The sequence below is a fragment of the Leguminivora glycinivorella genome, chromosome 9 (genome assembly GCF_023078275.1).
Source record: "Leguminivora glycinivorella isolate SPB_JAAS2020 chromosome 9, LegGlyc_1.1, whole genome shotgun sequence".
Classification (NCBI taxonomy): Eukaryota; Metazoa; Arthropoda; class Insecta; order Lepidoptera; family Tortricidae; genus Leguminivora; species Leguminivora glycinivorella.
Window position 1 is genome coordinate 10,330,845 of NC_062979.1, and position 287,549 is coordinate 10,618,393.

General features: G+C 36.5%; 3 protein-coding genes across 3 annotated transcripts; 1 reads left to right on the plus strand and 2 right to left on the minus strand.

Annotated features, from left to right (window-relative positions):
- The first annotated feature begins 4,159 nt into the window (after positions 1–4,159).
- LOC125229777 (delta(14)-sterol reductase TM7SF2) lies at positions 4,160–8,013 on the plus strand. Its single transcript, XM_048134716.1, has 3 exons — positions 4,160–5,644; positions 5,823–6,249; positions 6,745–8,013. The coding sequence occupies exons 1-3, from the start codon at positions 4,388–4,390 to the stop codon at positions 7,029–7,031; spliced, it is 1,971 nt and encodes a 656-aa protein (XP_047990673.1). The 5' UTR covers positions 4,160–4,387; the 3' UTR covers positions 7,032–8,013.
- A 6,676-nt stretch (positions 8,014–14,689) lies between these two features.
- Positions 14,690–225,560, minus strand: LOC125229837 (Kv channel-interacting protein 4-like). Its single transcript, XM_048134779.1, has 7 exons — positions 225,544–225,560; positions 225,300–225,475; positions 170,628–170,648; positions 42,054–42,248; positions 16,150–16,223; positions 15,295–15,504; positions 14,690–14,958 (listed from the first exon to the last, which is right to left on the minus strand). The coding sequence occupies exons 1-7, from the start codon at positions 225,558–225,560 to the stop codon at positions 14,848–14,850; spliced, it is 804 nt and encodes a 267-aa protein (XP_047990736.1). The 3' UTR covers positions 14,690–14,847.
- On the minus strand, positions 19,560–21,723 carry LOC125229752 (small ubiquitin-related modifier 3). Its single transcript, XM_048134685.1, has 3 exons — positions 21,563–21,723; positions 21,285–21,401; positions 19,560–20,081 (listed from the first exon to the last, which is right to left on the minus strand). Exons 1-3 carry the CDS (start codon positions 21,578–21,580, stop codon positions 19,944–19,946), a joined length of 273 nt encoding a protein of 90 aa, XP_047990642.1. The 5' UTR covers positions 21,581–21,723; the 3' UTR covers positions 19,560–19,943.
- Positions 225,561–287,549: the final 61,989 nt, after the last annotated feature.

Below are 287,549 nucleotides of genomic sequence, written 5' to 3' on the forward strand. Positions count from 1 at the left end.
GTCCGCGTAGATTCCGTGCAAACTATCAGTCCGCGTGTCGTTCGGACACACTATCTGGTGTTAAGCTAGGAACATACTACGCGGACGTCCGTCGTAGATCGACCGCGGACGGGAATCTGGACAATGGAAATACACTTAAGCTAGGAACATACTACGCGGACGTCCGTCGTTAATCGACCGCGACCGCGACCGATCAGTGTGCACGGAACAAAACATCCAGCGAGCCAGATTTCGATCGGACGTCCATGCGCTCAAGGCCACGTCCACGTCCGTCGACCGATAGTTTGCACGGTTATAAGATCTTTAAGTTTTTACCGTCGCCTTCAAATTCAAATTAGCACAGAATGTTTAATTGTACATGTATTATTAGTAAGATGCGAAATCGGCGTTCAAGTTAGGTAGGTAATCAGATTGGTTGGATTTCTTGCAACAATTTATTGTACTTTGTACCTTAGAATCAGTCACACATCGATTCCAAAGTACAATGTACGTACTGCAGTACGTGATTAGGATTAGATAACGTAGCTTAGAATTTATCCAAAATAAAATAACGTTGTTGTTCGCGTGGTGACAGGTTAAGTGTACCTAATATTGGGCGTGCATGTCAAACTATTGAAGCTCATAAAAGTATCCTGAGTCAAGCTGGATACTGCAGTCTCTGCATAGGGTGGACGCACGCTCGCCCGCCCCGTCGAACGCTCCGCTCTCAGCGTCCACTCAGACCACACTAAGAATATCACCAGTTTCACCACCCATATTGCTCCCGTGAGTGTCGTAGACGTCGATTGTGGGATAGGTACAGGTTCAAGTGTATTGGGGCCATTGCAACCTGTCACTGCAATATCATGATTGCATTTTCTTTCAACTCCTTAATAATTAAGAGTGGCACTGAAAACAGCAGTTTCATGTGCTCTGCCTACCTACCATTTTGGGAATATAGGCATGAGTTTATGTATTTAAATGTGTGAAAAAGCGCACGGTTTATTTATTTTATAGGTCATAATTTCATAGAAACACGCTTCAAATATTAACATTCGTACGGTCTATAATATATGATGGTGTTTTTTATACGCACTAGTGCGAGAAGTGGTTCATTATGTCAGGTCAAAACTTCGGAGGCTCATCTGTACTGAAAAACGTCGTACAATACAATACACGTGCGAAAAGGAAATTCGGAACTCGTGTCGATTTAAAACACTCCCTTCGGTCGTGTTTTAATCTATCGCCACTCGTTTCGAACTTCCTTTTTTACGCACTTGTATCGTAAATATCGTAATGTACTATTACTGTTCTACGATGTCCTGGAAATTTCGTTGACAATCGTTAAAAGTTTGTGTAGATGGCGCCAGCTTGACATTTCATAATTAACTAAAACTAAAATCCATAATCCTACGGACCAAATTGACAAGTAAGTGTGAACGAATGTTGCCACAATTTGGCCAGTGTCGTTCTTATCGATATTAAAATTATTATTATATCGTAGATTTAAGGTGCACCCAGACGGTACAATGAAATTTGCAATTTGATCGGCTAAACAATATACCAACTTTTTCTGTGATTTCGACAGATCAAAAGGTCTGTAGACCGCTAATTAGAGATATTTTTTTTTATTTCGAAGCAGCAATAATATTATTCGAAAATTATATAGATATCTATGATATACTTGCCATAGCGTGACAGATAATTTATTAGGGATTAAAACAAAAACATCCACTACCTCGAAGATACATAGAACGAACCAAAATGTGTACCTCTTATTTGAAACTCATATACAATACTTATTCTTGATTTTACTGACAGTAGTCTGCTACAAGACTAAAGGTCTATTCTTTCATTTAAACACTTTATTCTTTATTTAAACTTGTCTGTTGTTTGTACTTTACAACTTGTCGATATATTGTTATCGACATATACCCTTCCCTATTTTATTTTTCTGTTCCTGGTATCATTTTACCTGTCAGTCATTTGTCAATTTAGTCCGTAGGATTATGAATTTTACTTTTAGAGTATGGGCAATTTCAAAAACAATGTTGGTAATTTAACCATATTAAAATATCAGTTATGCCTGAACCTGAACACGCCTCTATTCTCAAAGTGTTCAGATATTTTTGAACACCACGCTCCGACATATTGATGGTGTCGGTAAGAGGAGTAGGTAGAGCTGAAACTGCGCCTGATGTGATATCAGTCGTTACAATAGTTACGTAGTACAAGGTACATTGTAACAATGGCTAATTGCAATACAATGATTCATTGCTATGCGTTTTCTCGTAAAATTAAACAAGACAAGAAAGTTTAACATTAGATACCTACCTAATGATGATTTCCAAATACCTATGAAATAGATAAAGTACCTAAGTGCGTTTTCACATTATCCGATCCGATATCGGATGTCGGGCCGATATCCCATACATTACAGGCGCCATCTTGGATTTTTTCTATTGAAATCCTTCCGACATCCGATATCGGATCGGATAATGTGAAAACGGTCTAAGTGTGTTCTATTTGTATATGTACGTACGTACATATCTTATACTTTTAAACGAGCAATTCTTGTATATTTATTTATTTATTTATTTATTTATTTATTTATTTATTTATATCTTATACTATTAAACGAGCAATTCTTGTATATTTATTTATTTATTTATATATACCGACGATCTCGGAAACCGCTCTAACGATTTCGCTGAAATTTGTTATGTGGGGGTTTTCGGGGGTGAAAAATCGATCTAGCGTAGCCTTAGATCCCGGAAAACGCGAATTTTCGAGTTTTCATGAGTTTTTCTTTCGCGTTAGTAAACGTAAAAATATGGTCGATAATTTCGCCGCGCGCGCATCGATTCCGCTTAGCTCAGTCGTACGAGGTCGGTCTAATGTAGGCAGATAGATCGTAGGTGTCAGGGTTTCGAATCCCGTCCAGAAATTAAGTTTTTGTTTTTTGTCTTTTTTTTTGTTTTTGTATTTATAAGTTTTTTTTTATCTAAAGACGTGATATATTAAAATAGAGCCGAGCGAAGCTCGAGATATTATATATTTATTTACACTGACGATCTCGGAAACCGCTCTAACGATTTCGCAGAAATTTGTTATGTGGGGGTTTTTGGGGGTGAAAAATCGGTCTAACTTATCCTTAGGTCCCGGAAAACGCGAATTTTCGAGTTTTCATGCGTTTTTCTTCGCGCGCCATCTCGTGTACAGTAGTTATACTGTTAAGACAGAATTCTTTCGGTCGATAATGTAAGTACTATTTATTGCAAACACTAGATGGCGACACAGGTCAAGGCTAAAACGAATAGAAAAATACACTATTTGAGTTTTTGTGGCGAAATGCGCGCCATCTCGTGTGGAGTAGTTGTGTTGTTAAGGCTGAGAATTCTTTCGCTCGATGTAGGTACTATTCATTTTTGAACTAGATGGTGACACATGTCAAGGATACGAAACAGAACCGAGCGAAGCTCGGTTGCCCAGATATTAATATATTATTACTACTGCCTTGCGTGACAGTTCTAGGCTCACGGGAATCAAGGTAGGCAAGGTACACTACTTTGTCTATTAAACTCTTGGGTCATATATTAATGACTTAGATTGTTATCAATAGTAATTTAATTACATTCATATAAATTATAAGTATTATAACATGAAACTCACTTAGATCTAAGCGGTTTTATATTGAAAAAAAAAAAAAAAACAAGTAGGTACTTAGGTACAGTCAGGTATAAAAAATATGGTCAAACAAGTTTGTTACAAAAACGACCGGTCTGTCCTAGTCGGTAATGTTTGAATGATCAATTCAGTAGGGGGCCATAGAAAATTATATTGAAACGATAAACATTCGCACTTATGCACTTGTATATTCTAAATTTATCTCTTTAATCCAGTGACGAAAACGGCTTGACATAGTATACTATAATTGTATATTTTCGAATGCTGTCAGTCTAAAAAAATAATTTAAAGACTTTTGTTATGGTAATATCCCGTTTGCGCGTTGTGTTGGTATTAGATGTCAGTTATATTTTTTCTCTTTCGTTCTGTGTGGACAGACAGAGATAGATTATTACAATTTCCGGTTTATAGCGGCGGCAACTATTTTTAGCCAATCACAGACCGCATTTTGAATTCATTCTAGCGTCGTTGACGTTGACGTTGAATGTGTGGCGTGTGTCGTGAAAAGTAGAAGCGTGTGCGTGAATGAAAATTGTTGTGTTGTGACTTTGTTGTGCGTTGACCTGCAAAAATTTTTTTGAAAACTGCCTAATTGCATAAAATTCGATGACTTTAAGTGTACGTAAGCGCTAATGGCATCGTGTGTGGTGACAGTGCCAGGATAATTTTAGATGCAACAAGAAGAAAACACCTTTGTGTAAGATTTTAGTTGAATGCTGCTATGATGTCTACGAGAAGCGGCCGAGTTAGGCCGTCTATGGTGGATTCTAGTCCACCACGAGGTAGGAAAGGAGTTTCGCCACCTCGATCGCCTGCAAGAGGACGTAAAAGCTCGCCTCCTGCTAGGTCGCCCTCCCGCAAATCCCCCGCGCGCAAATCTCCGAGTCGTAAACCAGCGCCAAAGTTTCCCGCGCGAAAATCCCCATCGAGGTCAACAAAAGATGCGCCCGAAACTGCTCCTAAATCACCAGTGAAGCGACCTACCATACCAGACGTGGAAATAAAACTTCAAGATATTACTGGAACCAAAGAGACCTATCGTAGCGTCCGTACGCGGCGCTCGGAATATTCCATCAAAGATTATACTCCGGCGTTTACTGTTGACTTAACATTGAACGGGTTGGAAAGTGAGCTGTCGAAAGATGTTTACGGTCTTAGAAATCGGAAACCGGTTGAGGAAGTCGCGCCGCGTAGATCTAGTAGGCTACGGGAATCCAGTATCAATGGAGCAGACATCAGACGTAGCCAATCAACCAGTAAATCACTCAGTAAGTCGGTCAGCCAGTCGATTGATACATTTTCTGAAGGTGAAAATTCAGAAGAAGATTACAAGAGAGGGAAATCCAAGTCGGTGACTAGGAGATTAGCTACTCCTTTGAGAGACAGTGTTAGCAGACTTGTGCAAGGAAGTAAGTGGGAGTTTGGAGGAAGAATTGGATCGTCTATACTCATCCTACTGTTACCATTGACTGTGTTGTCAATTCTGATATCTTGCACAAAAGTATGCACAATCCAGCCCCTGAAGAATTGGCCTGCATTGAAGAATATCTCACTATGGTTCAGTTTAAAATCAACTCTTATCTACCTAGATCAGGTAGTTATACAGGCACTGTTGGCGCTGCTGCCAATATTAGGACCAAAAGCTGACAGAATGGATGATTCCAATAACACCTATTGTTTCAATGCCTTCTTTTCGAGCATAATAACCATCATAACACTTTTCTCCTTTGATTTCTTTCAAATTATAGACAGTGACACAATTTTGAATGATTACTTAAAACTGGCTGTTATTGCATACATATTTGCCTTGATTCTGTCTGTTGCACTGTTCTTGAAAAGCCGTAAAAGTGAGAACTTAAACCCGTACGGAAACACAGGATATGTTCTTTATGACTTTTGGATGGGAAGAGAAATACATCCATTCATTAAGAAGCTTGATGTCAAGATTTGGATTTCCAGGATCTCCAATATAACTGCAGTAAGTATTAATGGAGTGATTGTGTTCTTATACAGTGAATAAATTATGGAGCATTTATATGCAGGAATGTAGCTCTAATGTTTATATGCATTAACTTAGAGCCTATTAGATAGGCTTGTTATAACTTTGTATCTGTTAGTGCATTACATCTTATATTTTTTTCTTTTTTCACTTTCAGCTCATTCTTTCAGTCCTGATATTCAAGCAAGGCTTTAATCTACAGACAAAAGAAAACGAAGAATTAATTTTAACTCCTCAAAATTACAATGAAATTTGGAAAAAGTTGCAATTTCAACCGACCATCATTCTGTACTCAATGATGCAGATCAACTACTTGTTGAACTTTATAATGAGAGAATATAGAGTGACTACAACTTTCTTCTGGCAGTCTGAAGGCTTGGGATACTACCAAATAGTTTCCAGTGCTCTCTATCCATTCTACTTCACAACCATCTCTAAATTTGTGGCCGATGCAAACATAACTTTGTCAAACAACATCCTAATCATGGCTGCAGTCATCTACATAACTGGTTTTCTTTTGATGATGATAAGCAACAACATAAAGCATGAATTCAGGAAAAACCCTCTGCAACCAAGTGTGATACGTAAGTTTATTAATTTTGTAGCATAAAAACATGTGAATGTGTTTAGTAAAATATCCCAGTTTGTCGGTTACCATTAAGGCGAGATTTACTTATCTTTATATGAATAAACGGCTTGTGTGGTGACGGGTTACTTGTATCTTTATATGAATAAACTGACAAATGCGTTTCGTTTTCTTTAAAGCAATCAACAAAGTGGGCCTATGTTTTACCGTGATTGTATGTATGTATGTATGTAAAATAATCAACAAAGTGGGATGTTTTCCCGTGCACACTCAAAAAGTTAGACCATTGGTAATTTGGAAGTATTGAACTAAATTCTGAAAAGGGATATAACTTTACAAAACATTTCAAATTACCCCAATTATTTCAGTGATTTAGGCCACATTTTTCTTATTTCCGGATTAAATTAAAGCTCTGAGTAAGCAGTGTGGGAAGTTGACAGCTATTTATAAAACCTTATACAAAACAGTTTATTATATTTATTTTTAATTTCAGATCTGGACTCCATGCCTACTTTCCATGGGAAGAAGCTACTGATCTCCAGTACATGGGGCCTCCTCCGTCATCCCAACTACTTAGGTGACATCCTTATCCACATAGCGCTCGCAATCCCTGGTATAGTGTCTCAGCATTATGTGGCTGCTGCACCGGCTCTTCTGACAATAGTAGTTTTACTGCACAGAGCTTGGAGAGACCACAGCAGGTGCCAAAGGCGCTACGGCACCGCCTGGCAGAGATATTGCAAAAAAGTACCCTCTGTAATTTTGCCCAAGATTCTATAATTCATAAAAGTACACTAGTTACCAATAAGCTTTTTTATTTAAACATCGGGATAACCTTTTACTTGTTGTAAAAAGGTATCTTATTAGATTATTTTTTACTTTTATTTTAGTATGAATTTGACATAATTAATGAAATTAAATCAATTTTGGTATATCCATCACAAACAATTGATTATTATGTATTTTAGTTTTATATTTTATAGTTTTAGTCTATTTATAAGATGGGTTAGGAGTAATGAAATAAGTTAAATTTAAATATACTTGAATGCATTATACTTGAAAACAAATTTTTGCCATTTTAGACCACCGTTTTCTCAAATGTGACTTTTAGCTCTCTTAAAAATGTATTTAACTTTATTTTTAATTGTCAATCTCATTTTCAGTATTTAATAATATTTCTGTCATATACTTTTGAATAGATTTAATTAGTATTAATATAGTATAGTATACCCAAAGCAATAAGATCAAATTTATTGATGCTCTTTTTTTAATAATTGTATTTAAGGTTTTTGTAATCATGTTAATGCCTTCACTAATATAATTTTAATATTGGTAGAGGGATTACATCTCATCTTTATGAATCTTATGTTTACTATAAATTGCTTGATGTATATATTAGTGTTATTTACAATTACTTTCTTGGACCTTAACCCTTTGATCGCCACAGATGTCATGTGGTGCATCGACGTAGACATTATTATGTCCTTGGCGGTCAAAGGGTTAAACACCTCTATACTCTAACAACTGTCTTCCTTTATATCATTTCACAACAGTGGTAGTTGACTGCCTACCAATGATCAAAATATCAGTATCTGTATTAAAATCTTAACCTACTGCATTTATTAATAATTTTCTGTACTATCATTCATTAAAACGCATTTTTTTTTCAGTGATCTTGTTATCTGAACAATTCCCGTTAAATTTGTACATTTGGATCATGTCTCCGATTTTGATAAAAATGATGCTGAGCAAGATCCACTAGGTTTCCCAGAATATCCTAGTAAAGTTTCATACAATCAACCTAGGACATTTGGGAAACCTAGTGGATCTTGCTCAGCATCATGGACTCTATCAGCCTACCAATTTTATCCAAATCGGAGACGTGATCCAAGTGTACAAACTTAACGGGAATTGCTCATCTATGTTTACAAACTAACGTAGTTTTGGTAGTTGCATTAGGTATAAGTATTATTGTGTTGATATTGTATAAATACGATACCAGCCACCGTGCCTCGATAATGCTTCAAAAGCAAATCTTTAATCATAATTGGAATGATAATATATGTATCTACAATGGCTATAATAATGCATTGTTGAAGGACTATACTTTAAAGACAAAAATTAAGCATTTTGGTTGGTATTCTCACATTAGCATACCTATTCTGTAAATTATTTTAAGAGTGAAGACATTTAGAAATACTTTGATGCTCAAAATTTAATTTGTAAAGTAACTGTTCCGCCTTGAACACCCACGGATCAAATTATACTTAATTGTGTATACATTTTTACTAAGAAAGTAATTTAGTTCATAACACTGTTAGGTTGTTATTTTTTAGGACTAGTATGATTTCTGTAATCATAACCATATATTACTATTGTGAATACAGTTATCATACATAGTGGCTCACTTGGTTCGCATGAAATGTTTTAATTTAAGGTCACTCAAGATGCTATATGCCTTAAATTTCGATTTGCGTTCAAAGAGACCCATTAATAATAATTACGTACAGTACATATCAATTCTTTCTTTACCGTACAAGAAATAAATGCATTATAGAGACACATTGTTTATACAAGTGTTAGAACATACCAATAGCTTCATTTTACCTAAGATACTTGATATATGAACTGAAAATATGAATACCTTATTTAAAATCGCCCAATATAGTACAAGATACAAGTGCGGAAAAGAGGAAGTTCGGATTGTTCGGAACGGGAGGTGATAAATTAAAACGCGACCGAAGGGAGTGTTTTAAATCGACACGAGTTACGTATTTCCTCTTCGCACGTGTGTCGTACATTTTTCAGTACATATCCTTTTCGCGCTTGTATCGTAATGTACTATTTTTATCTTGTTGGTATGTATTGGAATTCAATTAGAATAAACATGCAGATCATCTATTACATACACATCTATTTCTCTAGAACCTCTATAGGTTACTTTTATATTTACCTACCATGCAGTGTGAACTATTTCTATGTTAATAATTTTAATAAACGATTGTACAAAGTAATAAGGTTTTTTTTTACGGGCTAGGATATTGAAAAAACGATTACTTCACATTCATTTATTTTTCTATAAAATACACATAAAATTTGTAAATAAACAATTCAATATTCAAATATCTAACATTACAGATTTCATTTCTAAAATGTATCTCACACTGCCTTACTTATACGAATTAATTCAATGGTTCAGTGATGCTGAGAAAATGCAATATAATAGGATAGGCTAGAACAATATTAAAACCATACATAGATGATAAATTAACAAAGATGGTAATTATAATCTCTGTCCAACATAGACTTATGTAAGGACTAACATGTTATTGATATGTAATATTTTTCGGCACTTCTGTAAAAAAAAAAACTAAATATGACCACAAAATGTATAACAAATCTCCCATTGTAAGAGCAAGTTCTACATGTAGAGACAAATATACAAGTAACGGGTCTGATACTGTAGAACAAAATCATTTAGAACATTCCGTGACATTCAGATATGACTGCATACAAGTGTCCTATGTATAGGACGATAGCAATTACTACGCTAAAATAACTAACACCAATCACTGGATCTAGATTGTGGGATAAAAACTAAGGCAAACCTGTTATACACATATTTTTCTTAGTAGGCCTGTTCTGATAATTTGTGTTTTTTTTTCTGGATAGACACATTTTCTCACAGTAACAAAAGTTAGCGTATTCCCAGTCGCCCCCGCCGGGAACAGATGGGATTAGGCGCTGTAAGGTGCAGTGGGGTAATTTCGAATCACAGAAATGCCCCGAGCATGCCCCATAATTTCGGGGAAATCTTAATATGATGGAAATATGGTGATTTATGTAACTTTCGAAACTACCTCAATGCACCTTATACGTAAGTTGATGGTAACGATTTATTTAGCAACTAAATTTAAAGTATGCTACCTTTAACAGACTCATTATCATTAAACATAAACATCGTAACATTATTTCTTGGCTTTGGCACTTCAATTCTGAAGGGATCAGTGATAACAATAGTAACAATACATATATATATTATTTTATACTTATAAAAAATATAAATAGGGACCTACTAAAAGAATCGAATAACAATTGGCAAAGGTAGGTATGCAAACTTACACAAGGATGCAAACTTTACTAGGAAAGTTAAATAAACCAATATTGGACTTATTCGTTATTGCGTTCGTGTCTTTAGACAGTGTTGAATGTAGAAGTACCAACCAACTCTTAATTGTTAAGGTTTTGGGTAAAATTTTAGGTAGTATTAAAATTTTAAAAAGTGTGAAAATCTCGAAAACCAGGCGACTTTTACTAAACCTTAAAGTCGATTTTCTGGACCAGTATAAGGTGCCCTCTTGGTGGTTAAAAGGTTGTCCATTGATTACCGGGCAGGCACCCTGTATATACAAGCCTAGCAAAAAGAGTAGAAAATAATACAGTCTGGCGCAGTCGGTAGTGACCCTGCCTGCTGCGCCGCGGTCCCGGGTTCGAATCCCGGTCCCGGTAAGGGCATTTATTTGTGTGATGAGCACAAATATTTGTTCCTGAGTCATGGATGTTTCCTATGTATATAAGTATGTATATATTATATATATCGTTGTCTGAGTACCCACAACACAAGCCTTCTTGAGCTTACCGTGGGCCTCAGTCAATCTGTGTAAGAATGTCCTATAATATTTATTTATTTATTTATTTATAATAGGGGCGCCACTGTCTATGTAAACCGTTTTGCATGTGGCAATTATTTAGTCACTTTTGTATGAGTAAAGTAAGTGATTGTTGCTATGCCAAGCTGTACCTAGGTATGGACCATAAAGAAACCAGTAAAGTTTCTTACAACTTGCACACAACTTCTTTTCAACCATATGACTAAAATAAACAGCAAACATGCGCATTGTACGCGCATTTAATGAAGGCAAAGCCTGACTAGATGAATATGTCAAGTCAAGAGGGGCGCTGTTAATCTCATGTACATATGTGGTGGCAGATTAATATACTCGTAGTTACCATGAAAAAAAAAACGTTATTTTTAAATTCCGCAATATGATGACGCGTAGTCATATACATATTTCTGGTAAGGCAGGTACTTCTACTAATAATATCTGGACTTAATACAGAGATAATTTTTATTTTACACATAGAAAATAAAAAATAACTGTCCTGTCAGTATTTTGATGATTATACAGTAGAATGAAAGCGTTACACAATTGTTTAATAAGTACATGGAATAATTAGGTAAACTCTATCTAATAAATACCTATAAATTTAAATATCATAAGACTTTATTTGAATTCTTATCTATTATTTCTGGTTTTAAACTAAAGTTAAAATTCATGACGGCTCGTGTATTTCAAATGATAAAGAAAATAAAAATTACATATAAAGCCCTTTACACACAACATAATTATTATCAGTTTGCCTACCGTCAATGTCGCCGAGTGCTAATATTGGAGAGTCTAAATTGGAGACAACACCAACTTTGCCTATTGGCCACCTTTGGGCCATATCATTTTAATATTGCATAAAATATTCCCTAACAGAATGTGGCTGTGCACAATACATGATAAACAAGCTCAAAAATTTGGAAAAAAGTTTGAAATGATTGAACTCGAACTTGTACCAGTCAATAATATTGCCCTGCCCTGTTTTGGAAACATAACATAGTTGTTATTTTAATAAGGAAGACGTACATAAACCACTTATCTATGTAAGCTCGACCAACGTTTTACTTTTTTATGTTTGAAAATATACACCGTGTTTAATACAGATCTATTTTAAAATGACGGCCATTCTGTTATATCTCTCACATTAAATCAAAATACAATATTTTTACAGTTCTTTTTCATCACTTGTTAATCACATTATATCGTAATTTTTTTTACAATACGTAATTTAATTGCATAACATGCACACTCAGTTATTCTGATACAAGTTTTTAAATATGCATTCTAGTTATTGGTTCCATTTAACATTCACTATGAAAATATACACATTACTTCTATACAATAATTTATATACATTAATATTTACATATTTGATAATTTCATAGAAAATATTTTCCTTTAAGTACTTTTAAACAGGTGATTGTTCTGAAAATACTTATTGCCCTTTGTAGGTAACTGACATTAAAATACGTTAGCTTTGGATTAAGATTATGTCACCAAAATAATTATAATCAAAGCATTTCAAATTATTGTCGCCACAAGAAAAGTTAATTTATTAAGTATCACTGTATGTTTTTCTATTTAATTTTATTGTATGGCAGTGTTTGGGACCTGTTTTATAGACTGAAATGTAATTAATTTTCATATTTAATTTCGTCATACAGCGATAATATACTTTTTCCCCTCACTAGCTCAGAAACACGTGTTTTGTACTTTAATACCAGCGGGTAAAAACGCATTTTATTCACTAGTGGGTAAAGTAATTTCACCTTGAATAAAGTCAAATTAACTGCTTTAAAATTGATAAAAGTAGGTGAATCTAGTAATGAAGATGATTTACCTCCTGTGGAACTACTGGAAGCAGTGATAAACGCATTTTTGCGTTGTAGTTTCCTCGCTATAGTGAGGGGAAAAGTTTTGTGTTACACTCGGGTGCAAATGTATTTTACTTCTCGTGTGTTAAAAAACTCGCAAGTTCAGGATTCTATTCTAGAACCACTCGCTTCGCTCGTGGTTCAACTATAGAACCCTTACACTTGCTCGTTTTTCAATTCCACACTCGGCGTTAAAATACAACTTTGCCCCCTTGTATAACAAATAACTATTAGGCCATCTAGTGAGTTATTAGGGTCAACAAATATTTGATGAATTACAAACAACACGAGACAAACATAATTAAGGATTGAAACATTTGTTTCACCCCCTGTAGAAGTGATAAAAAAATAAATGATTAGGTTACAGGTGGTGATGACTATATGAAACATCTTAAACAGGTATTTAACGCTAAACACTATTAAAAATGGCCGGAACAATTTAAATAAGAGGGGAAGAAACGAGTTTTTTTTAGATATGATAGACGCGAGAGCCAACTGTAGACAAAATGTGGCACTTACAATACATATAACCTAATGAAATATTGTACAATAGTTAAAGAGAATTTTAGAAAAGAATTGAGATTGAGAGTTGAATTAAGCGTGAACTTGTAGTCATGAAACTCACGAAATTTGTAAGTCCTCTTATGGAGAAAAATCTCAAACAGTTTGTGATCAGATCACTTACACGAGGACTTTATAGGCAATCTACATTTGAATACAGAAGCTTTTAAAGTATGTAGTTAATGTATATAACCAGAGATTTACAGGGTGCCACTATTCAAGCGCATCTTATAATTTTCCCGTAATATAACATAGTTCTTTAATTTCAGAGGAATTAAATCGACACCTAAAAATAATAAGGTTCTACATATCTGAATTTACAGCCTAGATTAATAGCTTCATTTTTATTTGTCTAAATGGTGGCACGCTGTAAGTTCCATGAAGGACTTTACTTAATTTAAGTTGGTCAACATTTTTACCGAGGGGCTCTATATCTAAAGTGTGCCCAACATTAAAACTTTAGGTATTGACAGACTAGGTTATTATTGAAGTCTACATTATAAGATAAGCTTCGAATCTGGAAGCATGGTTTACCTAAATTGCAAATCTTGTGGATAGGTATATATTTCAATATCATTCATTATTAATATGTACTTATATTGTCATATTGACCATATGATATACATATTAATAGCAAGCGCGGATCCAGCTTCGTGCCCATAGGGGGGGTCACGTGGTAAAGGCCCGGGGCCCCAGGGGGAGTCACGTGGTCTATTTATATGGCCAACTTAGGCTCCAGGGGGGGTCATGACCCCCATGACCCCCCCCCCTGGATCCGCGCAGGATTAATAGTGTGTTAAGATATTGACCATTTCATATAAAAACACATGCTTTGTAAATGGCAACCAGACCCATCAGACCATTGTAATTTTGTAAGGGACTTTGATTTTGCCAGTTCTGCAAAAAGACGGCAAGGATGAAAGCCAAGTTGCTAAAGATTCGTTAAATAGCTCGTAATAATAGATTTCTACAGAAGAACATGTTAGTAGTAAGAATTAGTAATCTTATATCTGTACCATGCAAGAAAAACAATGGCCAGCTTTCTAAGGCAATTCACAAGTGGCATCAATCACTGGTCCTTCAATTTCACGATGGTTAGTTTCAAGTTTCAACATTGAAAATAAAACCATCGTGAAATTCAAGCACTAGCCTCAATTCTTAAACATCACATATAGATCTAACTAGGTACTTAATTAAAACATTTAGGGACAAGGTTTATTGAGGCTTTCCGCACGCCGTAATACACATATTAAATGACTGAATACTTCAGATCACAGTCAGAACACTAATTTAGACAATAAGCGGATCAAAGTTACAGCAACGCATCAGGGTTAAGCTTCAGTAATCCTTAAAAGTTGCGTCGCCCGTAGTGATCGAAGGATTATATTCAAAGAAGCCCTAAGCCCCGAGTAGAAATGGGGCACTCAAAGGCCTTTGTCACGGGGCGGCGCGGCGGCGCGTGGCGTTGGAGGCGCCCGCGCCGTCAGCAGGATGTCAGAAGGTGCTGTCGAACACGCCCATGGAGCGAGAGATGTCCTCGTCTCGCACGCAGCAGTCCAGGAATTCGTCCAATGTCACAACGCCGTCACGGTTTAGATCCATTTTCTGAAAATGTTTACGATGTGGTTAAAGATCCTTTACTAGAAAATGGGCTGGGCTGGGTAGCCGGAGAAGAAACTGACCTTATTTATTTTGCTAATTATGAGTAGTTAGGCCACCATGGGTTTACCTGATCACTGTTTTAACTTTATGATATTGAAGGCGGCAATCCTACAAGCTTACTTTACTAAGTATATGGCTTTCCATCAACTCATCAAAGAAAAGGGGGTTTCATCTTTTTACCAAAATTGAGCTTGATCCATTGACCCCTTTTGTAATGGAAAGCCACTAATGGTAAAGGCATTGATGTTTGACGGCATACTACTTATAGTTAAAACGTACCTGAAACAGTCTCTCCACCTTCTGCTGTACCACGTCATCGTCGACCGATGGTTCCACTCGACCCATCAGGTCATAAATGGCTGTTACTATATCAGTCATCTCCTCTTTTGTGATGCAGCCGTCACCGTTAATGTCGTATAGGGAGAACGTCCAACGTAACTTCTCTTCTAAACTACCTCTCGACAGCACCGAGAGGCCCGTAACGAACTCCTGTAATTCAGAAAAACATAAATAAGACATTTACAGTCAGGAAAAAACTATAGTCGGCAGACAAAGGTGCCAGAATTTTTACAAAAGCGCGTCTCATTGCGAAACTACTACTCATAGTAATATGTTTCATATGTTTGAAATACCTACACAGGTTTTATCGGATAAGAAGTATTTAAGAATACGATGTTTATAAAAATAAAATATTAATTTTAATTCGGTTATGTTATCTTCAAAATAACGGATTAAAAAAAAACACGATGTATAGATTTATGCACAGCGACTGGCATCTTGCCTCAATAAACTTTGAGTATGACGTGCATTGAATATGAGGAAACATAATAAAAATTACCTACTATACCTACATGTTTAGTTCAAGTATGTACAGTCGACTATAAAAAGATGTATCCATTTTATCACTTTATTACAATGCAATAAGGTGAAAAGTGGATACATCTCTTTGTAGTCGACTGTGCCAACTAAAATAATAACTACTTATATTTATTTACCTAAATCTAAACTAGGTTAAGTGGGCAAATATGGAACTATCGTCAATTCATAGTAAAGTGATATTCTTTCCATAGATAGTGGCGCCAATATAACCGCATTAGCTAAGTTTGCAGAACTATGTTTTTTGAACGAACTTACCTCAAAACTTAACAAGCCACTTCTGTCTTGGTCCAACGTGTTGAAAACGTAGTGAGCGTACTGTGCAGTGTTCGCTGAAAATAAGCGAAAAAATACTATAAATCTATAGAATTAACAATAAAATAATAATAAAATGGGCTTATAATTGTTTGGTGATTTTAACTCATATTAGACCACTCGGGTCAGTTGGCCGTTCATTTCACAATCGACTACTGAGAGATGTTTATCTGTCTGTCAGTGTGCTTGGTAGTTGGTACCTACAGTTGGCTCTATATTTCTGTCAAACCCAATTGGCAATTACCTACACCTATCTATTTGTTAAGTAGGTATATACTTATTTAGCAGCTACCTGCCCAAGTAGGTAGGTACCTACTGTAGATGTAGTCCATACTAATTATTATATTATATTAATATTATAAATGGGAAAGTGTGTGTGTCTGTTTGTTTGTGCGTCTTTCACGGCAAAATGGAGCGACGAATTGACGTGATATTTTAAGTGGAGATAGTTGAAAGGATGGAGAGTGACATAGGTTACTTTTTGTCTCTTTCTAACTAACCTCACACTTCCCCGAAATGGGGGGGTGGATTTTTGTATGGAGCATACCACAATTTTCGAATTTAACGCGAGCGTAGCCGCGGGCAAAAGCTAGTAGTTTATAAAATATAGGTTTCCAGCATAATGGAGCCAATAAAAAAATACTACTTACTTCTGAACTGAGCATGATACACCTAAGTACATTTTCTTTAGACTGCAGCGCTTGTAACAATGGAGGTTCCATTAGGCATTAGAAAATTAAGGGGACCACCGGGACCACTTCTTGATTTAAAAATAATTGCCTGTTTACCTGGGTCACGGGCCCCTAGCTGGAAATCCTTGAAGCTGTGTTGGTATAATTTATAGTCTGTCAAGCTGTTCGTCACGAGATTTTTTAGCGCTATTTTCGAAAAATGTAGTCGAGATGAGTTATGGTACCATGCGACCACGGGCAACTTGTCGACGTGTGCGCACTGCTGCGCACTTTTACTAGCCACTAGACAGGTGGGAGCGACAAAGTTGCCCGTGGGCGCATACCCTTTAGTGCGTTTTCACATTATCCGATCCGATATCGGATGTAATAGGAAGGATTTCAAAAGCAGAAATCAAAGATGACGGCTTAAATGTATGGAATATCGGTCCTACATCCGATCGGATAATGTGAAAACGCACTTAGCGTCCCATACATAATTTGAATTTCGCGCCTTTTTCAAGTGTCAAACATGATTTGTATGTTTTAAGCTAGGAACATACTACGCGGACGTCCGTCGTAAATCGACCGCGGACGGGAATCTGGACAATGAAATTACACATAACCGTGCAAACTATCGGTCGACGGACGTGGACGTGGCCTTGAGCGCATGGACGTCCGATCGAAATCTGGCTCGCTGGATGTTTTGTTCCGTGCACACTGATCGGTCGCGGTCGCGGTCGATTTACGACGGACGTCCGCGTAGTATGTTCCTAGCTTTATGATTATGACGCACTAGATGAATCATCATAACAAGTACCAACTTGCGCCATAAAGGCGTGTGTTTTTGAAAGCAATGAATTGCATCATCATCATACACTAGATCTACTAAGCTGTTTTGTATTCCTTTTAGTCGTAAAAGATATGTTCAAAATAAATTCCGAATAAGAGCGTGCAATATTTATAACAATAAATATTCAATCTGTGGTTAAAGAATTTTATTAATCTCAAAAGAAATTTACATTTCACTTAATGAGATACATGCATGTCAAATTAATATATTTATAAATTGCTAGTTTGCACCCGTGAGCGACAATTCTATTTACAAATTTACATTAATATTGTATGTTAATAAACTTAGTATATATTCCTAAGTATAACGATAGAGCAAAATTGTATGTACTAACTTTCAGTTGTATCAATTGCAAAATAATAAAATAAATCACATAGTAGGTAGAAATAAGTTAACATAAAATACGCGGACGTCCGTCGTCGATCGACCGCGGACGGGGATCTGGACAATGTCAGCAGCAAAATAGTAGGGGAGCCCAAGAGGGGTTTTTTTGCAGTTACTCGAGCGCGTCAGATTAAGATATGAGGTTGAGGGGTACCTTGCAATGCACACTGTAGATGTACCTTCACTACATGTGAGCCTTAGTGCGTTTTCACATTATCCGATCCGATATCGGATGTAAGACCGATTTTAGCCGCAATCTTTGATTTTTGCCTTTGAAATCCTTCCTACATCCGATATCGGATCGGATAATGTGAAAACACACTTCCGTGTACCATTTTTATCTGTCCAGTGGTCCACTATTTATATCTTTAACCCCCAAGCCGCCTTCCGCACCAGTGAAACGGAAAATAAAACATTTCTATGGTTTTACACCGTCCCTGGTGTGAAGTCATATTTGTTTACAAACGGGTACAATTCTTATCCCCTTACCCTTTACTGCATCCGAAGCCATTTATGGCCGATATGATATTGAACTCTATTGAGAACTATTAAAGTTTAACAAATATTTTTTTCAGTACAGATGGTGTTTTTTTACGCACAGTGCGAGAAGTGGTTCATTATATGCCAGGTCGAAACTTCGGAGGCTCATCTGTACTGAAAACCGTCGTACGATACAAGTGCGAAAAGGAAATTCGTAACTCGTGTCGATTTAAAACACTCCCTTCGATCATGTTTTAATTTATCGCCACTCGTTTCGAACTTCCTTTTTTACGCATTTGTACCGTAATGTACTACGTTCACGTTGTGTATTACACGATGATCGTGTAACACAAAACGGTCTAAAAACAAATAGGTACTTTTTGAGTCTCCCCCTCTCCTGAATGTTTGACCCAATAAAAAATATTGGATGGTGGAGACAACATACTGGGTGGCAGTATGTCGAATCCCACACTGGCGGTGACAATCATACCTAGATATTTTTCTGGCACGAACTCACACTAGTAGTAGTGACTTCCTTCCGACATTTAATTCATCGATAACTTACATTATAATATGTCATTAATGCCGTGGCACTGAATCTTGTAGATTCATGTGATCTACCTACCCCGTTTAGGGAAAATATATAGGCTTGAATTCATGTGTATATATCGTTTTATACAAATTTCACATGTTTGAAAATGAATGGACAATAATAATAAAACGAACCATGTTTTCAGTTTACATAATTTCTTACATGATTATTCATGATTTCAGAGATTATTATTAGGGGTAATTAATAACCATATGTAAGACTTATGTATTTATCATAAAAGGATTGTCAATGTTTTTATTTTGTCAAGCACTAACTTGACGTTCCTGTCAGAAAAATATCTAGGTATAGTGACAATATAGACAGCATTTTATGTCATTGGTTAATGCTACTGTTGGTACTGAATAAAACACTAGAACAAATCTTACATTTACTTTATTTCAAATAGGTTATAGACCTGATACTTGTTACGGACACTAATCCAATAAATTACACATTCAGAACTTCTTGACGTTTTAGTGCCTTGCAATCAAAAAAATATTGACCTATTATGTAGAAAACTAAAACTTATCACATGGAATATTGAAGTTATCTACCATTGGTTTACCTTATCCATCTTAATTAAAGCGATAACTTCGCAGACAATCCCGCACATAAAGTTCAGTAAAAGAATTGTGTAATACGAAACTTTCGTCATACAGATACAAATGATGTTATTTAAAAATTAACTTAATGTTAGGTTTGAGAAGGTTACACCGTGGCCGTTCTTCCTTACAGAGATGGAAAGTCCTTATGAAGCTAATTACACTAGGCTCCCGCCAGTCTGCTGCTGATAAACCTCTATTGTGTCACCCTCTTCCATCTCCAGTGACGTTGGTGTGTCATTCTCGTTGATTGGCTGCCCGTCAAATCTGAACCGCACCACTTGCATTGATAATCCCTGGAAAAGACGAAAATTACTGTTTTAGATATTCATATTACATAGGGTGATGCAGATGCCGAGCCAGAATAAGCGGCAATTCTACTGCGTAATTCATATAATCTAATGGAAAGTAAAGGTTTTCATGTGTCAAATCACTCAAAACGTATTTGCCGCTTCAGGGTTAATCATTGAGCCCAGCTTGAGAATGTTAACCTTTCGTATGCGTCTGTCAAAAAATTGTCATTAATATATTAGTCATAATAACTACATGTTAAAGTTGAAACAATATGGAGCAGATCTGCTCCTAAGCATACGAGAGGTTAAGAGACTGAATATTATTTTAATGTTGGAGTTTCTCAGGGAAAAGGTCGAAAAAGAATCCACAAATTCAATTAACTGCAAACTCTTGTAGTAGTCATTTACATTAAAAATGGCACAAAGTTTAATTGCAACAACCAGATCTTTATTGCGGGAGTCTACTACAGTCACCGGAAATAACATTGTACAGAACGAAGGCTGCATAAATACTCTCATGGCTCTAAGATTGTCAGATATTTTTGCAGCATTCTTTGTGTGATGTTACTGACAGTGACTGTACACATTTACAGTTTTATGCAAGTATTGCATAAAAAATCTAATCATACATGATCAATGAAATTTTAAACTCATGCAGAGAACAGAACTATTTTAATTTGTTTGAAAATTAACAAAACAAAGCGGACCTTGAGCCTTTGGCGGTTAAGAAAAACAAGACCATAATTTTTCAACTGAAAAATACCTACATAAATTAGATATGAAATGTGTCATAGAAAGAGTTCATTTCAAATAGAATCTTAAGATTTGTAAGTCACAACCATGTCTCGCATAAGCACAGCACATTGTTTACTACAGCTTCGCCACAGTTATTGTTATAATTAAATGGAAGTTAGATATTCTTTCAAACCAAGAATGAGGTGCAGGTCTAAATACTTTTTGTTGATTACAACATATCATAATGAATATGCGGATTATAATATGAAACTACTTGAGTCAAGTTTAATATTGAAAACAAAGAATATTATCCTGATTTCTTAAGGTAAAAGTAAGGTTAAAGTTCACTGTAAGCTGGTCGGACCCTAAACTTTCTTTCTAGGAATCATGACATTATTGTGTTGTGTGGATGTATTTTTAACTTTGACGCACGATATGAGTTTTATAAATTATACTAATTATTGTACTTACTGCTCTATCACAGTAGGCATTCATCAACTTCCTCAGGGGAGTGTGTTTTTTGATTTTGAACTGGACAATTGCATTATCCTGACCTAGCACTTTCAAGTTGATGTGTTCGCTTTCTCCCTGAAATTGATAAAACGAGATACATTAAATGGTTGAAATAGTTTCTCTAGAAAACAAGTCATGGGAAATTTTGAGATAACCACATTTTACAAAGAACGCCATGTCGGTGAAATTAAGTTATAGCAAATGAATAATATCTGATAATACATCTGGTTGCTTACCTTTTTTTCATCAGCCATTTTAAGATCAAAGTATTTTTCAAAACTATTAACACTAAACTGAAGAATGCAAAGCAACTTCAAAGATTTTAGCCCAATAGACGCACTACTGACAGATTTTCCGATCCGGTGGCGTGGTGGCAATGGCGGCGGAGTGGCTTGGAAAGGACACAGTGCTGCCAACACATGCGCAGTAATAACGGCGCAAATGGCGGGCTGAATAGTCGCGCCCCGGCCCAGCGTAAAAAATGTTGAATGCCGATTTTGCGTTTCATTTATTTAAATTATATCTTTTATTTAAAATGTTGTTTAAACATTATCAGATGCAATATATTTATAAAGCGATAAAATCAAACTGTGAATGAAGTTTTTCAAAATTCTATGTTACATATAATTATTTTTTTAAATTATAGGTACTTACAATTTAAAATTTGCTGCAAATAATTGCAAGTACTGAATATTCGTATTGTAGGCATATTGTAGGTATTATTTAAAATATTTTCAAGAGAATACGAAATAAAAGCAAATCTTTATCTTTGCAAAAAATTGATTAATACAAAAATCCCGAAATATTTTAGAAAATAATCAATAATTCTATAAATAGACATGATTTCATCACTTCCTTTTTTTAGAGCATAGCCAACTTTAAACGAAAAATCGATATCCGCGTCTGTTTAGTGATGTACTTCATCGATACACACCTAGGCCGGAAGTTGAAAGGGATGTGAAAAGTCGATACTTTTGTTGCGTTCCGTTTCACACATGTTGCGGTTATACCAAATAAAAATTAATTATAATGGAATAAAGTGTCAAATTACAGGCTACAGAGACAGAGTAGGTGTGCCAGAGTTTAAGTACGAGATGGGTTATGAATATGAAATTAGCATTATTTTACCATTGTAGCGTAAAAATTACGTATCTACTCTGGCGCCTAGAGCATAATTTGGATTAATAAGCAGGTAACCAAGCAAAGCAAGACCGCACCACCGCGGCCATAGATTTTTTCATGTAAGTGAGAGCGAGAAAGAGATATTTTTTCTCGCTCTCACTTACGTGAAAAACTCCAAGGTCGCAGTGGAGTGCGGCCGTTTATTAAGATTTTATTTTATAGCCGTCAGAGAACGACATGGATCCCCATTTTCACAAAGCGTGAGGCGTGAAAAGTGGTCAAGCAAATCTTGTCACTAAAAAAGGCGGCAAATTTGAAAGGCTAGTTTCCTATTAGTCAAATCAGCTTCTTTTTATAAACTGTCAAAACGATTTGCTAATATGAAATTACTATGAAATACTGAGGAGTGACGTCACGGTCAATTCATTTCCTTTATATCTTTCTCTTTGACTTATTAAATAGAAATTATGTCTAAAAATAACTACTGTCCATATATTTCTTCTAATTATGTGGTGCTTTATTTCGTGCACTGCATAACATATTTTATTTTAAGTATAGGAAACTAGCCTATTGTCTTCATGTATGTCTTCCTAAACCATGACGTTGGCGGAGTCATTGATTATACTCAATACTTGAATAGTAACTTTTTATTTTCAATATTATGTGTTGTATTCTTTTCTTGTACAATAAAGTATTTACTTAATTACTAAATATATTGAAAATGTAGGGACGAAGGTTTATCGTCCCATAGAAATTTGATTTTCGCGCCGTTTTATAGTGACAAGATTTGCTTGACAGTCTATAGAAACACGGATGTAACACACGTACTTACATGGGGCTCATGGGGGTTAATGACCGAACGGGATACGGAATAAGGTGCTACAGGGCGCGAGATTCTAATTATAATTTTCTATTCTATGGGACGACAAACATTTTTGAATTGGCGTTATTTGCGACATCTTTTCTAGTGACAAAAAGGAAAACTGCTTCAGACTTCTGTTTTTTTACGTGCCTACTTACTAAACATAGTTAGATAACTTTTTGTGCTTTTGCGTACTAAATTAACCATTTTGAATCATGTAGGTAGAGCTACCTAGAGCTTGTGGCAACGAAAAGTTGGTAAATTATTGTTATAATGAGATAAGCTTAATTAAGCTAGGAAATTAAGCAAGTCGTATCCGCGACCGCGGACGGGAATCTGGACTTAACCGTGCAAACTATCGGTCGAGGCCTTGAGCGCACGGACGTCCGATCCGCTCTCTGCAACATAGACGACGGACGTCATAAAAGCAAGTCATAATCTGAAAAAATCTGAAAAAAAAAGAGTTGTATGCAATCTGTTTAGATCAATCTGAAAATTCATAATCTTAAAAAATAAGGTTTCCCACAGACAGTCTTAAAAATTCATAATCTTAAAAAAAAATTGTATGCAATTTGACAGTTCAAACTGACACTGACAAGACACTGACAGATCTGTCAGTGTCAATTTGCATACAATTTTTTTTAAGATTATGAATTTTTAAGACTGTCTGTGGGAAGCCTAAGAGTGTGTGTAGACAGTTGCGAAATTGTATGCAAATCCGTGAACTCGATCTGATTTTTAACCCCCGACGCAAAAACGACAGGGTGTTATAAGTTTGACGTGTCTGTCTGTCTGTTTGTCTGTCTGTGTGTGTGTGTGTGTGTGTGTCTGTCTGTGGCATCGTAGCTCTCGAACGGATGAACCGATTTAGATTTAGTTTTTTTGTCTAAAAGCTGAATTAGTCGGGAGTGTTCTTAGCCATGTTTCATGAAAATCGGGATACTATGTCGCGGACGGGGGTTTTTTCAAAATTTTAATTTTGTGGTTAGGTCTTTAAAAGATTACCATGATGTTTCAGATTATGAATTTTTAGACTGTCTGTTGCCGGCCTTATTAATGTTCTTGTAAAAAAAAAACTACCTGTAGGAGGCTGTAGGTAATGAAATACATCGGTTACTCGATAATCTATTTTCGAAAAACGAAATACCTACGTAAAACCTGACTCACAAAGTCGTAAATTAAAATTTTCGCGCGCATGGAGTTAACGACTTTTGTTCCGGATTTGCGCGGCCGTTGATTCCATTATGGTTAGTGTTGCACAAATCCGGGATTTGTGACCAGTGTGCACCGCGCTGATAAAGTTCGGCCGATCAGCGTTGTAGATAAATTCGGGTAGGCGATAGCTTTTTGTTTACGGGTGTAGTATCATTTATGTTAAAATATTGTTGTCCCTACCCACAGAGATAATATTAAACACTACTTTGCGGCTTGTTGTGCGTAATGAGGGAAATGGAAAGAGGTTGTTAAGAGAGGTGCAAACATAGCTAGTTACTAGATTTTTTCCTCTACTCTCAATAATCTTTTGTTTTTTTAGCCATATTGGTTGGTAAATGGTTGGTAAGGATGAAAACTCCAATTTGACACGCGGATTTTGATTGCTAATTTAATGGTTACCGACAAAATTAATAATATAACTTCAAAATTGCCGATTTGATTGTTAATTCGATCTTCTCATCTAATGTAAGTATTTATAAGTGTACCGCGGTAGAAGCTAAAATGAATAACGTTAATATTAAGGAGTCTTATTAGCGAAATAGAATTATTCTTTATATGAATAGGTACCACTTTTCCAACTTATAAGATACCGAAGTTACATACATAACACATTGAACAGTAACAGAAATAAATAGGTACTTAACATACTTACGTATACAAATATTTGAATAGCTTAAGCTAATTAAACGTGAAGAGTTCTAGTTCTAATTCTAGAAGTTGGAACGTTTCCTTTAATTTAGTCGCAAATTGTTGACTTCCGCGCCAATTATTCCGCTAGCTTAACTCTGGCCGTCCCTTTGCTGTGTGGTTGCTCAGACTAGTCGCGCCTGCCAATTTTCCAGAGCAACAAGTGATCATTTAGAGCAAAGTCTCGTTTTAGTACATAATTATTGCTCTTGGCGCTAGATGCATTAATTGTTGTAATGTCAATTCTCCATACAAAAGCTCTCTACTATTTCCTCCCTAGTTTTTGTAGATAGAGCAATGATTTACTAACTATAGCGACTATACTGACTATAGCGTAAGCTAGACTACCTAAATAAACCTATGGTTCTCTGATTTAATATTGTAATATGATATTATATTACAGATTTAAATTACAAAAAATGACATACAAGTACTTAACTATTTAATACATAGTTTATAAATATACCTATGTACATATAGGTACATAAGGTTTTAGGTTCTAGGTTTTTTTAATGTATAGGTATATGATATTATTAAAAAATATGTATATTGAGTTTGAGATAATACAGTAAAAGTTGCGTTTCTTTTGAAACTTTTACAATTTGCAACTTGATTCCAATTCAAAGTTCGAAGTTTTAAATAGGTAGGTTGAGCGACTTTGTGTTGGTAAGTACTAATCGTGTAGGATAAAGAAGAGGCTCAAGGTGAGTAAGCGCCACCGTATATCCATACTAATATTATAAATGGGAAAGTGTGTGTGTCTGTTTGTTTGTCCGTCTTTCACGGCATAACGGAGCGACGAATTGACGTGATTTTTTAAGTGGAGATAGTTGAAGGGATGGAGAGTGACATAGGCTACCTTTTGTCTCTTTCTAACGCGAGCGAAGCCGCGGGCAAAAGCTAGTAAATTATAAATTGAAATAGATACCACACACGAAAGAAAAAACGACAATGCCCACTGGTGACCGAGCCGGGAACCGGGGTCTTTAGCTTACGCGAAGCAAATAAAAAACAAATCAAAAAATATTCAATAAAATAATTTGATTTTCCCCTCACTGGTTCGGAAAAACGTGTTTTGTCATTTAATACCAGCGGGTAAAAACGCATTTTATCCACTAGTGGGTAAAGTAATTTGACCTTGAAAAAAGTCAAATTAACTGATTTAAATTTGATAAAAGTAGGTCAATCTAGTAATAAAGATGATTTACCACCTGTGGAACTACTGGAAGCAGTGATAAACGCATTTTTTGCGTTGTAGTTTCCTCGCTATAGTGAGGGGAAAAGTTTTGTGTTACACTCGGGTGCAAATGTATTTTTATTTCTCGTGTGTTAAAAAACTCGCAAGTTCAGGATTCTATTCTCGAACCACTCGCTTCGCTCGTGGTTCAACTATAGAATCCTTTCACTTGCTCGTTTTTCAATTCCGCACTCGGCGATAAAATACAACTTTGCCCCCTTGTATAACAAATAACTATTGTTCCCTAGTTAGTTGTAAGCGCCACAGTGTTTATAAGTCTCGAGTTTTGTACGGTCAGGACAGGACAGGGTATTTAATAATTATTTGTTATACAAGGGGGCAAAGTTGTATTTTAACGCCGAGTGTGGAATTGAAAAACGAGCAAGTGAAAGGATTCTATAGTTGAATATAATCCTGAACTTGCGATTTTTTTAACACACGAGAAGTAAAATACATTACAAATACTTATAATATAACATACAAATACTGAGTACCCACAACACAAGCATTCTTGAGCTTACCGTGGGCCTCAGTCAATCTGTGTAAAAATGTCCTATAATATTTATTTATTTATTTATATTCATAGAAAACATCCATGACTCAGGAACACATATGTGTGCTCATCACACAAATTAACGCCCTTACCGGGATTCGAACCCTGGACTGCGGCGTAGCAGGCAGGGTCACTATTGCTAATGGCAGTCATATGGTGGCCATAAATAGTAGACAAATACACACCTATGCGAGAAATATGTACGACAAGCGATCTCAAAATAACTTGTCTTAGTTTAGTAATCATAAGACTATCATAATCGTTTTTAATATTAATATTTGATAGATCTATCATGCAATCAAATGCGTATTAATCACAGTTAGAAATAATAATATTAAAATTAATATTTCTTATCAAAATGAATTTAAGTAATAGTATATTTTAGTCTTAACTCTCTTAGTAAGTAGAAAACACATTAAACGGAGTATTTTCTTAAGTAATGGGAAATATCTTCTATTTAGTAACAAAAATTATCTTATTATTATATAAGGTCATATTTTGTGTCCATGAGATCTGCAAACTAGTATGAATATTACCAAAAAAATAAGCATGGACAAAGTCACGGCAAAAAACTAGCTATTCTCAATGTGCACGCAACTTTACCGTGTCAGTTTGGTTACATTTGACTGTCCGGCAATATGTTACGTTGCAAATTGTTTCCAAACGGACGTAACGATTTGTCTAGACCAGAATTAAATCGATTGAAAATAATACAAAACTAACAGCAATATTTAACTTATTTACTTGATAAATAACTGTATGAGGCATTGATTCATTTAACATCAACAGTTCTTTACTTACCTAACAGTTTAGTTACGTAAAAATTAGAACAAAACGGACCAAACATAGTGGTAAACTTACCTGTCACATGCCAGCACTCCTTGTCGGTCGCGGTTTGGCTGTTTTATTAACCAAAGTGAAGTTAGACAAGGTTTGTCTATGGTCACAGGTTTGCCAGGATTAAAATAAACCTTAAATGTTGGTAAAAAATATTTTGCTACTTAGTTAAAACTGCGTAACCAAACGGACGATCTCGAAACTGGACATTTCGAGGGGACAACGTTTTTATCGACATTATACCCTGTTACTGTTGATTTTAAAGTTCTTTTTCGTCAAAAATACGTTTTCTACTACTTAAACTATGGTAGAAATGCATTACTTAATGTTACTATCATAGAAAAAAATTGTGTAAAAGTCCAACAAAACTTCGAATCGTGGAAGGGGACAGTACTACAGCCACATTTTACCATATTTTAAAACCTAATTGTAAGTATAAAAAATTGATTTATTATGCATTTTACTTGATAAATGATGCGTCTACTTAATATATTTCAATAAAAACCAACATTTAGCCAGTTAAAACTTCAATCTTAAGAGTAAATCGCAAAAAATGTAAGGGGACATGCGAAAACTCGGGGGTACAACTTTAAATAGAAATGCCCAGATGTGTAATGGGTTGAACAAGGTAAGTACCTAACTTACTCAAGCTAAACTAGCGTTTGTAAGCGGCCTTACGTAAGTAGTTTTAAAACGGGAACGGGATGGATGTCTTTGGAAATACTTGGGAGTACTTAGTGATATTTTTTCAGTTTGAGCGTTTTCTACTTAAACGTGACATTTTTACTTATCAATGGATCGATTTAATCTGCAGTAACATGTATTCTTTGAATATTGTGAGCGTTTTCTACTTAAACGTGACATTACTACAATGGATGGATTGGTTTAATCTGCAATAACATGTAAGTACCTATTCTTTGAATATTATTTTTCAGTACCGTTCTTATTGCTTATCTTTTTGCCCAAGATACAGGATTATTTACCTATAATAGTTCGGGCGCACGTAACACTGCACCTAATATACCTAAGTAAACGCATAAAATATAACTGTAGCAATAAGGTTTTTCCAATAAATTATTCTTATTCTATTCTTATTATACTATTCGTAGTTTCAGAATATGACCCCGGATTCCGCTAAAGTTCTCGAGGGATGCATCTTATTATGACGTCACTAGCGGTTGGCAGCGCTGCAGAGAAAGGAATTGTCTTGCGAACTCTCGTGAGGCAGAAAGTGAGGTGATAATAATGCGGTAATACCGAAGTCGAGCTTCAGTGTACAGGAAAATATGAGGTAATTTATGGTATACTTAGCTGCTAGAATACATGGAAACATTTGGTGCCCGAGATCAGTTTGCTTGCCGCCGAAAATAATCTGCTTTGCCGCCCAAATAAGCTTGCCGCCCGGGGCTATAGCCCGGTTAGCCTTATGGCCCCTGTACACACATGGCCAACGGTTCCACCAGCCCTTTGTGAAACCCCTTGGCCAAGATAAGAGCCGCTGTTTACACATTGGCGAACCAATCACTTGGCATTGGCTCTTCATGAAAGATGGACGTGTAATGAAAAAATCTAGGAAATTCTTGGTCATAGACGTTGTCAGAAAAAAAATATTAAAAAATAATAACCCCGTAGTAAAATTAAATTATTTGCAATATTAACAATTTTTTGAATATTCTGATAAGAAACATTTATCTTTTTTAGGAAATACATTAAACATTTGCAAGGTTATTTTATTTCCTAAAATCTACACTATTATTGGCATAGATAAACTTATTATTTTCGTAAATATATCACTACTGTCCTCTCTGACGGCTGACGACCAACTGAATGAAGCGCCAACGTGTAAACGCAGTTGGCCATTGGCGCCAAGATCCTTTGATGTGTGGACAAAAAACCGACACGAATCGGTTGGCCGGCAAGCGCAAGCGCCAACTGCCAACTTACGGCCAAGTAGCCCTCTACACACATGGCCAAGGGGGTTGGTGGAACTGTTGGCCATGTGTGTACAGCGGCCATTAGGATAGACGCCCCTGGTTGTTTCAAATGTTTCAATAAACAAACGACCGTCGCCCGAACTATCAACGGGCGGAAATTAGGAGACTTGAGCAATATCTCAAACTGATGATATCATATAGATCTACTCGATTCTTGAAATTGGCTTAGATAGTTTATTGGGTAGGTAACTCATCGTACCTATATTGTAGAATAGATGATGAATGGCGTCGAAAGAAATAATACATAAGGTGCAACTGATCCATTTTTGCCATGTTTTACAATGATGGCAATATTAAACAGAGTGTCCACCGACCGGCGGTTATATATGGCACGCGTGTTCAGTGGATACATGTGGAACTCAACTGAATAGTGTAATAATGGAAAAAAACCTAACCTTATGAGATGGCAACCCGTATTCCACATACGTGAATACGTGCTTTACTAAGTAGTTATAAGTAGGTGATTAAAATTGCCATCGGTTAAAAGTAATAAATTTAAAATGGCTAGCCGAAAAAAAAGGGCGGCAATAAAAGTAGAAAGCAGGCTGTTTCCCATTCTCGGATTGCTCAATATTTTAGTTAAAAGATATTCTATAGAAATTTAAAAACAAAACCAATTATAAGATTTATTTATGAGTTTACTGGAACAACAGAAAAACCGCTATCGCACAATGCACACCGTACGCCAAACCTATAACGTAATCATACTCTAATATGGTATATTATTCCATACAAAGTCTACTCTCCTTGGTAAACTGTTTCCAGGACATCTGGAGCCCATGTGTCAAGGCATTTGACCATGACCGTACCGTTCGTTGCAAAAGGGACAGCGGGGGGTCCTCTGATGCCCTGACCACGCCGAGAGAGACAAAGTGCACCGCTGCAGTAAGAGAGAGCGAGACAGCGCACCAACCAGAGCCTTGGAAGGGATAAGGTCCCATCCCATAGAAGAAGCGTTTGCGCAATCCTTATATTATTGTTAATAAAGTTGATATTATCGTAACTATAAGTAAGTTGGTTTAGTAGGGATTTCAGTCAACACGAGGGATGAGAGTAGCAGGACGCAGGACACTCTGATTTTAGACTCGAAGGGAGACCCAAGTCTTTCCAGCTTTGTTAAAATTTGTTCCCTGATCGTATATAATTGTATTAATTGAGTAGTAATAGTAGAGAATAAAGCCAGTGGTTCCGGATTCGGCGATAAATGAGCTAAGTACCTCTTTTATCAAAACAGCGTCTCAAGTTGTATTTTAAGTAACACAACATATTTTAATTATCTTTGTTCAAGTGCAAGGCAAGTTCAATTCTTGCGTTATAATCTGGATTTATTGTTGGGACAAATTCTATAACCTCGTAATGGTTAATTAGTATTTTAAAGTAACTGTATAATGTTTCTTCAGTTTCTTTCAGCTTTGTGTTACATATCTTGTATGACATTTTATTGATGAATATTAGTGCGAGTTCGAGCCTCGCCACTATGTTAAATATATTCCATATATATTTGTTGAAACCAGGATTCGAGTTCCTGAGATATCTAATGTACCTAAATACATTTCGTAAAGGATTGAAACGAGACGACCGATATTATATTGTTATATCCTACAGATTAAACAACATGTGCATTTATTATAACTCAAACTGTGTTTAGAGTAAACTGTCTTGGAAATTCTGTTATTACAATTCCTAATGAATTATTGTATTGTTGTATTAACTAGAACATATAGATGTTATGTAGACGTTACATCAATAAGGCGAAGTAAGGGTTTTAGCAATAGATTGTCCCCGCAAAGGTATGGGCTATAGGTTGACTTGTATTGTATACACTTTTGTCTAATAATTTATATAAATATTTCAAGTGATAAAGGCCTAAATTGTTTTTCCTCACGTACGTATTTCTGTAGTGTATTCAAGTTTGCATTCATAAATGTTTGATTCAATTTTATATAACGAATGCCTTATAGATTTCTTTGATAGGAACGCCCCATACCTTAGTAAATTTGCGATAATATATTTCAATTTTATAAATCGCCATGTGCCTTTCCTTACAACTACCCCATATAGTAGCTCAGACTCCTTAGATTCATCTACACCTTAATCAATCTAATTTATTTAATTTTCTAAAGCCTTCAGCATGGTATTTTAGGTCCCCCAATACCATTACACTTAGTAAAAAATAATACTTAAATGTCTACTTTTTCTTTCTAAAAATTTGCACTAATTTCTGCATTCCAGCCCGATACATAAGTATCTGTTCTTGACGGATTTAAATCGGAACAAAAGCCCTAAACGAGAGCAGCCGACAATCGCAGAAACTGGATAATCGAATTAAACAATCCCTTCTAACGATTCAATCTAATATTTTAGTTGGACGGGCTGTCCTTAAATTGGACACTGGATTAATTGAGCACGGTATCTGGGTGCGTATAATTGTATTATCGTATCCAATTAACGGTAACTGGACTAAGAAAATACAGTAATGTCTTGAAAATACATTGGAATTTACATAACTGAAAAGTAATTTTTGAAAAAAAAACGTAAATGGAATTTTCACAAACCGCCATCGCGGTTCGCCGCGATTAAGATTATTAACAATATTTTCACTACACCAACACGAAGAAAAACTAACTGCAAAATGTCAAACGAAATTAAATCCAACTTGAAATTGATTTATTTCATAAAACGTTCAACAATATGGTAAATCCAAAATTGTATCTCAAATCATCCATCAAAAGTCAGTTAAAAACGCTCTTATAATTATACAACCCATTGTAAAAAATCCAATATTGGTATTTATTATAATGCTAATGGCGCAGACTCCATTATACTGCTTCGAATTCATCCCGGCGGTACTTGTCATTTGGCTTATTCATCGGAAAATGTAAATTCAAATATTTTTCTGAGATCCGGAAAACTCTCAAAGCATTAAATTGGCATGAATACGAAAACATGTAAATTAGGTGTTACAAAAGTAATATAATGAGGGTAGATCACATATGTGACAGTTGAGGGTACATCAAAAAAATCAGTTGGCTTCTTGATTGAACTCGAGCTAGCGGGAAGTTTTGCGTGCGGTGATAAAATTATAAATATAAGTGATCAGAGGCTGATGTTCAAGGTAAGTGCAATATAAAAGATTGTACTTCATTCGCGTAACCACATTTTATTAAATTTTCGTTATTATGTTATTATTATGATGGCTTAAAAAACATCGTCTATAAAACACCGAGCTGGGAAAGAGAAACTAGTAACACCGGGAAAGTGAATCATATGTCCCTCTTTCCCGGTGTCAGGAGTTACAAACATTTACATTCTCATTAGGATTTAAGAAGTTGAAGAAAATATTTGACGCTTTTGTTTTATACACCGTGGACCTGAATAACCCGAAAGATTTTAACTACGCGTTTTTGATGTAAAAACGAGCAAAAAATATTACCGATATGACTTATGTAATTTTTTGAGATTTTTTTTTGTATTTTATTTTTAGATTTTTGATTAATTTTAGGTACATAGTATTTAATAAGTCATAACCAGAATAATAAAGCTTTGAAGTTTTTTTTTAATTTTTTTCAATACGTGGTTTTGCAATTTTTAACCTTCGCCCGAATCTCAAGGAAGGTGGTTCTCAATTCGTCTGTATGTTTTTTTTTAATGTTTGTTACACAATATATCCGTCATTACGGAAATTTTTTTTTGCATGTATATACATACAGGTTGGTCCCATTTTTATCAGAACCCAGTTCTGATGATGGGGTCCTGTAGAAATCGAGGGGACTCCTCAAGTGATTTTAGTGCTTTTATAAGAACAGCATGCACTTGCGTCCACAACAATCCAATGTAGATGACATATCCGAAGTTCGCCGAACGGAAGATATCATAATTAAGTTGCCGAATCCAGTTATCGGTCGCCGGGGTCATATTATTTTTAAATTATCATTTAATAAATATAATATACAATGAAATACCGTTATTCAACATATTTTTTCTTCAGCAGTAACATTTTCTTCACATTATAATATAAGTACCTATCACTATAGAGGTATTTTGTGATGAAAAATGTTGTTAAAGAAAATAAAACTTTTGTTATTATAATAATTGTACCAATTATTTATTCGCCACTCTTTTCGTACATTCTCTTTTCCGCACTTGTACCGCAATGTACTATTATTGTATGAAATATAATTTTAAACCAACTGTTGTACACGTCTGGCTGCATGCGATATGTTTCTCTTGCCCCGTTTTCAGTAATGTCACGCTAGTTCCAAAACTAAACCCTACTCCAATATGTTAAATATTACTTTGGATTAACGTTACTGCGCTTAAAATAATTAGTCTGGAGATACTTCGTAGACGTTCAACTAGCTCGTAAAATAAAAACAGTTTCACTTACCCCAAAAACCGGGAAAGAGAAACTGTTCTGCGCAGTGCTACTTAGTTAATGATTTGAGCCATATGCAGTGCATGCCGTTTATTAAAAAAAATGTACAGATAAGCTGAGTATTACAGCAATATTATCCAATTATCATCAAAATGAACGAACGTCTTAGAAGCGAATTAAATAATTTTATATTTTATTTTAAATAAAGTATGTTTCTCTTACCCCAACTGACCTTAGACAAGTTAATGATAAAATAACTTGGATCCAATCTTTACAAAACTCGCAAATAAACGTGGAAAAAGTAGGCACCTACTTAAATTGTATTGCATGAAAGCAAATAGTGATATTTTAATTGACACAAGTTAACACTACTAGGTATATACATAAATTAAAACCGAAATAAATCCAGCCTCAGACACGAGGCCTTGGTCACTTTTTCTTTCATAATATGTATAATTTATTTCGGTTTCAATAAAATAGCGATATTTCATGGTAAAAGTCAGTCAAGCAAAATGATTTTGAAACTTCAGTAAACTTGCTTATGTCCAGATTTTTTTCTCTACTTACAGAGATTTAAACTCTACTTATACTCCTTAGATTTTCTGGGTAATTTTTCTATACTAATTACTAGGGTGTCCCTTATTTTAATCATTCGAAAAATTAACAACGCATACCCTCTTAATATGATCATATTACCCCAAAATACCATGATAAAAAATTTCAGTTCATTCCTGTAAGAGGAACCCGTGCCGACTTGCACCTGAAGTTCCCATACAAATTACTATGGAGAAATTTGCTTAAGACACTATATTTTTATTTATTTCGTTGATATTTTTATTTATTTCGCATTGTTTTTGTCAAAAAAAATATGAAAATTAAAAATTAATTTTTTGTTTTCATACAATGTATGGGAAATTGCATCGACGGGTTCCATTATAGGGATGAGCTGAAATTTATTTTGAGAAATAATTTCTGTTTAAAATAAGGGACACCCTACTAATTACACAGTTTTTTTTATGCGAAGTTTGCTAGTACTAATCGCTATTAATAATTTGATATTATTTTGATAAAAGCGATTGCACAAATATAACTATAGAAATACCTATTTAAATAAGAAATGTCTCGCGTATTTCTCCATATCGATAAAGTTTTATGTTATGATCGTTCCGCGGCACTTCGGAATCGCTGCGCCATTATTTAAACTACTTCCACTGCATACAGCCCATTTATTTCAGTGGACTGTGTTCTGTGTTATGTTAGGTTTACTGAGAATCCCATGACGCGGCTCATGGCGCTAATATCAGTCACCATGCTTGGTAAAACTCCGATAAAACTGGTAGAAATTAAATATATATAAGTACAAGACGAAATATAATATTAAATAGAGTTTTAACGTCTTAATAATATCAAAATGTTTTTTTCTCTCTAAAATGCTAGTTTAGGTAGAAACATAAATTTTATGCTCTGAGGGTAGAAAGCCAATTTTCCATATGGCGTGTGGGGCTCGAAGTACAAGACAACAGCTAACCCCAATTTTTTAGTCATAAATGTTTTCAGCTCCTTTTTAGGGGCATGTTTGTTTTTAAATCAAAGTTCACTACAGAAATAGTTGACATTCTGCAAATCAAAACGAAGCTTTCATAAACGATTGGAATTATTTGCACTAAAATGCAAGTGCTTAAAATAACTTCTGTGAAGTATCAATAGTGATATTGATCTCAGTGCTTTTAGCTTCAACCGTATACGCCATTACCTCAGTTTGAAGTGCTGCGATCCAGAAAATAGGAACCGAATGTACGTAGAAGAGCTAAAATAATCTCGACTTTATAATGCTTCGCGTTTCACACTTTAATACGTATGTACCCTTCGTACCAACCACTTGCTTGCTTTATGTAAATAATAATAAAAACCGGCCAAGAGCATGTCGGGCCACGCTCAGTGTAGGTTTCCGTAGTTTTCTCAAAAACTACTGAACCCATCAAGTTCAAAACAATTTTCCTAGAAAGTCTTTATAAAGTTCTACTTGGAATGAAAAAAAAAACAGTCCACACTTTACATGTAGGGTAAGGTGGGCCCGGTCCGCGTTGAAATTGCACGTGTAGTGAAGTATTTTGTGATTTTGGACAAGAAAACAGAAAAAAATTAAGTATTTAGTTTTTTTATTTTCTCAGAATGTAGTTATGTTTGATTTATCTAATTAATCAGTTGTGCGGAGTGACTATTTCTCTATCTTTTTGGCATTCACTGATGCGGCTTTCTTGTGCCGTTTATTTTTTACCGAATTTAAAAAGTGAAAATGTATATCTAGCACACATTGAACCACAAGGCTAGAGTACTCAATGAACCAGGAGGTTCTCTAGGTAATTCTCTAGTTAGCCTTTTGAAGGTCTATTTTGTACAACTTTTGCCATGTTTAAGAGTTAATATAAATATATCTAATATAACGTTACTATATAGTACAAAAATATATGATAATACATATATTATTTAAGTTTTTTGAAGTGCAAGACTTTATTTTTCATATAACGAAGAATATTGTGACGATCACATTAGTAAACTACTCTTAGTTTAAATAAATAAGCATTTTTGACATTGTAAATGTTGTATTTATTAAATTGCCCCATATTTACCTAAATCAGTTTGTATATTTTGCAATTATTTATCAAAAACTATGCAATTATATAATGGTAGGTTCATTGTGTACTAGGCCGGTTCATTGAATACATAGTACCGGTTCAGTCTGTACCAGAGATTGTACACAATGAGCCATTGTTCATCTTTTAAAAAAACTAAAATATCTCGACTTCTATTCAGTTTTATTAAAAAATAATGATGAAAATTTAGAGCTAGATAAATAACAAATGCACTGAATAAAAAAATTGAATTTGGACCTATTATGACTGACTTATTAAGATTTAAATTTTTGGTGGCTCATTGTTGGCAACCTCACCCTACCCTAACAAAACATTTTTTTCCACTTTTTATTTTACCACTTTGTCGGCGTGATTGATATACATATTGGTACCAAATTTCAGCTTTCTAGTGCTAACGGTTACTGAGATTATACGCGGACGGACGGACAGACAGACCTGGCGAAACCCTAAAAATGGGTTCTAGTTGACTACGGAACCCTAAAAATGACTGACTCTTTAAGAGTACTTGTGGCAATAATAATTTGAAACTAAATCTAGTTAGTTTCCAAGCAAGAGGTTGGCAACTGCACTACGTTCTTCCAAGTGCACCAATCTTTGTAGGCTGTAAATAAACAATAGGTACCTAACCTACTTTCAATTAATCTCAATGTAAATAATTACCTATGCTATTTTTTTAATGTGTTTTGTACAATAAAGAGTTACTACTACTAATTAAATAATTTAATTTCGTTTTCTGAGTTATTAGATAATGTGGCACTTTAAATCTAAAACCATGGCTTTACGCACTTTTTCTCGAAATTATGATTGTTTATTACTAGTAATTACAATACTAAGGACCAGTTGCATCAACCACATTTTACAGACACATCATCGTCACGCAGCAGAGGTCTATGGAACTTCCCATACAATAAAGTTTAACGAACGCTTTAACGGTGACAGACGGTTTGGTGCAACCGGCCCTTATTCTATTTATTGGGTTGGTAAGAAAGTAATGAGCGATCGATTGAATTCCACATAAAATTTTTATCAGACTACAACTGCCTGCCTGCTTTACAAATAATAATAATAATAAATTTTTGAGAGAGTTCTAGAATCTTCTATGGTCGAAAGTATATAAAGGGCGAGTCGCACAGTTTCTCGTCAGTCATTCACTAGCTGTCGCCGAGCTAATATAAGGAAGAAAATGGACGAATTAAAAGTGCATGTAAGGCATTGCTTACTATATGAATTTCAGTCTGGCCATTCAGCCGCCGAAGCAGTGCGTAATATATGTCAGCGTATTGCTCCTGAAGTTGTGTCTGAGGCCACGGCGAAACGATGGTTCCAGCGGTTTCGTAGTGGCGACTTTTCATTATCAGATCAACCTAAGTCTGGTCGACCGGTGAAGATTGATGAAGCCAAATTAAAAACCTTAATTGAAGGAGATCCGAGGCTAACGAGTCGTACTCTTGCTACCGAGTTAGGCTGCTCTCATGTCACCATAGAAACACATTTACACGAGTTGGGAAAAAACTACAAATACAGTGTTTGGATACCGCACGAACTTGATAGAGATCAACTAAACCGCCGTGCCGATATCTGCATACAACTCCTGTCTTTTTCGCCGCACATTCAACTGGTTGGACCATCTTATCACTGGAGATGAAAAATGGGTCTTATATATAAATCACACACGCAAACGTCAGTGGCTAGCTTCAAACGAAAAAGGAATAGAGGCACTAAAAACAGAGCCTCACCCGAAAAAAGTTATGCTGTCCGTTTGGTGGGATATTCATGGTATTATTCACTGGGAACTCCTACCGTGTGGAATGACTGTTACCGCATCAGTATACTGTAATCAGCTTGAAAATTTAAACCAAAAAATCTGTCAGAATCGTCCACAGCATGCTAAAGTTTTTCCTTACACGACAATGCTCGCCCACACATTGCAAAAGTGACTCGGCTAAAGCTATTGGAGCTAGGTTGGAAAGTGATACCTCATCCACCGTACTCTCCAGACTTGGCACCTACGGATTACGCATTGTTCAGATCGCTAAGCAATGCGTTGAATGAAAAAAAGTTCGATGATCAAGCCCATCTACGACAGTACATAGCTGAGTTTTTTTAATCTAAACTTAAGAACTTCTTCGCCGATGCTATTCATTCTTTACCAGAACGATGGAGACAAGTAGTAGATAACGAAGGCCGTTATATTTTTGATAAATGATTAAAATAATAAATTAAATAAAAATTACAATATTGGTTATGATTCGCTCATTACTTTCTTACCAACCCAATATTTCAGTGCTTGGGGTTTTAGAACCAATTAATTCATAGCTACTTTAAATATTTCTGTATTCACAACTCAAAACCACAGTGGTCTGTAGTACACTCAAGAGCTAGGTAACATATGTAGTACATATTATGTACTGTAACGTCTGTAACACATGAAGCAACAATATTCTACGAACACTTAAGTAAATGTACCCAAACGGTTACCTAGCCATAACCCGCGCTACCCGCAGAATGTAAAGCAGTACGCACACGGGATCTCCACTTGATGGGATTATACGATTATGAGATGCTTTTTTCATGTTCCCATTCTATTCTTTTTAGTACGGTCCGTGTCTTTTATTAAACATTTTTCGTGTTGATCCATCCCGAATAATAAAATGTATGTAGGTTTTTCTTGTAGTCTTTTGTTTTAGAACGCTGTAAAAACAAGCCATAAGTGCGGTTTTATTAGTGGTTTACACAAAAACGTCGCTAACATTGTGTGCGAGTAAGTAAGTAAAGTTTCCTAAGTAAAGTTTTTTGAAGATTTAAAATCGTTCTAAAAACGTATCACATTCACCTACTTAAGAGCTTCCAAATTCCTAGCTATCAAATTACGCTTTTCCGGCCTTAGCAAATTGCAAACATCGCTTGACCTTTGGAACGAATTCCCTCTTCGGATTATTATCTACCTTATTTTCTTTATCTCCGTAGCTTTGGGCGACTTTTGTAAAAAAGCAACCCAAGTTAAAAAATATCGTGGGAAGCATCGCAATAAACGGGCCAAATTAGAGTAACACCTACCTTTGATATTGTCTTGTCTTCATCCAAAGTTGATTGATCTTCTGCATTATTCATGGGTGAATTTTTTGGAATGGCCATTTCAATTCAATTCAATTCAAATTATTTTATTGCATTAATCACATTACATAATTAGGTGGTACAATAGATAGTGCGGTATACATGTGACACCCTGCAAGGGCACAGCAATATACTTAAAACTAACATGCACATACATTATTTTTAATGTAAGGGAGAGAGCCATCAACATTTTCACTCCTCGTTTGTGTCTTCAAAATACTCGTTTAAATTATAGTAACATTTTTGAATTAAATATACTTTTAAGCGTTTTTTAAAGAGTGGCAGTTTTTCTATACTTCTGATCGAATTTGGTAGGTGATTGTAAATTTTTATAACCATATACGGGGGGCTTGACGTAACTATTTTTAATGTTGAGAGGGGCAATTTCAGTTTGTTTAAGTCGCGATTATTTCTTTTCATTTTTGATGTGGTCGGAGTAAATAAATTCATTTGATTTCTTACAAATTTACATGATTCCAAAATATACATGGAAGTGAGGGTCAACGTTTGAAGTTCCCAGAAGTGGTGCCTGCATGACTCCATCTGAGCTATGTTTGAGAGTATTCGGATACACCTCTTTTGGAGAATGAAAATTTTTTCTGTCTCGCAGCTATTTCCCCACAGTACGATACCGTATGACATTCTAGAGTAGGCATAAGCATAGTAGAAAGAGCTGTTTGGAAGTCGGTCGTTCGTTTGAGGTGTTCTAGGGCAAATTTAAAGGAGGAAAGCTTTTTTGCTAATCTCTCAATGTGAGGTTTCCAGTTCATGCTAGTGTCGAGGTCGATGCCCAATACTGTAGCTGTGTTTACTGATTCTAAAGTTTTATCATTATAATTAAACGTAATGGATAGTGGTTGTTTTTGATAGGGCTTAAATTGAATTATTTTAGTTTTTTCTAAATTTAGTTGAAGATTATGAAGGTCTAGCCATTTCTCGATATTTTTCATTGATGATTTTAACTTATTTTCAGCTTCTAGTTCATTAGAACATGAAAAAAGCACCGAAACGTCATCTGCAAAAAGAGCGCTATGATGTTCTATTGCGTTTGGTAGGTCATTGATATAGATTAAAAATAAAAGAAAACATTTTGGTTGGGGATCGTGAAAGGTGAGAAAAAATACACGGTCGAAGCCTTTATTTTAAAGCGGTGTAAATAAGTCAATCGATTGACGTGTTAAATTCTGACGATATGTTTACAAGAGTGTTCACAGTCAATTTTGCGGCGTTTATTCTTGTCTTATTACCTTTGCAGTAGGTACCTACCTAGAGACAGTGTGTTGGAGGGCGATAACTTTTCAATAGCCCTTGCTACGAATATAACTTGCTTCAGAGCGATTTTATAGCAGAATACCTTAGATGCTTACCATATTGCGGAAAGAATTGTGAATAGATCATCTTGAAGGTGCGCTCCTTGACCACACCCGTAAGACATTCGGCCTTGAAGCCGCAGTATAGTCTCTTCAGCTCCGGCTCCATAAGGCACCTACGATCGTCTTTATTTCGGTACTTTAAAGCAGAATATCTTAGTTATTTACCTCCTTGCGGGAAGATCAGCTTAAAGATGTCCTCTTTGTCGGGCACTCGGGCTTGAACCCTCGATACAGATGCTTTAGCTCGGCCTCTAAAATGTACTGTCTTTAAATTTATTTGTAGATTTACCTCCTTGTGGGAAGAACTGTGAATAGATCAGCTTGAAGGTGTCCTCGTTCACCACGCCCGTCGGACACTCGCTTGAGCTCGGACTCCGTGAACCGCGTGACGCGCCACAGGGCCGCTATGGAGCCGGTCGGTACTGTCGGTAGCGCGGACCTGCTCACCCAACTCCTCGAAACACCCATGCAAAGCACCCAGGTCGTCTTTACAACTTCTCTTGAGCAAAATGTCTTAGTAAATTACCTCCTTGCGGCAAGAACTGTGAGTAGAGCAGCTTGAACATGTCCTCCTTGACTACGCCCGTCGGACACTCGGCCTTGAAGCCCCGGTACAGCCGCTTCAGCTCGGGCTCCAGAAAGCACCTATAAGTTCGTCATTATGACTGGTACCGACTTTCGAGCAGAATGGCCTAGTTGTTTACCTCCTTGCGGGAAGAACTGTGAATAAATCAGCTTGAAAGTGTCCTCCTTCACCACGCCCGTCGGACACTCGGCCTTGAAGCCCCGGTACAGGCGCTTGAGCTCGGGCTCCGTGAACCTCGTGACGCGCCGCAGGGCAGCTATGGAGTCCGGTCGGTAGCGCGGGAGCTGCTCACCCAACTCCTCGAGCTCGGAGTCTGGAAAGAGAGAAAATTATATTTCTTAGAGTACTTATACTTCTTTATTTTTCTTAGAGTAGGTACCTTTATTTTGATTTATAGTACTTATGGCGGATAATAATGGTAAGGTCAGAAGACAATATGGTTGCCAGTTTGTTGCACTTTTAGCAAAAATGATGTTAAGTTACATTGTACTTAAGCGTTATATTTTTTGAACGAAATTTACGAAATCTAATAGTCGACATTCAAAATCGGCCCCCTGTTCCGATCCAAATAGACGACAAAAAATGTTCCAAAGTTTTAATAAAATTTTCTGTCTTTAATGCAAGTGTAGGTGTAGTGTACAACTTTAGATGAAATGACCCAAGTAAGACATACTTGAACTACGAGAAATTCCCAAAGTTGCTAAACTTGAATTTCAAGTTCTCTGTAACGTGTGGAATTCATTCATTAAAAGAAAGTTCGCAAAGTTCTCATTTCAAGTTTTCAGTCTGAGACTTGCATCGAGTATATTATACTTAAGAAATGTTTTTGCCAAGAGTCTAATGCACTTAGCAATTACACATATTTCTTACTTATCTTAGATCAAATATATGCAAGAATCGCGATAGAGTGCCTAAAATAGAACCATAAAAAGCTATTGTTGCGAGTAACTTACGTCAACGCTTTCAAAACTTGTAAGGCCCATATCGTATGTAACCCAGTGCCAGATGATGTCCCATTAGAAAGGTTGAAGGGCGGTGAATACACTACAGGCCTTATCCTTTTACATACAATGGATGTCCGAGCAGCGAGCTCTCACGGAAATGAGAGGATTCTACGTTATTATTAACAAAGAAATGTGTTAAAATGGACAGCCGGACAAACGTCTGTAGTTACAAAATAGTACATTACGATTTACGATACAAGTGCGTAAAAAAGGAAGTTCGAAACGAGTGGCAATACATTAAAACACGACCGAAGGGAGTGTTTTAAATCGACACGAGTTGCGAATTTCCTTTTCGCACGTGTATCGTACGACGTTTTTCAGTACAGATGGCCTTCCGAAGTTTCGACCTGGCATATAATGAACCACTTCTCGCACTAGTGTACTGAAAATCCTATTTTTAGTGATGAGACAGAAGGGCCCACGCTGATACATGTTCTCAGTAGGTACCTAGTCACTTCTGGCCCCTGTCGCTGTCGCAACTCAATAGCCAAGAATCTTGGACTGCGGACTTGGAATTGTGATAATATGCCTGATACATTTTCATTAAGTATATCAAACGATGTAAATAAAATAATTTATTTACTTGAACAAATTTACATATAAGTACCTACGACGACGTGAAATCAAATTGGTAATACAAAATAATATTTCCTGTATCTATTCATGATTGCGATCAATTTTTACAATGGGACTTATATCAAATTCAGCAAAAAAATGTGGAAATTCTGGTATTGAGCTCATTATTACTATGTATCCAAATTTGCAAGGGATCAGTATGGAGACATGGATACATATTAATGAATCATGGCAAAAGTTGGTTTCAAAATTTGTATGGAGATGTAGATTTTGAAGTGATGTTTTCGAAGATGGTCCCATAGTAAAAGTTGGCTGTAGTTATGAGTAGATCCAGAAAATAATATTTTGTATTACCAATTTGATTTCACCTTAGTAGAAACTAAGATAAATCATAAAACTTAATGGCTAAGCTTATACCTATCTAAAATAAACCCTTGAAGCATTGTACCAAGGATGCTGGCGACGCTACAAACGATTAGATCTATCAAATCAAAAATATAAACTCCTCTTCCACCATTCTGGAAAGAGTTTCGAGACCTGTCAGCGGTTTAGTATTCTAAGAAAATAAATCCAGCATATTGCAGAATATAAATATGTGTTACATTTTGCGGATACTGCAAGATTTATAGCAAATGTTTCCTAGTAGAGGTTTAAATTCAGTTTATGTACGTGAGAGAAATCCCGGATTTCACGGCTAAACGCAAAGATGCTTTTATTTTGTCAAAGTGGATTTAAAAACGACGTCCCGGTTTACAAGTGCTATCCTTCAAACGTCTAATAAAATTTAGATTGCACAAGTGACTGACATCACGATTTCGACAAAAAGACATTCTGGCTCCTGGCTGTTTATTTTGAATATTAAATTCTTTTTTAACCCCTGACGCAAAACCGACGGGGTGTTATAAGTTTGACGTGTCTGTCTGTTTGTCTGTCTGTGTGTGTGTGTCTGTCTGTCACATCGTAGCTCCCGAATGGATACACCGATTTAGACCTAGTTTTTTTTTGTCTGAAAGCTGAGTTAGTCAGGAGTGTTCTTAGCCATGATTCATGGAAATCGGTCTACTATGTCGCGGGGTTTTTTCAAAATTTCTACTTTGTGGTTAGGTTATTTATTTTCGAGGTTGCTTTCGTAGTGAAAAGCGTTGGATGGGGTTGTCACACTTTTATTACAATTATGGTCTAAGATACGATATAAGTAATTTCTAATAGTCAGTATAATAAAATTTTTGTACAATATAACACTATGATAGGTTCTGAAACTAGCTTCTGAGACGCCCGAAAACACCGAAAACGCAAGCAGCATTTCCTAACTGGATTCTGAAATAGTAGGCTAATACAATGTTATGAGCGAGGAAGTTGCCAGTACTATATTTTAGATAACTATAATTATTTTCACCGTAGTTAAATTTTCCTATTAGGTACGCTGAAAGTTTCAGACTCATTTGCATATCTTGTCAATGCAAGTCATTCAAAGAAATTCAGGAATAGAGGTAGGTAAGTCAGTCGGGGAATACCAGCTGCGAACAAGGGAGTTTATTGTTTATTTAATGGATGCAGCTTCAGTCAAACTTCCAGATTCATCCCAACTCGGAGATACTAGGGTTGCCAGTTCGGAGAAATTTGCCAATCGGACCAGTACTAGGAAATTCCTGCAGCAGGGATTTAGTCCTTGTAAATGCCATACCCTTTCATCACGGCTTGCATTCGGCTTCGCATTAGCTTCTGGCTTATTGAAGTTGCATAGAATGCTTGAAGAAGGTATCTGATACCCCAGATGTTTAGCTAACATACACATGTATAATTGTATATGTTAGGTATATATTGTTGCCAAAATGTTTCGATTGCTAATTAAATTTCTTTGCTAAATATTATGTCACCTATCCCATACACTTAAGCCGCCATCTTTGATTTTTGCCTTTGAAATTCCTCCTACATCCGATATCGGATCGGATAATGTGAAAATGCACTTATTCGTGATTTGTTAGCAGCTAAAACTTGGTACAAAAAGAGAAAATTATTCATATTCCTTCTCAAATGGCGTTTTAGTTAATCAAAAACTTTTCCTTGCGAGATGATGCATGGAAGTAGTTATCATAAACAACAAGTTTATTTATAAATAGTTAATTCGTGTTGACAACCCTACGTGCCATCCGTTTACAGTAGTTTCTGTAAAGAAATAAGTTTGCTTGAAATTAACCTAAAGCGGCTAAGATTAAAGTCGAATTGGAATTAAGTTAATTCAGTTTTGTAGTGTGTTTCTCAAAACACTTAATTCAATGTTGGTTCATTTGTTATTTGGTTTGTAAATAGTTCAGAATATTGTAATGAATCCGACAACAAAAGCGACTGTTTAAATACCAAATGGGATTTGATACTCTAGAATTCTAGATCTATCATGTCTTCGTCAAATAAATATTGGCGCAAAATTTACTTCAGTCCTTTTGAATTAGATACTTGAAGTCTTGTGGATCGTTATTTGAGGTCAAAGAGCCTCGTCCACATTTATTTTGCCACTGTGGCCTAACCGTTGATTGGGTCAGCGATTGGAAAACCGCTCCTGCACTGCACGAGCTCATCGCAGAAGCTAAGGTAAAGCTTGTGCAATAATGAAATGTATTCAATTTCACGTATCACTGATGCATTTCTAATTCGAGGTTTTGTCATAATTCTGCAACTAAGTACCTACCTATATTTCCAAATAAATTTATAATGATGCAATAAGGGTAATATGATCTTTATATCTGCACTCGTTTTGAACTTTCCCTTTCGCTTCATGTTAGATATCTGTTTCCATTTGAAGATATGAAATATTAACTTCCTTCGTCCTTCATAATATATCTTTCACAACATTAACTTCTTTACTCAAGCAATTTGCAAGGGTTTTTATAAATGTTCTAGGCATCTATCTCTATCGCGCCAATAGTGTAAAAGAACAGATGAAAAGGACAAAATATAAGACTCGAATACAGTAACGACTACGATTTTTCATGGACGCAGCGTGTTGCCGACATGAAATAATAAGCATTGGAAGTTTCTTTCAGACAGTACTAATTAGCTTTCTTTTAAAACGGATCTGTGAGGAACTTTTAATTAACGTATTAAGTGGGTTTCTTGGTAGAATAATATGAATGAAGTTATTACAAAGGTATGTTGCGGTGGCTTATTCTTTATACGAAAACGTATTAAAGTACGTAGGTTAGGTACCTATGGAATAACGTTGGTATTATTATATTCCTAGTGAAAGTTATAAATATGAATTTATATTAATGAGTAAGATGGAATAGAATTTTGACAGGATCCTTTAATTAGCCATTTAATTATGGCAAACTCATTTGCCGTAAATTGTTGCATTGGGCATAGGGGAGATCCGCCATGAAACGGACATTTAACTTGGAAGCAAGATTACATACTGTAGTTAAAAATTTAGGAACTTGTTAACTTATCCTTTTACATTTCGGATATACTATAGTATGTCTTTCCCATCACGGAACAATGGTGTTCCGGACCTTTGGGAGGCGTGCGCGGGGCCGAAGCCAACGCGTAGAGGCCCTTTTGACACTTTAATGAAATGTAAGGGGTACACCGAGCGGATGCTGCCCTTGCCCGTATCATGGGACACACGCAGAGGCAGCACCCGCCAGGGTGTAAGGACTATTTGAGAGTTAATGGAATCTAAAATGAACTGGGCTATTTTGATGAAAGTGATGGACTAAATACTGGGCTATGGATAAAAAACCGGACGCCTGCCTAATAAAATGGTATCCAATTTTATTTCCGGCAGACGGTGACTCGTCCCCACAAGATATAGTATAATTATTAATATGTAGTATAATTATTAATATATAGTATAATTATTAATACAGAAAGAAATATCTATATTTGATGATCATTTATGTCCGTTTCATAACGCATGTAGCATTGAATCGGACAGTGGGTGTCTTGAAACGGACAAGGAACCAATGACTGACTTTGATGCACATAAATATGTTTCACAAAGTTACTGCTTTTACATAATGATAATTATTTTAATATAAGGCAATTACTTTCGTAGAACCCAAACTGAGGTTATATAATTAACAACTACAAAAACTCCTCAGCAGACTCTACTGCAGCTTTTTCTGGACGAATCCTCTTCTTTGGCGGCATCTGATAGTGATGAAAATAAATAAAACCATTAAAAAAAAACCTACAGTGACTATGATGCAAGAATAATGAATCGGACATTGACTAGTACATTATTTTACGTCTGTTTCAATGCGACGGTACCTGTCCGATTCATTGCGCATCTAACCTATAAACATTTTACCCAAATTCCAAATAATTAAGCATTGATAAGATTATGTCTCACCATGCCGTATTTTCTTGAGAATATGTCGCAACTAGTACAACCATTACAATTGCAGTTTATGATTTTATGGAATTTGAAATCAGTTTGCAAATATACGACATTTTTTTACTAAACTCGCGCGGTTCTACAATGTGCAAAATAGAGAACTAAGTAATGTCCGCTGGGATCTGTCATTATTATAGGCTTACCTATGGTCATCAGCGTTCTCTTCGATTTTTTAAAGATATCGATAGTGTCCGTTTCATAACCCGTCCGTTTCATAGCGGATTCCCCCTACGTTATAGGATTTTATGCAGCCGTTGTATAAGTGCAGTAAAAAATGCGGGTGGTGTGGGTAAAAATGTAAGGTAAACTAGTAGAATTTTTGGACTCAATATTTGACGTGTTTATAGTTCGAATCGAGCCACATCCCTTCGACATAGTGTATCCGTTCTCGTTCAGTGTTTATGTCCCCAATAAATTCCTATCTATTTATATAGTCAAGCATTTCAAGGTACAAATCGTCGGCAATCGTCGTGTCTTGCGACTAATTGGCGCTTGCCGAATTCATCAGAATTCCCGTTCCATTTCCCGCGCAATTAGGGCTGATAAGGAGTAATTTATTGCGGTCCCGAAGCTATGGTACAGAAGGTACAGTTGGCAAGGAAGACTGGGGTTAAATGGGTCCTAAAAACGTTACCAGTACAATTGTGTGAGTGGAGTGTAGACTGTTTGCAAGCTTCGAGCTGGGAGCCTAGCGCTTGACGAATTCATCGGAATTTCTATTAAGGCTGATAAGGGATAGGTACCTAATATTTATTGTGGTCAATAAGCTACGGTCACAGACCAACCCCTATAGACATCTATTACAAGACGACTCGCGGTAGCCAGCCTTCCTAGTATTTGCACTGATATAAGCGCGGGCGCTCGCCGTGCCCGATCAGTATCGACCAAGTAACAGACCCGAAAGCAGCGCGTGTTTTTCGCACAAAAAAATTGGAAAAGGGTATTTTGATGCCTTAAAGATGTCCACCTGTAGTGTGAAATGGTGTGGAAAGGTAACAAGAAGCTCAAATTTAAAAACAGACGGCATTACATTCCACAAATAAGTCATATTTATAATTTATTCAGAGCCGGCATAGGTCAACTTACATTGGCCACTTACGCGTCAGTAGAGGGACAGTCATACTTCTGTCCCTTTTCATCTGGCGCGACTGCCCGCCGTCCTTGAAACGGCCAATCACAGCGCGCTTAACACATTCCCCGCCCGCTCCTCGCACCCCAAACACTGGTGACTCGTATCGCGAACCAAATATACAAGACTGCCACTCTATAGGAGGTTCTCTGTGGCTACGGTACAGTTGGCAAGGAAGTCTCGTGTGGTGTCCCAAAAAATAGTGATAAGTGTGTGAGTAGATCTGAGTTTCAACTATTAGCTAGCAGCCTCGCCAGTGCAGATGTTATTTTAAACGTCAAAATTTGATGAAATTATGACCTTTACATAACCCTTGCAGAGGCGGGGCTATTAATATCTTTGCAGACTTATCTTGGTCGGACTCTAATATAATCTGCCAGAACAATATATCAACAAAAGGTTTTGTTAGAATTTGTAAATAAAAATCTAGGCCCGAAGGTTCAACCTTCCCTAGACACTTTTGCGCCTATTTCTACTGTAATTAATGTAAACAACTTCAAACACAGTTGTTTTTGTTGCTGTCGTTGCCGAGTAGAGCACAGTACCTAAACATTTGTGGTTTTCCATAACATAAGGATCCTTTTGCTTCAACTACAATAAAGACGTTTGCATCTAAACTGCAACCAGAAATTCGTCCTTATCATAGATTAAGGATAAGGACCCTTAAAACATAGAACGCCACACATGATGTTTATGCCTAATGATCCAGCATAGACGCCGCAACGCTGGCTTCCATTATAAAAATATTAACACGGGCGCTAATTACCCTCCACAGTGTGGAGCCTGATTCCGTAACAGAGCTAGGTTTATGTACGAACTATGCTGTGATATATGTTAAGTCGTAGCTTTTAGTGAAATATTTTATTGTAATAGCACAAACGAGACAGTTTACATACCTAAGGTTTCTCATATTTTACGAGTACTAAGAGATGAACACTGCAATCGAAAATAAAAATACTTTTTCATAGAGACATCGATCGAATAGTCAAGCCAAAATGTTTGAAACCATGTTTTAGTTTTATACCTATTTGTTTCAGGGTAGGTTTTGTTCACGTCTTAAAATATTGGAAGTCAGAACTCTGTACCTAAAACGAAGGCAGGATCAAATTTTACTAAGTATCACGCAAAAAAAAAACAAACAAAAATAGGAAGGCACCAAATAAGCAGAAATAAAAACGACATCAATTCCAATTGTGCCTCGCACCAACAGAAAGTTGAAACAAGGTTAATATTGGAGGGACTGTACCGAGTACAAATTTATCTTTGGTCATATCCTCAGGGAATAAACGGTTTCACTTGCTCACGCGTAAGGGTTGCCACCTGTTTGAGGATCCTGTCGCTAAAGGACAAAACTACGTTGTATGTAGTTGTATGTATACTTAATTAGGATTAGGACCCCCCTTTATAAGTCTGAATTGTTGGTACCCACACAGTATAAACGTTGACATAATAGGAGTTTATGTTTTATGTAACGAGGTGAAGTTTTGTAAATGACAGACATTTTTCCGAGCCTTGATACCTTGTTCTGAATTGGCAATTTGCGAATGCAGTCTAGCTTTACTAGTTTACAAATTCCGCTTTATTTAAATATTCAAATTGGATTTAACATCGCAGGATGGCAACCCTTCCCATATCTAAGTGTTAAAAACGCAAACGCAATTGGGACCACGTAACGAACCGCAAAGAAATATGAGCGGTTTGTCGAATTCCCTTACAGTTTACAAGAGAAAATACGACTTGAAAAATAAACTCTTATTTTGTAATATGATACCAGTGTCCTTTGGCAAGAACAAACAATATTTGGAGAATTGGACTTGAGTCGGGATAATTTATTGAAGTAAGTACAGTCAAGTGTAAACATATCGCTGTACAAAACTTGTTCAAAACTTTTTTTTTTCTGGAGGGGAAAAATGCATTACGCATACCACTCGGGTACGGGGATGCACCCGAGTGGTTATGTGGGTCTCCTTGAAACCCAAGTGTACCCACTAAATGTCCTCCAAAACACATGGGAAATATAGGTGTACAGCCCCCCCATGCCCCCCAGCAAACGGCTATTAAGCTCCTTCAAACAAATCAACCGCCAGTAAAGGGGCATCCAAGTATGCCTCTCACCATGAGGAAACTAACTTAACCTAACTTGACTACACCTAAATATTACCTACTGCATGTCTCTACTTATACAAAGTTTATAATACAGGTGAAAAAAATAATGTACCTAATGTAAATAACTCCTACGTCGTAGACCTTAATTAGGTACATTATTTTTTAAGCGTAGTTTTGATGTGGTAAAGGCTGAGGGGCGGCGTTAAAATTGTGGAATTGTTTATGACGCCTAATAGTACATATAGAATCTTGTGACTATTTTCAGTTTCACTCGCAAGAATAAGCGAGATCCATGATTTAATATTATAGATAAGTACCGCTCTTGGACACCTGTTGTTACACACAGTCGTATTTTTATTTGGCAGGAAATAAAAAAAAACATACCTATTTGCAGCGGTTTGCAGTATATTTCATCAACATAAAGAGAATACTTTTTTTTTGCGTTACGCATTCATTTTATGTCGTTTTGGCGATAAAAATATAACGACAAAACGACTCATCAAAAGACGTACAAGGTAAACAACAAACAGGGAAAGTAGGTGGTGACGGTGTTTAACGACCGAACTTCTGCTTACTATTCGCTACCGATCTAATAGTTTGTTGTCTGTGGGTCTTATTTGTAAATAACTTGATAAAATTACGATATTTCATAAACTTTAATAATTAATTCACCAAAACTAGTAAAACATTATAATTTATCGTGTCAAAACTGCCTGAAAAATAAGAATAGCTTGCCAGTGTAAAAATTGCCCCAATATTTTTGGCTAAACCATTAGCAGAGATCTCGTTTTCTGATAATGCATAATCCCCAATCTTCATTATTCCCTGCAATGTCTCCGGGTTCACACGTTTTGTTTTATTTTATAGTGATAACGGAGCCATAAATCCTAATCTGATTTCACTTTATGAGCGCTGAGATGGCAACCCGTATTCCACATACGTGAATACGTGCTTTACTAAGTAGTTATAAATAGGTGATTAAAATTGCCATCGGTTAAAAGTAATAAATTTAAAATGGCTAGCCGAAAAAAAAGGGCGGCAATAAAAATAGAAAGCAGGCTGTTTCCCATTCTCGGATTGCTCAATATTTTAGTTAAAAGATATTCTATAGAAGTTTAAAACAAAACCCATTATAAGATTTATTTATGAGTTTACTGGAACAACAGAAAAACCGCTATCGCACAATGCACAGTACGCCAAACCTATAACGTAATCATACTCTAATATGGTATATTATTCCATACAAAGTCTATTCTCCTTGGTAAACTGTTTCCAGGACATCTGGAGCCCATGTGTCGAGGCATTTGACCATGACCGTATCATTCGTTGCAAAAGTGACAGCGGGGGTCCCTCAAGCCCCTGACCACGCCAAACGAGACAACGTGCACCGCTGCAGTAAGAGAGAGCGAGACAGCGCACCAATCAGAGCCTTGGAAGGGACAAGATCCCATTGAAGAAACGTGTACGCAATCGGATAATTGTAGCGACGAAAACCTTATATTATTGTTAATAAGGTTGACATTATCGTAACTAGAAGTAAGTTGGTTTAGTAGGGATTTCAGTCAACACGAGGGATGAGAGTAGCAGGACACTCTGATTTTAGACTCGAAGGGAGACCCAAGTCTTTCCAGCTTTGTTAAAATTTGTTCCCTGATCATATATAATTGTATTAATTGAGTAGTAATAGTAGAGAATAAAGCCAGTGGTTCCGGCACAACTAGAAAAGACACAACAAGAAAAAGAACTTCTAACTTTTAAAAATTAAACACAACGTAGGAAACCTTAAATTTTATAAACTTAATATGACGATCACTTCGATTACCTATGAAGAGTCAGAGAGGGGTGTTAGGTTGCTGTATAAAGTGCTATAATGATTTACAGTTTTAACAATATTTGTGTATGCAGTTTGCTGTAATATTTTAACTATTATCAGAAATTCCAAGACAGTGTACCTACTTTTATTCTATTGAATTTTATTGCGTGTGTTTTGTGTGCAATGGCGTGTTTTGTGCTGATATTTAAATAGCAATAGTCAGTTGTAACATAAACGTATTGTTCCCGCGATTTATGTAACTTAAAATCAGTGTTGTAGTATCAGTTTTAGAACCATGTTGTATAAAATATAAATGATGGTCAATAATCGGAATAGAGTGTGATCTGAGCAATTCGAGATTAAATAGCAGCTTACCGTAGAACAAAGCGTTTTGCTGTAGAAATATTGACCACATGACAGAATACAATAATATTATCGTATTTTTGACTATACTGGCGTGGTATATTATTTTCACTCTTGGTAATACGGATTACGATTTAATATTGGCGATTAATATTAAAATAAAAAATAGCTTGCAGTTAGTTCAATCGAATAAACTACATAAGCAGATAGATGCATTAGAGATTAACAGATAAACGTATCTACTCGTAGTTCAGTTAAAGGAAATTTTGATGATATTGTGAAGGCTTGCGGTAAAGAGAATGTCAAATGATGATGATTATGATAATATATAGACGTCATAGTAACGTTCAAATGTTGTTGCTTTTATTAAAGTTCGGAGAAACTAAGAGATGATGACCAATACTATACAATGGCAGTACTACATAAAATATATTCGTTTACGAATCTAGGTTTGATGATTTATAATTTCAGTTGCAGTCTATAAATTACTAGGTTTTGCCCGCGGCTTCGCTCGCGTTAAAAAGAGACAAAAAGTAGCCTATATCATTTTCCATTCCTTCAACTATCTCCACTTAAAAAAAATACGACAATTCGTCACTCCGTTTTGCTGTGAAGGACGGACAAACAAACAGACACACTTTCCCATTTATAATATTAGTATGGATTCCAGCGATGTAAAAAAGTAGTAGGTATGAATGTATTTCGCATGGATATATAAATATGAATTTATTTCAGACATAAAGGATGTAGTATGTATGTATGTCTAAATATTTTGTGAGTCGAATACACGTTATTAATCTGCTTAAATCACCAGTCACTGATATAAGTTGTCGATACTAGTTAACGTTGAAATGAGGCATCTTTAGAAGCAGGTAGAAAATAAATTATATTGTGATGCGCTGTTTATCACAATAGATAAAACAAGAATGGAAATAAATGTGTCTGAATTCCATATTACTTACCTTAGTTTGAAAGTTAAAGTTACTACTCGATTTTCGATTATTAATGTTATCATAAAGGAACTTACGTTACCGATCTAATAATTAAAGCCTTAAACTTTATATTTCTCTATTAAATATCCTAGTATTTTGTAATGTTATGTTGTTATTATAATACATTTACTATCATTAGCCTTAAACTATTGGTGTTATTATACATAAATAACTAAAACTTATTTAGAATAATAAAGATTACGTTTCAGTGAATTACCTATACTTAAAGTCATACATATAAACCCAGTTTAACGGTTTATTACACAGCTCAAGTAACGAAAGTATAAATTAAATTTGCGATTAATACATACATGGATAAGCGGTTGAAGTAGAAGACTAAAACGTTATTACACAATAGGTAATTTGTGTCAAGTTTTGTTGTATTTCTGGCCGAATGCGTTTTGATAATAAGGAGGACAATTCCTATAACTACCTACATGATTATGTCTATTTTAATAAATCAATGTGTGTTTAATAACAACACTAATAATATTAATGTTTTGCATCTTAGACTCCTAAATATTAATTGCCTTATTGACATGATGAAAAGCAAGCAGTATACCTAAATTGGACAGACAACAGGGTATTTAATTAAAAGTTAATACCTGGCATACCCTACGTACCTGGCTTTAATAGGCGACTAGAGCTGATGCCAAGGCACCAAAGCTTCGATGTGTATTGGCAGTTTTGACGCGAACTTGTAAGGGATCCACCTGACTGGGGTGAACTTGTAAGTACGCTATCACTGGGTTGTTCATAGCGATATGCTTAGAACAGGAACGCCATTATCAATTATAAATAACTGTAATTAGATTACCTTTGGGTTAACGACGTTCATTCGTCAAACGGGCATAGGGAATCGATTAATTGCCAAAACACATCGAGGTTATACGGCTTGCGTGGAATAACCTGACTTCACTTGAACTGAGGCGCCGGGGTTAGCCGCAGTGATCACTCACAAATAGTGTCAAAGGTATACCGTTTAACATCTGACACCAAATCATTACAAAATGAATGTCCTACCATGCGCTTGCGCATTCGCTAACCCCACCTACGATACTTTGATACGTAGCCTCACGTTTCGAGTACTTCAGTCCTCGTAAGTATTACAGACGGGGTCAGTTTTAGAAGCTTTGGCACCCAGGGCTGCCCTGAGTAGTACATCTCACTTACGCTTAGGAAGGACTGTTTCTACGCCTCCGCTCACGCTGGACGCAGTGTGACCCGAGAATTAATTCTCTCGTCTCAGACGAACGCGTTTTATAGTAGATCAGGCCCTGTCCGTGAGGAAGTGACTCTGAGGTGTGTGGCTGAGGTATTTGTCTGTCCAAACTTTACTAAATAGGGCCATAATACCATTACACGACGTATGGTCAGGCCATTGTCTGTTCAAATCATTATTTCATAACAAAAGTTCAATTGCATCACTTATTAACAAAAGTTAAAGTGAATTTTCATTTAGCTGGCATCACTATCATAATACTATCTAAATACCCTAAAGAACAGAGATGACAAAGGGTTTTATTTTATGACAGCTATAGTCAACAAATTTAATGATGTAAATAAATGTCCCTAAATAGAAAATAGACATTTATTATGCCACAATATAAATTATATGACACAAAATTATTTTGATCAGTGTAATTTGAGATGCGAGATCTCTTGACGACAACATAGGTGTTATTTACATATGTAATAATCTACTACAAGCTATCAAGTATTATTGAAAGTTGATTGTAAATTGTAATCAATAAACTAGAGGTCTTATGTGTGAACTTTGTGTGGAAAATCCCTGGCCAGGGTAATGCGTGGTTGTGAAAGGAGATGTGTGATTGTAACATATTAATATCCTGGGAAGGTGACGATGTGTGAATTTCGAAGATAGTATGGTGATGTATGAGTCAAGAGATCTTGTTAACACAAACTGTAGTGTACTTGGTTAACGTGAACTATAGATAATTATATGAAAACGCATAAAGCTTGAAATACAAGAAACAAAATTAATTAAATTTCATTAGCACTACCAAATAACGCTCTAAGATAGGCTGTCGTTTGTGCAAAGAGACATATGGTTAATCCGTTAGAGGCAGTAATTGTAACGGTCTAAGTGCAAACAATAAGATACAATAAAAAAAAATTATACTTTAAAATCTTTATAATCTTAAATTTATTATTATTTTATTATCCGTGCCCAAACGTCAGGTAGTTCCTTCAGAGGTATAGGCGCCGGCGCTAACATGTTATTGTTATTGGTTTATTGCCCATTACAAGGTTCATAGTGTGGTTTTGTTAGAAAAGAAAGAAGCATAATTAACTTGTTTAAAGCTACCTTCCGTTTTGTAACCATTGGGACAAAGACATGAGTAGCAGGATAGCATTGATTGACAAGCGCGCTACCTTTTCGCGGATTAATAAAGTAGTTTTCTAGATTTGAGCATCGTGGACGTGCACAAAGTAACGCCAGATTCCATCGATAATTATTAAGATATAAATAAAAGGTGTTTACATTTTTTCCAAGTTCTCGTATTCATGTTATATAGGTTACGTGGAAGACGGGGTAATTTTGTTCGACTAACCAGAGAGGGGCGTGAGATGGCAACCCGTATTCCACATACGTGAATACGTGCTTTACTAAGTAGTTATAAATAGGTGATTAAAATTGCCATCGGTTAAAAGTAATAAATTTAAAATGGCTAGCCGAAAAAAAAGGGCGGCAATAAAAATAGAAAGCAGGTTGTTTCCCATTCTCGGATTGCTCAATATTTTAGTTAAAAGATATTCTATAGAAGTTTAAAACAAAACCCATTATAAGATTTATTTATGAGTTTACTGGAACAACAGAAAAACCGCTATCGCACAATGCACAGTACGCCAAACCTATAACGTAATCATACTCTAATATGGTATATTATTCCATACAAAGTCTATTCTCCTTGGTAAACTGTTTCCAGGACATCTGGAGCCCATGTGTCGAGGCATTTGACCATGACCGTATCATTCGTTGCAAAAGTGACAGCGGGGGTCCCTCAAGCCCCTGACCACGCCAAACGAGACAACGTGCACCGCTGCAGTAAGAGAGAGCGAGACAGCGCACCAATCAGAGCCTTGGAAGGGACAAGATCCCATTGAAGAAACGTGTACGCAATCGGATAATTGTAGCGACGAAAACCTTATATTATTGTTAATAAGGTTGACATTATCGTAACTAGAAGTAAGTTGGTTTAGTAGGGATTTCAGTCAACACGAGGGATGAGAGTAGCAGGACACTCTGATTTTAGACTCGAAGGAGACCCAAGTCTTTCCAGCTTTGTTAAAATTTGTTCCCTGATCATATATAATTGTATTAATTGAGTAGTAATAGTAGAGAATAAAGCCAGTGGTTCCGGATTCGGCGATAAATGAGCTAAGTACCTCTTTTATCAAAACAGCGTCTCAAGTTGTATTTTAAGTAACACAACATATTTTAATTATCTTTGTTCAAGTGCAAGGCAAGTTCAATTCTTGCGTTATAATCTGGATTTATTGTTGGGACAAATTCTGTAACCTCGTAATGGTTAATTAGTATTTTAAAGTAACTGTATAATGTTTCTTCAGTTTCTTTCAGCTTTGTGTTACATATCTTGTATGACATTTTATTGATGAATATTAGTGCGAGTTCGAGCCTCGCCACTATGTTAAATATATTCCATATATATTTGTTGAAACCAGGATTCGAGTTCCTGAGATATCTAATGTACCTAAATACATTTCGTAAAGGATTGAAACGAGACGACCGATATTATATTGTTATATCCTACAGATTAAACAACATGTGCATTTATTATAACTCAAACTGTGTTTAGAGTAAACTGTCTTGGAAATTCTGTTATTACAATTCCTAGTGAATTATTGTATTGTTGTATTAACTAGAACATATAGATGTTATGTAGACATTGTATGTAGACGTTACATTAATAAGGCGAAGTAAGGGTTTTAGCGGGTTTTCCCTTACTTCATGAGCCATTGATTTAATATATTATATTGTCCCCGCAAAGGTATGGGCTATAGGTAGACTTGTATTGTATAAACTTTTGTGTTATAATTTATATAAATATTTCAAGCGATAAAGGCATAAATTGTTCTCCTCAAGTACGTATTTCTGTAGTGTATTCAAGTTTGCATTCATAGATGTTTGATTCAATTTTATATAACGACTGCCTTATAGATTTATTTGATAGGAACGCCCTATACCTTCATAAATTGGCGATAATATATTTCAATTTTATAAATCGCCATGTGCCTTTCCTTACAACTACCCCATATAGTAGCTCAGACTCCTTAGATTCATCTACATCCTAATAAAATTTACTTTATTTAATTCTCTAAAGCATTCAGCATGGTATTTTAGGTCCCCCAATACCATTACAGCGCCCTTTAGGTGCCATTATAAAGTCACTGGTGAAATGATAAGGTAAAAGTACCAGTGCCCGAAGTTGTACCAGTAGATGTCTCTTTCAATATATTTTTTTTATTTCATGTAAATAAATGTGACAGAAAGAAGGGTGTCATTTAGTAGTAGCAGTAAACACTTTATTGTACAGAACAAATTACATGTACAGAGAATAATTATAATGGTTATGTACAAAGGCGAGCTTATCCCTTTAAGGGATCTCTTCCAGCTAACCTTAGAATAACTGAGAGAGGAAAATAGATTAATTTTAGTGTATGGTGGTCGACACGCTAATACTTAATAATATACTCGTATAGATTGTAGGAGTTACGACGAATGAATGGATGTATGAGTATATTATTAAGTATTAGCGTGTCGAGCTCTGGTACCTACCATAAAAGTGTAGCAAAGAAGCGCTACGTATTTGTGTTCTCATCTGGAATTTTCGCGAATAGGAGAAGCGAAATTAAACGACCTTGGACTTCAGAGTCACAATAGAAGCCATAGTCCTGCAAGGGAGTAAAACATAACGACTGTTCTTGTTCCTAGGTGCTTTCAGCATAGCATAGATTTGTCAATATCTTTCTCTGGATGTAGCCGTACATAATGGCGCATAGTTTGAATTTGTATATTTTTGTTAATTTGAAAGTCAACTAAGTTCGGTTATCATTGTAAGTGTTTTGCGTTATTTTAAGGCCCACTTGCACCAACCACTTAACTCTGGGTTAGTGGGCTGTCATCTGTCAAATTCCATATAAAATGGTGGGTTAACCCTCGGGTTAACCCTCCATTTTCGTTGGTGCAAGTGGCCCTAAGTGGTTTAATTTTTGTATTTTCATACAGGATTATCGAGGCATAAATTGATGTTCAACCTATTAACAATTTATTGTACAATTTGTACATATATAACCCTTTTACTCTTTGCAATTAAATTAATTCTACTTCCGAAATTATAACCCAACATCGGAAGTAAAGCGTTAACAGGTTAATGCGATGCATAATCCCGAGGATTTTATTAATTTCCGCGGTAAGGATGACTGGGCAGTTAATTTAAGCGATTGCAGGATCCCCTGTAATCCACTTGGTATTTTTAATGACTTCAAGGGTATTTAATGCAAAAATTTACGTAGGCGTGAAACGGACTGGCGGCACCTGGAGCCATGTTTTAGCGTTTTATTTTTTGTGAGTTGTAGGTCATTTTGTTAAGAGCGCTTTCAAAAAATCTGCTTGCTCGCATTTCGACGCCGGCGGCGCTGGCGTGCGCCTGTGTGCAGACGCACACTATAACCAGAAGCATAACGATTGTAGCCTGCGGTACAGACATAGCGTGCGATCCTCTTCGAACCAACCTTACGTGCGGCTAGAGCGAAAGGGATAGCATTCATGGTCGGTACCGCCACGCCGTCAGTGGCGTTGCGGACTAACCATTATTGATACTTGCGTAAAAACACCACCATATATATTACATATTTGCATACATGATTTCGTGCATAAATACTTGACCTTTTAGTTTAATTATTAAACTTATCACAGTTTTTATTAAAACGTGTGTAGCCTTGGAAGAAATAAATTAAAAAACTTTTATAATATAATAAATTGTGTATATAATATTGTCTTCTGTCACCGCGATAGTTACTCATGAAATAAATTTATGGAATCAGATTATATCGCGTATAATGAATATAATCCGTTTTCTTAGTTTTATTTTATTTTGTATATGATATGTTTTCTAGGTTCTTTTCGGTGAAGGAAAACATCGTGAGGAAACCGGACTTATTCCAATAAGGTCTAGTTTACCCTTTGGGTTGAAAGGTCAGATGGCAGTCGCTTTCGTAAAAACTAGTGCCTACGCCAAATCTTGGGATTAGTTGTCAAAGTGGACCGCAGGCTCCCATGAACCGTGGCAAATGCCGGGATAACGCAAGGAAGATGATGATGTTTTCTAGGTACATATACAGAGTGGGGCCTGTAACAAAGGCGAAGAATTGAACTCTAGGCTATTCTCCTTAAGCCGTTTTCACACTATCCGATCCGATATCGGATGTCGGAAGCATTTCAATAGAAAAAATCCAAGATGGCGCCTGTAATGTATGGGATATCGGTCCGACATCCGATATCGGATCGGATAATGTGAAAACGCACTTATACTGATCAACATTTGTTCGGCGACTTTTAAAAATAACTTGTATTTTGATTTTTATCACCCTTGAAAGTTTTTTCTAAGAGGTAATGTATTGCGAATTCTGTTAAGTCTAAAGCAGTGTTTTTCAAAGTGTGGGTCGCGACCCCCAGGGGGGTCGCGGCATTTATCCAGGGGGGCCGCGAAGTTCAGCTTTTAGATAAACTTATGACAGGCTGGTTAATTTTTTTTTTAACTTTAAAAAGTCAAATTCGTGAAAATTAAAAGGTTAACCTTAAAACAACTCATTTTATGATAAATAAATAAATTGTGTTTATTTGTTGAAAACGTCATCGTCAGCTCGCATAAATATGAAGTAGCAAATGGGATCAAACTTTAAGGGCTTCTTTTACTAAATGTAGATATTCAGCCATTATTTTAACCCAGAATGCATCAATTGAAATGGTGCTTCTTTCACCGAGGCGTTGAGATCGGCCAGCTCAACGGACTTAATATTAAAAAAAATATTCAAAATCCAACTTTCCATCACCAATCAATGTTTCAGTTGAGAAATAACTTAGGAGTTGGATTTTTTAAACTTTGCAAGCGCTCCACCATATCTGATGATATTTCTTGAATGATTTTAGCCATGCAAGGAAATAATCAAACTGCATACGCATACGCAAACTGCATGCTGTGTAAAAATGTAGTCCACAAGTCAATTTTTGCTAGAAATCCGTTAACTTTATCTTTTTCCGTAATTATGTTTTCGTTTTTTTCTCAGATTTGCGATCATAGCATTCAAGTGGTCAAAGATACCGGCAAGATATGCTACTTTCAATATCGTAACATAATCAGGAACAATATTGTAAAAACATTAATAATTCTGATTTAAGCTTCATAAAGCGTGTCAAAACCCTTCCTCTCGAAAGCCAGCTCACCATTCTCACCTCTGAGTGATGTGATAAAGTACACCCATATCTACGCATACTATTCGCAACAGACGAGTTTGCAAATCTTTACCTTTGATCGAATTTACAGCTTTATTCATTTTAATTCTTAGGCTAGGTTTTATAATATGATTATAAAAGTAAAATACAAAACCACATACAAAACAATACAAAATATATAAAAACATTATTAAAAACCTAACCTAGGGTGCCGCCAGCAGCAGGGCAGGGCCCAAGCTGCCGGTGGTTAGGGCCGCAGAGAGAGGAACCGTCGGACTATCCGCGCCGTGTCCAAGATCACCGCCTTCTGCAGCGGACCCTTGATCCAACCACCAAGCGAGAGTCTCTCGAGATGTTGGTCGAGACTCTTCGCTATGAGACCGTTCGCTGAAACGACTATCGGGACAATGATCGTCGAATCAACATCCCACATGGCGGTTATCTCGTGAGCCAAGTCTAGGTACTTACTGGACTTGTCCTTCTCGGCTTTCACGAGATTCTCATCATGGGGGATGGTGATTACAACTTTATTATTATTACATCTTTCAGCACTCAGTTATAGGTAATATTAGGATCGAGGTATGGGTATGGGTATGGGGGTCGCGAAAAAATTTGAGAGGTCATAATGGGCCGTGGCACCATAAAGTTTGAAAAACGCTGGTCTAAAGTGTGACAGACAACGTCAATGACAACAATAATGGCGTACATTGAAGCTAATATTTATTTTGTATGAAAAATTAAAAATTTAAAGACTTCATAATTTTTAAAAGTCACTGAATAAATGTTGATCAGTATAAGGAGAATAGCCTACAGTTCAATTCTTCGCCTTTGTTACAGGCCCCACTCTGTATATAATGGAACTAAGATCGGTTTTCTTTAATTTTAAGTAGTTTTTTTTTATATTTAAAATGTAAGAGTTTTGAATGATTCACGGTTATTTTCATTAGACTTATATTCACGGTCTATATCCCGGTCAATATAAGTTTAATATTTAAAATGTGTTTTTAGGGTTTCGTAGTCAACTAGGAACCCTTATAGTTTCGCCATGTCTGTCTGTCTGTCCCTCCGTCCGTCCGTCCGTCCGCGGATAATCTCAGTGACCGTTAGAACTAGAGAGCTGAAATTTGGTACCAATATGTATATCAGTCACGCCGACAAAGTGCAAAAATAAAAAGCGGAAAAAATGTTTTATTAGGGTACCCCCTACACGTAAAGTAGGGACTGATTTTTTTTTCATTTCAACCCTAACGTATGATTTATTGTTGGATAGGTATTTAAAAATGAATTACTGAAATCGTTTTTTGATAATATTAATATTTTCGCGAATAATCGCTCCTAAAGAAAAAAAGTGTCCCCCCCCCTCTAACTTTTTAACCATATATTAAAAAAATATTTAAAAATCACAAAAGTAGAACTTTATAAACTTTCTAGGAAAACTGTTTTGAACTTGATAGGTTCTATAGTTTTTGAAAAATATGGAAAACTACGGAAGAGCCGAGCGGCTATTTACCAACGCGGCTTTAGAAACCGGCCGAGAGCGTGTCGGGCCACGCTCAGTGTAGGCACTGAGCGTGACCCGACACGCTCTCGGCCGGTTTTTAAATATTATGTAGTTTTAATTGCATGGAGCACAGGAAGGTCCACATCTATGTATTGGTTTTTTGTAAGGAAATACAACTCTACGCTACGCCTACCTGCTTTAGTTGACTGTTGACACACTGAGACAGTGGATGCGCCAGAGTATAAAAGAGTGATTACCATCTCTTGTCAAAGATCTTGTTGAGACGAATCAAACGAACCCAAACACGAAGTGGTTTCAAGACCTGGTCGTGGAATACTCTTGACTACCTTCCAGCTTCATCATCAGATCCTGGGTACCATCTCTTGTCAAAGATCTTGTTGAGACGAATCAAACGAGCCCAAACACAGAAGAGTTTCAAGACCTGGTTGTTGAATACTCTTGACTACCTTCCGGCTTCACCATCAGATCCTGGGTACCATCTCTTGTCAAAGATCTTGTTGAGACGAACCAAACGAGCCCAAACACGGAGTGGTTTCAAGACCTGGTTGATGAATTCTCTTGACTACCTTCCAGCTTCATCATCAGATCCTGGGTACCATCTCTTATCAAAGATCTTGTTGAGACGAACCAAACGAGTCCAAACACGAAATGGTTTCAAGACCTGGTTGATGAGAACTCATGACTACCTTCCGGCTTCATCATCAGATCCTGGGTACCATTACCTCTTGTCAAAGATCTTGTTGAGGCAAATTAAACGAGCCCAAACACGAAATGGTTTCAAGACCTGGTTGATGAGAACTCATGACTACCTTCCGGCTTCATCATCAGATCCTGGGTACCATCACCTCTTGTCAAAGATCTTGTTGAGGCGAATCAAACGAGCCCAAACACGAAATGGTTTCAAGACCTGGTTGATGAGAACTCATGACTACCATCTGACTTCATCATCAGATCCTGAGTAGGTACCATCTATTGTCAAAGATTTTGTTGAGACGAGTCAGTAACCTCAAATGATATTAAATTATAAATAATACTTACTAAAAATATTAGTCAAGTTAATTAGTTAGTTACCAAAGTCGTCAACCCAAGGATCAAAGTTTTCGGTCGCAGTATACATGCAACAGTACAGCCAAACACGCACACAAGTGCGGTTTTGGACACGGCGGGTGCCGCACACAATGACAAAATAACTTCGCGATCGTCGAGCCGCGTGCGGAGCGGACTAACATACGTCCTGCCTCTACAAGCTCTGCCGCGGTACTGACATCGCAAGCGCGCGTAACCGGTAATAAGGAGGCATTTTTAAAAAATCGTCAAAAATATTAAATTGCAATTAATAGAAAACTTTTGCATAAAATCTGTTTGAGTAAGCGTTGCAGATTATTTTTACATTAAAACTACTTCAAAAACACGTAAGTTTTCGAAGAAATTGACACTTATTCTGAGGTGATTTCTGAAACAAATTGGATTCATCATATCCTCATTTACTCTATTCTAAAGCCTTATAACAAAGAAGTAGTCTCAGATGATTGTAGTACAGGATATACATAATACAAATTTACCACTTGAAGCATTCAAAACTATCCAAATTTTACAAATTAGACGGACTAAGTCAGCACTTTTCGCGGGTTTTCCTAAACATGCACCAGAAAAAAAATCATAATTTATTAAGTGAGTTAGTTTTTAAAAATCCAGTCTCACAACATGTAAGTTAAGAAGATGTCCTAATCGATTCCTGAACTTAATAAGTCTTTTAGATGACGGAAAGTGTAGCATTTTGCCGACTAAAACTATCAATTTTACATTATTACGACGTTTTCGTTGAATGCCCTCTTAATTTATGTCCTAAAACTTTACTTTAATTCGAGTACGGTAGAAACATATTTCAAGCACAAAAAGGTCGGTAACGTTTGTGCCTGAAATATTGTATCGTTATATTACCGTATAGGTATTTTATTTTAGCAGCCATAAATGTTATGTAGTAGTGATACATTTTTGGTAAATCTCATACTATATCGAGTCACATGAGCCCTATGTTCATTCATGTACCTACATAGGACCTATAATGAAATAAATACACTCACTGACGTAGGTACCGTTTATGAGCGCTTTACACTTTCTCCATACAATTTTCTATGATGTTTATTCAATGGAGTAACGTATTCTAAAACGTAAATCTCAGCTCAGATACGAGCTGGCGCCAGATGTTAAAAAGTGAAGCTTTTCAGCAATGGAATAAAATCAGCGTTTCGAGCCAAATACAGAACTGTATTGTTTCGGCCCGTATTTCAAAAGGAAAAATAACGGCAGCTTTTACAGCGGCTTTGTTTAGACTCTTTTGACCCAGCGCCGCCGCCGGCCGAGTCACACTAGAAATTATTCTCTTTATGGTTAAATACGTATAAAATCAATACTTGTGAATTTATTTAACAGGTAAAAGAATAAGTCGTTAATTTATTCAGAAGACAAATACTTGAAATAACAATTAAGTGCTTTAGGTTTATACCTGTTAAAAGTATTATAATTTATAAAGCTTTAAATTCTACTGTTTTTGTACCAAAATATTTACCCGGAAGCGACTAATTTAACTTTTACATACTTACATTTAACATTTTTATTCCTTGTCGATCGCAAAAGCAGTTTCACTTGTTGTTTTTCCAGATTTTTTCGGAAGTTGGAAAGACATAAAAAAAAATCTGGAGAATCCCGCCATATCCCGTCCAGCTGCCAACCCTGTTCTTAGGCAAATTTATTATAATACGCTAAGTATAACAATTTCAAAAGAACACCCATGAGCATGACCTATTTAAAAACTCGAAAATTACTTAAGTATATTAAGGTCCCATTCCACTGGTCCCATTCCATAATATTTAAAACAACCGCTGGAGTTTTAAAAGAAAACGGAAACTTTCACATTACTGTTCGCGAGTTTCCTGTTCCCATGCGGTCCCCGATTGAGCCCTGAAGTCATTTAAAGGAATATGTAATGGGTCACGTAAGAAAACGAGTTTAACTGTTTTGACGTATTTGCAGAATAATAGAATCTCCTTGTGTTTTCCCATGCCTTATAATTTGTCCAAAACAGCAGAATATAAGGTACATACCTAAAACAAACTTCAATATACAAAATAGGTATTCCTAAGGGATAAAGCTAGTAACAAAATATATACGGTGAGATTCTAAGGCCAAAAGAGCGTAAAAACATTTTTTTTACTATTTTTGGATGCATTTTCATATAAAAAGTAAATCTTATTCATAAAACTGGCATTTAAAATGAGTTTTAAAGTTTTTTTTTCTAAAAACCTCATTTTTGAAAGGTTTTACTTTTCACTTTTTGACATCTATCAATGAGAATAGTGAGACTATTCTCCATAATGGCATCAGCGCCGTTACAAGAGGATTTTGTACTGAGTAACAATAAGAACATTTTTTTCCAATTGGTAATATGTACCTAACTCTGAAACTATGCGAAATCCAGTAAAGTATACATGACATGTTAGTCTTAAAATGGGGATACCCCCATTTGCCAGAATTTCATTTGCCATAATTTTATTTGCCATCCTATTCAACAATCATAATATTGTTTCTCATAACATCTTATGCCATAATCATTGTTTACTATATTAATCTAGTGCCAGAAACTTTGTTTCCCATAAAGTCAGTTTCCATAATGTCATTTGTCAGAATCATCGAAATCCGTAATTACCACATTCCATACCATCATTTGTCATACAAATTAGCGTCCAGAAAAGTCAATTTCCATAATGTGCTTTGGCAGAATCGAAAACTACTATAATAGGTACTAGAAGGACTAGAGAATGAAACTGCTATCAGAAAGTAGGTTAGGTTAGGTTAGAACTGTGACCCCCTGGAAAATGAAACTGCTATCAGAAAGTAGGTTAGGTTAGGTTAGAACTGTGAACCTCTGGAAAAGGAAACTGCTTGAAAAGTAGGTTAGGTTAGAACTGTGACCCCCCGGAAAATGAAAATACTATCAGACAGTAGGTTAGGTTAGGTTAGAACTGCGACCCCTGGAAAATGAAACTGCTATCAGAAAGTAGGTTAGGTTAGGTTAGAACCCCCTGGAGAATGAAACTGCTGGAAAAGTAGGTTAGGTTAGGTTAGAACTGTGACCCCTGGAAAATGAAACTGCTATCAGAAAGTAGGTTAGGTTAGGTAATAATACGGGCAACAATTAATATGGCAATAACTTAAAATGGTATCAGGAATATGCTGTTAAAATCTCTAGAAATGCTCACGAGCACCGTGTATTTCTAAAGATCAGAAAGATTTCGGCACGTCTGCCGCATTGCGTCTCATTACCGATAACTCGATTTGAATAGAAAAGAACAGTTTTGGGCCACGATTTAGACGCCAGGTGTGCGATACGGCCGTTTCAATATAATTCACAAAAGCTTACGGCCATCTTCACGGTCGAACCAGTACAACAGTTAGTAACGGACCCAATCATGGACAGTTTAAGATAAAATTTTGCCTATTTTTGATATTTCACTGATACGTGTAAAAATTCTTCCGCTAAGCATGTTAAAACTTGAATGTCTTATCCTTCTTTTACATTTCAAGCGTATTGCAGAATAGATACTCCTATTGGTTTCTTCATAGTTAACAAATTAAAACTAAGTAGTAGTGTTTTTTCTCCAATCATGGACGGCAGTTCTCCAGTAATGGATCCCCCATTATGGACAGTGAAATAAGTTTAAAATTTTATTTTTAAAGCCAACTGATACTCAATGAGTCAATTTTATATACCCCAAATAAAATTAGTTTGGGTTATTTTAACATAGGATTGTTTCTTGTAAATTTTGGTTTCGTAAATTGTTCCTTGTCCATCATAGGAGGTACGCAGTTTTCTGGTTCCATTAATGGACACTCGCAAAATAACACTATTTCTTTATATCTTTGGAGCAACAAACTAGTATGTTTTATACCTTTTCTCATGGTTAATGCAGTAAGTAAAACTCATTCAAATTTACACGGAGTATTTTTTTTTTAATTATTTTATACATGAACTCAACTCTCTTAGCAACATTACTAAGAATTCGTCTTGATATTTTTTTCAGTAAACTGATGACTTTTATCTTGCCGCCTCCTTCAGAAATAACCGAATTAAATGAAACTTCAAAATTAAACAGCTCTATGACTCTAGTTTATGTTACATTGCTCTCAGTTTTTAGAAACTAATTTAAGATACTTACTTTTAAGGATTTGTGTTAGGGATGTACCGACTAGTCGCCGACTAGTCACGTTTGTAGTAGACTATCCGGCCACATTTGTAGTCGGCGATTAGTCGGCGACTAGTCGGCAAAAAGGGCCGATTAGTCGGCACTTCATTAGTGATAGAAAAACAGTACAAAATTAAATTATCAGCTGAAAATTATGGTTGTATTATGTAGCTATTAGTAATTCCTTTTTTTCTCAAAACAACAAATATCTTTTATCACCACAGAAATAAATTTCCTACCTAGGATTATCGACTTCATAGGTAGGATCACTACCCACTAAGCCAAGCCGGTTGTTAAAAATGGAAAATGTATATAAATATTGTCATGAACCTTTGCACATCTGTAAAAAAATCATGAAAAGCGCGAACGAAGGACCCAAAATTATCGAAAATTATGTTCTGGCCGACTAGCCGACTAGTCGGCCGACTAATCGGCCACCCAAGCGCCGACTAGTCGGTAGTCGGCCTAGTCGGCCAAATCAATAGTCGGTACATCCCTAATTTGTGTTTTTTTGTCCATAATGGCATCACTGTCCATTATAGGGTATTTTACATTCAGTCAAGTATATGTATATTATGTTTTAACATCTGGAGATCAGGTTATAATTGAGATACCCAGAATAAACATCGAGTCTTAGTAAATAAACCGAGGTGCCATACCAGTGGCTGGCAGCCAACAGCCCAGAATAGTCAAAGTTCTGAGGTTATTTTCTAGATGGGTTTTGTGGGGTGAAAAGTTTGCTAACATTTTAGAGACGAATAAAATTTGGAAAGTTGTGACACTTTATCGGTAGTCAAATGGAGAGTTTATAATACTTACATACATATAATACATATTCTTACTAAAACATGTGTATACTCGTACGATGACGAATGTATATAATATAAGAAAATATAATAATTATGCAATTAAATAAATGAATATGTTATAAGTTTAAGACGTGGTTGGCACTTCGGAAACCTAGTCAAGGTTGGATTTCCTTCGTTTTTTCAAATGCTTCATCAAAATGTTACTAATACATCATCAGCTACCTAAGCGTTTAATAATAAATGATGTCTACAAGAAACTATAGGGTAGCAAGAAGCACTTGAAACTTCATGTTTATAATTAAGCAACCTAACTCAAACAATCTCAATATTGAAATTTAAACCTTTTGTATTATAAATTGATTGTATTGTTATTAGCAGACTAGTCTTGAATACAATGACGAGGGCATTACAGGCAAAAACATTCTATTATGGCGTAAATTATTGGAATATTCGATCAAAAGCCCAGCCCAATTGTCTGCGGTGGGCGAAATATAAGCCCTGCAATTAGGTCGATAAGTCGCCGGCATCTTTGTCGGGCAGGTCGATTTAATAAATAATAGCTTCCGAGGTTTGCTACTGAGGACAAGGAAACAACGCTTCAGTTATTATCATTCAGCTAGACCTTATATACAGCGCGTAAACCTAATAGGGGCGATAAATGAAACCAGGCATATAATTCAATATTGTTATCATTAATTAAGAGGTGTTTTTGAGTTACTTTTAATTTTCACCCCATAAAGAATTTTTGAAAATTTTCCCAGCAGCAATGTACTGTAAACGTGGTTGCGATGACAATCAATGACAACTGTCAACGAGCGGTTAACGCGAGTGTGTTTGCATTACGTTGCGGGCCGAATTATTTTGTATGGATAAAAAAATATTTCAATTTTAAGTAAAAGTTATCTAATTCCATTTTTTATGTCCTATACTCACCACCGTTAAGAGGTTCGCCCGTATTAGGTTTACACCCTGTATATTAATCATGTTCCGTATTTAAAAGAATGTGTTAAAATAAAAAATGTCCGCTTTCCTTATTTAAGTCTCGACTCCTGAAAATAATGCACTTTATCCTGCAGGTTGCAGCACTAACAATATCGTCAACAGGGTAGGGGACGTAGGAGGTTATACTAAAATCTTAGATAACACTTCTATTGTAGTCACACGCTTCCACTCAGTTGCTTAAGAGCAGGGCATATCTTGAGTGAACCCATTGTGCACCATACAATCTAGCTAGATCTAATAGGGGCTAGCTATCGGATGTTACGGCTAGACACCTGATTACTGTTATAATGGACAAACGATCCTTTAGTGCCTATAATATGTTGTAGATATGTAATAGCAAAGTAGGTGAATTCATACATGAAGTGAGTCCTTAGACAACTGGATGTCGATGATTGATTTTTATATTACTTCGGTGGTCGCCTGATGCCTAAACTTCAGAGGCGGTAAGTTGGCGACCCTAAGAGTCCGCATTCTCGTTGAGCTCAGGCATACTTATTCGCCGGCAGAAACACAATGTTGGAGTAAAGTCACTTTTTATTAAACCTATAGAAAAGTTTTAGATTGTCCAATGGTTTGGTCTAATACCTTTAACATTTCGGTACACGAGACTGTAGCCACTTGTCTAAAACTGAGTTGCTCGTCACGTGGCCTGTCAACCAATGACAAACAGAATTCCAACTTGGATACGAACTTGAAGCTTTACGCCTGAAGAGGTAGTGCGTCACGCCTTGTCTGGTGTTATACAATCTGAAACGTGGGTCTGTCATTCGCAGAACCGATTCAAATCGATTCAAATTATAAGTTATAATTATAAGGAGTTATTGTTATAGTTTCTTAATACACAACTACCTATTAACCTATCAAATGTGATGCAACAGAATGTCACGACGTATAATATAATACATTTATTGGCCATTAGCATTAAATAGTTTACAACCAACTATCAGCAAGGCAGACTTCGTCAAGAGGTATAACCATAAATCATCAACAGGCGTCGTCCGTCGTATAATTACATTTTACAACTAACCTTTCGCTTCCTAAATGACAATAAGTTTAGATCACTGTCTTTACATTTCTTTCCGAATCCTTTCCAACATTGCCATTTATCTTCAAGATATAGGTGAATTTAAGCAAATTCTACTAAAAGTCCTTCAGGTTAGGTAATAAATGTGACAGGGTTACTAACGTGAGTTATGACCGGCTAGGGAGTCGATCCTGCACTTGCAGCGTGCAGACCTGTCGAGATCTGACGCGGGTCTCGATTCCATTCCACGAGATTTATGGAAGGTTAGCGAGATTTATCCCAAATCAGAATTGGAACTAAAATGAAAATCCCGGGTTTCATGATCCATTGATTATTCCCACAATACGATACAGGCTATCGCGGTTTCAGTGGGTAAATATGGACGTATGGCATTGAATTTGTAACCTCGTAACTGGAGCCGTGCGTCGAACTCGAATATCAAGTAGAATATTGGACGCCAATCATACAGCGTGTGTATTCCATACGGGCGAATATCTTAATAAAGACTTTCGGGCGTCAATTTCTAGTTACTAGGTATTATCAGCAGCAAAAGTGCATGGGGAAATTATGAATGAACTAGCTTTTGCCCGCGGCTTCGGTCGCGTTAGAAAGAGACAAAAAGTAGCCTATGTCACTCTCCATCCCTTCAACTATCTCTAAGGAGCCTAACTACATGGTTTATTTTTTGAATAGATGAGATATATTTTTTCATACATTCAGCACGTAATGTAATTTGTCCACATCAATTAGTACCTGTACCTACCTAAACGTCATTACGACATGATGTTTATGTCATGTCTAATTAAGTTGGATAGCCTACATTGCTGCTTGGCCAGATTTAAAAAATTAATAACACTTTTTAACAAAATGATTATCCTTCCAGCTTCGTGTGTGCAAAGCACCTTACCCTAAGGTATCAAACCGCATTTACGTTTATTTGGATTTAATTTTTTTTTCAAAAAATACAGTTTGACCGAATCAAAATTAACAACATTAAAATAAAGAAAAGGTAATCTTAGACAAAGAAGTTTAGTAAGAAAAACCTTAGGTAGGCAATATTGAATTCTTACGTTGAAGTTTCACGGCGCGGCAGGATTATTTCGGACGATAGTGGATTGACTAGTTGGATTAGCAAGTAAATTATTCTGTTACTGACGCATGTTGTCAATGCGGATTTCAATTAAATTGGGTTCCATTACCCAATAATACCTACTGATAATTACATTGCATTTGGTCCAAATTGATGTCCAATATCTCAATAAATCGGTCCATTCGTGCGATAAGACCGCCATTTTATCATAAATTCTATCCGAATGGCTAGTCACTGCAATGGCCGCGCTAAATGTTGCGAGCCGTTGCTGGCCGTTCATTAACCGATGTAGGTATAAAGCTAGTTTTGCTTTTTGGGAACATGAAACTAAGTATTTCAAGTTAGAGTACGTTTTTTTGATATAAGTAGGTTTTACATACTCGTAAGTGCTTTAACAAAATACATAACTTGATTGCTTTTTAATTTCTTTATGTTCGTTCGTTCAATTTCACACAACGATTCGGAATTCGTGATTTCAAGAATCGTACTTGTTAATTTCGGACTTCTTTTAGTCGGAATTATGTGGTTCTGTATTTAAAAAAATCGCATTTCTCATATCTGGAAATATTAAACTTTCGTGATTGACATCATTCGTAATTACGATACTTATTCGGAATTTTGATAGATCGAGTATTTAATAGAGTAGGTATTTAAAAATCGGTGTGTACAACGTACAATAACATTTGACACTAAAATTTGGAGTAAAATATTTTGCAATTGTGTAGGTAATGTACCCAAATTCAAGTGATGAAGCGAAGTTTAGAGCAAATAGCTAAAGGCTTCCGTGAATGTGCGAAATATTGACAAACGTAGGCGAGAGTCGGCAGCCGAGATTGCATTCACGGCGACACGTCCACACCACACAGAATATGGAGAAGGGCCATTTTTTTCAAAGTTGTTCACCCTACTTTTTTGTAACATGGGTATTTTTTACTCAGAAGCGCGAGGTCTTTCGATCCTGATAGGAGAAAAAAAATGTCCGAAGATTTCCATACATTTTTCAAACCTTCCATTCCGTTACCGCCATACAAAATGTATGAAAAGATGGTAACGGTATGGGAAAAAACCTTGGGACATTTTTTTTCTCCTATAAGGATTGAAAGAGCTCGCGATTCTGAGTGGAAACCACATAATATTTCCAAATCAAAAAAATAGTGGGGTAGACAACTTTGAAAAAATGGCCCAGAAATGCCACGAGCATTGATATATTTGATGTAGACATACTTAATATAGTAAGTAAAGAAATATTAGAGCGTGGATCGTGTTGATCGTAGACTAAGGAATGGACGTATTAGACGTGGTGTGGTACTAATAATAAAATGTAAACCACAATTATTTACTTAATTTTAAGGTTTAGCTCACGTGGTTTGGTTATTCACGTTTGTTTCAGAGAGCCTGGGTCTCTATTTTCAAGCACTAAGTTCACGAGTGAATTGCGATGGCGGGAGCCCATGCACTGAAATCGCCTGAAACTTGAGACTTAGGTAGTGTGTCAGAAATATGTCTGGCGAGACACTAAAACACTTGGGTTAAACAGTAAAATTAGTAAGTTACACTACGTTAGTATATGTATTTCAAGACGGCACTTTGTTCTTTTTTCATGGGGCCTTGTCTCGTGTATTGCCAGGAATTCTGTAAAAATATTACCTAAGTAGCTACATAAGTCATTTTTTGACATACCTAGTTGAAACTCAGTACAAAGACACAACAAATTACATACATACAACATACATACAATCACGCCTGTTTCCCATAAAGGGGTAGGCAGAGCACATGAAACTGCTAAAGTTACAGTGCCACTCTTGGCAAACAAATTAAATTTAAAAATAGTACATTTTTAAATAGTTTTAGGTGCGCAGGTCAATATAATCTGTGTGCTGCTCCTGAGCCGATTATCCGATATGAGATTTGGAGGGAATTGAATTTGGGCACAGTCTTTTGCGATCAATTCGTCGGGCTAACTGCCCGATGTGCTCTATTTTATCGACGTACATGTCTAGATTGTCTAGGTTTCATTTCCAGTTAGAGTTGTATGAATTTATTTGAGTTGTATGAATTTAGTTGTACAGAATCCGAAATGAGGAGATTCGCCAACGCACGAAAGTTACCGACATCGCGAAGAGGATTGCGCAACTAAAGTGGGAATGGGCCGGTCATATTTGTCGAAGAGTTGACGACCGATGGGGCCGGATGGTATTGCTGTGGAGACCTAGACTGGGAAGCCGAGGTGAAGGGAAACCACGAGCCAGATGGTCGGACGACATCAGAAAGACGGCAGGGCCGACCTGGCACAGAACCGCCGCTTATAGAACAGAATGGAAATCCATGAAAGAGGCATATGTTCAGCAGTGGACGCAAATATGCTGAGAAGAAGAAGAAGAAAGAAGAATTTATTTGTGTTCAGTGCATAAATGACTTCATGATTCAATAAAGGTATTCATTAATCCTATAGCATGTAGGTATAGTTACTTCGCAACTTGTTTATAGCGTTTACAATAAATCTTTCGTATCCATAGCTTTTGATAACCTCTGGTTTCAATACCGAATGCCGTTGGTTTCACCTCAGGTAGGCATCATTGTACAATAGTCTAAATTAAAATGAATCGGGTCTTCGTCATTTGATTTTGCAAGTATCAAAACACTGTAAATATCATACTTTACGGAATAAGGTAAGAATTGTTTCAGATTATTATGTAATTGGCACGCGAGGCGAAGCAGAGCCTTTTTTATGTTTTGGTCGAGGTGTAAATAGTTTTTTTTTTGTTTGAAAGATATATCCTAGGAATCTATTGCGCTGAAAAACAAGTAACATCGTTTGGCGCTGCGGGTCGAAAATATACGTCCTCTGGAAAAGCAGATAAGCATTTTATAGTTTACAATAAAATCATATATTACTATGCCCCAGTCTCAGTAATCTTAGTATTATCCAACAGCACTAATCTTGCATGGGAATGCCTTATTAATTTGTTCGCAGGTATATTCCAGGCGCAATCAGAGTTCACCGCGGGAATAATTTCCGCTGCACAGAGATGCACAATGCATACGGGATTGCGGAAGCGGCTTCGAAAATTAAATCGTTTTACGTTTCGAGATACATTTTAAAGTAAGCAACCAACTGCGAACAATATTGCATAAAAGTAATTATTTAGTTAGTAAAAATGTAGAAGGTAAATAATATTAACCTTCGTCAAAGTGACGAATGAAATATTTTAAAATGAAAAACTAGTAAGTAGGTATTTGACCACGCAACCCCTGAGTACAAAGGTGGATCTCACTTAGTGTGGTTGCGCACAGAAAAGCGGCTAGCTTTCCAGATCTAAAGCAGATAGGGAAGGACGAATACCTCCACCTTATAGCCACGCACTGCAGCACAAAACACTATGTTACACTCTACGGGTGTGCTGTGTTTCTTATATTAGTGAGTAAGGTTTCCAGTGAGTTCAATGAGGGTGCGTTGTGTAGTATGTGATCCTATAGGGGTTACGTTTTTTTTTGCATTTGAGGTACGGAACCCTAAAAAGGTATATGTCAAAACTACTACGTTGTACATATCCACATTACACAGTCTGATTACACACTCGATCAACACAGCCGACTGTCCTAACTTAGGGAAACAAACCAACATCCATCCTACCTTTTCCACCTACAAAGTGAATTTCCAATTCAGTCCGCAGGTTACAAAGGATTATTTCGTAGACGTGACCGGTAGGTAGATAAACGCGCGAACGTTTGACGGCCTTTGGTCACTGTTCTGCGAACATTAGCATTTTATGAATGTTTGAAATGGATACCTCACTCGGGTACGGATAACTGCACGGGAAGCATGGTCGCGCGATAGACGATAAAATATCAGGCCGTCCCTATCGCACTTACAAATAGTGCGATAGGGACGGCCTGCAATTTTATCGTCTATCGCGCGATCATGCTTCCCGTGCAGGAAATCTTTTTTTATAGAAGCTCGCGATACGCGTGGTTTTGACGGCAGATGACAACGTTTCACTGCCATCCGGTGTGCGACATTTAGAAAAAGAGGAATAAGCAATAAAAGTGGCCCTTTCACATGAGATAATAATAATTAGTGTTGCTTATTCAATGTAACTTACGTTTAAACAAAAAGCGCATACATACTACTAAAATTCTTAAAAGACTGGTCAATTAGTATTTTAGTTATAGTTAGCTTAACTACTCTTGAGAAAGGATTCGCTACTTGTATCCATAACTTATTTCTTAATAACTTCAGAGTAGTATAAAACCGACCAGTGCACACAAAGTGAATAATGGTAGCGCTGTACCGTGAATTTCTAACACTTTCTTTCATAAACTTCATATCACAATTATTTGGGAAATGGACTCTATCATGTATGTACGAATTTTTTTTCCAATCTCGATGTTAAATAAGATACGATTTTGGGTAAGTCGTTGATTTATCCCGTATTAGGGGAGGAAAATAAAGACAAAACGTTGTTTTTGTTCAATTAGGACTCATGAATGGCGTCGAGTTTGGGCCGTCGTCGTCACGTTTGAAATCGTGATTGGGGATCACGTCTAAAATAGCAGGTGTATGTAATTAGAATTGCTGTTGGTTCTACTTAGTAAAGTGTTCTACTGTTGAATTTGAATAAGCCTTACCCGATGTTGTCGTAATAACAACTGGAACACCAAATTTTTGACACCTTAACAAAATAATCAATAAGTCCTCAAATTAGTCTATAGGCTTTACACGTTCAGAATTAACAAAAAAATAGGATCATTGCAATTGTAATGTGATCCTCAAAGAGTTGCACTAGTTCACAAAGTATGCAAATTCTCTTTTTTTATTTATTTTTTTAAAACAGATACAGGCCAAGTTTTAAGGACAGGATTGTGATCGGAACTAATATTTGAGTGACTTTTTAATAAATTTTGTTATTTGAATGATTTAATTAATTCCAGAAACTGAAGATTTTATTGTGATACCTACATAAAGTATGGTAATGAATATAATAAGCGCCTGGCATCCGTTGGCTCGTTGGGTGGACGACATCCGAAAAACTGCGGGACACTTCTGGATGAGATTAGCCCAGGACCGGGATAAGTGGCGTACACGAAGGGAGGCCTATGCTCAGCAGTGGGCGATTAATGGCTGAAATGATGATGATGATGAATGAATGTAGAGTATACCATACCAAGTCTTAATTCGAGAAATAGATTTGACTTTTGCCCGTCGGTTTTACTTCAAAACACCTTTCGTGAAAATGTCATTCGAGACCGTTGACTCGCAAGATTTCATTAACTCTTTTTTATTTCTACAAACAGAAAATACGGACTAAATAAATTCTAGTAAAATCCTGAACTATACGAGTATTGCTCGGCAAGAAGTTAAGAATTTTCATTTACCGCACGACATGCCACATGCTGGTATAATAAATGCTGAAAGTAGCTGTAAGTACCTATTTGTTTTCTTATAGCTGTTAAATTAAAGCGTGTGTAACAATATTAATTATAATAAAACATGTTTTTAAAGTTTTGTGGTTTGCATTGCAAGCCCATTGGCATTGGTCGTATTATTAGAGGGTTTTCACATTATCCAATCCGATATCGTATATCAGATGTAAGAATTAAGGACATCAAAGGCAAAAATCAAAGATGGCGTCCTTAATACATAGGATAGGTTAGGTTCTACAATTTCTACATCCGATACCGGATGGGCAATTCCACGTAACTGTAATGTAAGTGACCACTTCATTGCATGTTTTTTTATTTATGATGCAAATTGAAGTCTTAATTTATCTCTAGATAAGCCTACTTTTAATCCTTAGATATATTGATATTTAAATTAGCACCATGAATAAAAAAACATGCAATTGGTCACTTACATTACTCTGTTACATGGAATTACCCGGATCAGATAATGTGAAAAGTGAAAACCCACATAATTATTCGTATTCAGTAGCAATAGTATTATGTTTTTTCATCACACAACTAAATATCTCACGTTAATTTTCGGTAAAATAGCATGAACAAACAAACGTCAGGTACCTACTTAATAAAAGTTATGAAATTACATATGGCTACATTATTTTGATTCTTCACTTCTCAAGTATTAGAATGCATACTATTTATAATCATGGTTGACTGGAAAAGATTTATAGAGCTATTATACTGTATTTATTCTCTTTTGTAGTATATGTGTATGTACAGATACGGCCTAAAGACGATGGTCAACTCAGCGAAAAAGTCGCTTGCAGCGAAGTTGAGCACCATCTATGCGTTCTTTGTATAATTATGCTATTATTCCTATACACGAACCTTACTGGTATATTTAGCTGTCACTAGATGGCGTTGGCGTCATTGAATACAGAAAAATACATTTTTGTGTTGATTGCAATCTTTCATTTGCTAATTTCGCTTCCATCCTAATTATTTCAAAGACACTTTAACCGGTTTTTGAAGTATTGAGTTTTTTTCTTAGCCACATTTTTCTTTTCATTTCTATCAGGATCAGTCTGAGAATAAGTTCAAATTGGTGTCACGGAGTGCCATTTCAAGCCAAGACGCTAAAAAACACAAAATCACGTCATTGTCATGGCTGGGATTTGAACCCGGGACTTAGGAGCGCCCGACTCGTTTGCGCCTTGCAGTCTCGCCACTGGGCCATGGCATCATTAACGAAGCCGGCGAAATTTACTACCACTTAAAGATCATTCGATAAACATGCCAATGGAATAAGAACCTTATCCGAATGCAACAACCCCCAAATTGACGCATGCCTCATTACTGTAAATTGGCAATACGTTTAATTTTACCAGTATTCCGTTTAGTATTAAAACGGTAAGAGGGTAGATTTAAATTTTATTCACACCATACAAAATTATTTTTCTATCAGACTTTTTCGTTGTTCGTCCTTCGTTGCCGCTTACGTCCGAATTAATTGCGTTTTGAGTTATATTAGGTTTACTCATATTATAATAACGATGAGTTCTCATTCCAACATCGACATGATAATGAGATCGCAAATAATTGCCTTGCACAAAGAAGGATTTAATAAATCAGAGATAGCAAGAGAAATGGGTGTAAACGTAAGTAACTTTTTTAATTTTCACTTTTCCTTACAATACATGAGTTATATGGCATTTCTTTGTTTTATACTTTTCTTATTTTTATTATGAAACAGGAAACCTTTTACCTACTTAACATTTTGTGAAATAATAACATATTTCTTTTTATTTTAGACCATTTCCTTTAATTAATGTATAAATGCAAAATTAGTATTCGCCATTTTATATTGTTGTTTTGCTAAAACATTTGAGTTTAGTAAAATCAACTCGAGCTAGACATTATTATGTGATGATAATAAGTATAAATATTGTTACATTGTTTCAGCGTAAAACTGTTAGCCTGTGGGTTGACAGGTATCAAGGGGAAGGATCTCTGTTGCATCGGCCTAAATCAGGTAGACCATGCCTAATAAACACTGAGCAACGTCAGCTAATGGTGCAGGAGTATGAGCAAGATGGCTTCAGGCCCACAAGGCATTACGCAGGATTGTTTGGCACGAGTGCGCGCACTGTTCGGCGTGCGCTTCATAAAGAGGGTCTCCATCATCGCAGACATGCCGTCAAACCTTTGTTGACTGCTGCACATAAAACTGCTAGGTTACAGTTTGCTCGAAAACATCTAGACGACGACTGGACTAACGTTATTTTTACAGGTTAATAATTTACCTACTATTTAGTGTTTTTTATTACGTCTGTGTTTGTTTATTTCTCCATTTTATGGTAAAATCAAATTAAACTGGTAAAGGCTCTTTTAATTCTTCTAATACAGATAGGTAGCAAAATTTCATTTTATCCACAAGAGTGTAAAGTAATTTCATATAATTTTTAACTTGATATCCTAAACTGGCTGGTAGAATTTTACTACCTATGATATTGAATCACAAATATTGAATACTGAAATAAATTTATTTCATTTTGTTTCATGTTTTACAGTTAGGATTTTGTTTGGGTTGGTAAAAATTTGTGTGTGTCTTTTGGTTGAAAAGTTTGTTTAACCTTCGTGCGTTGAAACCCTCGCAACGCTCAAGATCCCACTTTTGAACCACACGCTACGCTCGTGGTTCGCGGTTGGAATCTGTCGCTTGTTCGGGTATCAATATTGGCACGTGCGGTTAAACAACAACTTTGCCCCTTGTAAATCAAATGACTGTTTTACAGATGAGAAGACATTTAAATCGAGCCAACACGGACGGTTGAATTTGTGGCGTCGAAACAATACGCGGTATGATAATGAGCATGTCGTGCCCAATATGGAGTCAGGTCGCATCACCGTGAACATGTGGGGTTGGATGACTGCAGCCGGTCCGGGAGAACTAGTCAGGATACCTAGCCGCGCAAATAGTGACAATTACGTGGACGTGTTGGAAAATACGATGTTACCTACAGTTCGAAACGTGTATCCTGAGACTGAATTGCCGGTATTGTCGTTTGTGCAAGATAATTGCCCGATACATTGTTCGCGTACTGTAAAGGAGTGGTTTGGTCAACACAAAAATGACATCAAGGACATTCCCTGGCCTGCAAGGTCACCCGATTTAAACCCAATAGAAAATTTATGGGGTGTCATTGTCCAACGATGGGACAATCAAAACGAAAGAACACCGGCAGCATTGGAAGCACATTGTTTAAAAATTTGGGACAATATTCGCGGTACCGATTTGTGTCAAAACCTAGTTACGTCAATGAGATCCCGTTTACAGGCAGTTATTAATAACGGTTACACAAAGTATTAGTGTATCATCTTATAAGTAGTGTTTAGTGAATTCCGTGTTAAGTGATCAATAACAATAAAAAAAAAATTGTGGATAATAATGTAATTAAAGTGTCATTTTATCAAAATCTTAACTAAGTAAGTATGTCACGAGTCACGACAGTAGAATTCAAATTTATACAGTGTGGAAAAACTACCCAGTTTTGTTCGTTTTCTAAAATAAAATAATATTTTTATTAGGTAAACTGAGTTTATCTACTTATATGAGCGCATTCCATCCAAGGCCACTCTGTATAAATTGTTATCTACGCTACAGCATAGTTTTTTTTTATTTCTCTATTTAACCTGCAGTGAAGTTATGTCGTTATGATATAGATAAGCAAATACTTTACTTAATCAGGTCAGTAATATAACACTTTCGAGGTTTCAGCTGGCAAATACGTAAGATATATAGAAGATCGGATTCTCGATTTATCATATAATTATAACTTGTTTTAATTTCAAAGCATTTTTTTGTATTTTTCAATAATACAAATAATCTTTTTTTTACATCACCATCAACTCTGTTTGTTCCCTGCTATAAGGGAGAAAGTCACAATTTTCTAATGTGGCTTTCTATAGAGAAGGGTCCATATTATGCTTCATGTGCAGTAAGGTCTGAATTTCTGTTAAAATTTTAGATGAAAAGGACCTTATTACATTTACATCACCAAGTCTATTTAGGCGCGGAATTCCATTTTTTCCTTGTGTAAGTGTTTTTCTAAGTTTAAAAATAATTTTGATACACAATAATTTGTTTAGTTCTGTTGACGTCAACAGTGCACATGGTAGTAAATATATTTTCACCTTGGGCTTTTGAATCTTTCACTACGCTCAGGCAAATACCTTCGTAGTAAATATTTAAAATTGCTTCTTTTATTAATCAATATTCTGTTATAATACTTTGTTACATAGCAGTCCGATCTTCTATTTTAATACCTATTATTTTTATTGTGGTGAAGCTTCAATCCTTTTCCGTTTTGCGGAAATGCTACTTAAGCTTTAATCTCAATAAAATGTTAGGTGCTTGCCATTTTGAAGAACTAAATAACAGCCCTATTATAGATAGTTGATGGCATAATTTTGCTAATCAAATAAACTGATTTCTTCAATTGATTATCAGCATGTGTAATACACAGAGACTAGCAAGGTAAACATACTATATTGTTAAGTTAGATTCCTTCTGTCGGTTTAAAAATATTCAACTAGTAAAATATTTATAGATGTAATGTAATAATATAAATAATTATGCCATTAGGTATAATTAAAATGACTTCTAAATAAAGGATTAATAATAATAAGATTAATAAGTGGTTTAATGTTTATGAATTCCTAAGGAGAATCCAAAATACGAGTACACCCAATAAGTAAGTATTTAATAACCGTGAAAGTGATTTTATTTACCTAATTCTTGGTTATTTTTATCACTAGTATCGTATAATGAATTAATGATAAACAGTGTTGACATGGCTAATAATCGAAACACGATTACGACAAAAATTTAACTATTATTTATAAATGTAAAAGCAAAATACCTATTTGATATAATAGGTAATAGTAAGAACGGTAATAGTCACATTTCGGCGCATTTAATGGTCTAATGCTAAAACTCGAAGTATTTAAGAAACCCATTGTGCCCGTTATCGGCTATTGATAAGGCACTTTTCTAACTTAATAATACGATACTACTCTCCTGGCCGATTTCGACCACGGCGACTGTTTCAATCACCACCACCTCAACCATCCATCCGACCATCTATTTCGTTGGTGCGAACCCACAAATACCCGTGCACATGACGGGCAGCAAATAATATGTATTGTATAACTTAGTAAATTATCATTGTTTCCAACCGGCACAACGAACTTTGCTTGACCAGTTTTACCGCTGCAATTATCAATATTATCATGCATTTTTTACTAAAGGTTAGGTTAGGTAATTGTGAAGAATATTTTTATCAGTGTGATGTTTGTTTCGAGAATTTAGTGATGCCGATAATTGGTATAAATGGCTTAAGTCTCAATGAGTCAATGGCACTTAAGACTATTATAAGTGAGCAAGTGGTCACATACCCACTAAGTCATAAAAGTTGCTACACTGGTTGATAAGTACTACGTAAGACCACAGATTATAACAGCTCTTGCTATAAGATATTACAGATGACTTCTAATGTTATATAACTATTATTATTTGGGTAAATAATATTACGTTATATGTACTCCATTTATATTATTATTCAGAAACGAAAATTTGATTTTTAATTCGTTAAATAAGTCCGTTTGGCCAGCAACGCCATCTAGGTAAATATTTGAACACCTTATTCAATCCGACCGCAGGCACGTGCATGCGATAATCGACCTAGTGGTTTCCATGCTGCTATGGTCGCGAGTGTACATAGGATGCAGAGCCGAATAAATAAAACACGGAGAAAATTCTTAGTTCTCTGTACCTGAAGAGCTTAAGCACAATAAGGTTTTACTATAGTTTTATGTTGATTAGATTTTCCTTTAACTGCTCTTGCGCGGTAACATAAAAGTTTACTTCTTAGGATCACGTTGCCATAATGTTTATACCAATCGGATTACGTGAACATGAGTTTGAAGGATTCCCAAGATGAGATTTAAAAAATTTATTTCGTTTCACTAAAATTGAGAAAAGTAATATTTATTTGATTAACTTGTAGTAGTAATATTTGTCTGTATGTTTGTCTGTCTGTCTGTCTGTGTGTGTATGTCGGTCTGTGGCATCATAGCTCCCGAACGGATGAACCGATTTAGATTTAGTTTTTTTTTGTTTGAAAGCTGAGTTAGTCGGGAGTGTTCTTAGCCATGTTTTATGAAAATCGGTCCACTATTGTCGGGGTTTTTTTCAAAATTTTAATTTTGTGGTTAGGTTAGGTTATTAACGAAACTGGTTATATAAACAGCTAAATATCCTCAGACTTAGAAAAGCTTGGCTACTATGGGATCGGCTTCCTTTGTGTGTAGACAAAAACTTACTAACTAGTATTTATTTACTATGTATACATATTACCATACCAAGTTAAAAAATGTTAAATATTTTTATGCGACGGCCAGCGATATTTAAATTATCTGATTAGTCAAACGTGGTTGGAGCAACCCGCTTTTAGCCCATCCATTTTGGTGAAATTAGGTCATAGTTCATTGGTTTAAATTAGGTGACGGTTCTAAAATACTTATTTTTAAATCTAGAATCTGATGATAATGAGATTAGGTTAGGTATAAACTGAAATACCATACACTAAAGAAAAAGTGGCTATGTTTACCGGCGGCCGAGCCGAGAATCAAATCTTCGTCTTCATTATACGCGGCTAACGCCTTTACCACTGATCCACCCGGCGAATCAAAGGCTCTAATCGACCCACTCTAATTTTAGGTATTCTAGATTATTATCTAATTAGGAACGCGAGCACCAATTATGCACTAATATGATATCTATTGATTCTCGAGCTCACTCGACTGCGATATTATAATTGACGTGGACTAATATACACTAGAGGCTAATATATGTTATATTTATAAGTTTAGTGCTCTTGCGGTGAAGCTAGATTACCAGATAACTAGTTGATTCTACATACTATCCTAGTTACTTATTAGGTATTGTTTTAAGTTTATATAAAATTTGTTAGGTTATTTAGTAGCGGTAGTTTAATTATTATGTATAGTCTTAGTTTCTACATATACTCAATATCTATGTGTGTATGCAATCTAGCATAGATACAGTTGATATTACTAATGACTTGTTGCACAATAAAGATAGATGCGATCATTACTTAGCAGTTAACTGTGTAGTTCGTTCAGAAGAAATTTATCCATACTAATCCATACTAATATTATAAATGCGAAAGTAACTCTGTCTGTCTGTCTGTTACGCTTTCCCGCTTAAACCACGCAACCGATTTTGATGAAATTTGGAACAGACAATCTTTAGACCCTGAGACAGAACATAGGCTACTTTTTATTTCGAAAAAACGGGATGAAGGGGTTGAAAAAGAGGTTGAAAGTTTGTATGGGATTTTTTAATTTTAAAAGATAAAACCATGAAACTTTATATTTTAGCACTTGATAAGAAATCATTAAACATCTTGATAAGGTCGAACGCGATTAAATAACATTATTTTTACCTTTTTTCTTTTTTTTTGTGTGTCGTGCGGTGGGAAATAAACATTAACTAAAAGCGGGTAGATTATATTTATTTGTCTACCCCGAACATTTATATAAATTAATATCGGGTAGTTTTGTGTTGTTTACATCTCCGGTGACATTTTGCTGGGACGTCAGTCTTCCGCGACTAGGGCCAGTGCAACCTGGCCGAAACGTTGGGAAAAAAAGGTAAAAGTAATGTTAATTAATCGCGTTCGACCTGTATGTGACTTTAAATATGTGTACAAAGCGCGAGAACTTAAAGTGTTATCTTGATAAGGGATAGGGATAGGGATAGCGATAGGGATAGCGATAGGGAAAGCGATAGGGATAGCGATAGGGATAGCGATAGCGATAGGGACAGCGATAGGGCTAGCGATAGCGATAGAGATATCGTTAGCGATAGCGTTAGCGATAGCGTTAGCGATAGCGTTAGCGATAGCGTTAGCGATAGAGATAGCGATAGGGATACGGATACGGATACGGATACGGATGCGGATACGGATACGGATAATATGGGTATCGTTAGAGGGATACGGATAATCGGTCGGCGGTCTCTTACAATCAATGTGCTCTAAGACGATCGTTGTTTGCTTGCTTGAAGATTACGTTTGCGATAAGTATAAGCAAAATGTAAAAAATTGTAAGGGATAATAGAAAAAAGTACTTTTTACCCACCGATCATAGTGTCGAAATACGGGCTATGTGGTATGTTTATAAAGGTTTCCCCAGCGTATATAGAATTACCTACGCTGTGGTTGATGTGTAATATTTCTACAATCATTGCAAGCAAAAGTACTATGTGCAATCGAAATAATCGCAGATAAATATACCTACAGAGAAACCTACGGATCCAAATGAAAATCTTAATGAATACTTTTATTACGCGGGCGAAGCCGCGGGTAAAAGCTAGTATATTATATTACATAGATTTACTTATTGAAACTTTTAAGTTTTCAAAAAATAAGTTGAATGAAGTTATCACACTTATAGTCTGTGTCAAATGCAATAAGTAGGGATATGTATAACGCATATGTTTGTACAAGTTTCCCGTACATGTATATTTTTATGAATCTTGTTTAATTCTTATGCTCTGATACTCTCACATCTCAGAAGATATATTCCGTGGGAGCAAATACATATATCATCGGAATAAAGATAAAGGTTAGACGTAATGTGCACAATTGTGAGCCCCGGACATGCAGGGAATAGGAAACGTACGAATACACATTTTTAAAAGGAAAGAAAATGTTTTATTATTCTTCTTTGAGGAGATAAAGAATAGATTTTCATTTCGCTGAGAATATATTACGACTGACGTTTTTTTAAGAATTATAAGTACCTATGTATAGCACTTCAGGTAGGAATAACATTTATCATGTGGCTATGCATAATGTATTGTTGCTTCAAAGACCCAGTTACACATCATATATTTTTACGAACATGATATATCTGTTCGTGAGAGACAAGGATGACAACAGATGCGAAAGGGGCGGAAATAACCATATGAATGGTGAGCGATCGAACGTCGAAGACAAACAAAATTCTGTATGATTAGTTTTAATAATTAGTAGAAATAAAACAAATTCCATTTTCTACATTATTTTTGTAATAATTCGGAAAATCGTGCCCCACGTTGGGCGCCACGTACAACCATGGATAGACAAAGGGTCCTACGGTTTACACAAAATAACTTACGAATAAAATATGATACTCAAAGGCAACTGAAATCAGACAATCTAATATAACGCACGGTGATTGAGTGAATGTGATGAATGGCGAATGAATTAAGGCTAAGGAGTTTACAAATGTATGTATGAAGATATGTCTATCACCGCTATGTAGGAAATAAGGACTGTAGGTACTACAAAACACGTCAAGTTCTCTTCCAACCTAATAGTTACACGAAAACTTCTACAGAACAATGATCCACAAAGACGAAAGTTCTCCTTTAATCATATTTCTCTATTGTCCCAAAGGACGCCATGTGACTATTAAATAGGCCAAAGTCATAACAACAGTTAGGTAATTGGATAAAGTACCCCATTTGGGTATAGTAACACATTTATATATCTCACCCCAGGCCCAAATTATAATAAAACAAAAGGCGAATAAGCTGTCGCGTTATTCCATCGTGTTTCCAAGATTCAACCCTCGTTGGCTATAAACATATGTCACAGTTTGAGAAGTGGAGTAGGCAATAGATTATATACGTATCAATACATATTATGAAAATCTTCATAATATCATCATCTAAATTAACTTGGTTTTCCTACAACTTATATTTCTATGTACGGTAGGTATATAAGAACTTTGACAGATTTAAAAACTAAACTTAAAGCTTTTTACACTACTTTACTAGGGACACTTTTTTACTTGATGACTACGCGGTTAGCTCTGACCTATTTATAAGTAATCCATACTAATAATATTATAAATGGGAAAGTGTGTGTGTCTGTTTGTTTGTGCGTTTTCACGGCAAAACGGAGCGACGAATTGACGTGATTTTTTAAGTGGAGATAGTTGAAGGGATGGAGAGTGACATAGGCTACTTTTTGTTTCTTTCTAACGCGAGCGAAGCCGCGGGAAAAAGCTAGTATATAATAAAGCAGCGTATGAGCGGGAGGTAAGTATGTATAATTAAAGCATAGAATGTTATAAGACATTCACATAATAGGATGTTTAAAGCTGTTTAAAGTTGCGATGATATGTATAGCGTTATCCCAAAATTTGCATTTGAATATAAAATTCAAATTACTTTAGTTGAAGTAAATTATGTATTCAGAAAAGAAGAAAATAAAATGTAAATTTTAGAGTGACATTATTCAAGTACACAGACATGCAAACGAAAAGAGAATGCTAAACGGTAGCATTCTAGGTAACACCTTTGCAGCATAGTAAAACTGCAGAAAGATTAGCCAGCATTTTATTTTCAAATGTAGTATATTATTACTAAGGTAAACCTCACACTACCCGGCTACTCCCGCTAGATATGATGTTTTACCGACGTTCTGTTTTACACATATCTATACATATAAATATATAGGTAGGTGTAAACCTAAAAAGAGTGGATTTCTGATAGGAGTTATTCCATATAGTGTTCCGATTTTTAAAAAAAGAAGAAATTTAATTTGATGCAATTTTTTCTACGGGGGAGTTTTGATTCGCCAATGCAAACCCTTCATACAAAGGGCAAAAGTAACAAGATACCTAATACCACATTTCCCATACTATTTTGTTAGGTCCTATACGTGTACCTAGCATACCAAGACACTTTGATTTCAATTTAGAAATGCTAGTAGCATGCAAAATTTTGCTTACTGCTCACTTTCTTGAAAGGTTGCCAACGGTTGGAGTTAGCTTAGCACCTCGCTGTTATCTTTCTATTACCGAGGAGATAAGCACTCGGGAATGTCAGCTTTTACGATAAGATAAATTGTGTCCTTAGACAAAGGTACAGTGGGTGAAAGTAAGTATACTCGTTTGTATATGTTTATATGAATTCAGCGGGGGCCACTTTTTTGAGCGAGTTTCTTGTAGCATCACCAATTGTCAGTCTGCCCCATTTTACTCATTAGGTACCTACTTCAATGATCGATAAGTAAAAGAGAAAAATATTTTTAGTTTCCGTTTCCAACAAATATAGGTAATTTGATCGATACTAATACCTACTCTTGGGTAATAATAGAATTTAGTACTTACATGATAAAACTATTTATAGACATAACATTTTAAAAGGATTGAGATGCGACACATGTTTTCCTAGTTTTATGTTTATCCTAATACTGAAACTTCTTAGGTAGTTGGCTTCTCGCAGGTCACTGTGGATACTAGTAATATTAGCTTAGTCAAACTTAAAAAGATTTCGTTTTGTGATATTTATTTCCAATAAATTTAATAGTTTTAAAAATCTTTTTTTTTTCATCTTTCTTTTCCAGGGGCGGCTCAATCCGCGATTCTTTCGCCGAGCTACAAGTACATGCTTTCGCTGCCCATTCAATGGTGACGACCTTCGCGCGGCGCATTAGAATTCAATGTCGGCTTGATTAATTTGAGATTTGAGCTGAGATATCGTGGAACAACATAAAAAAATAAATAAAAATAAAACATACAGACGAATTGAGAACGACCTTCCTTGAGATTTGGGCGGCGATTAAAAAGCGTACCCCTGAAATGTATGGGCCTTTTAGGCTTAAAACTAGATGGCGCTGTTCGCAGCCTGGAATTGGCCATAATCGTATTTTCCCCAAATATTTTTGCGTGTTTTTATTTTTTATAACAATAAATGACATATTTCTTTATTTTAAAATCATGATATCACGTCAATACACATTTTGTAAAATATAAATTTGTAGTCTATCCGTCTAGTTATGATAGTATTTAATAGATGGTGCTAAAAATGGAGGTACGATTCATAGTATGAATATTGTAAATTCTATAAGGTACAGCGGGGCAACTCTCGACTGGGGGGTAATTGTAACTGATCCATTTTTTCCATTATTACACTATGATGTTGAGTTTTACATGTCTCCACTGAACAAGCCTACCATATATAACCGGTGGGCACTCTATTTAATAATGCAAACATTGTAAAACATGGAAAAAATGGACCAGTTATATTTGACCCCCAGTCAAAATTTGCCCCGCTGTACCTTATAAATAATCTTTGATTTGTAATATGGATTAGGTACGTGGGTGTACCTGTTTCTTCATGATTTCCTTTCTTAATCAAAAAGGAAATTGTTTGATATCAAAAAATAAACAGTTGCTTTTAAAAATAGCTTCAAAGCCAAACATGCAAAAGGTGCAATAAAAATCTTGCGCCAAGGCAGCATTTACATATAATGCATTTTATGAAGCAAGGAAAATAACTTTTGCTACAGCAACAGCAAAGACGTGGAATGAATTCGTTCGCCGTTGCTGAGAAGTAAATTCAGAGTAAAACCAAATTTCTTTGCATGTAAATGTAATCTACTGAGAATATGCATAAAGTAACCTATCTATTTAAAAATGCTAAAGCAGCGTAGCCTCTAAATAGTAATTTAGGAATAGCAAAGAACCCGGTAGACGTGTGTGGATGCGAAATTTAGACAAGAAAAGGTATAATTTTGATTTTCTAATAATTACGTTAAATACACGTAATTATAATAAAATAAATGAACCTGTTACAAACATTAAATAAATGTCATATTATACAAAGAAAAAGTGACCAAGGCCTCCAAGCCGAGCCGAGCCGAGGCCGAGTGGTTCAGGCATTCGTCCGGTAAACGGAGCTGGTTCGATTCCAGCACGGAACACTTGTAGGCCTTGATCACTTTTTCTTTGTATATGACATTTATTTAATGTTTATAACATAATAGTAGTGTGACTACTTAAAAAAATACAAGTTAAAATATTTTCTATGAAAATAATTTAATTTGTTCTTAGAGAACCTGTTACAAGTCGTGTCATGTGATATTGTACATATGTAAATATCCGTAAGGATCTCTTGTCCATTGTTAGTCCGACACAGACACGGACGTTTCATTCGCAACACTCCTTATCGCTCTTCTATACTGGCGCAACAGATCCAGGGTGGCTAGCCGAATGGCACAATCGCTCACGAAACGCTCACGAAACGAAGCGCTAGTAGATATCTATCTCTATCGCGCTTGCGTATTGGCGCGACAGAGCCAGCGGCGTATCGCTTTCGTTTGGCGTCGGAGAAATGCCATTCGGCTACGGGGCCAGGTGCCGTAGCCGAATGGCATTTCTGCGACGCGAGACGAAAACGAAAGTCTGGCTCTGTCGCGCCAATACGAAAGAGCGTTAGAGATAGATATCTACGAGCGTTTAGTTTCTTGAGCGTTTGGCCATTCGGCTACGTACCCAGACTGCGTTTGGTCGCCACGCCACGTAGCATCATCGATAATCACTTTTGCTAGGTAGGCTGGCAAGTCGGCTGAGCACTCTCAATCGATTTTGGTTTACTCGTACTTAGGACTAAATGGTATTCTCCATAAAAAACTTACGTATCATGTGTCTAGTGAACTTTACACAAAAAAATTTGCGGCGACCTTGAGCGAAGTCACTAAACACGTTATCATAGATATCGCTACCCATGACACGTGACAACATGAAGACAGTTTTGAACGTTTTGGTGTCGCATCACCACACCTGACCCTGTATTGTAATCTTTCACCAAGTGCAACCAGTGTAAGTGTGCATCCAATTTTAAACAGAACAGTAGCGACGAACAGGTCACAATTACTTTGGTGAGACAGAATGTATCTGTCCACGGTTTAAAATCTGGTCACGCGATCGCGTGGGTCCTTGACTATGAAATAAAATCACGGTAATATGTGTACACTTCTTTATATATCAACGAAAGACGGTCTATTTATACTGTAGTGCAAGACTTAAGCGCATTTTCTTCATTTTTCTATTTTTGTGTTTATGAGGGAGGGAAATTGAAAATTTATTGTATTTCGTTACAATTTGAATTGAATATACAATGTCGATTGAATTTTCCAGATTGTTTTTAATTATCATATCATTCATGCCTTCTAAATTAATATATCTATTGAATATTAATTTAGAAGGCATGAATCAGTCAATTGGTTGATAGGTTGCAAAGTACATGAATCGTACCTGCTGGAAAAAAGATAATCTACTTTTTGCCACACCGTTAAAAATCTGGGGAAAAACCGGGAAAGTCTATTTTGATACGCTAAACCCTCGCGGGCATAAAGACTCGAGCTATTGACATCATCTCTCATGAAGCAAAGCTTCGAGTGTCATAAAATGTTGCCGGGGAGTGTCAGAAGTGTCGCTGGAGTGAAAGGGTGCAGACATTTATTGCATAGTTTAGGCGCAATATGAGGCTCCGTTGTATGGGTAAAGTTTGCTCGCTTGAAATGAAACTCTCTTTAATACTAACTTTTTGAAAGGGCATATGTTTCGTCTCCTAGTTTTAATTTTACGGCTTTGTGGCTTTGAGCAGGAAAATACGGGCAGATTAACTTAGTTAGGCTGGAAATATTTCGGTCTCGTCGCTGTTATTTATTTGTTGTCACGGCCGCTGACACTCTTTGGCATTTGTTCCGTTTTTTGAGTGGTGTTGAACACTGTTTTCAGCGCAATCGTAATTAAACTTTATTTCCTGCGCAAAATAAAAATGAATACGCTTTGTCTGTGAGTCAATGTCTCTTAATTAGTGATCAAGCTTGGAATATCACAACATTCCACTAGGTAAAATAATAAATTGATGTAGTCACTTATGATCATTTGTCATCTAAACTCCTTAAGGTGATTTATTTTATCGAAGAGCTCTGGAAAAAATTAAGTAGTATTTCTGATATAAGTTCAATGAAATATATTATTATAGCAGTATGAGTATTTATATTTAACCGAATGAGTTCCGGTTTAAAAATCGTGCACACCTCATTACTCCGCTACTGGATCCCATGTCATATTTACGAGGCTGTCAAGGCGCCATCGAGAACACATCCGATAATCGGATAATGTCGCTTAAAAGGGACGATGGTGAACTGGTGAACTTCGGTATTCTTATATTGATTATCCGAGAGTATTAACGCTTCGAGATGACTACTAAGTCTTCTGTTCTTCACATGTCTACTTGGAGTCGTGAATTTCGTTGAAGCATATTTGTCAGGGTATCCCCTCCAAATGACTACCCTTTGTGCATTTTTAATAGTAAATGTATAGCAGGGGCCCATTTCTCGAAGCTACAAGTTACAATTTACAAGTGGTTGACAATGTCTATGACAAGTTGGAAAGAGACTTCTGCTTGTAACTTGTAACTTTCCGTTTCGAGAAATGGGCCCCAGGCGTGTAAAATAGTACAAAATCTACAAATAAAGTGAAAGAGCTACGCCGTGACGTCATAACAGTTTTGAAGGCCTACTAAAGAGAAGACACCGTGATTGGTATCGGGTTTATAGTGGCATCGCGTCTAAAGCGGCGATCTGCGGCTCGTAACAACCGGATTTACGAGAGTCCGGAGTTCCGGACGGTCGTGGTCCGGTCGATGAGCTTGTTATTGGAAACGAAATAAATAAATTAAAACTTTCGTAACTGATTCAGGATTATTTATACCGGATTCAGGATTCTATAACGTTGGGTTTTTTAAGGAAAACATTATGTTTACGAACTTGTTTAATTATATCTTGTTCCGTTTATATGTTCCGTTTATATGTAAAAGAAGATTAGTTCTGTTAGTTTTTTCATACACCACACTGAATGTCTCTTCGCGAAAGAGAATGTTACCATGGAAGACCAGTGTCAAAGTATGAAAAAACTCTTTCATTTTAATAAAGGAAGACAAAAAATACCTATATTTCTTGTAAAATTTATATTTTTTTATTTCTCAACAATATTTTAAACTGAGACTCTTTTAGACGTGACGATATTTATTTACCTTATTACTTTTGAATAAATTTTATTTTTCCAATTATATTCTAGGTTAGATCACAGCTAATATTATATTCTACGCATAACAGTTTGCGTGTTTTGAGGGCCATAATTTATTGACAAAATTCAATGGAAAAATATCGTAATAATGTATAAAGATTATGTGTTTTGAAATCGGTTTTCTATGAGCGACAAATACTTGCCTACATCATTAGATCATTTTTGATAAGGTGGTAAAATAACTTGTAAGTTGAACGTTTACTGAAAAGGTATCTCTCGGTATATTTGAATATCTCTCAAATTTTCGTAGCACTAAATCGTCCATGTCCATATTTAAATGCGTACCCAAGACCTATTCATAATGCACATCTCTTAGTGTCTCTGAATTAGAAATACAAGTCAACTCTATAAACACTTTGCGGTTAATATGTGAGAGACGTAGATTACAGTTGACATTAAATAGTAGGAATGAAACTACGTCATTTATTTAGATGTCAGGTGCAAAATAAACTTATTGAACTTTGTGACCTAGGTACTTAATAATGAAACTAAATTTTATATTATTGATACTATTTGGTAATAACATCTTTAAAAATGCATTTAGCAATGAAAGTGCGTTATTTCATCGTTGTGTAGTAATAAATAATATTTTGCCAACTTATTTACACTAATATAATTTTGTGAAACTTCTTCGCGATGTCTCGAACCCCTTACTTGCGTCGCATGACCAATTCCGACGTTACCTCTTCAGCCGCTATCCGACGATAAACAAGCAAAGTATTTGCTTACCGGTTCGATACTGTCTTGTTGTAATATACTGTCTCCTTCAGTACAATAAACACATTTTGAATTAAATTTAACTCAAATGTTTATAATTTTCACTATCACAGTTGAGTAACGCGACGTCGCGTGCCCCCTACGTGCGTCGCATCCAATCCCGACGTTTATTCAGCCACTTGAGCCACTATACGACAATAAACGAACTATTTAATTTGCTTACCGACGCGATACTAATATTTCCTGTTATACTGTTTCCTTCAGTAGAAAAACACATTTTGAATTAAATTTAACTCAAATGTTTATAATATTGACTATCATAGTAGAGTAACGCGACGTCGCGTGTCCCCTACGTGCGTCGCATCCAATCCCGACGTTTATTCAGCCACTTGAGCCACTATACGACAATAAACGAACTATTTAATTTGCTTACCGACGCGATACTAATATTTCCTGTTATACTGTTTCCTTCAGTACAAAAACACATTTTGAATTAAATTTAACTCAAATGCTTATAATATTGACTATCATAGTTGAGTAACGCGACGTCGCGTGTCCCCTACGTGCGTCGCATCCAATCCTGACGTTTATTCAGCCACTTGAGCCACTATACGACAATAAACGAACTATTTAATTTTCTTACCGACGCGACACTAAAATGTCCAGGGTGGCTAGCCGAATGGCACAATCGCTCACGAAACGCTCACGAAACGAAGCGCTAGTAGATATCTATCTCTATCGCGCTTGCGTATTGGCGCGACAGAGCCAGCGGCGTATCGCTTTCGTTTGGCGTCGGAGAAATGCCATTCGGCTACGGGGCCTGTTATACTGTTTCCTTCAGTACAAAAACACATTTTGAATTAAATTTAACTCAAATGTTTATAATTTTCACTATCATAGTTGAGTAACGCGACGCCGCGTGCCCCCTACGTGCGTCGCATCCAATCCTGACGTTTATTCAGCCGCTATCCGACGATAAACAAGCTACTTGCTCACCGACGCCAGATGAAGCAGGCACGTGCCGCGGGTACAAAACTAACTCGCTACAAGTATTCCCTACTAGTTTCACGGTTGTTGCTTTTAACTATTTTGCTTACGTGCCGGTGGATTTCAAAATGTCGCGGGCGACATAGAAAAATAGTTGCGTTTACTTTTATTTGATTTATACAGTTTCTATACAGATTTCTAAAGGGTCGGCAACGCGCAAGTAAGACAACTGGCATAGGCGACAATGACCGCTTACCATGTTGATGACGACGTTGGAGACACCTTCTAAGTAAGACAACTGGAGTTATTATATGCTGTGCCCTTGCATAGGAGACTACAATGACCGCTTACCATCAGGCAGAAGATCAGTATCACCGGATGCTTGTTTGCCACTATGTAGTATTAAAATGAAGCTGTACTTTTCTGTTCAAAGAAGAAGTAGGTACTTTACTCTCTGCTTTCCATCATATCTGTATTTTATTTGCTTCGATGCATTTATTTGTATATTGTATATAACTAAATTATCACGGTACACTGCTTCCTTCCGTACAGGTACCTACATTTTTAATGAAGTCGGAACTAAAATGTTTACATTTTCATGCACCGTTTCAGTTCGCTGCACGTAATGTATTTAGCACTTTGAGTGCTACCGACTCCCCTGGTGAGTCCGATGTCTGAATATTAGATCTATATACGATATCGGTTCACTGACAAATCGGCATCTTCGCGCATCTTAAACACATTGTTTGAATACGTTAGTAGTAGGAACACATAGTTTCGACAGGAAGCGAATAAAAAGATCAAAATGTTATTTGTTAGTTATTTTTCGAGATCAAAAAGATTATTCTAAGACCAAATCACCAACTAAAGATAACCTAACCACAAAATTAAAATTTTGAAAAAACCCCCGACCGCGACCTAGTGGACCGATTTTCATGAAACATGGCTAAGAACACTCCCGACTAACTCAGATTTCAGACAAAAAAACTAAATCAAAATCGGTTCATCCGTTCTATTAGATTTAGGGCAATTAATTAAAAGACACATGGCGATTTATAAGAGTTGAAATATATTATCGCAATATAGTAAGGCAAGGTGTGCTCCTATTAATAGCTACCAAGGGACTAAAGTACAAACGAAGTCCTTAAGATTAGGAACTATGGGCTGTTGTTTTTTATTCAATAGTTTACATTTATGAAAGAGAAAGTATAACAATATACTTGTTAGAGTAAGATAGATTTAGTTTTGTTAATTCCAACACGCCCCCTCAAAAATAAATCTATGATTAAAATCATTATACAAAACAATAACAGCATCACCCACCTTTTTCTGGGAAACATTATGGCCAACATTTGTTCAAAGGTAAGGGAAACCCAGTAAAACCTTACCAGCCATGTCATCAACTTATTTCTAAAATACAATCCAACTTGTTTGACATTTCCTACCTATATGGTACCATATCTAAGAACATAGAACACATATGCATATGTAGTTTAACACACCAGAATCGATTGATCAGATCGATTCAAGTTAATTATAACATAGTCGTAGAAATACAAAACATTTATAACCACATAAAACCACACATAAATATAAATTACACAGACACTTATAACGTTTAAGTCTTAATATTAACGCTGACATTTTATGCGATTACATTTATGTCAACAGGTATATGACATGTATTCATATTGTAATGTTTCATAAGTATATAACATTCATACAAACTGTACATCATGAACAAATTGAAAATACATAGTTGTTCTAAGGTTAGTTGGACGAGATCCCTTAAAGGGAATATTGTACATAACCGTTAAAATTATTTACTGTACTTCACATAAGGCCGACCGTGTACATGTTTGGCACCGACGTGGTAAAAAAAAATTGTTCTGTGCAATAGTGTTTAGGTACTACTACTACTACTTCTACATTGCCACAGTCTTATAACTATACCTAATGAAACATATTACTTTCACAATAAATCAATCATACATAAATCATAACATAATGCTTATTAGTTTAATATGTATCAATTATAATACGTAGTTTCAGCTTACACTATTTTCAATTAATTATAGGTATATAAACCACAAGCTGTATATTATTTTCATAATCATTCCGTAAGATTGTACTGGAATACATAAGGTTCACATTTCTATACATTTCTCATGTACCATTTTCAGTTCATAGATATATTTTAGAACTAACCTGTCTGTGCTTGTACATGCACATTGTATTAATGACCACCAATTATATAATAGAATTAGAAACAATCTATTTGATCCTTTATCAATGAACTTAAAAGTTCAGCTTTATCAATGCCACTTTGCTGTTTGACAATTACCGAAAACCACTTCATAGAAGTTTGTCACCCCTATAGAGTGTCCACTGTTCGGCTCACTTATGATTTCCTTATCCGTGAGAATCAACTTGACACTCTTTAGCATAACGAAACGTATCGCCTTGTTTACGTTAGCTCAAGTTGGCTAAGAACACCACTTCATTTTTACAAAGTCCTTTGTTCTTCAATTGGAACTCTTTGCATTATTTTACTTCACATTCCAAATGCAAAGATTTGTTTAGCTAAGTATAGTTATTTAAAATGCTACAATAATACGAGTATTGCTTTATTTTACTTATTATTGTGTGTTGCTATATTTTAAATACAATTCTTTTAATTTGACTCTTTATTTATGATTAATAGTTCTTAATGTATGTAAATCATTTAAAATGAAATTTATTTAATATTATCACTGTCTGTACCTACTAGATAATGGTTAAAATAGAATTAGGTTTTTATATTTATTTATAACCAAGTATTAGGTATTAGTTTTGCTGTGTTCTGAGAGGAGGTCATATTTAGCTAACCAAATAAAATATAATTGAAAGACTTATATTAAGACTCTTTCACTTGCAATTTTCGAGTATAAAATTTGTAGGTAAGTATCTAATGATTATAATATGGAACCCATTTTTTTTTAATGAGTATTAGACACAGTTGTAAATTTTAAAGATAAATAATATTATGCATTGTTGCATTTCTAGTTGGTCTAATAAAAAATAAGAGAGACGGCTACAAGAATTATATACCTACGTCTATGATGCAACATCGTGCTATTATTTTCTTACTATCTTTGTGTGAATGACTAGATATTAAAAGAAAAGTAGAGTTATGATTTTTATCAACAATGGTACCTATTTATGCAATTTAGGAAGGTATCTACTTATATTATGTGTTCTGAAAATCTTTTTGCTTTGAAAAAAAAAAAAACTTTATATACCTAGTAGTGTAACTGCACATGTATTTTACAAAGAAGTTATATTTAACTACAAGTGCAACGAAAAATGGACTTATATGTTTAGACTAATTTATATATTATTTTTGATCTAAACTATTTAGTTTTTATTTGTTTAGTTTTTGTTTTAACTGTTGAGTTTCGATTGATCTATCTACTCTCAACCATCTAAAATTATAATTATACATATTTAAATTTAAAATTTGTGCTTGGATATTTTATCTCAAAACTTGTATAAAAGCTGTCGGTAAAACAAACCATCCCGCGTCGTTTCCGACGCGACGAAAAGATACCCATCACACATTGGCCGCGTTTCCACGCTGAACCACGATGAACCATCACACAGTGGCCGCGTTTCCACGCTGAACCACGATGGATATGTCAATTATACAAACACACACAATAGTTTTAATCATAACACAAAAAAACTGAAGACATTTTTCGAATTTCCATTTCCCTCAAACTCATGTGGCCCAAAAACAGACTTTTCGGAAAACCCCGAATGTCTAACGAAATTCCATTTCCCTCAAACTCATGTGGCCCAAAAACAGACTTTTCGGAAAACCCCGAATGTCTAACGAAATTCCATTTCCCTCAAACTCATGTGGCCCAAAAACAGACTTTTCGGAAAACTCCCGAATGTCTAACGAATTTCCATTTCCCTCAAGACCAGATGGCCGATAGTCAGACTTTTCAGAAAAACTGAATGTCCATATGGAATTCATACAGACTCACATGGTCGATACACAGACTTTTCAGAAACACTCTGAATGTCCAAATGGAATTCATACAGACTCACATGGTTGATAATCAGACTTTTACATGGTCGATAAACAGACTTTTCAGAAACACTCTGAATGTCATTATGGAATTCATACAGACTCACATGGTTGATAATCAGACTTTTCAGAAAAACTCTGAACGTCTCTATGGAATTCTATCAATGACATACTGCGCTATCATTTTTATTTTTACACCTTTTTCATATGGCTCAAGACATAACTAAATTATGTTTACAAACACAGAACCATATACCTCGAGGATTTTATATGACCACAAAGATGTATTACAATTATTATACCAGTGCTAATTTAATTCAAAAGAACGAGTTTTCAGTCATGAAGTAACACAACAATAAAATGTTATTTCGTTCTTACATCATTAATATCATAAAGGTACTTATATTTAAGCATAATGCCATTTAAGACAACATAAATATGCATACATACTTACATACAGTCACGCCCGTATCCCATAAAGGGGTAGGCAGAGCACATGAAACTGTAAATGTATTAATATGTGCCACTTTAAATACGTATCTCATCATTCTCAAATACTTTCTTTAGACAATCTGACAAATATAAAAAACTGAGCTCCTTTAATAATAAAACAAAAAAATACTAATTTATGAGATTTCAAGTATCCATCGAGCGCACCAGCGGGCCAATTCAACAAAACATGTGTTTTGCCCTTACAAGTCAAATGAAGCGTCACTATTCACAACGTGCGTATTTTAACTCCACTGTTGTACTTAATGCTTGTGTATTTAAATTTTATAGCATTAGATGTTTCGTATTTGTGTAGTGACCCAAAAATAAAGTACAAATACTAATTAATACGTACTTCCTGTTCAAAAGTCACAATTCTATAATATTAATTGTATTGTTAATTAAGTGACGACAAGTATTCCAAAACATGACTCAGGGAATGTAAAAGAATAATAAATATAATTATACCATACGTACCACACCTTACACTTACTGGTGTGTAAGTCAATACCATGATTCCATCATTGGATATACGCTGACAAGTATGTCAGCATAGGAAGGTGCTGTAAATTCAGGTTTGCTGATTACTTTGACTGTCAGGAAACATATGGTAGACGTAGCCCACGTAGCACTCACGTCGATCAATTATATTACAGTTGTCTCTCGTCATTACCATTAGCGCATTAACGTTGAGCGCTGCGTTGCATAGTTAACTCTCTTTCTTGGTCACAAACATATTCCTTACTCCTTCTCAGATAATGGAACAACTTTCATGTCGTTGTAGTTACTGTATCCAATTGCTATTTTAACTCGTACTCTGATAATATGCCCCTTTTTATGGGATAAGAGGCAAACTAGCGGACGGATCAGTAAGCAGTTACTAATGTTAAGTAATTATTGTCACAGACAGATATATCTGTAATATCACAAATGTTGTAAGTGCGTTGCTGGCAGCGAAAAGAGAAATACGCTGTTATTATTGAAGGTTCGAAGCTTTGGTCCTTAAACACGGCAAACGTCAGTTGAGTCAGCATGTATTTTGTTTTAATTTAACAATAGGTATAATATTGCATCCGTTTTTATCAGTTCGCACACGTTCGTTGAAAACTTGATGATGTACTGTTATTTCTCTTCAGATTTTAAACTCGCGGCAATATAATTTTCTTCTCCTAAGTCGGTATATGTTTTCAAATAGTACATCAAATACTGAACAATGGCTGCCTCAGTTTTATTGCTTTTCAAATCCACCATTATTTTAGGTTTACGACTCCTTTTCCATCAAACACCATTAAAAAACGTAGATAGTTTATTAACTATTGAACTTGTAAGTTCCGCATACTTTTCTTATCACCAATTCACCACTGAAGGGTTAATGTTCCATTTAATATTTACACAAAATTGTCCACAAATGAATCTCACAACACTATTTACAAAAATCTAATTAAATGTGTCTGGGCCCATAACCTATTAGATTTAGGGCAATTAATTAAAAGACACATGGCGATTTATAAGAGTTGAAATATATTATCGCAATATAGTAAGGCAAGGTGTGCTCCTATGAATAGCTACCAAGGGACTAAAGTACAAACGAAGTCCTTAAGATTAGGAACTATGGGCTGTTGTTTTTTTATTCAATAGTTTACATTTATGAAAGAGAAAGTATAACAATATACTTGTTAGAGTAAGATAGATTTAGTTTTGTTAATTCCAACAATAGGTAGGTATTCTTAACGTTGCAACCGCTAGTTCCACTATGATAGTAAATATAATCTGTCAGAATTAAAATGTTGAAATTTGTACTTTGTAACACTGCATTCCGAAAGAGTTTCACCTGTCGCTATTGAGTACGTAATTTGGCAACTGCCTCTATTACTCGAATATACAACAAGCGCGGATCCAGCTTTGTGCCCAGGGGGGGGTCACGTGGTAAAGGCCGTGGTCTATTTGTATGGCCAACTTAGGCTCCAGGGGGGGGTCATGACCCCCATGACCCCCCCCTGGATCCGCGCATGATATACAATGGTAAGTACCTAATTATAACGTAGAAACAAAATTTATATTTTTTAAATTCCCAGTAAATCCTCAAGCTTTTAAATTTGATAGAAATGGAATGGTTCCAATAAATATAAATTAGTACGAGACAGTCATAATCATATTTAATTTAAATAAACCTGCAATACTGGCGAAATTTGCCGTCTTTTTTGAATTCTTCAAAATGAGAGTGACGATCTGACGATTTTTCTTTAGCAAATGAACGGTAACTGTGTAAGTGTACAATACGACGACCGGTCTGGCGCAGTCGGTAGTGACCCTGCCTGCTACGCCACGGTCCCGGGTTCGAATCCCGGTAAGGGCATTTGTTTGTGTGATGAGCACAGATATTTGTTCCTGAGTCATGGATGTTTTCTATGTATATAAGTATTTATCCATACTAATATTATAAATGGGAAAGTGTGTGTGTCTGTTTGTCTGTCCATCTTTCACGGAAAAACGAAGCGACCAATTGACGTGATTTTTTAAGTGGAGATAGTTGAAGGGATGGAGAGTGACATAGGCTACTTTTTGTCTCTTTCTAACCCCCCTCTTCCCTTAAATGGAGGGGGTGGGAGTTTGTATGGAGCATTCAAGCGGCAAAAGCTAGTATATTATACCGGGTGGGGCCCGTAACAAAAGCAAAAAATTAAACTGTAGGCTGTACTCCTTACGCTGACCAACATTTCTTCAGCGACTTTTAAAAATAACTTGTATTTTGTTATTTATCACCTTTGAAAGCTTTTCCTAAGAGGCAATGTACTGCGAATTCTGTTAAGTCTAATGTGTGACTGACAACGTCAATGACAACAATAATGGCGTCCATTGAAGCTAATATTTATTTTGTATGAAAAATTAGAAAATTAAAGACTTCATAATTTTTAAAAGTCGCTAAACAAATGTTGGTCAGTTTAAGGAGTATAGCCTACAGTTTAATTTTTTGCTTTTGTTACAGGCCCCACCCTGTATATATCGCCGTCTGAGACCCACAACACAAGCCTTCTTCAGCTTACCGTGGGCCTCAGTCAATCTGTGTAAGAATGTCCTATTTATTAATATACTTATATATGAACTTATATTCATTTAATAAAATACGACTTTAACACAATAACTGGGTGATACTCTGAATCTAGTACGGTCGTAAATAAAGGGTTTTATGTCTCGCCAACACGGCACAATCGCCATTTCGAATTTACACATTTCAATATTGCTGATACATACAAGAACGTTATTTACACCTGTACGGGAAGCATGGTCGCGCGATAGACGATAAAATAGCAGGCCGTCCCTATCGCACTATTTGTACGTGCGAAAGGGATGGCCTGATATTTTATCGTCTATCGCGTGACCATGCTTCCCGTGCTGGTGGATAAAGTGGTCATAAACTAATATATGTTTTCAACGGGATGTACAGTATTGTACAGTCAGCTACAAAAGTGCATGGCGAATTTATCAATGAATTCATTCATAATTTCTCCATGCAATTTTGCAGGCCACTGTACAGTATCTATGTTTTAGATCCTGGCCATGCTGATATTGATCAAACTTGGCGGTAAGCAGCATTGTAGTGAATATTATTGTGAACACGTAGTATAAAACTGTGAAATTTATAATGGACGATGTGACTTCTCAAGTTCTCACACACAGATGTATTTGTATAAATGAGGAGTGTCTTTTCAAAAGGGCTTATTTCCTTTTTTTCTTTTTTTAAACTATGAATGCAGTTTTTCTTAGTATAGAAAATTATGCGTTGTTTTGAGATAAAAGTTCAAAAAGTCTCGCCTTGATCTTTAAAAAAAAGATTAACATCAAAGTTTAGAACACATTTTGAAAAATGTGTAATGATTATTTATGTGGATAAACCAATGTATGTATTACAACAACATTCATATCAACTGACGTTAATACAAAATCCAAAAATAAAATAAAACTATTTTAAAATAATAGCATTTACGCTACAAGGCCACAACAAAAGGGCTTAATTCCCAAAAGTTCGCATCAAAAGTGCTTAATTCTCAAAAACATATGGTAATCAAATATTTATTTAGGTACACATGTTACGTTTGATGTAATCATAGCATTAACGTCAACTTACAATATTACAATTTTGCAAATTAAATATTAATTTTAAAATCAATACCGTGGAATTATGTTTTTCTCGATTTCCCAAAAAAAGTTCAAAGTGGAAATAAGCCCTTTTGAAAAGACACTTGTCAAATCCATATCTAACCCACTTGGCATCAAAACTGTTTTGCAATGACGGGAAAAAAAGCAATAGTTTGTTGCATGTACATAAGTGAAATATTTTAAAGATTATTTACTGGCATTGTGTACAAATTAACGTAAATAATGTAAGTACCTACCTATCCTAGTAAGTTGCCAAAGTGTGCAAAAAACCAGCACTATTAAATGCGAAGAAATAAACCGAAACATATTGCACGGAAATTAAATACGGCACACGACTTCACAAAATAAACTTATTTAACGTAACCGAGCCGTGAATAGCACTTCTTTTTTTAAAACTTCTTTTCATTCTCGCATTACAAGGAACTCGTGGAGCCGCCACTTGACCGCAAAGTTGCAAGCTCAGAATCATTCGTTGAGCGCCATTCATTCACTGAATGAGTGAACGAATGTAGATCGGTTATTAGTTAGAGCCGCGAATACGGTTGATTAATAATATTATAAGGCAGTAATTTGTACAAAAATAATTGATTTTAGCTAACAAGATTTTTACTTATAATTTAGTTCCATTTCATGAACGGAATACAATTAACATTGAAAACTGTCTTTGAATTTTAAGGACCTATGAACGTTAATTTATTGGTACAAAAAACTAATGCTAAAACTTGTATCAGAATCTAATTAAGGTCTGTGTCATGTAATCATACCATAATAATTCATTGAAATTTGAAATATTTGAAACATCATCCCCCACATTTGTAATACTTCTCGTATTTTATGAACCAAAGGAACCATTCTTCTTCTTTTCTGATTCCTCATTGATTCTGAAATTTCCAAATAGTCCCACAAACCCCAAATAGCCCACCTTACCTTATTATTATACCTTCACACCCTTGTAAATCTGAATGCAAACACGATAATTTACGCGAACGCGAGCGGATTTTGCGCGAATGTAAATTCACGGCGCGTGGCCATGAATATTTTCGTCATTTTGTCAAACTCGACGAGATACGGAGTTTTTTTATTTTTTTAGGCCGATACCGACCGCGTTTGTAAACAGCCAGTGATAAATGCGACTCGTGTGTGTTAATAAAATATTTTGGTTAATAGAAACATGATAACATGTAGGTACTGTAGGTACCTACATACATAATAGCATATACAGACTACATGAGATAAACAGCCTATCTAAAATATAAATTTATATTCAAATGTAATTTGTTTCTATTTTGTCGAGTGGATATGAATAATTCTAATGTGACATACATATAAAAACAAATTCAGAGTGTTTTGATAACTTTATTTCTTTCTCATCACGGAACAATGGTGTTCCGGATCTTAGGGAGGCGTGCGCGGGGCCGAAGCCAACGCGTAGAGGAGGCCCTTTTACACTTTAATAAAATGTAAGTGGTACACCGAGCAGATTTTGTCCTTGCCCGTATCATGGGGGACACGCAGAGGCAGCATGCGCCAGGGTGTAAGGACTATATTTTGACAGTTAATGGAATCTAATAATTTGAAAAAGTTTCGAAATTTGAAAAAAGTGTGCTTGGTACGAAGTTGCGTGATAGGATATAGGATACCTGTGCTTAATTATGCAAGTGTGCTTAACTATCGTAATATGAAATATTCAATAAAGATACTTATAACTCAGTCGTAATATCCATAGGTTAATTTTCCATTATTAGCTAGGCTTGCTCCGAGCGTTATTAACAACATTAATTCCCGTGCGGGTGTCGGCGACCGTTGCCACAGACTGTAGAAACAAATTGTCGACAGAATGAGCAAATTGCGTAGAAAATTGTTCTTGGGTAAAAACAAAACGGCTGCCACTTGACCTTGTATGGACACGTGTAATCCAACTAATATTGTTTAGCCACAAAAGGTAATTAATCTAAAGCGTTTCTTTTTTAATTTCAAAAGCAGGGAAAACTTTATAAATATGGACTTTGGTACGGTTTTACCAGTGGTTTTAATGGTGGATAAAAAGCTACGTCACGCGCCGTAGCGCTGACAGGGGTCTTCACGAATCGAGAGCGTTTGATCAAGTGTACTGCTGTCATAAATAAAATAAAAAATCTTTATAAGGCTTGTCATACGCTGGTGACATCTAGCATTTCAAATAGGGAATATTTCGGCAATCCTGCCGCCAAGAGTGCAGCACTTACACAATTTTCACATACAGGAAAACATAAAAAAATCATATGCGTACAGTCACCGGCATAAAGAAGTGATGATTTCTGTACCTTGTCGCTTTTAACCGTTTGACAATTTCGTATGACATTTCAAACAAGACGTTAATGTGACAAGGTTAAAAGGTTGCTCAAATGTTAACTGGAAGAGATCCCTTAAAGGGATAAGTTCGCCTTGACTGTGACTCACTGAAGGAACGCTTTAAGGAGATAGACATCCTTACAGTAGCTTCACAATACATACTAGATGTGATAATGTATACTCATAAGAATATAGAGTCCTTTAAGAAACTGTCAGATATTCATAGTTATAATACACGGAACAAACATAAGCTAGCGGTTTCCAAGTTTCGTCTACAGAAAGTGAAGAAATCGTTCCTGGGAAACTGTGTAACATTTTATAATAAGGTACCCTTAGAGGCATGGGATCTGCCCTTTACTTCATTCAAGAAGTACATAAAAAGTGCACTTCTCAAAAAGGGGTACTACAAAATTGATGATTACCTGGGAGATACTGCCATGGCCGACTATCCAGGCTCAAAATCTGTCATAGTTTTGCTAGCAGTGTCCCGGGGAGACATTGTGTCATGCTTAAGGCGCTGTTGCTACTGGCTGTTTAAATTATTGATCCTTATTATTGTATAATTATAATTTGGTATATATATATATATTGACTTGTTGAGTACATACTAGTTATGTATTCTGTAGAATTAGTTGGAGATTGCTAGCTTAACAGTCTCTTGACGTGAAATTTGTATTTCATACGCATTTTTTTTTCTATTTCTAGTTCTTTTGACACTTGGAGAACCTTTACACCTCCAAATTTTTATTTTTTATTATATCCCATTAATTATAATTGACTGTGGGGACCTTTTACATCTCCCAAGATCTTGTTTTCAATTAAGTCAATTTAAACTATGTAACATACAAGCACGGAATGTTGTGTCTTACATCTAGGTATTCACTTATTATTGGAATATTTAATACAGCCCGGACAGCTTGAACATGTCATGCTCGCTAAAAAGTCTTTGCTTACGGTGACGTCGTTGATCGGGTCGCCACCTTCCCGAATGAAGGTTGAGGGAGGCGATGGCTGAGATGCGCGCCATATTCGTGAACGGGTGCTGTTTGTGAAGACCGGTCTGTTTCAGCTAATAGGGGCTATGCTATTCTATGTAACATTAATTTTGAATGAGATTACGTTGAGGCACTCTGTTCGGTCCTTGTTTGTTTATTTTTCTTTCTGACTCTTGGAGACCATATACATCTCCAAGGAAAAAAGTAGATTAAGTATACATATATATTTTTTTCCCTTTGCTTAAGACAACAAGAGTCTTTTACAACTCTAAAGTTATTTTAGTTATTCGGTTTTTTTTCTTCATGTATAATTTTTTTAGATGTACTTTGACACTTAGAGACTCTATACATCTCTAACATCTCTTATTAATTTTTATGAATACTTTTGCTTATTAAATTGTATCTTGTTTTTTTTAATGCATGTTAAATATAAGATGTAATGTTTTGAAAAGAAGTGGCCCGCCGAGTTTCTTGCCGGTCCCATAGTGGATACCCTCCTCCAACTGAGGGGGGACTGAAATCTTCTCGAGGCTGAGGCGTAGGGTTAGAGCCGGCGTAGTTTTATTTGACGTTCATAAGCGCATTGTAATATGCCTACTTGGAAAATAAATATTTCATTTCATTTCATTTCATTTGTACTAGTGATAAGCTCTTTTTCTTGTGTGTTGTATTATTTCCTGGTACAATAAAGTGTTTTACTACTACTACTACTACTACAAGGTATAGAAATCATCGCAAACAGATTTTTGAAGTTTTCTCTATGACATTCATTCATCAAGGCTATCTTGCAATGTGGGTAATGTTACGCGATTAAGTCCCGTGTTAGTCCATACCTAATGCCACATAGTCAATATAAGAAACAAAAGGAAATATGTGTTAAAAGGTATAATTTACGAAGTAAACGGTGTATTATAAGCTACGCCACACGGCGGTGACATATGACATCGAGTCGAGAGCGTGCGATCAAGTGGAACATGTCACAGTAAATCAGAAAACAGAAGGAAATGTCCCTTAAAAAATATGTCGTAGAATTATTTTATAATAAGAAATAAAAAAATCAAAAGGAAGCGTGTGACGTCTCAATATCGAGAATTTTAATTGTATTTCCTTTTGAAATGAAGAATTTGATGCGTACTAAGATAATTGAAGTGTACATTGTGGCAAAACATTTTGCCGGCTTTTTTATTTATTTTATTTATTTCAGAATCAACAGAAGTAAATTTTAAGATGCACAATTAGGTACTTTTTTAAACATTAGTAGCAAGTTAGCTTGTTAGCACACTTGTTGTTTCAGGCAGATATCAGACGAGTTTTCAAATGCCCGGACCTGCGACAAATTTTAGGATTGGCTTGCTAGTTCTAGGAGTAGTTAGGTATTTTGTATCGAGTGGTGCCTAATATAGGCCGGATAATCAAAGTTATAATTATTTCAAAATAATATTTACAGATATACATAAACTTAGTTTTAATTATGTTTACACATAATTAAAACTAAGTATTGTACGTAGGAATCCCTCTGACTCTAAAGCCCCTGTGCCTGAATGTGGCACATGTCTACTCTATGCGGTTATTGTGTTACCGCGACGCGCCACTGACGGTTTTATCCGTCCAATGGTTTATTACGTTGAAATACGGTTTTCGCCACTTGCATATCATGTGTGGGTGTGTGGATATAAATGACAAGGTTTAACTAATTAGGCTCCCCACAGACAGTCTTAAAAATTCATAATCTTAAAAAAAACTTGTATGCAATCTGACAGTTCAAACTGACACTGACAAGACACTGACAGATCTGAACTGTCAGATTGCATACAAGTTTTTTTTAAGATTATGAATTTTTAAGACTGTCTGTGGGGAGCCTTACCTCTGTTAAAAACTCAGAGGAAAAAATTCTATAGAGAGGACAAGCCGCGCGCGGCCTGGTCGCAGATGTAGGCCCATTGGGCCTACACCGCCGCCAGTTCGCCGTCCGCTGTCATCGAGTGTACACGCGCGCTGTTCACCGACGAAAAACGAGTTTTATCAAAAATGCCGAAGTGTGCAATAATAACTTGCAAACATCGCAGTGACCTGAATAATTTCCAAGCCGATAGGATAACATTTCATAGGTAAATACTATTTATTTCCTTTTATTTCACATAAAACACGAATTCAACGTAATACTCCGAGTTGTACCATGTAACCTTACGTTTGCTTGTGCTTTAAAATAGGTGTGTGCGTGCATTATCTTTACAATTACTGGTGCTTTGTGTGGGTTGCGCAGACCTTGCGACAGGCGTATTCTATACAAATCGCCCGGCATGACCTATCTCCCGAAATCTGTGGTTAAAAAAAAACCTCTCTAGCAAGGCGATATAATCTTATATGATAAATATAATTCAAACTGAACAAGACAGAATGGATTTACCAACAGGGTTACTACCAATACGTAAAGTAGATACATGCGATCGGGCAGTAATATCTCTATCTAAATAATATAACTGCATCATACTTTTTTTAATGGCGAAAATTTTTGATTTGAATAACATTTGCAGCTTTAGCACTTTATAAACAGCCCTAAAATTCAAGTAACAGATTGGATAAACTTCAACCAGATAACGTTTACCGCATTCTGTCGCGGAGTTCACATCCCGAAGCGTTTGCAAACGCGATTCAAATGTTAGTTCGGTTGCCTCGAGTTACGAGTACTTGGTGTGTTTAGCTAACGTGCTTAGTGCAAGTTCCCGTCTGTTATTTGTCTGTTTTGTGCTATAATTTATACGTAATAACGTCATTCAAATTGTCTGTGCAAGTATGCACTTTGAATATCTTCCAGATTTTGTTAGTTTGGCAATTACATTATTTGATGATAGGGTTTTAAACAAGTATATCTATACTTTAAAGTTACCGTATGCATGGTATCCGTGAAAGATGTGTAGGAAATAACGAAAACGTATTATTTACAACATCTAAAATATGCCCCGTTTGGTGACGGGTTAAGAATCTCACCACTCTCTTTCTCCCGTGGGTATCGTAGAAGTCGACTGTGGGAAATGGGTTAAAATGTGTGCGTAAGCGAGAGGCTGGCAACCTGTGACTGCAATGTCACAATTTGGATTTCTTTTTACCCCTTTTTGCCAAGAGTGACACTGAAACTTAGTAGTTCATGTGCTCTGCCTACCCCTTTATGAGATATAAGCGTGATTATATGTCTGTATGTATCTAAAATATCTCGAAAAAAAAAAATCGCAACCAGATATTTTTTTTTCAAATTGTCTATGAAGCTTCACACGTTATCGAGGCAAAACCTTTCCCGCTGAAATGGTAGGAAATGTAAGGAATAAAAATGTATTCTGTGTTATGGAACGAGATGACAATTGTGACAATGTTCTCATTTGCACTAGTTCATAGAGAACAACCGTGATATAACAATATTCCGCAATCCCGCAAAATGTGTGCCATTATGCAGATCGACCAATGTCCCGACGAGTGAAATGCAAATCGGCTCGTCCGGGCACGAAACTTATTGATTATCCAATGACTGGCTCTGAGGATCAGGGTTGTCATTGGCATCCATTACTGAGTTAAGGCGACTCAAAGGTTTGAGACAAGATGTGCTGTCCGAATGCGAACAGTTACGTTCAATTGTTTAGAAACAATCGTAGAACTACGATAACTCAATTCACCAGCGTTTAAAGGGGTCTTATATATTCTAAGTTCACCGAACGATATCGGACTTCAGTTATTCTATTCAGCAATGTCACCATTTGCAAACTGATAATCTACGGGCATGTAAAAAAGTAAAGTACATTTTACGAGGATGTACGCGCTTTGTCGTTTTGTGAAATCCTGAAAACGATGGTATGCCTAATTCTGATCAAAGAGCCTCTCAATGCTGAAAATTATACCAGGCCCCGTAGCCGAATGACATTTCTGTAACGCGAAACGGAACTGAAACGCCGCAGAAATGTAGTCTGGCTCTGTCGCGCCAATGCGCAAGAGCGATAGAGATAGATAGCTACGAAAGAGATATTATCGTGAGCGTTTCGTGAGCGTTTGTGCATTCGGCTGCGCACACAGGTCTGCTAGGATCTACTTCCTAATTCATAAAACCCAACACTTAGGGAAATGTGCTTATAAGCTTTTACAGAAAATGTAAAACTGTTGCAGGAAGGTGCAAACCTACCAAAGAAGTCACAACAATATTTGGCCCATATGGCCGATTCAAGCTTTATTATATTACGCAGCCTACTCGTATCAGCTATGTAAACGCGGCATATTACTGCACGCTCAACAAGTGAATTGCGGGTGAATTCAACTCGTTACCAATTTTACCGCCATTGAAGTGCGGCCGGTAATAATAATGACGATTTCAATAGATTTACGAAGGTTTAGCTTTTCAATAGTATTATCTGAATTTTATTTTTCATTTTTTACCTTACTAAAATAAGTGACAAATATTTACGTAAAAGAGTATCATTATGTTAATTTGAAAACTTTGTATGTACAATATAACCTGGGTGCGCCAAAGTTCATATAAAATTGTTATATAGATTATTGGTAGTCCGAAAATGTTTCTCATACAATTTTACATTATAACGATCATTATTTATAACAACTAGTAAACTATGAGCTATCAGCTATAAAAACGAACAAAAATATCGCCGTGTCTCTTTTATTTGCACGGGAGTGCTTACTCCCGTGCAAATAAAAGAGACACGGCGATGTTTCTAGTTACTCGCCCAGCGGTGAGCTATCAAAATCGCCGTGTCTCTTAGCTTACTAGCTCGCGGTGGGATCAGTGCCATATACTACATTTTGACTGTCAGTTCACTATTTATGGTCTGAAGATTTCCTACAGACTAGCTTATGTCTGTAGAAAATCTCCAGACCCTGTATATAAAAAGTACTTACGATTTAAAAATATCTGTAACGAAATAAACTTCAAAAGTTTCGTTTTAATGGCTATAAATATGTACAGTTATGTACTAAACATTCTCCAAACTTTACATACCTAATTAACTCCTAAAAATGCGAACCGAAAAGTATCTTCATTAAAAATACTTTCGCTTATACCTACAGAGTCTGTTTGACCTCGGGACTAGAATTAGAATCGACCTAACTCCTCTTCATTATTATTAATTAAAATATATGCGTAATATTATATGATCGTAACGTATGTATGTATGTACTTTATTAAATAAGACTAGAAAAACATGAAACACGCAGTAACAAAGTTACTTAATTGAATACAACACAGATTCAACACTTCTGTATGAAATACTTGAAAATCATAAAATTCTTGAACATTATAGATAAAATATTTAATTTTAGACGTAGTTTGATTTTAAGGTTGCTCGTTTACACAAGAAGTAAGTTATTTAGTAAATATCATGTTATAGTTAAATGATTTTATGTGTATCTACCACGTACTTCTCTAGTTTTACGTAGACCCTGCGCTGGTGAATCCTTTGGGCTATTGTCGAGCGAGCATTGTCTTGCGTAGAAAGAGCTCGAATATAAAATGCAAATGAATATTGAAACGAAGACTTTGCGAGCTGAACCTACCAGGCATTCTCGATGCGATTCAGGGATATTTTAATGGCAAGTTATCTCTGAAGTAATAGACAAAGCTAGCAGACGTTTATTTAAAAAATATATTGCAAAATTTGATGTTTATAAGGTACAGCGGGGCAAATCTCGACTGGAGGGCTAATATAACTGGTCGATTTTTTTCCATGTTCCACCGGTTTAAATGGTAGGTGTGGATACGTGTAGAACTCAACATCATAGTGTAATAATGGATAAAATGGATTAGTTACAATTGCCGCCAAGTCGAGATTTGCCCCGCTGTACCTTATTTGACATTTGGGTATGTTGGAGAACTGCTACTGGATTCAATCTACACCGTGTCCAATAAGTCCGAATACTCACATTTTACCTCAGTTCTAAAGATATAGGGATCACAGGCCATCAAATTCTTATTTAAACTAAAGTGTATATTCCTCTTAATAAAATACAAGCACAAAGTACATGAAATTTCCGAAGTGTCTAAGAAAAACAAAGAGGTAAAGTGCCAACAAAATACTTGCTCGGCACGCAGGTGACGAGTTATTTTTTATAAGGAGAATCTGTATGTGATAAAACAGACGCCACGTGTCCAAAATAAACTATTATGGGTACCGAGGATAGATAACGTTCCGGGCAACTAGAAAAATGTGCCTAGGTTCCAGAGCTCACCATCGGCCCAGGTGTGGGATGCAGTATGTAAGCGAGGTAAACTACCTTCAGTACTTACAGATAAAAGCGTTAAAATCAACGTTTTTTTCTTTAAAACCAAGGTTTTGGAGAAAAAAATGCCTTAAAGTTAAAAAGGATGCTTGGGAATGAGTATCATGTGTCCCAACAAGACGCACCTCCAGCACATTCGGCAAATGGTATTCTAGCGTAGTTTCAGACTAATTTGGCAGTTTTTTATCCGAAACATGAGTGGCCACCCAGGCGTTTAGGCGTATTAGACTATTTTGTATGGTCATACATGCTTTGAAGACTAAATTTTTATAAAATCATAAACCTAGATCATTTCAAAAAGGTTATCGAGAGTATTTGGGATGAAATGTGAAGAAAACGGTGCGTGCCGCGTGTGATCCGTTTGAGAAGCGTTTGAGGCTGGTAAACAAGTTAATGCTGGAGTTATTCCAAAACATTTGTTGTGAATGTAGTAAATAAGAGTGCCATTCATAAAATATAATAATAATGTAGTAACTATTTGTTCATTTTGTTTTATTGGCTATTTGTGCTGTATTCAAACTTATTGGACACGGTGTATATACATATATGTCGCAGAGAAATGGCTAAAACAGTGATTTGAACAAATCTGTAAGGGATATGATCAAATCACGCAGGATGTCAAAATGGCGAATCCATTTCATCATGTCTCGAGAAAATTTCAGTCGTTTGACCTAAAACAGTTTAGTGAAATCACAAAATCAGCCAATAGACACGCCACGCCACTCTGTGGTTTTATACCTTAGAGATTTTTCAAATCTTTGCTTTGGCCATTTCCATGCAAGCTGCCTATCGATACTATTTGATATAATTCCGCAGCGACTGTGAACTACGAGAAACTAGAACCAAGCCACGATAGTTTATGAAGTTCTGAACTTGCAAATTACCGACCCTGCGCACTTTCCGCCACTTCAGTGCCAAACAAACCGCACCACACACGACCCCATATCCAAGTTTCAATTGCTTGCAGACAGGAAATTTATTGAATACAATGTCTCCAAAACTTATATGTGCTTTAAATCTTTCAAAGTTAGAAAATTTTAATACACACACAATGAGGTCATGATGAGGTCCCCGCAGCAAAAGCATGTGTGGTCAATCACAAATTGTATGTGTACCACAATAATGTATGTGATTTGACAGTGATTGTATTATTACTAGGTTTGATAAAATGTAAGATTTCTTCTTCATGTAACATATAATTACGAAATTTTTGAAAACACCTAATTTTCAGGAAGATATGTTATGCTAAAGAAAAATGTGATAAATCTGTAGTGGCAATAAAGTGTCTGCGTTTACGCAGGCTTTTAAAAAATATATATTCTGCAACTTGGAAAAAAAAACTTAAACTTTTGAATCCAGCTTCGAATCAGTAAGCGTATTACCAGTGAGATATTCTAGTACCAGGGACTGCAACAGAATGACGAAAGCAGTTTCGCGTCGATCGTGCAAATAGGCAAAAAGGAATTCGGCTTTATTTATAGGCAAAGCTTTACTCGTTTTCTATGAATATTCATTCTACGAGTGACAAATTGTGAGGACATTTTTTGCATGAAAAACATTCTCGTTATGGAGTTGTATCGTTGAAAATAAACAAGCGAATAAAATGTTTTAGATGTGGTAATGAAATATTAGTACCGCTAAAACAAATGGGAGTCAACTGAGGTTGGAATTTTTTATGATGTATTGAAAATCGTAAAACTCTAGTTAGCAATTTTTTTTTAAATATGCACATCTTGAGATTGATTCTGGTAAACGAAATCTTTGACTAAAAAGTCTTATGGCTATTTCAAAAGTTTTGATTTATACAACTTATCAATAATAATAATGAAATGGAGCAAAATCAAGAAGCTTACGAACTTCTTTCGATCGAAAGAACGAATGAATGAACACTGAAACACGAGCGACTGAACGGACCGGAATAAAGGATTATTGGAGTGAAATTTGCAATATCTGAATTTTTGTACACTGTTGTAAAGATGAAGTGAACTTGCTGAATATTGTAACGGTGGTCACTTTGAACACCTACTATGATAAATTAAAGTATGTGAAAAAAATGCATTTTATTCATTTTAGACATTATGTTTCTTAGAGATATTTACTGCTTAAGACCTACACAAACGATATCTGAATAGAAATAGTGTAAGTTTATTTTTTCAAAACAACCGGGTTCGATTTCCCAGCTGGGTACACTTTTTTTTTAATTGTATGAATGCAGTTTTTCTTTTTATCAAAATCGGTGACATGGTTCCTAAGAACAAATCTTCGTATGTCTTATAGTTTCAGACTTTCCCATACTGACCGATTTGAATGGGCCACCCTGTATATATAGGTTATACGAATGATACGAATGCAACCACAGTAAAATTGTTACAGCTACCTGTAATAGTGCTTGATTAAAATCTACAACTATTTTTATATAGATGTAGGGAACAAATCAAATTATTTTATTAAATATTTTTTGATTTGTTTTTTTAAGTAGTAACACTACTATATATAAATTATAAACTGAAATAGATACCTTACACTAAAGAAAAAGCGATCAAGCCCACTGGTGGCGAAGCCGGGAATCGAATCGAACACGTCAGCCGCGATAGCTGGAGACCCGGGTTCGATTCCTGGCTTCGCCACCAGTGGGCTTGATCGCTTTTTCTTTAGTGTATGGTATCTATTTTAGTTTATATTTTTACATAGTTTCAAAGGCCGAAACAAATTGAATACTCGTATTTTGGGACTTACAAATAAATAGAGTTTTATTTGAATTGATGCTTTAGTATAGGAATTTAGAACATAGAATTTATAAAAAAATGTTGGTAACCTACAATTGGAAATGCCTGTCAAATGGTCACCTTTTAGCTGTATTTATGTCAGATGTGAACACTTTTCATCATATTTACGCAAATTTCTGATGTTGATTGTGTTTAATTATCATGTAACTAGTGTTAAATTTGCTGTCAAAAGAAAATGGCGGCTCAATGTTGTATACGTCCAAGTAGGCCACACTGAATTTATCTACTTACATTTGTGCCTATAGTTAAATGGTTATCAGCTTACGGGTGTAGGTGTACTTACCTGAAACAGAAAAAAACACATGATATTATTATACTTCTAAATAGATATTGATTTTAAACTTCGAACAGTTTTGAAGAAAAACCTCAAGCGGCACTAGTTGCAGAAGCACCGAAGTAAATATAAAGTTCAAACCAACAAATTGTAAGTGAACCGCAAAGACTGAGAAATCGCCCGGCTTTGTTACGCTTTGAACCGGGTATTTGGGAGCAAAGTGCATGGATGGAGATACTTTCAAATTAGTTGAGCTCGGACTGAGTAAAGGCTTCAAAGTAGTGTTACAAAGTCTAGATTTATTTAAGGTAAGTACGTTTAACTTTGGCTCTTGTTAGGTTGCTTTCGTCAGTAGTATTCCCCGACAATAAGTTAGCAATGTTGAGTATTTCTAGTGGTTTCCATTTTATCGGTAGGGATATTCCTTGACAAGAGACTGAAGAGACGTTGAATTTTCTAGAAGGTCATCCAAAAGTCGACGAAAAAACGATTTTGACGTTGATCGTACTTAGTTACAGATAAGGACCTTTCATCAAACTAGTGCCCCGATTGTCTTATTCACGATGGAACTTTAGAAAAATGGCATTATTGTGGAATTGTTATTGAACTTCTAATATATAATTTAACTAGCTTTTGCTCGCGGCTTCGCTCCCGTTAGAAAAAGACAACAAGTAGACTATGTCACTCTCCATCCCTTCAACTATCTCCACTTAAAAAATCACGTCAATACGTCGCTTCGTTTTGCCGTGAAAGACGGACAAACAAACAGACACACACATTTTCCCATTTATAATATTAGTAGTTATGGATAAAATAGTTTCATTCAATGAGTTAAAACATGACTTGCTTAATTGTTTTGAGCTTACGGCATCCTAATTTACAATAACACACAAAAATAACCAAAGAAATCAATAACGACTAGGCATCAAGAATTACAGAGATACAATTTCCTCACTATTTCATTCTGGACGCGAAGATCCTTGAGTGTGAAAAGGCTGGCATATCGAAGGTCGGCCGAATCCCTTGAGCATTATTTATAACGGGCACGATTTTGTTTATTGTTTCAGAATTCCTCTTACCCTTTCCTCGGCCCGGAATACCCTGTATCTATTTGTAGATCATTGACCCTTATTGGGAACCTATTACGTTTAATACCTTATAGGTTATGCCCCTACAGTTTTATTTGTAGATGCTTACAGGGTGATTTAAATTATAATAATTTATATTATTTGTGTATATTTAAGTTTTTGTGTGATTTAAACGTGTACGTGTGTAATGAAAACATAAAATAAAATAATCCACTGAAAAACCATATGAAGGGCCGTTGAGAAGAGAAGAGCATGGTATTCAAAACTAACATCAACTAGCCCAAAAAGCAGGACGACATCATTTTATTACCAGTTTGCTAAGTAATTGGTTAAGTTTTGGAGAAGGTAGTATTCAAGTACTACTCAAGTTACTTGGATATTATTACAAAATAAGAAGACATTCGAAGACAGACACGATTTATAATATACATATTTAAGTATGTCATCATCCTCCTTGCCTTATCCTGGCATTTGCCACGGCTCATGGGAGCCTGGGGCCCGCTTTGACAACTAATCCCAAGAATTGGCGTAGGCACTAGTTTTACGAAAGCAACTGCCATCTGAACTTTAAACCCGAAGGGTGACTACGCTTAGTTGCGGTTTCTTCGCGATGTTTTCCTTTACAGAAAAGCGACTGGCAAATACCAAATGACATTTCGCACATAAGTTCCGAAAAACTCATTGGTACGAGCCGGGGTTCGAACCCACAACCTCCGGATCGAAAGTCGCACGCTCTTACCGCTAAGCTACCAGCGCTTTTTCCGCTTTTATAATATAAGTATGTCTGTATGAATATTCAAGCACAACAAATAATTGTTTATTCTGTACTTTGCGGATATCCTGTGGTTGTTCTAAGTGCTATTATTATTGCACGGATTGCAACGTGAGAGTGCACCGTATTTGCTCAACGTCCTACATGCATTAATCAACGTTATGCATATTCGATAGGTGCTACACTGTCCATATAATATGTAAATAGTGATAGTATTCTGTATAGTGATTAGTGTGACACCGTTCTCAAAATGTGGATAAGTAATGAATAAATTACACCTCTGAAGACCATTCAGAAATTTTAAATTGTAAAAATTTTCTACTCTTTGATACAAATTGCGGACTTAATGCCTTAAACACTATTGGATTAAAATCATCCTTGGCCACTGCATCTCTGACGGATGATCTTTGCAACGTTGTCTTAGGAGCGATTGAGCCGACCAACGCATTTCCGCCTATGACTTTTATATGAAATGAAATGAAATTATTTTATTGCTGGAAATACATTCCATAGATTATTACTAACATTAACATAATAAATAAATGAAATTAAAATTGTAATTAATAAAACTAAAACTAAATTAATCTAGTAGGACCCGCGGTTTCGGGTCACCCCGACCCCGATCCCACAGGCCTGTGATAGGCCCTCCAGCACTCGTGCAGTGGGCTGGCGTCCCACACTCTGACAGCGAACAGAAGCGTGTTGGAGGAGGCGAAGATTGCTTTTCTGGCGGTGGCGCTCCTCATGCGCAGAAGCGCGTCCCAGGCTCCCAGCCCGGCGCGCGCCCCTCCGCGAACATATATATCTTGTGCTATGACTGTACAAGCCTATCGCGGCTCGACACTTCTTGCTGCATAATTCGCATATAATAATATGATCATGTTCAGTCTGTAAAGATGAAACGTTGATGCTTTTTGATTGGACTAAAATATGCGTATAATAAATATTATACCCCCATCCTCCATCTCCATACACCTATGGTGAAAAGATGTATTCTTATTAAAAATCCGGCAGTCTTGAGCGAACTCTTTTACGAGTTAGAGAATATGGTAATTTTCTCTGTCTCTTACTGTATTTATTCCAACGATTATTTTGGCATTTGATTACGATTATACATATAAAAATATTGTAAATTATATCTTTTTCCAATAGGTAGATAATCGTATTTATATGTAAGAGTATGAAACGGGAAAAATGAACAGAAAAAAGGGAGGTAGACAGGTTATATAGGTAATATTAGTATAGATAAACTTTTATATGTTTTCATTCGTTTGTTTTCAAGTGTCGGGCTGGGTCACGTCCGCCCAAATACGACGTGAGTCGAATGAGGCCCGAGCTAAAGAGATTAACATCGTATGACACATGGGAAAGGAGTCGGTGGTAAAATTTCTTAAGTCTGATATAAAAGCGTGCATGGTTGACGAATTTAAAAGTACATAATATATTCGTAGTCGGATACCTTATCTTGCTTTCTCTAGAAGGTGAAACTTTCTAAAAATAAGTTTATAATATTCCGTAGGAACACAGCACTACTAAATCATTTTAACTTAATGCGCTGCGATGGACACCTCTGCACAAGCCATGATTTTTTAGACAAGCCATGGTTCAAAACGGATGACATTTATATTTTTTTTCCTTCAGGGCGTTTGCCTACCTTATAATATTAGAAGGTAGAGATTGAATTTGGACTTGTACATTCTTTGCACCGCATCACAAAATGTTCGCTTCTTAAGATTCACATACTCGTTCCATGCGCGGATCCAGCCCCCCCCCCCCCAGCCTAGGCTGGACATACAAATAGACCACGAGACCCCCCCCCCGGGGGGCCTGAGCCTTTACCACGTGACCCCCCCCTGGGCACGAAGCTGTATCCGCGCTTGACTCGTACCTACACTGTAGCCACAGACCTGGGTTTTCTGTGACAGTAGCACATGATACTACGTTGCTACGGACAAATGATTATTCAATTATTATTCTAGAGGCATTCCCTCGAATGATTGACGCGAAAACCCTTTCCATTTATGTCATTTTGATCTCATTTTTATGATTAGGATGGAATAAAACAATGAGTGCTTAGACCCGACCCGAATATTTTTTTCATGCGTTTTTTATGGGCATTCTCATTCGCGATCAAATTTTACACAGCTGGTCGAATGTGGGTTTAATCAATACTGAATAAAGGCCACATAAACTTATCACTACATTATTTGGTTTATGTGTGAATAGATAAGGGTTATGACTAAATGAAATTGGGGGTTATTTCTAATGAATTGGATGTTATATGCTGAGTTTTATCTGATTGTGATAAACAACTTAATAAATTGTTTTCCGTTTCCAACAATATTTGATATAATAAATGCTTAGAATGTATTGCTCGAATATGGGTCAGACTTTGACTACAGACTGAATATGTAGCTTTATGTATGAACATTTTGAGCCACAGTTTTAGCGCTCCGTTTTACATAGACTTCTTCAGTCTTCACAAAATGGGTTAGAGTTTCGTATGGTAGATAGTTTGAGTACAATTTTTCCTTTAGATTTTAATAACTGATTTCCTAAACGTATAAGAATCTTCAGCTTTATACCTACCATGCTTACTGGCACCCTGAGGATTTGCTTTAAACTGCCTGCTAAGCAAAAAATGACTTTCAGGTCATTATACGCCGCGTGACAAGGGTGTTCCATCCATCACCGCAGCATTCAATCACTTTCACTTATATTAACGCAATGGAGTTTTGGCGGCGTAAGGCTTAAAGACGCTTAAATTTATTAATGCGTTACTTACAGTATCTGAGGAATGGATAGATTAATGCTCTTTATTGGTACACATAAAGTAAACCAGACGGCGGCAAACAAAAATAATTGGTAGGTAATAGAAGCAAATCACAATGTAAACGAGGCGCCGCTCAGCAACCTCCTTCGCACAGCGAGTACCTATGTCTTTCAAATTGAAAAGTAGTATTTAATTTTTTTAAGTAAAACTGGACTCCCCATACACATAACTACTTTATATGTATATCGATGATCACAAGACACAGTGGTCTCGTATTAACAGAAGCTGATCGTATTAAAGCAGATTACCCTGGTCAGCGGAGATTACAAGCCACTGCGGCGTTAACGGACTTTAATGAACCAAACGGACGGTCTATTCGACCGTATGACGTTATTCGCCTTGGAATACGAATGAACATAACTGCAGCGAGATTTCTATGATAACAAGACGTACGAAAGTATTTATTAGCTGTTTATCACGAATTAAAAGCGACTGATAATTATTATACACACATTTGAATACGTATGTAACATTTTTTTCATTACAGATGGTGTTTTTTTTACGCACTAGTGCGAGAAGTAGTTCATTATATGCCAGGTCGAAACCGGATCATCTGTATGAAAAACGTCGTACGATACACGTGCGAAAAGGAAATTAGTAATTCGTGTCGATTTAAAACACTCCCTTCGGTCGTGTTTTAATTTATCGTCATTCGTTTCGAACTTCCTTTTTTACGCACTTGTATCGTAATGTACTATTAGGTGACAAATTCGAATAATGAAATAAATCATTATCATTACAGTAAAGAGAAATCGATTCATCATCGTTTAATTAAAACGATAGTTTTACATAAACTTATGTAAAAATTCATAATAATTTGCTAAAAATCACCATAATTTATTTATTATCTTATCTAGATGAGATGCCCCATTTATAAAAACGAATCAGGGGATCGATTTTTGAATTTCGAACGCACGAATTAGCTTTTCGAAAGTCTGTGAATACGACGTAATGCTATTTTTGAAGAAGAACGTCTAGGTAATTTTAAAACTAGTGGTAATGACCACTCGTTTTCGATTCTGTTAGTAGAATTTAAATTACTAGTAGTGGACATTTATTGAACGAATTTCACGAAATCGAATGGCCGAGATTCAAAAATCGGCCTCTGAGCCAAAAAATACAAAACGTAAATTTACTATTATATCCAAATACAGAAGCATAGAGAAACATATTTTTAATAATTATTTTCAGATTTAGAATTAATGTTTTCAAACTTCTATTTTCTATTATGTTTGACAAAGCTTAATGATCTATGAACTCTAGTTTGAAATGCACAAGGTTGCATATCAAACATTTTCTGCGATCACAAGTTTTTATTACGTTTCAAGTTCGGGAATTGCTCAGCTGCTCTCTGTGGCTTTTTACTTTTTTCTAGCCCTTTGACATCGGTGTAACAGGCTGGAAGTTTTTGTTTTTAATTTTCGAACTCGATATACGTTTCTAATTATTTTTCCTTTGTGATGCAACCAGCATTTTAGCTCCTGTTCACAAATGTGTTGAGCACCAAGGGATTATTAAAGGTGATATTTAAGGATAAAGAACCTTTCTAAAAACGAGCTCCTTTTTTATTTCGGTATTTTTTGTGAGTTTACGTGAGTAAACATATACGAACATAAAAATTTGAAAAAAAAAGAGTTTTTTTTAAATCTCCGTTAAAGTTGACACGGCATCAGCATTAGACTCATCAAGTCAAGATATATGAAAACCAAAAGCGCTTACGAACAGAGAACTCGACTCGACTATCGGGTCACTGGTGCTGGATGTATTAAATTCCCCGTCATTTTGCCAACTTAATAACTTATTATTATATGATTTTAATAATGTAATTATTGCTTCTGGTGCACGACAGCTATTGAGTGTTCATTTGTGGTAATCGATGTATGGAGCAATTACACTCAAATTAATACAATTGAGCGCAGTAACAAATTAATTATTTTATTTTCATACAATTGCAGTGAAAAGGCACGTTTCAGTCAATCATAATCGGATTTTATACATTGTATATTGTTTCAAATTTTGATTGGATATGTTTTTATGGAAAAGAAGTATTCGGTTCATGTCATATTTTTTCCTTATTTCTTTTTTATAACATTTAGAGACACGATAAAATTAAGATACCTATTCTCTCAAATTTCTTCGGTGACAAGGAGCTGGAAAATAATAATTACAAGCTTTTCTATAATTTACTGAACTTTACACATTGTTAGTAAAAACGCTCGTAAGATGAAAATTGTATAGTGTTTTTTCTCTAGGTAAGTGTAATCTCAAATGCATGTAGTCAAACTTTCTCTTTACGAATTCAATATTTTGTACAGTCATATAACCTAACTCTTTCCCAAGAAATACCTTTAACCATTTTTTCCCGCTGTGATAATATTGGAGTCGATATTATCAAATTACGAGCTTACTCAGGTGCGCAGTGTTCCCCTGAGGGCGCTCACGGGCCGATATCTTCTGGCTCCTAATTCACAAGGCATTTAGAATTGGCTGGGATTCCTGGTATAGCTTGGTCTTTGAGGCCTGCTGCGAAGCACCATTCTATGTCACGCTTGTGTAAGTATGATATGGAGGCAATATGTAGAGCGTAGTTCGCGGTAAGCCTTATTAGGTTACACTTATGTTGGTAAGGCTCAGGTGATACGCTCGTAATGTGGAATAATAGACCTGGTTACCCGTGCGTGTAGATAAACGGTTCCTTAACGTTCTGCTGAAAAAAGAGGCGTTAGATTGCATTTAATGAGACTTTGAGCTTACGACATCCACTAAGGAAAATTCTTCTCGAAATGATTAGGTTATTTCCTATGATCCTGGACCAGTAATTTACAGTTAGTAATTGACAAGTAACTGTGAATTTAATTTTTTTTGATTAGGTATTATTAAATAAATCTCTCGAATCATCCTATATGCAGCGTGACGTCAAATTTCTGTCATCGGCATGAAAGTTACGGGCCCTGCGCATAACTTACAAGTAAGGTCAATACGGACAAGTGTGTTATAAGGGGAATTGTGTTTGGCCTTCACATTTCGCATGTTTAAACAATGATCATTGTTTATTGAGCGTTCAATACGTTAACCAATAATCGTGAGTAGCAAGTAGCAAAAGTATCTTCAAGAAAAGAGCGTACACCCATCTTAAAGTATGGGCGGCGGTGATCGCTTACCATCAGGCGACCTGTCTGCTCGTTTGCCTCCTATCCCATAAAAAAAAAAAAAGTATGAACTCGCAAAACCACCAATAACAATGAGTAAAACGGCTAACGGCAATGTGTAGTTTATAAACGCCGAGCGGATACAACCAAAGACTTCGTATTCAAAATTTCATTAACAAAATACTTTTACTGAAAACGAAACAAAATAAAACGTGCGCACTTAACCGGAAGTAGGGCAAGGGACAAGCAATGAAATGTCAATACAATACGGTAAGGGCCCAGGTGCGGGATCGAACAATCGTCTAAATTAATACGAAACATTGTTATTTCTTAGCATTCACGCAGTCGGATCATAAGAAAGGTTATCTCTCGTTTTATAATTGGGATATTGTGTTAAAGGTAACACGCGCTACTCATGCTTTAATTTAGGTACCAAAGATTTATTATGTCAAAAAAAGCCTATTCTAATAGTGTAAAAAGGCCTATTCTATTTAGTGTAATCGACGTAAGGATATAATATAATTTTCCATGTCGTGGCGAGATAATGTCGCGCCAAACATGTGCTGGACCCTGCTGCACCCGTCAAACTGGGAAGCATTTTAATACGTCTATCACGCGTAATACCAGTGATCAGTTGAAGTGGCCGCTATCAAATGAGCAAGTGCCTCATGCATAATGAAGAGGGTTAGATCAACCACGGTCTCCCTTAATTACAAATGGAGATGCACTGATTGATTTCTGCTCGAGATTCTGACTGGCGAGTATTGGAGTCAGGCCAGGGTGGCTAGCCGAATGGCACAATCGCTCACGAAACGCTCACGAAACGAAGCGCTAGTAGATATCTATCTCTATCGCGCTTGCGTATTGGCGCGACAGAGCCAGCGGCGTATCGCTTTCGTTTGGCGTCGGAGAAATGCCATTCGGCTACGGGGCCAGACTACACCAGCTGGCCTAGCCGAAGTGACAATTGTTGACACTACGAGTCGATTGAAACGTAGTCTGACTCTGTCGCGCCAGTGTGACGTTGGCTACGTACACGGATATATGCAGCACGTTCTCGATTGAACCTTCTACAAAATCGAGAAGAGTATGCGAGTAGGTATGCGCTTCCTTTGAGAGCTACAGAAAGAGACTAGCTTCATACCAATTCGATATGCACTGGATTTTAGGATAAGTATTCACTAGAGACGAGAAGCGGGGTCGCGCGAGGCTGCGTATCCATTGAGGCAAGCGTTTTACATTGGAGTTTCTTTGATGGATTTCTTCGTGGCGCATTCGCTGTGTAAGCAAAGTGATTTTCCTCGTCCTATCCGGAACGGAAGCGATTTTGAGAGGGGCGGCCGGGAGAGTACATCTCTATGAGATGGTCGAAGCTGAGCGGTTGCCACACATTAGAATAAACATGATATCGTCTTCTACTACTACTCACGATTTTGTTTAGATTTCTTTTAGCTGCTGGCGTTACACGCCAAGCTACTCGAGTGTTGTATCCGCGTAAATATAGGCAAACAATTATTAATTGATCAAGAATTGTAGTCATTGCCCAAGCCCGTGTCATATGATTAGCAAAAAAGTTCAGAAATGTAAAATTAGTTAGTAAGTCTGAGCTCTCTTATAAGTATAACAGTGCTCAGAGGGCCGTTCAGTCTTGGGCTTGACTAGTCAGCTTTTAGGGACCTTTTGCAATTATTTTTCATAAACAAATTGTTACTATACAAGAGAATAGAATATAATAGCTACACTAATATTGCGTTGTTTTTTTGTATACGGTTTACGAGTTTGAACGTTATTGAGGCAGGTCGGCCAGCTGTCGCGGCGGAGAAAAACAATGCCCTCGGGACTTTATATCAATCTTGATTAAATTCATTATAAAAACAGTAGCTGTTTTTGTAGAATTGAATATAAATTCGAGCTCTTTTTGTTTTTTATCTATTTGATTTTTATTCTGAGAAACGTAATAATATGCAAACAAAAGGTGCAGACCATTTTTATATGAAATATAGATGGATCACGTGTGTAAGATATTCTTGAACAATCATGATTTTGTATTGAATAGGTACTATGGTGAGACATTTATCAATGAGAATAGTGAGACTACGCCCGATAATGTCATCAACTCCGTTAAAAAGGAATTTTGTATGTACTAAGGAAGTTTAAAAATTTGATCCGGAATACGCTGTTAAAATTATTCGGTTTTCTCATGTCACACTGCACCACTGCCTAGTAGCCTAGCGGTAAGTGCGTGCGACTTTCGTTCCGGAGGTCGCGGGTTCGAACCCCGGCTCGCACCAATGAGTTTTTCGGAACTTATGTGCGAAATGTCATTTGATATTTGCCAGTCGCTTTTCGGTGAAGGAAAACATCGTGAGGAAACCGGACTAATTCCAATAAGGTCTAGTTACCCTTCGGGTTGGAAGGTCAGATGGCAGTCGCTTTCGTAAAACTAGTGCCTACGCCAAATCTTGGGATTAGTTGTCAAAGCGGACCCCAGGCTCCCATGAGCCGTGGCAAATGCCGGGATAATGCAAGGAGGATGATGATGACACTGCACCACTGCAAATTTGCATGCCTAGTTGGTATGCCACGTCTGCGGATTTTTGTTTTTCAGCTTTGCCAAGAGAAAACAAAGGCCGCGTAGAGACTAACGCAAAGCTTCCAAATTTGCCTAATGCCCCTTGAGCTGCGAATATGTCTAGAAAGTTTTAGAACTTACATGTTTTCTAGACTTGCTATTTACCTAATCTTCTTTAACCTTATTTAAGTTCACCCCAAACTTTGTTAGACATCTATATTTAATAATAATAGTTTCTTATCTTGTGTCACCGTGTGTCAGTGAATCCACTCGGAATGTGCCCGTGTGTGAACTCGATGTGTTTAAATTGCATTTAAATATTTTGCTTTTTTATTGTAGAAAGAGGTCTTTATCATGATGTGTTTTAAAAACTTACATTTATATTGAATCATCGTCATCCTACAATATGCACCCTCGGTGCTCAGAATTTATATCTCCGAGAATAAAGTCCCTAATGCACTGAAGTCAAACAAGAATTTATTATCGCATTATACCGACATTTGCCACGGCTCATGGGAGCCTAGGGTTCGCTTTGACAACTAATCTCAAGATTTGGTGTAGGCATTAGTTTTAATACGAAAGTGACTGCCATCTCACCTCCCATACCGAAGGGTAACTAGGCCTTATTGGGATTAGTCCGGTTTCAAATGTCAAATTCGATCATACTGTATAGGATAAAAAATTTTTTTCGCAAAAATTGTTTTTATCTTTGTAAGTTTTTTTTAGCGAAAAAAAATTTTCTCATCCTGATAAGTACTACTTACGTAAACGGATCACCACCATTTTTGGTTATGTAATTCGCATCGACTTTGTACGAGAATTCGCGACCGGACTGAAAGTCGCACGCTCTTACCGCTAGGCCATTAGCGCTTCAAACAAGAATTCAGACAAGAATTATTAATTTATAAAATTCGAATCCCGGTAAGGACATTTAATATCCTTACCGGGATTCGAACCTAAAACCGCGGCTTAACGGGCAGGGTCTCTAGGCCAGACAGGTCATCAAAATCAATCATTCTTGTTTTTGTCTGTACTTAATCTCTTCAAGAATCCCTCTCTAGACTGAAGTTGAGCCTAATACCGACCGCCTAAAAATCTCCTAAGACTGAAAGCATTGTATCTTTAAGACGACGCCCCGGCACTTTGTTCTCAGATCACGTTCAACCCAGGCCTAGGTTACCCATCTTTCCTTGATGGTGAAACTCGCTAAATTAAACGGGATAGACTCAAAGTATTTTCACCTTTCAATGCGGAATTCAAAGTTCAACCCTTGAAAGGAATCAAACTTTTACAACGTTTGTTATATTTTGTTGAAATCTGCAATATCCATTTGCAAGATTAATACTTATTGAAATTGTTGGAAAGATTTTGAGAGCTTGATAAAAGTAACGGTAGGTAACTTGTTAAGTTTCAGTGTAAACGAGGATTGAAACCGCAATCTTTATGGCATCTGAAACGCGACATTTAACCATTATGGTAAATTAATTTTACTGTTATATGTCGTGATCTGATGAGTCTAAGTTTGAAGGAAATTTAAGTGGGTACCTAGTAGCAGATTTTGTACGAATGAAATAAAAAGTTCGAAGTTACTCTAGTTAGCGAGTGGTTAACCCGTAATAATATTTTATTTTATTATATTTTTTTTCCTATCGGTATATCACATACCTGATGAAAGAAATATTATTTTTACTTTTTAGTATTATAGATTTCTCATTTCTATAAACATAAGAACCAGTTCTTAGCTCTATGTTTCCACATTTAATGAACTAGTTAGTATAATAAATATTGTGTTCATGAAGCGTAGTTTTCGTAAGTCATAAAAAGATCATGCGCAGTCAACAGCAAATCAACTAGGAAAGCATTCAGCACTGTTCCATTTAAGTCTAGTTCAATGCAATCCATCTCATTATGGTCTTCACTTGTCATCGCTTATACAGCTAGTTTATTTAGTCATCTGCAATCATTGAAGGGGTGAACATGTATAATTCATACGAAGAGAAACTTTTAATTTTGTACCAACCCGAATATCGTCAAAAAAATTGGATGTTTAATAACATTTTGGCAGCATTTGGCTTATTTTAACCCAGTAAATTATTGGGGTGCTAATTATGTATATAGGAAAAAATACAATACCAATAGTTACGTCGGATTTTAATTTGCGAATGTTTCTCCGATAATCCGCAGTGGGCTCAATCCTCTATTAATTACAAACGGCTCTCGGCGTCGATCGCGGGATTTTTGCGAATAACATGGCCAACTGACCGACTTAGTGGTGGAGAGATTTCAATGTGGAATTATAGTGTTTTATAATACAATATTTTTGCGGACAACAAAAGGGTTAGTACTGTTAGTAGTATGTAAGTAGATTCTTGACTAGTTTCATGTGCTCTGCCTACCCCTTTATGGGATATAAGCGTGATTGTATGTATGTGTGTATGTAAGAACCTATTTAGTTAACGATACATTTTCAAATTAAAGGAAGACTGGAAAAAAAATCACAAAATTCACTGGTAGAACTCGAACCTGCGACCTTTTCGAACACTGGTCCAATCTCTCTAACTGAGCCACGGTTTAGAAGGTCAAGTCTACCAGATGTGTGACAACTTTTGCATGCCTCCCCGTACCTTAACGACATCTAGGTACCTGTCAGAATTACTCTTAATTTTGTCTGTTTCTCCTATTGTACAAGGCACGTGTACACATCCCTTACGCCTAGTGTCCTTCCTCAAACTCCTTGATTTCGATAAACTACTTATTCTGTTACCCTGATTGTAGCTCCACTAAATAAGTTTCCGAAGGTCTTAAAGAAAAGCCTTTCCCGATTTACCTTTTTATGGATGAATAACTTTCGCTCTTTAGTATTTTCTGACCGCTATGAGATGAATTGAAAGGTGGAAAGGTCAAATAGGGTCGTTGCGTTTATGTATCGTAATGCCTTTGTATTCTTTGACTACGTATCATAAGTTGAACATTTTTATTACTCGTATTAGGTATTAAATCTTTATTCTAGATAAAATTTATCCATTTATCCATATCCATATAATGTTAGTTGGCTAATAACTACGTTAGTAATTTAATTATTAAATACTATTAAATTATATGAATTAATTGTTTTTAGCCTGTGTGGTGACGGGTTAAGAATTTCACCACCCCTTTCTTCCCCCGTGGGTGTTGTAGAAGGCGACTATGGGATATGGGTTAAATTGTGGCGTAGGCGAGAGGCTGGCAACCTGTCACTGCAATGTCACAGTTTCGTTTTCTTTCAACGCCTTATTTGCCAAGAGTGGCACTGAAGCTTTAGTAGTTTCATGTGTTCTGCCTACCCCTTTATGACAGGCGTGATTGTATGTATGTATGTATGTATGTAATTGTTTTTTTTTTCAAATTTTGGTTAGAATTACTAATAATACAATTTTAAGTAAATTCATAAATTTTATAGAGATAACAGAGATTGTGAAATCTGTAACGAAGACTGTGCGAAAAGCTTTCCCTTCGTATTTTTACGGAAACGTTCAGACAGTGTCAGTCACTACGTCTTGTACTGAGACTGACTGAAATAGCACGACACGTTCGTACGTGTCCGGAAAACTACGAAGGAGAAGGTTTTCGCACTATATCGGTACCATAATTCAACTTTATTAACTCTAAATTGGTGTACCTCAAGTAATCGATTCCGCTTGTCATTGATTTCGTTCGCCTGACTTGCGAATCTCCACCATTGAATTACTGAATGAAAGTGCTTATTTCCATTTAAATGATGCTTTGAACATAAACCTTATGGTAAAAGCTACAAAGTCGAAATTGGCTGTCGACATTTTCGGGAATTTCGGCCTTTTTCAAAGGATCTCATTCATTTATCTCAAGACTTGACTTTAAATGATTTATTACTCGTTACTAATGACGTCTTAAAGTTTATGCAGCATCTTAAAGGACGAAAATTTCGTGTTTGTATAAGATACGTACGATAAGGATATACATTAAGTAAATGTATGTTTTGCTGACTTGCAAAAACTAAAGCCAAGTTGGGAATCGTCGAGTCAGCACGCAACATAACAAAACACAAGATAGACGGCGGTGAAAAACTATTCGTTATTGCGTTTTCTTTATACTTAACTTGCTATAGATACTTAACACTTTTCTTCTTCTTCTTCATGTACCATCTCCGTCCATATGTCTCTCTATTTTTAGTCATGCGAATTAGTTTGTCTATGCTCTTCACTTTTAACCAGTCTTTTATATTCCTACTCCATGATATGCGCCTTCTACCACGGCCACGCTTCCCTTAAATTTTTCCTTCAATTATCAATTTCAGTAGGTTATATTTATTGTTTCTATATATATGTGCGAAATTATTTAACAATTATGTGTGTATTTATTTAATTATTTGTCTTTCTGGTACCTTGTTGTACATGTTGCTGCATTTGTCACCCTCATCTCTTTTTATCCTCTCATTCACTCAAAGGTTAACTGGAGAAATCCCTCAAAGGGATAAATAAGTTCGCCTTTGTACTGTTGTTTACTGTAATTACTGTGTTTTTTGTTATTAATTGTACAATAAAGAGTTTACTACTTCTACTAACTAAAACATATTTCAATAAATCCAACATGATATTTCCTAACCCAGATAGCGCACATGTTCTCTCTAATTGAAAGCTAAAGCTCATGGGCTGTATTAATTTTTCACAGCACGACGGGCGGGAACAACATTGTTCAGCTTTTTCGATTTTCCGACCAATAAAACTGTTATGAGAATCGTTATTGTTACATTTTTAAGGTGCCTGGTTAAGATGATAGGTGTGATACTAGCGCCACTTACGATATTGTGATAAATAGGTATATATATACTTTTAGGATACATATTAATGTCTGAAATAAAAGTGGCCACTTTTACCTATCCTCCTCAGTATTCCAAAATCTATTTTAATTTTTTTATTGTCTTACAAAGGGTTCTAAATTCAAAAACAAAACAATTGCTTCCGGGACTTAGTGCGTTTTCACATTATCCGATTTACCTTTTTATGGATGAATAACTTTCGCTCTTTAGTATTTTCTGACCGCTATGAGATGAATTGAAAGGTGGAAAGGTCAAATAGGGTCGTTGCGTTTATGTATCGTAATGCCTTTGTATTCTTTGACTACGTATCATAAGTTGAACATTTTTATTACTCGTATTAGGTATTAAATCTTTATTCTAGATAAAATTTATCCATTTATCCATATCCATATAATGTTAGTTGGCTAATAACTACGTTAGTAACTTAATTATTAAATACTATTAAATTATATGAATTAATTGTTTTTAGCCTGTGTGGTGACGGGTTAAGAATTTCACCACCCCTTTTCTTCCCGTGGGTGTTGTAGAAGGCGACTATGGGATATGGGTTAAATTGTGGCGTAGGCGAGAGGCTGGCAACCTGTCACTGCAATGTCACAGTTTCGTTTTCTTTCAACGCCTTATTTGCCAAGAGTGGCACTGAAGCTTTAGTAGTTTCATGTGTTCTGACTACCCCTTTATGACAGGCGTGATTGTATGTATGTATGTATGTATGTAATTGTTTTTTTTTTTCAAATTTTGGTTAGAATTACTAATAATACAATTTTAAGTAAATTCATAAATTTTATAGAGATAACAGAGATTGTGAAATCTGTAACGAAGACTGTGCGAAAAGCTTTCCCTTCGTATTTTTACGGAAACGTTCAGACAGTGTCAGTCACTACGTCTTGTACTGAGACTGACTGAAATAGCACGACACGTTCGTACGTGTCCGGAAAACTACGAAGGAGAAGGTTTTCGCACTATATCGGTACCATAATTCAACTTTATTTACTCTAAATTGGTGTACCTCAAGTAATCGATTCCGCTTGTCATTGATTTCGTTCGCCTGACTTGCGAATCTCCACCATTGAATTACTGAATGAAAGTGCTTATTTCCATTTAAATGATGCTTTGAACATAAACCTTATGGTAAAAGCTACAAAGTCGAAATTGGCTGTCGACATTTTCGGGAATTTCGGCCTTTTTCAAAGGATCTCATTCATTTATCTCAAGACTTGACTTTAAATGATTTATTACTCGTTACTAATGACGTCTTTAAGTTTATGCAGCATCTTAAAGGACGAAAATTTCGTGTTTGTATAAGATACGTACGATAAGGATATACATTAAGTAAATGTATGTTTTGCTGACTTGCAAAAACTAAAGCCAAGTTGGGAATCGTCGAGTCAGCACGCAACATAACAAAACACAAGATAGACGGCGGTGAAAAACTATTCGTTATTGCGTTTTCTTTATACTTAACTTGCTATATATACTTAACACTTTTCTTCTTCTTCTTCATGTACCATCTCCGTCCATATGTCTCTCTATTTTTAGTCATGCGAATTAGTTTGTCTATGCTCTTCACTTTTAACCAGTCTTTTATATTCCTACTCCATGATATGCGCCTTCTACCACGGCCACGCTTCCCTTAAATTTTTCCTTCAATTATCAATTTCAGTAGGTTATATTTATTGTTTCTATATATATGTCCGAAATTATTTAACAATTATGTGTGTATTTATTTAATTATTTGTCTTTCTGGTACCTTGTTGTACATGTTGCTGCATTTGTCACCCTCATCTCTTTTTATCCTCTCATTCACTCAAAGGTTAACTGGAGAAATCCCTCAAAGGGATAAATAAGTTCACCTTTGTACTGTTGTTTACTGTAATTACTGTGTTTTTTTGTTATTAATTGTACAATAAAGAGTTTACTACTTCTACTAACTAAAATATATTTCAATAAATCCAACATGATATTTCCTAACCCAGATAGCGCGCATGTTCTCTCTAATTGAAAGCTAAAGCTCATGGGCTGTATGTAATTTTTCACAGCACGACGGGCGGGAACAACATTGTTCAGCTTTTTCGATTTTCCGACCAATAAAACTGTTATGAGAATCGTTATTGTTACATTTTTAAGGTGCCTGGTTAAGATGACGGGTGTGATACTAGCGCCACTTACGATATTGTGATAAATAGGTATATATATACTTTTAGGATACATATTAATGTCTGAAATAAAAGTGGCCACTTTTATCTATCCTCCTCCTATTATTCCAAAATCTATTTTAATTTTTTTATTGTCTTACAAAGGGTTCTAAATTCAAAAACAAAACAATTGCTTCCGGGACTTAGTGCGTTTTCACATTATCCGATCCGATATCGGCTGTCGGACCGATATCCCATACATTACAGGCGCCATCTTGGATTTTTTCTATTGAAATCCTTCCGACATCCGATATCGGATCGGATAATGTGAAAACGCAGTTAGGAGGATAATGCAAGTTTTTGAGGATAATTTAAGAAGGAAAGACAAGACACTATCGCGACTCAACAGTTCAGCTTTATTGTTCCGAAAACCGTAGCAGGCATTTTGCATTTATTTTTCGCTATCCACGGGACAGCCGAACGAGGTTTAATCTAGGCTTGCGTTTATCGCTGAGCCCGTCTCGGTTTAGCGCTTGCTCGCTCGCTTGTTTCCGCGAGCGATAATACCGAGCTGTGGGTAGTTTTCTCCGGACGGCTTTACGCTCGTGAATCGGATATCGAAAAGAATCTTTTACATTTAGGAAGTGCTAAAATGTTATTTTCCCATGTAGGTGCTTAGCTAACCACACTGAGTACCTTATACTTTAACCAAAATGATATATAGGACTATTCTGGTGGCTAACCGTTGCAAAAACCAAGTCCGCAATTTAAAAATATAGTACCTTTACGCTGGGTGCACGACCAAAATGCTAAATTGTAGGCTTTTCTATGGAAAATTTTACGAAGTCAAATTAGTCCGATGGCTTTCGCTATCATTAATGCTTGACACATTGAAATTAGGTGTTATTTGTGACAATCAGCGCTACTTGTTCACGCATCAGAATGATGTGTTCCAAGAAACATGTTCCACTGTTACTTAATATTGTTCACTGAGTTATACGTCTCACCGCTCCCTAAATCTTGCACAACAAAACCAGCCGTGAACCCGAAATATTTGCAGTCGAAATTGTTAACGGAATTCGAAATTGGATATTTGGTAGCGTGCCACGGCCGGGCCGTTGTCGTGATCGGCATACTGTGTAGCGCCGCAAACTAACGACCGCAGATCGTTTGGGATCGGAACTATTGTGCACATTGAGAGCGTGTCTAATACGATGAATCACTTGAGAGTTTAGCCCAGTCAATGTGGCCGGTGACTGAGCTTTTTAGTTTTGGAGTGTCATTATTTTTCCGAGAGAAAAAAAACACTAACGTCAAAGTGGCCGTTGGCATCATGTGAAACGATTCTTCAGAACACGACCCATTGTACAAGCGGTAAAAATAAAACACACAAGGAGGCAAAGTTTTCCTTAGATAGAAAGGTTCACTTAACCTTACTTAACTTAGACGTAACGTCTATTCTTAAAAAGAAAAAAGAACACGGCTTTTCTGATGAGTGAAGCACATCAGTATAAATCCAAACGTAAGTCTCTACGAGTATTCCGACAAGCGCTCGAGCTGACTTGTCAGCGCCGTGTTCTGCATGTGAATAAAACATGCGTCGGCGGCTGCCACGGAAATGTTCCGTCCTGTGCAGACCTCGGGATGTGCCGGTTTACATGTATGTACAAGGACTATCCGGTTCGAAGTTGGAATATAGACTCACACTAGATCCCGTAGCCGAATGGCACAAACGCTCTCGAAACGGTCACGAAACGAAACGCTCGAAAATATCTATCTCTATCGCTCGTGCGTATTGGCACGACAGAGCCAGACTACCTTTCGCGGCGTTTCGTTTTCGTTTTGCGTCGCAGAAATGCCATTCGGCTACGGCACCAGACCCTTTAGTACAACTTGACTTGTCGCGCACAAGTCCATTCATCAAGCGCGACTTCAAGTATGGACTCGCGCGCGACATGGAAAGTTGTGCTAGAGGGTCTGATATACTTATATTTTTTTTTATGAAGTAGGCAGCAAACAAGCAGACGAGCCGCCTGATGGGAAGCAGTCAGCGCCGCCCATGGATATAAGCAACATCAGGGGAGCCACTTATGCGTTGCCGACCTTTGAGAACCCCAAATACCTTAATATTGGGAAACATGGTATTCGTTAATCAAAACGATTCAAATATTACAATAGGGATTCTTACAGTAATATACTAGTACGACAATCTCATGAAATTTCGTGTTATAGGTGCCCGGAAAACGGTATAGGTATTCACGTACCTACTGTACATTACTTATATTATGTACACAAACAAATGCCGATTCACAGGTGAGATCATTAGACCAAACCAAAGACATATCACATAGAAGTAGAACAATCTAAGCATAGCCGATCGATGCTTCTAATGAATACAGTGATTGTATGTACAGTATAAATGTCAACAAAGAAGTTTTAACTATCATATCCTATATATTCCATTTTGTCCAATGCAGATCTTATTATACTAAACAAAACACAAACAGAGCCGGGTAAATCCTTAAAAACCGCCATCATTTACACCGCTGCAGCATTTTAAATCTTAAAAAATGTCCCAGAAGCTGATTTAAAATGCAAGCCGTCCAAATCTGGATAAATATGGATGCAGCCAGATAAGACTAACTAGGGCTCAGCGAAACCTAGGCATTAAATAAAAATGCAATTGTTTAAGTAATTGGCTTACACCACCGTCGGTATGAATTAAAACTCTTAGTTTTGAAAACAAAAGGTTTTTTTGTTTTAACGTTCTGTGTAATAGGAACATCTTGGGTTTTCATTAAGCTTTTACCGCTACTTATCTCATTTATATGACAGCGTATTTAGTGGAACATTTATATAAAATGGTAATGTTCTCTGCAGCTGTTCATCATCATTCATACGATAAAACTCATTAGAAAGTTTCTGAAAAGTCGTTTAGCTTTGCAGAAATAATAGTTCATTTACGGAGAATGGTTTTAATTATTAGGGATTAAATTTGTTTTTCACACCTCATGCTCGACAAAGTCGGATTATATGTCATTAGAACTTCACGGAAAGCATGACATTATATCCCTTGTCAACAACCGTGATCGATTTTCATTTGACGCACGATCTTCATTTGTTGAAATGCTGTCAGAAACGAGTTGTGACAAGTTGCGGCGGTATCATTTTATAGCTCCATTTCAAGAATAATAGCGAAAATGTCTAGTGATGAAAGTGATTTGACTATTAATTTGCTGTTTTTTCTTGTCTCGCATAAGGTGAGAAAAGTAGAGTATATACCTCGGGAATAAAACTGTTTTCATCACACCCGCACTTTAAATGTGCTATTTCACGCAGGCGAAGCGTGAGTTATAGAAAAATCGTTCTCCCAAGGGAATAATGAAATTTCTTGTACCGTACTTAACTTTTTTACATCTATTTACATATTTTTTACATTGCGAATGTGATGAAAAACATTGTGTGTAACTCGGGGAGTATGAATATTATTAACTCGAGTCTTTAAATCGCTCCGGCAAGCCGTCGCGATTTAACTTACTCTCGTTAGTAATATTCAACTTCCTCCCCTCGTTGCACAATGTACTATTTTGTCTTGGGCGCTTGAATCCCTCACTGCACTCAGGACTCAGTCTTAATTCCCTCGCGTCGCTCGGGAATTCTATAACTCCCTCGCTACGCTCGGGAGTAAAACTGGGAGTCTTCGTTATGTTCAGCATTCAATGTCGCGCCCGTGACATAAAACAGTGTTTTATTCCCTTGGTGTATAATCTACTATTTTATCATACAGAAAAATCTGCGTAAGATATTTTTGAATTAAAGGAAAAATGAAAAAAATTCAGACCTCTGTCAGATCTCAAACCTGCGACCGACGGCTTCGCCAGAGCCGACGCTAATGACCAACTTAGCTTATTAGAGATTAGTGGCACTTTCGTTTCATTTCACTTCTTTTATGAGACGTAACGCTGGAACGTATTTATTAAACGGTTAATGACAACGCAGCGATAGGTACAAAGTCTTCTAAATATAAGGCAATATTTGATCAATATTTTCCGCTTTAAAAAAGCGAGAAAAATTCTGGAAGTTGTAAAACCGTCGAGAAGCAATTTTGTAATGACTGCGCCACGCTCCCCGGGGGTCGACCGGTCGAGTACGTCGCAAGTTGCCGACGTCAACTTGTGTTGAGTAAAGGGCAACTATAATAATGACTTGCTACGATGACGTCACACACTCGATCAATAATATTGAAGTGAAACTTCTAATGCGACTTCCAACTGACAGCGCGTAACACTCAACGCGTAACACTCAATCAGTGTAACTTTGCGCAACGTAACATTGGCAGCAGGTAACACTTAAGTTTGCACCCATTCGTATAAACCACGGTGGTCCAGTGGCATTCAAGGCACATTTTTGCCCTCACGCTCTTCAGGTTCGATCCCCGACAAATGCTAAACTTTTTTCATTTTTATTTTTATTTTTTACACTTCTGGTGCCCCCAGCTATCACAATTATGTTACGAAGTTTCACTTCTTTCGCGTGGAGGGACTCCACGCACTTTTTTTTTCTTCATGGTTACATTACATTGCAAATTGCAAGTGCACAGATCGCATTTGACGTACAAGATGGCAATGTCAAAATATATTGAAATGGATAAATAATACCGGAATGATAGATATTGTAAAATCTCACGTCGGTGTTTTCGTGCATTATTTTATTGATATTGATATTTTCTGTCAACTTTGTCTAATTGGACAGTTCTAGAGAAATGAAGAAGAGTAAAATAAATCGAACTGCGAAAATTTATAATCCGTCAGTCCAAAAGTCTGAAAGTGAGTAAAGTAACTAAATATGTCTATTTTCTACATCATTATTATATTATGAAAACATTTCCACTGTTGGATTTTTATTAAGGTAGGTTTAGTTTTATTTTAAAAGCAGCTTTAAGTTTGCAAATGTGCATAATTTATAAATGTACTTTACAAGTAATTGTCACGTATTTTGGCTGTACATTGGCCTGAAGCATAATGTTAGTTTACCGGATCAGCTTTTACCAAGAAAATCATCACTTTCGAGTAACTATCCTAATTTTGACGTCGTCATACAGTCATCTGTTAAAGTCGGCAAGTCATTCTTCCAAACACAAAGCTATGACCATAAGTCATGCCATGTACTGGGACTGAGTCCTTCTCTTATTAATGAGAGGGTCTCAGCTGTCCCTTGTGGATATGAATTATTATTTGTGAGAAATAAGCTGCGATCTGCGTTTATTTTCCTTGACCCTGTAGGTACATATGTGTATGTACACAAAATGACAACTAAGGGTCTGGAGCTTTGTTTCCGACACGATCTTAGGAGATATAATTATTATTATGAAAGTTAGGTGTTATGTAGTAGGCCTACCAATCACAACCAAGAATAGCACACAGTTCGTAATATCTACTAGTATGCTATGCTGTTACACTAAGGGGCACATACACCAACGAACATGGAGGATTAACCCGAGGGTTAACCCACCATTTTATATGGAATTTGACAAATGACAGCCCACTAACCCTGAGTTATGTAGTTGGTGCAAGTGGGCCTAATTGATGTAATAAATGAAATATATTTTTCAAACCACCACGAACTTTATTTTCTGAAAAGTTAAGTTAAGGGATATTAATTCTTAACCCGAAAGCGAAGTATAAATACAAATAATTCGAAACAAAACACAACCTCACTGCAGTTCCAAACAGGCCTTATTGTGGTGAATAAATGGCGACACTTTCAGTGTGATTTGTCAGTGAAAATAAATAATTACAGGGTGTTGGGAGAAAAGAGATTACGACCAATTTGGGACCGGAAACGGAAACGCCCCGGACGAAGGCGCTGTACCAAAATTTCGGGGCAGCCATATTTAATATAATATTCGTAATATTGTCTGCGGTGTATTTAATTTTAAGCCATAAAATGGTAATCTAATTTGACCATGTGTAGATTTCTGTTTTGACCAAAAAACACAGAAGTAAATTTATTAGTCTGCGAAAAAAATTTGAACCTATATATAATTAGTATAAATCCTTTTCAAAAATTCGCTTAAGAAATCCGTAACGAAACCAAATATCGGGAGCTCGAACTAAATCAAAAAGGTAATCACTGTTTATATCCCGGTAAGTATAAGTCTAATTAAAATAATAGTGAATCAAAACTGTCACCTTAACTAAGTTTTAAGGAATTTGTATACCGAAATTTTGAGATGTTTGCATTTTAATGTGAAAGTTGATATATTTTTAATTATTTTGATAAATATTAAATACCTACTATCAATTTCTTCCATGCGTACTCTCAGTTTGTTGTTTAAACTTAAAGGTAAAGCTTAAGTTGTCACGTCACCATCAGCTGCAGGAGACCATCGCGAGCGCAGATTTCTGGCCGAAAGGTGTGGTTTTTCGGCGGTTTGGAGGCAACCTACCAAGTTCTACACCGGGGCAAACGACGCAACGGAGCCACGCTGTTACGTCATCGCCCAAATCAATCGTTTATTTTTATTGTTTGTAATTTTTTTTTGTTATGCTCTTATTTATTGATAAAATTTAAGTTTCATGGCGCATTGGATTTATCTGTAATATCATTGAAATATGTTTTCAAATAAATAAATAAATAAATGTCGTCTTGGACATTTTGTCTTTAACTTAGCCAAGATCCCACATTAATCCACCTGCCAACTTTTTCCAACCAACTTGCAAGTGGCGAAAGTCCAGCTAAATTACTAAAGCCATTTTCTTAATTGCTGGCTAGTTTGCTTGAAGTTGAGTATTCAGGACTAAGTTCCGCTTAAGTGAAGAAAGTTTGTCTTAAGTGGTTACTAATAGGTGGAAGTGACGCTTTAAAAAGCATAATTGCTTGCAGCGTAGCCAACAGTAAGAGGATTAACCATCGTTTTCTTTAGAAAGTATTACCTACTTTGTTCAGAAGTTCCTTAAAAATTGACTTGTACAGTCAGCTGCAAAAGTGCATGGCGAATTTATCAATGAATTCATTCATAATTTCTCCATGCAATTTCATAGCACACTGTACATAGTAGTAATATGCTACTTTGTGGTAAATTAATGGTTTAGTTAGGAGGTAAGTACTCGATTTTGAAGTAGACACACCTACTTCTGCCTAGAATGTTCATTTATATGATAAAGCAAACCAAACCTATCAGCTTTTTTGGTTTGACGATTTAAGCATGAAGAATGCTCTACTATTCGTTGAACGAATTCTTCCAAATTTAAGGGTAAACGAGCCTTGCATGACACTGGTGGACACAGATTAACAATAGATTAGTAATGTGTAATAACTGTAACGCATGTACCAATAATTATTGTATTGTATTATTTTTATTATGACGTGTAAAATTATGACCGCCTGTTGCTACCTATGTTTAATGTCTGCTATTTGTAATCTGTTATCCTTGTGGTGCAATAAAGAATATTTACTTACTTACTTACTTATGGTTTTATTAATAAATAATTGAATTGAATTGAATGAACATATAAAATTACGTTATTACACCGTACACGACTGGACCTATAAAAAACAATGACTACAATGTATGCTTTTAAGAGATAACCAATCGAACAAAATATGATTGCATTTGGACATAAGATGTCACAATTTCAGAATTTAGTAGAAAAGTTATTGGTTTCGCAAACACAAATCGACTTCAAATAGTTTTGCTTACTCGTGCTCGCAAACTTCTGAAAGTCAATATGTCAATTGCTGACCTATCTTCTCGTAGCTAACAGATATCAGAAATGGACCTATAACATATCTTAAACTTATTACGTAACTGTATAACCAATCTACCTAAATATAAATGGTATATGTATAAAAGATAATGGAAAAATCGTTTAAATTCGACACTCTTTTGAAACGACCGCTTTTCGTTTCAAAGTGCACAAATATCAACCTTTAAAAGATCTTTATCTGTTGTACTTAAGTGTTTCCTTTTGTAACGAAATGCAAACTACAGTCTTTCCTGCTTGAGAAATACCTATACCTCTGGAGCTGTGTCAGTCCTCAGTTGAATGTGGCTTGACAGAGGTCAGCTGGCATTGCTGGCAACAGGGCAGTGTCGCTCCAGTCACTGAAGACTGCACTTTGCCACCGTCTCGAGTCTTCTCGAGTCTCGAGTCTTTTTTTATAAATGGTAAAATTTTGATAAAATAATAAAAACAATATGATTAGTAGTTTTTATTGCACCACACTATTATAAAAAATGCGTAAGAGCAATAAAAATCTTCTTTGAAATAAACATAAATCAAATTTTAACATGAAAACTACAATTATAATCTTGAAAATAATACCTAATCTTTTAACTTCCCCGCCTGTGCACGGGTTAAGTAAATTAAAATGTCATGTATTAAATCATTATGTCATTGAAATTAAACGTTTAAAATAACTTCTTCTTCTTCCTCGTTTCCTCATTGCCGAGGATCGCGACCACAAGTAGCGTGTCTCCATTGAACGCGGTCATAAGCCATGTGGACTGCACAGTATACGCTGTCGCCACACGATTTCTTCACACAGTCAGACCATCTCTTACGAGCCCCACCCCAAGAATGTTTACCATTAATTCGCCATATTGGTGCTCTCATAATGTGTCCGAAAAATCTGAGGGTCGCTCTTGGCATATTTTGGGAGAGCCGTGTGGTGATATTCAGTTCTTGCAAAATAGAGATGTTTGTTAGTTCTTCTAGTGGTAGTTGTTAGGGGACTCCTGAGGTATCGGTAAACCAACTAAGCTATGCACGTAGGTAATTGTAAGCTATGTAAGAATGCATCTCATTTGTGTCTTTTTGTGCAATAAACATTTTTTTATCTTATCTTTATCTTATCTTCTAGCTTTTCAAGTTATACTCGTAGCAGTCTTCGCCAGCACCACATCCCAATAGCGTCAATCTTAGCCACATCAAAACTTTTCAGGGTCCAAGTTTCGGCACCATACATAAATATCGAGATTATCGAGAAGACCAGAGATCGAAATAATCGCACTTTATTTTGACGTCGGATTCCTCTGTTCTTCCAAATCTTGTCGAAGTTAGCCATAGCACTCTTCGCAGGTTATCAATGACCCAAGATACATAAACGCGCTGACTTTTTCGTAATGACGAATTGCTTTTAAATAACACGAGGCTGTTAAAACTAGCCAAAGTCGCTGCCAGCTTACGTTGGAATGAGAGGTTAGATCGCTTTATCTCGTTATAATTTATGGCCGCCGTTCGACACCGTCCCCACCGCCTCGCGATGAGATTGGGCAGAAGGTAAAAAGTTGCATTTCACTTCAGGTCGTACTTTACATTCGGGCCTCGAGACGTCTCGAGTACCTGTCATTTTTTTCTCGTCTCGAATGAAGCCGAAATTCTCGAGAAGTCTCGAGTTCGAGGCTCTCGAGCAGAAACCCTAAGTTCGGAACCTATATAGTTCTGTGTGTTATTATTAATTATTTATAACTAATTGACATGTAAAAATGTATTACTTTTTACCAATAAATGTCTGAATCTGAATCTGAATCTGAATAGTCTTCTACTGGTACGAGGCTAGACCGAGGTCAGTTGGCAATAGGGCAAGCCACTCATGGTCACTGAAGACTGCACTCAAGCAGCACTTTACGCGCTCGCCACCACACAAGCGGAACCTAAATCAGTAAAGTTGACTTGTGCAAATTAGGAGGTGAAATGAATAGGCGAGCAGTTAAATGCCTTCACTGCAGTCGATGATTTATTTTATGTAATTAACACTTTGGATACAATAATCATTATAATCAAATATTAATCGGGCAGAGTTTCCACTTAATAATAGTTTCTCGATCAGAATGAGCATCATAAATGAGGTCGGGCTGGCTTTTATAGACTGGCTTGTCATCTCCCACTCCGAAGCTCGGCTGGGCAGCATGGCGGGGCTGGCGGTAGTGGGACGATGACGTGGCTTGGCTGGCGGGGCGGCTCGAGAGCGCCAGGGATACGTTACACTTGAGAGACGTGTAAAGCATGCGGGCCGATGTGGATTGGCGTCTTGAAAAAAAAAAACTCGTAGCTTATCCTGCTCGAGACATAGGTATATGGTTCTGTGACAGTCCTCTACTGGTTGTACGAGGCTAGACCGAGGTCAGTTGGCAATAGGGCAAGCCACTATGGTCACTGAAGACTGCACTCAAGCAGCACTTTAAGCGCTCGCCATCGCACTCAAGCGGAACCAGTAAAGTGAATTGACTTGAGAGATGTGTAAAGCATGCGGGCCGATGTGGATTGGCGTCTTGAAAAAAAAAAAACTCGTAGCTTATCCTGCTCGAGATATGGGTATATGATTCTGTGACAGTCTTCTACTGGTTGTACGAGGCTAGACCGAGGTCAGTTGGCAATAGGGCGAGCCACTCATGGTCACTGAAGACTGCACTCAAGCAGCACTTTACGCGCTCGCCACCACAAGAAGCAGAACCTAAATCGGTAAAGTGAATTGACTTGAGAGACGATTAGTAGAGCGTATAGGGCCGATGTGAACGTTTTGAAATTCGTATATAGGGATGAAATGCATGTAAAGACATATTATGATGCCTAGTTTTGTAGTATGTTCTACTAATGTTTTCTTACTGTTAACGGTGAAATTTTGCGCACTAATGAAGTTAAATACCTACTTGTAAGAATTGTTTAGACAAGGGGTTTGTAGGTTTTAATTAAATATTTTATGTAGCAGGCATCACAAATACAATGTACAATTGTACATGTCAGAGCGTCTTTTATAACAAATCAAGTATTATAAAAAAAAAATGAGTATTGAGTATTTGTCTGTCACCAAGAGCGCTATGACAAAAAATGGCGATATATTGTAAAATTCGCAATATTCAACGATAAAATTGTACACTTTACCCATACTAAAAGACAGTAAAAGTACTTGTTTTAGTTAGAACATGTTATTAACCGTAGGTTAAACAAAAAACATGAAAGAAAAAGCTTATTCAATTGGTAATGATTTTTTTTCTGATGCTCGTTTAGGAAAAACCGCGTGAAGCACTGATTTCGGAGCTCTTATTATGTACAATTTCATAAGCTCACTCTCATAAATGCGGTAAATTTAAGTTCCTAATATCTTGTACTTTAGGCCCATTAAACAATATTTATCATTTAATCCTTTGAAGTTGAGAAATTGAGAGTAAAACGAACTCAATTTTGTCTTGAAAATACATCGAAACAAGTGATCATTTCTCCGAAAATATACATGTTTTCGAAGTTATTTTAGTATACAAATAATCTGCACAATCTGCTTAAATTTCTGTTATCCAGTTGTCGTTATAATATTTTATAATGATTTTTTGCCAATTTTTAGGGTTCCGTAGCCAAAATGGCAAAAACGGAACCCTTATAGTTTCGTCATGTCCGTCTGTCCGTCTGTCCGTCTGTCCGTCTGTCCGTCTGTCACAGCCGATTTACTCGGAAACTATAAGTACTACAGTGATGAAATTTGATGGGAATATGTGTTGTATGAACCGCTACAAAATTATGACACTAAATAGTAAAAAAAAAGAATTGGGGGTGGGGCCCCCATACATGTAACTGAGGGATGAAAATTTTTTTTCGATGTACATACCCGTGTGGGGTATCAATGGAAAGGTCTTTTAAAATGATATAAAGTTTTCTAAAAAACATTTTTCTTAAAGTGAACGGTTTTTGAGATATCAGCTCTCAAAGTCGTAAAAAGTATGTCCCCCCCCTCTATTTTTATAACTACGGGGTATAAAATTCTAAAAAAAATAGAGGTGATGCATGCTAATTAACTCTTTCAACGATTTTTGGTTTGATCAAAGTATCTCTTATAGTTTTTGAGATAGGTTGATTTAACTGTAATTTTGGTTTGCTGCTACGGAACCCTTTGTGCGCGAGCCCGACTCGCACTTGGCCGGTTTTTGAAAACTAGCCTTCCTGTCGCTATTTTACCGGCGACGGACGCCTGCGATTTCAGTGCCGCATCGGAGCTCGTGGAGGTCAGACGTATGTCGCTTCGCTCTCCGAGTTTTCATCGCGAACGTCGAGAATATTTATCGTTGTGTGGGTCGGACACCTTGTTTATACACGGGCTATCCTCGCATTGTGTGTGTGTAAACAGCGACCAACGAATTTGATCCTAGATCCGTAAATATTTGCTTTTGTAATATTTTGTTATGTTTGAATGTTAAAGTATTACAACGTTATGATGATAAATGTGAAAATTACAATACGGTCAAGATGATAAGACACATCAAGATGGTACTCGGGATCTGATGATGGAGCCAGAAGGTGGTCACCAGTACCAGTAAACCATGTAAGTAAACCACCTCGTGTTTAGGCTCGTTGGGTTCGTCTCAAGGTCTTGTTGAGACGAACCCAACGAGCCTAAACACGAGGTGGTTTACTTACATGGTTCACTGGTACTGGTGACCACCTTCTGGCTCCATCATCAGATCCCGAGTACCATCTTGATGTGTCTTATCATCTTGACCGTATTGTAATTTTCACATTTATCATCATAACGATGTGATCATGTTAATTACACCTTTGACAAAAGGTGGTACTCAGGGTCTGATGATGGAGCCAGATGGTGGTCACCAGTACCAATAATGAACCATATGACTATACCACTTCGTGTTTGGGGTCATTGGGTTCGTCTCAACAATACCTTTGACAGGAGGTGGTACTCAGGGTCTGATGATGGAGCCAGATGGTGGTCACCAGTACCAATGAACCATATGACTAAACCACTTCGTGTATAGGTTCAATGGGATCGTCTCAATAAGATCTTTGACAAGAGGTGGTACTCAGGGTCTGATAATGGAGCCAGATGGTGGTCACCAGTACCGATGAACCATGGAACTAAACCAATTCGTGTTGAGGCTCATTGGAATCGTCTCAATAAGATCTTTGACAAGAGGTGGTACTCAGGGTCTGATGATGGAGACAGATGGTGGTCACCAGTACCAATGAACCATATAACTAAACCACTTCGTGTTTAGGCTCATTGGATTCATCTCAACATGACCTTTGACAAGAGGTGGTACTGTGGGTCTGATGATGGAGCCAGATGGTTGTCATAGGTACCAATGAACCCATGTAACTGAACCACTTCGTGTTTTTTTATGTTATTCACATATGCGAGTTGATTTTTTGGTGACCACCATCTGTCTCCATCATCAGACCCTGAGTACCACCTCTTGTCAAAGGTCTTGTTGAGACGATTCCAATGAGCCTACACACGAAGTGGTTTAATTCCATGGTTCATCGGTACTGGTGACCACCATCTGGCTCCATCATCAGACCCTGAGTACCACCTCTTGTCAAAGGTTTTATTGAGACGATCCCATTGAGCCTAAACACGAAGTGGTTTAGTCATATGGTTCATTGGTACTGGTGACCACCATCTGGCTCCATCATCAGACCCTGAGTACCACCTTGAAGTAATTAGAATTGTATTTGACATATTTTATCATCATATTAATATATACTTTTTCAGTACAGATGGTGTTTTTTTTACGCACTAGTGCGAGAAGTGGTTCATTATATAACAGGTCGAATCTTCGGAGGCTCATCTGTACTGAAAAACGTCGTACGATGCACGTGCAAAAAGGAAATTCGTAACTCGTGTCGATTTAAAACACTCCCTTCGGTCGTGTTTTAATTTATCGCCACTCGTTTCGAACTTCCTTTTTTACGCACTTGTATCGTAATGTACTATACTCTAATACTTATCATATAACAAAAGCAAATATTTGGGATGGGATCTACTTAAATATAATCATAGTTTATAATTATTACTTTAAATTTTTAAATAAATTTTAACATAATTAATATTATTTTGCGCTATATTCTAGTATTTTCGTACAAAATAATGTTTATTAGAAATCAAAAGTTTATATCGAGATAGTAGATTGTGGTTGTTATCAAAATTCCATAGGAAGGATCAAGATTGTTTTGCCATTATTGTAGTGCGAGCGAGTGATAAGACGTGCTAGAAAGAGTCGGCATATTGGGCTCGCGCGGCGGGTAAAATACCTAATTTCGCCCGACGCCGAAATGTTATAACGCTCTTAAGATCTTTCTAATGATTCTATAAGTAGGCACCTATATGTTTACAACGGTTCTAAAAATAACCAAGAACATGTGTTTGCGCAGTTCATCTAAAACTATCTGAGAAGGTAAAATTCCTCGGAATATGAATCATTCTTCTCCATCGCTTCATTAACCGACACGGAAAGTTGGAGCCGTATTCGTAAGATGAATGCGCTAAACTTCGTGAATTCCATCAACTATCCAGCAAATTTCACTGAAATTCAAAAGTTACGGAGCCTTATTCTGAGATCAACCATTAATCAAATTTTAATTTATTTTGTATAGCCAACTCAAACATGAACAAATGGATAGGGAGATAATCCAATTCTAAAACCGTTAATCTTTAAAACAGAAAACGGTACAATACATTTTGAAACCTCCCAAGACATATGAGTTTAATTTAGTCCCACACAATTACAGGCACACAATTCACTTTATAAAGGGAACAGCTCTTGTTAACCTTTTTCTCGTATATCAGAATAGCGAGCGAGGAACATATTAGATTTATTGCCGGCGGCAGCCAAGTTGCCGCAAATATTTCAACTGGTTGGCAGTACCTATTGAAAAATTAACTCTACTTGTTGATGGTGTGAGGTTTGTTTACTGTTTTACGAAATGGATGTTATTGTTTTCTTTGTAAAGTATTTTGTGACTTTGTTAACGTATCCTTCACTATGACCCTCAGAATAATGTATTTCAGTGCATGGGTTCAGGGTTTTATACGTAGCTAAAGAAATAAAATGTAATATTTAATATGTAATATCTTTATGACCTATGAAAGCAACAAATGTACAGATTAAGTACTGCATATTACCCCGATACGAAAATAAACTCATTTTCTGTAGATAAAATAATAATTTCTAATTGCCTTGTTTTAATCACGTTTTGCACCGCCTACAACTTTTTTATTTTGCCTAATGGTTGACTGGTAGAGAATGCCTTACGGCATTAAGTTCGCCTTTTGTAAGATGTTTTTCTTTGTGCCATTAAGATTAAATAAATAAATAAAAACACATTATTTTTATTCATGCAATTACGAGTAAGGTATTATCGTTACCTCACTTACTTCATCACCAAACGAGACACTTGTATTTACTGTAAATATCAACTAAAGCCTCGGCTTCTTTACGGTCCCAATTGGACTTCTTCTTCTCAGAAACAACATAAACTGAAATAAATAGAAGTCTCTTTACGTGCCTTTCTGCTACAATAATGGGCACGACAGCAAGACACAGACAGCCTTGTTGAACCGCAATGGCAATTGCATTGCAGTCCTTATATCATAGTGAGCATCTTGTCGTGACATTCATTGGGCTATTAACTGGGTAGAACAGTAATATATGTAGAGCTTGACGCTTCTAACAAATTATTCTAAGTCGGGATTTCTTTTTATTCTTCAGCCCCCCTAGTGGAATTGATGCGTTTTTCTTTGCGATTCGTAAATCAGTTTATCTTTTAACATGCATTTTTTACCTTTTTGAAGTTACTTTAGCCCCCAGGAAGTCGTCGCTAGTGTTTCATTAAACTGGGATGACTTAATTTTCAATCAGTAATCGTTTTAAATTTATGAGGTTTAATAGCTGGAATTACTGGATTAGGGACCCTTAAAATCCCCGCCCTAAATTATTATGCTACGGATTAATTTAAATTAAAATAGTTTTGTACTATAGGGGTTGTTTACTGCGAGCTGCGGTATAATACTTATTTAATTGTGTTGAACGTCGCTTTTATAGCAAATAATGGGAATTTTGCTTATGTACGAATGGCAACTTGTAACCTGTAAGTACTATAACTTACTATAAAAGAATTTTATTACAAAAAATAGTGTTCTTTCCTACCTATACGAAATATTTTCACCGGTGGCTGAGCCGGGAATTGAACTCAGCTCAGGTCATTCGCGTACGTGGCTAATGTCTTTACCACTAGACCATCCGACGCTTTCTTTAGTTATCTTATCTAGTTCACTCAAACCAAAGATATGTTGATGAAAGTAAAGACGGTCTCGCAGCAACTCGATTGATAAATGCAGCATGGCTATTGAGACTGTACCAAATTGCTTTGTCGAAATCCATTTAAAATCGGTGGGAGCTCCCGCCCGATAATCGCAAAGGAGAAGATGCAATCTGTTTCTTCGGGCTCAGAGCAATTTTATAGAAACAGCGGTGATAAATCGTGTCAGTACGAACTTAAGACATTACAATACTTATTACTTTTACAGCTTGATCAGAATTTTATAAAAAAGTTGCAAATTTGTAAAACTCGCAAATACCTGTGCAGGACTGCACAATTTTTTTATATTATTTTACCTTTTTATAGTTTTTATTCTATGATTTTTTATCTTCTTTTGGGTTTATTTATTTGATTGAATATCATTACATTTTTTTCCACTAGAAACCAGTGCCTTAAATTTAACTTCTGCAATAACGCCAGTGTCAAAACTGACATTTATTCAAACAAAAAAATCATTTTTAACAGTCATCCTCATATCGTATTTAGAGAAAAATTTTGGTCCAGCGAGGCACTTGAAACGACCGTAATAGGAAACAACAAACGAACAACAGTCGTGTATGACGAAAAACGATCACTAGTACTCGTAATTTGTTTTTTAAACCGTGGACTAACTATAATTGATGGACTGATCAACATCTAGTCAGCGCTGAAATGTGACCATACAATGAAATAACTCAAACGTTTTAATATAGGTACAACCAACGTTTTAGCTATGAGAGACAATTTGGTACACAGACTCTAAATTAGTCAAATCAGCATTTTTTGTTTGGTATACTGTCAGTTTACATTTCAGATTAAAAGTTTCAGCTTAAATCTGACCTGAATAAACTTTGTGCCGGCTTAGATTAATTACAACCAGGAATATAAAAATACAACGGCAAAATTCTCGTCTAGTGATATCACATTTTAATTACTTTTAACTGTCCGCGGACGTAATTAAGTTTTATTTACGTTAAGACGCATAATTATTCGCGTTTTCCTTGCGTCGCAAAATGCTCTCATTAAAACTTAAATTAATTCATAAGTATTTAAATTAATAATATGCATTTACATGGAACTTCAAGGAACATTTTTTCTTTATGGTGGGATATTATTAAGATTCATTATAATTATTTAAGGTAACGGACCCAATCATGGACAGTTTAAGAAAAAATTTCGCCTCTTTTTGATATTTCACTCATAAATGTAAAAATTCTACCGCTAAGCGTGTTAAATCTTGAATGTCCAATCCTTCTTTTACATTTCAAGCGTATTGCAGTATGGATACTCCTATTGGTTTCTTCATAGTTAACAAATTAAAAATAGGTGTTTTTTCTCCAATTATGGACGGCAGTTCTCCAGTAATGGATCCCCCATTATGGACAGTGAAATAAGTTTAAAATTTTACTTTTAAAGCCAACTGATACTCAATGAGTCAATATTATATACCATAAATGCAATTAGTTTGAGTTATTTTAACATAGGATTGTTTCTTGTAAATTTTGGTTTTGTAAATTGTTCCTTGTCCATCATAGGAGGTAGGCAGTTTTTCGGTTCCAGTAATGGACACTCGCAAAATAACGCCATTTCTTTATATCTTTGGAGCAACAAACTAGTATGTTTTATACCTTATCTCATGCCTAATGCAGTAAGTAAAACGCATTCAAGTTTACACCGAGTATTATTTTTTTATCATTTTTTACATGAACTCAACTCTCTTAGCAACATTACTAAGAATTCGTCTTGATATTTTTTTCAGTAAACTGATGAATTTTATGTTGTCGCCAAATCCTTCAGAAATAAACAAATTAATTGAAACTTCAAAATTAAACAGCTCTACAACTCTAGTTTATGGTACATAGCCGTCAGTTTTTAGAAACTAATTTTAGATACTTATTTTTAAGGATTTGTGTTTTTTTGTCCATAATGGCATCACCGTCCATTATGGGGTATTTCACCTTACGTAAACACATACAGGTTTATGAATACCACACCATGTAATATAATTTATAAATTTTACAATGTATGCTCGTAACAGAGGAGTTAACTATATTAGAACTTCTAATTCAGTACTAAAGCTATTGCTGAAAAGACAGCGCTATACATTATTTTTTCCCACATACATACATAAATAAACGCACGCCTGTATTCGCAAAACGGGTATTCAGAGTACATGAAACTGCTCAAGCTTGAGTGCCAATCTTAGCAATTGAGGGTTTGAACCCGAGGGTGAAATTTTTAACCCGTCTCCATGGTGGGAAAATGTTCTTTGTATAATCTTATTTACTTAGTCATACAATAACTTCCCTATCAACGGCCATTTGAAGTCTCGGCAAAATGTAACATCTATATATTTTTATATGAAATGTTTTAAAGTAAATATAAATCCCTTTGATCCCCGTTGTCTTCTTCTTGTTAATTCCCATGGGTGAACGTTTGCAGGTTTTATTTTAAGTTTACGAGTAGCCTACTTACTCGGAACGATCTAACTTTACACATTATGCAACTCAAGTAAAAAGTCTATGTATATAAGAAGGACTTTTTTGTATGGGAATTTATAAAAAGCCTCAGTAAGAAATTTTCACAGAATAGTTATACAATAATATAAAATTTAAAATTAATACTAGCTGTAAAGCGCGAGGATGTTTTATGCCATCATAATCATTAGCAGTGACCGCATGCGATAAATGGAATGTAGGGAAAGTGACATAACGCTGCAGTAAGCGCTTTGGCCTTTTTCTTAAGTACTTTCCGTCCTTTCCGTTATCGCATGCGTCCACCGCTGCATCTACCAAAGGAACGCAACGGATCGCATGCGATCAATGGAATGTATGGAAAGTGACATAACGCTGCAGTAAGCGCTTTGGCATTTTTCTTACTTTCCGTCCTTTCCGTTATCGCATGCGTCCACCGCTGCATCTATCAACGGAACGCAATGGATCGCATGCGATCAATGGAATGCAGGTAAAATAACATAATATACGGCAGTAATTTATTAATTTTAATATAATTTATTATAATTTAAAGTGATAAAAAAATGTAATTTCTAATTTTAGGATAGGTTTTAATTTAATACTCATTGTTATTTTTTCTTGCTGTGCATGCATGTTTTGGACGGCAATCTTATTTTAAACCTACCACTTATAGCTGCTATAATAGTGTATTGAATGTTGTCTGTTTTGTGTGCCTTATGAATAAAAAAAAGTAACGACATTGTCATTTTTCATATTCTCCGCGATCGCATGCGGTCACGTGTAATCTATCTATCTCTCTATCATAAAGCAACCGCGCGTTATAAGTACTGCAAGCATGAAAATGTGTCTATTCAGAGTACTTTGTAGCGTCAAGTAATAATAAAGCTCTAGAGAGCTTAATATTTAGTAAAAGACTTGGCGGACGGGAAGTTCAAGTACATTTTATTAGCTCTGCTTGAAATAAATGAAAAACTGAGTTCCTAGAGGACTTCTATTATCTAGGTTCCGGGACTACGGAGATTACGTTGTGATATTATTGTTGAAAATTTCCACGAAGTCGAACTTACGCAGTCTGTTATTTTACAGAGAAATATTCCAACTTACAGTTTCCATTTGTGAATTAAGTGACCAGTAATAAGTAGTTAGTTGAAATAACCACTTTCTGAATCCCATTAATGTCTGTATTTTAGTCGTTGCTCTTCTTAACCCCCGACGCAAAAACGACGGGGTGTTATAAGTTTGACGTGAATGTCTGTTTGTGTGTATCTGTCTGTGGCATCGTAGCTCCCGAACGGATGAACCGATTTAGATTTAGTTTTTTTTTGTTTGAAAGTTGAATTAGTTGGAAGAGTTCTTGGCCATGTTTCATGAAAATCGGTTCACGGTCGGCGGTTTTTAAAAAAAAAAATTTGACTGACAAATGGTATCAAATTTAAATGAGAAGGAGTTTTTAGTAGTTAACGTGAAAAGATTTTGAAATAACCTACCTAATCATTTAATTGTGATATTATTTAAATGTATGTTACTATAATGCATGTTAAACAACGTTTAGCTGCATGTGAAATCAGATTTTTGAACTCAGTCACTTCTGATTCACGAAATAGGTCAAGGTACCCTATCAGTCTTGGTTTAGTAACAGCCAAGAGCCAAGATGCTCAGTCACTTAAGAGATACGTATCTAAATAAGGTACAGCGGGGCAAATCTCGACTGGGGGGCAAATGTAACTGGTCCATTTTTTCATGTTTTACAATGTTTGCATTATTAAATAGAGTGTCCACTGGTTATATTATGGTAGGCGTGTTCAGTGGATACATGTAGAACTTAACATCGTAGTATAATAATGGAAAAAATGGATCAGTTACATTTGCCCCCCATTCGAGATTTGCCTCTCTGTACCTTAATGTATAGAGTTAACCGAAAATAACATTCCCACAGTCCATGGATGTTGTTTATTGAATACTTCACAAGTGAAACTATTATAAAGGAGTCTTGAATGTCCATGCGGCCTACGCACAAACGGAGATCGCTTCTATACTTTCTTAGCTGTGTACTCACTAAATAATATGTTCTGTCAGTAGGTTAACACACACACACATTTTCTCTAACATAGTTTCTGTATAAGTGATCATACGTTCTGTTTAGTTATAAGACCTAGTTATTAATTTTCTGGGTGCCCTGAAAACCAGTGCCGCGTCTATAAGACACGGTATTCGCTGAGTGGCATCCTATTTGGTGTACTAGTTATTAAGTATTATGTACTTGTTTTTATTATGTATCTGTATGCCAAATAAATATTTTCTATTCTATTCTATTCTATTCACTAGGTAATGGCTATGACCGCCTAGATCAAAAGCAAATTCCCTTTCCTTTGCAAAACTATTCTACAGTCCTATTTAAAAAGGGCGTAACTGCATAGAAGATTAATAGCGAATAAGCCTTTTTCACGAGCACGGAGTATTCATCTCGCCTTTGAGCCACCTTAACTCGATCCAAGATGGCTACGACCCCGCATTAAAGATATTAAAATTTAAATTGTTTCAATGGGTCGTTTAGTTTAAATTTTTATACAGTAATGTGATAAAGCTATAATATGAACAAATATTAATTTATTTCTTCTCTTAAAATATCATTGTACTTTAAAAATACTGCTCACAAACATTGAAATAAGAAAAAAAACCGGCCAAGAGCGTGTCGGGCCACGCTCAGTGTAGGGTTCCGTAGTTTTCCGTAATTTTCTCGAAAACTACTAAACCTATCAAGTTCAAAACAATTTTCCTAAAAAGTCTTTATAAAGTTCTACTTTTGTGATTTTTTTCATATTTTTTAAACTTATGGTTCAAAAGTTAGAGGGAGGGGGACGCACTTTTTTTTCCTTTAGGAGCGATTATTTCCGAAAATATTCGTATTATCAAAAAACGATCTTAGTAAACCCTTATTCATTTTTAAATACCTATCCAACAATATATCACACGTTGGGGTTGGAATGAAAAAAAATATCAGCCCCACTTTACATGTAGCCCCCCCCCTACCCTAATAAATCATTTTTTTCAATTTTTTATTTTTGCACTTTGTTGGCGTGATTGATATACATATTGGTACCAAATTTCAGCTTTCTAGTGCTAACGGTTACTGAGATTATCCGCGGACGGACGGACGGACGGACGGACGGACAGACAGACATGGCGAAACTATAAGGGTTCCTAGTTGACTACGGAACCCTAAAAAATGGTTATAATATATCTATCTATACATATACGATATAAATGAGTATTTGTCCAAATATTTGCACAAATGTATATGAGAGAAGTATATAATTACCTATAGTATACCTACTTTAATACTTTTCCGAGCTCATGATACGTAAATCTCAAGGACCGCTACGCCCGAAATATACACCCAGAGGGCAATAAAAAACCTACAGTTATTATTTTCACCAAGACGATTGCCCCACTTTCGTCCAGCGCCAAGAATTTCTCTAATAAACAGTTAGTATGAAAATTTTCGTCATCGCCTTGGTATCCCGGGATCCCGCGATACAGTATTCTCGTAACGAACTCCGGAAGAAATGCAAAGCAATTTTTGTTTGCTTAATAACAAAGTTGTGAGTGGCGGGTCCGTTTCGGAACGCCCGCTAAATGTTATTATGATAAAAGGTTTTTAAAATTCATTATTACAACTCGAATTATGGATATTTTTTCTTAAATAAGCTTGTGGTCATATTTGGCTTTCTTTTAAAAGCTTGTTTTTGCAAATTAATTATTACCGCATTTCTGTCTCAAGTTGACTAAGGCCCCACGAACAATGTATTTATCTACTAAAATATTTTTTATTTATGTAATTTATGTAGGTATGTTTGTTAGATAATATGTCGCGCAAGGTTGTTGTCGAGCACTGGAAAATACACAACGTAATGTAAGATTGGTTCAATAATAACAGCGTGTGTGTTTTTATAAAACAGAAAATGTTTAACATAAGTTTAGTACCTAATTTAGTCTGAATGAGTACCTACATAATTTACTTATAGTTTAAACACTGGTTACAAAGCCGTTTGTCACTAACTCACAGTCCAGCAGGGCTAGCAGGCGAGCACATGATTGACGCGAGATAATGTCGCGAGGAGCGAGATGGCCTAATACCGGTTCAATCAGCATGTGCTAATAAATTATAGCCCCTGCAGTTTGGCGTAGCAGGCTCTTTAAACTCTTGGCAATCCCCTAATGCCGTCATCAAAGCGAAAAGCCGGAATTCCAACACAATGACTTAATTCAATGAAACTTTCTCAAGTTAAATTTGTTTGAATTTTGTGGTTATTCCGATGTTCTTGCCAAGAATGTAAACCGGAAAAAAACCGACAAGGTCGAGACATATTATGGAAGTTGCCCGATTTTGAAAAGTTTCAATGAGGGTATTATGCCTCTGTTGTAGCTGAGATTGTATTTGACATATGCCAAAATATATTTTTTAAACTGTAATAATCCCATAGATAATAGTCATATTGCTTTATACCTACATGTTAGTACATGTTAACGTAAGTTTTTGAGTCAAAGCGACTGGACGAGTATCACACCATTCGTCCTTATTGGGAGTCAATTTCGTTAAACATGAAATTTTACGAGTAAGCTTGCTCCATGTAAATTTATATCATAACAGGTACTTAAAGTAGCAGAGCTACATCGAGGCTTCCTAAGCTTTGCTTTGGAATTCTAGAAAAGTAGATTTAAAGTAGGATTTTACCAAAATCAAATCAGTCTTTTTTCCACCGCCCGTTGTGTAGGTACCTCTTTTTAGGGTTCCGTAGTCAACTAGGAACCCTTATAGTTTCGCCATATCTGTCTGTCCGTCCGTCCGTCCGTCCGTCCGTCCGTCCGTCCGCGGATAATCTCAGTAACCGTTAGCACTAGAAAGCTGAAATTAGGTACAAATATGTAAATCAATCACGCCAACAAAGTGCAAAAATAAAAAATGGAAAAAAATGTTTTATTAGGGTACCCCCCCTACATGTAAAGTGGGGGCTGATATTTTTTTTCAATCCAACCCCAACGTGTGATATATTGTTGGATAGGTATTTAAAAATGAATAAGGGTTTACTAAGATCGTTTTTTGATAATATTAATATTTTCGGAAATAATCGCTCTTAAAGGAAAAAAAAGTGCGTCCCCCCCTCTAACTTTTGAACCATATGTTTAAAAAATATGAAAAAAATCACAAAAGTAGAACTTTATAAATACTTTCTAGGAAAATTGTTTTGAACTTGATAGGTTTAGTAGTTTTTTAGAAAAATACGGAAAACTACGGAACCCTACACTGGGCGTGGCCCGACACGCTCTTGGCCGGTTTTTTTAAGCTAATTTATATATACGTATTTAGGTTCTGTATTATTTTTCTGTATTGATTTGTGCATTAAAGAGTATTGTAGTATAATCGTAATTGATCTCGCACTGTTTATTGAGTTTCTTTGTGTTTTTCTAGAACATTATATCGGCCTGTGTGGTGACGGGTTAAGAATTTCACCACCCCCTTTCTTCCCGTGGGTGTCGTAGAAGGCGACTATGGAATATGGGTTAAATTGTGGCGTAGGCGAGAGGCTGGCAACCTGTCACTGCAATGTCACAGTTTCGTTTTCTTTCAACCCCTTATTTGCCAAGAGTGGCACTGAAGCTTTAGTAGTTTCATGTGTTCTGTCTACCCCTTTATGGGATACAGGCGTGATTGTATGTATGTATTGTATGTAGATACATTATTAAAAGACCCATAATGTTTAACAGAAGACTTCTTAAAATGTTAAACTCCAATATCACATTTTATCAAGCCAGTAATCTCGACAAAAGGTCTCAGATCTCTTTGTAACAAAGACGAGTGTCCATTTGTGGAGTGGACAAGTGGTCAACCTCTCGCCGATGCATTGCCGACCTAACGAGCTGAAACGCCACTTGAATCTGAAACTTCCTTGAAGTTTTCTGCTACTTTTATTTTATTGGCCGGTTGGGATTCTAAACTGTGAACCTTACAACTTGTTCCGGCTTTAAAACTGAACTGATGTAAGTACTAAAGAATGAGTGATCAAAACCTCCATAGATAGGGCTGGAATCGAACCAGCGTCTGTTTTGGTCGCAGCAGTAACTATTATGTTTTTATATTTACTATGTATATAGTGTTTCGTGTAATTCAATTGTAGGTAAAGTCTTTACCTAAAATCATTCAACTACTGGAAGATTTATAATACTTAGGGCTACTTGCACCAACGAAAATGGAGGGTTAACCCGTCATTTTATATGGAATTTGACAAATGACAGCCCACTAACTCTGAGTGTAGTGGTTGGTGCAAGTGGGCCTTAGTGTTTGACAGACAATATTATTATGACAGGAATATCTGCGCCGAATAATACAATTCTCGCATTACCTTTGAAATTAACTTACCGTTCACAGCCACAATGATTGTACAACTGTAAAAAGAGTTCTAAATGCTAAAGACTAATCAATCTAGGAAATGCACTAGGTATTTACATAAGTGTAGTGATTTTGGTTTAAGTAACTATTATGTTAACAGTCTACGTACTTACTATAATGAAGTTTTAAGTAATGAGATAAAACAAAGTGTCAGTCGCTTGTAAACTAGTATGAAATATTAAAATGGTAGGTATAAAGTCCGACTACACCTACTCATCTGTATAGTGCCTTAACTATAATTATTATTTAGAAAGTGTAAGATCTACGTCATGCCAAAGGACAAGAGGACAATGGAATCTATGTAGCTACCCCTTAATGATACTACTTCATTAATCAATGTCAAATAAATTGAATATCGCATTAGCACAAAGTTGCAATCAATTTAATATCGTCCAAAACTGTTACAGTGTAGTACGATAAAAAATATCTTCATCATTAATAAAACGAAGTGACGTCATTCAGCGACTTGCGTTGCAAAGAAATGATCCGGCCGAATCGATTTGCAACTAAGTGTATTAGATTTTAGTGTTCCCAAAATATCGATAGGTTTTGTCGATCATTCTCACGTGTCTATTTTAATTTAAGACTTATGTTACGTTTTTATTTTTTGTTGAATTTGTAGTCCTAGTAATAGTTAGAATACGTTTGTTATGATTTTTATTGTTAATCAAATACGTGTAAATGCTCCGAAGATGATTTATTGAGTGACAACTAGAATACAATGTCATGAACATCATGTCATATTTAAAATTATATTTAGAACATTGCATTCCTTATTCAAACATACACTGTAGATGGCGCTGCTGGATATTAAAAAACAACACCCCCACTATATCTAAGCATAGCCATCAGCATCATCAGCATTAAGCGAAACAGGTTTAAAACCAACTAAACATACCTACTACTACTACTTAGGCACAAGTCCTAACTTCTCAAGGAATCTAAAGTGCTTGACAAACCCTAGACCCTTAGTCAGCAAATCGGCTGGCATCTCAGCTGTCGATAAGTATTTTGTTTCTACTAAACCTTTAGCAACTATATCTCTACTAAAGTGATAACGAATGTCAATGTGTTTCGACCTATTGTGAAACACTGGGTTGGCCAATAACTTCAGAGCACCTTGATTATCATTGTATATTCTAATCAATGAAATTTTATTTGTAATTTCATGGTATAATGACCGTAAGTACATAGCTTCTTTAATACATTCAGAAATACTAATGAATTCCGATTCACAACTGCTCAAGGACACGCTAGTCTGTTTCTTACTACACCATGAGATTACACTTCCCGACAAAGTGAAACAATATCCTGAATAGGACCTCCTATCAAGAACATTACTGCCCCAGTCTGCATCAACAAACCCGGTAAGCTTTGAATCAGAATCACTACTATACCTGAGGCAATAGTGTTTTGTTTTCTTAAGATAACGCAAAACACGTTTAGCATGAGCCCAATGTTCTTTACCATGGCATTTATTAAACTGGCTCAGATAACCTACACTAAAAGAAATGTCGGGTCGCGTCAAAACTGCTAAGTACATGAGACTACCAATGAGTTGTTGGTAAGGTAATTCAGTATCACAGCACTCACCCTTATCTAAGTTCAACCTTTCCTCCATAGGAGTCTGAACAGTCTTACAGTCTGTCATATTGAACTTATGCAACAACTTGTCGACATAATCTTCTTGATCTAAAGTTATAACATTGTTTTCTTTATCAACACTAACATTCATGCCTAAACACTGTTTCACTTGACCAAGATCTTTTAATTTAAATTGTGAAGACAGTACCTGTTTCAAGCATTTTGTTTCTTCAGCGTTGTTTGAAAAAACAAAGAAATCATCGACATATAGAGCTACTACAGTCAAACCGTTATCGTTTTTCACATATAAACAAGGTTCTAATTTAGACCTAGTATAACCATGCTCGGTTAAACAATCATCTACCCTCCTGTACCACGCTCTTGAGGATTGTTTGAGCCCATATATGGCTCGCTTCAACTTAAGTACCTGCCCTTTACCTACAGGCGAAGGAAAACCTTCTGGTTTCTCCATATAAATATCCTCCTCAAGGTAGCCGTTCAGGAAAGCAGTGGTCACATCTAAATGACAAATATCTAAGTTCAACTGCACAGAGAGAGCAAATAAAAGTCTTAAAGTTGTATGCCTTACCACTGGCGCGAATGTTTCCTCATAGTCCACTCCATACTTCTGAGTATAGCCCTTGGCTACTAACCTGGCTCTGAACCGCACATTGCCCTCACTATCATACTTCTTTTTAAGCACCCACTTGCACTTTACCACACTAGAGTCTTTTGGAATACTGACAAGCTCCCAGGCCTGGTTTTCTTCAAAGCTATTCAACTCTTCTGCCATAGCTTGTCTCCATTGCTCTTTTTCTGGTCCGCGTAAAGCCTCAGATAGTGACAGACCACTGGCATCGTCCCTCGGGCTAGCATCTGAACAAAGATTTGAAATTCCATACCTTTCAGGAGCTTTTCTTTGTTCTGCTGTTCTCAGGACTGGCCCGGTTCTCTCAGGAGCAGGAACATTATCCGGAACTGAAACACTTTCCGCTGTGGTATCTGGATCCTCATACTCACTAGGATTGATCGAATCATATGATGTATCAGTTAAAGTTCTGGAATTATCTGGACTCTCATCCCCCACTGAACTTTGACATCCTACCTCAGCTTTCTGTATCTGTGGTTGAACTTCAATTTGACAATATGTCACTTTATTTTCAATAATTTTAACATCCCTTGCTGTAAAAAAGGTTCTCTTTTCTGGATCAAATAGTCTATATCCTTTGACCCCTTCTGGGTAACCCATTAGGATAGCTTCTTTAGACTTCTTCTGCCACTTCAACCTTTTCTCTTTGGGAATGTGGACCATGACAGTACTGCCGAAAATCCTTAGATGGCTCAGGTCTGGCTGTGTCCCTGTCCACATTTCAAAAGGAGTTTTGTTGTTCAAACCTGAAGCTATTGTCCGGTTCCTTAAGTAAACTGCACAATTACACGCTTCTGCCCAGAACTCTGTGGGTAGCTCAGCATCAAATAATAAGCATCTAGCTTTCTCACAGACCACGCGATTCTGCCGTTCACATAATCCATCTTGTTCGGGTGTATAAGGATTTGTCCTTTGATGCAGTATCCCATTTAGCTTCAGGAACTCGTTGAACTTCTTACTGCAAAATTCAAGACCATTATCACTTCTTATAATCTTAATCTTTTTGTCAAGTTCATTTTCAACTCTAGCTTTAAACTCTTTAAAACAATCAAGAGCTTGACTTTTCTCCTTCAAAAAATAAATAAATGCCATACGACTATAGTCATCCACAAATAGCAAATAATATCTTGATCCTCCAAGAGATTTTACTTCCATTGGACCAGCTATATCCATGTGAATAATATTTAATAAATCCTGACTTCTGTTGCAATTATTAGGAAATGGCAGTCTGCACTGTTTGCCTTCACAACATACCTTGCAATTACTGATGTCTATCTTGCCGCCAATACTGTAGCCTTGCACTGCATCCTTCATTTTCGCCATGTAGGAGCCATTAACATGTGCGAGACGTCGGTGCCAAGTCTCGGCAGACACTGCCATAGCAACGTTGGTCGTATCTTCTGGCATATTCAATTTGTAAACGCCATTTGTCAGAGCGGCCGTAGCAACATGCTGTCCACTTCTATTGTAAATCTTACAATCCTTTTTAGTGAAGTCCACTCTGTTCCCTTTCTTTATCAGTTGGCTGACCGATAAAAGGTTTGTAGTTAAACTCGGTACACATAGAACATCTTCAACTGTTATGTCGAATTCACTATCTGGAGTCACAGTCGCAATCTGTACGTTTCCGGTACACAACACAGGCAAACATGCCTTATTTGCAACTATAATTTCACTAGTTGCCGGCTCGTACGATGCATTCATAACCCAACATTCGTTTGGTGTTAAATGGGTACTAGCGCCACTATCAATATAGTACTCGTCTTTCTTAAAATCGGCACTTAAAAACACAGCACTGAATGCATGAGACTGTTTCCGTATACCAGTTTTATTTTTAACTGAATTCTTTTCGTAATTCGGGCATTGATTTCTATAATGACCCGATTCTTTGCATCTGAAACAATTGACTTTGACATTTCTGACTTTTGTTGTCATTTCGCCGCCATCCTGTTTACAGTAATATTTTAAGGGTTTTAATGCGTAAGAGAAGAAAGTAAACTCCGAGTCAACGACACAACTGATTTATTTAGGGCGTACCCTCGAAATATTAACTATATAACTACCCCACATTTTATACATATACAACACCTCCCCCTGTTACAAAAAAAAAATATATTATGTATATTTTTATTTATGATAACCACAGTGGCAGTAGTCTCACATAAAAGTGTTACAATACCTATGTTAAAGATTATTCAAAGTTATGTTATTTAACAACGTTATAAACCTATAATAATATGACACTAATCTTTACAGCTAAATAACAATGTAAAGTTATAGTATGTACTGTATGTAGGTAGTTTATTGTTACCTGTTTACATTTTTTTTTTTTTTTTCAGAGAAATTTAACAGTCGGCGCTCTAAATAGTCTAAATTAACTGTAGGTACTAAAGTAGAATATAATATTAGGTATTACTTATCTATTAAGTAGCATAAATTAAACTACACGTTATAACAATTCACAACTGTCCTTAAAACTCTAAACTCTGGTGTTAGATAATAACGCGCTTTGTGTTTTATGACATTAGGTCTCAACTTAAGTAATCGAAAAAAAAAAATATTAGTGGGAACTATGGTAACTTATATATAACTTGTTATCAACACTTAGCTCACTTAGTTACCTAATTTTGCTAAAGAAATGCCCGTTACCCATATAAGTAGTTATCACTATATAGACGCCTACAAAAGAAATATTATGTATTAGGTATATTTAAAAAAAGTAAAGAAATTCGGTGTCTAACCCCCCACGATTTTTATTTGCCTACCGATTCTGAAATATATTTATACTTTATATTTGCCTTTGGCTGTATTTACGCAACTACGCATAGGTCGTTTTTTTACGGTGTTACCTTCAGAGATAGATGGATTAGTGGATATCGGCTCGACCGTGGGGTTAGTCATTTCTCCTGTCTGGTGCTTCTCTGACGCGCTTACCGGAGGCTCCTCTAGCGGGTCCTGGTACTCATCAGATTCCACGCTGACCTCAGCGTCCGTAGGACTGGACTTATCTTTTGAAGTCGATGATAACGTGATGTCCTCGTCTGACTTTGGTTCGAATGTTGACAGCGAATAACGATTTTTGGCCGATTGAATCGGCAACAGCTGATCGATGTGTCGTTTCCACTCGTGTCCGTCGGAGAGACGTACTCTATAAGTGAGCGGATCTTGACGCTCTGTGACGACTGCCTCGGCCCACTTACCAGACTGCCGGCGGTAGTCGCGTGCCAGCACCGCGTCCCCGGGCTGCACGTGCCGCTCGGCGCCCGGCCGATGCTGGCCAGCCCGCTCCTGCGCCAGATTTACTCCCTCGTCTCGTTCGAACGAGGGCAGGATTACATCCAGTCGTCCACGCAGCCGTCTGCCGATCAAGGCTTCTGCCGGGGTCACACCCGTTGTGCAATGCTGTGTGTTGCGGTACTGAAATAAAAACCTGCACATAGCTACCTCCATATCTGCCCCTTCGTGTAACGCTTTTTTCATCGCCCGCTTGGCGGCCTTGACGGCGTTTTCAGCGGCACCGTTTCCTGCAGCTCGGTAAGGGCTCGTTATTGTGTGTGTGATGAAATTCTTTTTTAAATATTCGGCAAACTCTGCCGAGGCGAACGGCGGCCCGCCATCACTTACAACTTGACTAGGAAGGCCAAATCGAGCGAACTGCTTTCTTAACTTGAGTATAGTCGCTGCGGCATTGGTACTAGCCATTTTTTGGACTTCCACCCATTTGCTATGGGCATCGACTGTCACCAAGTAATGTTTACCTTGAAACTCGGCGAAGTCGATGTGTAGCCGCTGCCATGGCCGCGCCGGGAAGCTCCAGGGTGCAGCGTGGCGCGCGGCGGCGCGTCGCGCTGCTGGCGGCACGCACCACAAGCGCGGCACAGCGCCTCGATCTCGGCGTCCAATTGCGGCCAATATACGTACCCGCGTGCTAAATTTTTCATTTTTACCACGCCCAGGTGACCTTCATGCAACTCCATTAACACCTGTTGCCTTAATCCATCCGGTATGACCACCCGATGGTTGTATAAAATGCAACCCCTCTCTAATGTTAAATGGTCCTTCCTATGAAAATAAGGTTTCTCCTGCTCAGCTGTTACGCTTGCCGGCCAACCATTTCTGATATAATGGCATATATTATTTAAAACTGCGTCAGATTGCGTCCGTGACGCCACATCTCTCGCGCTGATAGGAAACGAATCCTCAACATAATTAATGTATGATATTGCATCTACAGCCTTATCCTTATTACGCCGACAGGGCAGCGGTAACCTTGAAAGCGCATCTGCGTTACTATTATCATTGGACTTAACGAATTCAATCGCAAAATCGTAAGCTGCCAGCCTTGTCGCGTATCTCTGTAACCTACTAGCGGCCGTTTGAGGTAAACCTTGTTTTGAGCCAAATATGAACGTCAAAGGTTTGTGGTCCGTTTTTATAATGAAATGACGGCCATATAGGTACTGATGGTGTTTAATAACACCCGCGATTATTGCCAACGCCTCTTTATCTAATTGACTATACGCGCGCTCGGCCGCGGTCAGCGTGCGAGACGCGAAACATATGGGCCTCTCCGAACCGTCCGGGAAGCGGTGGGACAGTACGCTGCCGAGGCCGTAGGAGCTACTGTCCACGGCTAAAACTAACGGCAGCTCGGGGTCATAATGCACTAGCACGCCTCTGCCAGCCACAACATTTTTAACGTGTAAAAATGCTTTATTGCAATCTGTCGACCAAACCCAAGACACATCCTTACGTAGCAACCGGTGTAACGGATAAAGCGTTGAGCTAAGATTAGGTATAAACTTAGCGTAATAATTAATTAGCCCTAAGAATGATCGTAACTGCGTAATATCGTTCGGCGCAGGCGCCTCGACAATGGCTTTAATCTTCTCCGGGTCGGGGTGTAAGCCATGTTTATCTATAATAAACCCAACGTAAACAATGCTATCTTGCAAAAAAGAACATTTGTCTAATTTAATTCTGAGACCTACGTCGCGTAACCTCTCAAACAGCGCCGTCAGGTTGGCAATATGCTCGTCCCTGTCGCGCCCGGTGACCGCGATGTCGTCGAGGAACACTGCGACCCCCCGCAGCCCCCTCAGCGTCTCCTCCATAAACTTCTGAAACTTTTCAGGAATACAACTCAAACCGAACGGAGTACGTCTATATACGAAAGTACCTATATGGGTAGTAATGGCAGTGAACGGTTGGGATTCCTCATCCAACAATAACTGTTGATACGCATTTGTAAGGTCAATCTTACTATATTGCTCGCCCCCACTCAAAGCGGCGAATAACTCCTCAATTCGTGGCAGCGGGTACGGATCTTGTACTAACTTTGGATTAACGGTCTCACTTTATAGTCTCCACAAATACGAATTTCGCCCGATTTTTTAATTACTGGTACAATCGGTGTGCCAAAATCTGAATGCTCGACTTTATAAATCGTACCCTCGGCCACGAGTCGCTCGAGTTCCCGCTCCACCGGCTTACGCAACGCTAGGGGCAATGACCTCGCCTTAATAAACACTGGATCAGTATTTGATAATTTAAGTGAAATTTTTTTTGTAGTACAAGTACCTAACCCTGGTGTGAATACGGTCGGAAACCTTTGCCGCAAATCATCCACTAAATTTATTTCCGATACATGCATAATTAAATCGTAAATTTCAACTATACTTATCTGTAAAAGTCTTAACCACGAACGGCCAAATATAGGGGGTCCCCCATTTTGAATTACCCAAAGCTTCAGGTTTTCCGACACATGTTCACCCAAAACACCTTTTACAATAATGTACCCAACAGGCTTTATTGGGGTTTTATTATAAGAATGAAAACACAAATCACTAACCTGCAATGGTTCGTTTTTAAAATACTGTTCATAAAAATCAGTATTAATAGCAGCAATCTTACTACCTGTATCCAGTTCAAAGGTCAACTTCACTCCATTCACCAACATCGGAACTAAATACGGCTTGTCACCTTTTCCACTGACTCTAAGGTTATAAAAATCGCACTCCGACTCATCTTCGCTGTCTAAATAATGATGTCCACCTCCCGGCGCCTTCCCGCTCGAGGTTCGAGGACCCGTTTTGCACATCGTCTTGAGATGGCCCTTCTGGCCACAACTGTCGCATGAGTAGTTTCTAAAACGACACCCGTCCGCCCGGTGCGGTCGACCGCACCGCCAGCATGCGCGGCCAGGTACCGCGGCGCGCCTGCCGCTACCGCCGCCGCCGCCGCCGCTGACGCCGCCGCCGCCGCCGCCGCTGACGCCGCCGCCGCCGCCGCCGCTGACGCCGCCGCCGCCGCGCGCGCGCGCGCGCCTCGCGCCTCCACGCGGTGCACCGCCTCGGCGGCGCCGTGCCCCGCGGTGGCCGCGCTAGCCCCGCCGCCCGAGCCGCTCGCTTGCGCGTGCCGCTCCGCCGCCTCGAGCGCCAACGCCAACTCCACCGCTCGTTTGTACGTCAACGTCGCCTCTGCGAATAAGCGGGACCTCATGTCCTCGTCCGATAACCCGGATACGAATTGATCCCTAAGGTTTTCTTCTAGACCGCTGCCGAAGTTACAAGTGCTGGCTAGATGTTTTAGGGCCTGCAAGTAATCTCCGACTGGCTCGCCCGCCTTTTGTCTTCGCTGACGAAATACGTGTCGCTCCGCGATTTCGGAGCGCTTTGGTTCGAGATGGTCGCCGACTATTTTCACTAACTCGGTAAAAGTTTTCGTTTCAGGGTCATCCGGCGCACACAAATCGCACATTAAACTATATGTAGCCTCCCCAACTAAAGTCACTAGAGTGGCCACTTGTAATTCAGTTTTAATCTCGTTTAAGGTCATGAATTGCTTGACACGCCTAATGTACGCCAACCACTTTTTACTCGCCAAGTCAAACGGTTCAATTTTGCCGATCGGCATATTTACTAATTACTGCACACGTTTTAAACACTATTTTACGCAAAATAATCCTTTGTTCTCGTCGCCAGTAATATTTTAAGGGTTTTAATGCGTAAGAGAAGAAAGTAAACTCCGAGTCAACGACACAACTGATTTATTTAGGGCGTACCCTCGAAATATTAACTATATAACTACCCCACATTTTATACATATACAACATTTACCACAGACAAATTTCGTTTTGTTTTTCTTGTTATGTTGGTAACTTGACGTACTCGCGAATGCATTCTCAGTCTCGTTCCCATTCCCTGTCAAATTTGAATTTTTCTCTTCCATGTCTAAAAGCTTTGTTTTGATGGCGTCTGTCGTGATGGAAATGCCGGAATGCTCTATTGCCATAATCATCGGGGAATATTTCTCAGGCAAACCTGCTAATAATAGCGAGCCGATCCACTCATCACTAATGGCAAAACCTGTGCCACTTAATTTCTGACCATTTTCTACCATTTTTGTTACGTATTCTGTCATCGAATTTGAATTTTCGAGCCTTATGGAAATTAAATTTCGTAACAACGTAATTCTTCTGGCGAAACCAGAGTCGTCAAATAAGCTTTTGAGTTTTGTCCACAATTCAAACGTAGTTTTGACACCTTTTACATGGACATACAAGGAAGGGTCGATAGTCAAAATCAATTTCGCACGGGCTTTTTCGTCATCTGCAACTTCTGTACCCGTAGCTTCTGGCTTACGCGTAACAAACTTCTGCGTGCCTTCTAGGATAAGAAAATTCTCTGCTGCGAAAACCCACTCACAATAATTTTCTCGGCCACGTAACTTGGGCACATTCGCCACATAGTTTGGTGACGACATCTCCGGAGATTAGTCACAGATCACTTCACAATATAAATAAATAACACAATACACTGTAAACTGCAATCTAATACTTGACTAAACCCCCCGTATTGATCAATAAAATATACCCATAACCTATTGTTAATCAAATACGTGTAAATGCTCCGAAGATGATTTATTGAGTGACAACTAGAATACAATGTCATGAACATCATGTCATATTTAAAATTATATTTAGAACATTGCATTCCTTATTCAAACATACACTGTAGATGGCGCTGCTGGATATTAAAAAACAACAATTTTCTATCAATGTTTATTACATGAAAACCAATGATATAGTTTTTTTTTATTAACGAATTCATTAAAATATATTGTTACAAGGTCACTACTCCGGGGAAAAATGGCTCTGTAAAGTAATGTTGAACGAGATATTCAATACATTTTAAATCAATACCAAATTTTAACTCCCAACGCCAAATACTAAAAACTGTTAACACACACTCTCACGGTAGCCGTGATATTGGAAAAACTATCGATATCCAATCTATCGATGCTAAAGGAACACTATAAAATATCAATTTAATGTATTGCGTCCCGACGTAATTTGAGGAGCAATAAATACTACGAAGTAATTAAATTATGCTTGAGTACGGGTGACTATAATACACTATTTAACTTGCAAATGAGTTTACGTGTGAGGTTTAATGTAGGTATGAAATATGTATTTGCGATCCTCCCCTACACACCAATTATACCCAATTGTGTTTATTAACAATTTGAACTCAATCTTGAGTAAACCAGTAATAGATGTTGTGATTTCTTAAGCTAATTAAATATCAAAACAAGTGTTAGAAATGATGTAAGGTACAGTCCAGATGGTATCATGTTTACATGATGGTAATAGTTAGATATGAATATCTGTAATTTTTTCCCTTCATTTTGGAAATCAACTTAGTAGCAATTTTGGGCATTTAACCCCTTTGCTAAATTAAAAAAAAATCTACGCATCAGTTCATAATAACTCCAAGTAGTTACAAATATACATTGAGTTTTCTGTTATGAGCTGATGAGAAGAAAAAATCCAAATCGTACAAAATGAGGAGCGGAACATTGCAATGATTGGTTTTTGGAATCTACATTGCAAGTTCATTTAAAACTACATGCAAGTTGGGTAATAAATACAACGGGCGTGATGTGGGGGGTGTTCTGAAACTAGTGCGAAGTTCATGCTTAGTTTGTATGTAAGTAGCTTACTCTCTGACTGCTCTGTTAGACCTGGGGAACATAGCATAAGTTAGTCTATAGGGCACACGGTGTTAGGTGGTGTCGCTACTTAGGTATGATGATGTGTTAAACTTTTAGCTTAGCTTGAATGATGTGGCTTTGTGAGTTTGGCTTCGTCTAAAACAAGGTGAAGGATTAGGAACTACTTGCCATGGACTTTAGCCGCGCGAAATTTTAGTTACAAACTCACATTTCAAAATCTTACAGCTAAGTACCTATGGTCATGTTAATGAGGAATAGTTATGTAAATGTAGGTGATATTTATAAGGACTTAGTACTATTATGATTAGTTTTAGCGGACAGTTAAGTGGTAATGGTAAGTGATAAAACGTTGTTGAAAAAATTATGGCAAATTGTTAAATATGTATGGCATAAATTATGTTTTTAGAGAATATTGATTACCTGTTTAGATTTCTATAAATAATAATTTCATGAAAGTGTCAAAAGGGGTTTCTACGTATACGTGTTGGTATCAGAGGTGCGCTCCCAACGGTCTGGAAAACCATTGCTTCGTGATGGGAAAGATTGAAGGGCAATTAGATTGGTTAAAATGCCAAGTTCCCGATTTACGTAATATAAGAACCCACCTATACGGCGCGCGAATACACATACATTGCAGACATTGTTGAGGTTGGATACTTTCAGCATTGCATTAATATACCGCAATGTATTAAAATTCGTAGGTGAGATCTCACACGTACTAATGGGGTCCTAAGGGTTTCCTGCTAACAAACCCACAGTGGACAACTAAACACATATCTACTATTTCTGTTTGCGAACGCTGTCCGGTCAGCGAGAGCGATATGTTTGTCCGTCGCTCGCGTGAACAATCTAAACGTGCCTAAACCCCTAGTGATTGTGATAAACAACACGCTGTCGCTAAAATACAGACTTCGGTTTAATTTTCTACTTAGATAAATTGCTGGCTTCCGGCCGCTGCTATATGCTATTAATATTAGGATATGGTAGCCGGCAATAACATTGCACAAAAAGAAAGCCGCAAAAATATACTCATAATCTTATGTCTAGAGCCAGCAGCCTTTTTTTAAGCCTTCTTTTTAAGCCCCGACGCAAAAACGACGGGGTGTTATAAGTTTGACGTGTCTGTCTGTCAATCTGTTTGTTTGTCTGTGTATCGTAGCTCCCGAACGGATAAACCGATTTTGATTTAGTTTTTTTGTTTGAAACTTGAATTAGTCGGGAGTGTTCTTAGTCATGGTTCATGAAAATTGGTCCACTATGTCAGAGTTTTTTTTTCAAAATTTTAATTTTGTTGTTAGGTTATTGTGTGATATTATTGCCGGTGACTGTACAACGCTGTGAAAAAAAACGGAGACAAACTTGTTTATAATTACAATCCCGAATATCCCGATGGAGAGAGTGCTGTTTTTAGTTATAAGTAAGGTACAGCGGGGCAAATCTCAAAGCAATTGTAACTAATCCATTTTTTTCATTATTACACAAGATGTTGAGTTCTACATGTATGTGTACGGTGTGCCGGTAACCGGCTCTATTTAATAATGCACACATTGTAAAACATGGAAAAAATGGATCAGTTATATTTGCCCCCCCAGTCGAGATTTGCCCCGCTGTACCTTATGTTATAAAATATGGATTAAATACTTTTTGACCACCAAAATATTGCTTATACTTCACTAAAAGTTGTAGGTATTTTGAAGAGTTATTTTTGAAGACTGAAGTAAATATATAAGTATGTTTTCTAAAAAGCGGAAAAAAGCTGCTACGCTGCAAATGCTACGATCCGTAGCGGTCCCTCTCAAAATGGGTTTAATGAAAATATGTTGGTTTTATTTTTAGACCAAGTATTTATGTAGCATAGCGTAGTCTAAAATCATACAGGTATTTCTTTTTCTACGTTAAAATCCTTTATGTTTGCAGTAAATGGCAGAACGTAAATTGATTATAAATATCACTCAGATCACACGCTGGCTAAGACACAGTCAATATTTAAATCAGTAAATCAAAGTATTTTCAACTATTTTGCATCTTTTCCCGACGATGCTCATGAGAGTTATCTGAGTAGTAAATTTGTGTTATACAATAAGAAAAGAAAAACAGTGCGTGCTGTCCCTCCGCGCCAAAGAAGTGAAACTTTTCCAACCAATCATTCCACCATTCAAAACCATTCTAGGCATTTTGTTCTGTCACTGACTCAGTGAATATGTGAATGAATGGAATGAATGAGTCGTGATGAGCGTAACGACACCGAGAGAATGTTGAGTGAGTGGCATTTTACGCAACGTAACAATGACAGAGTTACGCGCTCTCAGTTGGAAGTCGCATTAGAAGTTTCACTTCAAAACTGTCGTATCCAAGAAAAATAGTACATTACGGTGTCATCAAATATCGGCCTTATGGTAACTAACAATGTTGAGCTTTGACTGAACTTCAACACGAACACAACAGGTAGCAACTATTCAAAATAATAGGTAATATAACATATCTCTCTTACTGCACTAATATTAACACTGTGTTGTTGGGCACAACGGTGATATATGACTGGCCTAGTACGGACGCAACAATGGAATAAGAAAAATATTGATGTAATACCGAAGTGATCAATCACAACTGACGCCCTTGATCGTAATATTAACGTACCCTGTTCCGTACACACGAGCAGCTGAATGGAGAACTGTTGGGTTTTCCTTATAGGAAAGAGTATATTATAGAGGATTATTGCCAAAGTAAAATTGGCAGTCATAGTCAAACAACTCTGGACACAGAGTTGAAATATTTAAAAATTTAGTTATGAAAATTTGACCTACATATGTACCTATATATATCCTTTAGCTATACGCGCCATCTAACCGAGCGTCGACCAAAAAAATGGCGCTATCTAAACGAATATAAACTTTTCTTTTTGGTTCCAAGGCATGGTTTTACATAGGCTTTATTTGTGTCTTCCGTTTTAAAATCGGTGAATGAATTGACAACATAATAATAAGCTAAAATTCAAAACCAGTTACGATTAATTACATCTGAATAATAACCAATAAAATTATCTTGATTCAAAACATGATCTTGATTGCAAACATGATAACATTATCTTGACTGATTGATTGTAGTGCGAGAGTAGTACCATGTTTACTCGTAGGTATTTCAAAAGCTTTCATTCGAAACCTTTTTCTATCAAAAAATAATGCCCTAAAAGTACCTACATATACTAATTCGTATATAAAACCTTGTTAATATGACATTGTACGTATATTTAGCGCGTCGTTCATCACCGTGTTTGCCAACCACTTCACTTCGCACTTGTCTACTTGCAGTGGTAATTGAATACACGCGGCGCCACAGTCTGGCGTCTGTGAGTTGTGTCCTTACCACGAGTGTGACAATGACGTATTCGATAGCGAAAGTCTCACAGAGCATTATGAGTTAGTTTATGCTTTCGTTAGCGATATGTCAGCGTCAAATAAGTGATTAGGGATCTAGAGCACCGGTTGATGTTCTCATAATATACTTTTACTTCAAGTTTTCTTGTTTTAGTGGAACTCCAGTAAGTTATAGAAGTAGTTCTTCATGACTTTGTCTGTGTAAAATTGGTAACTAGTACCTAGCCCACGTCGGTTTACACCTAATTCGTCTCCATAGAAAATTTCATACGATTCAAGTGCGAGTAGGTAACAGACCGAAAGGCTATCGTAGCTATTAATTTTAAATTTATTATTATACTAGTTCAAGTTAGTGATAATACGTGCAAAACTCGTGTTGCATAAAATCTCCAGTTAAGCTGGTATAAAGCAAGAATTCGTCCAAGAAGTGGCAATCCAAACTTTCAGAAGAAATATGACTCCGGAGAGGTTCTTGACGCAGGTTTAGAAATAGTAAGCTGTAGGGTTAAGTGACCATTGTGAACAAATCATGCACGAGCAACTTTGTAGCTTACTGTCCTATCTACTACATAGTAATACAGTAGTGTTAACTTATTGGTACTATTCGAATAAAATACCAGTATTTCTCCGGATAGTCATAATAAAGTCATATTTATACATATATAACTTAGTCACAGTATAATAAAGAGTACTATCGTACAGTGTGGCCACTCCCGCTCCCCGCTGAAAGTGCCGCTCACCCCCTCTCGGTTACCTCACAGTTACCGCCTGTCAAAAACGCGACCAGTCGACCTGTCATATCTCACTCATACGCGTATCATAAGCGTTCACCTACACGAGCTTAGACTGTGTGCTAGGAACGCGCCTCTTTCATATATTTGATCGCCAGTGTCCGAGGTGTGACTTAGTAGTATGTTCACACATCCCAAATCCCTGTAATCCCTTTTTAAACGACTTCAAAAAAAGGAGGAGGTTCTCAATTCGACTGAATGTTTTTTTTTTTTTTGTATGTATGTTACTCGATATCTCCGAGAATCATGGACCGATTTTCAATTTTTTTTTTCAATCTATCAGGTATAACCCCGAGATGGTCCCATTGGCACCAAGTCTGATGATGGGATCTTGGAGAAATCGAGGGAACTCTTCAAATGTTATAGGCACATGTAATGTTTTAGTGTATTTTTCAAAGGTACACCAGTATTTACGCCTGATGGTAATAATTTTATGTGACTGAGCTGATGATGGAAGGTCAACTCCTCAATGGTTAGGAGTTAAAGGATAATTCTTTCACTACTGTACATATATTCGGACTGATACATATAATATCAATAGGAATCACTAAAAATCAACAAATAAATAAACTCATTAACAAAAAATAAAACCGCCTTCAAAAATAAGCGCGTTACAAAACACGGAGAAACTAAAAATCAAAAAATAATAAACTTTTGAATTCAGATTTCTTATCGGATTGCAATAATCTAAACCTCCAAATTATAAACAAATCAATTATTTTTGGAGTCGGAGCCAGCCTGCGTATTATGGTTGGGTGGGGCAAACAGGAAATACCTCTAGCAAGGCGACGAACAGGTCTGGTACCGACTACAAAAATAATTGATTTGTTTATAATTTGGATGTTTAGATTATTGCAATCCGATAAGAAACCTGAATTCAAAAGTTTATTATTTTTTGCTTTTTAGTTTCTCCGTGTTTTGTAACGCGCTTATTTTTCATGCCAAATGTCATATTCACGATTCTAAAATACCTGGCCCAGCGAAACAGAACACAAGCAAAGGTATCACCGAGAGCTTTCAACCGTACAATAATAAAAATAATCCGTAAACATAATTACGCAAGACCTGCGCATTTCTAACGTCTCCGCAATCTAAAAGATACACATCAGCAATAAAAAGGATAACTTAATTAAAAAAGGGTACGCTAATTCCATGGTCCGAGAAAGGGCTGCGCACAGCCTCTAACCATGATGAGTATTTGAATTTTTGGCATTTACTTAAGTTAAAATAAAAAAAAAACCTACGAATTGTATACATTAAATTTTAAATTCTTGCTTAAGTAAATTCTGAATAAGATTCCTATTTTGTATAATAGTGACATCATATTCACATCTACAAAAGATCCTCACCGAAATAAAAAGGTCTAAAATCACAGCTAAAAGCTATCCTAATATTCCTAATATACCTCTAGAAAAGTACTTACCCCAAAATATTGTAGAAGACACAGGCCAACAAAGAAAACACAAATGTGTTTACCGGAGGCCGGGTGTGATAGATAAGTCACGCCGCCGAATAGGGGTGTCACGTGCAGTTTCAAAAACCGAGGGAAAAATTCTTTTTCTAATAATGTCAACATTAATGCTAAAGATTCGATATAATAACTTATAAGTTTCTTAAGCAGATATTGACTAAAAAAATATAAGAACTGTCCCCATCCCATACATTATCTTTAACACAACTCTTTTTAACCCCCGACGCAAAAACGACGGGGTGTTATAACTAAGTTTGACGTGTCTGTCTGTCTGTCCATCCGTCCGTCCGTCCGTCCGTCCGTCCGTCCGTCCGTCCGTCCGTCCGTCCGTCCGTCCGTCCGTCTGTCTGTCTGTCTGTCTGTCCGTCCGTCCGTCCGTCCGTCCGTCCGTCCGTCCGTCCGTCCGTCCGTCCGTCTGTCTGTCTGTCTGTCTGTCTGTCCGTCTGTCCGTCTGTCTGTCTGTCTTAAATTTAGTTCGGTCTATTGCACGCAGTCGGGGTTTTTTTCAAAATTTTAATTTTGTGGTTATTGAATACTATCTAGCTGCTAGTACTGCTACTTTTCTACGGCTCTTGATAGAATTTACCTTCCCATCAGAAAATACTGGATAAAAAAATATATAAATAAATCGTTTATTCTCAAAATAAACCCTTTTTAAGAATATTAAATCTTCTGCCAAACTGCAGGACAGGATAGAACTACTTAAAATAATTTGACAAATGTAATCTGTCTCTCTGGAACCTATTTATTGAATATTTTTTGTAGACACGTGAAAAATAGTGCATTACTACAGAGGCCGGGACAAAGGGGGCAACCCCATTTCCCGCCGAGGTATGTATGTATAGTGCTTTTCTCAAACATGGTATGAAATAAATAAAGTCTACTGAAAATAGTAACTTTGGATGGCTGTTAGAGATGGGTAGGGGTGGGTAAATACCGGGTAAATACCCGGTATTTACCCAAAGTACCCAGTAAAAACCCATAAATACCCGATTGGGTGGGTAAAAACTATTACGAAATAAATTTTAAATAAAATTATATTTCCTTCACTTATCTTTTCATCACGTTATATTTTATTATGAAATGGTTATTTTTGAATAATTCTAAGCGACACGAATGATATTTTTATTATAAAAACCATATAGGATGACTTCTGTATGATTAGAAACTTAGTTTATACTGATATTATTGTAGTAATAGAAGACTATCTATTGAAAAATGTACAGAACAATCATAAAAAGTCAGATATCAAACAAAAGAAGCATGGCTGGTGTAAAGTTGAGTGATAGGATCAGAAATAGCGTGATAAGAGAGAAGTGTGGAGTGGATGTAGATGTGGTGACAAAGATTGAGATGGGTATGTTAAGGTGGTTTGGGCATGTAGAGAGGATGGATGAGAGGAGATTAACGAAGAAAGTATATGAAAAAGGAGTGGAAGGGTCAGTTGGTAGTGGAAGACCTAGGCGAACTTTTCTTGATCAAATCGGGGAAATATTGCAAAGAGGCCAGGTCAGAAGTACTCGAAACCGACGAGCGTGTATGAGAAATGTTATGAAAGTGTGTGAAGCGAAAGTGGTTTGTCAGGATCGTAGTAAATGGAAATCCGTGATCTCTGCCTACCCCTCTGGGAAACAGGCGTGATTGTATGTATGTATGTATGTATGTATCAAACAAAATACCGCTCATTAGACCACCTGGTATTAAAACAGCACTTATATTGTAAAAAAAATCTCTTCATCTTATCAAACAGCTGCGTTGAACCTCATGGTATTTAAAATTGACACCTATTGTTGTTGGATCGTCTACTTCTAGCATACCTAGCAGCCAATCAGAAGGCGGGTAGCTATGATTCTCTTAACTTGCAAAAAAAATCTCTAGGATCCCGCAAGAGAGGTCAGTTGCTATTTGTCATCTGACCTGCACACAACTACTTGCTCCCGTTTTACTTAATGTGTTACATCACGTCGTACTTCGACACTTGTTTTGTTTATGGACTTTGAAGTAGTTTTTCTGTGACTTAAGCTAACGTTATCTTTTGGACTTATATGGATATTTGCCACTTGCCAGTGAAATCGATCTTGGACGAGCGGTACAAGTACAATTTTATTGTTTTTATTAAACCATGCGCCTATTTTTTACTGTATGGTTTTTTTCGTGATTCTTAATTTCTTGATTAGGTATGTTTCAATTACCTATATCATAAACAATTTCTTTATTTCATAAATGACATTTATTTTGTACTTACCTAATAAATAATTATTTAAACACTATCAACTGTTTGTTTTACTGTTCCTGTTCTATTCTACTTATCCGGCTTGTAGTCTAAGTCTTCTTTATTACACTATCATCTAACTTTGGCCAGCACCTGGAGACTAAATTGCTATTAAGTAAGAATTCAGATAGTATTTTTACTTCATTTGAATCCAAGAATGTTATACGAAGTAAATCAAAGTAAAATAATAACGAAAACCTTAATTCTAATACGTTTTACATTCTAAAAATTTTTACCCACTCATTCGGGTGTAAAAGGGTAAATACGGGTGGATTGGGTAAAAACCCGGTAAATACCCGGTATTTACCCGCGGGTTTTTACCCACTACCCATCTCTAATGGCTGTATCTCCTAAACGGTGCGTCGTAGCGCAAAAATAATCGAATTTTCGTTCCCCTTTGGTACCCCGTATACGCTTATAAAAAAACAAAAAATAAAAAAAATAAAAAAAAAAAACGAAAATTTTTTTTTTGTATGAAAACGCACCCAAAATCAAATATTGTCTAGGGCCCGTACCAGTTGCAGTCGACACGTCTATAAAGCCCCTTATAGTTTTTTTTTTAATTGGCTAAATACCTGGATGTTATGTCACAATTATCTGTGTTTGGAAATTAAAAAAGAAGACTTTGCCGGCCTTGGCCTGCAAGGTTTGTATGAAATTCCATTATCTATCAATGGTCCTAGCCGCACCTGCAACGTCATACTTCGCTGCCAATTATAAGGCACATAACATCAATATTTCATACATGTTTGAGAAAAAAATATAACATGACATTTAAGACTTACGAGTTATTAAAAAAATCCATCGTATGGCATCACTGCTAAATATAGAAAGTTCTGACACTTGGTTACCCTCGCTGAAAGGGTCCATTGAGAGATTCGAGAGGGAGGCGATATAGCAGTTTTGTTTTGCTGAAATCTATTTTAGACCAGTTGTCAGATATTTTATAAACGTGTGTTTGTGTTTAAAAACATGACTATGTTATGGATTTATATATTCTGAGTACAACGCGTCGCGTGTCGTTAAAGTAGTTAATAATCATTAATATCATTGTTTTCCTAAATTCTGATATGGATGCTGATAAGCAACAATGTGTCAACCCACACGCCAACCATTTTGAGAAAATGGCGTCTAAAGATTTTTTCTCATTTTTTTGTGTTTCTCTTTAAAAAAATTGTTTTTATATAGATTGTTGTGTTTTTCAGCTATAATACGTTCAGTAGTAGTGATTATTGTAGCTTAATTTCAAAACAAACTTCAATTTGACGAAATAATGCCCTTTTCTTTTATTGCGAATTGTTCGATGACGTCAAACTTTTTCAAGACTGTGTTATGATACTTAACCCACTTTTGCTAATTGTTTAAAAATATCTATGAGTCTTAAATAAACATGTTAAAGCACATAAATTGTTGTTGTAAAATACTCTACCTATGCATATTTTTAACTTTATAGGTGTTAAGTAACATATCAGTCATGGTCACTTATGTTATTAGGTATGTAGGAATCAATACATTATTTATTAATCAAACCTTTTAATGATTTTTCTACTCCCGAACTGTTATTCGTCATTTACAGGATTGTGCGTATCGAAAAAACTGAAAACGCACTGTTTGGTTCTGTAATCATGGCAACGCATTGCATTAACTTTGGGCAGCTGAGCTGACAGTGCAAAGCTTTGCAATACAGGAAACAGTGTGAATTTCGCGAGAATTATAAAAAAAAAACTATTAAAAACTAAGTGCATGGTCGTTGTAAAAGTATTGTATGCAATGGTGTTTAACTGACTCCAAAATACTCGTGGAAAGTACGCCACTCATATTTCTTGACCTCCTTTAAACGCCTGTTGAATAAAATACTATAAATTAACTATTAGAGTAATGATCATTTCTAGACACATATTTAAATTATCTGTGCTTTTTCAACAAAAAATCGTTACAAAAACCAAATAATCATCTTTAAAAAAAAAAAAAATACTTATCTAAAATATACAACAAAATATTTTTTTACGCTAAGAAATAGACTAAGTTATTAAAATTATGAATAACTCATGACTTGTACAAGAACAAAACATAAAATATCTTTAACAAAATAATAAACTACCATTCAGTAAGTATTCAAAAATCAAACAATATTTTTATGCATACATTAACACGTCTTAATGTAATTAGTAATTATAAAAAATAGTAGCTTATATTAGATTTTTATATAAACACGTACTTGTAAAAAATGTTTGCAAATTATAATAACGAATATATTCATGACTTAAAATGTTCAATTTCGTACTGAATTTACCATTCATGTGCAAAAATATACTAATGGACTAAGTCATAACTTATTCAAACATAAATTAATATGAACAGTTATATTTTACAATATAGTGTCATGGTACTTACACCAAAAACGAACAATTTATGACCCGAATATAATTTAACAATAATGACTTATGTTTTATAACACGGGTCGTAGCATAAAACAACGAATAAAATATCATTTTGCAATAATCATTCAAGTCTCATAGTGGGTAACTATGTCATTTTTTGCGTTTTGCAAGAATGAGTCAAGTGTAAAAAAATCGTTGAGTCAACCCTCATAACACATTATTGTAATTTAAATATGTCTTCTGCCAATTACTATAATAAGTTAAGGTTCTTGACACATTAATGCAAAACAGGCAACACACGATAAAGGATTTGTGTTAACCTATTTTTTTACTTTTGGGATAGTAAAAATTTTCAAAATGAAAAGGTCATTTTTGCAAATAGAAGTTTAAAAATCCAGCTATAACATGGCATTAAAATCTAATTTTTTTAGTTTTTGTGGGTTGACACATTATTGCTTATCACCATCCATATGATCAGACACCTACAACTGACGTCATGCCATGACGTCACAATGAGTGACCACAGTGACCACACTTCAAGAATGAGTGGATTTATTTATTTTATTAGAAAATTAACAAGATTTAATTACGTAGAATTTTAAGACGGATACTTGCATTATATTCTCGGTCGTGGTTAATAGTCACTTATTTTGTATTACGTTCATTGAAACAGCCTGTAGTATACTATATATTATATGACTAAACTGTACAACACAATAATTTTAGTTTTACAGATATTGTTCCATGAATTGATTGCCTGTTACTTGGATATAAAACTGGTATCATTCGATTCTGTGTTTGAACAGCCACTGGCCTGTCTGTATCCCGTAGTTTATGTAATATACAAATTTATGCGATATTTTGTTGGCAGTTCACAACTTCCCACCAAACCAAACATGGCGTAAATGTAATAAATGTGTTTTCTCGAGATCTTTGTTGAATGTCTGATATGATACGTATTTTGATAAGTTTCGGTACAAAATATAGTAATATTTTAGTACTTAAATACAAGGGGACACATATGGCACTCTAGTTAATAGTGTAATGTATGTATGTACTTGTGTAAATACTCGCCTGTACCTTATTAGTCTTGACTTCTTGAGTGTAGGTATACAAAACTCATTTCATCTTAGGCCAATGGTAAATTGAAATTTGAGATATAAAATGTGACAATAATATCATGAATCATGAGTTAAGGCTTTTTGTGTTTATAGCAATCACAAAGCGTAGATAATTATACCTTGTTATTATTACCGAAGTCAAGTGAAATCTTTATCATTATTTTTATAAATACGACGATGTTGATATATAATTTAACGACACATCAAAAACAACAATTCCCCTTCGACATACCATCATTACTTACTAACTTCCAAAATGTAACAACCTTCATTTATAATAGGTATAAATAATACAGAAATCGCTGACATGTCACTCTTAATAGATCTACCATCGCTCAAACATCTATACGATAAAATGAATGAGCTTTCAGCCTTTAAATTGCACCAGAGTCTGTTCGTGACCACCCCATTGTTACGTGAATGATATCTCTTTTACTTTTTTGAAGGGGCCTTTAAAAACCCTACAAACGATCCGATCTATAGGCCCAATATGAACCCGTAGTTGAAGAGCTGCGTAGGCTCGGGCGCGTTTTTGCCCCATTCAAGGGTCCGGTGCTTGCACGGGAGAGGAGAGGGGAAACGTTTTATTTATAACAAATGTTTCAACACAATTTGACATCTAAATTTCTTCTATCTATACACATACTTCTAATGAAATATTCTTCGATTTTTATTAAGTAGTCACACTATATATTGATTTAGATAGACTAAAACGATTGGCACTCATAATTTTAGAACAAAACGCGACTTAATCGCGTAAACACTTACATTTATATTTCTACCCGTGACCACGAACATAATGTGATGTTCGAAACGTCGGGCCAAATATAAATGTAAGTGTTTACGCGATTAAGTCCCGTTTTGTTCTAAAATTAGTCACACTATTTTATATAAAAATTGTAAACAGCCGCGAGCCGCGTGAACTACCCCACGAAGACCCGAATTCGATTCCCGGCTCAGTCACCGGTGGGTTTTGGTCGTTTTTTCTTTGGTTTATAATATCTATTACAGCTTATCCAAATGTCTAGTTTTTGACGCCTTAAATTTCTTATATCTAATCTAGCACGAGAGGTGAGACATTTTCGTGAGTTGATGAATGTTTTCAAAACCCAGAAGACAAGAAAATGAAACTCGTGTAAAGCTTTTAAAGTAATTTTCGTTGTAATCAAAGTTCCCATTTGAGTCTATCTTAATTAATTTTAATGGGGCAAATGATCAAAAGGCCGGTCCGCGCGGGTCACTGGCTTTGAAAATTTACCGAATCATTTGTATTTCTTAACATTAATTCACTTAATTATACACTTTTGACATTTGGAATAAAGCTATGTATTTTCTGTAGTAATAAAAATGAAGCCAAAACAATATGGGACTTAATTATTTGCTGACTTTTACAGGCAAAGTTGCCAGGATTATCTATAATATTCTTAAAATAAGACAATTGCCTATTTAACCATAATCACGAATAGAAAGAAATACAAAACACGAAATACGTAGCACTGAATTTTGCAAACTTGTCTTGTCAGTCCTGACTCGGTCTCGCATAAGGTTCCCTTCGAATGTTACACCATAAACCGTCTGCAATAGACGTTTAGGGCGTTAAGGCCAATGATGAACACTTACTTTAAACATACTTAATGTTACGAACGAAATGCACCAAAAGTATTGTAACTATTATCAATTTATTTTGTTAGTTTAAATATAATATTTTTAATATCTACGCAATGTTTGGTACAAAGCTTCTTGTCCCTACAAATAAGGACAGAAGCTTTGGGAGTCGCAATAAAATTAACCTGTGCTGTGACTATGAAGTGAACAATAGCAAACGTTAGTACCAACATGAACAAAAGTACAAAGGTTTAATGACAGTGTTACAATGTAAACTTTACAGAAGCTGTAAACCGGGTCGCGTTTTAGTGTCCCTTTTACAGCGCACTTCGCAATATGGCGTCATGAATCATGACACCTGAACTTGCGACATAAACATCAGCGAATATTGAATAGGTATATGGAAGGTGTGTCATGGGCCTATTAAGATTTAAGTAAGCTATTAAGTTTTATGATCAGTCTATGTTTTAATCTTTTTTATTATTCAAAATTATAACTATTTACCACCCAGTATAGCATATTTACGGGGAAACAAAATAAAACAACACTTTGACAGATGATACATCGTCATTTTAGGGTCCCCCCACATCTAGCGTCTCGCGAACGTCGTCGCCTCTCCAACGCCCGCGCGGCGTCGACGCCGCGCTCCCGCAGCGCCGACGCGACGTTGCGGCGCCTCTCGAACGTCGACGTCGCAGTGACGTCCGCGCGGCGTCGGCGCCGCGCTAACGCCGCGCCCGCGCAGCACCTCCGCGATGCCAGCGGCGACCAACGTCCAGTCAGCGCTAGGGCTTCCAATACCGGGATCCCAGTATCATGACGGTCGCTACACGCGTAAATCTTGCTCTTTGCTCTCGTTTCTCGATTCGACACATTCTCTGTTTAGTGTTTTTACAACATTTCTATGAAATGACAGTTTTTCCGATGATTACCTAGAAAAAGATACGTGTCAAGAGCATTCATTGAGGAGGGCCTGCCGTGAACCTTTTGACACATTTGTCGCACTTGGGAATCGTAAGTGTGACAGGGAAGCAATACGTCAAACGTAATTGACACAACACAGGCCACAGACCCTCTGTAAACTAGTCGCCTGGATGCACCTACATTATAGAAATAACTGCCACTGACGTCGAGGAGGCGCGGCGCTAACGCGGCGTCGACGCCGCGCGGACGTCACTGCGACTGTCGCGTCGGCGCTGCGGGAGCGCGGCGTCGACGCCGCGCGGGCGTTGGAGAGGCGTCGACGTTCGCGGGACGCTAGATGTGGGGGGACCCTTAGCTAATAGGCTGTTGTGGCCTGACCCTTTAGCACAACTTGCCTTGTCGTAGGCCATGATTCTCTTATTTATCGGCGAAAATTGTATGGCCGAATATCACTTCCCAACACGTTTCGCCGAATTTCATTCCGCCGAATATTAATTTCCCAAATAATCATAATATTTTTTTTTATTTGCTACTTAAGATTTGCCAACTTAACGTTAGGCCTTTTTTTAAAGGCCTTTTTTTAAAAACCAAACTTTCATGTTTTGCTTGGCGTAATGTAACATACGTACACAGGTTTTTCCACTATAGATCCAAGTAAATGAATAAAAAAAAACACAGATCCTAAATATGTTAAAATCGGGCGCTATAAAACTTGATAAATGTATGTAAATTAAAAAGAAAATCTAAAAATACATCATAATTTATTACAAGGTTCCAAAACAATATTTATAACTATACCTAAAATGTAACATTCCAAAATCGTGTTCAACGTAATTAAAGCGAAATCCCTTAGCCATTGCCGTACTCGATCATCTTAATGAATTTTGTCACCTATTTAAATGCTGTATCAGCTAATTCTTAGCGACACTGGTAAATGTGGTTGCTGCCGCGTTCACATCTATTCCAATAGCATTCCAGTCCAGTGATCGAATGTAGCACTAAAGTCGAATCATAATGTGTAGTGTGTTTAGTAAAACGTCCCACTTTGTCGGTTACCATTAAGGCGAGATTTACTTGTATCTTTATATGAATAAACTGACAAATCGGCTTTATAACAATCGACAAAGTGGGACGTTTCCCGTGCACACTCACTATAGAAACATTAATGCCAGATTTTTCATCTTCCAATCCAGTGAATTTAAAGAGAATGTTACCAAAAAAAAACAATAAGTTTTTACTATTTAATCCAGCACTTGATTGACGACGTTCAAATCAATTTGAACATTCCAGTACCGGTTCACTTTATTCCAGTAGCATCCTAGGGTGTTTATCTAACCTCATAATCGCTTATGCTTCGTAGCGAACGCACTTCATTGTTGCGCTAATATCGAAAAGTAAATAGAGAAACACCAGTGTTTCGATATCAAAGAGTAAGCAATTGTTTACAAAGGTTGGCCCAATCCAGCGACACTGCAATAATATACAAAGACCGTCAATCCAGTGCTGGAAGAAACGTTAAATAGTACCTAAACGGTAAACTCACTATAAGATGATGAAATGAAAATGACAAAAACTCATCAAACGATAAATTGATAATGATCGAAAGCAACCGATTCGATCCAGTTTAGTAAGTACTGGATTTGTACTGGAATGCCAGTGGAATCGATGTGAACGCGGCATTAGTCGCTATATCGGGAGGGGCTTGAGAAGCGATGACGTGTTAGGCTGAAGGCTTCTCCGGGCTCATTTGAATGTGGGGAGTCTCTTCAGCGAGCGGTCAAAGTAAGTTATGCGTTCCTTGAACTTTTCTTGGCTTCTAAGCTCTTGATGGGGTAATTTAAAAAGGGTGTGTAATGATTGATATAATTTTTTTAGGTATAGTAACATTTGATATAACAACATTTGGCATATATCTAAAGAATATAATCACTCATTTGACATAATTAACATTTGGTATAGCCACAAAATATCTACTTTTATTTTGTATAGTTATTATTTCGTATAACACTTATTTATAATAACCGTTATATGGTATAACTATCTATTGATATACGACTAGTATAATATAACTAGCAAACAGTATAAAACATTTCATGAATTAATTTTATTCTTTTTTTAAGGGATAACAGTTCTAACCTAACCTAACCTACTTTTCTGATAGCAGTACATATGTTTAAGGGTCACAGTTCTAACCTAACCTAACCTATTTTTCTGGTAGCAGCGCGTTGGGTATCAGGGGTCACAGTTCTAACCTAATCTTTTTTTTTGGTAAATGATGGATCTAATTGATTGTACATTTTTTTAAAATTCTAACTGTACTTTAGAAAGAATTTGTTTTATACAATTTATTTATTATAGGAAATAAGCATTATACTCAAAGTATGTTATACTAAATGTTATTCGAGAAAATGATCATTATATTAAATAAGAATTATACAATTTGTTAGTATATTATTTGTAGTTATATGATTCAATAATTATATCAAATCATCGTTATAACGACTGAAAATATATCAAAAAAAGTTATATCGATCGATACGCACCCATTTAAAAACAGTAGCTAGGTTAATTAAAAAGTATGTTGCTTGTAGCACACAAATAGGTGATGATAATTATTACGCATAAAATATAGATATAGTCGAATTTTTTACACGGTTCCTACCTTGTAAAAACTTCGATAATAATAAAGACTGTATCGTTAAATATGGAGACAACTTTGAGTAGCCGTATTTATTTGCTATTATATTTTTTCTTATAACAAGACATGGGCTTAATAAGGCACATAATAAGGTACGCATTTTGTCCTAGAAACTCGACGTAAAGCATGTGGTTTAGACAGCATTGACTTAATCCTCCCGAGTACCAATTACGATTTCGGACAAATGCTACTAGAAAATTCACAAAGTGCGTACAAGACGACACAATTGCGAAAAAAAATTGTACAGTGCGAACCTCAACGACACATGATCCACAAAGCAGAATATCTAGACATAGTGTAGCCACTGTTATTTTTAAAAAATAAAGTTCATTATCTGTGTATGGCGGCCATTTAGAAAATGTGGCATGGCGCTTACGCTAACTCCGACTTTGATGTCGAATTTAACTATCATACACTGTTTATATCGATCTGGTTTAGGCACTGTTCAAACACCATGAATGTCTATTAGACATGGCCTATGCCTAATTTTTTTATCTATTTCTCTCATCCTGCTTGTATCAAAAATTTACGGCAATCCGGAACGTTGCTCAAAAATGCGTTTTTTTTAAATTATATAAATTCACCGCATTTATTCTGCAAGTACCCAATTGAACAACCATGAAGAGGACTCTTAAAAAATATATTTTGGCAGCATATTAACCTTTGTTTGTCGAAATCGTACAAAGACTCTTTGAGATATTCTCAAATTAAGCCAGATTAGGGGTTGTCCGAAATTTATTTGCTAGACCTTAATGAAAGTACCATAAAGTCCCTAAAATACAAAAAATATCAGACCTTCTTATATCAAAAAGTACTTACCAATACCTTCAGATCATACTCTCGGACCATAATAATACAAAATTATGCACATGTCAACATTTAGACGAGGATTGTTTTGTCCCTATAATTAACGATACAGTCCTTAGGTCTATAATGGGGATCAGAATATTATTATCAATTTAGATATTGTTTTTACGAATGTAAAAATTTAATTCACGTGTATCGTACGACGTTTTTTTAGTAGGTACATATGGCCCTGAGAAGTTTCAACATAGACACGTAATGAACCACTTTGCGCACTAGTGCGATAAAGTAGCACCATAATTATGCACTGAAAATAATTTAGTCGAAAATGTCTAAATAGGAGAATATACATACATATTTGGAACATTTTAGAGTGTTTTGTCCTACATACGTAACACAAAAAGATAGATAGATAGATAGATAGATAAAAACTTTATTCATTTCTACAACATACATGGTTTAAATTACGAAACATTTACATGCAACTTAAAATTAAGAAAAATAATCTATTCTAAAAAATCTAAACTAATAATGATACGACCATGTGTCGTGGCAGAGAATTGGCGCTGGCTCAGCATGATGATGCGGCAAGCCCACGGCAAGCCACATCGCTGATATTCTGCCAGAACCTTTTATAAAAGTTTGTGCAACGCTTTATTATAAGTACGTTCATGTAAGTGTCTGTGTACATGTTGTGTTAGTGTGAGCAAGTCTCTATGTGTATGTATCTGTATGACAGTCGCAGCAAATATATACATTTTTCAATAGTGTTATCTGTATTTTAAAAACATAGTGGCAGAAGTACGCAATGCAACCAAAACGAAGAAATATATATATATATATATATATATATATATATATATATATATATATATATATATATACTTAAAAAGAAAGAGGAGTTTCAGCCTTTTTCTTTTTGCTCCTTTAAAAGGTGCAAAAAGCATTTCCCGGTTAGTTTCTGAGCTAAAAAAACGTAATTTAACTCTCACTCTCGTGTCGGTAAACAATAAAAATCTATGACGCGTTACGTAGTGGCATAAAGTTTTGTGGCTCATGGCTTTCTAGTGTTGGGTCGAGTAACATTCGTTTTGTATGTAAATAGTGTACATAAAAACTATATAGTACCTTATTAAATAGCTATATTTTTCGTCGACATGTGAAAATCTATACGTCGAGATGTATAATATATGTCGTTTTAATGCACTAGTGCGCAAAGTGGTTTATTTTTGTCAGGTAGAAAATTCAGAGGGCCAACTGTACTGAAAAACGTCGTACGATACACGTGCGAATTCGTAACACTTTAATTTATCGCCATTCGTTTTGAACTTCCTCTTTTCCGCACTTGCCGTATCTTAAATACTATCTTGGCGTATTTTTTTTATATACAGTACACTAATTACTACTATTCACCAAGATTACTAATCACCAAGACAACGAAATGAGAAAATAACAAAATAGTTCTGAACAAGGATTTCCCGCGTTCCCAGTAAACAATCCTATACACACAGCTATATTGCCGCCATCGATTATCGTCGAGGCAAAAGTTGCCAACTAGATTTGTTCTTACAACAAAAGAAAACAGACGATCTTAAGCTTGCAAACTTTCCTCCGCGCTTTAACGACTTCCGAACTACTTCTGCACAGTAAACTGTATATTTTTTATCTATTCTACTTTTGAACTATAGTTAGTTTTGAATTTTGTTGATATTGAACAAGTTTACAAATGAAAATTATCTTTGGTATTATATTATGAACAAATCAAATAATTTTAGCATCATCAATCGAAGTGAAAATTAGAGTGCACACTACTCGCCCATAACACCCATGTTAAGTTGTTCGCTCACATTGATAATGATAATCATATCACGTAAAATAATACTTTTTGCACTAAGCACAAAGAATTACTGTTTTACATGGTTAAAATTGTATGTATAATTCACAGTATTTTTTTTTCATTTTGTACTGGAAACTTGGACACTTAAGTAATAATCAGAGGGCGGAATTGCTCATGGCAAAAATCAAACGTCAATAGGGTTGGAACGTTAAATTTTATCGACATTTTCATCTATCGATAAATTCAGTCACTTTTTACATTTTTGACTTTAACGTTGACCTTTGATTAGGTATTCGACCATTTGATTTTGACCTCTTTGATTAGATTAAAAGTAAATTGATTTGATTTGATTTGACATTTGATTACCGTTTCTGTCACTAGTCCTTTTGCAACTAATTCACGTTTGAAAAAATGGTTACCTATTCCAAAACGAAACAGTCAACAAATGCATAAAGAAGTATCCTTATCTTACATACGATGAAAACAACTGAATAATATACTGATAATTTCAGTTTAATCGATAGTCGATAAAATTTAACGTTCCAACCCTATTGACGTTTGATTTTTGCCATGAGCAATTCCGCCCTCTGGTAATAATACAAACAATAGAATATGTTTCAGTATCAAACTTGAACAGAAATCTGTCACAGCAAAGTTCAGTAATATATATTAGACTGAACAGTGAGTCCATATCGGATATTAATACTATTGGTGCAGTGAAGACGCGGATACGACTCTCAGGCACGTGTCGAGATATGAGGAGCTGGATGCACAGATTACCCTTAGTAGGTAAGTCACACAGGGTGAAATAAAATCGACCGTCTAAACTTTACATAGTGACTTTTGAACTGATAATGAACCAAGCGCGGATCCAACTTCGTGCCCAGGGGGGGGTCACGTGGTAAAGGCCCGGGGCCCCGGGGGGGGGGGGGGTCACCTGGTCTATTTGTATGGCCAACTTAGGCTCCAGGGGGGGTGGGATCCGCGCATGTAATGAACAACTTTTACTATGGGACCATAGAAATGGGCGGCATCATGACAGTCGTGAAATGTATGAAACAGCTAAATTATTTTTCGTGATTTCAGCATTGGTCCCATAATAAAAGTTATTCATTATAACCTTAAAAGTCACTACGCAAAGTTTGAACGATCCTTTTTATTTCACCGTGTATATGACAATGACTAGTATTTGTAACGCAAAGGCGCTTAAACACTACAATCCAATCATTGCTTTCTACTTGTTACTTCATTTTAGAATAGCGCACTTTTCAGTTGCATTTCTGGTACGATCAGTTGCTTGACGTGTGCGGCGTATTCGTTAGTAAAACTGTATGTATAATTATATGAAAATGGCGAATTTGTCTTCTTTACTTAGTTGAAGGTTAGTGTAATGTGCATAATCGTTAGTGGAAAGCACCACAGCTATGTATCAGAGAGTTTCGATGAAAAGCACTTTTACTGGTGTGTTATTAAGTTCGAATAACAATAACGTTCATAAGGGCATTTTCAAAAATTGGGACCCAAAATTAGTGACAGTTAACAAAAAGTTAACTCCCTGTCAGTTTGTGACGACAATCAAGCATAAAATCTGTCTAAATATCAACTTTTTTCACGTTCTACGTGTAGATTATCGCTTATAGTTTATGTAATTAACACAAAAACAATATCTTTATTGAGATTTAAAGCTTAAAAAATTGTCGTCACAAAACTAACAGCGAGTTAACTTTTTGTTAGCAGGTGTCACTAATTTTGGGTCCCAATTTCTGAAAATGCCCATAAAACGGTATCTGTTGGAGGTAGTCTTGCCCGGTGACATAGTTTTGGCCCCACGGGTCGGTTATTGAATTTCTCGCAACTCCGTAATGCAGTTTCATGGTGCGCTTGTTGGCATTACAACCATCCTAAACTATAATATGTGCAGTAAATACACACTTAGTACCTACAGAACATACTATAATAGTTGTAGTTATAGCCTGTGAGAACGGTCCTTATGGAATAGTTAAGTTATATCGACAGCGATATAAGCAAAATTCATTGGTTTCGTCCAATTCATATCCAAGTACAATACGCCTAGTATAATGCTAAAATATATGTTATAAAGATTGCTAAGAAGTAGCAGGCAAGCACATAACAAATAAATGTGCACGAAGGATTATTAATATGGAACATATTCGCACGACAGCATGTATGTGTAACAATACTTATGTATGTCGGCAGCTAATCATAAGATCAGGTAAGTAGATTATGATCTTCTGTAATGTTCCTGTGTATTCTTTTGGTGGTTGTCATGTTAAACAAACAAAAGAACAGATAAGCTAGAAGGGTTGCTGTAGACCATGAAAGGGAGCCCTGTCGACTCATAAAGCGGAACAATTCACGCGCGGTATGCCTCATAGAAATTTCTTGATCTGCCCAATCTTGCGATACCCAATAAAACAATGTGTTACCTCATTCACAGCACCGAAGTCATGAAACAATCTGTATCAATTGCTTGCGTCAGCCTTACGCGATCTAAAACAATGAACGCGCTCCCCCTAAAGCAGTATACGCATAACCATTTCTCACCTCTTACGCTTTTCCGGTTCTCCGGTTCACGCGCGTAGATAAACCTTCATTCGCTGAGATTTAGGCAAAGCGGATGGAAATTAATGGAGGCTTTCGCTCGCTACCTTACGTCTAAAGTAAAAGTAACTTTGATTTGTTTCAACGCAACACGCGATAAAGGTTAATCTCGCGTATTACGCACACAAATGTGAGTTGTAATTAATGACAGCGTGAATTTAAATCCCTGTTAAGGCGGGGTTGAATAACCAAAATAAAAGGTATACCTATGACAATTCATTGAAAATTTTTAACGGAAAAATAAAGTGCTGGTAAAATGACGATAAAAACAACTACGTATTCGAAATTTGCTTATAAGATCTGAGAAAGATGTCACTGCGATATTATCATAAGATACTGATCTGTCAGTGTCAAAAGGCATGTTTTTTTAAACAAAATAGAAATACCTCAATTTGACACTGATAGTCGCATATCCGGCTACAAGATAGCAATGTAATTGGAATGGAACGAAACTATTTATTTGCAGTTATAGAGGTATTTTATGTAGGTAGGTATGTACTGATAAAAAACAACCAGTTGCTTCATAATTCGTTCAACAAGTTTTTTTTTTTTGCTTTTGGTTTATTTCATTTGAATCGGTCATATATTTGAATCAACAAGTCGATTTTATAAAAACAACCTAACACATATTGTTTTAAACATACGTTTGGCTGATTCAAACGCTCATTTTTTAAAAGCTATGTACAAGTTCTTAACTTGTTAAATTCAAAATGCACCCTAAATTTAACATTGTATAGTAATATATTAAACCGCTCCATTGCTTCATAATTTTCAGTGGACTATAGTCTAATTTTACTCGTATTACGCACCAATGGACAACAAAAAAGGATTTAAATGAAGTCTATACATGTTTAATAAGTTTTCGGGCAAGAAACCGATCAGGAAGACAAATCGAGTACCTACTTTCTTGGGCCTATATCGCGTCACAGACTGCTTAAAGGGACGCCCGGTCTAGCCAAAAATAGCTTTAAATTCTTGACGTCGGACAGGCGTGCGAGATTGAAAAGGCCGTGGCTCAAAAAGAAAAATACGTCCAAGGTGTCGGCTCAGTTTAATTGGTTTCGAGCCACCCAGATGAGATTGCAGCAATGTGAAACTGTTTTGGAAGCTTCTAGGTCACAGCTCGAAGCTGGAAATCGCTACAATTAACGAATAAGCTATCTTTTTAACCCCCGACGCAAAAACGAAGGGGTGTTATAAGTTTGACGTGTCCGTCTGTCTGTCTGTCTGTCTGTGTGTGTGTCTGTCTGTGGCATCGTAGCTCCCGAATGGATGAACCGATTTTGATTTAGTTTTTTTTTGTCTGAAAGCTGAGTTAGTCGGGAGTGTTCTTAGCCATGTTTCATGAAAATCGGTCCACTATGTCGCGGACGGGGTGTTTTCAAAATTTTAATTTTGTGGTTAGGTTATTATTTTTATTTACTGCATTTTATTCGGTATTCTGTGAATAGTGTACAGAATATCTGATTGAATTGAAAATATCCATGAGAAGGGAAGTCAAAAGACGTACTATAATACTCGAACTTTTTAAAAAGAAAAACAAACAAAACTCAAAGGTTGTAAGAAAATACAATTTCACTTGTGTGATTTAGCTTACACTTTTAAAAGACTCGTTATACAATATCAACAGAACAATATTTGGAATAGGTTTAAGAATTAATCACTCACAATGTATTTAATCGACCAATCCAAATCCTCTATAACTTTGTTTACAAAAACATAACGTTGAAATGCGATATCATAAAACAAACAAATGCGCATCGATTTAATCTTGTTCATGTTACATGCCCGACATAATAGCACTCCAGATCAGCAATTATACGGGTCAGGTTCGGAATAACCCCTATTAGAGTATAAATTAAAAGTGTAAAGTACGACTGGGTAATGGTGCCCGTAATGGTCATCAGGGGTGAGAACGTTGCGATTTATACGCAACTGTTGATGAATTTCGGAGAATTTTTGCCTTTTCGCAGTGGTCATTGCATGCCAGAGATTTGAACCACGTATTTAATTACTATTTTTCTTTTTACAAATGGCATTCAAATCTAAATCCTGTGATACCCATACTAAAAACATTTTTAATCACGACATAGTGTTAAATACTTTATCTGTAACTAGACTATCCTCGTCTATCGTGCATCTATCGTCTAAATATCGCAATACAATAATTTGAATTCTATAAAAAAAAAAACAATATTTTCTTTTATTGTTTCCAACACTAGACCACAGAGTCGGGTATGTTTATATATAGACTTTTACGTATACATATCTTATGGGCCAAAATAAGGTTCCTTGACTATTTTCTTTCCTTCTGGCTATGTTGGCGTGTGCGTGTCAGATGATTAGGGGCTGATAAAGCGTCTTCAAAAGAGCACAAATTCAATTTATCGACCTTTACAAACGATTCCTCTTTATATATACAGCGTTATTTTAATAAACTTCGAATAATGCAATAATACCACAATAAACAGAACATCGAAACAAAGTGACATTACCAGTTTCACGTTTTCAACACATTGAATTGAATCCTGTTTTTATCGGGCTATTTAATAGAGCGAAAGGTTATAAATAATGATAGTAAAATCAATTCACAATAGATTAAATAACATTACTTTTGATATAGCACTCAAAAAGTTACTCTGAAACTCTATTTTTTAACCCCCGACGCAAAAATGACGGGGTGTTATAAGTTTGACGTGTCTGTCTGTCTGTTTGTCTACTGTCTGTCTGTCTGTCGGTCTGTCTGTCTGTTTGTCTGTCTGTCTGTGTGTGTGTCTGTCTGTGGCATCGTAGCTCTCGAACGGATGAACCGATTTAGATTAAGTTTTTTTTTTGTCTGAAAGCTGACTTAGTCGGGAGTGTTCTTAGCCATGATTAGCCTGTCGGGGGTTTTTTCAAAATTTTAATTTTGTGGTTAGGTTAGTTACTCGCGTTTTCTCTCTCTCTCTGTTCAACCTTTTACATTAAAGACGCAATTGTTTTGATATTGAATAAGCATACGATGGGCCCAAAATGACACGATTACATAGCCATAGACAGAGAAAGCATATTATCGCAGTCAAACCCGAGCAAAAGTCGACGTATTTCATTATTTCGCGTCGGCCACACAACGATGTTTAAATACGAGTATATACGATAGATCGTTTGACCTCGAAGGTGAAAGGAGCGCGGTTAGAAAACGTTTCCCTCCAATATAAAGGAAGGTCGGGCCTGAATGTATTGCCAGGAAATGGGAAAACTCGGCCAAAAGTAGTACGAGGGATGAATTGAAGGTCGGCAATATGATGGAGTCTTGGTCAGACAATGACGTATTATTATACGGGAGTTGGAGTCAGATGTACCATTTTTCCACTGTTAATCTGTGACTGGATTTGTACATTGTTAATTAACAGCTGGAGGTAATTAATTATTATGCTTCATTACAGTAATTCTTTCACAAGGGCTTTTATTGTGGATGCTCGTTTACTTAAATTACAAACACTTTTTTTATATACGCTTAGCAGTAACTGTAGGTTTCCACAAATCTATTAATGTATTCCAAGATGAAATTAACCAACAACATGAAGTCCACACAAAATACATCTTTCACAACTCGTCGTCACCAAACAAAGTAATCACACGATAATGAATTCCAAGATTTGGCAAACGCGAAAACATATGGAAATGTAATTCATAATTCTGCTTATAATTTGTTCGTGGAATTTGTGTTAGCAGTTACAGCAATTGCATTACAAGAAGCGCCCCGCGTTGGGCGCCACTTATTTGCCGAGCAAAGTTTACGCGGCTCACCCGCCGCCAAGCCGCCATCTAGGTTTACATCACAGATCACTTACTTACAAATAATTATGTATGACTGGCAGTTACCACGCAAAACATCGGCAAGGTGCAAATTGAAATCAAAATCACTATTACTAGACCATTTGCTGATACCTACTCAGTTTTGATTGTATTTTTTGTATGAAGGCAACATTCATAGAGTAAGTTATGCGGTTTGCGGTATAGCATTTCATGGCTATTCAAGGCCGTACCTCTCATGTGACTGCGTGTTTCATAATATGGAGTCTTTGGGAGGTAGCCTATGGTTTAGCCACTTGCGATTGTTACAAACTTGATTCACACACGCCAAACAAAATTTTCGACTCAACGCTTTGTTTATGTTTGATGTAGGTATTAATTCAATGTTACAACTTTGCGAGGATATCCTGGAGTATAGAGGAATCTAATTAAAATTGAAATTTGTTATGTTTGGGAATGTTTGCACAGACTCCGAGAGGTCTTTGTCAGAGCTTGAAATGCAATAAACAACGAACCAACCAGCCTAGTTCCCGAGTGGTCCTATTATTGGACGCTGATAACGCTGTTTATTTGCGGACGTTGTGCACTGAATTTGTTTTGTAACTGAAACGGCGAGCGTTTCGAATTTCAAATTCGCAAGCTATCGTTACATTTCGAATTTCCGATCGTATTGTGTAATTGTTAATCTGTACTGCATCCTGTTTTCACTGTTTCGTCTAAAAGCTTCAGTTTCCGTGAAAACACGGATTCAATGGTTCGTAAAAGACACAATAGAGTTTTGTTCACGTTCATTAATTAACTTCAAGATTTGACGCGTTCTTGTTTAATTCGGGCTTGGAGTGCTCAACAAACAAAATGGGAGGTACAAAGTGGTTTGACGATCCACCGTTAAGTGTCTGCCGTAACGACCTGACGCAATCCACCGACATTGTTGTTTATATGACATTAGAACATTATGTGTTTCGCTCCAATTTGCGCCGTAAAGTTATACTATCTATAAAATCTTATAGCGATTAAAAGACTTACTGCATTAAAACTTTTAGTATCAAAATCTCTGTCTTCGAAACAATGAGCCTTGACAATTTTAGGATACAAAAGTCCCTGAACTTTATTGAACATTGTTTCGACCTTCTTTACCTTGAAATTGTATTCAGAAACATCGTAACATTTCTTAAGGAGGCTTACTCGAGCGTCAATTCGGAGCCACTCCAACTTAAGTAACAAATGATCACTGAGTTTGACAAACAAGGCTCGCTTCTAATGTCTTCAAGGCGGCGGGAGCACAATGTCTAAATCTTGGTTGACACCTTCATTATGCCGCTGACGTCTCGCAAATACTCGACGAATTGTTCGCGGAGAGTGTTATGAGTAGGACTCGAGAGTTCCCACTCAACGGTTTCGGCATCATTGGATTTGAATTGTTTAAGGGCTCTTGCGGAATAGACTGGTTTACTTTTAGCATTTATATTTCGGTTGGATAAGGGCATCTGATCATGTTCATAATGTTTTAAAATACTTGAAAATTGATTCGGTCAAGTTGTGTTCGAATGTATGGGAAATTAAAAAAAATTAAATCCAGCTAAACTTTAATGCAGTATCGTACCTTAGGGTAAGGTGCTTTGCGCACACTAGCGTCCCCTACCGTCCCCCTGACGCAACACCCCCTTTCAGCACGAAATAGGTCCCGGTTTACGGTTTTTCTTCATTTTGAGAAAAGTATCAGAGTTAGGAAAAAAGTGTCTATGAAAGAATTCATTCTTATTAAATTTTAAACAAAAAAGGTTATACGCATTTTTTTTGTAGCGCTTACCATATTCGTGCATTAGCTTGTTGAAGTCGATATACCTCTGTACTTAATGAAATAGTAATATGTTTATTAGTGGTTTAATTTCTGAATTTTGTCAAAGTTTATCAAGCTACTAGTTTTTGCCCTTCCGAAGTACCTTTTTACCAATTTTCAAGCCTGTAGCTTGAAATAAAACTTATTCCCCATACAAACTTCAACCAGCCTCATTTTAACTCTCTTAAAGGATAAATATCCAAAAACGCTGAAATTAGTTTCTTTCCATTTTAATATTACCTTTATAGTCTTTATATGAAGTTTCAAGCTCATTTTCTCAGAATAAAGGTAGATCCTCATACGAATTTTGGACACCCATTTCACCCCCTTAGGGGATGAATTTTGAAAAATCCTTCCTTAGCGGATTCGTAGACCTATGTACGTGCCAAATTTCGATTCTGTAGCACCAGCGGTTTGGGCTGTGCCTCTGGACAGTCACTCAGGACTTTGCCGTTTATATATATAGATAACATGAAAATAGTGCACGATATCAAAAAATATTATATGACCTTTCTTATTGGGAATTTCATGAGCATTATTTCTTTCATTGACAACTTTTTTCTAAAATGTATACTTTCCCCAAAAATTAAAAAAAAAAATTGGGACATATTTTAGGGTAAAAGGGGGAGTTGCGTCAGGTTGGGGACGCTAGTGTGCGTAAAGCAACTTACCCTAAGGCAGCAAATCGCATTTTTTTTTATTTGGATTTTTTTTTTCACAAAACACAGTTTGACCGAATCAAAGAATATTGAGATTGTCGAATTTATACTGTATGTTTAATGTCACACTCACTCATTTATTGTGTATACACCGACATATATAATACCTACTAGAAATAAATTGAAGAGAAAAAAATAAAATAAAATAAATGGGTATTGCAAATCGACAATGCCGCAGACAAATAAATGACATTCTCGAAAATAAAGTTAATGGAAGCAATTTAAGACATACTTGAAACGAAATGTGAGAAGTAAAGGCACAATGTTTGTGACATTTAAAGAATCTTTTAAGGAAAAAACAAGACCTTTGAACGCAGCCACGTCGAAGAAGTCATTAAATCATTATTTTGAACATAAATACAAATTTAATAAGTATACTTATAATTAAATGACAATAATAAAACTCTTTTGGTTTTCGTAAATTACGGCCCAGGAGCAATTTCGATTAGGTATTTTCTTTACCTATATTTAATTAGTATTAAAGCTAGATCATACAAAGTCTAGCTGTGCATCGTAAAAGAGAGTTTTGTAGATCTTTCGAGACGTGACTCATTAATCTCAGCACTCATCAAACACAGAGTTTAATTTTGTGATGAAAATTGGCCTTGGCAGGTTCTGTCAAGTCTTTTCTGCGATGCTTCTCAGAGATATAACAGTTGTCATCTCTGAACGAGGTGCTTCCAGTTATGAAAAACATGAAAAAACGCCACTTACTCGCAAAGTTTATATTAGTTACAACCTAGATACTTGATGTAAAACTCACTTGAAAATATGAAGGTTACTCTGACATCGAGTCCCCTATGATATTTGCATTATTTTCCCATTGGCGCTGTGGGTTCGCCTTGTTACGGCGCCTTTAGGTGTTTTTGGCTACAAATTATGGTGTGGAAAAACATAGCCCTACAGTTTGATTCATTAAATCACGTAGGAAACACATTTTTTTACCATGAGATAGGTACAAAAAATTTGACCATTGACTCTTATACATTATATAACATGTTCTATTTTTCAAAACCAACACCTTAATGAAAAAAATTGTGAAAACTCACTAGCGATCTGCGACAATGCCGTTACAGCATATCTCAGAGTCTTCAAAGTCCGTCGTCTGAAGTTCTTTCGAGAGGGGAACCTCTTCATATCGATGCTCACTGACATTGACATTTTTTAAATATATTATCGTAGTTGTAAGTATGAACATGAAACCATTTGTTCCGAGAGCTCAGAATACACTGCGCGTAAAATTCGCGTTCCCGGTCAGGTGTGAAAATCGGTTATTACGATAACTTATTCACACATCATAAGGAATAGCCGCAAGAATAGAGATTCTGCGTAATTTTAAAATTATACTGGATAAAGCGGGTTGCTTATAGGTATGGACGTTTTTTGTAGAAAACAATTTAGATGTCAGGACAGAATAGTAAATGTTGATAGGTAGATATAAAGACTATATTAAATACCAGGGTGACACTGAAAGTTTTTAGAACTGGCCACTTGTAAAAAAATATAATTAAAAATTAAGTTTACATTTTAAAAATAGAACTCTTTGCCAATATAATTGTGTGTGCATTTCATTCATTTATCATTTGTTTTACGATTTGGAAGCAAAATCAAAATTGTATGTTTCACTTCAGTATGTATTTCACGAGAGAAAATTGTCGTAACATGATATTCTATGACTTTTGATGACATTTAAGTCAACAAAACAATTATAATGGACTTCGTTTGGTATTTCACAGTGAAGCCCCATCTCGTGGCACTGTTTACAACTGGTTTAATAAAATTAAAAGTGGTCGCACTAATTTCACCGATGACCAGCGTGCGGGAAGGCCTTTTACGGCGATGCCTGAAGATAACATCAGTGTTGTGTGGCGTATGATAGAGACTGACAAAAGAGTGACCTACCAGCATATTCCGGCAACCTTAGGCATCGGTATGAGTGAAACTAAGTGCACAAAATCCTCCATGGACATTTAGGCTTTATGCCCGTTGAATACCTCATAATTTGACAGAGACTCAAAAACTACCCCTAAAAACGAGTGGGCAAAGTGCTTTTCTCAGTGGTTAAATCGGGTGCTGCGATATATTGATGTGAAGGAACATTGTTTTAAAAATATATAATAAAACTAATAACTTTAGTTTCCTTAGTTTTTGATTTTCTAAGAACTGAAGGCCATCGTACAATAAAAAAAACCTAAGTTACAACTAAACCCAAAACCCATACAATAAAAACAAAATCTCAATAACATTTTTTTTGTATTATATCTACCTACCCCGTCAGACAAAATAAACACTTTCTAAGTACGTTTGTTTCCTTCATCGGATTTTTATTGAGCTACGGGGTTTTTTCTCTCGAGGGAGAAAGTTGTGCAAAATTTAAAATTATTAAACACGTGACCAAAATATTTATTTGAAACAGCGACTCCTTGCTTGCGGCATTCATCTGACGGATGAAGGTGTAGCGATGCGCAGTTTATGTAAACATTTCTGGCCCTGTAGCCAAGAGTACAATCGTTGACCGTGGCAAACGATACGTAAACGGCTCTGTCGCGGCAAAAAGAACGACCGTTAAGGGAGATTTATAGGTATATAGGTCAAGAAAAGGTTCTCACGAAACTAAGACAGACAAAGTTGAAAAAGTAGGGCTCACCGGCTAATTGTCTTCATAAAGCGCATGTCTTCCGAAACCTTGACATTAGCGGAATCATCGACTAGCCATAACACATAACATATTGAGAGATATAGGGGCGAATATTTATCGTCCATAGAAAATTTAAATATCGAGCCTTTCCTATTAACAAGATTTGCTTCCACTGTTTTCTACAGGCCCAGCCGAATGGCAATCGACAACGCCAGACGCCGGGAGAAATGCAGTCTGGCTATGTCACGCCAATACGCAAGTGCAATAGAGATAGACCTAGAAAACAAATATTATCGTGAGCATTTGTGCATTTGGCTATGGCAGATGCCGCTATTCCCGGTGAGCTCATTAACAAAGCCGTTGTTTTAAACAAATATACAACACGTCTGGAGCTTCAATGAAACTCGTGATGGTGCGGAAGTAACTCAGCGGAATGTGTTTGTTTTTTCTCTGGATGCTGTTGTTGGCGATACCTGCTCTAAAAGTGTGACGTTTTGGATGGCCTTGAGAAATGTCAAGTTGACAGCCGAAAACCATGTCAAAAAGAAATCCGGATTGATAAACGCATAGTTATCAAAATTAGCGTTCTGTGACTTGCCAGTTGCCGTTAAACGGATTTTAACTGAATTTTCAGAAAATAACGTGGCTTTAATCTAATCAAATTGTTATCACATAATGCAATCTTATTCATGTTTTATTATTAACTGCAATGCCGGAATAGTCCGTACGGGTCCAAATGCTTCCATGAATATTTTGTCACACTATCTCTGAAGCAGAATAATACATACAATAATATAATACATACAATACTAGTTCAAACATTACTCTATGGTTCAAACAATACATATATAACCTTCTCTATATGCTCTGAATATAATTGATTAATTACGTCAATGGTCGTTATCAATAGTAATGTAACGTGATTCAATTAATGCTAATCATTTAATCAATGGGTTAAATTGTGGCGTAGGCGAGAGGCTGGCAACCTGTCACTGCAATGTCACAGTTTCGTTTTCTTTCAACCCCTTATTTGCCAAGAGTGGCACTGAAACCTGAGTAGTTTCATGTGCTCTGCCTACCCCTTCATGGGACACAGGCGTGATTGTATGTCTGTCTGTCATTTAATCAATTTCGGTTACTACAGCAATTACAAGTTATGTATAACTACACCTCTGAAACACCCACATTGAGTTACTGAATTGATTTCAAATATTATCTTTGCATATTTATTTATTTATTTAAACTTTATTGCGCTGATTTACAAAAAAAAACACAAATACCTATAGAGGACTTAATGCCTTGAGATATTCTCTACTGAGCTGTCGACTATCATTTATGATCAAACTTGTTTAAACTTTTCACGTGACATAGAGAGAAGCGTCATATTAATAATTTTATTCTTATTTAGAAAATTCGACAAAGAGGTCAGAATGCAGTTACAATAAAAAGGTTTCTATTGTGGTGCAAACATATGACATAAAACAATCGAGCGCTTTAGTGCGAGATAATCTACGCGTTGATTTATTTGTCAGGCCTTTAATAAAATGCGATAATAATTGCACGAATTCTAAATGCACGTCTGTCACCGCATTTTGCAATTATCTAAATCAAACCAAACCACACGGATGACCAATTTTACCGTGCCCATTTGTCATTCAGCGGTCTAAGCGTAATCCGCTATTGACAAATTTGTTATTCGCCCCTGTCACCGGCCGAACGTGTCCGCAGCGCAGTGACGTAGGGCTGACCCGGGAGCGGATAATGTATTCGATTGATTTGAAACATTTAGGACCCATAGGAAACTCGTATACGTTCTTGCACCATGTAACTACCATGCCCTTAGAGGTTTTTGTCCGGTTACTAGAAATATTTTTTTTATATCGACTTAGTTACATTAGGCATATAATTAACCGGGCAACTAAAATATTAAACGGGAAGTTATATCGGGCATACAATAATATAATTTGGCTGTGTTTTAATATTGTGGCGACAAAAAAAATACATGAGCCTCAAATACTAAGCACCATTATTATTGAAAAAACCGGCCAAGAGCGTGTCGGGCCACGCTCAGTGTAGGGTTCCGTAGTTTTCCGTATTTTTCTCAAAAACTACTGAACCTATCATGTTCAAAACAATTTTCCTAGAAAGTCTTTATAAAGTTCTACTTTTGTGATTTTTTTCATATTTTTTAAACATATGGTTCAAAAGTTAGAGGGGGGGGGGACGCACTTTTTTTCCTTTAGGAGCGATTATTTCCGAAAATATTAGTATTATCAAAAAACGATCTTAGTAAACCCTTATTCATTTTTAAATACCTATCTAACAATATATCACACGTTAGGGTTGGAATGAAAAAAAAAATCAGCCCCCACTTTACATGTAGGGGGGCTACCCTAATAAAACATTTTTTTCCATTTTTTATTTTTGCACTTTGTTGGCGTGATTGATATACATATTGGTACCAAATTTCAGCTTTCTAGTGCTTACAGTTACTGAGATTATCCGCGGACGGACGGACGGACGGACGGACGGACGGACGGACGGACGGACAGACAGACATGGCGAAACTATAAAAACGGCAGCAAATTTCAAGCGACAAAAATATTGCCGAGGAACATTAAACAATACTTTGGCGACTAAAATAATAATTGGCACCTAGTATTGTAAAGCGTAAGATTTTTAATATTTGTAGTCATATAGATGATAGCACCTAAATAATTATACTTAGCTCATCGTTTAAAGTAGTATTTAAATGGCGGAGGCAACTAAAAAAATATATTGGGAAGTAGGTTTTTTTAAACACATATATAAAATCTGTTTTTTTATCATGCAGAAACGTCTGCGAGCGATATTACATATTGCGCAGTTGGTAAGCGCGATGGCCCCGGCAAGGCCAATGGTCGCAGTTTCGAGTCCTGCCGGAGGTGTGAGTTTTTCCATTTTTCCTTTAATTTAAAAATACATATAAAATCGTTTCTTTATGGAAACGTTGGTCTCATCGGAAGATCAGCGCTGGAAGTCACCAGCAACACGCTGAGGTGATACCATTTCGTGGCACTTCATTCCTTTCTGTCGTGTTGTTAATATGTGTAATTTGTCTTGCCTATGATCACGAATAAATGTTTATTCTATTCAAACATTGTATTTGAGACCCGTAAACCACGGGTAGTATTTAAATATTTCACATCCTATTTTCGAGCGAGTTGCAAGCGAGGGAACGCGTACCAAATCATTTTATAATAAGTACACAGCAAAAAGAAGTGTATAAACTTCTAATGGGTCGGTAACGCTCATGTGACACCCCTTGAGTTGCAGTCGTCCATAGGTTACGTTGACCGTTTTCCATCAGGCGGATCGTATGCTTGTTTGCCACCGACGTGGTATTCAAAAAAATTACCATGACAATCGTATAGAGCAGAATTATTTTCTGCTAGCAGAAAAGTGGGTTAGGGTTAGGTTATTTTTTTTGTAGAATATAAGTCCTACCAAATTTGCTATATCATATTCTCAGGTACTTTGTATGAACAAAACAACGATAGCAAAAAGGAAATGAAATACAGTCCCAGAGGCACCGTTAGGTACGACGACGAGCGAAGCGAGGAGGAGTGTTAGGTATCTTGCATCCCCAACACACATGACTCGCTATCCAAACAGAAATAGGAAGAAAATGGACAACTTTTTACCGCCTAAATATTATGCAATCAAAAATCTACGGAAATACTCTTAATCTAGAAGATTATTTTGCTCTTAAAAACATTATGCCAGCATAAGATTCGATATTATAAAATCTGCGGAACGATTTATGCCAAAGCATATTATGATTAAGGTTTTCCTGCCAAAAAAAAAATATTTCAGAGTGATGTTAAGACTGCGTAAGGCCAGCCTTAGATTCGATAGAGTAAACGTCATGAAAAGTTAAATTAATTGTATGGACGAAGTTGCCTGCACTCCCAAACACCTAATTTCTTAACCATAAGTATAATATTTTGTCGACCGTTATATTTTATAAGAATCCTTTTTTTTAATTAAATTGACAGCTCAGGTGATGAGTGCCGATGTATAAATTTTAAATGTAGTTTTTATATTAATTTGCTATATAAATATTTTAAAAGAACTGTATATTTTATATTAATAGACAGCCGTTTTCCTATTAAACTGTATCTCTTAAATTGTTTCCAATATAATAATTCAGTTGCCAAATAAATAGTTGGTACTCGCGTCTGAATAAACCGTAGCCGTAATGACATTAAAATGCTACCTCATATTTAAATATTTTGAGGCCCCATTTTAGTCGCCAAACTATTATTTTTGATACCCATTTCTATGGTTATTTAGTCGCCCGGTTAAATACGTGCCGTTACATTACTACACCACACATTGCAAACAGCTGGTTCAATCATGAAATTCATAAATTTTCTACGAAGATTTCTCGATATTTATTTATGCACCGCATAATACCTACGAGTGATTATTTATTAAGATTTGTTCTCATACATGACTATTACAAGAGCTAAAACATTTTTTAAGTTAAAATAAACAATCATTATAGTTAATCAAATGATCCGATAGATTTTATGGACTGATCTGTGTTAATTTCAAATGCACGTTAAACATTTTCTATATCACCGTAACTAGCGGTCTCATCAACATCGCTGTTGACATAGTTATTTGACAAATTCGTCCGCTCGGGTCCCTGGTCAAATGCGGCGGCCGCAACGCACTACGTGACGTGTGATCTAACAGGGTTTCAGTGGCTTTCTTATTCACTTGAAAACTTTTCTCGTTCCAAATATTTATACTTGCTCAGACAAGCTTTATGAGGAAAACAAATCTAAATGATACCGCGTAGGATAATAAAGACTAAAGACAAATACACAGTTAGAGTAGATAGATAGTCTAATTTATTTTTCATAGAACTCCAAAACTTGTTCTCATTAAGTATTTACTTTAGAAATGACAGCAGATCAAGCATCATAAATATTTTATGATGTTAATTTATTACAATATTACACATCAAATTCAGATCCTTAGGAAAGTACTTTAAGAAGTGAAATGTACCTAGTTCAAACGCTCTGCATTATAAAAACTTTTAATACTAAATAGGTAACTGTGTAGCTGCTAGCTGCATCTTGCTTTATCTTTTGTCTTCCTAACAATAGTAGGTAAAAGTTAGTGAAACTCGTAGCAATAATCTTGAGACTTGAGTGTCCTGGCCAACTTCGCGAGTTCGGTGCGGGCCAAACGTGACGGGGTCAAACCTAGCAAATGTGTTTTTAACCCTGTCTGTGTGTGTGTCTGTCTGTGGCATCGTAGCTCCCGAACAGATGAACCGATTTTGATTTAGTTTTTTTTATCTGAAAGCTGAACTCAGCAGTCGGGAGTGTTCTTAGCCATGTTGTATGAAAATCGGTCCACTATGTCGCGGTTGGGGGTTTTTTCAAAATTTTAATTTTGTGGTTAGGTTACATTGACTAAATTTGACCAACTCACACAGAACTAGGCACATTGGATAGGAACCAGAGACTCACAGGAGTAATAAAGCAGTAATAAAATAAATTTAAAAGTGGAAAATGTCTGCCTTGGGTGAGACTTGAACTCACGGCCTCTGGATCGATACTCCAGCGCTCTGCCAACTGAGCCACCAAGACTTCAACCAAGCGAAATTTTCCACTACTAAGGTCAATGGGACCCGTAGCGACATCTACCGTAAGAGTGTTAAACTTCTTAAACGGCAACCGGAGTTCCAAGTCATATTGGAAATTCACCAGTTACGATGCGCTAACCATGCTAAGTCTCACCCAAGGCAGACATTTTCCACTTTTAAATTTATTCTAAGCCTAGTGGCATCGATTGCAGACGTTTCTGCTAATCAGAAGTTAAAAGCAGTAATAAGTTTTAATGATAGTTTAATGTCTGTTTGATTATTCTTCATTTTATACGAGTGTAACATTTCATATTAGGTACAGCGGGGCAAATGTCGACTGGGGGCAATTGTAACTGATCCATTTTTTCCATTATTATTCTATGATGTTGAGTTCTACATGTATCTGTTGAACACGCCTACCATATAATATATCGCGGTGGACACTCTACTTAATAATGCAAATATTGTAAAACATGGAAAAATGGATCAGCTACATTTGTCCCCCAGTCGATATTTGCCCCGCTGTACCTTTTAGCAATTGTTTTAGAGGCTACTCTTAAAGGCCTGTTTCACTACAGTGATAATAATTGTCGCCCGATAGTGACACTTCACCGTTCATTGCCTGTTAGCAAAGTTACTTATCAGCCCAGAAATAGGCACACAATTTTATTGTCGGTGTCGAAGTGTCAATGTCACAGACATACCATAAATGTTGTAAAAATATTGTGGATAATGGATCTCCATCATATTTCCTCGGAAACGTTCGTATTTGTCGTGCTAGGTCGGTCAACGTTAGTACTTCTTGAGTCTCAGTCACTGAAATAGCATGACAAGTTCGTGAGTTTCCGTGAATATACGAAGGAAAAACATTTCGCACTACATTATCACACATCTACGCCGCGGTCCCGGGTTCGAATCCCGGTAAGGGCATTTATTTGTGTGATGAGCACTGATATTTGTTCCTGAGTCATGGATGTTTTCTATGTATATAAGTATTTATATATTATATATATCGTTGCCTGAGTACCCACAACACAAGCCTTCTTGAGCTTACCGTGGGCCTCAGTCAATCTGTGTAAGAATGTCCTATAATATTTATTTATTATTTATTTATTTATTTTATCTGTACTTCGTATTATTTACCTACAGCGGTTGCAGTGTGAACATCTTCGTTAACATATCTAAAAATAGTTATTTAATTCGATTGACGAAAATTGATTGACAACTATTAATTGTGGCAAACTGGTACGGTGTAGGTTCCCGCTTCGGAAATTTCATTAATTCCGCAAAGAGTAAAGTTTGCAGGGGAAGTTGCGTCGCTCGCGAGCCGGAGTTGTCCGAAATTGTTTATCAAATTGATCCAAAAATAACCCGTGTACTATAGTTATAGTGCCGCAATAATTTCAATTACTACTAAAGTTAAATCAGGTGATTATTATAGCTACTCTACTCGATCTTAATCAGTACCGTGGTATGGCTTTTTGTCTCCAACTCAATATTTTTACGAAAATTATAATATAGGTATAATGATGTCCATCTGGTCATCAGTCATGTATTGTCATAATGGGAAAGTGGTGCCATGATGATGTCAGATACCCGTAATCTAGGGGTTTCTATAATCTTTACGTAAATGTGGACTCATTTTAAAGCACCAGCTTTGGTACAAGAAAATATCACGCGTATTCATTAATTACATATAAAAAGCTTTCTGTTTTATTAAAATCTTGATTAATATTACCACGAACAGCCAAAAATAACAGCAGAAAAAGGTTGGAGGATAATATTGAAAATTTTACTTTGAGCCATGGAGCGTGGATAATGTAATTTATTCTCGCGTAAAAATGGAATCTTATGCGAAGGTCAGAACTAGAATAACCTAAGGTTAAAAATATTTTCAAACTTACTGAATACAGTTTTAACGGAGCTAGTCGTGTTTTTCCAGAGAGCGCCGAGGAAGGTAAGGAGGCGGCTCCAGAACGGAGTGCTCTCGGCGTCGGCGGCCGAGGTGTCTGTGAACCGAACTCGCTTCTTTTTCCTCTTTTCACAACTCTTACTTCTAAAACTCGACTTTCTTTTCACCTCATTTTCAACCGACACAGTTGTTGTTCTCACAATCACATTCATGGCCGAACACAATTTTTCACTCACATTTCATACACTTATTATGTCCACTAAAGTCACTTCTTCGGCATTTATAGCCATGTTAAATCAAAGCACTGTTACACTGCTAGATGTAAATGTGTTTGTAGCAATAATAAAACGTATTTTCGTTGCACTACCGTCACTTTAAACGCGTCTAAACGTCTAGACGACACTTGGCTTTGTTTCAATTATAGAATTTTGATTAGTTACAACATGTATTACGACCAAAGCCTTTTAGGAAATCGTTGTTACAAAAAAGTAAAAAAAAATAACCAGGCAAGATGCACAACATCTGTGAACTAAAATAAAGTACCTTTTTATCGAACGAGGTAACGATATGTGGGTGAATCAACTTTTACAACACTGATTTGGGAGCGGTTTTTTGACAAAAATCTAAAATTTATTTTATCGAAATACTTAAAAAATAATTAAACTGTCGTGTAGGTTATTTATTATAGTTTCTTAGTTTAGTGGCAGCAGCGAGATAAATTTACTTTTACACGGATTTTAAAGACGTTTTGCTCAAGTCGGAGTGAAATAATGGTTTGCGTCGCGTAATTTAGTTTATGACATTACACCGACATTAATATCTGTATGGACGGTTTAATGGATTTATCCATTTAATATAATGCAGACGCACATTATAATAGAGCTTATTTAAAATAAATTCAAGTATTAATATAAGAAATGGCCATTTACAAATCCACTGCGTTACTTTAGTATTTTTCATAATCAAACTTATTGATTATTTCTACTGTGGATAAAATTGTATTTAAAAATTCTACATCTAAGTTAACACACAACCAAGGAATATATATCTAACCTAATTTTATTCATGAATAACCGCCCAACTGATAAAAAAATAAACTCAAAGGTAAGAAAATTTGGGGACATCCAGTAACGCAAGAGAAAAAGTATTGGTAACGCCGGAGATTCCTTGGCTGTATTCTCTGGCGTTACTGGTCTTTTTCTTATAACAAAATAAAAGAGTATTCATTATTTATCATCAAATGTTTATTCAAAATTATTCTTGAATGCTTACTTATAACTAACAATAAAAAAGTTCTTCTAAAATACAATCATGAGATCCTGACTTTATAAAAATACTTAACAATTTGACAATTTCCCCAGTGGTAACTAGCGAAACAAAGGTTTATAGCATAGTTATAGAATTTCTGATGATGTTAAAATTTTATTTAATGTATTTCTTTCTTGTTTTGATATTTTTAAATATTTTTTTGATCGAATTAGCCAAAGTTGTATATTTTGGATCATACTTGCTTTGTTGAAAAGCAAGGATGATCCAAAATATACAATTTTGGCTAATTCGATGTTGACTTATTCTTTTCCCCCAAATATTTCTTTTTATACTTTTCACATTGCTTTTTCAAATTTTGATTCTTTTTTTCTAAATTGATGTTTTCTCTGTGTACTTTAGCTCTATCTCTTCTTATTTTTTTTCGCCCTCGTTGTTATGGCGATTCAGTAAGCTTGTTTATTCCCTTCGTACGTTCGATGCCTGATGACCTAGGTTGGCTTCGCCGCTGGTTTTGTATAAGCAGCAGGTTCAGTTGGTTGAGAAAATATAGTCGCGAGCGTGTTCCATTTGAAAGGATTGCTGACAAAAGTGTCACTGGTGGTGTTAACGGTGGAAGCGCCAGTGGTGCAAGGGTTGCTGACAAGGGGCTTGCAGGTGGAAGTGAAGGTAAGGGAGCTGTAGCTGAGATAGGCGTTGCTGGTTGACTACTATTAACTTGAGGTGTTCTCGGCGAAGACGTAGTAGACGGTATGAGCATCGTGCGTGATTTAATTGTTGCTCCCCTCCGCTCCGCTGAGTGACGACGATTTGGTAAGTTTTTAATTAAATTTATAAAAACAATTTAAATGTTGTATACTTGGTGTCTAATATTAAGGTGCTATATATTTAAATATAAATGGTTCAGAGCGTAATGAAAAATGCCTCTGCAGCAGAAAAACAAAGACGGTATCGAGAACGTCTAAAAAGCAAACCCGAAGGTTACGACGAAGCTAAAAGACAACACAGAGAAGCAGAGAACGGTATCACAAAACTAAAAGATTAGTAAAAGATTTAACGGCCAAAGAAAAGTACAATGCTAACTTGATTTGGCGTTTACGGAAGAAAGTAGAAAGATTACTGGAAAATACACCACCAAGCTCTCCACAATCAGACTATAGATTTCAGCCATTAAATATACAGGATGAACCTTCACCGCCGACTCCTCCACCTGTGACACCGCCGCCAATTAACCATTCGACGCTAAAAAACAACAATCAATATGTCAAAACCATTGCCCTCTAGCGAAAATCCTTAACTTAGTATTGGGTCCTTACCTACGATACTAGCGGCGTAAGTTATTTTTTTATTTACTTTAATAGTAACTTCAAAATATCTGGTTCGAAAATGTGTGATTACAAATTGATGTCTTTATTTTCTTCCTGAGTATAATTGCCCCTGAATTATCAATTGATATTTACCAATCGCTTTTTGGTGAAGAATAACATCGTGAAGAAACCGGACTAATTCCAATAATCCCAATAAGACAATTTTTTTGGTTTCAATTTGATACCAGAAAATAATCCACAAAATACTTGGTATGGAAAATCGCATTTCCTTGAAATTTTACATACAAAATGCCAATTTCATAGGTAAGGACATAAGAATTTAAAAAGGGTTATTTCACATATTATTATAAAGGTGACAGTTTCAGGTAGCTGGTGTTAGAGTTAAATGGGATTATTCGTACTTTCTCTGGCGTTACCGGCAACGCCAGAGATTATTTCCCCACCGTTACCAGTAACGCAGGGGAAAAATATCACATATTTCAGCTTATTACGTGATTTGTTAATAAATTTATATTTAAATATATAACACCTTAATATTAGACACCAAGTATACAACATTTAAATTGTTTTTATAAATTTAGTTAAAAACTTACCAAATTAGGCGTCGTCACTCAGCGGAGCGGAGGGGAGCAACAATTAAATCACGCACGCTCGTCGGCTGCTCGTCGCTGACTGACAATCCCCTGCCGGGGATTTCGCCTTGACTAGGCCGATTCTCAGAAACTTAGGTATATTTCGCTCGGCCGAGAGCCACAAATAGCGCCATCTCTCCAAAATTTTAAACAACTTTGTATAGTAACTCAGTAGAATTCAAATTTGACGCAAACATAGGGACACAAACTTAAAAAAATCTAGATAAATTGTCTTAACAGATCTACTTTCGGCATGAGACGTATTTAATGAGTAATTTCATGCATTTTATAAAAAGGATATGATGTAAATAGGTTCAATATAATAAAATTGAAAAACAACTATGATTTTGAAGATGCCTATGGTTCGGGACACACTATTTTGTATGGGAGAGTACTTTTTTCTCCTGCGTTATTGCAAAAATTTGCATTATATCTAACCAAATTGTTAATTTGAATATTTTAATTAAGTACTTAGGGATCTAATAATAATCGTGTATTGAAAAAAGTTATAAATTCTGTGGAGTTTTTGATAAATCGATTTTTCTTTACTAGGGACACCAAATCAGTGTTCTAAAAGTTGATTCACCCATGTACTTGGTTACCTGCCAGCATTTTATTAGAACGCTAGTTTCGGACAATCAATGCTAAACGTAAGAATCATTACGTGTCATAATTATATTAATTCAATGTTAACCACCATTTGACTATGTAACATAGGCCTGAGATTCACACGAATGGTAACGTTAGTGTTGAAAATTAAATCAGAGTTATTGCTAAAAATTTAGAGAGTTTTGCCCTTAAAAGGTACTAGTTTATTGACCAGTAATGCTGTTTCAACTAAATATTTTGAGGTATCCGCTCAAAAATAATACGCATGTAAGGCTATAATTAGGAAGATCATTTGGCAGCGTGCAAACAACGTGATATGAGATATTGCATGCCATGGCTGCCGAGTGTACACACAATTTTCAATCAGTGGCATCAACCCAAATGACAACAAAGTGCGACGCGATACGAGTATACCATTCCAATTATATTGCCGGATACTGACCAAGTATTCGAAGAATTATAAGTATGAAATCAGTAATGAACAGCGCATTGTTTTATTTTACCATTGGAGTAATTACAGTAGCGGATTATCGCAGCTCCCGTGTTTATTGTCAACTAGCAGCCATTTTGTTTGTAAAGGATTTGCATTACAGAACAATTTCGATGAGTCTGATGGTGCGGTATTAATTTCAGGCACTCTTTGACGTCTGCTGAAGCGTGGCGTGTTCGAAACGCAGTAGGTAATTGGCAAAAAAAAGATTCAAAAGCCAATGAATACCTATAGGTAGGGCATATACACGATTTTATTTCTATAAAAGTGAATATATTTTTTTATTTTTTAGAAACTGTTTATTCTCGTTAAGGTGGCTCGCCTAGGTTACCCGAAGCTCAGGCTGCGTTAGATACTGGGTTCGAATCCAGGACTTTTTCTTTTTTTTTTAAATACTACGTCGGTGGCAAACAAGCATACGGTTCGCCTGATGGAAAGCGGTCACCGTAACCTATGGACGCCTGCAACTCGAAGAGTGTCGCTTGCGCGTTGCCGCCCCATTAGAAACTTGTACACTCCCCTTTGCTGCGTATGCACAGCAAAAAGGAGTGTACAAGTTCAAAGGAGGGTTTGGGTTGCCGACGACTCAAAGGACAATAGACGGAACAAATTAGTTCCGTAAGTCCTCCCGTCGTCAGCACCCCGCACCCTCGTTGAGCTCTGGCAGCCTTACTCACCGGCAGGAACACAACACTATGTGACACTATTTTTTGTTCGTCGAACTCAGAATTTCTAACATAACTATCCTAATCTGATATTTAAAAAAAAATCCAAAAAGTATAGATAAATTTTAGTTTCTAAACTACGATCCGAATGATTTTTTTTTCTAATTGTTTATTTTTGATGGAGCAAGGGTATTCAAATCGCTTTTGAAATCTTAAATTAGTAAATGAAAATGCAATAGTTAACTGAGTAACGTAATGCTTTAAAAACTCAAGTGGACTTTTTTTATCTAAGGAGTGATTTCGATAAAATATTATATTTAGCAAGGGTATTAAAAGTTGTGTTTTATATCTCAACTTAATAAATAGAAAATCAAAATGACAATAAAAAAATCAATATGTTCTCTAAGACAAAATTGATACCTTCGGCTCTCCATTCTTGCTCAGTCAATAAAAAAAACGAAATTTATATCCAAAAAAATACAAAAAGTTTATATAATCCTGGGAATCGAACGTACCTTCACGGCGTGACAGACGATTGTTCCCCAACGACGCCATTACATAACACGCTGTTACCGACGAAATTGGGCTATACATATATAATTATTTAAATATAAATAATAATGTCAAATCCATACTAATATTACAAATGGGAAAGGGTGTGTGTCTGTTTGTTTGTCCGTCTTTCACGGCAAAACCGGAGCGACGAATTGACGTGATTATTTAAGGGGATTTAGTTGAAGGGATGGAGAGTGACATAGGCTACTTTTTGTCTCTTTCTTACGCGAGCGAAGCCGCGGTCAAAAGCTAGTTTATTGTAAATGGGAAAAGCTGGTTACTCTATAATCTGAAGTGGAAAAATTCGTTGTTTCACCAAAGATAATTTGTGTTTGTTTGTTTGTCCGTCTTTCACGGCCAAACGGAGCGACGGATTGACATGTTTTTTAAGTGGAGATAGTTGAAGGGATGGAGAGTGACATATGCTACTTTTGTCTCTTTCTAACGCAAGCGAAGCCGCGGGCAAAAGCTAGTACAGCACGGGTAGCATGGTCGTGCGATAGACGATAAAATATCAGGCCGTCCCTGTCGCACTATTAGTAAGTGCGATTATAGGGACGGCCAGATGTTTTATCATTTATCGCGCGACCATAATTGCCTGCCTGGACCAGATTATATTGATGATAATTATTATTTGTAACCATTTAGTTAATATTGTCTTCAGTTACCGCGATAGTTACTCATGAAATAAAAACTATGAAAACGGATTAAATCGTGTATAATGAATTTACAATTTATCCCGACGTTTCGAACACTACAGCGTTCGTGGTCTCTGAGCTCAGCGGGTGACTGAGGAAAAATTACAATGTGCAAAAGCTACCCACATACCTACATACATATTCATATATATATAACTATTTAGTTGTTGAAGAAAAACATTCACACAACAATAACATAGGTCAACTAGCTCAGTAAATGTAAGGAAGTCAGCACATTACTAATACTAATACTATGCCACACTATGACCTATGTACCTGACCTGACGTGTAATATTTTATTTTATCAACAAAGGCATAATAAAGATTGTAATGTATTTTTGTATGAAAATAAAAAATAGGAAAGAAATATAGTAAGAGTCTTTTTTAATAGAATATTTATTCTATTAAAAAATAAAAATAAAACTTAATAAATCCAAAAAAAGTTCAAATTATTAAAAAAGAGCCCGGAATCGAACTCGAGATCTCCTGTTTCATAGTCAATGCATTTGACCGAGACGCCATTTCGATTTACACTAGCAGTGTCGAAATACACGATATGTATCTTTATTGACAAAATGCGTCATTATTTCTGAGTCTGCTTCAGTTAAGTAAACCAATATCTTTAAATAATTACTTGTCAAGAGCCAAGTGTCACTGATGACAATGTCAACTAAAAATGCGCGAAATATGACGGCTCTGTGTCTGTACACAAAATTTGGCACACACATTTTCGTAAAATTAATAAAAAATTCACATGGATTTGTCCATGATTTCTGTATGAAACAATGTATTTCGTTCAATACTGCGACGATGGATAATGTATAGTAGATGTATGCGCATATTTTTATTTAGTTGTAGTGTGCGGTGACTAAATAAATGGTAGATGTTTTTTGTATGGAAAGCGAGCCACCTTAATACCATGTACACTAAACATTTACAGGCCGTCATTGGCCTTTTGATTTAAAATCATATAATTATGGTGGATTAAGCAGCAACAATAAAAATTCGCCACACAACCCAGTTTAGTACAATGTAAAGGAAAATAAAGATTTGAAAAATGTCTCATTTTAAATATAAATCTATTCACAACAGAAAGTAGAGATATATACGTATGAAGAAAGTATAAATTATTTTTGATATTTTAAGACTACTAAGACAATGATTGTACGTATCAAAAAGGCCATCGTTTAAAATGTAATAAATATTACCATAAAATTTGCACGTTAAATGCCCAAGAATGCCGCCTCGGTGTTGTTGCCATTATCATTAATAGGCGGCACTTAGCCGTCGCAACTAGCAATTTATCATTGACCACAACTTTACCAAACTTTTCAGGAGCGTAATGAAGTTGGTAAATTAAGTTGGCGAGTTTGCGACGAATAATAAAGATCGGTGTACAGAATACCTTCCTGAAGTTTTTAGTTTGTAACTAAACTTTTCAATAAGCTAACTAATTATTCGTATATGCTCTTCGTATCGGTAAATTGTGTGTATGTGTATATAATATTATATCATCTTTATAATATACGCACATTACGCACGTAGAACTCTTTACCATTGGTGTAATGCCTGGAGCCTGGAGGGTTCTTTTTTATTATTATTATAAATGGGCGTAGGTAATCTTGGCCACAGACTAGCCAAAGGAAAAGACGTGGCCTACGATGGAGTGAACTCGCCCAAAAGATGCCTGTTTAAATTATCCTCATAAGGCCCAAACTAATTTAGAATTTAGAGATTTATTTTATTCCTGTATGAGTTCAACTCGAAAATACCTCATTTTTACTTGTAAAAGTACGCCACTGTGACTTAGGAGTAGGGTTGTAAATAGAAAAAAAACCAAATGTTTTTTTTCAGAATTGTGAAAAAAAACATGAAAAAAAAACCGAGCACCATGGTTTTTTTTCTAAATATGGTTTTTTTTCAGATGAACAAATAATACGACAATAATGGTTTTTCGTGAGTTGTAACGTGTTTCAATAACAATAACGTACATTTTAATTCAATTAACATTCAGTATACAAACGTTTATTGGGGAATCCCCGATGTTGCGTGTAGCGTGGAAAGGCGGTGGTGTTGCCAACAGTAAATAGTGATAACTATCAACTACAGATTTCGTAAATGTTACTTTTATAACACCAGAAATTAAAGTATTTGATTAAATTCGTTTAATAGTTAACATTAAGTCTAAAAAACCGTATAAAAGTATTAACTATTTTGCAAATTTTGAGATTTCGTACTTTAGAAAAAAAACATACTCCAGAAAAAAAAAACTGTTTTTTTTCACGGTTTTTTTTTCATGTTTTTTTTCAAGCCAGAAAAAAAACCGTTTTTTTGCAACCCTACGAGCTTGTAGGATTGTAGGGACACTCTTTGGAAAGTTTGTCAACATCATAATGTTAAATTTTGCCAATCTACAGGTATGTTCAGCCCATTAATAAGTAACAAAACTTTCTGTTATCTCGGCTGAAAAGCACTGCGTTCGGCAAACCAACTTCCCCTGTTCTGTTTGTTTGCATGTGTAATACTCATATAATATGATATATTCTATTAATGTAAAAGTTCTGAGAAGTTCGCAGATTTAGTACTTTGATACGGGTATTGAAACTCTCCAATGAGGTCACATTCTAATGTTTGTTTATTCGACATAGTTCACTCTTCACGTACTTAGTGACATCCATACTTAAGACGATACGGTAGGGGTCAATTCTCCATACAAACACTCTCGACTATTTCCTCCCTGGTTTTTGAAGATAGAGCAATGATTTTTTCAACACATATTGTTATTATTTTTATCTGTGTCGGACCGTTTTGATTTTTTTGATATTTTGTTTTTTAAAGACTCTAGAGCCAATCAAAAATTTCCTAAAACGGCCTTTTTCATTTTGGCGCAAAAAAAGGTGTGATACTCAAGATTGGTAACAATTAACCAAAAAAGCTAAACGGTCCGACATAGATTATTTCATTGTTATTCAGATTCTCAAATTTCGTTCCGATTGATTAAGTTTTGAAGGAGGAAAGAGTCGAGAGCGGAACCTCGATTTTAAAGATTTTTTTGAAATATCTTTTGACTGAGTTGTTCTTAATGGACAATTTTTTTTCGATAAATCTAGTTAATAACACTTGTATATTTAACTAAAATTCCCAAGTTGAAAGGGGGGCTCCTTTCCATTTTAGCATTTTCGCTACCGTATCCTCTTAATATTATAAATGGGAAAGTGTGTGTCTCTGTTTGTTTGTCCGTCTTTCACGGAAAAACGGATCGATAAATCGACGTGTTTTCTTAAGTGGAGATAGTTGTAGGGATGGAGAGTGACATAGGCTAGTTTTTGTCTCTTTCTGACCCCCCATTTCCCTAAACTGGGGGGTGGAAGTTTGTATGGAACATTCAGCAATTTTCGAATTTAACGCGAGCGAAGCCGCGGGCAAAAGCTATTTAATAAAATATCATTGATAAAAAAAGTTATTGTTAGTATTCTCCTGTAAGCCTAATTTTATATCCATATAATATTGAAAGCCGTAACCTAAGAAGGAAAATAAACAAAGACAATATTTTTTAACTAGATACCTACATTATTTTTTTTAAATGCATAATATGTGTCAATTCTTTTGTAAATGTGTCACAGCTAAACAGCTCCTCTCATAAACGAATGTTCGGGAAGCATGAACCAGTTGCGATCATTATTTGACTATGGCGTAAGTACTAAAATGTTATAATCATAACATTCATAACGCAGGTTACGAGCAAATTCTGCGAGATTGAGCCAAGTTTACTGCTATTTTCACCTCCAAGTAGGGTCACCAAAAGTAAACGATTACTAGGATAAGGTAACGGACCCAATCATGGACAGTTTAAGAAAAATTTTCGCCTGTTTTTGATATTTCACTGATAAATGTATAAATTCTACCGCTAAGCGTGTTAAATCTTGAATGTCCTATCCTTCTTTTACATTTCAAGCGTATTGCAGAATAGATACTCCTATTGGTTTCTTCATAGTTAACAAATTAAAACTAGGTGTTTTTTCTCCAATTATGGATGGCAGTTCTCCAGTAATGGATCCCCCATTATGGACAGTGAAATAAGTTAAAAATTTTACTTTTATAGCCAAATGATACTCAATGAGTCAATTTTATATACCGTAAATACAATTTGTTTGGTTTATTTTAACATAGGATTGTTTCTTGTAAATTTTGGTTCTGTAAATTGTTCCCTGTCCATCATAGGAGGTACGCAGTTTTTCGGTTCCAGTAATGGATACTCGCAAAATAACGCCATTTCTTTATATCTTTGGAGCAACAAACTAGTATGTTTTATATCTTATCTCATGCTTAATGCAGTAAGTAAAACGCATTCAAGTTTACACCGAGTATTAATTTTTTATTATTTTATACATGAACTCAACTCTCTTAGCAACATTATTAAGAATTCGTCTTGATATTTTTTTCAGTAAACTGGTGAATTTCATCTTGCCGCCAAATCTTTCAGAAATAACCGAATTAATTGAAACTTCAAAATGAAACAGCTCTACAACTCTAGTTTATGGTACATAGCCGTCAGTTATTAGAAACTAATTTTAGATACTTATTTTTAAGGATTTGTGTTTTTTTGTCCATAATGGCATCACCGTCCATTATGGGGTATTTTACCTTATGCATAAACACCCTGACTGAGCTACAAATCAATTACAATGTGTGTGGGATATATACATATGTACAAAAATACAAATATATAAGATAAGTAGGTAATATAGTATATACATACATACATACAATCACGCCTGTATCCCATAAAGGGGTAGGCAGAGCACATGAAACTACTAAAGCTTCAGGGTCACTCTTGGCAAATAAGGGGTTAAAAGAAAACGAAACTGTGGCATTGCAGTGACAGGTTGCCAGCCTCTCGCCTACACCACAATTTAACCCATATCCCATAGTCGCCTTCTACGACACCCACGGGAAGAAAGGGGGTGGTGAAATTCTTAACCCGTCACCACACAGGCAATACTATAATAGTATATATGTATACTAGTAATAAGTGTAGTAGGTATAGGTATTAGTAACTAATAACAGTTGTTTTAGTTATAAGGAAAAACTGACGGACATATTAAGTGTATCTTGCATACCTAAGATATGGGAAATAAATAAATTAAATTAAAAATGATGTACATATAAGTAGTTGTTAGGTACTAGATAGGATTTTTTATATGGAACAGTTTTTGCACAGCGGTTTACACATAGGTCGAGAGGACGAGAAAAACGTAGCAGCTGGCATATGATAGACGCGGTTGTCGGCGTGATATACGATAAAGTCAAGGACTGGCGGTCGTTTTATCATTTTATTATTACTGCTTTCATCATACATGTACCTACTGGGGAAGGAAAATTCTCAGAGAGCTACATTTAGTAACAATGATATTTACTAAATTATACTCTAATTGTATTAGGTTAGGCCTGCGTTGCTTTTGGGACAAGGTCAGATATTTGTTCTTGAGTAAGTTTTCTATGTATATTTATGTATTTATCTATGTATAATATGTATATATCGTCGCCTGGACCCATAGTACAAGCTTTGCTTAGTTTGGGGCTAGGTTGATCTGTGTAAGATTTCCACACAATATTTATTTACTTATTTTGTGTATTATTTAGTACCGCCTTTGACCGTGCATTGAAGTAGGTAAATAAATTGCATAAATATCTTCGAGCGTTATCGCGTGTGATGATATAAACCAGAAACCTTTTTAAGTAGGTATTCAATTCACGTAAGATGGCCACCCTATTTCCGTACCGTTTTACGGTTACGAGGGCCTAATGGAACAATGATGGTCAAGCTCGGGCTATATGGCGAGTTATTTTGATAATATTTTTTTGATTTGTTCCTAGAAAGTCCGCCGAGGTCTACGCTTTCTAACTCCGGCTTTTACTTCTGCCGCATACATTCTCTTTGTCAAACTTCTTTTACTCATTATTTTCAAGGAGGCAAGAAGACTAACATCGACATAGCTAATGTCTGAGGAATATTTTTATACCTGGATTTACTTTTCTATCAAGAAATTTCTACCCTGAAAACCAGCGCCATGGCTTAGTCTTCGGCATATGCTGAGTGGCAGCCATTTTGGTGTATAAAGTGTTATTAGACTAAGATGTAATAGGTTAACACGTTCACTGCGAAACAGGTCATTCTGACCCTGTTCTGGACTTCCCCCTGGTGCGGCGACAGATGCGCAACTTTACCCTGGTGCGAAGCCCATATCATTGTTATATTTTATTATTTTTATATAGTCAAGTATACGTTTATATTTGTCATTTTACACTCTATTTGACAGCATATAAATTAATAAACAGGTCACATATGTCCTGTTCGCACCAATCTTAGACTTTTGTTATTCAGTGCGGAACAGGGCCTTTAATGACCTGTTACGCACGACCTTGTATAGCACTGGAGCAAAGTGCAAAATGCATTAGTGTTGTTACCATATTTATCAGTCCACACGTTATTTTGTGGTGAAAAAATGTGTTTCGATTGTTTTAAATGAAATTCGTTAAATACAATATAACGCTTTTATACGCAAAAAGCTTACAATTTTGCTAAATATTATTACGTAAAAATATATTGTAAAAAGTTTAAATTGCTTGATGCAAAATATTTACTAAAATTTCTAAAAATCGTTTTTTAAATAATATTAAGAGCAAAGTTAAAAGTTTTGGTTGTATATAAAAATCTGGTTACATTAAAGGTAAAGAAATTAAGAATTGGATCGATATATTAGTTCGTTTATTTTCCTCATCACTACTAAATCATCGACATTTTTACCTGTGCCCGTTCTGGCTGTGCGGTACAAGTCAATTTTGACCTGTTAATTAATTCGTCTATAAAATCTAAACGAACAGTCATCAACTTCGGCGAAGATAGTATTGTGTAGATTAGTTATTAGACTAAACATTGTTTCAATAAAATTTAATAAATGTGTATCTGGTAAAGGTATTTTAGGTAAAATATGAAACCCTCCTTACAAGCTGTAATTGACTTGTACCGCACAGAGAGAAAGCTCAATACAGGACTCTCATGGGTTGTAGCACTGAGAGCGAGTTCACAAAATGCGGCTCCGCAGTGAACGTGTTAAGTTATAAACAAGCTTGCAATGACAAATTATAAATTGAAATAGATATCATACACGAAAGAAAAAAATATATAATTTATATATAGTAGTGTGACTACTTGAAAAAAGAACGAATAAAAAAATATTTAATAAAATAATTTGATTTGTTCCCTAGTTGTACTTGCAATGACAGTTTAAAAGTCACGGTCGGTTGCGCTAAACCGTCTGTTAACGAATGTAAAATGCCGTAATTTATTTGTACGTATGAGAATTTCCATAGACTTCTGTTGCTTTACGTTGATGTGTCTGTTAACTGTCTTTGATGCACCTGGCCCTAAGTATGTTTACACAATAATAAAGCCAGATAATATCCGTAAAGTTCCTAGAATACCTGTATTACCGTCATACTATACAGAATTGGGTCGCTAACGATGAGCCCCTTTCCTCTACAAACACTTGGGTACGGTTTCAACGTTACTGGCCCCGTAGCCGAATGGTATTTCTGCGACGACAAACGCCGCAGAAATGGAATCTGGCTCTGTCGCGCCTATACGCAATAGCGACAGAGATAGATTGCATTTCTGTGGCGTTCGGCGTCGCAGAAATTTATACCATTTGGCTACGGGGCCTGGATATCAGACGTTAGACACGCTAGTTATGCAGGTTAACGTTAACGTTTGTACTTAAATAACCATTAGGAAGCAACAATTATGTGGATATGAGGTCTGCAATTTCCTAGCTATAACTTACCTAATTTTCAAGCCCCAGTTTAGAACGGTTTCGCACTACATCCGATTCGAATTCGATCCGATTCCGTGAAAATGAGATCCGTCATAGCCCAACTATTCGTGTGGTAGTTTAGGCACTAGATCCAAAGAATGACTAAAAAGAAATGGATGAAATCGCTGTTAAATGATTGATATCCTTAACTGAGCAGTGCCACGACCAATCGAAAATTGGAATTTTAATTCCGGGCGTGTAGGGTGGCAATATAACCGTGTGTAACAGCCTAGACCTTTGGGACTTGAAAGAAAACATTAAATCAATTTTCGGTTTAATTATTTATACCTGTTTCATTCTATCCAGTTGAGCTTTAAAGTAAATATTACCTGACTGAAATTATCCGCTTAACGACATTCATTTACCACCGAGAAATGCTCGTTGTTAGTTCTCCACTTCAAAGCACCTCTGTATGCTTCATTGATTTATATATTATTTTGTAAGAACGTGGCCTACGGGCAGCAAAAATGGCGTTGGCACATCGGTGTCAGTAACACCGCTGTCACGAATGCGAGACAAACGCGCGCGCGTGATGTGAAGTCATGAACTTGTAGGCATTCACCGAGATGCATTAAACGAGCATGCTTCGTCGAAATAATATTAATTGGCGGTATCGTCTTTGATCGTTCCAGTAGTTTCCTGTACAATTCTTAAATTCATTCTATTCTGCTTTCATCAGTTCATCACACACCCACGACAAAATTATTGACGAAAGTGACAAAAACGAATGGGGACATGGGAATCCAGAATAGGATGAATTTAAGAACTTGATAAAAAACGAATGAGACTTTCCAAGACGAGACAGAATTTCCTTATCCTTAATTTTGAAATCTTTGGCTCAATCTGGAGCCTTGAGCCTCGGGCTCGTCTACTCATTTCCAAGATCAAATAGCTCCGGTTTCTTATGGCAGTGTTTGCGAATCAAACAAACATTCAAATGCGAAGGCGATGTAATCGAAAGTTAATATTGCTTTGTTACTTGGCAAACTTGGGAGGGGGTTGGTCATTGGTTAACCGACTTGAGTTTTGCAGTCCTGGAGGGTTAGCACGTGCTTGGCGCGAGATTATGTCGCCGCGAGATAGACCACACGTCCTTATGTCATTAATACACTTAAAAAAAACACGTATGGTCTATGTCGCGCGAGATACTGTTCCGCCAATCATATGCCAGCCCTACAGTGAAACACAACGGGTAAGCTATGAATTTATTATGATACCTACGAAATCAGTCACGGAATATTGCGATTCGCTGTTTCGTTCACACTTTGGTGTGTCTATATATTTGAAGGAATGAAATAAGCTACGCCTGACCTTAGAAAATGTTCGTCACTATGAAATCACTCGAGGTACTGTGACAATGACATAGTACTCCATCACATATTTTTGCCTCTTAAATAATAGGCTAACGGCCTGATTCTAACTTTAAATGTCTGAATTAGGTCGAAATCAATCACGCAATCATCGATAAAGTGCAATTAATACGATATTATAATTAAATAAAATATTAAAAACTTTGTAATGTACCTCTACATAAAAAAATCCAAAATCTGAGGCCAAATTTGATCTAAATTTTCTGAACGATATAAATTCGGGATGTAAAGCAACATAACACCACACCTTTTTTACATGGGATTAATGCTTTTAACATTACGTTCAATAAAGCGTTCCCGATTTAAATACGAGTACAAAATATATCAGTCAGCCTTAAATCCACCCTCGGGCATATGTGGTGATACTATATTCAGTAGCGTAGCGGATAGCGGGCAGCGGACCGGCGTTCAATATAACGTGTGGAATGTGGAGCACGATTTTCACTTAATGATAAAACTTTGATGTAATATCTATCTAGGGATATTTTGAAGAATGAATAGATCTTAAGATAACGCATTAAATAATAATCTGGATTAGAAATCGTATACTAAAGAAAAAAGTGACCAACTTAATCGGGGGTGGAGCACGGAATCAAATCCAAACGCTTACGCTACCTACTAATGTCTTCGACCACATTTTTTTTTCTTTAGTGTATGATCAGAGTTTATAATTATTGATTGATGTTGATGACACTACTTACACTAAACAAACAAGCAATCGTTACCTAGAGCGAACTTGACGCCGGTCCAAGCGGTCCGGACGTAGTGGAAGAGCCGGCGGTAGAGCGGGCGGTGGCGGCGGCGGCGCGGCGCCTCCGCGTCGGGCGCGGGCGAGGGCGCGGGCTCCGCCTCCCCCGCCCCGCGTCCCTCCACCGACGACGCCGTGGCGTTGCGCACCCAGCTTTACTCCGCTCGCTCGTTCAACGTAACCGCACCCTTAGAAACGGTTGGTGTTAGTTTTGTTGTTACGTGTGGCCGCCTTTCATCGGTGGTATTGGATTGGTATAAATAATATGAGAGTGTAAACAAGAAACAGGTAAATCATTTATTTTTAGTTTAGTTAGTTTTATGAATGTGGTCTATTACTATCAGCGCGATCGAACTTTAAAATATTGTGACGTCAAATATTAGTTCTAGATACCTACCTTAAAGTTCAAAAGTAGCATTCAGCATGTACTCAGCATTTTAGTTTTTTATCGATAAATTATTTAATAGAACAATTGTGAAGTGTAATGTAGGTCTTTGTGAAGTGGAAAATGTTAAACAAACAACCACTAATTTTAAAAATAATTAATAATTTTACTAACAAATTTGAAACTTCTAGCAGTGTTGTGAAACGGGCTATAAATAGCTCGAACCATCAACACGTTCCATTGAAAATCACAACAAGGTTAGAGAGGATAACCAATTTTTTGCTAAAAAGGCATGCATTTTACTGGAAAAACCTTCTAAACAAATATCGACCATCATGTGCTGGTTTTACATGATTGGCGCGAGATACTGTCATTAATACAATGAGAAAAAAATGTGTAATCTATGTCGCGGCTACATAATATTATAGCGGCCTTCGTGTGCACAGTGCAAGAGCAATAATACGAGAATAAGACAAGTCAGTTTAATTTAGTCTCATTGCTATCTCTTCCTTTAGGATAGTTTAAAAAAAATATGCTGCAATAATTAGTTTCATATATTATAAAGCATGCAATTTACTAGTACGGATGGGCTATTGAAACAAGAAACAAGAGTGTGGTGTGTAAGAGCTTTGAGAAAATAAGATGACTTCGACCAAATCCGTCTACGGAAAATTCCTTACACAATTCAAACAGGTAAGTCGAAAGTCTAGGTAGGTACATAGATGAGTAGAAGTTGCTTTTTGTTACAGCAGCAGTATTTCCGCTTCTATCATGAGTTAGAAATGTTAGTCATAATGATTACCATAGATTATCAAGCTAACGTATCTACTTAGCGTGTCAAATGAACTCAGTAAAATTCACTGAGTTATCCGTCTTTAATCGCAGCTTGCAGCTAGCTATCGGGCGTCAATTTTTGTAAGTTGAAGTCAAAAAAAACATTAAAAATCTCTTTACATGATATTTAATTGCAACAACACTCAAGAATTATGATTACTCAAAGGCCTGATACATTTTTAAAAATCACAGTCAAGTAACAACTTCAGTACAATATCTGACACGCTCGGCTGCCATACAAATAAATGAACTTGTTTCTTCTATGTAAATATAGTTCTGTTAGCGCAAACATCATGGAAATTTAAATTCTAAAAAATCTAAAACTCATTAGAGGCTTCGGTGCAACTATAAGCAGTTGACGATTTAAAAATTCACTCTCTAAGAAATTTCCCGCAAATGGATTTGGCTGAATTTATATTATGAAGGTATCAACACTTACCACAAACACGACACACCGACTCCCGCGCATAATCCACGCATCACAAGTTAAAACACTGTATTAATATTCACTCTGTTAGTTCAGGGCCGCACTTGAAACAGAAACTTTGTCGAATCGAATATGAACCAAGCCTTGACGAATTTTGAATTATTTATGACATTACTGAAACTAAAGGCTTGTATTATTTATTGAAAAGGATCGATAACGGTCCTGCCGGCCTAGCCGAAGTGACAATCGTTGACGTTACGAGGCGATCGAAATGCAGGTTTATCGGGCCATAACGAAACGCTTTCGTAGCGTAAGCGATTATGACGTTGGCTAGGTACCCTGTATCTTGTTAGTTACACTGTTTTCTTGGTTAGTCGCGGGATGTCGTCGCGATCTGTGAACAAAGAGACGACACTTTGTTAGTCCTGTTAGTGGCAGGCGGGGTTAGTTTCTTGTTAGGAGCACTAAGCTTACGACTAACACAACTGGTTATAAGAAAAGTCTAGATATACTCAATTAAGGCGATTTCTTGTGACAGTGCGTTTTTAAACTTAAAGTATTTGTATTTACCAACGGACGTATTTAATATGTATTTGTGATAATGATAATCAACGCAAAATTTACCAATGGGCAGGTATCAAGTTTTATAGTCGCTTGTGGCAGGAAGATGTTTTATAATAATATCATCTATTAAATGATAACTTTCAGTAGCATTTTAAGGTTTATATCATACCTTTTTTAGACTTAAAATAACATCAAATAATGTTAACTTCTATTATACATTTAGGTGAAAACATTATAATGACCTGGGAAAGGCATGTTTTTCGTTCTGTCAAGATAGGCTTTTTAGAACCCCTACAACTACTAGAATATTATATTATAATTAGCTTAGTTCCAAACAGTCCGACAGGTCACTATTTCAGTGTGACATGATAGTGAATTACATACACTTTTAATATAATTTTTCTACTCCCGTGTTGTTATTCGTCATTTACAGTGTCGTGCATAGATCGTTAAAACCCTACATAAAAGATGCCCGCCCCCGCCCGGCGCCCCGCGCACCCACGCATACGATATAGCTCTTAAATCATTGTTAGGAAGCCTTTAAGCCTTAAGGGATATAGCGTGGGTGCGCGGGGCGCCGGGGGCTGGCGGCGGCGGCGGCGCGGGGGAGTGCGTGCGACAGGGTGAGGCAGGAACAGAGGGGAGGCCGACGCGTCAAAATACAGGAAATAGTGCGAATTTCACGAAAGTTATTCTAGAAAACGATTAAAAAGTAAGTACATGGTTGTAGAAAAAGTATTGTATGCAACGGTGTTTAACTGAGTCAAAAAATACTCATGGCGTCTTTATTAACAATTTTCGGCTTCGCCTCAAATTGTTACTCACGCCACTCGTCTTTTTTGACCTCACTTAAACGCCAGTTGCATAAAATACTATTATGGATACAGGATATTATAAAACGTATGCTAAGTGCGTTTAGTACGTACAAAACAAATACCTAATCGTGTTTTTTGCATAATCAAATTTAATACTGCGACAACAATCTTGAATATTGGGTTATCGCTGGTACGGCCCTTTGGGCGGGGTGTGATTTATTCGTAACGTTATCAAGGAAAAGGTTCCCGAGCGCCATTGTTACGCGTGACAGTTGTGTATTTCGATACTTTACGTTATGTAGATTTAGGACCCTTAAAATGTTACATACAATGTATTTCTGTCAAAACTGTACATAGTACATAATTTAGAACAACCCTTCCACCAAAAAACCAAATATTTTGAGACATATATTATCATTTTGAGACAGTTCACTCTAAACTAAATACGCGGGGCGCGGAGTCTATGTCTGGTTTATTATTGAAGTTGAAACTACCCTATTAAAAAAAAACTCAGCTAAAGTGAAGAGTGGTGTCGCTTATGAGGAACATAATTATTGTGTTTATGGCTTATCTATTCGGATGAGGCGCTTTGAATAATTATGATAGAACTTTACTGGTCAGTTATTTTAGTCATCAAATATACTGGCTGTTCAAAATAGTGTTTCAAACTCACGGACTTCAAGATGAGTTAAGAGGATACGGTAGCGAAAATGCTAAAATGGAAAGGAGCCCCCCTTTCAAATTGGGAATTTTAGTTAAATATACAAGTGTTATTAACTAGATTTATCGTAAAAAAATTGTCCATTAAGAACAACTCAGTCAAAGATTTTTCAAAAAAATCTTTAAAATTGAGGTTCCGCTCTCGAGTCTTTCCTCCTTCAAAACTTAATCAATCGGAACGAAATTTGAGAATCTGAATAACAATGAAATAATCTATGTCGGACCGTTAAGATTTTTTGGTTAATTGTTACCAATCTTGAGTATCACACCTTTTTTTGCGCCACAATGAAAATGAAAAAGGCCGTTTTTGGAAATTTTTCATTGGCTCTAGAATCTTTAAAAATCAGAATATCAAACAAATCAAAACACAGATAAAAATAATAACAATCTGTGTTGAAAAAAACCATTGCTCTATCTTCAAAAACCAGGGAGGAAATAGTCGAGAGCGTTTGTATGGAGAATTGACCCCTACCGTATCGTCTTAAGGCTAAATTTCAAATTTGAAACGTTTAAACCTTGTCGTAACGTATTTCGACTAGTATTCAATTGCAAGGCCTTTAAATGTAAAATTTAAAATCAATTGGTTAGGAATATAAAAAAACAGCAGGGCCACACCCAGTGCCCGAGGGAACCATCTGATCTCGGGCAGATATATTCTGTCAAACAAGTCTGTCAGTAAATAAGAACTAAGAAAACTATAGGTATCCTTTTCTCTAGCACCCTAAAGAAAAGGATACATATAGTTTTCTTTGTTCTTATTTACTGACAGACTTGGTTGACAGAGTATACATAAAACCTCTCGACCACCCTGGTCACACCGGCGATAGGTCGAAATTTCCCCTGTATCAATTTCTTAAGGGCTTACAGCGGTCTCAAGTCTCTAAAACATAATACGTATTTTGTAAATTCAACGGCAGTGTCCTTCGTGTTAAGGGTTTAACTCGCAATACTGAAGTTTCCAGTTTAATCCTATTCAAAGGACGGAGTGAAAACTTCTCAATGTAATCTTAGGGGAGTTTAATTTGTAGTTTGGTCTTGAATTAGATTTGCCATTCGCCTGCCGTTTGCTTATTCTAGCTATTATCCGACTAACAAAACGATTATTAATAGTGCCCCCACACTGGGCTGTTATAAAATGTTTATATAACAGAGTATGACAGGATATCGTGCTGTCCCTGTCACGCCATGCCAGTTTGGGAGCACTATTACAGTGGAAAAACTGGTTTCTTGTAAAACGGTTTATTTAATTAAACAGCTCAGGAATCTGAATTTTCATTTCTCGACAGTGTAGCTTCTATTGTTGTTGCCGCTTTAAATATAAAACAAGTTTCTTATTAATATTTCCTTCTTGTTTTAATTCTTAAATTCAAATAAAAACAACGCGATGGGGATCAGCGGAAAAGGATTTCCTAAATTTTATTAGTACTTATGAGCGCTGTGAATTGACGAGGGCTTTTGCGGCGGATTTTTCCTATCTTGGCGTACCTATGTATAGTATAGCCAGCAGCAAAATGGTAAATGGTAGTATTACCAGCTGGCGAACGCTTTTATATTGTCGTGCTATGTATCAAAGTATTGTCTTCCGTCTTTGAACATTATCTAAACAAAAAGGAATCAATACTTAAACTAAAGTTGAGATAACTTTATAGTAAATATGACAGGTGACACATTCTAATCATGTCATTGCCATCCATAATATAGAGGAATCCACCAGGTATCCATAATAAACATAGAGGTATATCGAAATTTCCTAGCCACATTTTTTTGCCTTGTTTTCCCCGATTCTCGACGACGTAAGTTTTATGAGCGCTATAGTGCATGTGAACACGCCTCGCCAGTCGTAAACCATCGAGCAACTCATAAACCGCTGAAAGCTGAGGACGCTTTGACGTTATACACGTATTCTTATTTGTATTAAGGTTTCGTTCTGAACGCGACTGCAGCAGCATCCCTGCATGGCCTTCTAAAAAGAGTGCAACCGTTGACACTCCGTAGTTATTTCTTTACCGAGCAATTTGCATTTATTTCGCCACGGAGTGTCAACGAGTCCTAACACTCTTGTCTACCGTCTCAGACCTTCTATGTATGCATGCATTTATGTGGGCCCACATAAATGCATGTATTTTGCGCCACTTCTACATAATATAGACTCGCGCTAAAAAGCAACTCATAGAATATAAGTATGTAGACGTTTCAGTTACTTTTGCGGCGTTACAGCGGTGAGACCCGATGTAAGTGACAGTGTTCTTGATAAGAGTGACGAATCGAACAGCAAGACGGTAACGGCATCCACTTAATTTATCAAAGGAAATTGACAATGACATCCCTTATTTCCCGCTGCAGTAACGCTGCTCGCAATCCGAATGTAAACTAGTCTACAGTCAAATTCGAACTTCAAGATACCTCAAATAATATTAGCTCTAGATACTGTATGGGTTGGATATGACAGTGTCAAAAGTGATGTTATTGTTTGAAGTTCTAACAGAGCCGCATATAATAGGTATACATTCGTATGGTTACGAGTATAAGTAATCAAAATAAACACTAGAGAACAAACAAGTGATGTCAGAACTAAACAAACAGCGATGAAACCTTTTAAAACTAAATCCATACGCTTAATAAATCGCTGGCAAACTCTGGAGTGTGTTACAGTTTTATTTCCAAGGGGACAATGTGCCCGTCAAGAGTGCCATACGCGCTTCAACAAACTTAGCACTTGCAAATGGCACGTGAGTAAACCTTATGCTCCAGTCATAAAGCCGTTTTGAAGTGCATTAATAACATTGTGTTCTCGTAAATTAGACCATGCGTCACTGTCAGAACGTAGCGAGAAGAAAAGGACATCGCAATAACCTGAAAAATGAAGTAACAATGAGCACGAGGGAAATGTTTGATGATACGGTAATCAACGGATATGATTGTTTTGATGATGCAGAATATTTACTCCAATTCTTTTTGAAATGTAGGAGGTAAACGAACTAAACGAGCAGAGGTGTCGACGAAATGGTAAACAATTACAATCGTCCACGGACTGATACGTAAAATGAAAAGGGTTCTGTGTTAGGAACGAAGTAAAGCCGATGAGACAATCAGGAAATAATTTTTAAGAAAAAAAAAACCGCCGCCCTTGGGGTTCTGATGAAAGCTACTTGCGAATGTTGGATTATGTAGAAATGTGTAGGTATTTTTTAAAGCTGCTAATAATACATTAATTATTTGATGGCAACACATTTGTCATTTGATATTTGCCCTCCGGGTTGGAAGGTCACATGGCAGTCGCTTTCGTAAAACTAGTGCCTACGCCAAATCTTGGGATTAGTTGTCAAAGCATCAGCAGTTTCACTGCACCAAATGTCACTATTCTGGACGTAAGTGCATGCTTATAAAAATACCAAAGTCACTATAAGTGTGCCGTTAAGATTTGAGGAGTTCGGTTCTGATCATCATCAGCATTTCATCTGCACCAAATGTCACTGTTCTGGACGTAAGTGCATGCTTATAAAAATACCAAAGTCACTATAAGTGTGCCGTTAAGATTTGAGGAGTTCGGTTCTGATCATCATCAGCATTTCATCTGCACCAAATGTCACTGTTCTGGGCGTAAGTGCATGCTGTTCTTATAAAAATACCAAAGTCACAATAAGTGTGCCGTTCAGATTTGAGGAGTTCCGTTCTGACCATCATCAGAAGTTCCACTGCACCAAATGTCACTATTCTGGATGTAAGGGCATGCTGTTCTTATAAAAATACCAAAGTCACTATAAGCGTGCCGTTCAGATTTGAGGAGTTCCGTTCTGACCACCATCAGCAGTTCCACGGCACCAAATGTCACTGTTCCGTACCTACGTAAATATATGCTTTTCCTTAAAAAACACAAAAATCACCACATGTGTGCCTTTCAGATTTGAGGAGTTCCCTCGATTTTTCCAGGATCCCATCATCAGAACTGGGTCCTGAGAAAAATGGGACCAATCTGTATGCATATACATTCAATAAAAAAAAAATAATCAAAATCGGTCCTGTAACGACGGAGATATCGTGGAACAAACATTAAAAACAGTAATACGCCTTTACGTGTTTTTGCAGTCCATAAAATAATATTATAATTATGATGTAATAAGCTTTACATAAACGTCAAATAAACCCTTTCGTAGCTCTTTACGACTCGAGCAATTTTCGGCGTGAAAAGTACTACGCATTTCCTCTTTCTTCAAGCAATTTCTCAAAGTAGGGCCGTAAAGTCATGGTTCAAAGCCCACAGCCTCCTTGAGTCGACTTGCCGGTACAAATTCATCCAAATGATATAAATTAAATTAAATTACCGTAATATAACGACTTATTGGCAAGTTAATGCTTGAGGTACGATAATAGATGGCTGTTTAAAGGCAGCTGGAGTGATACAGGCAGGGTTGGTTTTTTAGTGACTTTTAAAGTAATATAGTTACAGATACAGGCAGGGTTGGTTTTTTAGTGACTTTTAAAGTAATATAGTTAAATAGTAGTTTTATTCGTAAAAAATAATATTAAATATAAATAAAATAAATATTATAGGACATTTTGTACACAGATTGACTGAGCCCCACGGTAAGCTCAAGAAGGCTTGTATTGTGGGTACTTAGCAACGATATATATAATATACAAATACATATATACATAGAAAACATCCATGACTCAGGAACAAATATCTGTGCTCATCACACAAATAAATGCCCTTACCGGGATTCGAACCCGGGACCGCGGCTTAGCAGGCAGGGTCACTACCCGCTAGGCCAGACCGGTCGTCAGTATATTATTAGTACTTAGCAGTAGTAGCCAACTTAGTAAAGCTTGTGGATACTATGACGATCTATATGGTCGTATATCAATAAATATAATACGTACACAGAGATAAGTTCACTTTCGTACTGATCTTAATTGAAATTATTATATGTTTTTTATTTGTGAAATAAATAGTGAATACTGCAACTTCTACTAAAACGTGGCGAACAAAAACAAAACGCTGGCGGCGTTGAATGTACTTCCTACTCATATGCGATTCGATAAATGTTAAATTGAAACCATTGTACATGTGGGACTAAAATTGTTACAATTTTGGTCGCAATATTTTAACATCAAACGTTGTGATGTATTTCACTTTGTGAAGTTATTAAAAAATTATAAAAAAACTGTGAGACCAAACGTAAAATCACTGCACAAACAGTAACTAACACCGAAGTGTAACAATCTAAGTTAGTCCCAGTGGCAGCAGCTTGAATAAAATGAGTTTCTAGACGCCTTCGAATTTCCTGCACATTTCCAATTCTAAAGGATATCGTACAAGACAGCTCAAGAATCGAGAAGCAGACTTGGCCGTTCTCTATGGTAATTGAGATGGTAGCGAGAACAAACGAAAACCGATTCTGAATCGGTAAATAAAGTAACACGGGAGAAATAGCTCAGTGCGATGAGCGGCGAGATAACTTTGGATTTTGCTTTGCACCTGCATCATATGGAGTGTTTTTTTGTTGGTTTTTTGACTAGTTGTGATTAGGGTAGGGTAGGTACTAGTTGGCCATTTTTTAGACAAGATTGTGTATTTTAGTGGTAGGTGATTTGAATAAACGACTTCAGAATATTATAGTCATATTTTACACTAGTTGCAATCCGTAACTGAGAGATCACACTAAATAAACTTATGTATTTATTAGGTATCTTATAAATACGTAAATTTTCAAAATAGTAACACACTTAGAATTGTTACATAAGTTCAGTAGGAAAAAGCTACAGTTTGAATGAGTCTCTGAAGTAATATCCTAGAACGATGTTCAGTTATTTTAAACAACTCCCGGAATAAAACGTTCCTCGCAGACGTTTAAAAATAATAGCTAAAATATTCCCACAAGGTAGACAAGTTTCACGAGTAAAGTGTTTAAAATTAAAAATGCAGTGGAAATTTTGAAACACACCGCACTCTATGCGGTGATTTTATCTTGTTTAAGTAGGTATCAGGAATGCAGCTCGGAAGTATAATATATATAGTATTTATAGTATTTAAAGGGTCTGTTGCACCAAACCGTGTGTGTGTGGAATTTCCATAGACTTCTGCTGCGTGATGTTGTGACTGTTAACTGTGGCTAATGCAACTGGTCCTGAGACAGTAATAGTGTTTTGTGCAACAAGGGAGGTAAGGGGAATTTTGTCAACGAGTGTAATAACTCGCAACAGCCGCAGGCTGGAGAGAGTTATAGACACAAGTTTACAAAATCCTTACCTCGTGAGTTACACACAATATTTTTCAACACATTTGAGAGGAAAACACAGAGAAAAAAAATCACAAGGCAAAACATTCAATGAATGGCGGTGTTGTACTGCCCGTTGCTATGGTAACGCAGTCAAGCGCAAATCGAGATGGCCGTCACAATTTCCTGCCAGATTGCACTTTATAACGATTTATTTACGTGAAATTTATAAAATAAATGTAAAACACACTGAAATAATTGTAAAACATAAACAAAATGCATTTTTCATACCGTATAATATTTTTCTATAGCTTAAAATTTTAGTTGTGCAAAAAAAATCCTTGGCTGATTGAAACATCACACTACTCTTTCTGTTTAGCCTGTTGGTTGACTGGTAGAGAATGTCTTTAGGCATTAAGTCCGCCATTTGTACTTTATTTGTTCTATTGTGCAATAAAGTTTAAATAAATAATAAATAAATAAATAACATCCTTTGCCTGAAGTATTGTACGGATTGTATTAATTTTTAAAACTAAATCCATTATTCCCTTGGGAATAAAATAGTACATTATTCTTCAGTACACGTGGATGCAATGAGACCATTAAACAGCAAATGTGATGAAAATAAAATTGTATTTGCTAAACAATTTATTTGAACTTGCTACATTAATAAAATACGTATATTCTATTATAGCCCAAAATCATTATTGCGTGGGAAATACAACAATAATCCTCATAACATTTTTAATCCATTCGCGGACACTACGTCGACAGCCGAACTACTGCCGCAGAAAATACATACCCGTATATGTATTTTCAGTAACAGTAGATACGTCGACAGGCGGAACTGTCAGCGAAAGGATGGATAACAGCGGATGGTAAAATTTCTATACAGCCCCTAGCACTCAACTGTTTTATCTGGAGCGTAAAGTCACTTTTTGTTATATCTTCCATCAGCAAAATGGCTTCATAACAAATTGATGAAACCCTACGTATTGTGAGCTTATGACATATGATACACAAAATTTCCGATTGTTAACACTCTGGTGAAATATGCGGAAAGGCGAGGGTACGCACAGATAGGTAATGCTCGATTTATCTTGCCACAGTGGATGCCCAGGAAAAGTAGCGAGCCATAAATCTAAGGGAAGATAGCAATGTTCTAATATATCACTGACCAAATGCTATGATTTCAATGCAGTGTGAAATACATTGAAATAGATATCATAGTTACACGAAAGAAAAAACGACAAGGCCCACTGGTGGCCGAGCCGGGAATCGAACCCGGGTCTTCAGCTTACGCGGCTAACGTCATTAACACTACACCCGCCCGCCTAAAAATATTCAATAAAATAATTTGTTTTTTTGAAGTGTGAATTTCTTATTAGGTATGTTTTCAAAAGCTAGTTAAATTATATAATGAATCAATAAAGTAAATAGGTACTTTGTATTCCTAGTCCCTAGCTTGGACACTAACCCCCTTATTCATAAACGTTCACTAAAGTTATCAAGCCGGTAAAGTTCGTTTGTCCTTTTCTATCACACCAATACGTCGGAAAGGGACAAACGAACTTTATCGGCTGGATAACTTCAGTAAACGTTTATGAATAAGGGGGTAACAGTTTGAGCCTGACAGCAGCAAAGTGTAGCGCATTCTGGGTGCGGAGTTGTATATTGTCTTTTTTCTGCCGACCTTGTTATAAATGAGCAATTCCCGTTAAGTTTGTACATAATGTATATTTGGATCACGTCTCCGATTTTGATAAAAATTGGTAGGCTGATAGAGCCCATTGATGTTGAGTAAGATCCACTAGGTTTCTCAAAATGTCCTATGTAGTTTGTATGAAACCTTCCTTTCTTAAAGTTTCATACAATCAACCTAGGACATTGTACAAACAACGGGAATTGCTCAAATACCATTACTGATGCACGTCTGAGGAGCCTGGACACTAATACAAAAAGAACGCACGATTAGCAGAAAATGCAGTGTATAATATTAGGACCCTTGCTGCTAGCAGATGAGGGAATCTACAGAATCCACATGAGTATGTTGGAACCCAGTGCGCAAATTACGGGTCCAGCCTGATGACGTCACCTAATCTCAAGTACTCACGGAGTGCCATTCCAGCGCCGGTGCGCGGGCGGTGCCTCCGGGACAGTTCCTATCGACCTGTGACACGTGTAGACGCATTCATTTCCGAATACGAGTATGAATTATGATTGTGTAATTAGCGATTTTGATCAGAGATTTGGCCATACAAGGCCGTTGTATATTGTTTGTTAACTTTCGTGCAAGTAAACTGTGTCGCTGAGAATCTAGACGGTTTTATTATCTCGAGGGACCCTAAGGACTTATAAGGACCTATTTCCCATAGTGATGCCCACAAGTAGAAAATAATCTGATGATTCAGGCCATTCTGCGATAAGTATATAATATGTATACCAAAACATCGAAAACGGTGCTTAGATTAATAAATAAATAATTCGTAATAACACAACATATTGTCGGTAACAGGTCTATATGTAATAACTAGTCTTAAATTAAAAAGATTTTTGCTCTAAAAGAAATATAGCCAGCACGAGAACATTGAAACGTGTAGTTTAATTTCTACAAATAAAGAAAAATGGCTTTCAGTGAGGGGTTTTTGCTCAGGTTGACAAATTAACTCTCCATTACTATTAAACACGTTTTTCTTTTTGAAAAGGCTTTACCTTTTCATAAACAGGTTTTTTACTAAGTATTTTTTTTTGTAAAAAAATGAGTTTAATTATTTTTAGATTAGGTATATAGATAAGTATTTAGAAATCTATTTATAAAAAATATATATACATACATTCGAGATATCTGAAGCTCATTTGAGATTCTTATTTAAGATCTGAAACAAAGAATAAAACATTAGTTAGTATGCTTATAACAAAATAAAGTTTGCTGGGAAAACAGCATTCTTTAAAAACAGTTTGACAGAAAGGATCCCGAATAAAAAATAATACCGAGTCAGAAGGTTCGACGAAAATAAGGAACAAGAGATCAAAAGCATGTCAAAAAGGACAACACAATTAGGTAAGTACCTAAAGTTCAAGATATTATGAATGGTTGGGTATAATACCTCTTTTATTTAGAATTCAAGAGTGGTACATGGTCTAAGATTACTGAAGAATAAGGAGAGTATAAGCGAAGCTGCTACTATATTAATTCTGTATTACATACAAAAGCTGGCATAAGGAAATATATTATGTAGCATTTTTGTCACAACGGCGTAAAATAGGAGTAAATTAGCAGCTAAATCAAATATAAAATCAGGCAGCCAACTAAATTTTGCTTACATACCTACTCGTTAGAAACAGAATGATTTTCCGGTAATTGCAAGCTTAAGCAGTTAAATTAAAAATACAACTAAATATAAGTCCTGTGGCCGTATCATGGTCGTGTTTTTGTCACTCATGCGTCACTTTCGCACTAACAAACTTCTCAGAACGTGACAGACATGGTGACAAATGAAATGATAGACAGCCGTCTTAGCCCTAAAGGTAAAGTCTACGCAAAACCTAAATAAACCACGAATATACACGTATCACGCAATCAATTCAGAGTGTTATTAATAGAAACCACTTAGCTAAATAGGTCATCGCGGTCTTCACAATTCAAACAAGATATTAGCAATATCGACGGCACAATATCGATATGTAAAGTGATTGATTTGTCGGTATGTTTTGGTCATTTGTAACTGGAGACGTTTGAATGATGTCTGATGGATACGATGTATTTTAAGCAAAACGAACATACGGATCGACAGATGCCATCGCGATTACCGTCGCCCGTGGAGACCACACTAGAGTTGGCACATGCCGACCGGGCTTTTTCATTGAATTGAGATGATTTGTGTGATATCAACACGGGCAATAAGTGTATCATGCGAAGGAGTGTGTGCTTGTTTAAACAATAATCAGTGTTTATAAGAGTTCATAGATTTACCACTAATCGTGAGTAGCAAGTAGCAAAATTATGAACTCGCGAAATCACCTGTGACGATGAGTAAAAAGGCCAGTACCAGTTTTGACCTTATTAGGAATCGTAAATACTCCAAAGAAACAAAAAAACAATGCTAATCAAAGTATGATGCTAGAAAGGGGCAATATTTAACTCGTAGTTTTAAATACTCTGTATCGAAGTTCTCAATATAGGTTCTATGCTTACACTCTAGAGCCCGAAACCTGCCCCTTACTGTTTGAATTTCACGGCTTTGGGCATATTTCGCGCAGAGTCGGATCTGTGTCAAGCGTCTTCGCTCGAGGCTCGCGCCAATTACCTCGTGGAAACAACCGCTCACGATTCCGGTTTATAAAATACGATTTTATTTAAAACCTGAAGCTGGAGCAGTTTGTTTTCAAACAAAGGTACCTAAGTGAGCGAGCAGCTCGAGTAAGAGATGTTTAAGCAAAAGAAACGAATAAAAATCTTTGAATTTTTGAACCTTTGAAAATAAGTATGAATAGAGTGCTCACTCTATTTATCAGTTTTCTTACTCAAACCATTATCATTTCATAGTTGATTTCTGTCATAATCATCATCTCAGTACTGTTGTTATCGCTACTTGACGCTAGATGTCGGCTTAATACTTTAGGTTTTTAGTACCAAAAATATCTAATACAACACTCCTCTATCTATACTCAGCAATCTATTCTTATCTTACTTATTTCTCCTACTCTTTGGTTGATCTGTAAATATTGAAATATTTATAAAAAACTGAATACTGAGGTCTACACGAAGCCAGGCTAAAAAACCTAATATTCATAAAATGCCAACAAAAGAAAACAAATTGTGTTATTGTATGAAAAGTCACAACACTGTCTCCAGTCACCGGTATAAATAAGTGATGATACTGATGATTTTTAGGGTTCCGTACCTCAAAGAGGAAAAACGGAACCCTTATTAGGGTTCCGTACCTCAAAGAGGAAAAACGGAACCCTTATAGGATCACTCGCGTGTCTGTCTGTCCCTCTGTCACAGCCGATTTCTCCGAAACTACTGGACCGATTTACTTGAAATTTGGCACACGTATGTAAACCTGTGGCCCAAAGACGGACATGTAATTTAATTAAATGAAATTTAATCACAGGGGTCACTTTTGGGGGGTAAAATTGAAAATTAAAAATCAAAGTTATTAAAACTATATTGTGTTACATATCAAATGAAAGAGCATTTTATCAGCATCTGAAATATATTTTTTTTATATTTTTTGTTTTGGTAATTTAGAAGTAATTTAAGAAAATAAGCAAAAAATGACCATTCCCCCCCCTTATCTCCGATACTACTTAGCGTAAAATTTTCAAAAAAATACACGAGATAGCCCTCTCCCTGTAGATTACAGGAAAACCTATTAGAAATCTACAGTCAAGCGTAAGTCGGACTTAAGAGAAAAAAACTCAGATTACGAATTTCACTCACTGCCGCTGCAAGTAGTTACTAAACGTCTTAAAATTGTGTAAGCGAGTTGGACAGGTATAAAGAAATTCATTTCTGTCTTTTTCCTTTTAGAACTTGTTCAAATTTTTTTTCATTTGTACAAAATGACTTAAGTTCCTACTAAAAAGGAGGCGCTTAAGACTGTTTATAAATTGACTGAGCAAAATTTTATTCAAATCGGTCCAAAAAAAGGTGTCTGTTGACGAAAACATAGAATTTGTGCCACCGAAAGCCCAAATCTGAAGTCCATTTTGCTCTATCTCTTATCGTTTCCGAGATATATACGTAAAGTCTTGAAAGTGCGAAACGTTAACTTTGCCATCATAGTCGTTCAGGCGCTCATGAGTTCTTTGTATGGAAAAGTCGAAAACCGACTCGCACTTGACCAATGTTCATAGAACGTTGTGGTTTTTTTTATTAGCAAAAATGACTTAAGCGCCTTCAGAAGTGCAGGTGCTTAAGACCGTTTGTAAGTTAAAGTTAGCTGTGATGGCTCAACGAAGAACGAAGATTTCAATATCCTACTTATACATATTTCATTAATTTAACTATACAGTTTTTATTACTCAAGCCAAGCGTTACGTTAGCTATTGCTATTGAAAGGAAAACTTGTGTATAAAGCTTGAAACAAATTATGGAACGCGTCTGACGGACGCGGCTGACGACCGCGACTGATAAGCCGATGGCTTGCGTGGGCGACGGTCGCGCGACGGCGATGCGACGCATACGAAATCAAACCTTATCGATATGGAAGTAGACGATGCGATGAGACGTGAAGGCGACGGTCGCGCGACCGTCGCCCACGCAAGACACGGCGTAAGTGTGCACAGTCTTAAAACATTCAGCGCCTCAGATTGCGGTAGATAAAGAAATTGAAGGACGATACACAGGCGGGCGGAGACACCGCGCGCCGCTGCGGGCGGGGCGGGAGGGAGGAGGGGTGTCGATGGACGATGTCACGCGGGATTCGCCGCGCGAACTCATCATTCGCGCGGTCGGCTCCCTTCGCTGCCTGCACACGTTCGCTGCTCTCGTACGATTTGATATTATACAGGGTGCCCGGTAATTAATGGACAACCTTTTAATCACCAATAGGGCACCTTATACTGGTCCAGAAAATCTATGGGATATGGGTTAAATTGTGGTGTAGGCGAGAGGCTGGCAACCTGTCACTGCAATGCCATAGTTTCGTTTTCTTTTAACCCTTATTTGCCAAGAGTGGCACCTTATATTGGTCCAGAAAATCGACTTTAAGGTTTAGTAAAAGTCACCTGGTTTTCGAGATTTTCACAATTTTTAAAATTTTAATACCTACTACCTAAAATTTAAAAAAGTGTGAAAATCTCGAAAACCAGGCGACTTTTACTAAACCTTAATGTCGATTTTCTGTAAGGTGCCCTCTCGGTGGTTAAAAGGTTGTCAATTAATTACCGGGCAGGTGCACCCGATATATTTGTCAAGCAATTTCTGACGTATGAAAGCGCGACTCATTCGCGCAGTCGGCTCACGTCTCTCGTTGTCGTACAATCTGACATTATTCAGCTACCTTTTATCGCTTGGCTTTAGTTCGCATATACAAGAGTACCTATAGGTACTACAAGGTCCAAGGCAAAATACAACAATAGATAATGTATTTACTAAATAATATTTTTAAATTTAAAAGTGGAAAATGTCTGCCTTGGGTGAGACTTGAACTCACGGCCTCTGAATCGATACTCCAGCGCAGACGTTTCTGCTAATCAGTAGTTAAAATTTAAATAATATTTATTTAGTAATTTCCCGCTAGAAACTTGCGTTATACTATTCTGTATACTTTTTCAGCTACCATAACCAAATTTGGATTAGATTAAAAAAACCTTTAAGTAAAACTTAGAACCTTTCAGATTGTTTTACTCACCCTTTCTGATGTTTACCATACTTACTTACCCCGTTATTCATAAACGTACACTAAAGTTATCAAGCCGATAAATTTCGTTTGTCCCTTTCCGACGTATTGGTGTGATAGAAAGGGACAAACGAACTTTATCGGCTGGATACTTTAGTGTATGAATAAGGGTGTTAAAATTTATAGCTACGAAATTTTACATAAAACACCTACTTTAAATAAAATAAAAAATGTTGAATTTGGTTAACATTATAAAAGACCTCACGCAAGCTGTGCTAATTAGTTCGCGAATTCGTCGAGAGGTGGCGCTAAACACAATTATGCTCATTAGAGAACCTATACTTCTAGCCTAGCCCAGTCTTTAGAATTATGTGAGTAACGTAAAAGTTTTGTAGGTACGGAACCCTCGGTGGGCGAGTCCGACTCGCACTTGGCCGGTTTTGTACATTGTCACATTAACGTCTTTTTTGAAATGTTATACGAAATTGTCAAACAATTAAAAGCAACAAAGTACAGAAATTATCACTTCTTTATGCCGGTGACTGTCCATACATAAACTAAAGTGTTTTCTGCCAACTCGTTTTGTTTAGTGCGCGTCTTTCCTAACATTATTTTACTGTCCTTAAAACAGTCTTCTATCACCACATTAATTCTTAAGTATAACACTTTAAAGCTGTCAGAAGGCGTAGGCGGTCCTGAGAGGTGATTTGCCTTTTATTTATACGAACTCGTGTTTCAACTTCACAACTTCCTTGACAAACTTTTCAAAGTTGTTAGGCTGTTGCTAAATTACCTCGTACCTGGCATTTTTGTCTTCAAGTGTGCTGGAATTTTATTCGTGTAACATGTTTTTTTAATTTTGAAAATTACGAGAATTAATATCCCAATCAGCCGGATAATACGCTTCCAATTTTATCACTTATATATGTGGATAAAGTATCCGTCACGCTTTGGCAAGTATGTTAGTGTGAGAGTGACTTATGTAGTTATGACTTACTTAGCCTTATGCACGTGGATAAGTGATAAAATTGGAAGCATAATACGCCGGAAGATGCATTATCTTAGTAAAGAGAAGCCGAGTAAAAGTAGAAATAATCACGATCGTTCGACGTTAATATTGGCGTACGTATACTTCTATTTGTAAAGTAACGGTACAATAAATTGAACAAGGAAAATCTGCAAATATTTTCATATATATTTTAATGGAAAGGGCGCACCAGTCTCTTGTGATAATATTTATTCAGTATCAAAACCGAGCGGTGACATATGGCACACGTGATCTCGCAGAATAGCTTCCATGACATGGTTTAGTGTCTCAAAAGGTAAAGTATAAAAGCCAGATTTCTGAGCTTTGTTTATCAAAATAGGCTACTTTTGTATACTTTAAATAAAATATTTTATGCAGTGCACGAAATAACGCACCACATAACTAGAAGAAAAATATGGACAGTAGTTGTTTAAACATAATTTCTATTTAATAAGGTAAAGAGAAAGATACAAAGTATATGAATTGACCGTGTCGTCACTCCTCAGTATTTCATAGTAATTCCATATTAGCAAATCGTTTTGATAGTTCTTAAAAAAAGCTGATTTCACTAGTAGGAAACTAGCCCATGTACATTAAATGTCTATGTGAGTAGAGTAATAAAAAACCGGCCAAGAGCGTGTCGGGCCACGCTCAGTGTAGGGTTCCGTAGTTTTCCGTATTTTTCTCAAAAACTACTGAACGTATCAAGTTGAAAACAATTTTCCTAGAAAGTCTTTATAAAGTTCTACTTTTGTGATTTTTTTCATATTTTTTAAACATACGGTTCAAAAGTTAGAGGGGGGGGGACACACTTTTTTTTCCTTTAGGAGCGATTATTTCCGAAAATACTAATATTATCAAAAAACTATCCACGTAAACCCTTATTCATTTTTAAATACCTATCCAACAATATATCACACGTTGGGGTTGGAATGAAAAAAAATATCAGCCCCCACTTTACATGTAGGGGGGGTACCCTAATAAAACATTTTTTTCCATTTTTTATTTCTGCACTTTGTCGGCGTGATTGAAATACATATTGGTACCAAATTTCAGCTTTCTAGTGCTAACGGTTACTGAGAGTATCCGCGGACGGACGGACGGACGGACGGACGGACGGACGGACGGACGGACGGACGGACGGACGGACGGACGGACGGACGGACGGACAGACAGACATGGCGAAACTATAAGGGTTCCTAGTTGACTACGGAACCCTAAAAATCAGGCCGACTAGTCAACCGATTATGCTCAAAATTGAAAGAAAATGTCACTGTCGCACTGTCGTACAATGATGTATGGAACAAAAGCATAATGAATGTATGTGTTATGGACCAAGTGATTAATAAGGGCATTATGAATAATGCCTAGCCGAATTGGGTAAAGTGATTAATCATCGTCTAGACGCCATTTTTTATCACATTGCCCGGTCATTATGATAATGCTACGTGACCATTGGGCAAATTGATAATAAGTTTAACAAGTTTGTCTAAACGCCATTTTTTATCACATTGCCCGGCCACTATGATACTGCTAGGTGATCGTTGGGCAATTTGATAATAAGTTTAACAGGTTTGTCTGAACGCCATTTTTTATCATATTGCCCGGGCATTATGATACTGCTACGTGATTGTTGGGCAATTTGATAATGTTTAATAAGTTTGCCTGAACGCAATTTTTTATCACATTGCCCGGGCATTATGATACTGCTACGTGATTGTTGGGCAATTTGATAATAAGTTTAACAAGTTTGTCTGAACGCCTATGCATATATGCTATGGAACATAAATATGGGCCTCTTGGGCGTTTCAAGGATACCTTACTAAGTTAATCGTTTATTCTGTACAGTTTAACCCTGCATAAACTTTGGCTAACTGTGGGCCGTGGGACACAAGTGGCCCTATAGGAGTTCAATTTTGTTCATGAAACATTATATGCACTGTATTCGAGTTTCCATTTTCAGTTTCTGAATCTGATCTCTATGAAACCACCTATTAAATATTCATTTCATAATAATTATATTTTAGTCTAAGATTAAGAGTACTAAAAGGTCTACTGAGTATCAATTCGCCGGGCTATACCTCTATATAAATGTAATAAAATTGTGATATTGCAGAGACCCGACGGCCACAACACAATTGAACCCATATCCACTGTCAACTTCTACGACACCCACGGCAGAGAAGGGGATGGTGAAACTCTTAACCTGTCACAACACGGAAGAAATAGTAAGTCCTTATTTTAAATACAAAATAATCGTACTGTAAACATAAATTGTACGTTCCGTTCTTAATGAAGGTAGGAATTTAATTACACGCCCTAAAACAATCATTATTTCAAACGTGCTATTTAATTATTTACGAAACTTGTGGTAATAAACACTTTACAGATGAGAGTTTTGAATGATTCACGGTTGTTTTCATTGGACTTGATATTGCTTCAAACTATCAAATGTATGGAATCCAAGTGATTTGTTTGTGTAAAAAACCGGTGAAGTCAGAATTGAACAAACGTAGTTACACTGTTGTAGTGTGTTTGGACAGACCATCGAGTGTGAATGCGACCAGTGGCAACGCTGAAAGTGAACGCAGCCGACGCGCGCGAAGGAGGGTAGATCGCGCGCTGTCTACGCAACTTTGACATCCACCCGCCATCGTCAGTTTTCCGTGATCATGATGCATGCAACTGCGTCGAAATATCGGGAGCTCGACCAAAATCAAAAAGGTAATCACGGTCTATATCCCGGTCAATATAAGTCTAATGACTTTACAGATGCCTTTTCAGCACTATACATAGATAATTGAAGTGAAGGATATCTGGATGATTTTTCTGACAAACGAGAGGAGACTTATTATTTATTTATTTATTATTAGTAATAAACGAGCATCTATCAGAGCCGGTTGTTTTACTTAAGACGATACAGAAGGGTCAATTGTCCATATAAACGCTCTCGACTATTTCCTCCCTGGTTTTTGAAGATAGACCACAGATTTTTTTTAACACAGTTTATTATTATTTTTATCTGTGTCGGACTGTTTTGATTTTTTTGATATTCTTATTTTTAAAGACGCTAGAGCCCATCAAAAATTTCCAAAAACGGCCTTATTGATTATGACGCAAAAAAAGGTGTGGTATTCAAAATTGGTAACAATTAGCCAAAAAAAAAAACGGTCTGACACAGATTATTTCATTGTTATTCAGATTCTGAAATTTTGTTACGATTGATTAAGTTTTGACGGAGGAAACAGTCGAGAGCGGACGCTCGATTTTAAAGATTTTTTTGCAATATCTTTTAACTGAGTTGTTCTGAATGGACAATTCTGTATCCCATAAAAGTGTAGGCAGAGCACATGAACTACTAAGTTTCAGTGCCACTCTTGGCAAAAAAGGGGTTGAAAGAAGTCCAAATTGTGACATTGCAGTGACAGGTTGCCAGCCTCTCGATCCATATCCCACAGTCGACTTCTACGACAGCAACGGGAAGAAAGGGGGTGATGAAAGTCTTAACCCGTCATCTGGGGGGGGTTCGATAAATCTAGTTAATAACACTAGTATATTTAAATGAAATTCCCAAATTGAAAGCATTTTAGCATTTTCGCTCCTGTAGCGTTTTAAATATTTGCGAATACCTCACGTATAAGAACATCATTATCAGTGATCGGTTTTTTGGATTCGACATGGGGTGAACGACCTCAATCATTATGTTAGTATGGATATGCCCCGGGAATCCGGGCTTAATGTTGTTAGAAAAGGCAAAAAAATATGTACAATGCCCACAATGCCAAATGGTTTTATTGCTCAACCAAAAATAATTTTTCCATCATGAATATCATGATAGATGTAAGGTAATATTTTGTGAAGGTTCTAATATATTTTGCTTAATAGAGTGTAGAGATTAGGAAAAGAATAGAAGTTTTTGTCTCAACTGGTTGCCATGTAAGAGTAAAAAGTTCCTTAGAGATAATTTCGTTGTATCAATATTAACTTTTCTACTTGATATCCCGCGAGGGTGAATCCAAAAAACCGATCACTGATCATTATTGACACTAACATAATTATGGGACCGGTTCTAATCGGGCCGGCTAATAGTCAAGCTACGCTCGTAGCGCGGCGTAGTCGGTCGTAAATAGTCTATGCGTAGCAACTATCTGGCGTAGGCAGTGTTTCATACCAGCCGGCCTAGTCCGCAAGAGCGAAAGAGATAGATTCTACAAGAGTTTCGTTTCGTGAGCCTTGTGCCATTCGGCTACGTACCCTGGGGGGTTACCATGACGTGCTAAAGCCGTTCAGTTTAGGTTGAGAGAGAGGGACGGAGCTATGTAACTGCCATAGCTGTGTCCCTTTCTCTCAACCTAAACTGAACGTCTTTAGTACGTCATGGTAACCCCCCTAGTTATGAATTATATTTGGATTAGCTCGTATGAGCCAGATCTGTCAGTGTTAAAATGTCATTGCGAACGTATTGACAGATCAGATCCATTAATAATTCAGATAACCAATCACAGAAATCATAATACGCCTGTGTTATAGCTGAATGAGTTAATTAATATGCCTACAACTATTGTTATCATTTGGCATGTTAAATTTTTAAACAATAACCTTATCATCGCTCATTAATAGAATAATCAATTAATTCAAATTGAACTGTTTGCCTGACTGAAATCCGGACAGACTAAGTTTTGCATTACCAACACTTGAAAATCAACCGACCGTCTAACTACTAACCAAGCCATAGCTCAAAGAGGCCAGTCAGTAATAACAACTGTTAATCTGCAAATAGTGCGCCTTTTTTGCTGTAGGATTTTATTCATTAATATTGAAACTTTCTAGTAAGGTACAGCGGGGCAAATCTCGACTGGGGGGCAAATATCACTGGACATTTTTTCCATGTTTTACAATGTTTGCGTTATTAAGTAGAGGGTCCACCGGTTATATATGGTAGGCGTGTTCAGTGAATACATGTAGAACTTAACATCATAGTGTAATAATGGAAAAAATGGATTAGTTACAGTTGCCCCCCAGTCGAGATTTGCCCCGCTGTACCTTTAGAGACATTTACTTGACGTTGCGTTTGCAATTCTAAAACCTTACCTGTGTCAATCCGACCATCGTATCTGCCGCCCTAGATTATACGGGTCTTCAGACACGCTGGTTCTAATTTAACCACCTTCTCCAAGTAAAACTGTCCGTTTTATGCCTAGTTCTATTATTATTTGGTTCTAGTATTTCGAATTTACCAAAGTGAGATATACCAAATAGCGTCTGTTAATGAGCCTAACGACGTTGAATTTAACCGAAATAAAAATAACACAAAAAAAGCAGGTAAATAAACACAATACTGAATAGGTAGAGTAGGTAAAGCTCACAGGCCATTACGGGGTCAAAGGAATTTTGGCCAACATGGGACACGCTGACAACACTGATTGTCGTATGTGTGGTGAAGAGGAAGAGACCGTCAGACATCTAATATGTGAATGTCACGCCCTCGCCAGACAAAGAGTGAAGAACTTTGGAGCAGGTTACCTGGTGACAAAGGACTTCAGAGAGCTACCCAATCTACCCATGAGCCTGACCATCCGATACGTGGAGATGGTCGAGAAGCTCCTGAATAGCTGAAGGATTTTAGGGTCGTTGCGGGGTAATTGCACAAAAGATCCCGATGGGTCGAAGTGTATCCGTAAGGGCCCCCGCAGATTTAAGATAAGATAAGATAAGGTAAAGCTCTACGAGAAAAACCGGGAAAATTATTTTCTATCAGCCTGAAACGAAGTCTATAATTTTCTAGTCTCTAGATTTACTTAGAATGTTCTCGGACCTGTGTCCCGACCATCGCATCTTGCGCCCTAGATTGTCTGGGTCTTCAGACGATCTGGTTCTAATTAAGGCGGTTGTTTAGCCGAGTAACACTGCCCATTTATTAGAGCTAATTGGTTTCAGACGTCCAAATTAGTCCGCTTTGTTATTCAGGATCAGGACTAGTCTATGTGGCGGCAAAGTCTGCGTTTAGTAGTTGAATATTTGAAGGAATTAGTGGAATCTACATGATTGTGGCATGGGTAGGTTAACGTATAATTATTATGGACAATTAATAAAAAAAATACGATGTTTAAACTGTCCCTCAATGTTGTTCATAATCTGCTGAAAATATTACTAAACAGATATTTGTTTAGACATTAAACTTTTAGAACAATTCAATATATAAAGTTTGATTACTTGTTTAGTATTTTTGCTCGGGTACTAAGCAGGCAAGTATGGTCGCGCGATAAATGATAAAATAGCAGGCCGTGGGGACCAGGATTATATATCTATATCATGAGATGTTAATTAAAAATACTTAGATTGCATATAAATAAATACTTGAATAATCAGCAAAAAACTGAATTTTTTAACACAATGTTAATTTCAATGCAGTTTTCTCTACGAATTATTGAATTAAACATAGAAAATCTAGTAGTATTTCTAGAAAAAAAAAAACTTACTTATTTACCTCAGCTACATGTTCTCGTACAATAATAGATTTTATTCTAAAGCTCATACAACTGCTATTTTAGCAGCCAATGCACTGCAGCTGTTCAATGTATTTTCAGCGAGCGATGTCTGTGTAAATACGAATACCAGTTCAAAACACATAAAAGATTGTTTATTTTCCAAACACCGTATCTGCTGTTTGTTGAAAGTTGAAAAGTAAACTTTATGTGCACTGGGTTAAGTTGAATTTCCAGAATTATGTGAGACTCTTTAGGCGCTTGTTAAGTAAACAGTCGTGATGCCCTAGGATTATAGGATGTGCTTGCTTATTGAACGTCAGGTTACCTGAAATGCATTAGTATAAATATTGTGTATTCTCCTGACATTATAGATAGTAGGAATAATGAGATAATTTAAGTACAGGGTGCGTAGCCGAATGGCACAAACGCTCACGAAACGCTCACGAAACGAAACGCTAGTAGATATCTATCCCTATCGCTCTTGCGTATTGGCGCGACAGAGCCGGACTACGTTTCGTTTTCGTTTAGCGTCGGAGAAATGCCATTCGGCTACGGGGCCTGGTGATCGATTTTTGAATTTCGAACGCTAGAATTTACCGATCGAAGGTCTGTGGAAATCGTCGTAATCGTAATGCTATTTTTGAAAAAGGACGGCTAGTAATTTTAAAACTAGTGGTAATGACCACTCGTTTTCGATTCTGTAAGTAGAAAATAAATCGCTGGTAGTGGAGATATATTATTAAACGAATTTCACGAAATCGAATGGCCGAGATTCAAAAATCGGCCACCAGTTAAAAAAAATAAAAATAAAAATCATTTATTTTAGACCTTGAGCCCATATTAAAATACAACAAATAACACAAATTAAATTAAAATTAAATTAAATAGTTAAGAATTTGCAAATCAGTAGTGGATTACACTCTGCTTTGAGATATTTATTTAAGGGTGTGTTGTTTTGCATTAGTTTTGTCTGTTGTGTATCGCTATACACTAATGCTCTTAAGCTTATCACCCTGTGTTACCACCGTATAACTTTAATTTATTCCGTCGGAGCCCTCTTGCCGCCGGTTTAAGGCTGAACTTAAGTGATAGTCTACTTCTACATCTTCATAAAAAAACATTTCTAAACCTGCATATTATTAGACATTTTTATTATAACAAGACACATGACATAAAGATTGAGATGGGTAACTTACTCGTAAACTCTGGTAGACTGGCCCCGTAGCCGAATGGCATTTCTACGACGCGAAACGAAAACGAAACGCCGCGAAAGGTAGTCTGGCTCTGTCGCGCCAATACGCAAGAGCGATAGAGATAGATATCTACGAGCGTTTCGTTTCGTGAGCGTTTGTGCGTTCGGCTACGCACGCAGGTGGTCTCATTCACGCGAAAAAAAATTCAAACGTCACATACTTTTACCAAGGAACATTAAATGTAAATTTCTTAGACCTAACCCATATAACCATAATCGGTCGCCGTTCCTACGCAAATCCTCCTATTTTGTGTACACACAGGTCTTCGGGTCTCAATGCTTAGTCGCAGTACGGTCGACGTTTAGTCGCGGCGACCCAAATGGGGACGATTGGTAACAGGCACAAATGGTCACAGAAGTGACAGAAGTGTGCACTACGCGTGCACACATTGTTACCGTTTGGCGACTACTTTCCCAAAATCATTCGTTCATTTCATTCTTTTCAAATGGCGACTGTCAGAGACGTCAAAGTAAAAAGAAATAGAATCATTTGACATTAAAATGTAATGGCGTAAGAATTTGTTAAAGATAAATATTGTTTGCATTTGTAATATAATGTGGGCTAATTACCATGGCCAATTAAATTGCTCGAGTGATTTCATAAAATAAGTCTAAATTTATCAACGCGCCATCAATTTACCTCAGTTTAACCAGTAATAATATTATTGACTACTCGGTGTTTGCGTGTTATGTATATTGATTGGTGAAGTTTTAGTGCTCTGGTGCATATACTATACTGAAATAATAAAAATAATGCCTAGAAAACCAATAAAGTTGTTAAAATATGGATTAAGACGGTAATATTCCATGTAAAAAACAGTCGCCAAACGGTCACCAAACGGTCAACAAACGGTCGCAAAATGGTCGCAGCGTACACGCGTGACCGAAAGCAGAATGGCTTCTTGTATTCATTTTTTTCAGGTATCCTCAAACTTTATAAACAATTAAATATGCCGTCGTACTCAGTTGCCCTCACTAAAGAAGATTAAAAAAATTGTAACGTGCGTACCGAGCTGCTGGGTTGTAAAGGATCGGGGATCATATTATTATGGTCTTCTATAGAGCAACTAGTATTGTGCGGCATTTCACAATTGACACTTGTTGAAGTAGTCTTCATTAATATTACTATCAACATTCATTTCAGCGATCTGTACTTCTTTTGTCAAGATTTTTGTATAGATAAGTGTCTACAAATTTGTAATGTTAAAGAGACATAAATAAAACGTAGTAGAGTAAATAATGTGTTTTTTTTGTAACCCAAACAAAATACTTGTAGATACGAGTGCGGAAAAGAGGAAAATCGATACGAGTAGCAATAAATTAATACACGAACGAAGGGAGTGTTTTAAATCGACACGAGTTGTGAATGTCCTTTTCGCACGTGTATCGTACGACGATTTTCAGTACCTAAATCTAAGCTAAGAGTTTCGACCAGACAAGAAATGAATCATTGCTTGATTTGCTCGCACTACTGCGTTAAAAAAAGCAGCATCTGTACTGAAAAAACTATCATTGCGCAACAGAAATTCTATTAATATCACAGTAAATACTCTATTTCATTTGATTCCTACTTTTATTGTGTAAAGCAACACTACACTTCATTTTTATCAATAAGAATTAAAAATTATATATTTAATACATTAACACTTTCGCTACCAAGAACCCGACTGTCGGGTACACCGCTCGTAGAAGCGTAGCCGATTACATGGGTTTCCCCGTATGTAGCGAAAATGTCGTAGCGCCGCGTAGAGCCCGGTTTCGAAAGTGTTAAGAGCGTTATAACATTTCGGCGTCGGGCGAAATTAGGTATTTTACCCGCCGCGCGAGCCCAATATGCCGACCCTTTCTAGCACGTCTTATCACTCGCTCGCACTACAATAATGGACAAAACAATCTTGATCCTTTCTATGGAATTTTGATAACAACCACAATCTACTATCTCGATATAAACTTTTGGTTTCTAATAAACATTATTTTGTACGAAAATACGAGAATATAGCGCGAAATAATATCAATTATGTTAAAATTTATTTAAAAAATTAAAGTAATAATTATAAAAGTAGATCCCATCCCAAATATTTGCTTTTGTTGTATGATAAGTATTATAGTAAAGTATATATTAATATGATGATAAAATAAGACAAATACAATTCTAATTACTTCAAGGTGGTGCTCAGGGTCTGATGATGGAGCCAGATGGTGGTCACCAATACCAATGAACAATATGACTATACAACTTCGTGGTTTACATGTCATTCTAGCATTTTCACTTTCACATTTCAAGTGCATATACCACGAGTATAGGTTTTCGGGTGTGCTGATTTAAAAATTAATGACCGATTTGGAATCTGACATTGCTGACTGTCACTTTGACACAAAAGTCATCATGGGTGTCGTAAAATAGGTTTTAGGGGGTGCTGATTCCAAAATTAATGACCAATGTGGAATCTGACATTGCTGACTGTCACTTTGACACAAAAGTCGTCATGGGTGTCGTCAAATAGGTTTGCGGGGGTGCTGATTCCAAAATTAATGAACAATGTGGAATCTGACATTGCTGACTGTCACTTTGACACAAAAGTCGTCATGGGTGTCGTAAAATAGGTTTTAGGGGGTGCTGATTCCAAAATTAATGACCAATGTGGAATCTGACATTGCTGACTGTCACTTTGACACAAAAGTCGTCATGGGTGTCGTCAAATAGGTTTGCGGGGGTGCTGATTCCAAAATTAATGAACAATGTGGAATCTGACATTGCTGACTGTCACTTTGACACAAAAGGAATCATGGGTGTAGTCAAATAGTTTTTAGGGGGTACTGATTCCAAAATTAATGAAATGATTTAAAAAGTTATGACCGATTTGGAACCTGACATTGCACAGTACCCCTGGAAACCTATTTGACGACACCCATAACGACTTTTATGTCAAAGTGACAGTCAGCAATGTCAGTTTCCAAATTGATCATTAATATTGAGATCAGTACCCATGAAAACCTATTTGAAGACACCCATGATCACTTTTGTGACAAAGTGACAGTCAACAGTGTCAGATTCCAAATTGGTCATTAGTTTTCAAACACCTCCGGATACCTATTTGACGACACCCATGACGACTTTTGTGTCAAAGTGACAGTCAGCAATGTCAGATTCCAAATTGGTCACTAATTTTGGAATCAGCACCCCCTAAAACCTATTTTACGACACCCATGACGACTTTTGTGTCAAAGTGACAGTCAGAAATGTCAGATTGAACATTGGTCATTAATTTTGGAATCAGCACCCCCTAAAACCTATTTTACGACACCCATGACGACTTTTGTGTCAGAGTGACAGTCAGCAATGTCAGATTGAACATTGGTCATTAATTTTGGAATCAGCACCCCTAAAACCTATTTTACGACACCCATGACGACTTTTGTGTCAAAGTGACAGTCAGCAATGTCAGATTCCACATTGGTCATTAATTTTGGAATCAGCACCCCCTAAAACCTATTTTACGACACCCATGACGACTTTTGTGTCAAAGTGACAGTCAGCAATGTCAGATTCCAAATTGGTCATTAATTTTGGAATCAGCACCCCCTAAAACCTATTTTACGACACCCATGACGACTTTTGTGTCAGAGTGACAGTCAGCAATGTCAGATTGAACATTGGTCATTAATTTTGGAATCAGCACCCCCTAAAACCTATTTTACGACACCCATGACGACTTTTGTGTCAAAGTGACAGTCAAAAATGTCAGATTCCACATTGGTCATTAATTTTGGAATCAGCACCCCCTAAAACCTATTTTACGACACCCATGACGACTTTTGTGTCAAAGTGACAGTCAGCAATGTCAGATTCCAAATTGGTCATTAATTTTGGAATCAGCACCCCCTAAAACCTATTTTACGACACCCATGACGACTTTTGTGTCAGAGTGACAGTCAGCAATGTCAGATTGAACATTGGTCATTAATTTTGGAATCAGCACCTCCTAAAACCTATTTTACGACACCCATGACGACTTTTGTGTCAAAGTGACAGTCAGCAATGTCAGATTCCACATTGGTCATTAATTTTGGAATCAGCACCCCCTAAAACCTATTTTACGACACCCATGACGACTTTTGTGTCAAAGTGACAGTCAGCAATGTCAGATTCCACATTGGTCATTAATTTTGGAATCAGCACCCCCTAAAACCTATTTTACGACACCCATGATGACTTTTGTGTCAAAGTGACAGTCAGCAATGTCAGATTCCACATTGGTCATTAATTTTGGAATCAGCACCCCCTAAAACCTATTTTACGACACCCATGATGACTTTTGTGTCAAAGTGACAGTCGGCAATCTGAGGTACTACATATTCGTAATCTGAAAGTAATCAAGTCAATAATTTCAGTTATTTTGAATCGACTATGATTCCGAGTTATTGGTAATAGTAATGATTGTATAGATGATTAGTGATTCCTTTACATGTAATGGTAATTTACCGTTTCACTTGATTACATTACAAGTAATCTGACACCCAGTAGTGTCAGATTACAAAGTAAAATCAAGTAATCGTGTAATCCGGAATCGATTACGATTTCCCCATCTCTGGGTTTAGTTATATGGTTCATTGGTACTGGTGACCACCATCTGGCTCCATCATCAGACCCTGAGTACCACCTCTTGTCAAAGGTCTTGTTGAGACGAACCCAACGAGCCTAAACACGAAGTCGTTTACTTACATGGTTCACTGGTACTGGTGACCACCTTCTGGCTCCATCATCAGATCCCGAGTACCATCTTGATGTGTCTTATCATCTTGACCGTATTGTAATTTTCACATTTTTATCATCACAACGTTGTAATACTTTAACATTCAAACATAACAAAGTATTACAAAAGCAAATATTTACGGATCTAGGATCAAATTCGTTGGTCGCTGTTTACACACACACACAATGCGAGGATAGCCCGTGTAGAAACAAGGTGTCCGACCCACACAACAATAAATATTCTCGACGTTTGCGATGAAAACTCGGAGACCAAAGCGACATACGTCTTACCTGCTCGAGCTCCGGCGCGGCACTGAAATCGCAGGCGTCCGTCGCCGGTAAAATAGCGACAGGAAGGCTAGTTTTCAAAAAATTGGCAAAAAATCATGATAAAATATTATAACGACAAATGGATAACAGCAGTTTAAGCACATTGTGCAGATTATTTATATACTAAAATAACTTCGATAACATGTAGATTTTCGGAGAAATGATCACTTGTTTCGATGTATTTTCAAGACAAAATTGAGTTCGTTTTACTTTCAATTTCTCAATTTCAAAGGATTAAATGATAAATATTGTTTAATGGGCCTTAAGTACAAGATATTTGGAACTTAAATTTACCTCATTTATGAGAGTGATCTTATCAAATTGTACATAATAAGAGCTCCGAATTCTGTGCTTCACGCGGTTTTTCCTAAACGAGCATCAGAAAAACAGTCATTACTAATTGAAAAAGCTTTTTTTTTCATATGTTTTTTATTTAACCGACAGTTAATAAGATGTTCTAACTGAAACAAGTACTTTCACTGTCTTTTAGTATGAGTAAAGTGTACAATTTTGTCGATAAATATTGTGCATTTTACAATATATCGCCTTTTTTTGTCATAGCGCTCTTAAGTAACTATAAAGTGCTTATCTATTTGTATTATCATTCTGCACTTTTCTTAACTTTCCCACATTTCTATAAAATGTCGAAGAGTGCTTAAATGGTCGTCGTCGTTTATTATTATTTAATTCGCTCATATTTAAATGATTCAAAGCAACCAGTCCACAACTTCACAAGACAGTTTGAGAAACCTTCGTATTTCAGATTGTCATTTGCGGATACAGTGGTTTAGGAGCAGTTCGGTAATCAGACCTACACATGTGTGTACAAATTCTGTCAATGTCACTGTCAGAAACCGTTCTGACAGTGACAATGACAGCCACAAATTCGTCCACATGTTGTTACCGTTATGTGTGCAAACGTCGACTAATAAAGTGTCGTTAAAAGTCATTCTGACAGTGACATTGACAGCCACAAATTCGTACACATTTTGTTACCGTAACGAGTGCACACGACGACTACATTTTGTTATTGTATCAATACGGTCGCATTGTTTGCACGCCGTTACCACGCGTTATGTCACATTTGACAGTTAGTTACTGATTTGAAGATTTTGCGACTGAAATGGTTGTATGGGAAGCGGCCTGATTCTTGCTTTTATGTACGATAAGACAATAAACACATTCGTCACTGATAAAAGAGATGCTTTTGAATAATATTTTTACATCGTTATGTTAACACTAGCCTTCGGACGCGTTATAGAGAGACAAAAAGTAGCCTGTCACTCTCCATCCCTTCAACTATCTTCACTTAAGAGGGCTTTCATGTGAAAAATAGTGAAATCGCAAGCGAGCGCTTAATCATCCGTGTGTGGTATCAAATTAAAGGGCTTTGAGAGTAGTTTACAAATATATAACATATTATAGGACTTTTTCTACTTGGTCTAACAAAATATGAGAAAATGTCCAGAAGTGGTAATAATTGTGACGGTGAAGGCTCGTTTTCAAAAAATTTACAAAAATATATAATAGAAATTTATAATCACTTAGTCATAAGAGCAATTTTAGTAAACGTTGCAGATTATTTTTGTACAAAAATAACTTCGATGTGATGTAGATTTTCAAAGAAATTGTCACATAATTTTAGGTAAATTCTGAAAAAAATTAAAATTCGTCTTAGCCTTGTTTACTCTTTATCAAAACCTTATAATAAAAATGTAGTCTGAGAAGATTGTAGTACAGGACATACGTATTGTAAATTTACTAGTTTCAGTATTCAAAATTGTCCAAATTTTACAAATAAGATCGACTAATTCAACGCTATACGCGGGTTTTTCTAAACGTGCATCAGAGAAAAAAACATAATTAATTTAGTGAGCTGGTTTTCAAAAATCCCGTCTGATATGAATCAAGATAATAAGATGCTTTAATTGAAACTTCAATTAAATATATCAATTAGAAAACGGAAAGTGTAGTTTCACCGACTAAAACTATAAATTTTACATTATTTTGACGTTTTTCTTGAAAGCACCCTTAAAAAATTACGTCAATTCGTCGCTCCGTTTGGCCGTGAAAGACGTACAAACAAACAGACACACACACTTTCCCATTTATAATATAAATATTAGTATGGATAAACATGAAGCGCTGGTGGCCTAGCGGTAAGAGCGTGCGACTTTCGATCCGGAGGTCGTGGGTTCGAACCCCGGCTCGTACCAATGAGTTTTTAAGAACTTATGTGCGAAATGTCATTTGATATTTGCCAGTCGCTTTTCGGTGAAGGAAAACATCGTGAGGAAACCGGACTAATTCCAATAAGTCCTAGTTACCCTTCGGGTTGGAAAGACAGATGGCAGTCGCTTTCGTAAAACTAGTGCCTACGCCAAAGCTTGGGATTAGTTGTCAAAGCAGACCCCAGGCTCCCATGAGCCGTGGCAAATTCCGGGATTACGCAAGGAGGATGATGATGGATAAACATTGTAGCTACTCGTGATCGATAAGTTATTTATTTTATTTCTCACTATAATGGATTTTCCACATTATTCATGATCTTGCAGACAAAAAGGCTATACATTATTATTACGATAGGTACTTTTTCACATCAGGGTGGCTAGCCGAATGGCACAATCGCTCACGAAACGCTCACGAAACGAAGCGGTAGTAGATATCTATCTCTATCGCGCTTGCGTATTGGCGCGACAGAGCCAGCGGCGTATCGCTTTCGTTTGGCGTCGGAGAAATGCCATTCGGCTACGGGGCCAGAAGCTGTAACCGATACGTTATTCGATGTAGATTTAGGTCCTTGCTTGATAAAAGGGGTTCCGAGGATAAATTATGTTTTAAAAGTTCACCTATTTCTAAAGATCTTTTTTTACATTACTGTAAACGGAACAATAGTAGGTATAATTTTCTATATTTAGCTATTTTTTATTCGCTTGAAATATTTTATGGTCATACTATCAGGTAAAAAATGTGAGAATGTAACTTTTTTTGATAGCGAAATATATTTTTAAATTACCATTGATCACCAAATTCGAGGAAGATATGAATTGATGCTTCTGGACCAGTTCCAGTCGTTCCAATCTATAATCGAACTTCTATCTAACTGCCCCCGGCATGTGTGGATGGAGTACTGAAGTGCAAACTGGCTGTATATATGGTTTCATAGGCTGTGAGAAAGCGAACGAGTCCAATTCTGAGTAGGACCAATGTATCGTGACTTCTAGGTACGTATAAACTATGCCTAGCCACCGAGCGCACATACACTGGAAACGAACATCTGAATCGCTCGTTCTCAGTGAGCAATTAGAATACCACCCCTCGAATGGTCCGATCATCAATCGACGTCCTACCCCTCCATTTACACTCGACACCCATCGACTCTCGCCTCGAGATACAACCCGTCCCTCACGTCTTTTACTCGATAGTGAAGGACAACACTAACGCTTTAACATGTCGTGTTTGTGCGAATCCTGGAATGGAAGCGTAGCTGTTCACTTTCAATTTAACTTTATAAACTCAGTAGGAGTTTCGTATGAGGAAGATTGAATATTGGTTTTTGATTATTTGGAAGGGTTTGGTCGATATTTTTGGAAGATGGGCAAGGATTTTTTTTTCAAAATAGTTCACTAACTATTTGAGATAATAAATAAATAATAATAAATATTATAGGACATTCTTACACAGATTGACTGAGTCCCACGGTAAGCTCAAGAAGGCTTGTGTTGCAGGTACTCAGACAACGATATATATAATATACAAATACTTATATACATAGAAAACATCCATGACTCAGGAACAAATATCTGCGTTTATCACACAAATAAATGCCCTTACCGGGATTCGAACCCGGGACCGCGGCGTAGCAGGCAGGGTCACTACGCGCTAGGCCAGACCGGTCGTCAAAAGATAAAAATATATTTTAGACTACCTTTATACAAAAAAAAACTATGCCGTTTAATGAACTCAGGTTACATTTATCTCTGATCCCTAGGGTAATTAATTAATGTAAAGTCGCAAAGAAATAGCAAACATTTCCTCGCTTAAAAGTGCCTAAAGATCGCGCCAACATTCCTTTTAATAAATGTCTCGCATTAGCCCAAAGCGCCACATATTTGGCTATCCATAATGCATGTCTGCGAGTTGAAATAAAATTCCGCATTTTGTAGAAATGCCTACATCGTGTTGAGTGCATTAACGCATCAAGGTAATGTGGGCCCATAACTCACGCGCCTGCTCGTACTTGAACTCATGATAATAATATTTATGGTTCGCGTTTTGTGTTCTCGTGAAAAATCTTGCGGTTCTTTACGACTACAATTTTGCGTTGAAGAAATTGTTTTAAGGCAGTAAAAGATTCCAGGCCGAGTAATTTGAGGATGATAAAATTTCGCATTTATTACATTTATGTAGTGCAAGTAGTCATAGGGCTTACGGCGAAATTATGGGCAAAAGCTGCACTTTATGCAGAAAGCAAGCCACTTTGCACAGTGATACTAGGGACCAATACAAACGTTTTCATCCGAGGAAACACGATTTTCATCCACTAGAATTCAAGATGGCGGACATTTTCCAAAATGGCGGCCGCATATTTTTAAAAATTTATAGAATCGTAACGGCTGCACCGATTTTGATGGTTGGGGTGTCTATCGCATCGTATTGAAGCGTTCATTGATAAAATCATAAAAAAATTAAGATGGCGGCCGAATAATAAGAAAAATATGAAAATTTCAAACTTTTTTTTTCATTCTCGTGCAATTTTCCAATAAATTTTCTATGATATGGCCACATTTTTATGTATTTAAATTAAACCTGATAATATTATCTACATAATAAAATAAGAATCATGAAAATCCGTTGAGTAGTTTTTGAACTATACTCATTTGAAATGGAGCGCGCGGATTTGAAAGACGTTTTCGCACGTGATGTAAACAATTTTGGAATCATAACGGCTGCACCGATTTTGATGGTTGGGGTAGCTATCAGTTTTTATTAAAACATTCATTTATATAAAAATTGAAATCATTTAAAAAATAAAGATGGCGGCCGAATAATAAAAAAATATGAAATTTTCAATTTTTTTTATTCTCACGAAATTTACAAATAGTTTTTCTACCATATGGTCACATTTTTATTTATTTAAATAAAATCTGATATTAACATCTGGAAAATAAAACAAAAAAACATTAAAATCCGTTCAGTAGTTTTTGAACTATACGCATTGAAAATGAAGCGCGCGGGTTTGAAAGACGTCTTTGCACTTGATATGTGATGAATCGTATCGTTTGGTACCGCTATACACGCAAGACTGATTATTTATTTTGGTCACAACTTACTATATTACTATTCAGAATCAATGTTTTTAGTATTTATATACATTATTAGTTTTTTATTCCTAGTTTAGGTATATTTAGACAACCCCGTAAACTTGACCATCACATAATTTTTATTTTAATACGTAAAAGAACTTAAATGCACATAACATAACATTTGTATTAATAGCAATTGTTCTTTCCGAGGACTCCAGAGATAATTTTCGACAACTTCTGTATGGGGCTTCAGAAATATCTATGTATAAAATAACTTGTTTTCTGCGACAAGGAGCGTATGTTTTTGTAGTGCTGGCGATGTTGGTGGGATGCTGGTTATTAATTTTGGTTGGAAACAGTTCCTTGCGCACCAAGTTAACCGATAAATGTTGAGTCTGCGGATCAAGTTTTCAAGCTTGGCCATTATTCCTCCAGGAAGACACTGTTCAGTATGACAATCAACAAGACTTTTTCCAGAAACTGTAGCCTGTTGATGTTATAAGTGTGGTGATTATTTTTTTCTAAACAATTTACTTCATCAGAGAACATTTGCTCTGCTATTTCAGGGTAAACCATAGGAACGTAACCGGAAGAAGCTGATAGCCTCATTGTACCTCGCGCAAAAGATATGGCGGAACGGGGACTCACGCGTATCATCACATCTTCCGATACAGATGTCTTGGTATTTAAATCAACCACTGGAGTCTTCGGGTGAAGGATAGACGTAAAGTCAGTGGCCAGATTCGGGTTTGGACCTAGCTTAGAGCCTCGAAAGGTCTTTGCCTCATGTGAGACCTCGAGTGAGTTCAGGGTGGTAACGGATGCTAGAGTGTCCCATGCCCTTCGTTGAGTTTATCTCGCAGTTTGTAGCCGTGGAGGCTTTCAGGGCGTTACGTGCGAGATCGGACGTGATGTAAATGGAGGCAGGAATGACGGCAAAACGACACTTTACGAGTGCCTCAGCCGCCAAACCATACCGGTAAACAGGCCTGAGTCCATGCTTGCTCAGTAAAATATGTGTTAAGAACGGTCCCAATTTGGCATTTAAGCATGTGATCTATGGAGCTAATTATATTGGGAAATTTCCAATTCTTATCTAGTATACTTTCTTAAGACTTCAAATGAGAATAACCTACCGGAGTATAAGGTACTACTGCTATTGGTGGTTTTTACGCTTTTACGTCTGATACCACTTCTTTTTTCAATACAAAAGGAAAAAATCATGTTCTAAAACATTGTTTGCACACACACTGAAGTTATACTAGCTTTGATAGAAACATCGCAGTAACTACAAAGTCTTCCTGGAGGAATAATCGCCATGCTAGAAAAGTTCACCTGAACTTGGTGAGTAAGAAACTGTTTACCACCAAAAATAAATTAGTACCTAACCAACATCGGCAGCACTCCGTGTCGTATAACAACGCCCCATATTCTGGATATTACTTCTGTGCCTATGCCATCATCCTGGGGTTGGAAGACGTACAATGATAGTTGGGTACTGCAGTGGTCTGAAAACAGGGAGGGAGATATGGTATGAATATGTATACTTGGACAATTTTATTGCGGTTGTGAAAAAGGCTGCGAAACAATACGCTGTACGTGTTGTGGGTCTAAATACCCTGCGCGGCGCAATGCAAATAATGCAATGTATTAATAATGTTATATTTGCAAAGGGATCTGCCAAAATAAAAAGTATTTTGCAAAAATGATATTATAAATTATTATGTTATCATTATTTCCTTGTTTGATATTATTTTGTATCTCCTTTATCTTTCAGTATAACCTAGACGAGAAGCAAAAAATATGTTTTCGTAGCCCCCTACAGAAGTTGTCGAAAATTATCTCTGGAGTCCTCGGAAAGGACAATTGCTATTAATACAAATGTTATGTTATGTGCATTTAAGTTCTTTTACGTATTAAAATAAAAATTATGTGATGGTCAAGTTTACGGGGGTTGTCTAAATATACCTAAACTAGGAATAAAAAACTAATAATGTATATAAATACTAAAAACATTGATTCTAAATAGTAATATAGTAAGTTGTGACCAAAATAAATAATCAGTCTTGCGTGTATAGCGGTACCAAACGATACGATTCATCAAGTGCAAAGACGTCTTTCAAACGACATATCAAGTGCAAAGACGTCTTTCAAACCCGCGCGCTTCATTTTCAATGCGTATAGTTCAAAAACTACTGAACGGATTTTAATATTTTTTATTTTATTTTCCAGATGTTAATATCAGATTTTATTTAAATAAATAAAAATGTGACCATATGGTAGAAAAACTATTTGTAAATTTCGTGAGAATAAAAAAAAAATTGAAAATTTCATATTTTTTTTATTATTCGGCCGCCATCTTTATTTTTTAAATGATTTTAATTTTTATATAAATAAATGTTTTAATACAAACTGGTAGCTACCCCAACCATTAAAATCGGTGCAGCCGTTATGATTCCAAAATTGTTTACATCACGTGCGAAAACGTCTTTCAAATCCGCGCGCTCCATTTCAAATGAGTATAGTTCAAAAACTACTCAACGGATTTTCATGATTCTTATTTCATTATGTAGATAGTATTATCAGGTTTAATTTAAATACATAAAAATGTGGCCATATCATAGAAAATTTATTGGAAAATTGCACGAGAATGAAAAAAAAAGTTTGAAATTTTCATATTTTTCTTATTATTCGGCCGCCATCTTAATTTTTTTTATGACTTTATTTTTTTATATCAATGAACGCTTCAATACAATGCGATAGACACCCCATTCATCAAAATCGGTGCAGCCGTTACGATTCTATAAATTTTTAAAAATATGCGGCCGCCATTTTGGAAAATGTCCGCCATCTTGAATTCTAGTGGATGAAAATCTTGTTTCCTCGGATGAAAACCTTTGTATTGGTCCCTAGTATCACTGTGCAAAGTGGCTTGCTTTCTGCATAAAATGCAGTTTTTTTCCGTAAGCCCTATGACTAAAGTGAGATTAGAAAAAAATTACGAAAAAGTATTTCCATAATATGAGTGAGGAGGTTCCATCGAATGAAACACGGCTATAACCGATAATTTCATAAATATATACAAACTCAACTATCATCATCATCATTATCAGCCTATCCTCGTCCACTGCTGGACATAGGCCTCTCCTAATGCACGCCACTGCTCCCGATCTTCAGCTAATCTCATCCAGCCAACACCAGCCAACTTGCGGATATCGTCACTCCATCTTGTCACAGGGCGTCCTGCACCACGTTTACCGAGTCGCGGTCTCCACTCAAGAACCTTTCGGCTCCACCGACCGTCTGTCCTGCGACTAACGTGACCAGCCCACTGCCACTTCAATTTGCTAATCCGGTGAGTTATGTCGGTAACTTTGGTTCTGTGACGGATCACATCATTTCTGATGTGATCCCTCAGAGATATACCGAGCATAGCCCTCTCCATAGCTCGTTGAGCGACTTTGAATTGGTGGACCAATCCAGCCGTGAGTGCCCACGTCTCGGCACCGTAGGTCATTACAGGTAGGACACACTGGTCGAAGACCTTCGACTTGAGACATTTTGGGATGGGTGACGAGAAGACTCCGCGAAGCTTATGGAATGCTGCCCAGCCCAGCCGAATTCTTCTGTTGGCTTCTCTCTCGAAGCTGTTCTTACCTAGTTGGAGAGTTTGCCCTAGGTAGACATACTCTAGAACAACCTCGAGCGAGATTCCATCAACTGCGATCGGTCCCGGACCCGGATCAGCGTACTCGTTAAACATAACCTTGGTTTTATCTAAGTTCATCCTAAGACCGTAACGCTGCGAAGACCCAGCTAGACTTTGCACCATTTCCTGTAAATCTTGCCGGGTTCTAGCCAGGATGACGATATCATCAGCAAATCGCAAATGTGAGATGTACTCGCCATTCACATTTTATGCCACGTCTCGCCCAGCCTAGCATTCTGAACACATCCTCCAACGCGGCAGAGAACAACTTTGGGGATAGAACATCCCCTTGTCTCACCCCACGGCGCAGAAGGATTGGCTCAGTCTGTCCATTCTGGATTACGACGGACATAGTGGCAGCATTATATAGAGATCTCAGCACTTCGATATATCGATAGTCAACCTGGCACCTTAGCAAAGACTCGAGGACAGACCAGATCTCGACGGAGTCAAAAGCCTTCTCATAGTCCACAAACGCCATGCATAGGGGCTGATTATACTCATTGGACTTCTGTATAACTTGCCTTACTGTATGAATGAATGTGGTCTATGGTGCTATAGCCCCTTCGAAAACCAGCCTGCTCCACTGGTTGAGCTTCGTCAAGTCTTCGTGTAAGACGATTCGAGACGACCCTTGAGAAAAGCTTATAGACATGACTCAGGAGCGAGATTGGTCGGTAGTTCTTCAATAAAGTCTTGTCACCTTTCTTGAAGAACAATACCACCAAGCTCCCGTGCCATGCCTTTGGAGTTCTCCCAGAGAAAAGGACTGAGTTAAATATACGCTGAAGCTCCTTCAACACCGGCTTACCGGCAGCTTTCAGCAGCTCCGTCGTAATTCCGTCCGCCCCTGGGGCTTTTCCATTTTTAAGTCGTCCAAGCGCCGCCTCGATTTCGTCTAGGCTGATGTCAGGGAGATCCTCCGTCGCATGACGGGACAAAGTGGCTCTAGGATCCTTCTCGTCCGGCATAGGGTGTGGTGATTGCGACGTATACAATTGGCTGTAGAAATTTTGAACCTCCGAAAGAACCTCCGGCTTAGAAGCGACGACCTCTCCGTTTGATTTGGTCAACTTCGTCAGATGGCTTCTGCCAAGCTGTTGGACGAAAATTTTCCTCACTATGTTGTTAATTTCAACTATGTTGTTAAATTATATTTTAACGCCATAAAAATCCATAACATAAACCGGCAGTTTAAGGCAAAACGATTAGTCGCTAATTGAAGTTTGCAACGTGCTTATAAATTACGCAACAAGCCGTGATTAGACTTTAGACATCATTTATTTTTGCTTTCATAAAGGTATTCTAAGGGTCAAACCTTTCGAACAGAAACTATAATGTCCTTCACAGCAGCTATGTCGTGACAGCGCGTAGCACCTAGCTACGGCTGACGCCAGTGAAACGCCGTATGAAAATTACTATGACTGGAATTCAAAGTTGTTTTAAGAACTGTCGGTAATATCGGTTATCAGATAGCTCGTACATTTTTTCAGATACATTACTGTAAAATGTATGACATGAAAATGTTACATTTGCTCGGTACAAAATACGTCATGAAGTATTTTAAGCTGACTTGACCAAGAAAACGATGAGCCGTTGAAGTAAAAAATAGCATAGGTTCAGCCGTCACGTACTCGGGTTTATTGAAGCACAATGTACAAAAAATGTGGCCGACACATTCAGACGCAGAAAAACGTAGTAAAGAATAACCCCCTTATTCGTAAACGTACACTTAAGTTATCAAGCCGGTAAAGTTCGTTTGTCCCTTTCTATCACACCGATACGTCGGAAAGGGACAGACGAACTTTATCGGATTGATAACTTTAGTGTACGTTTATGAATAAGGGGGTAAGACATTTTATCTGAATTTATATTGGGTGGCAATGAAAGGTTTTTTACTAAGTAGATACTTGTTTTAATGGCTTTTACTTGAAGTAAATGAACTGTAAGTGAATTTTCGAAATAAAATTACACAGTAGTATTTTTCTGCGACCTCTGTATTCAATATTATTAACTATTATTGCGTGAATGTTTATTACGTCTTACGTCTAATAATGATGTAGGTGACATTGACATTCATTTCTCTTATTTTATATTGGTGGATATATTTCTAAATGTAACTCGTACTATTCTGGAAGCTGCAAGTTAGCTATATTAGTCTGTAAGCCTTTAATTGCCCGATTAGAACTCTAATTTATGCATTAGAAATGAGCTCTAAATAAAATATCGATTGGATATAGACGTGTAAAAATGACGTTTTTGTTTAAAGAATCATCACTTTTCATACTTACATATTCGATGTACCTATATCGTATCTACAGTTAAATAGCAACTCGATTTAGTTTACATCAGACAATATATGTCTAAGTAATATTACGAAAAAACAACTTGCATTGCAGTAAAGAACTGTTACTAAATTAGGCGGTAAGACAAATATCTAAGACCCAAATCTATGTGTGACCCCAATTTGTCCTTTCATAGTAAATTGCCCTTGTTTCCTAGCTAGCTCCTTGGAACGTTGTTTTTCCCAAGGCGATTAGTGTTGAAATATATTTTTCTTACATTGTGTAGGTAATGAGAATCTCATCATTTGCAAAAACGAGTATTTTAAAAATAAATATTGTTTGTATTGCTTACATAAAATACATTACTCTTCTTGAGTCACACTATGAGGTTAAAATAAAAATTCGGGATTTATAATACATACATACATACATACATACATACAATCACGCCTGTATTCCATAAAGGGGTAGGCAGAACACATGAAACTACTACAGCTTCAGTGCCACTCTTGGCAAATAAGGGGTTGAAAGAAAACGAAACTGTGGCATTGCTGTGACAGGTTGCCAGCCTCTCGCCTACGCCACAATTTGACCCATATCCCATAGTCGCCTTCTACGACACCCACGGGAAGAAAGGGGGTGATGAAATTCTTAACCCGTCACCACACAGGCATTTATAAGGCACAGGGATTTATAATGTTCTCAATAATATCATTTCATTTGTTAGGACGCAATTATTTCAGTGTTTGATTCAGTGGGTACCTACTACTATACCTTTTACTTTCGGATGTATGTAGCGTTAAAAGTGACAAGGTTTACGAGACATTCTTTTCGAAAAATCTATTTAGTATGATTTTTACAGTATGAAATAAAAAAAACTGATGAAATAAAAGAATTTTCTAATTTAAACCTCAAAATCTCGACACGCAGAGTTCGTATGTGTAATTGTAATGTAACATTACAAAAACAATAAAGAGACACATTTCACCCTTACGAAAGTCTATTTAAGACGTTAACTAAATTTGGTTTATTTATTAAGACTCATAAGCCTAACTATAACCCTAACTTCATTTGTTTGAATTATGACTCAACAAATAAAATAAAATATTTATACGAATCTTACTACTGTATCCTAATTGTATGCAAACAGCAATGGTGAAGCAAGGTAATTACAAAAGTTAATTTATTCAAAGCGAACTAACGTTTGCTCTCAATAACATTAAGCCTTCATAGTGCTCTCCTGTCCTTACGGACTAAGTGCAACCGTGTGGCCAACTCAGACCAATCTAAACTTTAACACCAGTAGTCAAGAGACTCAATGCTTTGAAAAACAAACTCGACTCAAGTCACAATGGATATATTTGACGAGCTTTTAGAGATAACTGCCTTGAAACGTTTCCTTTGTCCTATTATTCATATTGTTTCACTAGACTGTGAATAACTGTTATTTTTGTTTTAAATTGTAATTTATTATGCAAAGGGAAAGTGCATTTCGGCTTCCACGAAATATGTATTTAATAAAGTCCTGAAGCCACCAAGTTTTTGAATTGCATCATAGATGGCGCTATCTGATATTGAATCTATTATTGCTATTTTATTAATCTCTACTGAATAAATAAACAAACGTGGAACTTTCTCCCATTCATAACATTTTCAAACTAATTTAGATATAGGTGCCTAAATACTAGAGGTAGGTATTCGATTTTTCGGGTTCGAATCCCGGTACGGGCATTTGTGTGATGAGCACAGATATTTGTTCCTGAGTCATTGATGTTTTCTATGTATATAAGTATTTATATATTATATTATATATCGTTGTCTGAGTACCCACAACACAAGCCTTCTTGAACTTACCGTGGGCTTCAGTCAGTCTGTGTAAGAATGTCCTATAATATTTATTTATTTATTTTATTTATTTATTCATTTTTGAACCTTATTTAATAGTTATTATTGCTTCTCGTTTGTTTTAAATCTTGCAATAGTATTTAAATACAATGTAGAACAATATAATTATGAAGATATGAACAAGTATATGCCAGCTCGTTGCACGAAACGAATATGCAAAAAGTTACCATTGTTAAAATTTCGAGACAAAATTTCGCACAAAGGTTTTGCCCGCAATGCTCTGTTGATTGTCAAAGCTACCGTGACGGCGATACACCTAGCATACTGCCGACACTCACTATTACTTTCAAAATATTAAAATGGAAATATATTTTTGGTTTTCACAAAGAGATATACTCTTATTGTCATCGCTGATAGCAGAGAGTAAAAAATTGTTTTAGGAAGAAATCACACTGAAAAACAATAGTTGCATAGTAAAAAAATTATCTCAACGCCGGAGTAAGTACACTCGAATTCACATATCTTTATCTTTATTAGATATCAGTTGCATCAAGTAAATTTAAAATAGATTGTCAGTGATTTAGATATGTATAAGTAAGTTTTTACATCACTGGCTTTTAAAGACGTTTGCGAACTTCGTTACGTAATAAATTGAAAGAAAGCTCCAAAACTTAGATAATCCTACAGATGTAGTACGAAATGTTTTTCTTTCGTATTTTCTCGGAAATGTTCGCATTTGTCGTGCTAATTCGGTCAATGTCAGTACTTCTTGTACCTACAGTCAACAACACATCTGTGTATACAAAGTGTCAAAAATATGTATACACACCTTTATGTACAGGTAATAAAGTTCTGTATACATTTTTTTGGCACTTTGTCTGTATACACAGCTGTGTTGTTGACTGTACTTAGACTGACTGAAAACATTTCGCACTTCATCTGTACTAAGTTAGATAAAGATGTTGGTTAAAAAGCAACGATGACCCAGTTTTCAAAATAACATATGTTTTTTTACATATATATACAAAGCAATGTTGTCAACTTGTCACTTATAACCTAACCACAAAATTAAAATTTTGAAAAAACCCCCGACCGCGACATAGTGGACCGATTTTCATGAAACATGGCTAAGAACACTCCCGACTAACTCAGCTTTCAGACAAAAAAAAAACTAAATCAAAATCGGTTCATCCGTTCGAGAGCTACGATGTCACAGACAGACACACACATAGACAGACAGACAGACAGACAGACAAACATACAGACAGACAGACAAACATACACACAGACAGACACGTCAAACTTATAACACTCCGTCGTTTTTGCGTCGGGGGTTAAAAACTAAGATTATAAGACAACAATTTCAGAATGTCCGTGAACATAATCCACCCAACATCCGTAGTATCTTTCCCACTACCCACTAGTCCGAGTACTAGTCGAACGCCTACATCGTTATCTCGCCTCCCGCTGGTACAGTCAACAACACAGCTGTGAATACAAAGTGCCAAAAATATGTATACACACCTTAATGTACAGCCAATAAAGTTCTGTATACATATTTTGTCTGTATTCACAGCTGTGTTCTTAACTGTACTCCGGAGATGATATACGGAGAGTATAAACATGTCACGGCTGAGGACAACCCCTTGTGTTGCCGAGTTCAAGCGCGGACAATGTTAACTATACCAGTATTCTTTAAACAACTAAGATATATACTCTTAATATAATAAGACATAATCTTAGCGTAACTTTGAAACTGACATATACGGACTGACATATATTTCACTTTGAACTTCTAAGTTGAGTTTGCTTTTTACCGATAAGGAACCGCTAAAAGCACTTTATATGCCCATAAAAGATGCATAAAACATGTCCGTATATGTCAGTTTCAAAGTTACGCTAATATTATGTTAATGCGAAAGTATGTATAATGTATATGCCAGTCCTTCTGTATGTTTGGTATAGATGGTTTAAGGCCCAAATAAGGACAGGATACTTGTTATCCCTTGAGAGAGAGCATTTTCTATCGACGCATAATATACGACTGCATTGCATTCTCTTTTTGCATAACAAAGGTAATTGGAACATTTAATGAGCGCCCACGCTCAGTTTCAAACATTCATTAAACTTTTCTAAACACATGATCATTCCATAAACGTACCGATATAAGTGTAATTACGAGAAGAATTCTCGAGGGGAACTCGTTATCCCTGTTCGGAAAAGTGGAAACTGTGCTGTGTGGCAATGAATGAACCTGTGCGGCGCAAAGTGTATTTTTATAAAAGTAGGTAAGCTAAATGAATTAGTAAGAGGAAATCTGGAACAAGTTATTGATTAGAAAGCGAAGCGGCCTTTGAATCTTGAGTTTGAAATGAAATGAAATGAAATTATTTATTACGCACAGTTTTAGGTACAGAAAGGTGGAAATATATATCTAGGAATACAAGTGTGTACTTCATGGGTATCACTAAAACTACCTTACAGGCATGCATAATGTACTTACATTCTAATCTATTCAATAACCTAGCTTATTTATAGTTGAGAAATTCGTTTATACTATAAAAGCATTTATCCACAAGCCATTTCTTTAATTCTTTTTTAAATCGATTGTGTAATTTATAAAATATTCGACCTGCACTATTAGTCTAGTCTATGTCTACTTGGTCTACAAAATGGACTGGATCGGTAGGACGGAGGCGCCCAGGAAATCCCCAAAAAAGTGGATAGACGATATCAGCTCCTCTGTCGCAGGAAAAGATTGGCTCAGGAAAGCCCAAGACCTGGATGAGTGGAGGAAAAATGAGGAGGCTTATACCAAGCAGATGGGATCTACAGTTAGCGTAAAAAGGAAAAAAAAATATTTTTTATTAGTCTCGGTTTCTACATATTTTGTTCATGTAAATTAATTTTATTTTACAGTATTTAATAGTCAAGTTAACGGACTATATTTACAAGCTAAATATCAAATAAAACTAATATCAGATTTAGAACTAGGTAACCTATTCCTAATAGTTCCAAAGTTATCATTTTCTTTAAAAGTATTTTCAACAAAATAATGTTAGTTATCCATACTATGTACATATAAAATATTATGTAGTCACAGAATAGAGGTGAGTTTCCGCCTCCACCATTAACATATTGAACCCATCGAGCGACATCGAATGTAAATAAAAATCTCATCTCCCATTTCAGAGAGCGATGCTGCTTGCGATTTACAGTCATTACTTTAAATACTAAATTTTATAACGATTGTTTAATAGGCAATTTTTGGAGTTTCTTACCTCAAAAGGAAAATACAGAACCTTGTTTCATATTATTGATGATAAAAATAAGAAGAATATAATAGGATTTATTAAAGAATACCTAATACGAATCAGTTAATTAGTTATTAAAATGCAATTTGGAGAATAAACCAATAAACTATAAATAATAATCAGTTTTTAAGTATGATATTTTAATATTTCCTCATAACTACATTTAGAAATACCAACAAAAAAAGGAAAATCAGCGTCAGCAAACTTACGCCAGGACCAAGAAAAAGGCAAAACAATTCTGCAAGAAGAAACGTTTAAAGCGCGAGATAAGTTGGCGTAGACAAATAGAGTCACTTTTCACAAAGCTCTCTTAAATGTCTGCATAATGTTATCTTTGTACAAGACAGCGGAGAGCTTCTTATGTATGTCTTGGCAAATCTGGGTACATTTCAGAAAATAGTAAGTACCTACATTTTCTTCTAACGTAAACTACGTTACGTACTTTTCTTTTTCTGTGATTCTGATGACCATTAACAACTTTTCTCTTTTGGCATTTGTCAGCCATTTAAATCACTTTAACAAGCGGCGTTCACCACCAATTTTCCGAATTCCATGATTATCCCATGAACTGCCTTATGAGGTAACAAATGAACACAGAATGTCACACGTATTTTATCTCGCAACTATAAATCGCCTGCTCTGACCGGGGAATTTCGTGCCCATTGTGTCCGACCCCTGGCTGTTCATCCGCTTTGCACATACTGAATGCGGTTTAAAAGCAAATGCAGGGGTAATCGAGTGTTGGCGACGATTTTTAAACTCAACAGTTTTCATCTGCTCTGACCGGAACTATGGAATAATGTATGCTTCGTGAAAATGCAAGCGCCGAGATTTTTTTTTAGAAAAGGTAATAGCTTTACTAACAACATTGTTACATAGCGTGGCATGTAGATTTTATATAGGAACATCAATATACTTATTACACTAATTTAAATTACGTTTAAATATACAAATTAAGTAACTTATTCATTTAAATATTAATTCAATATTTTTTTTCTATGTAAAGTCAGCATCTCATAGATCTGATAAGTGATAATGATGGCCGAAATGGCCAATAGATATAAATTGTGAGCAATCAGGATTCTTGCACTGACCGCAATTTCAAGTCTTTATTCCAAACTAGCTTTTTCCCGCGGCTTCGCCCGCGTACTAAGAGTAAATCTTATTCAAACGTTGAACTTTGGACCCCCATTTCACCCCTGAGGATGTGAATTTTGAAAAATCCTTTTTTAGTGCTCCTCTACAAATTATAAGGAACCTACGTGCCAAATTTGGAATCTCTAGGTCCAGCGGTTTCGGCTCTGCGTTGATATGTCAGTCAGTCAGTCAGTTTCTTCTTTTATATATTTATAAGAAGAAGATAGGTCCCAGTAGTTCTTCTTTTTTGCCTACCCCTTTACTTGGGGTTGTCTTCCTGGGTTGTCTGTGTGTTCTGCTGTGCCCGTTGCATTTCTTTGCTAACGGTTGTCCACCACGTGGTAGGCGTTTTCATGCCTGGTATAGCCAATGCCTTTTACCAGTGTAGTTGTTCAAACAAACAAAATTACACATCTATAAAGCCAACACATTCCTGGAGCCAAGATTTTTACGGTAGCAATAGATTTCTACGCAAAATTCCTGCATTCGAATTCAGGATCCAGGAAGAAAGAGTCGCTTTGTCCTTATTTACTCAGACCGACCCTTCATCAGTAATGTACTGGGTATTGATACTGGAACTATATTAAATTGGCGTTTCACTGTTTTTTTAGGTCTGCGAGAGTGGAATAGTAATTTCGTACTGAGAAATAACATTGTGCGATGTAGACAAAGTAGAAGGGTATTTCCAAAAATCTAGTTTTATTAGTTTTGAAAGTAATAACATGTTTTATTTCATATAACGTATTTATTTTATTGCAAGGATATTAGGTCTAACTGCTAGGCAAGTGTCTCTTTTTTTCGGGCTTGAGCTAATATTTGGGTCAATCAACTTTTTCTTGCCTGTTATTGCCATGGTAACGGTGCATAATTTTGCATAAAACCAGCGTGACTCAGGGGACCGTAACCATGTCAATAACAGGCAAGAAAAAGTTGATTCACCCATTTATAAATCAGCCTCAAAAATTGTCTCATCACTACGTGGTTACTATTAGAAACTAACAAATTATGCCAAATGAACGAAAATTACTCATCAAAAACGTTAAATTTCTGCCTTACGATGTGACCATCGTAAGGCAGAAAATTAACGTTTTTGACGTAAATCTTGCTTCTTGCTCTCGTTTTTCGATTTGACACATTCTCTGTTTGGTGTTTTTGCAATATTTGTAAGAAAATGATATTTTTTTTCGATGATTACCTAGATAAAGAATTAAAGATACTTGTCAAAAGCATTCATTGAGGAGGGTCTGCCGCGAACATTTTTTGACACATTTGTCGCACTTGTGAATTCGCACGTAAGTGTGACAGAGAAGCAACACGTCAAACGTAGTTACAACAGGCCACAGATTCTCTGTAAACAAATCGCCTTGATGCATTTGTATCATATATATAACTTTTCAGAAAATTGGTTACCTAATGCATATGAACTAACGTATACCGTAGCTACTCTATTTTTACTGTACGTGTGCGTTAGTGTGTTGAATTCTAGCTCAAAACTTTGCCGTAACATTTCCTATAGTAACGAAATTGGAAACTCACTACTCAACTATCAAAATGATGAAAATTACTTTTCTTATCCGTAAATTAAGTGTTCCTTTTTGATTTTGACTATCATGGATTTCCGCAAAGTAACGTGTGATTCCATAGATTATTTCTTAATGTGATTTTTAATAATCTATGTCGGAACATATAGCTTATTGGCTAATTGTTGAATGATTTGGCGGATTTATTTTATTACTGCTTTAGCGCCTCTAGCGCTACGAAAAACAAAAACACCACTAAATATTGATGACAACGTGTTTCCAAAGACAAAATGTAATCATCTCATGTTCTAATTTCAAAAGTCAGTGATGAAACTATAGAGTGTGTGTAATAGAGAAATGCTCTTAATGCTTGTTATTTAATGAAGTGATATTAAAGTTAAATCTACAGTACAATTACAACATTAACACTGACTATAAAATGTAACACAGCATGAATGAGACACAGCTTCCTAGTATCACAGCCATACTAAAGAAGAGGCGACTGAGGTGGCTCGGGCATGTGTATCGCATGGAGCGGACTCATTTGCCACATTCAATCCTGCTGGGAGAGGTTGCAGATGCAAAGAGACCGGTCGTACGGCCAATGCTGCGCTTTAAAGATTGCGTGAAGCGTGACATGGTCACACTTGATATTCCATGCAGCCAGTGGCATCGACTGACCGGAGACCGATCCACGTGGCGCCGTGTTGTTCATAATGGTCAATCCAAGCACGCCAATGCCTGGTTCTCCTCCTTTAATGATAAACGCATGAGGCGTCACGAGCAGGCCTCTAACGCCCGCCCATCTGGGGGAGCATATACCTGCCTTGTGTGCGGACGAGGGATCCTCTCTCGAATTGGGCTATACAGCCACGAACGTAAGTGTCGCAAGGATGCTGCTTGAATCGTCTGTTATAGGTGCAAAGGCCTGTTATTATTAAAATGTAAAAGGTTCCCTTCCGCACGAGCTTAAAGAGATCGATTTGGCAGAAAACATGGTTTGCTATGGCCGCGTCTTCTTGCAAAATGTCCGATCTGGCGGCGATATCTAACTTACAGAATCAACTGAGTAGAGATCTGGCGCTCTTTCCCGCTTGCTTTTATGCTGCGTCCTCAGTCCCACTTATAACAAAAATAAAGAGCACAGGACGTAGCCTTTTGAACTATGTATACTTAAAAACAATAAAAGTTGAACCGACTTGGCCACATAAGTTTGCGAACCGTTTTGGGTTGAAATCGAAACTTTTAAAGTTCGAAATGTAATCGATTTGACCCATTTGTATGTCGGATTGGCAAGATTCCGCTGTAGTATAACACGCATGAAAAGTAACAAACGAAATTTTGAACAAAATTTGTTATTTTAAGCAAATTACTTGGTTTTTATATTTTCCCGATTTCAATACCGGGATCCCGGGATCCCGGTATTGAAATCGCCAATACCGGAATGAATACCGGTATTGGATAAGGTCCGGTATTTGGAAGCCCTAGTGGTTACTATCTTCTTCTTCGGATCGTCTTTCTTGTATTATCCCGGCATTGGGGCCACAACTTATGAGGCATTGGCTACTATTAAATAGAGTTTTACGAAATATCGAGTAGTCGCAATAAAACTAAAATATTTTTTAAAACAGGATAATTTTTGGAAATTGCTTTTAATTAATCTGCTGTGAATAATTTTTGTCAAGCTTTTTCACATATTGTCATCTCTTTTCACGCATTGTACTCGTATTCCAATCCGTCAGGTGGAAAACAAAAAAGAAATATAAGTAGAAAATACGAAATTGACACGTGTAGACTTACAAAAACACTCATAAATAAAAGGTCCCTAATACATTTATGTATCCCAAACGTAGTATCTAACACTCAAGTCCCTATATCCACGGCACGCGGTCGCAGCCTACCGCCGTAGCAACGAATCCGTAAGTAATGGTGCTCCCACACTTGGCTGTTATAAATGTTATATAACATAGTGTGACAAGGACAGCGCGCCATCGCGCCATCGCGCCGCCCCTGTCACACCATGATATATGACATTTATAACAGTCAGTGTGGGAGCACCGTAAGTAACGTAAGCACGGCCACTCGCGCCGGTGGTGCGAAACAGTGAATAATTTATTCATGAACACTCGAAAATTCTTCAAACAAATACTTTTGTCGGTTTTAGCTTTTTCGTAGTAAAAGTATTGTTTTATAGGTATCTATCTTAACTTAGGTATCTTTATCGTTAAGGGATTTTTGATTTTCATTATTATTTCTATCGTGGGGTCTTTTTATTACGACAAAAAATGTGCCCATAATTTTTTTATGGCCGTTTTGGTAGCTGTTTTTTTAACATTCAATAAAAAATTACCATGACTCCTTTTTCTGAAAAATTTTCTGAAAAATGTTCTAATGCCACAAGCATTTTAGATAAAAAAAATTAAACAGAATGCTATCAAAATTTTATTACGTATTTATGAAAGCTTGTTTTGTTACAATTTTCATTTGCCATTTATTGTGTTTTGTACGATTTATTATGAAAATAAATAAAGAGCAAACCCAAGCAATGAAAAAACGATTCACCATTCATTAAATCGGACTTACTGCAACGTACCACACACTCAACCAAGCTTTTGAAACAATTTAAAGCATTCGATCAGACCAGTTGACATCAATGGAATCTCCATTATATTCAAAAATGGCGGGAACCGCAATATTAATGATGTTTTTAATGAATGGTGACCACAGGGAGGACAAAAGTTCACGTTAAGGCATCTCTGTACACAAGTAGGTAATATAGTAAAATACATACATAGTATAAGAAACATTTTTATGATTTGTTATGGCCCTTTTAGAATAGTGGCGAACTTGCGACAAGAGTCGCCTAAATTATCTTAAGGGCTGCTTATGAGCCTTAAGGGAAACATCATCAGAATATTTAGAGAACTAGGAAGTGTCATTGCTAATTTTGTCCACCTTGAATATTGCCTTAATTTACTGCACACACGTAGGATTATTATACAACCTACGTTACCATCATTTCAAGATACTAATAATACAGAGTGGGGCCTGTAACAAAGGCGAAGAATTGAACTCTAGGCTATTCTCCTTATACTGATCAACATTTGTTCGGCGACTTTTAAAAATAACTTGTATTTTGATTTTTATCACCCTTGAAAGTTTTTTCTAAGAGGTAATGTATTGCGAATTCTGTTAAGTCTAAAGTGTGACAGACAACGTCAATGACAACAATAATGGCGTACATTGAAGCTAATATTTATTTTGTATGAAAAATTAAAAATTTAAAGACTTCATAATTTTTAAAAGTCACTGAACAAATGTTGATCAGTATAAGGAGAATAGCCTACAGTTCAATTTTTCGCCTTTGTTACAGGCCCCACTCTGTATATCAATAGTGCCATGTGGCATGATCCATCTTAAAAAGTTTTTAATGAACATAGAGAATAAGAACCTTCCTCTTGAGAAAAAATGCTTAGCTAAAAGAATCCTATGGCCCTTTTCCATTGAACGCCGCACCGTATGTCTTAAGTGCGTTGCTGCTGTTTTATGTTAGCTGAGAGAATCCAGCTGTATTTTTATTAACCGCCACCTCAAATCTCTCAAAAGAAGGTGGTTCTCAATTCGTCTGTATTTATTTTTTGTAATCTGTGTTCCTCGATATTTCCGTCGTTACTGGACCGATTTTGAAAAAATTTGTTTTGGATTGAATGTATATGCATACAGATTGGTCCCACTTTTCTTAGAACCCAGTTCTGATGATGCGATCTTGGAGAAATCGAGGGAACTCCTCAAATCTGAAAGGCATACATATGGTGATTTTTGTGTTTTTAAAGGAACAGCAACAGCATGCACTTACGTACGGAACAGTGACATTTGGTGCAGTAGAAGTGCTGATGATGGTCAGAACCGAACTCCTCAAATCTGAACGGCACACTTAGGTATAGTGACTTTGCTATTTTTATAAGAACAACATACATTTAAGTTCAGAACAGTAACATTTATTTAGTTATGTTTGTTAAGCATATTGAGTTTTCAAGTCAAATTTTGTCAAGCTTCGATTTCTTATAATCGGATTCATGAGGAATTGAGGAAACTCCTCAAACCTTAACGGTATACGTATATTTATTTTTGTTACCATCAAATAAATTAAAGCATTAAAAGCAGTTTAAAAAATACCTACACATTTCTACATAATCCAACATTCGCAAGTAGCTTTCACCAGAACCCCAAAGGCGGCGGTTTTTTTTTCTTAAAAATTATAATTCTATAACTTATTGGGTGCAAGTATGCACGGACCTTTATAAAATTGGTATTCAACGCAGAACCACGATTGTTGACTCGGTTTGTTGACAGACTCGATGTTTGTGTGACTTTGTTTCAGTCACATATCACGCGATTGCTACGCGTGGTTTTATAGTTTGATTTAGGGCTTGTGTCATTTGCATATGTATGCCGGCAGTAAACAGAGCCTACTAGTTTTTACTGCAAATTGACCACCGGGGTAAACGTTTGTTATAAATCACGTATGCTCGCATTGCATTAAAAAAGACTAGGTATCCTAATGATGATAAATGAAACTAGTAGTAGTAGTAGTACTTAGTAGTAGTAGTAGTAGTAGTAGTAGCACTATAAGTGACCTACGGGCTGTTCAAAGGCAAGATTGTTAGAAACAAAATTCCAAACGGTCTCTTGTAAAAGTTTAGTTTTTGTTTGGGCCTACTTATTCACAACCCTGTTAATTTCCCAATTTTAGTTTTATTTGGGTTACATTTTAGATATGGGTCACCCCTTCCTTTCTATATCGTTCGTCTACTCTATAATGCTATCCTGAAACTTATTAGGTAATTGAGGACGCATAGTCGCATACTTAGAACATTGTTTAGTATAACAACACATTTTGTCAAATGCAAATAAGTGAAGTTCACTGTGAGATTTAAATCATATTCTACTTATTTTACCTCGATATCCCTAAACTAAGTTTAGCGAGTAACTTTACGTTAGAAGAAATAAATGAATGATTCAATTTATAATAGAAAATTTTTGATTTCATTATTTGCCTTTAACTTATATGGGCGTAATTTAAGACAATTATTAAAATTCTTAAAATTTGCATAAACCATTTGTACTTCAAGTCAGCTTCAGAGAAGTCAAAAGTGTGTATGCAAGGCATGGTGCTAAAAAATAGTATAGCTGAATATACACAGATTACCCTCTTTTGACCGCAGTCGTTCCAGTTACTCAGAAACTAAAATACTTTATTTTTAAATCCAGATATAAAAAGTCCAAGTCACTCTTAGAAGATACAATGACGTTTGAATATAAAAAAAAAGGTTTACGATTTTTCATTTTTAGCCGCACGTCTAGTTGATTATATTCATGACTGCACGACCGCAGTTGCACGACTGCTTCATACACAATAATATTATGAGAAAAAACAATTGAAATTGACAAGCTAGCCACTAATGAGCGTTGTTGCGCTGCTGTGCAGCTGCACTAGTGTGGGGCTACCTAATAATTCTCCGACAATTTTTTTGCCGATTATTGATTCGACGACAAAGATTCGTCGAATGCCATTTGCCAAAATAACCGTGAATCATTCAAAACTCTTATATTTAGTTAGTGTTAGTGTAGTAATCTGTTGGTATAATGGTCGGTTATACATACTCGTACGAGTACATACCGATAGTTCCTAGTCATATTGCTGACAATATCGTCTATGTTTTTTTTTGTATATTCGGGTCAGCGGTAGTAAATTCAGGGGCTGGCTACATATCCATCAAACGAGATAACTGGTTGACGTAAACTTTATTGAACGAAACTTTTTTTAAGTTATCCTTTGTGGTGTTGTTAAACTTTATGGTTATTTTCATGCGTGCTGACAGTCTATTTTAAAAACACATTTAAAAATATACGCGCCATGTTGCGGAATTTCATTAGAACTACTTTCTTCATACTATACTGAACTGTCACCGCATACATCAGAATAACAGCGCCCTCTTGACATTAGTCATATATTTCTGGTCAGGCTTTAACTTTTATGAATATTTGACAAAATAATAGTTAGTTAATAATAAGAGATATGATCCTGTAACGTAGATAAAGTAACTTTTTCGAAGTTGATAGACATCACACTGAATAGGTTACTAGACTCATATCTAATTTGGCACAAGAAATGATTGTCTTCTATAATATTTGACATAAGAAACCAATATTAATGATTTTGGGTATTAAATGTGTACGATGACTAAGTATTTTTAATTTAAAAATGCGAGTATTTTTTTTTGCCCACCGAAAACGCTGTCGGCCGTGTAGTGACGTCATAGAATTTATGTCAAATCAATCACTGACATAATGACCTTTATGCCTCGTACTTAAAGTGTCAGAAAGTGTTGTTTTCGCTTTCGCACTGAATGACTTCATTCACAGAAAATCTATAGATGACATGGCTGATGTTGTTTTTGCCAGATTACGTAAAAGTGTTCTTTAAAAATATTTTTTTGCGGTTTTTAAGTCATAATAAAATATAGTGATTTTTTTTTTGGTTAATTGGGCAGTAAGTAATAATATAAGACAAACTTTAAAAAAGTGTCAAGTAAGTAGCCTATTATCAATCAACTCTTCTTATACTTAAGTATACTAAAACGCTTTAAATTCCTGTTTAAAATCTCAGTACATCAGTACATATGAATTGTTTGTATTTAACTATTTGTTATTAAAGATAACAGCGAAAATATAAATGAACCTTAAGCTTTATCACACAGTAAAACGAACACCTTGACATTAGTTGCAGTCGTTGCAGACAACATAACATAGACAGCCTTAGTGTACGTACCCTCACAAAGTCGATCTTATCACCAAAGTGCACTGACCCCTTCTATAATTACCCCAGAGTGAATTTAAACCGTACTGACCCGGACACCGATGTTACCAATCGATACACACTGACTGACGGATACGGAGTTCGGACAAAGTGTACAGATAGAAAAAACCGGAGACCGCTGAGAAATGTAGTGGGTTCCGTGATCGCTGCCAAACTAATATGATATAATTGATGTTTTTTATCGCGTTGTAGTCGAAATTCATATTGTATAATGTACAGAAACCGGTATTCAACGGACGTCAAATCCATGAAAATGCTTGGTTTCCAGCACTCGCAAGTAAGCGCGCTAAGCATTATCATCGAGATGCCTTCAATCGCCACGGGCACACTACACCTTTCAGAATGATGGTCGACATGGTCGTGTTTGCGTGCGTATTTTCTTACACAGCCATGAAAAACGTATTTGCTCCACCTGACACTGCTTGTATGGTCTGTTATAGACTTCAAGGCCAATTATGAAGATGAATGTACAGAAACACTAACTACCGTTAATAGAGATCTAGTCTGAATTCGCTAAAAAGGGCTATACTTTCTTTTCATTAACAATCAAAACAGAAAATCACACAAAAAAACACGAGATAAATATTAGGCATCAGATAAGGACGAACTCAAACATTGTATATTGAAACAAATGACAATTTACTTAATTTGTGATTGTGTGACTAAAAGCACTAAATTTAAAAAGTAACATCGCTAATGTTTTAACGACTTAATTACAACCTCCCCGGGTGCATAGATATGTTCCAAATAAGTCACGCGAGTCTGTTCGGAAAGAGAAGAGTCGTGGAATGTATTGGACATTGGACACCATACATTTCACGGCTCTTCTCTTTATGAACAGACTCTAGTAGCATTAAATCATAGTCATCACACTGTCGCTCTTTCGTGATTTATACGTATACAATATTTTGATGAACAAGTGCGGCTTATCTTAGTTTTAAATGCTTTTTAATCTTTTTATACGACATGAAAGATAACATTTGCAGCTTCTCAGATCAGTTTTCGTAGTGCAGGAAATCTATGAGGAAGCAAGTGCCAATGATGGCAGCTTTGACTCCCACGGTAGCGCCAGCAGGGAAGGTGATGCGACAGAGCAAGTTGCGATTCATTCACCTCGGAACGTTAACGACTGTGACATTGGCTAGCTGATCTATTTAACCTACAAACACAATGGATATTGATACTCCCCATGTGGCATCATCAGACAGTTTAATCGCTTTGTCCTACTAATTTCAGGCTGCCGACCAATCAATAAAGCAGGTACAATACGGATAGATTAACTTTTACCCCAATTGATAGGCAATTTAGACCGATATTAATAGTAAACACATATGAAGTATGTAAACAAGAAAAAGGCTATTATAGAAAGGTTTCTTATAGTGTAACAACAAACAACCTGAACAAATACACACTACAAACAATGTTTACCATAAGAGCTTTTTGGACTCTTATACTATGCTTACGTATTATATTTGAGTTCTATTAACCATTACATACAATCAAGATCAGTTTCATATTAAAGAACCCCGCAGCAAACATAGGGAAAAAGTGGTTTCAGTCAAATCGCATGAAATTTTAGTATGATGTAGATTTAAGTCTCCTGATTATTTTTTTATAAGTGCACAACTCCCTCAGACTTATACTTTCAGAAATAATCAAGTATATATTTTTCTATTTACGCGACGTGTTTTTAGAAATCAATATATCTAAATGATACTCACTGACAGTTACTGACAGTTATTAATAGTTTCCCGATATCGGATTGCAATATCGACTTTCTGTAGGTTGTCGATTGGAATACGTCTCAAACCCCGAGGAGCGACAAGATTATTGCAGACAAAGCAAGGATTTCTTGCTGCCATCATCTAGTATGCTTAACATAAGTGTTGTGCTTAATTAAAATGTGCTTATAATTAAGTACGTAATTATCGAAAATAATAAATCATCTTCATAATGTAGCTGTCTGTCACATTGACTTTCATTTTATCAGTTATCTATGTTACGAACTCTATGCAAAACAGAGCAAAGAGGAGGAATTACGTAAAATAGGTAATTTACAGATATTTTGTATAAAACAATTAAATTAATTATTTTCGAAAGTATAAGTCTGAGAGAGTTGTGCCCTTATAAAAAAAATAATCAGCATACTTAATTCTACATCATACTAAAATTTCATGCGATTTGACTGAAACCACTTTTTCCCTATATTTGCTGCGGGGTTCTTTAGCAAAATATAAATATTAAATTGGTATCTATTGGTTCTACTTCTTCTCAGCTTTATCTCAGTAATTCGTCACGATTTTTATGAGTCTGAGTCCGGAGTGGCAACCAACTTTGGTTCTATAGGTTGCCAAATTTGCGAATGAAAAATTTCGCTGGCTTCGTTGAAGTCTTGGTGGCTCAGTTGGCAGAGCGCTGGAGTACCGAGCCAGTTGCCGTGAGTTCAAATCTCAGCTAAGGCAGACATTTTCCACTTTTATCTTTAAGATAGTTGTGAAATTGCTTCCTACGCTGAGCAGTATTGTACGGATCTCTAAAATTGTTAGGATCATCAATGCTCGTTGTTTATTGTATTTGGCGCAATAGCAGAGTTGTAAATCGTAGACGAGTTACATTTCCACCTATACGCGTCGGCGTATTTTGTGGGTGCGTTACTGTGCTGTTTACGCAGAACGTGAACATTTGGACTAGTTTTGAAATGGGCTATGTTTACTGATTTTCCCTTGAAGCAGATTATTAGTTGTTAAGTAAATTGCGCATGTTAAACTTCTTTAGCTTTGTCTGCGTTATTACAGAGTAAAAGTGTTTATTAATCAATTGTACTGTGGCATGTGGGTTCAATTTTATTGTAACGCACGCAATGATCTACTAGCAACCCGCCACTGCAATATTACAATTTCGTTTTCTTTCAACCCCTTAATCAGTGAACTAAGAGTTTCACTGAAACTTAAATAATTCTTGTCTTTGCCTGCCTCTTTTGGAAATAATTACAGGCGTCAGTTTATGTAGATATTATATAAATTATTCTCCATTCCAAAATCTTCACTCTCGATAAGATTGGTATTCGTCACATTATAAAAGAAGATAAACTTCTCAAGAAAATTCAAACACGCTTAACTATACCCGGTACTTTCCGAAACTTTAAAACTGGGATCCAGGTACGGTAATAAATTAAGCCAAGTTATCAACTTCAGTCAGTCGAACAAAGAATGGAAATCCAGGCTTAGCCGCATTTGTGCACGATCGTTTTGGTCATTTATTCTCAAACCACTATGTACTAGTCAGTCACCAAGTTACTAATATAACTTGACGGCTAGACTGGTTGAGAGTAGGCGTATTTTGGGGACGTATTATACTGGTCAGTTAAGGGTGAGGCGTTTGCAATTTCTGAATTGGCGCCTTGGTCCAATCGGAATTAAAGGATTTGGAAAGTTACGCCGATTAGCGGCTTCCCTATTATGGACAGGAGAGAACGTTGACAATGTCGCCTTGTTTGAGTTACTGGTGTTCTGTAGATTGGGTGGTGACAAAGCATTTTCAAATGGCAGCCGACTATGGGATATGGGTTCGATTGTGGTATGGGCGATGGCTAGCAATAGCAAGTAGGTACCTGTCACTGCAACAACTTTTTTAAATCTCTTAATTACTAAGACTGCTAAATAAACTTATGTAGTGTCAAGTGATCTGCCTACTCCCTTTGGGAATACGGGCGTGAGATCCTGTATAAGTATATGTATTAATTTAGTACAAGTAGAATATTCTTAGTGAATGTATTGAATAGATATTCAGAAATCAACACTCTTTTAAAGTTAAAGTATTTTTTTTTATATTGGGGACATTATACAGATCAACTTAGCCCCAAACTAAGTAAAACTTGTACTATGGGTGCTAAGCGACGACATTACATACTTAAATAGATAAATATATACATATACATAGAAAACATCCATGACTCAGGAACAAATGTATGTGCTCATCACACAAATAAATGCCCTTACCGGGATTCGAACCCAGGACTGCGGCTTAGCAGGCAGTGTCACTACCCACTGAGCCAGACCGGTCGTCGTATCTATCATCCGATTGTAGAGGTATTATTTGAAACCCTTTGAATGTCTACTCGAAGGATTAATTAATTTTTTATCGGGCAGCCATAAAATAAATTAAAACTGAATAAGCTGGAGATTTAAAAAGATCCCTTTTCGAATATTTTGTAACTTTTACAAAATTTCGTCGTAAAAGGGTGTCGCGTTGAATTAAGGGAACCGTGCAGGATGTGTCACTTAGATCATTTTGAAAGGCTTTTGATAAAAACGTCATGACGTCACCAGAGTCTGCGTCACTTAGTGTGAAGGCGTCTTTTAAAGATACCTACCTATATTATATCCTACGCAGAACATTGTAATGCATCGTACTATGTCTAGTAGGTATGATCATATTGGTTTTCGAACTTTTAATTTAAGTATACATACGGTTTTGATAGTTATACTATTTGGCGCTTCGAAAATATTTTCAAAAGACTCATACACCAGTAATTACCAGTATTAGTAATTACTGGTTATTTAGATTGTAATGTGAGAGCAGTTCAGCACAGGATTAACGCAAGATGGATGAAATGGCGACAGGTTACAGGCACTACGTGGGATCCCCGAATGCCTCTTAGGCTGAAGGGGAAAATTTATAAATCAGTTATCCGACCTGGCCCCGTAGCCGAATGGCATTTCACCGACGCGAAACGAAAGCGAAACGCCGCTGGCTCTGTCGCGCCAATACGCAAGCGCGATAGAGATAGATATCTACTAGCATTTCGTTTCGTGAGAATCGTGAGGCATTTCTACGACGCAAAATTTCTACGACGCAAAACGAAAACGAAACGCCGCGAAAGCCGCCATTCGGCTACGCACCCTGTCGTCCTGTATGGAAGTGAGTGCTGGGCCACCAAGACGAATTATGAGAGAAAGACTGCATGTGAATGAAATGAGAATGAGAAAGGATTCGGAATGAGAATATAAGAGGAAGCCTGAGAGTAGCGCCAGTGACAGAGAAGGTGAGAGGAAGTAGATTAGCATGGT

Coding starts and splice junctions, on each gene's coding strand:
- LOC125229777 (XM_048134716.1), top strand. CDS start 4,388: ATGATGTCTACGAGAAGCGGCCGAGTTAGGCCGTCTATGGTGGATTCT. Junction 5,645..5,822: donor GGATCTCCAATATAACTGCA/GTAAGTATTAAT, acceptor TTTCACTTTCAG/CTCATTCTTTCAGTCCTGAT. Junction 6,250..6,744: donor TCTGCAACCAAGTGTGATAC/GTAAGTTTATTA, acceptor TTTTAATTTCAG/ATCTGGACTCCATGCCTACT.
- LOC125229752 (XM_048134685.1), bottom strand. Junction 20,082..21,284: donor ATGCCTACTGTGATAGAGCA/GTAAGTACAATA, acceptor CGTCTTTTCCAG/GGATTATCAATGCAAGTGGT.
- LOC125229837 (XM_048134779.1), bottom strand. Junction 170,649..225,299: donor CGGCGTCAAGTTCGCTCTAG/GTAACGATTGCT, acceptor TATGTTCCCCAG/GTCTAACAGAGCAGTCAGAG. Junction 15,505..16,149: donor GTGGCTTGTTAAGTTTTGAG/GTAAGTTCGTTC, acceptor TCTGAATTACAG/GAGTTCGTTACGGGCCTCTC.